The sequence below is a fragment of the Natator depressus genome, chromosome 4 (assembly GCF_965152275.1).
Source record: "Natator depressus isolate rNatDep1 chromosome 4, rNatDep2.hap1, whole genome shotgun sequence".
Lineage (NCBI taxonomy): Eukaryota > Metazoa > Chordata > Testudines > Cheloniidae > Natator > Natator depressus.
In genome coordinates, this window is record NC_134237.1 from 3,109,540 (window position 1) to 3,397,897 (window position 288,358).

Sequence of the window (288,358 nt, forward strand, 5' to 3'; positions counted from 1 at the left end):
CCGAATCGAGTCAGGGTTTGAGGGGGGCTGCGTGGCGCCAGCCCATCGGGTGCCACGTCAGGGGTCTGCCCCTTGCCTGCCCGTTTCGGTGGGCCACAGGGCTGTGTCAGTAGTCCCTCCGGAGGACAGCCGGGGGCTAGTGACCCCAGCCCCCCATACGCTGCGAGAGGAGCTGCGGGAGTTCTTTGAAGATGTCTGGGACTCCCGTAAGAAGGTGCAGCTCGCCCTGCAGAGATGGGGGGATTTCCATCTCATCCTCCGGGCCATGAGGGCCCTCATGGGGGAGGGTAAAAGGACCAGGAAGCAGGCCGCCGCGGCCTACCAGTGGGTCCGCCTCTTCCGTGACTCCCTACTTACCTACAGGGTAGGTCACCGACTGTTGCGCGGCCTGTTGGGAACCGCGAGCGTCCCTGCTGGTGAGGATCCCCCCCAGCCCTCCTCATGGCACCTCTCACCATAATCACGTTAAACACCCGGGGCTGTAGGATGGGTCTCCACAGATGCCAGGTGCTCTCCTTCCTTCGGGAGGAGGGGTACTCTGTGATTTTCCTGCAGGAGACCCATACGGATCCGGCCGCCGAAGCTAGCTGGTGGCTGGAATGGGGGGACAGGGTCTATTTTAGCCATCTCACAGTTCGTACGGCTGGAGTGGCGACCCTGTTCTCCCCCGACCTACGGCCCGAGGTGCTGGGGGTCGCTGAGGCTGTGCCGGGCTGCCTGCTGCACCTCCGGGTCCGTTTGGAGGGGCTCGTGGTCAATCTTGTCAACGTCTATGCCCCGACATCGGGCCCAGAGCGGCTACGTTTCTTTCAGCAGGCGTCCGCCTTCCTCGGCACTTTGGATCCTCACGAGTGCCTGGTCCTGGGCGGGGACTTTAATATGACCCTCGAGGAGCGGGACCGCTCGGGGACCGAGCAGTGCCCGGCCGCCGTGGGCGTCCTCTGGGAGATAGTCGACCATCACTCCCTGGTGGACGTCTGGCGCGACCACCACCCGGATGACATCTCGACGTTCACCTTTGTCCGGGTGGAGGCCCGTCGGTCGCGCTACTCCCGGTTGGACCGCATCTATTTATCACGTTTCCATCTTTCACAGGCCCACTCCTCCAGCATCCAGCCGGCCCCATTCTCCGATCATCACTTGGCCACCGTGACGGTCTCTCTCTGTGCAGAGAGGCCGGGGCAGGCCTATTGGCATTTTAATAACAGCTTGTTGGAGGACATGGGCTTTGTGGCGTCCTTCCGGGAGTTCTGGTTGGCCTGGCGAGGGCAGCGGCGTACCTTTCCCTCGGCGCGACGGTGGTGGGACCTAGGGAAGGTGCGCGCCCGGCTCTTCTGCTGTGACTACACCCGGGGTGCTAGCCGACGGAGGGATGCGGCGATCGGGCAGTTGGAACGGGAGGTCTTAGAGCTGGAGAGGCGTCTGGCCGCCAGCCCCGAGGATCCATCCCTCTGCGGGGCGTGCTGGGAGAAGCAGGAGGAGCTCCGGGCCCTCGAGGACCATCAGGCCCGGGGTGCTTTTGTTCGATCCCGCATCTGCCTCCTTTGGGAGATGGATCGCGGCTCCTGCTTCTTCTACGCCCTGGAGAAAAAGAGGAGGGCCAAGAAGCACGTCACCTACCTCCTCGCAGAGGATGGCACCCCCCTCACGGATCTGGTGGAGATGTGCGGGAGGGCCAGGGCCTTCTACGCAGGCCTTTTCTCCCCGGATCCGACCGATCCTAACGCTTGCAGAGTGCTCTGGGACGAACTCCCGACGGTCAGCACGGTCGACCGAGACCAGATAGAGCTGCCTCTCACTCTGGCCGAGTTCTCGGAAGCCCTCCGCCGCATGCCCACCAATAAATCTCCGGGCATGGACGGGCTGACTGTGGAGTTCTACCGCGTGTTCTGGGACGTCCTCGGCCCAACTTAGTTACCGTCTGGGCCGAGTCTTTGCAGAGCGGGGTCCTCCCTCTTTTGTGCAGGTGAGCCGTGCTCGCCTTATTGCCAAAGAAGGGGGACCTCCGCGATTTACGAAATTGGCGTCCCGTCTCGCTCCTCAGCATGGACTACAAGGTCGTAGCGAAAGCCATCTCGCTGTGGCTAGGGTCCGTGCTGGCGGACGTGATCCACCCAGACCAGACCTACACCGTCCCGGGCCGCACCATCTTTGACAACCTATATTTGGTCCGGGACCTTTTGGAACTCGGGTGTAGGGACGGTCTGTCGTTCGCCCTCCTGTCCCTGGATCAGGAGAAGGCGTTCGACAGGGTGGATCACGGGTATCTCCTGAACACTCTGCGAGCGTTTGGCTTTGGACCCCAGTTTGTGGGTTTTCTCCAGGTGCTGTACGCCTCTGCAGAGTGTCTGGTCAGGCTCAACTGGACCCTGACCAAACCGGTCAGCTTCGGGCGAGGAGTACAGCAGGGGTGCCCCCTCTCTGGCAATCGAGGCCTTCCTCTGTCTCCTCCGCAGGAGGTTGACGGGGTTGGCGCTACGGGAGCCGGAGCTGCGGCTGGTCCTGTCGGCATACGCCGACGATGTACTCCTCGTGGTTCAGGACCCGGGCGACTTGGCGCAGGTGGAGGCTTGCCAGGCTGTGTACTCGGCAGCCTCCTCCGCCTGGGGGGTCAAGAGCTCTGGCTTGGTGGTGGAGATTGGCGGCAGGCGAGCTCCCTCCCACCCGCGCTTCAAGCCATCCGGTGGAGCGCGGGTCCGCTGCTCTATCTCGGCGTTTACCTTTCTGCCACGCATCCGTCTCCGCCGGAGAACTGGCATGGTTTAGAGGGCAGGGTGGTAGAGCAGCTCCGGAGATGGACAGGACTACTCCGGTGTCTGTCCTTTCGAGGGCGGGCACTGGTGCTCAATCAACTAGTCCTGTCCATGCTCTGGTACCGGCTCAACACCCTGGTTCCGGCCCCGGATTTCCTGGCCAACCTCCGGAAGTTGATTCTGGAGTTCTTCTGGTCAGGACTGCACTGGGTCTCTGCAGGGGTTCTCCATCTACCCCTGGAGGAGGGAGGGCAGGCCCTGAAGTGTCTCCACACTCAGGTCCCTGTCTTCCGCCTCCAGGCCCTGCAGAGGCTCCTTTATGGTGCAGGTAGTCCGGCATGGAGCATATTAGCGCACGTCTTCCTGTGCCGCTTCCGAGGGCTCCGATATGACCGGCAGCTCCTTTATCTCCATCTGAGAGGTCTTCCGTGAGACCTCTCCGGGCTGCCGGTCTACTACCAGGACCTCCTCCGGACCTGGAAACTGTTCACAGCGACCAGGTCCGTGGCTGCCTCCGTGGGGGAAGATCTCCTCGCGGAGCCCCTGCTACACAACCCCCAGCTCCGTGTGCAGGTGGCGGAGTCCCCCTCGGTGCGCCAGAGATTGGTCCTGGCAGAAGTCACCAGAGTCGGAGACCTCCTGGACTACGACTGGGGAGACTGGCTGGGTCCCCTGACGCTCGCTCAGCGCATGGGGCTCTCCAGACTTCGTACTCCCCTGCGTGTACTTCAGGAGGTGAAGGCCGCTTTGCTGCCTGCTGCTCGGGTTTACCTCGACCGGGTCCTGCGAGAGGGCATGTCCCGCCCACCCTCCACCCCAGGCCCTCCGGACCTTTTCATCGGGCCCCTGCCCCGTGGACCCGACCGACACCCCCGCCCCTTCACCGTGAGCCGGCTACGCGAGCTGCAACCGGTCCGGTTCCAGACCGCGCCAAAACAACATCTCTACACGCTCGTGCTCCACACCCTTCATGTCCTCACCCTCGTGTCCCGCCCTGACACAAAGTGGCCGGACCTCCTGCCACCTCTAGAGGGTGAGGAGCCCTGGTGGGCCAGCCTCTATTCCACCTTAGTTCCGAGGCCTGCCGGGGATATCAGTTGGCGGCTCCTTCACGGGGCCGTGAGCGTGTACTTGGCGCGGTTCACCCCAATCCCGGACACCTGCCCCTTTTGCGGCGTAAGGGAAACCCTGGCGCACGTCTACCTGGAGTGCGCCAGGCTACAGCCCCTATTCTGGCTCCTCATGAATATTTTGTTAAGGTTTTGGTTGCACTTTTCTCCTCACCTCCTTATCTACGCACTCCCTGTCCATGGCCCCACTAAGCCGCGGGACCTCCTGGTCAACCTCCTCCTGGCCCTGGCTAAAGTGGCCATCTATAAAACCAGGGTGAGGAGGTTGGCCGATGGAGTCTCCTGCAACTGCGGGGCCTATTTCCAATCCTCTGTCCGTTCACGCCTCCGGGCAGAGTTCCTCTGGGCGGTGTCCACTGACTCCCTTGATACCTTTGAGGAGCGGTGGGCGCTGTCCAGGGTTCTCTGCTTGGTGTCCCCATCCGGTTCCCTTCGTTTGACCCTTTGACTCACTCCCATCCCTGTTGTTTATTAGTTGTCCCCCGTAATTATTTGGCTTCCCAGGTCCTGTGGATCCCCCCCTTAGGGTGGGGGTGGGGTCCTTTAGCAGTTGACGGGCTTTGCCCGCCCACTTCCTGGATCCCAATAGGGCTGAACCCGACTGGCCTGGAGGGAGGAGGGAGACAGCTGCTGCTGGGCTCTGGGCTCTTGCTACTGCCGCCGCCCCCCCCAGCTGCTCCCCTGGCTGGGCCGGGTACCTCCCACCCCCCTTCTCTGCTACCTGGTTGCTGGCCGGCTGCTGGACTCCCCCACCTACCCTTGGGTGCTGCTGTTACTGCTCCAACTACAGCCCTGGGGGAGGGGGGGCTGCTTGCCTGCTCCCCAGAGTGGGGGAGTGAGGGACCCCAGCCATTGCTACTGCTGTGGACACCACCACCACCACCACCAGTGAGGGTCCTCTCTGCCTGCCTGGCCACCGGGCTGCTGCCTGGGGCTGCCTGGGAGCTTCTGGACCCCGAAGGAGGAGGGGACGAGGCCATCTGCTGCTGGGGGAGCGCACAGGGACTCTGCAGACCACTGTGGAGGGGGCCTGGAGGCTGAGTAACTTTTGAACTGTGCTCTTGTGGTGGGGGTTTTGACTGTGTGTGGGGGGACACAGGGGGTGTGGCATGGAGCCTGCCCCCCCCCAATCCACCTGTGTGCTTCTTCCTGGAGCTCTAGGAAAAACAGAGTTAATAAGACACAGGCACCTCTAAATATACTACCAAGTACATAAAGACTAACAATATTTTCCACATCTCAAGGATGATTTTAACCAGTTGATTCTGGGAAACTTTCACGGGAGAGTGCATCAGCCACTCTGTTAGAAGCCCCTGAGATGTGTTGGATGTTGAAATCAAAATCTTGGAGAGCTAAACTCCACCGAATAAATTCTTTGTTATTTGTTATTTTGTTATTTGTGAATTTCCCTACAGGAGGTTAATTACTCTGCCTCCAGGCAAAGAAAACCTGCAATTCACAAAAGGTAGTTCCCTTTTGTCTCTGCTCTGGCCCCAAAGCAAAGAAAAAACTACCTGCTTTCAGTTGGACCTGCTTTCCAGCAGCCCCAAAGGAAAAAAATATTTCCTTTTTAAAATCTGTGTTTCTGGTTCAAAAAAATCTCAAATTGATCTCAAAATGATTTCAAGTTAATCCCACCTCTCTGCCACCATGTCAAGGTTCTTTCCCCACTCTGAACTCTAGGGTACAGATGTGGGGACCTGCATGAAAACCTCCTAAGCTTACTTTTACCAGCTTAGGTTAAAACTTCCCCAACATACAAACTATTTTACCCTTTGCCCTTGGACTTCCACTGCCACCACCAAACATTTATCTGGGTTTATTTTTATTAAGAAAGCGTTGTTTGGAAACGTCTTTCCCCCCAAAATCCTCCCAACCCTTGCACCCCACTTCCTGGGGAAGGTTTGGTAAAAATCCTCACCAATTTGCATAGGTGACCACAGACCCAAACCCTTGGATCTTAAGAACAATGAAAAAGCATTCAGTTTTCTTACAAGAAGACTTTTAATAGAAGTAAGAAAGAATCACCTCTGTAAAATCAGGATGGTAAATACCTTACAGGGTAATTAGATTCAAAACGTAGAGAATCCCTCTAGGCAAAACCTTAAGTTACAAAAAAGACACACAGACAGGAATATTCATTCTATTCAGCACAGCTATTTTCTCAGCAATTTAAAGAAATCATAATCTAACACATATCTAGCTAGATTACTTACTAAGTTCTAAGACTCCATTCCTGTTCTGTTCCCGGCAAAAGCATCACACAGACAGACACAGACCCTTTGTTTTTCTCCCTCCTCCCAGCTTTTGAAAGTATCTTGTCTCCTCATTGGTCATTTTGGTCAGGTGCCAGAGAGGTTACCTTTAGCTTCTTAACCCTTTACAGGTGAAAGAATTTTTCCTCTGGCCAGGAGGGATTTTAAAGGTGATTACCCTTCCCTTTATATTTATGACAACCCCCCTCCCCTATTGCAGCTAGAGGAGCCGGATTCCTATCCTGAGTCAGTGACTGCCCCCCACAAGCCCTTGATAGCCCCCCTGTCCAGCCCACCCCTTTTGGCGCCCTCCTCCCCTGCCTGCAGCCTAGCGGGGAGGAGTGGTTGACCTGTTTCCCCTTTCCCCTCCTCTCTCTGGTGTTTTCCCCTCCCTTCCTGCTCATTATGGCGGGGGACATGGGGGGTGGAGCCCCTCCAGCAGCCCCAGATACCCCTCCCCCGCCTGCCCCTCCGTCACCCCCCCAAGCCTCTACCTCAACCACCGCTGCCAAACCATCTGTCACCGCCCCCGCCGGGGCGCTGGCAGCGGCAGGCACTGGGGTGACCTTCACTGCTGCCATGTCCCTCACCCCCTCAGATTCTGGGGTACTCCCCCCAGCCAGCGGGAAGGGCCAGGGCAAGAAAAAGGGGAAGGGCCCCACCAAAAAAACCAGGCCCTCCATGGTAGGGACTGCCTCCACTGCTGCGGCCCCGCCATCGGCCGCAGTGTCTCTCCCTGCTGCTCCCTCCACCAGCTCTGCGGGTGTCCCTCCCCCGGCCCCCAGGGCCTACGCCCAGGTGGCGGCAGCCCCCCCGCCTACCGTTAAGTCATTTTTCCCGCCCACCGCCTCCGCTACCAGTTATAGCGGCCGGGGCCCCTTTCCCACCATGACCAGGAAGCACGGCGTCCGTTGCCTCCTGGTGCCCCCCTCGCCCCGCGTGGAGACATACGTGCGGGCATTGGCAAGGGCGGTGGGGCCCACGGCCATTGTGGCGGCATCCAAAATGTACGGGAAGGTGGTCTTCTTCCTGGCATCGGAGGCCGCCGCCCAGGAGGCGGTGGAGAAGGGCCTGGCGGTGGGGGGCGTGTTCGTCCCCCTCGAGCCACTGGACGACCTGGGCGTCCGCCTGGTCCTGACCTCCGTCCCTCCCTTCCTTCCCAATGCTGCCCTGTTACCCGCCCTCTCTACCCTGGGGAAGCCCATCTCTGTTTTGAGCCCTCTCTCCTTGGGCTGCAAGGACCCCGCCCTCCATCACGTCCTCTCGTTCCGCCGGCAAGTGCAGCTGCAACTGCTCCCGGCGGCGCGGGACGGAGAGGCGCTTGAGGGGTCCTTTTTGATCCCCTACCAGGGGGCCCATTATGGGTGCACTATTCCACGGGGAAGGCCCGGTGCTTCCTCTGCCGGGCGATGGGGCACGTCCGGAGGGACTGCCCCTTGGCCCGGCAAGGAGAGGCATCCAGGACCCCCGAGCCCCCCATACGCTGCGAGAGGAGCTGCGGGAGTTTCTTGAGGATGTCCAGAGCTCCTGTAACAAGGTGCAGCTCGCCCTCCAGCGATGGGGGGACTTCCATCAAATCCTCCAGGCCGCAAGGGCCCTCATGGGGGAGGATAAAAGGACTGGGAAGCAGGCCGCCATGGCCTACCAGTGGGTCCGCCTCTTCTGTGACTCCCTACTTACCTACTGGGTAGCTCACGGATTGTTGCGCAGCCTGTTGGGAACCGCGAGCATCCGTGCCTGCGAGGATCCCCCCCAGCCCTCCTCATGGCACCTCTCACCATCACCACGTTAAACACCCGGGGCTGTAGGATGGGTCTCCGCAGGTGCCAGGTGCTCTCCTTCCTTCGGGAAGGGGGGTACTCTGGGGTTTTCCTGCAGGAGACCCATACGGATCCGGCCGCCGAAGATAGCTGGTGCTGGAATGGGGGGACAGGGTCTATTTTAGCCATCTCACAGTTTGTACGGCTGGAGTGGCGACCCAGTTCTCCCCCGACCTATGGCCCGAGGTGCTGGGGGTTGCCGAGGCTGTGCCGGGCCACCTGCTGCACCTCCGGGTCCGTATGGAGGGGCTCGTGGTCAATCTTGTCAATGTCTACGCCCCAACATCGGGCCCGGAGCGGCTGAGTTTCTTTCAGCAGGCGTCCGCCTTCCTCGGCACCTTGGATCCTCGCGAGTGCCTGGTCCTGGGTGGGGACTTTAATACTACCCTCGAGGAGCAGGACTGCTCGGGGACCGAGCAGTGCCCGGCTGCTGTGGACGTCCTCCGGGAGATAGTCGACCATCACTCTCTGGTGGATGTCTGGTGTGACCACCACCTGGACGACGTCTCAACGTTCACTTTTGTCCGGGTGGAGGCCCATCAGTCGCACCACTCCCAGTTGGACCGCATCTATTTATCACGTTTTCACCTTTCACAGGCCCACTCCTGCAGCATCCGGCAGCCCCATTCTCTGATCATCACTTAGCTACTGTGACGGTCTCTCTCTGCACAGAGAGGCCGGGGCAGGCCTATTGGCATTTTAACAACAGCTTGTTGGAGGATGTGGGCTGTTTGGCATCCTTCCGGGAATTCTGGCTGGCCTGGCGAGGGCAGTGGCGTGCCTTTCCCTCAGCACGGCCTGGTGGGACCTGGGGAAGGTGCGCGCTCAGCTCTTCTGCCATGACTACACCCGGGGCGCCAGCCGACGGAGGAGTGCGGCGATAGGGCAGTTGGAACGGGAGGTCTTAGAGCTGGAGAGGCATCTGGCCGCCAGCCCCGAGGATCCATCCCTTTGCGGGGTGTGCCGGGAGAAGTGGGAGGAGCTCCGGGCCCTCGAGGACCATCGGGCCCGGGGTGCCTTTGTTCGATCCTGCATCTGCCTCCTTCAGGAGATGGATTGCGGCTCCCGCTTTTTCTATGCCCTGGAGAAAAAGAGGAGGGCCAAGAAGCACGTCACCTGCCTCCTCGCAGAGGACGGCTACCCCCTCACGGATCCAGCGGAGATGTGCGGGAGGGCCAGGGCCTTCTACGCAGGCCTTTTCTCCCCGGATCTGACCGATCCTAACGCTTGCAGAGTGCTCTGGGACGAACTCCCAAAGGTCAGCACGGGCGACCGAGACCAGCTAGAGCTGCCTCTCACTCTGGCCGAGTTCTCGGAAGCCCTCCGCCGCATGCCCACCAATAAATCTCCGAGCATGGACGGGCTGACCATGGAGTTCTACCGAGTGTTCTGGGACGTCCTCGGCCCAGATCTAGCCACCATCTGGGCCGAGTCTTCGCAGAGGGGGGTCCTCCCTCTTTCGTGCAGGTGAGCCGTGCTCGCCTTATTACCAAAGAAGGGGGACCTCCGCGATTTACGAAATTGGCATCCCGTCTCGCTCCTCAGCATGGACTACAAGGTCATAGCGAAAGCCATCTAGCTGCGGCTAGGGTCCGTGCTGGCAGACGTGATCCACCCAGACCAGACCTACACCGTCCCGGGCCACACCATCTTCAACAACCTGTATCTGGTCCAGGACCTCGTGGAACTCGGGTGTTGGGACGGTCTGTCGTTCGCCTCCTGTTCCTGGATCAGGAGAAGGCATTCGACAGGGTGGACCACAGGTATCTCTTGAGCACTCTGCGAGCGTTTGGCTTCGGACCCCAGTTTGTGGGTTTTCTCCAGATGCTGTACACCTCCACAGAGTGTCTGGTCAGGCTCAACTGGACCCTGACCTAACCGGTCAGCTTCGGGTGAGGAGTACAGCAGGGGTGCCCCCTCTCGGGCCAGCTGTATGCTCTGGCGATCGAGGCCTTCCTCTGTCTCCTCCGCAGAAGGTTGACAGGGTTGGTGCTGCAGGAGCCAGAGCTGCGGCTGGTCCTGTCAGCATATGCCGACGATGTGCTCCTCATGGTCCAGGACCCAGGCGACTTGCTGCGGGTGGAGGCTTGCCAGGCCATTTACTCGGCAGCCTCCTCCGCCCTGGTCAGCTGGGTCAAGAGCTCTGGCTTGGTGGTAGGGGACTGGTGTCAGGCGAGCTCCCTCCCACCCGCGCTTCAGGCCATCCGGTGGAGCGCGGGTCCACTGCTCTATCTCGGCATTTACCTTTCTGCCATGCATCCGTCTCCGCCGGAGAACTGGCACGGTTTAGAGGGCAGGGTGGTAGAGCGGCTCCGGAGATGGACAGGACTACTCCGGTGTCTGTCCTTTTGAGGGCAGGCACTGGTGCTCAATCAACTAGTCCTGTCCATGCTCTGGTACAGGCTCAACACCCTGGTCCCGGCCCCGGCTTTCCTGGCCAACCTCCGGACGTTGATTCTGGAGTTCTTCTGGTCAGGACTGCACTGGGTCTCTGCAGGGGTTCTCCTTCTACTCCTGGAGGAGGGAGGGCAGGGCCTGAAATGTCTCTGCACTCAGGTCCATGTCTTCCGCCTCCAGGCCCTGCAGAGACTCCTTTATGGTGCAGGTAGTCCGGTGTGGAGCGTACTGGCACACGCCTTCCTGCGCCGCTTCCGAGGGCTCTGATACGACCGGCAGCTCCTTTGTCTCCACCTCTCCGGGCTGCCGGTCTTCTACCAGGACCTCCTCCGGACCTGGAAACTGTTCACAGCAACCAGGGCCGTGGAGGCCTCCGTGGGGGAAGATCTCTTCGCGGAGCCCCTGCTACACAACCCCCAGCTCCGTGTGCAGGTGGCGGAGTCCCCCTCAGTGCGCCAGAGGTTGGTCCTGGCAGAAGTCACCAGAGTCGGAGACCTCCTGGACTATGACTGGGGAGACTGGCTGGATCCCCTGACGCTCGCTCAGCACATGGGGCTCTCCAGACCTCGTACTCCCCTGCGCCTACTTCAGGAGGTGAGGGCCGCTTTGCTGCCACTGCTCGGGTCTACCTCAACCGGGTCTACCTCAACGCCACCCCTCCGGGCCTTTTCATCGGGCACCTGCCCCGTGGACCCAACCGACCCTCCTGCCCCTTCACCGTGAGCCGGCTACACGAGCTGCAGCCGGTCCGTTTCCAGACCGCACCAAGGAAACATCTATACACGCTCATGCTCCACACCCTTCACATCCTCACCCTCGCGTCCCGTCCAGACACAAAGTGGCTGGACCTCCTGCCATCTCTAGAGGGTGAGGAGCCCCGGTGGGCCAGCCTATATTCCACCTTGGTCCCGAGGCCTGCCGGGGATATCAGTTGGCGGCTCCTTCACGGGGCCATGAGCACGGGCGTGTACTTGGCGCGGTTTACCCCAATCCCGGACACCTGCCCCTTTTGCGGTGTGAGGGAAACCCTGGCACATGTCTACCTGGAGTGCGCCAGGCTACAGCCCCTATTCCGGCTCCTCACGAATATTTTGTTAAGATTTTGGTTGCACTTTCCCCCTCACCTCCTTATCTATGCACTCCCTGTCTGTGGCCCCACTAAGTCGCGGGACCTCCTGGTCAACCTCCTCCTGGCCTTGGCTAAAGTGGCCATCTATAAAACCAGGGTGAGGAGGTTGGCCGATGGAGTCTCCTGCGACTGCGGGGCCTATTTCCGATCCTCCGTCCGTTCACGTCTCCGGGCAGAGTTCCTCTGGGCGGTGTCCACTGACTCCCTTGACGACTTTGAGAAGCAGTGGGCGCTGTTCGGGGTTCTCTGCTCGGTGTCCCCATCCGGTTTCCTTTGTTTGACCCTTTGCCCGCACTCCTGTCCCTGTTGTTCATTAGTTGTCCCCTGTAATTATTTGGTTTTCCAGGTACTGTGGACCACCTCTTAGGCTGGGGGCGGATCCTTTAGCAGAGGGCGGGCTTTGCCCGCCCAGTTCCTGGACCTCTATAAGGCTCCTCTGCTGAATCCAACTGGCATGGGTCTATCACACCAGCCAGCCAGCAAGAGCTGTGTGCATCATTTCAATAGGACCCAGGTCTTGTAGCCCTCCACAGTTAACCCCCATTGATGTCAAGGAGGGCTACTGCCACAGCATTGGCCTCCTGTGGGACTGAGCTGTTTGTACTGAGGTGCGTGTATATGTTTTGTTCGTAATACTAGCCACTCTCTCAAAAGTGACGAATGCAGGGTGGGCTGCTGCGACCCTACCACCCACAGGTGCCTCTTACTCACAGCCATTCTTGAGAGCCTGTCTTGTTCACACAAATGGCTTGCTCCGCTGGAAGTCTTGCTATTTTGGTGTCCCCTAGTGGTGAATGCACTTCACGGTCTGGGGCTGTCGAGGTGCTGACTCTATAGGGGTCTGTCAGCTGAAGGCTGGAGACCCTGTGCTGGGAATGGCATATTACATAGGGATGAAGGTAAATTTAATGTTCTGATCTCATTTGTTCTGTGCCGGGTGAGTGCCCCAGTCACGGACCTGCCCAAGCTCAGGCAGCAAGGCTGAGATGATGCAACAGGTCTGGCAGGATGGAACACAGACTTAGTTGTCGTGAAATGATCACTTACGATACAGAAGGTAAAAGGGAGGTTAGGGAAAAAGATGAGGCTAGTGGGGAGAGGTTAGAAGACAGCATACGTGCTTTGTCACCGATCCAGAGAGTGCATCTGCATTGGGGATTTTGCCATTGGCTGCATACTGGTGTCATCATGCTGTCCAGAAGGCATAGCCACCAGCAAATAGCAATCAGACAGCTTGAGGGTGGGACATGTGGAATGGGGCTGTTGGGACAACACAGGAAAAGTTGGGGGTGGGGGTAGTGGATTAGTGGCTCTTAGCAGTATGCTTAGCCAAGATTTTCCCTGGCCAGCTTGATGCAAACCCACTGTAAATGGGGAGCAGAGAAGCCAGCTTTCTTACTATAGCATGGCTCCGGCTGTAACCCACCCCTCTTGCTAGTCAACACATAGGATTTTTAGAGGGGCCTGACTAGGCTAAGCCCAGTGCCACTAAGATTAACTGACTGCATCCTGGGGCCAGGAAGACATTTTTGAGGCTCAGTCATTACCTGGATGGGTTCTCCTGAAGGGCTGCCTATTGTGTTTTTCCTTCAAGAGGCCTGTGGAGGTGAATGAGAGCACAGGGTCACTTACTGTTCCAGGATTCAAAGGTTGGTGACTTGGGGCTAGATGCACAAAGGGACTTGGGTGCTTAAAACCCAGAATTCGGCCCCACGGGGATTCACAAAACCCCCGCTCAGCTGCCACTAAACCCTGTTGATTCCTAAGCTCCCTTGGCACCTATATTTTTGCTTTAAAGTTTCTCTAAGTACCTATGTTTCTGCCTCTGAGCATGCACCCTGCAGCCTCACGCCAGGCCTCCCGACCTCTCAGTCCCAGGGCACTGCACGACCCAGGCGAAAGCAGGTATTCCCCTGCCTAAGGCACCTGCAGGGCATGAGCCAGGAAGTGTTCTCAGAGCTCACATGCTGGACAGCGCCCCTATAGACAAGCTTACAGAAAACATGTGGGCGAGGACCACCTCCTTCCTAAGTGTTAGCCCCATGGCTGGGGGCCTCACTGAGGATAAGGGCAACTCACCTGCTTCATCCGGTGGCAAATCCCAGTTCAAATCTCTTCTCCCTCGCAGGTTATGGGGGGACTTGAACCAGGGGGTGTCCCACATTCCAGCTGAGTGCCCTAGCAGCTGGGCTACTAATTCTGAGGGAGGTTTTCTTCCACACTTCCCCCTCAGAAAATTTGGTGACCAAGCCTTTTTAATACAAAATGTTACAGTACTGTTGAGAAATAAGTAATACCCGTGTGCACACGTGAGTAGGTAGCTAACAATGTCAGAGGAGCAGGCTAGTGCATGTCGAATGCCACCAGGCTAAAGGTTAAAATGGTTTACATCACTCCTGGATACGGTCAAGTGATTCCTTCATTTGAAAATGCCCACCTCTTTTGGCAGCATGTAGCCTGCAGAGTGGCCAATTTTGGCTTTGCTCCCAGCTGACCTATTCATCAGAAGATCAGCTGGGATGCAGAAGCCACTTTCTGTACTTGTTTTTGCACAGGTCTGTGCCACAGGGCCAAAGAGGGACAGTGGAGGCTTCATGTAACAGCCTGGCCACACTCAACGCTGTTGCAAACCAGATTTAGAGAAGCCAGACACTGGACCCCCACGTAATAAATCTGTGGCCAGGGATCACTTGTTTGCTTCGTGTTGGAGAGGCACAAGGCTGTTGGGTTTGCCCTTTTTAAATAACACACTGATTCTCCCTACTGGAGCAGCAGTTCTTCTCCACCATGATTTAAAGTAACATGCTCTCTCCATCAATCTGGGGTTTGACAAAAGCCCTTCTTCTCTGAGCTCCGTAGCTGGTTCTTAGGAGGTGCTGGGTGCTCAGCACTTCTAAAAAGTCAGATTACTTATTTATTCAGGAGCATAAATAAGGAGCAAGGAGCTGAAATTGTAGGCTCCAATTTTTAAAAATCTTGGCTTTGCACATGTAAGTGAACATAGGTCATGCTACTGTATAATGTAGGGCTGTTGATTAATCACAGTTAAGTCATGCAATTAACTCAAAAAATTAATCGCGATTAAAAAAATTAATCGCAATTAATCACAGTTTTAATTGCACTGTTAAACAAGGGACTACCAATTGAAATGTATTAAATATTTTGGATGTTTTTCTACATTTTCATGTATATCTTGTATTCTGTGTTGTAATTGAAATCAAAGTCTATATTTTGATTACAAATATTTTCACTGTAAAAAAATTACAAATATTTTCACAGAAGAAATAGTATTTTTCAATTCATCTCATACAAGTACTGTAGTGCAATCTTTGTCCTGAAAGTGCAACTTTCAAATGTAGATTTTGTTGTTGTTACATAACTGCATTCAAAAACAAAACAATGTAAAACTTCAGAGGCTACACGTCTACTCAGACAAACAAGGTTATTTACATTTACAGGAGATACTGCTGCCCTCTTCTTATTTACAATGTCACCAGAAAGTGAGAACAGGCATTTGCATGGCACTTTTGTAGCTATCCTTGCAAGGTATTTATGTGCCAGATATGCTAAACATTCGTATGCCCCTTCATGTTTTGGCCACCATTCCTGAGGACATGCTTCCATGCTGATGACGCCCATTACAAAAATGAGTTAATTAAATTTGTGACTGAACTCCTTGGGGGAGAATTGAATGTCTTAGGCTCTGTTTTACCCACATTCTGCCATACATTTCATGTTACAGCAGTCTCGGATGATGACCCAGTACATGTTGTTCATTTTAAGAACACTTTCACTGCAGATTTCACAAAATACAAAGAAGGTACCAATATGAGATTTGTAAAGATAGCTACAGCATTCAACCCAAAATTTAAGGATCAGAAGTGCCTTATAAAATCTGAGAGGGACGAGGCGTGGAGCATGCTTTCAGAAGTCTTAAAAGAGCACTACTCCGATGCAGAAACTGCAGAACCCAAACCACCAAAAAAGAAAATCAACCTTCTGCTGGTGGCATCTGACTCAGATAATGAAAATGAACATGTGTATGTCCACACTTCTTTGGATGGTTTTTGAGCAGAACCCGTCATCAACGTGGACACATGTCCCCTGAAATAGTGGTTGAAGCATGCACATCTGGCACGTAAATATTTTGTGACGCCGGCTAAAACAGTGCCATAAAAACACCTGTTCTCACTTTCAGGTGACATTGTAAACAAGAAGCAGGCAGCATTATCTCTTGCAAATGTAAACAAACTTGTTTGTCTGAGCGATTGGCTAAACTAGAAGTAGGACTGAGTGGACTTGTAAGCTCTAAAATTTGTCATTGTTTGTTTTATTTTTGAAAGCAGTATTTTTTGTACATAATTCTATATTTGTAAGTTCAACTTTCATGATAAAGAGATTGCACTACAGTACTTGTATTAGGTGAATTGAAAAATACTATTTGTTTTGTCTTTTTACAGTGGAAACACTTGCAATAAAAAATAAATATAAAGTGAGCACTGTACACTTGGTATTCTGTGTTGTAATTGAAATCAATATATTTGAAAATGTAGAAAACATCCAAAAATATTTTAAAAAATGGTATTCTATTACTGTTTAACATTGCGAATAGTCGCGATTAATTTTTTTAATCACTTGACAGCCCTCGTATAATGTGTGCGTACTAGAAATATAAATTCTCAGGAAACCAGCTGGACTGTTCCTAGGAAATGTGATTTCCAAAGGTTGAGTGATGAAGTGGTTGTAGATGGAAAGGGGGTTGGTTTATGAATGATAAAGCAAGCTGTTGCTGGAGTTTAGAGTTGTGGACCCTGACTCTCCAGTCCAGCCAAGAGCATTCAGGGTTAGTGGAGGGGAGCATGGCTGCAGGGAGTGGATTGTGGCTCCCTGATTCAGAACATCCCAACTTCAGTGCAAGGTGGGGCTCCCCAGTGCACACCTAACTTACTCCATGGGCATGAAAAATCTTCGATGGTTGAGTGAAAATTTTTGCTGCAACCAAAAGCCTAAAAAATGTACCTATTTTTCACTTTTTGTCTAAACGTTTCCTAGGTGGGGAACCACTTCCCGACCAGCTCTGCAAGGAATTATTCCAAGTGAGCAATGAGGGGATACATTAAAGGAGCTTTTAATTTGATTCACTGGAGAGATGGCCAGACCTGTTATAGAACTGATGACTGCCTGAGCCTAACTACCATAGCATTAAATTAATATTACATTCTCAGATGACTTCACCTGGATGTTTTATCTGCCCTCAAACTGTATATGCTTAATGGAGGCAGTGCTGAAATTCTTCTCCTGTTATTTTTGTTAGTGTTCTTGAGAGCTTCTGTTGTTTCACACCATGTTCTGTCCTCAAACTCTTCATACTCCTCCTCAGCCTCTAGGAGACTGTTTTATTTAGCTTTCTATCATGCAAGGATAGAGATTGTGTTTTCCTTGGTTTTCTGAATTTATTTTCTCCACCCTGTGTTCCTGGGGAGGACCAGTCCCTAGTACTCTATAGTCTAGCTGCCCTGTCACATTTCCATTTTTAGTATGAACCGTGCACTAATCACTGCTAAAAGCAACACTTTTTGCTGCTGTTGGTGGCAGTAGTGGTTTTTTCAATCAGGGAAGATGATTAAGCCAAGTGTTGTGTAAACAATATGCAAAAGACTTGTTCTGTGCCGCCAGGACCCAATCTGTCCTCAGTGAAGATTCACTGAAGGCTAGAGATTATTAATTTACTGCATTTTGGCGCCATCTGCATCTCTTTCCAAACATTTCCATGCAAAAATTTTCTCTGGCCGTTCACCCCACTGTGCAAAACAGGGAGGTCACAGGTTGGACTTTAGCTGTGTGATTCCTATGAACATTAACAGGAGGTGCACAGCTGAGCTAATAGCTACCATGCTGCAAATTCCCCCGAGTGTGTCCAGTTCATTATTTATTTCATTTTGATCATTGGTTTTTTCCCCACTCAGTCTAGTACATACTTGCTTTCTCTGTGATCTGTCCGTGGTACTTGCTGTACTTACTTGTAGGCTCAATCTCCACAGATGAACTGCAAAGCCAAAACGGAAGTTGATTTCAGTCCAGATTTCTGTGCTGAGTGCCTCCACTCAACAGATGTTGGGGGGGGGGGGCAGAAATTGAGCATACTGATCAGTTTTGTTACTTTTTTTCATCCCCCTTCCGAGGAAATCCTTCTGATAGTTCAGTGAAAATATTGCTGCATGTAGGGAGCCAGGGTGGCTCCCCTCCGAACCAGACGGTAAAGAGCCACCCTCTCAGCCTGAGTGGGCGGGGCCAGACCAAGCTTACGCCAATCCCCGGAAGGGGAGGGGTGGGACAGGAAGTACGAAGGGCGGGGCCCTTTGCCCAGTGAGGAGAGCACCAGGGAGGGAGACGGACACAGGCTGCTCCCTCGCGATCCTGCTGCCGACCCAGGGGAGGCCCTGGGCCAGGAGGAACCGGACCGGGAGGAAGGCCTGCGGTGATCAGGACTGCCAGCCGCTGAGTACCTGGAGGACCTGGAGGGGCCCGGCTGCAGCCCAGGCCAGCGTGAGTCCGACACAGAGAGGGAGCTGGAGCTGCCCGGAGCGGAATACCCGGACGAGCTGGCGGGACCGGAGAGACCCGCTTGAGAGACCGGGTAGGAAGTAGCCCAGGGGCAGAACTGCACCGTGGGGTGGGTGTGTTTGGTCAGTGGGCGCGGACGGCCCCCCGCTGACCCAGTGGCAGGAACTTGGCCCCCCGCCACTGTCAGGACCCTGGGCTGGAACACCGTGGAGCTGGGTGGGCCTGAGTTCCCCTACCCCGGCCAGCCTGCCTTGGGTAGCAGAACTGTGCGCTACCAACCCATACCGGCGCTCCCCTGCCTGAGGGGCGCGCCGCGGACTCGTGCCGGCACTCCTCCTGCCTGAGGGGCTCCGCGGACTCGTGCCGGCGCTTCCCCTGCCTGAGGGGCGCGCCGCGGACTCATGCCGGCGCTCCCCCTGCCTGAGGGGCTCCGCGGACTCGTGCCGGCGCTCCCCCTGCCTGAGGGGCGCACCGCGGACTCGTGCCGGCGCTCCCCTGCCTGAGGGGCGCGCCGCAGACTCGTGCCGGCGCTCCCCCTGCCTGAGGGGCGCACCGCGGACTCGTGCCGGCGCTTCCCCTGCCTGAGGGGCGCTACAGACTCGTGCCGGCGCTTCCCCTGCCTGAGGGGCGCGCTGCGGATTCGTGCCGGCGCTTCCCCTCCCTGAGGAGCGTGCCGCGGACTCGTGCCGGCGCTCCCCTGCCTGAGGGGCGCTACAGACTCGTGCCGGCGCTTCCCCTGCCTGAGGGGCGCGCCGCGGACTCGTGCCGGCGCTTCCCCTGCCTGAGGGGCGCTACAGACTCGTGCCGGCGCTTCCCCTGCCTGAGGGGCGCGCCGCGGATTCGTGCCGGCGCTTCCCCTCCCTGAGGAGCGCGCCGCGGACTCGTGCCGGTGCTCCCCTGCCTGAGGGGCGCTACAGACTCATGCCAGCGCTCCCCCTGCCTGAGGGGCGCGCCTCGGACTCGTGCCGGCGCTCCCCCTGCCTGAGGGGCGCTACAGACTCGGGCCGGCGCTCCCCCTGCCTAAGGGACGCGCTGCGGACTCGTGCCGGTGCTCCCCCTGCCTGAGGGGCGCGCCGCGGACTCGTGCCGGCGCTCCCCTGCCTGAGGGGCATGCCGCGGACTCGTGCCGGCGCTCCCCCTGCCTGAGGGGCGCGCCGCGGACTCGTGCCGGCGCTCCCCCTGCCTGAGGGGCGCGCCGCGGACTCGTGCCGGCGCTCCCCTGCCTGAGGGGCGCGCCGCGGACTCGTGCCGGCGCTCCCCCTGCCTGAGGGGCGCTACAGACTCGGGCCGGCGCTCCCCCTGCCTGAGGGGCGCGCCTCGGACTCGTGCCGGCGCTCCCCCTGCCTGAGGGGCGCGCCGCGGACTTGGGCCGGCGCTCCCCCTGCCTCAGGGGCGCGCCGCGGACTCGGGCCGGCGCTCCCCCTGCCTCAGGGGCGCGCCACGGACTCGGGCTGGCGCTCCCCCTGCCTCAGGGGCGCGCCGCGGACTCGGGCCGGCGCTCCCCCTGCCTCAGGGGCGCGCCGCGGACTCGGGCCGGCACACCTTCCCCGCTAATTCCCCAGCGCCCGAAAGGTGTGACTGAGGCCTGCCAGTGGGATCATAGCTCTCCATCGCCCCTAGGGGCTCGGAGGACCAACTGAAACCTGTCACACTGCATATGTAATCATACATACCAAAGCTTCATTGTAATCGATGTCTTGCCCAAAACATTTGTGGTGTCACACTCGCCTTAGGTGCAAGCGGTCATCTCTAGAAGATGAAGGGACCTATTTTTTTTAACAAGTATTTTCCTTTTTTTCTTCTCCCTGCCCCTTGCTCCCTCTGTTCCAGTGCATTCCAAGAGACATTTAAACCGTAGGTTTCTTTCTTGCCCCAAAAGGTCCTGCACTGCACCAATCAAAAGTGTTCCCTGAACTCTAAGCAGATTTAGAAACTGAGGCACAGAGAGATTAAACAATTCGGCTAAGGTCACACAGGCGAGTCTGTGTCAGAACTGGGAACTAAACTGCGCTCTCGAGTCTCACTCCAGTGCCATAATGACATGACCATCCTTTGTCCTAAATCTCTGGTGGATGGGACATCTCTTCTTTCCCAAAATCCTGCTTTCAGTGACTTGAGCACCACCACCATGGAAGCCTGTGTCAGAGAACCAGTCAGACCTCAGGCCTCCCGCATTCCAGTCCCTCGCCAACTGTAAAGGATCACAGACTGCCATCACTACCTTCTTGCAGCCTGTGTTTTATTTTGCTACACTGAAATGCCATGATGTATGACTATTTGCTGAGGCAAATCCACCTCCCCAGGCAGTGAGAATGAAGCCACATGAGAGGCTGGAGTTATATTCTCAACTCCACTAGAAGCAACCTTGTACAACCTCAGTCATCTTATATGCGAAATGGGGGAGAGGGGAGATGACAGTTGTGGCACCCAAGGGTGGGAATATTAAGACTTCATTAGTAATAACAGTTGTGAAACAATATTGTCAGCAGAAGAGGAAATCTGAATCTATGGTCTGGTTTGCAGCTCAGTGCACCTTTCCCTAGGTACAGGCTATTTTGTGGCTCTGGTATTGGACTAAGATTCAGGAAGTCTGGGCTTGATTCCTGGCTCCCAGGTGTCCCATGTGACCTTAGGCAAATCACTTAGGCTTTGGCTAGACTAGGAAAATGCGTGTCTTAGCTAACATCACTTAAACCCCACTGCAGATACTGTTTAAAACTGCAATCCTAGGTTTGCCACTACAGTCCCCAATGACCAGCTAGCCTGGGTCTAAAGTGCATCTGCATAAGAACATATAAGAACGGCCATACTGGATCAGACCAAAGGTCCATCTAGCCCAGTGTCCTGTTTTCCGACAGTGGCCAATGCCAGGTGCCCCAGGGGGAATGAAGAGAACAGGTAATTATCAAGTGATCCATCCCCTGTCGCCCATTCCCAGCTTCTGGCAAACAGAGGCTAGGGACACCATCCCTGCCCATCCTGGCTGATAGCCATTAATCATTCTGTGCCTGTTCCCTGTCCGTAACATGGGTGTAGTGCTGCTTGCCTACCTTGATGGGGCAGAGGGAGGCTAGATTAGTTAATGAGTATGAGGGGCTGAGCCGGGACTGATGGGGCCACACACAGACCGGCCTAACTAGAAGGCCTATTGAAAAGTATTTGCCACTCATGTCCAACAAACAACGGACCTGCTGCTTGCAGCTCCCAGTGATGTCAGAACTGGGTCTTGGCTCAGGTAATGGCGCTTTAGGCGTTATTTGTTCCAATCCATTTCCAAGTCAGGAGTCTCCTGTGAGCTGTGGTTTTGGAAAATGAGCATGTACCTGGTGGAACAAAGCAAAAGCGCAGCACGCAGCATGGCTGTGCTGGAGAGAGATGGGAAATGGTTCTCTTTGCTCCTGGATAGTCAGAGCCAAATGGGAAGCATTCCAAAGTAAAGGATCACAGGCTGCCAGCTGAAACGGCACGTCGCGGCTTGCAGATAGGGTGAAGCAACACAATCCTCCCATAACTAGACACAGCTGTGGGTGCGGCACTCACTGCCTGGGGCATGGCTGCCATCTCTGACAGCGTCCTAACGGTGCTTCTGGTTCCTGCTCTTGCACTCGCTGTCCTGGGAGGAAGCGCTGCTCTAGTGATGGTGTGACAATCCCTGCTTCCAGAGGGGCAGGCTGATTTCCAGAGTGGTGAGCAGAGACATGAAGCCTATCAGTGCTAGGGCACTGGTTCACGTGCTCTCCAGCTGCTCATTACAATCTGTATGTCCCACAGCCTGGCAGTCGGGGGGACCTTTTGATACCAGCACTAATCTCAGCTTCAGGTTTTCTTTAGAAAATCGGATTGCAATTGCAGGTGCTGATCACTTGGGGAAATCTGTCCCAGGGCTCCCTAGGATGGGGCACTGCCTTTATCCATAGGCGCCGACTCCATGGGTGCTCTGGGGCTGGAGCACCCACAGGGAAAAATTAGTGGGTGCTCAGCACCCACTGGCAGCCAAGCTCTCCGCCCTGCCCCACCCCCCTGCCTCACCTCCTCCTCCGCCTCCCCCCCTGAGCGCGCCATGCCCCTGCTCCTCCCTCCCTCCCTCCCTCCCAGCGCTTGCCGCCACCGAACAGCTGTAGCAAGCTCTGGGACAGAGGGGGGAGGAGTGGGAACGTGGCACACTCAGGGGAGGAGGCGGGGAAGAGGCGGGGCTGGGGATTTGGGGAAGGGGTTGGAATAGGGGCAGGGACTTTGGAGAAGGGGTTGGAAGGGGCGGGGCAGGGGTGCAGTTGGGGCGGGGCCAGGGTCAGAGGGGGTCGAGCACCCACCGGCACCATTAGAAGTCGGTGCCTACGCGTTCATCTGGCTCTGGGACCCATTGGCTCAAAAAAAAATAAAAAATAAAATCAGAGTGGGCAGAGACCAAGCCTGGGAAACATCAGCCAGATTGGTGAAAGCTGAGAGAGCCTGAAAACAGGAGTAATCACAGGACCAAGTGGGCAGCCTTAACGACAGCAGCAACAACAAATCAGCTGTAGATAGCTAAGGGCATGTAAGCTCTTGGTCAAGTCTGACAGTGTCTCATCAGGTGAAATCCTGGCCCAACTGAAGGTAAAAGGAGTTTTTCCATTACTCATCAGTTTCAAGACTCAAAAGGACTGATGATTTTACACTGACCTCCTGCATAGCACAAGGCCAGAGGATTTCACACAACAATGCCTGCATCAAGCCCATCTGGTTGAGCTACAGCACATCTTTTAGACAGAGAATCTCATCTTGTCTCACCCACTATGGCTAACAGTTCCAGCTCAGTTGTGTCTAGATCCCCCATGCTTGGATGAAATATTGTTCTTCCCTTGGGCCGCACAGTAAGCCTTGTTCTAACGATTTCTCCAAATACAGTCCCAGTGTGAACCCCTGGATTTTCCCTGTCTGAAGAACCCTCCCATTCACAGGCACATCCTCGTCTTCTCTGCTATTCACGGACTGCATGGACTAGAAGCAGAGCCATGCTGAAAGCTGTAAAGCTACCAAGGACTGAATAAAATCCCCTTTAGCATCGTGCTGTCAGGCATAATCTGATTTGCTGGTCAGCAGAAAAGGTTTATTTATCTGTTAAGTTTCTCTAGACCAGTGGCTCTCAACCTTTCCAGACTACTGTACCCCTTTCAGGAGTCTGATTTGTCTTGTGTACCCCAAGTTTCACCTCACTAAAAACTACTTGCTTAAAAAATCAGACATAAAAATACAGAAGTGTCACAACACACTGTTACTGACAAATCACTTACTTTCTTATATTTACTCTGTCAGGGTTCCCTCCCCACTCTGAACTCTGGGGTACAGATGTGGGGAACCTCATGAAAGACCCCCTAATTTCTACCAGCTTAGGTTAAAACTTTCCCAAGGCACGAATCCTTCCTTGTCCTTGGATGGGTACTGCTGCCACCACCAAGTGAGTTAGACAAAGATTCAGGAAAAGGACCACTTGGAGTTCCTGTTTCCCTAAAATATCCCCCCAAACCCCTTCACCCCCTTTCCTGGGGAGGCTTGAGAATAATATCCTAACCAATTGGTTACCAAGTGAGCACAGACTCAACCCCTTGGGTCTATAGGATACTGAAAAATCAATCAGGTTCTTAAAAGAAGAATTTTATTGAAAGAAAAGGTGAAAGAATCACCTCTGTAAAATCAGGATCGAAGATAACTTTACAGGGTAACAAAAGATTCACAAACACAGAGGAGCTCCCTCTAGGCTTAGTTTCAAAGTTACTAAAAACAGGAATAAACCTCCCTCTAGCAAAGGGAAAATTCTCAAGCTAAAAACAAAAGATAATCTAACGCGCCTTGCCTTATTTACTTACTCTTTTTGCAATATTGAGACTCAGTTTAGGAGGATTTTAGGAGGAGTTTTCTGACCTGATGCTTCTCTGCTTCCTGAAAAAACACACAAACAGAGCACAAACAAAGCCATCCCCCCACCCTGCCCCAGATTTGAAAGTATCTTCTTTCCCCATTGGTCTTTTTGGTCAGGTGCCAACCAGGTTATTTGAGCCTCTTAACCCCTTACAGGTAAGGAGGAATTCTAGGCTACCCTTAGCTGTATGGTTATGAATGCTCTATGATTATAAAATAAATTGGAATATAAATATTGTATTTACATTTCAGTGTATAGTATATATATATAGTGCAGTATAAACAAGTAATTGTATGACATTTTAGTTTGTACTGACTTCGCTAGTGCTTTTTATGTAAAACTAGGCAAATATCTGGATGAGTTGATGTACCCCTGGAAGACTCTGTGTACTCTCAGGGGTACGTGTACTCCAGGTTGAGAACCACTGCTCTAGATGTCCAAGTTGATACACAGTAGCACTCCTGCCATTCGTCTTTCTCCTTAACTAGTGCTCCAGAAAATGAATTATTTGTGGATCAGTTACAAACATACATTGAGATGCCTTTAGGATTTCATCAGACTGATGTATAGGTATTTAGTACAAAGAACTTAAAAGATATGTTAGAGAATGTCAGCATATTTTCTTGGCAATTATACTTGTCATAAAAGTCATTCCTTCAAGACAATAGCAGACCCAGCAAGTCTATCCACTTCCTCCTGGGAGGACTAACCATGCTTCTCAGTCACTATAACCTGAAATGTATGTTACAGTCTGAAATCTCACCCTAAAAGAGAAGTCTTATAGAAAAATACTGCACAAAACAAATTCCTACTGGCCTAGGGAGGTTGGGCTAGATAAGATATGGAAAAGCCCCATCAGGTTATTTCTGTGTTCCTTTCTTAAATAGACTGTACCCCAAGCCAGCAATCCTGTAGGTGAAAAAGCCCTTGCTAATATCTTGTTTGAATCTCCTCTTTAGAAGTTTAGCTTTATCTCCTTGGGTTTTAGTCTCCATCCCGAGCAATAAACAGGTTTTTGCTAAGATCTCTGGGTAATCTCAGCTTCATTTTTTAATGTTAACTTCCAAAGCTTTTTCTTATGCATGTGCTTAGGTGGAGATAATACTCAAGTTAATTAAAAGTCTGGACAGCAGTGAGTGATAGTGGAGGAAAGGACCTAGTTAAAGTGGTAGATCTAAATTCTTGGTACACTGTGCAGCAGCCATAAAACTGGCCAATATGTAAAAGTGGCCAATAGGGTGCTGGTTTGTATCAAGAGGAGTGCATTACAGAGGGCCAAAGATGTGTTATCACAAGGTTTTTCAATCATTCCCATGGGACTGGCCTCAAACAGATAGGTCAAATCACATTTTAGTGGGGAGACTGTCTCATGGACATCCCTCCTCTCCTTCCATTCACAATTACAAAAACCACCTCTTCTCCCATTCATAATCCCATGGCATCCCTGGGGCAGCTATGAATAATTGCTTATAGGGGAAGGTAATATTAAGAAAGCATTTAAGGCCATATTTTCAAAAGTGCTCAGCACCCATAATCCATGCCCCATGACTCTTTCTTGACAGAGTCAACCCATCTGCTCCCAACAGGCTTTTACAGTAGAATTAAGTTAACTATTGCCTACACAGACATGTGAAACATTATCTTGCCCCTCTTATTCTCTACCACAAGTGTAAAACAATCATAAAACCCGTCCTGAAAGAAGAATTTCAGAGCAGGCCGTCAACTTCAATTTAATTCAATCACAAGAAGGCTCATAAAAGACATTGCATACTTTCTCCAGGCATAATTGCTTCCACACTGCAGTCCACCAGGATACCAAGTTTGACATATATAGTCAGGAATGTAACTTTTTTCCTTGTTTAATTTTTAAAACCAACATTCAAACACTGAAATGTGAGGGGAGAAATACCTGCTTGTAAAGTCCATTTGTAATCTGGAATAAAAATACTACAGACCCTGCCTTTATTACAAAAATACACAGCTCTGCTGAGACTGACTTCTTATTCTTTGGAGCCAGTATATACCGGGGAAAATCTTCAAAAGTCCCTAAATCCCTAAAAAAGTCACTTAGGAGCCTTTGTCTTACTGAAAGTCAATGGGACTTAGGTGCTTTTGAACATTTAACCACTCCCCTTAAGCAACGATATGATCTTGATTCTCCTTTTTGCTCTGGGTAATTTATTTTCAAATACTCGGTGAACGGGGACCAAATTTGGTCACAATCTGCAGCATGCCCACTTGCTGGATAGCAAGTCTTTCCCCTTAGAAGAACTCCCAGTATACACTGCATCGTTTCACTGTTGATGGTTGTAAAGTAAGGCTACATTTTTGAAGCAAATGGACTAGCTGCACAAAACATTTTTCATATCATATTGAGATAGGACAACTAAACTAGCAAATACCCATTGGGCTTGTGGGGGTAGGCTGGATATGGGCCAGCTTTACATTAGCGACAAATTTCACAATTATTATTCCAGCATGTGGACAAGCTCATCATTTGGTTTGTATTGTTAGCAGACTTACGGCCTTGGAGGAATGTTGTAAAAGGAGAGGTTACTCACCTTGTGCAGTAGCTGGAGTTCTTTGAGATGTGCCCCCCATGGGTGTTCCACTTCAGGTGCACATGCACCCCCACCTGCCTTTGACAGGAGATTTTTGGTAGCAGTGCCTCTTCAGCCATGCACCCTACACATCCTCATGCCCCATATCAAGAATATAGAAGGCTACGTGGACAACCCCCCCTCAGTTGCTTCTTATCCGCCTGTAGCCAGAAATGGAGCATCGAGCAGGCTTCACTTCACTTCTGTTTCGCCATAGTTTAGTTGGAGGTTTGTTGCTCTTTCCCCATTTGAGTTTTTTTTTCCTGGACTTTTCATGTCTGTTTTACATTTTAATAAATCAGTTTTTACAGCAGAATGCAGCCAAACCCATTTTTCAGTTTCCCACTTTAAGCTAGTTTATTGAGCCAGAGGCTGTTTCCATGCCTGCTTTATTGTGACTATTCTTGTTGAGGCCTGACCAATAAAGAGGCTGTTCATTCTGAGAACTTTTTTTTAATCCAGTGGTGGTTGAAATGCCTTCTCAAAGCTTTGCTTCACATTCTCCTTACATTGATAGCATGAAATATTGTGGATTTGTATAATAGCTTATTTGTGAAGTGAAAGCCAGTTTTACACAATTCAATTTGGTTTGGAATAAATTCATGATTGGTAAGATTGAACTAGCGCCCATTTCCTGCAGATTAGTGGTGCTAAATTGTCTAGTAGCAGCATATGAATATGACATAACTGAGATGTATTTTATGCAAAATGGCTCATGTGAGATCTCACTGGAAAGGTTATGATTTACTGAATGCAATTATCCAATTTGGATGCCTGTATCATTTCTGTATTTGAAGTTAGGAATATTGACTATGTTTCTGTATTTCAACTATGCTACTTTGGGTGACACCCACTACTAACACTTCTGGTACAACATGGAGAAGCCAGACAGGGCGGATGGCCCATCAGCAACAACAATGGACTGTGAAAAGCTTGGCCTTCCTGTGGACGCTCCATACTGCCCCTGACTCATGGATGCTGTGATCCTACAGAGTCAGGTGGTCTTGTGACCTGATACTAAAACATACCTGGGACTTCTTGTAACTTTCCACTGTAAGGGGGTCAAGTTTGGGAAACAAAGGATTCCCGCCTTATGTAAATCCTACTTAAGGGTGGGGAGGAAGGCAAACAGGACTCCTCCTCTCCATGGAACTGTCTGCCCAAGAAGAAAAACTGCAAAAGGGAAGGCAAAGTGGGAGTCCAGACTGAGACAGGGGTCCAGTCTGAAAAGGAATATAACTGGAACTCTGAACCACAGAAACTTTGGAAACTGCCTGCAACAATATCTAGGGTGAGAAATACTATTTGTAACCAATTTCTTTAGTGAAACTAGCTTAGTTTGCGTGTTTGATTTCATTTGTTAGTAATCTGCTTTGTTCTGTTACCCCTTTTACCACTTAAAATCTGCCTTTCATAGTTAAAATTTGTTTTGTTAATTATTGACCCATTTCTGTAATTTCTAGCTGGGGGGAGGGGCAAGAAGTGTGCACACCTGTCCCCACATTGAGGGAGGGAGCAAATTTCATAATATGTCTTTGGGTCTGCACTCCAAGGGAGGTGGACATCTGAGTGCTGGAGCAAGTCCCTTAAACTCAGTCTTTCCAGAGCTGATCTGCAGCTGGGTGTGGCCTGGCCTGTGTGTGTTAGAGGAGGTTTTAAGAGCCTGGCTCAGCAAGGGGGCCCATGCTGGTAGAACCGGTAGACTCAGTGGTATCTCAGCACATCAGGTGGCTTCCCAAGGGGTCCAACCTGTCAGTGGCGTAGTCGGGCAGGATAGTGTGCACTGCTTATTGCCCTGAAACACTGGTGGTGATTTTAAGTGAGTTTTAAGTGTGGTGACTAGAGAACAGACAAAGTGGTTATTGGTTTGTTATTTTCTGTTTGCTTATTTCAGGCAAGAGAAGTAGGGACAGAAAAGTATGAAAATGAGTGAAAGTGAATCTACCAAGAAGTTGGAGCTGCAGGTAGAGGAAAATGAAAAAATATACCAGAGACAGCTAGAATTGAAGCAGATGGAAATTGAGCAGAAAGCAGCTCATGAGAGAGCCATGGAACTGAGACAGCCAGAGGCTGACAAAGAAACAGAAGTCCAGAAGCAAGCCCTGGAATTGAAAAACAAAGAAATTGAGGCCCAGAAGCAAACCATGGAACTGAGACACAAAGAAATGAAGCATGAACTGGCTGTAATGGAGTGGAGGAGACAGAACCCCACACCAGGGGACTCCACCTCTCCAAAAATCCACAAGTGGGAGCGGTTGTATCCACCATATAATGAATCTGGTGACATTGCTGAATATTTCATCACCTTTGAGGGACTGTGTATGCTCCAAGCGATTTCTGATGATCAAAACATGACCACTTTAGTGCAAAATTGACTGGGAGAGCTCTGGACATACTCAATAAGATGCTCATGGGTGGTGCTTCCATTATGGTAAATTTAAGGATTTGTTTTTGAAACAGTTTCAGATTACACCTGAAATTTATAGAGTAAAATTTAGAAGCCTTAAGAGAGGGGCTGGATTAAGTACTGTGGTTTATGTGAACCAAATGAGAGATTTACTGGATAAGTGGGTGAGGAGAAAAGGTATTACAAGCTTTGAAGGAACGTGTGATTTGATTGCTCAGGAACAGTTCCTGAATATGTCTAGTGATGATGTAAAACAGTGTTTATGGGATAAGAAGGTGGAAATGGTCGATGAACTTGCAATTTTTGCATATAAATTTGAGCAATCTCAAGCACTTAGTAGGAATAAATCACAGGCAGAGGGTTTTAAGTTTGGTGAGACGCAAAGACCCTGTTTTAACCCTGGGAAGAAGGAGGGTGGAGGGAGGCTGGACACTTACCTCCCCAAGTTCACTCCTCCAGTCGTCCCAAATCTCTTGTGAAAGCAGTGGAGCCCAGAAGGTGCTATCATTGTAATTCCACAATGCCCTGTGCTGAGTGGGAACTGGCAGCAGGCAAGTCATGGAAATGCTGTGACCCAGAACACAGAGACACCTCAGGCAATTGCCACTTATCACACAGGATTTGTAAAGGTTGCCACTGCACAGCCAGGCAGTAAGCACATGAAGGCTGTCAGAATAAATGGCAAGGAGCTCCCTGCGTGGAGAGATACTGGTGCAGAAATCTCTGTGGTCAGGAGAGAGACCTGGTTCAGGAGAAAGACATACTGCCAGGACAGATGGCAGAGCTTCTGTTAGTGGGGGTCACAAAATCATAGAATCATAGGGTTGGAAGGGACCTCAGGAGGTCATCTAGTCCAACCCCCTGCTCAAAGCAAGACCAATCCCCAATTTTGCCCCAGATCCCTAAATGGCCCCCTCAAGGACTGAACTTACAACCCTGGGTTTAGCAGGCCAATGCTCAAACCACTGAGATATCCCTCCCCCCAAATCCTTATGCCTTTGGCTAAAGTGCACATGGAAGCTGGGGATTTGCAAGCTGAGTTAACCATGGCTGCAGTTTCTCATAACCCAACACAAATTATTTTGGGTAACGACTTTTTCAATGTGGCTCAGGCTGTCCAGGGGTCTGTCAGCAGTGAGGAGAAATCTTGTGCTGGAACCCCGTGGGAAGGAGCAAAGCTACAGAAACTGCTGAGGAAATGAGTCTCTTTAATTCCTCTACTGCCCTGCAAATCAAGTTGCCACAAGGGATGGGGGTGGGTAGAACCAGCTCCAGTCCAGTGGCTGTTCCCTCAGGGGATGGGAGTGTTTTGCCTGATGGTAGGGAGACTGTCCAGGTTGCTAGCTGCCAGGAAGTTGCAGTTAAGCAAGAGAAAAATCCTGCTCTAGGATGCATATGGAGATGTGTCCTGGAGGAAGCCTTAGAGGGGGAAGATAGGATCCAAGAAACTGCTGCAAGGGGTGAGGATTCCATGGGCTCTGTAACTGGAGGCCAGCCCAATTCCAAGACGGAGGAGGGTACAGGGCTTGCCAATGAAGGGTCTGTCATGGCTGCTAGCTGTGAGCTCACAGCTCAACAGGGGACAGATTGCCCTCCAGGGAGCACAGGGTGTATGCCTTGGCGGGGGGACCCAGAGAAAGAGGTTCAGAAGGAATGTGGGGGGAGTACAGGAGTGTCTCCCCACTCATTGCAGAGAAGGGTTTGCCCAGGGGAAATTTGCTGGATCTGCATCTGTAATCCCAGGCACCTCATCTGTGGCTCAAGTTTTAAGGGGGAACTGTGTATCTGACCTCTCTGAGGGGAGCAGCCATACAGCTGACCTCGTGGGAACAGCGAGAGAGGTGATGGAGGGCACCCTAATCCAGGACCCACTTTTTCAAAGTATTTTTCTTGCTGTACTTGTGAAAACTAACTGACTCTTTAAGGCGGCGGGGGAGGGGGAGGGAGGGTTCTTCCTAGCATTCTGATGTCTGTGAACATGCTAATGATCCATCTGATGAAGGGGTGGAGACAGCCACTTCCTGGGCAGGTAAACCCCTCCCCACAGCTAAGCATCAGACAGTGAGTGATGGGGGTGAACAACACATGGGTTTAACCCTGGGGAGGAAATGCAACTCCACAGGGAGTGGGCCAGTAACATACAAGGTCTCCTTACACCCTTTCCTTGTCAAAACCCCCAACACATACCCAAAGAAAGAACCTCTACAGAGAGGATGAGAAATACAATAAATGCTGAACAAACTGATCTGTTTAGAGAGAAGGCGTGGTATGATAATCATACTCGGAAGCACCTCTCTGTCATGAATGTGCTGGTAACTTTATGTCTCTTACTACACACACTGTGGGTTAAGACAAAGAATTTGATACTGGTGGTAAATACTTTAAAAATGTGTAAGACGCATGATTTTTGGAAAAATCTTTGGTATAGACTAGGAGTGGTAACAAGAAAGTTCTATGAGAATACTGCTTCTCAGCTAGTACCTGTGGACAGGCTTAGAGCTTGGCACAGTGGAGAAAACATAACTGATCTAGACTGCTGTGAGGAAGGGGAAACCGAGGCACACCGCCTCATGGCATTGGTGGCTAAATGCCAAGACACCTAGACTTTAAAAAATATTGACATCTGCATTATGTACACAATGCTACACACCAAAATATTTTCTGGCAACCTGGGAACAGAAACCCAGAACTTTCCAAAAACACCTATAAATGACATTACAGCAAATCCCTGAAGCTGAGTCTTCCCAGAACTGATCTGCAGCTGGGTGTGGCCCTTCCTGTGTGCGTGTGTTAGAGGAGGGTTTTAAGAGCCTGGCTTAGCAGGACGTGTTAAAGGGGGCCCATGCTGGCAGAACAGGTAGACTCAGTGGTATCTCAGCACATCAGGTGGCTTCCCAAGGGGTCCAACCCGTCACAGTTGTCATGATGAAGAGACAGATGACTGTACATTTAGGGCTAGTCACAGCATGGGGATGTTTTGCAGGAGCTCTCAGTTGAGGCATAAGTCTGATTTCCTCCCTTCAGCTATACACAGTGGTCCTCTGGGTGTCGTTTGCTTATCGTTAAAGTTTTACATTATTGCAAAGAGACCTAGTAGGATGGACTCTAGGGGCTTCTTTCTGAAATCTTTATCACTAATTTCATGCAAAAAGCCAAAAAACAAGCAATGTGTCTCCTGTCCAAATATTGGTAGCAACCAGAAAGATGGACATGTTCTGACAGCTTCACTAAAGCCCTCCCTCCTGCTGTAACTGAGATTACCCTCCCATCCTGATGGCAGCCTTACTCCACCCACTGTAGGGGAAACAGCAATAATGTGAAGTGATGCCAAATCTGTCTGTTGAATGCAGAACTAAAGAGTCTGAATGAGACAGGCCATCTGTTAATGGGAAGTAGAATGAAAATCACATGATCCCATGAGCTGCACTATGCAGTAGGCTGATACAAACTTCAAACCTGCATTTGGAAGGTCTTTCAAACATGTTTTACAGAAGCCAGTCTTAAAATCAGAATGTATGTTTTCTACAGAGTTCAATGAATAATTGTTTTCGTAATTGTCTGTAAGCAACACATATGTCCAAGGGCTTTCCAGCTCCTGTGCTTCTTAAATTTTAGATACCCTTTTTTAAATTTGTTTATTTTTTCCATTTGCCTTTAAGTTCTCCACTAGGGGAGGTGGCTTTTTAGTTCTATAGGACACACTTCCTCTGATGCGGGTCCCTTTGATGTCAATGATATGTGGCAACAGAGGAGGTTTACGTATCATCAGTGTTGTCCCTTCAGGGCTATAGGCTCGCAGCTGTAGTTTGTCTTCCAAGTGAGCTGTTATTGCAACCCAACCTGCGCAGATATCAGAACAGAATCCAGTTAGTTACAACCTCTTTCAAACAAAATGGGAATCAACTGTATCAAATGTAAAAAATGGAAAGGGACACCAATTTAAATAAGTCAAAGGGTTTGATTTTCACTTTCAGCATCCCATTTAGACGAAGAATGGAAGATACTGGGTGCCAAGCACTTTTGAACATCTACCCCCAAAGCAGAAAACAACTGTTCATAATGACATACAAGGCAGCAGGCATTTTGGTCGACACTGTGTCACCTTTCCTAGTCAGAAGACCTTTGCAAGTCACATGATGCACCCATTATGAAATTACAACCAAGAACAAGGGTGCACGGCAGAAGTGGATTCCCTGCATGTGGAGGAGGAAATGCAGAATTACCAGCGGAGGACAACTTTATGTCAGCCACTGCCTCAAGGGTGCCAATTCCTTCCAGTGTAATTTCCTGAGGAATAAGCGGTGGGAATTCTTTCATTCGCTCTTCACCCCCTATGGGAACCTAACAATAAAATACAGGAGAAAGGGTTTAAAAGCTAACAAGAAAGACATCTTTAAACTTCTCAAGTTACAGAACAAGTTACAAAGTGACATGCAGCAACTTAACTCTTTCTATTCAAACTGACTCAAACGCTGGAGAAATTTAAAGAGTATCTGCTCTCACATAACACTTCTATTAAAAATAGCTTTTGTACAGTTAAGGGACAGTTTGTTGAAACAAATGTCAAGGTGGCACAGATTTCACTTAGATATCAAACGAACATGCCTCAGAGATGCGAAAAAGTAGCTATTACAGTATCAGAGACTGTCCTATTTGGGTAAGTGTCAGGATTCAGTTCCAAGCTAGTTCAATGAAATAGTCGAAGTTACTAATTACTACAAAAGAACAAAAATGTATGTCTATTGGTCCATCTCTGAAACATTTATTTTTGTAAATGGCGCAATAATTCATGAAGTGAATTCAGCATGAGCAGTGAGTTGCACTGTTGCTTTGCAAGTGAAGATCAATACCAGAAGAGACAGCTTAAAACTGCTTCAGATAGTGGAAAATGTACCATGTAGTATGGGGATCCTGGATATTTACTATAGAGAGAGTGTTTCAGTTTTAGTGGTATTGCCAAGGAAACAAGTTAAAAAACATCAAGATACGCATACATATACACAGAGGCCCTGCTTACAGGAAACAAAAATATGCATTTTAAAAACATGATAGCTAACACATTTTAAAATCCTAGTGTTGAAATGGCAAGGCTATAGTATTAACACGTTAGCCGGTTGAGGCAAATCAGGGGGGAGTGGAGAGGGGGGCAACACAGACTTTTAACTTAATCAGCGAATATATGTTAAAGTATACACAGCTTGTGTCTATGCTAGACTTCTGAATGTTTTACACAGCACATTAACCAATGTGCTAACTCCACATCTTTCTAGATAAAGCCTAAATCATGAGAGTATTGCTTTTTAAAAAAACAAATATTTCTACGCCATGCATCAGAATGTATTTTAGTCTAAAAGCACTTCAAATTACACTATCAAACAAGATATAGAAAATAAAATGTAAATATATTAAAAAACATGTAAGTCTTGCTACAGAAGGGCTATGGAACTAGGTGTCAATCTGAAATCTTTGAAGAACAAAGCTACAAGTAATGTTTCAGTAATCTAGTCCATCCCCAGGACAATTCCATACAATGTTTTTTTCTGATCTCTCCCCTATCTAGGTTCAGAAGTCCCAAATGATGGGATTTACATCACTTCCAGGTACAGTATTTCTGTTTCTTAATTCCACCTTGTTGCTCCTATTTGTAGTCCCTGACCCCTCTGCCTTTTATATTTCTCTCCCTTTGTGTTTTGCGAATTTATATATTTCCATAGTAGACATTCAGTTTTTGTTGCTTGTCTCTGAACTCCTGCCTGAGTAGCTCCAATTTGTCCATGTCTTTCTGGCGTCAGTGCACCTAGCTCAGAACACAGTATTCCAGATGTTGCCTCATCAGCGCTGCAGAAAGAGCGGCTTTCTCCCTGAGCCAGAATATGATGCCTTGGCAAGTATAAGCCTAAACCTCACCAGCCATTTTTTAACTTTAATGTAGACTGCTCAGGAGTAATTTGTGTGCTTCTGAAAAAAAAAAAAAGTTATATCCCTACCTACAAGACTGTCTGTCTAATGTATGAATATGGTCCCTTGTATGCAAGCAGAGCAGGGAATGTGACCCAGGTCTCCCAAAGCCCCAGGCTAAAGTCCTAACCTCTGCCCATGCCACGTTCCTCTGTCCATGCACAGAGGGAGTTCTCTTGATGAATTAGTTTAATTCTAAACAGGAAAAATGTGTGTTGTGACTAGCATTAAGATTTTCATTCTCGTATCTGTTTCCCACAGTCAGGGGAGGAATAATGCATATACTCTTTTATTTGGTTTTCCCAGAAAGGGGAAGAATCACTGCAAAGACGATGCACAGAGTTCTAGCATGGACTTAACAAAGCCTCTGTCGAGTCAAGCATAGGGAAACCAGTAACAGATGCCTGCTGAGCTACAAAAGAGATCACATGACCTTACTCCTTACACATACCAGAACACGGTATAGAAGGTGTCAAGGTGTCCTCTTACCTTCAGTAATGTTTTTCCAGCATGCTTCTGATAGATGCTATCTGCTTTCTCCAGGGTAGTAACATGGACTGGCAACAGGTTAGAAGCCACAACAGAAAACCAGGAGGATTTTGCTCCCTAAAATTAATGAGAGGTGATTGTTAAACAAACTCAATGCTGTAAAGATATTTACAAGTTACTGTCCACCCTTCCCACACCTTCTGTTTAAAAGCAGTTCCGTTACACGCTTCTCTCTCATCTAGATAGGCAGGGTCTTAGTCTTTGAAATGCATCTGTATTGTTTCTATGATAAACAATGACTTCTCTGCAAATAAAGGAGTGAGCTTCCAATACAAAAATACAACAGCTGTGCCACCTCAAAGCTTCTAGTCCTAAAGCAAGCCCTGAACCTTCCTGATTCTAGAACTTCTGCAATCACAGCACAATACTTCGGTGCTACATTAATACAAATACAGTGCAGTCACATTTATCTGAATGGCTTGGATAAGGTTTCTAACCATCAGAGCAGTGAAGTTCTGGAACAGCCTTCCAAGGGAAGCAGTGGGGGCAAAAGACATATCTGGCTTCAAGACTAAGCTTGATAAGTTTATGGAGGAGATGATATGATGGGATAGCCTAATTTTGGCAATTAATTGATCTTCGACTATTTGCGGTAGATAAGCCCAATGGCCTGTGATGGGATATTAGATGGGGTGGGATCTGAGTTACTACAGAGAATTCTTTCCTGGGTGTCTCGCTGGTGAGTCTTTCCCACATGCTCATGGTTTAGCTGATTGCCTTATTTGGGGTCGGAAAGGAATTTTCCTCCAGGGCAGACTGGCAGAGACCCTGTGGCTTTTTCGCCTTTCTCTGCAGAGTGGAGCATGGGTCAGTTGCTGGAGGATTCTCTGCACCCTGAAGTCTTTAAACCATGATTTGACGACTTCAATAGCTCAGACATAAGTTAGGGGTTTGTTACAGGAGTCGGTGGGTGAGATTCCGTGGCCTGCATTCTGCAGGAGGTCAGACTAGACGATCATAATGGTCCCTTCTCACCTTAAAGTCTATGATTCTAACTATGTGTTCAGATAAATGGAAATGCTATTAACTAACATATGGCTACATGGGGGACACACTGTGGTTATGGATAACTAGGATTTTCAGAGAAAAGGAATTTGGATAATTGGAATGGCACTTAAATAAACAAACAAACAAGAACGTAACAATCCTCCACTCAGGTCATGCAAATAAAATGATAGTCAAATGTTACAGAATGTGTATCTTTACACTAGCTTAGTTCACAATACTGAAAGTACTGCCAATGTGAACAAAACTGGCAGGCTTATTTCTGGATGGTGTGACAGACTTCTCCTGCCCAGCTGATCCTCTCAGACCATTTCCCAGACCCCTCTTGTTTACCAGACTCTGCTTTGGGGTACCTAGAATTCTACAAAGACTGAATAAGATGCAATTTCTTCCCTGCTTCCTTGTGACCACTGTATATGAAACGAATCTGACTACAGGTGTAAGAACCAGATTTAAATATAAATATAAATATATATATACACACACACACACACGTCTAAATAATAATACCTCCATATCAAATTTAAGCGTGAAAATTACCAAAATGAATTGTACATCCAAACTGCAGTGGAAAAACAGGATTACATCAAATCCAAACCAAGGAATCTAGTATCCTGCTGATACCTGCATACAACTCTCCCCACAAGCCCAGCGCTACACTACACACTTTTGCCAGCACAGATATGTTGATCAAGGGTGTAAAGATTTGTGATTGACATAGCTGTGCTGGCAAAAGCCCCTAGCGCAGACGCACTTATACCAGCAAAACTGTGCCTTTACCAACATAGTTTATTTCACTCGGGGTGCGGATGGTGGGTCCTAGAATAGGCTATATCAGCAAAAATTCAGTTTTGCCTGTATAAGCCACACCCACACAAGGAGCGCTTTGCCTGGATAGTACACTGGTATAGTTATACAGGCAAAGCGCTCTAGTGTAGACCTTGCCTAAGGCTGTTGAGGAGGGGTTGGCTGAGGTGGATCTATTTATGGGCAGTCCTTGGTGGTTTTTTTTTTATTTTTTATTTATCTGATAGGTATGCAGAGCACTGGATGGGCATCGACAGCTGCATTTTAGAAATGGAATAAATAAAACTTTCATTAATAATGTACGTGTAGAAAGGGGAGAATGGACCCCAGACACATACACCCATCTGCTCTGCCCTTTACTATTAGATATTTCTTTAAACCTGGAGGAAACACTAATCAAATTTATTTCTACAATAACTTTTGAAAAAGCTCACTCCTTGCCCTGTTCTAATAGCCTTTCTTTTCAAAATGAAGCAAAGCATCACTAAGGGGAATTAGCACAAGTATTTAACATGACTGAACCACCATCTAACAGAAATAACTTTAAGGGAAATCATCCCAGTAAGAATCACACGTCTATATGAAGGAGGTTTTACCCAGAACTGCTGTGAGTGAAAAGGATTAGCAAAGAACAGTATTTTTCCAGTTTATTTTTTCTACTTTGTTCATTGAATAGTGTTTGGTGTCATCATCTTTCCCTTCTCCCTTGATTAAACAATTCTTATAAATGTCGAAGGAAAAGCAGAAATGCCCTTAATCAATTTCCCGACCTACGCAGCTCTTTCATGTAACCACTGCAGTGTCCCTTTAAAGTTGATTCATTTTGGCTACATGCTAGCACTGTTAGCCACCTTGCAAGGATTTGTACCCTTGTTCTTTTAGTGACACGTCAGTCCCAAAGCAATTCTCCGATTTCATTTAGAACAAAGCTCAGGACCTCTTTGGAGCATGCTGCAAGGTGCTCCTCTACGGTACAGAAATCTTCACTTTGGGCTATCATATGGCACAGCCTTTTTCTAAAGCATTTTTTACTTTACACAACAAGGTGTGTGTTTCATTAGTGGAAATCTTAAGTGTAGCAGCTACCAACGAAATGGTGAAGAAAGCTACACAAACAGCCTGCTGATGAAGGTGTTTTGTAACTTGTTATAACACCACAAAGCACAAACAAGATGTTATTCACAGAACATTACAAAATCCACTCTCCCTTACCTGCAGATAGTCTATGCGTCCCAAAGCACCTAGAAACAAAACCATTCCAGGCTTAAGTACAAAGGTCCGTGGAACAATGGCATGTGTTGGCAAGACAAGCTTTACTTCTTTCTCTGTTAGAAGATTTAAAACCTGCAAAGCAAATTGTATGACCATAACTCATTTTGGATGCCTTTACAAAAATGATGAAACCAATGCTCTTGCTTTATGGGGAAAAAGAAAGATGACCAAATATACTTGAATGGAGAACATCTGTCTCAAATGATCTCATACAGAAATTACAGACAAGTAGGACTGCATATTCAGTTCAGCCACGACAAGAAAGTGCTCGTCTTTTTTAACAATTCACACATAGTGACAAAGTGGCTTGTAACATGGACACTCCAAACTAACAATATGAGTCTAAGGCTTTACAGTCTAAACAGCTCAAGCCAATTTGTCCTCTGCAATGTTCACAGAATCAGCTTACTGCTACTTTGTGTTACATCGAAGATTGCGGATGGTTCCTGCTATGCTTCCACACAAATACTATTTATTTGTGGAACAACCTAAAATGAGATTGAGATCCCCAGAGTAAAAACACACTGCACTGTGCGGAACTCTCACTGTCTCCACTCAGGAATTATTCTTTATCACTTTTATTATGAAGCCACTAATAATAATCAGCCAATTGTTTCCTGCTCTACCACAGCAGATTTTGTTAAGCTTAATGTGCCAGCAGTTCAAGGTACGTTAAACAGAATTTTGGATCAATATTTCTTACAGTTAGTGTTACGGCGATTCTGGGTTCAAGGAGGCTATTTCAGGTATTAGCAAGCTTTCTGCTATAAAACTGTAAATCGTCTTAAACTGACTAAGGTTTCAGAGATCTCTTGTCCCCATCTCTACCAGCGAAAAATACTTTGAGAATAAATTCTCTGGAAATGTAACTGAGAGATTAGCTCCTCGGCATAGGTTTACGTGCAACAGAGTTCCAACTTCAAAAGCAGGAACTACTGTGTCTGATGGGCCAGGCACAGCGAGAGACTCCAGCTTAAAAAAATAAACCTCTGCCTGAAATGTTTTCCCCACTATTGTTATAAGTAATGCTTATGGTGACTATAACTGAAAGGTACTTTCCGGCATACTTTGTAAATTTAATGGGACTATGTGTGCAGTCAGTTTCACCTCCCCACCAACCCCGCACAGTCAGCTTCCCCGGTCTGTATGGGTCTTTCGCACACAGGAACAGTAGAGAGAAAAAAAAAATGTTAAAAAGAGAAAAAAGTGACTGGAAAAGCACAAAATGTGGCAGTGGGATCCAGGCCCAGGTGCAGTACCCAACATTACTTTTAACTTTAAAGCACTGACTAGATTCCAAATTGACAGCATCCCTTTCTCTCACACTTGGAATTTTCAGCACAAACAGAACCAAACTCTTCTAACCGTGCACCTAAGTCATGCCACAGCCTTGCTAACGTTCAAGTGTGTACTACAGTGTGGCAATATGGTTAGGTCTTGACTCTACATTAAAAGACAGAACCGTTTTGTAATTGTGTCAGCAACTACTATGGTGTGACTGGGTCTCTACACACTCTTTCTGTAGTGTAGATGGAGCCAACTTTCGTCTGAAAATCTTGGCAACTTTTGCATCAGTTCTGAAATAGTAGGAGCCTTCTAGACTGCAAGCTCCGCAGATAATATTCCAGAGTATTAGATAATACCTAGTGCTAAATTTGACAGTTATCGAAAACCCTTTGTTTCTGTTTCTAGAAGTTTAGGTGTTTTCTCTTGCTCCCTTATAAAACTGAACATCTTTAATAATTCATAGACTGAACTAGCCTACTGGCAAATCTATCCACATCAGCTAACCCTCACAAAAATGTACAGAAAGCAAAGACTGAAAATTCCTGCTCCCCACCCCAAAATTGGTGCCCAAACAACCCTCCTCCTCTCCAACCAAAAAGAACAGCGTGACAAGAGGAAATTCTATCCGAACTTTGGCATGTCTCATACCTCCCCACGTCACAGGCACTCCAAGCTTAATCAAAATTAGAAATATCTACAGGAAGTTACTGAACACAAGTCTATTCACTTTCTATGCTCATTCAGTTCCACATGATAGACATTCCCGCCCCCCTCCCCCACAGTTTGATATTAAAAACCTAGGAAATTACACACAAGAACTATATTAAAAGAATGTTAAGGTTGCTAAGTCAAGTACTCAAAAATTAAGAAATGTCAGAATTTAGATTGCTCATGTAGCCTTAATTTGACTCCCCTGTACCTATGCACTGTGATGCAATATTTAATCACATGATCACATACTACTTTTTCCACAGGACCCCTGACTCATTTAGTGCACTGGATGCACGGTGGTTAGGGATGATCACAACTGTGTAGTGAAGGAAGCTGTTGTCTGTAGGACCCCTGCCTCATATGTTGCAGAAGTTGGAAGGTGCATGAGGCAATGGACTACAGAAAGAGTAAGGATGGTGTCATAGCTTCGGCAGCTGAACAGCACCCTGGAGAACGGATTTTCTCCCCGTCTCGGGCACACAGGTCCTTTGAGATACTGGGCAAGTCATTTAATCCAAACTTTTCACAGGGGGTCACTAAACCTGTAGGTTCATGTTCTGGGTGCCCAATGTGAGACTACTGGTGTCTGATTTGCAGGCGTGCTGAATGGTCACATCTGCAAATGTTCTCCCAACATATAAAGTGCTACAAAATACTAAGGGCATGGCTACCCTGGAAACTTCAAAGCGCTCCCGTGGCAGTGCCTTGAAGTGCGGGTGTGGTCGCGCGCCTGAGTGCTGGGAGAGAGCTCTCCCAGCGCTCCTGGTAATCCACCTCCACGAGGGGATTAGCTCCGAGCACTGGAAGCGTGTCTCCCAGCACTCCCAGCCTGTTTACACTAGCGCTTTAAAGCGCTCTGACTTGCTGCGCTCAGGGGGGTGATTTTTCACCCCCTTGAGCCAGCAAATTAGAGCGCTATAAAATGTAAGTGTAGCCAAGCCCTAAGTTCTCTGAAAAGTCAGGTCCTAGACATCTCAAAGTGAGCATCCCACTTAGTGTGTATTTTTCATGTTAATGTCTCTGTCTCTCAGTTCTCCCTTCTGTAAAATTAGAATAATGCCCCCCCATCATGTCACAGGGGCATTGTGAAGATTAATTTATGTTTGTTGAAGTAGTCAGATACTATAGGAGCAAGACGAAAAGGCCCATGACATAATTAATAATCCTGTCTTCAGAGCAGGATTGGTATAGTGTGCCTGGGGCCACATGTTATTCATCAAAGGTAAAATGAAAATTGAAAAGCTGCTCATTCATTGAGCACCATCCAATTTACATGCTGAATAAGGCGGGGTCCTGTGGACAGAAGTGTGATCATGTAATTAAAAAACAGTTTATAATGCATACGCACCAGGGGACTGGATTAAGTTTACATGGGCAATCTTAAATCTAGCATTTCCAAACTTTTGAATGGTTGACTTTGCAACCTTAACACTCTTTCAATGTAGTATTTTGTGTGCCTTTATTAACTAACTTCCTGAGGCCTGAATCATGTTCGAGTCCCCATTGTGCTAGATGCAGTACAATTAATCATTTGTGTCTATAAAACTTACTCATATCAAACGTCGTTTCAAGTGAATCCAAACCACACACATTAGCTAGGTGCTTCTACTCAATTAAAAGATATTAAGGCCAGAAGGAAGCATTGTAACCATCTATTCTGAGCTCCTGTATAAAATTCCAGCATCAAGCCCATAATTTGTGATTGAGCTAGATGTATATACTAAACTGACCAGCAGTGAAATTGATGTTAACAGTAAATCTGCAGTAGGCGTCAGAATCTTTACCCTGTTGAGATGGCTGAGGCAGGAGATGCCTATCCAAGTTATTACAGTCCTGGAGCTTGACTGAAGCTGAGAGTAATAATAAGGTGTGAGCTCCTTTATACATCTCAACAGGGCAATCATTTTGAAGTCTGACTGAGGAGGCTACTGAGATGAATGGGGCAGTTCACACCTCTCAAGTTTTTTGGATCAGTCAGTCTAACATTATTTGAAAGTCTATCGTCACAATTAGGCCGTGTCTCTACACAGAAGTTGAACCACTTTAATTATAGTGGTATAGTTAAATCAGTACCAGCTGCCTAATGTGGCTGTAGTTATCTTGGTATAAAGGTGCTTAGTCCAGTAACACTCATTCCCCTATATGTTGGGGAGTAAGCTATAACAGTATAAGACTCCTTTCTATTGACATAGCTGTGTCTACACTAGGGTTTGTACTGGTGTAACTACTTTGGTAAAAAAATAACAATTATCATCCCTCTAACCAAAAGAATTCTACTGGTACAAAATCTGCGGGTAGAAAGTCAAACTACTACTACTAATTTTTTTTAAAAAAAAGTTTAACTTCTATTCTGTAGAAAACAGTTATATCCACTGTGACAAAGTTCCTCCTCTGCCTTGGTGGGTCCTGCACTTATTGGCGGATTTGCTCGCCTCAGAGATTCACGGCAGCCCTCAGTTTGGCCACTTTTTGCTAGTGGCTCAAACTTGCCGTTCATTCGGCTAACCTCATCACTGGCCAGCATGGGGAAAAGGAAGGAGAACAATCCCCGCTGTCTCTGCTGGTCCACCCAGTGGGTCGGGGGACAGGCCAGGGACCTTCCCCTCTGGTGGGACCCACAGTCCAGGTCAACTCCTCCTGTATCCAATAGGGAGTTGGGGAGATGGGGGGAACCCGGGCCCACCCTCTACTCCAGGTTCCAGCCCAGAGCCCTGTGGATCACAGCTGTCTACAGTGTTTCGTGTAACACCTGTGTGACAGCTACAACTCCTTGGGCTACTTCCCCATGGCCTCCTCCCAACACCTTCTGTATCCTCACCACAGGACCTTCTTCCTGATGCCAGATAGCATTTGTGCTCCTCAGTCCTCCAGCAGCACGTTCTCTCACTCTCAGCAGTGAGGTCCTTTTTAAACCAGGTGCCCTGATTAGCCTGATTGTCTTAACTGATTCTAGCAGCTTCTTAATTGGCTCCAGGTGTCCTAATTAGCCTGTCTGCCTTAATTGGTTCCAGCAAGTTCCTGATTGTTCTGGAACCGCCCCTGTTTCCTTACCCATGGAAAGGGGACCTGCTTAACCTGGGGCTAATATATTTGCCTTCCATCACTCTCCTGTAGCCACCTGGCCTGACCCTGTCACACCATAGACAGATCCTAAGTCCATGTAACTGTGCAGGATTTCTACAGAGCATATTTCCAGTGGCTCTATTAATTTTAAGGCCAAAATTTTAAAATCCATCTAGGGGATTTGGACTTCTTATTCCCATGAATTTATCATTCAAACCCTTGAAGCAGCTTTGAAAGTCTCAGTCCTAGGTACTCTTACACTAAAAATTGTATCTATTTAAAAATTGATCTAGTTAAATAAAACCCTAATGTAGATTTAAATGGGATTAGCTCTATTTGGTAAACGACCAATGCAAAGCAAACTTATTTAAGCAATGGTTATACATTAGGGGGTTGCACTGGTTTTACTAGATGGATTTTAAATCAATTCAGTTAAACCAATATAATTTTTTTTAGAACAGACAAGTCTCTTGTGATCTGATTCTCACTCAAAACCAGACCTAAAGATATAATCCTAAATCCTGCCACCAGATCCTGTTTTTAATACTCCGACCCATTCATTCCTCCTACAGAAATGTACTACCACAGAGAGACACATTCAGGGCTCATCTACAAAAAACTGGTCTGTAAAAAGTTCACTAACATGCTTATAAATAGCACTTGGTCCAATCTCCATTGGTAAATACCCATGTTGTAAGGTGGTTATGGCACAACTAGCTACAGCAAACCACCCAGCGTGATACATTTTGCTACATAAAACAGGCCTGAGTACTAAAAGTGGGCAAATTATTTTTGGGAAACAGAAATTTATCCTAAACAATGCAGTTTTCGAGGCTCTAAAACAATTTGCAAATTCAGATTGAATTTGATGAATAGTTTTGGCTGAAAAAAGAAAAAAAAAATCAAAAAAGTTAAAAAAGTTCATTTTGACCATTTCAAAATGAGTGAAAACCCCCTAAAAATGGCTGAATTGAAAAACTAGAAAAAATTTGTTTCAAGTTGACCAAAACACTTCAGCCAATTAGAAACAAATTTATTTAAAGTTTTCTGATTCAATAAAATTTTTTGAATAAAACGAGATTCAAAATGGCTTTTTCCCCCCCAACGAATTTTGGTTCAGCGCCGAACAAAAAATAAAAATAAAGTAAAATAAAATCCATTATTCGCTCAGCTCTACTTATTACACAATACTCGGATACACTGGGTGGCAGTAAATGATTACCTGGCTGCAAGAGTCTTATTTCATAAGGATATCAAAAATCTCTTTTCCTGCACTGACAGTTAACTAAGACAGTACTCCCTCTCCCAAATACCGATCTTCTCAAATGCAGACAGAGCACCTACACAATTTTCTTTTACAATCCCCGGCGTGTCAAAAAACCAGCGAGCATCTTTCAGTTCATTGTGTGTAAATTCCACTCTCTCTTTAGGCTTGTCAGATGAAAAGACAGGCTCCTCTTCCATGTTAAAAGAGAGCTCATCAGGATCAAAGTCAATGACAGCTTTTGACTTCTGTGGTTGAAATGTTCTTCCAACTCTTCCTACATTAAAAAAGAAAAGTATTTTTAATAATTTATGTTACTTTACATTTTCTTCAACTGGAAATTTTTCTTCCTTACAATCGAAAAATAAATAAAACACACATGATAAAGTAATATAAATGTGATTTATGCTTACAAATTTAAATGCTCAAAAGTCAGGATGTTAAAAAGTGACTTACGTTTCTGTATTTTAATTTTCCTTCTTGTCCGACAAAAAATGGAGAAATCCAGTGCTATTAGCAGTCCCCCAGATCATGGACCTGCTATAATGTGCTATTATTATTATTGTATTACAGTAACCCTAAGGACCCCGATCGTGTTCCCATTGTTCTAGGCATTGCACAAAACACTTTGTAAATTAGACTTTTTTTTATATATATTTAAGACCTTGATCTTTCAAACACTTATACATGTGCTTAACTCTACTTGTGAGAGTACTGACTTGGATGGAACTGCTTGTATAAATGTAAGCATGTGCATCTTTGCAGGATAAGGCCTTTGGTCTGTGGCAATTTCAGTCTCTGCAAGAGGAAAATGGCCTGCAAAGCTTACAAACTGCACAAAGCTATAAGCACATCCACTCGCAGTCTTTACACAAAGTAAAACTATTTCCCCATGTTTATTTTTCCCCCTACTGTTCCTCACACGTTCTTGTCAACTGCTGGAAATGGCCCACCTTGATTATCATTACAAAAGTTTTTTTTTATTTTTTTCTCTCTCTCTCCTGCTGGTAATAGCTCACCTTACCTGATCACTCTCATTACAGTGTGTATGGTAACACCCATTGTTTCATGTTCTCTGTGTATATAAATCTCCCCACTGTATTTTCCACTGAATGCATCCGATGAAGTGAGCTGTAGCTCATGAAAGCTTATGCTCAAATAAATGTGCTAGTCTCTAAGGTGCCACAAATACTCCTTTTCTTTTTTATAACGGTTAGTTCAGACTTACAATCAAGAAAGCCCACATTATATATAGTATACATCCATTTACACATAACTGTTTCTTTTATGTTTTCTAAGTCTTTGCTCTATACGTAATGTTAATAAGAAGTGTTTTAATTACGGTGTGACACAGGGCCAGAAAGGATTACACAACTAGCAGGCTAACTGACCCAGATTCAACCTTTAGAGATAAATTAGTAGATAATAGTTGTGTTTTTGTGTATGTTTACAAATACATCGTTAGCGGTTAACAATGTAACCGAATGGTTCCCATTGCTGTATTCCATTAATTCAGAGATCAAAAGAAGATATTAACATTGAGATGAACTGTGAATGTAGTAATATTACTATCTTCATTTCTCTTCGAAGTATATAGCAAACTACCTGTAACTGGGGGGAGATGGACAGCTGCCTTACATTAATCCATGTAGCTAATTACTGGTGATGCTTAAGGAATAGGAGGTTACTTCAAAGCTACTATTGTTCACCCAAAGACTGCATGCTGTCAAGAGGCTGCCAAAGAACTATAAAAAGAACTCTTGGGCCCTGACCCTGTTATCTCAGATCTGCTTAAGCTTGCCAGGGGAAGTTTGAGTCCCAAGACTGAGATCTCCAGTCCCATCTGGATCACCCTGATATTGGACATTGGACTGTAACCTATGGACTAATTCTGAAAGAACTCTTTGCAACTTTAAAGCTCACCATCCCTACAATGAAACTGACCTAAGATTTTTATTCACGTCTGTGTGTAGAATGATCTTTTAACCAATACCCACTCTCACTTCTTTAATAAATCTTAGTTTAATTAATAAGAATTGGTGGTAAGCGTGTATTTGGGTAAGATCTGAAATATTCACTGACCTGGTGGGTGATGTATCTGATCCTTTGGGATTGGAATAACTTTTTATAAGATGAAGAAGATTTTCAGTAATCTTCATAATATTTGAACTGGCTGTCTGGGTGGGAGCTCAAGGCTGGGTTGCTTTAAGGGAGCTGTGTTTTGGCTTCTGGGTAACCAGTTAGGTATCGTAGAAGCTGTTTTGTTGCTGGCTTGGTGAATCTAAGTATTAGAAATAACTACCAGTTTGGGGGATTGTCTGCCCCCTTCTGTGCAGTTTGCCCTGATTGAGCGATCTCAGCATGGCCCCCCTGGGACCCCAGTCACAGAGGGATATGCCTCAACAAAAACTCCAGATCTGAACATTTCTGAACTTGCTGGAAATCTAAAACCTAACTCAGTAGCTGGGCCTATCTCCAGCTATATTAAAGTGTCTTTGGACGGCACTCTCTCTGAAGGTAATTGTAATCTTTTAGCCCATTTCTACAAGACACACTATCAGTTTGCACACTGCCAATGAATAGCCAATACAATTAAGTGTATTAGTCTTTTTTATTTTGGAAAAGGCAAAAGAGCTGCGATGCAATCCTGGAAATCCATTAAATCACCTACACCAGAAGGACAAGGACTGAATTGATGCATTGGTGTGGTGTCCAGGAGAAACTTATGTATATATGCCTCTTATCGGGTAGAATGAAAACTGGTGACACAAAAAACATCTGAAGTTATGACTTTTAGAAAGTTAGAGATCCTGCATATTAGATTTTCACATATTCCAAGGACAGAAGGTACCATTGTGATCATCTAGTCTGGCTTCCTTTATAACAGGCCAAAGAACTTCTCCTAAATAATTTCTAGAGCAGATCTTTTAGAAAAACATCTAATCTTGATTTAAAAATTGCCATTGATGGAGAATCCACCATGACCCTTGGTAAACTGTTCCTATGGTTAATTACTTTCATTGTCAAAAAAATGATGCCTTATTTCCAGTCTGAATTTGTCTAGTTTCAACTTCCAGCCATTGGATAACATTATATGTTTCTTTGCTAGATTGAAGAGCCTATTATTAAACGTGTGTTCCTCATGTAGGTACTTATAGACTGTAATCAAGCCGCCCCTTAACCTGCTTTTTGTTAAGATAGCTTTTTGTTAATAAGATCAAGAATAAGGATTTACAGAAGATTATTAATATATATTTGAAGAATTCTTATTCTGATATGCTGTTGCTAGTAACCCAAATTAGAATGTATCATAAATGTATGTTGGCTAGCAATGTTTACCAATGAAGAGTTCACTTGAGACACCGACTTATCATACAGTAAAGCTTAACTGAGTCTTTTGTATAATGCAGTATTTGCATCTGAGAACAAATGGTGATACTCTTCCTCAGATAATACTCACCTATTAAATAACCTTGCTTTTTAAGGCATTTAAGATACTTTTGTTCATCATCACTAAGTTGTTCTTCAGTTTTTTCTGCATCTGCTTTTAGTCTCTCCTGTCTCCTGAACAGTCTGTCAGATGTAGGGTTAATAATTGGAAATTTCAGGAGGTTTAAAGTTGTGCCTGTAAAACAAATTCCAACATTATCCAGGTCTGTGACTGTGCAAACTGAACACAGTATATATAAAATCAATTAAATGTTAAGGTTCAAACAATGAAAAAAACCACGCACAGAAGAAAGTTCGCAGGCTGTATGATGGCCTCATTCTTCTTTATGAAACAGAAAAGCAATCACAACAACAAAACTAAAGTCAACTGCTAAGCTAATGGCTCTTCTCAGAAACTATCCGCCACAGTGGTGGGGGAGAGATAGCTCAGTGGTTTGAGCATTGGCCTGCTAAACCCAGGCTTGTGAGCTCAATCCTTGAGGGGGTCATTTAGGGATCTGGGGCAAAAATTGGGGATTGGTCCTGCTTTGAGCAGGGGGTTGGACTAGATGATCTCCTGAGGTCCCTTCCAACCCTGATATTCTATGACCACACTGTGATCTTGTCAGCAGTCATGTTAGCTGAACTGAGGTTGAACACTACTTAGCATACAGAGCAAACCACATTCAGCACTGCATCAGCTCACTGTGATTAAAAATTGCCAAAACATGAATTTTTGGCAACTGTACTCAGGCATAGTACATTTGTGTAGTGTAGACTAGGCCACTGGAGACCAAATCCTGGTCTCATCAAAGCCAAGGGCAAAACTCTTCTTGATTTTAAAGGCCCAGAATTAGGTCAACAGCATTTGAGTTGAACAGCTGGTTAGAAACAAAAGTCTTTCTCAACAACTGCAGCAAAGTGATTCACATTTTTCTTGCTGCCACAAGTGCAGTGCACATGGTGTTGGCTCAGCCACATCCTTACAGCATTACCTTTCTGTTAATATCAGACCACTGACCGTCGTGATAGGTGGACTGGAGAAAGGAATGAAGGACGGGATTGGAACAACAGGAGTTCTAGGAAGAGAGAGTGCTGAGCATGATATGAAAGGGTTACGCCTATGAACACATTCTTTTGTAAACTTTACTTGTGGAGTAATTGCATGAAAACCAGCAAAATTCTGCAGTGATATTTACTTCACAATTAAGACCTATCCCATTTTGCTATTATGATTCTTATTTATGGCTCTCCATTTACTGAAAAAACAAAAACTATATGTGAAAAATGTCTTTAAAGACTATTGAAAGCAAACAGAATTTTGTCAGAGCAAAACTTGGTGTTTCTTTCAATTGGCCTTTAAAGGTGATGTACAAAGAAAACAATAGGGCTGTGGCCATTTAAATTTGATTTTTTTTTTTAAACTTTATGTGACGCAGCACGGAGTGGGGCGGATTGACCGGGGAATATCATCTAGTTCTGCTGGGACTGTCTGCATGGGGGATGGGAGAGCAGGGGGTGACTCCACTGGAGTGAGGAGACCTGAGCCTGTAACCTGAGCTGGGGGGGGGAGGGAGGGGTTTGGACCCAGGTGACACCTTTGCCCAGGAAACTGGACAAAGGCTCAAGGAGAAGCTGGGGGAAGGAGGAGTGAGACTGGGGGGGGGGGGGGGGGGTTGGTTTCAGTTTTTGGCTGAGTGGTTTAACGCAGGGAACCCCAAGGCTGGGGTCTAAGCTCCCTGCCCCCCAGAAGGACTTGACGTAGGGGTCCTGGTTGTACCCACAAGCTCTGTTTTAGACTGTGTTCCTATTGTCCAATAAACCTTCCGTTTTACTGGCCGGCTGAGAGTCACGGTGAATCCCAGGAAGAGGGGTGCAGGGCTCGGACTCCCCCACACTCTGCGACACCTTAGAAATTCATGGTTTTTTTACATGGAAGACACCATGGCCTTGTTGAGGCTAGGAAGGAAGATGTTTTTTTAAAATGTGTTAGCCAAAACACTGGAATGCATTTTACAACCTTAGTATAGACCGTGCAATTGTATAATTTATAATGTGTTAGTCTGCCAAGGTGAAGCTTATGGGGGAATGGAAGGTCAGCCAAATTCTTTTATCTCTAACTCCTGTTGAGGGTCTTAGCAGCGAGGCAAAGGCATCAATGAGCATGGAGACTGAACTAACTTCACCCCTTGAGGAGTGTCAATATAAGAGGGTCAAGAGTTGTTACTTCTATGCCTCTAGCATCTCAACAGGAGGCTCCCACCACCACTGCTAAGGTAACCTTCCAGAGGTGCCAGATTCACTGAATAATGACACTGAAAGCTAGGCAGCTCTGTTTCAATGAATATTATTCAGTATTGGACAAGACTGCTAAACATTATTTTTCCCAAAGAGATTTTGAGACACATATTTGGCCAAATTATATGAACTGGAGTTTAAGAGTTATGTATATATTGAGAAACTGAAAATAACACTGACACAGGACTTGCTATATTCAGCCCTAGGCCAGTGCCAAAAAGAGCCCCATTAGACCGAAGGATCGGGAAGAGGTTTAACGACTGATATTTTGCAAATCACCAGGGCTAGCAGTAAAATACATGACGCCAATACTCTGCTCTCTCCAGGTCACTTTGCAGTTTGGTTCTGTCCTGCTGCCTGACTGCTTAGCCCTTTTCTAATTTTGATGATGCCTGCAAATTTGATAATGGTCGAACTGAGAGCAGAGAAACCCATGAGCCACCCATGCTGGGTGCAGAGAGGAGCTAATTTTTGGTTTTTCAGTTTGTCAAGAAAGCCTCTAGAAGCGTAAAAGTTCTGCACTGGACTACAACTAATAGATGTGCCACTGCTTGAAGACTGACATAATTCTCACTGTAAGGTAAACAGCTCTGAGCACCACCACAACATACCAATGGAAATCAAGGAAGGTAAATTCGCTAGCCCACTCCAGATATTTTGCTTCACTCTGGTGAAGCAAACTAGATGCAAAGCTAACTTAACTGGCCAGTTGAACCAGGTCTAATAGCTGCTTTGTGACACCAGAGAGGCACAGTTGGTTGTTTTTTATATCAGGGGAATGTAATCAAAGCAGTTTTGTTAAAAAAAAAAAAAAAAAGGAAATGTGAATGGTTGCAGGCAGGAGAAGGGCATTTAAGGGGGAATAAGAGTGAGGGGCTTGGGGCTGCAGCAAGGCGGGGGGGATAAATGGGGATGGGTGATACAAGAGTTGAAGGGGATTGGGGGAGCTCAGGAGAGGGACAATGGGAACGAGTAGCAGAGGCACAGGAAGAATGGGGCAGAGGTTTGTCCCCTTCCATGTCTGAACACCAGGATGTGAGGGTCTACCCCCTATGATTTAATTGGGGTTGGTCCTGCTTTGAGCAGGGGGTTGGACTAGTGACCTCCTGAGGTCTCTTCCAACCCTAATCTTCTATGATTCTATGTGAGTTGGTACCTGGATGTCCTGTCCCCACAATGGTGCCTGAGCCCCTCTCCCTACTCCTGTGTGTGCGCACCAGGATCTGGGGGCCCAGCTCATCTATGGTGGTCTGACCCCTCTCCTTGCCTCCCCATATGAACCAGGTTCTAGAGACCTCTTACCTTTCTGGGGGTGTCTAGCCCCTTTCTCTTGTCCTCTGCCCCTTCCATGTGAGCCAGGATCTGTGGAAGCCCCCCTGCCCCTCTGGATGGAAACCTTTAAAAAGGCATGCTGGGTGCATGCACCAAGAAGACACTGGTGAGACAAAGGTGAAGACCTGAGAACTGGCATGCCTGGTGCCAAATGCTGGCTTCATGGGATGGGATGGGAATGGGAGGGGGAGCTGGAAATGTTGAGGGGGGGGCACTGTATGTAGCAGGGAATGGTGTGGCAGAGGGCAGAGAAGGAGAGAGACACACGAGTCTTCCCTCACATGCTTAAAATTACTATTACAACCATGTCATAAAACTGTCAAGGTTTTGGGACCTAGAACACGGATGAGATTTCTCTCGCTGGCCCTGTTAGTGGCTACACACTGCAAATGTTTCAAAGCATGACCATTTTTCCCATTCCACTATAACAAAACATACAGGAGCAGGGAGGAGTACTGAGGAATCACATAGCAACTGAGTGGCCTAGTGGAAAGACCACTGGACTGGGACTATTCCTAGCTCTGTCCCTAGCTGGCTGGGTGATCTTGGGAAAGTCACTTCACCTCCGTGCCTCAGTTTCCCATCTGTGAAATGGGAATATGGAAAGTTCTTTGAGATCTATTGATGAAACCACGAGATAAAAGCTAAGTCTTTTGATTATTAGTTAGCCACAGTAGCATATCAACTGCAAACCTAAGTGAGAACTACAACTGGGCGAATGATCACTGCCTCTTACCAACAAACGTTTCTGTTTAAAAAACTAAGAAATTCACTGGCAAAAAACTTCAGAATTAAGATTATCTGGGGACAGCTTGTATCCCTCCAGAACGCTGAGTTCAGCAAACTCAAACTTCTGATAATCAAGAAATACAGAGTTAAGGTAAAACCCCACACAACCTTAACTCTGTCCAAACACACCAGTAACACAAATACTGGCACTTTGCCTCTCCTCTGTAATGGACAAGTGCTATCTGCACTTTCCCTATGCTCAAAGATGAGCCTACTCCCTTGACAGAATATCACACTTGTGAAATTTAACAACTGCTTCATACCCTTTTACAATCCCTTGACACTTGCACACAGGATATTTCCCAAACCTGGACTTTCCCCTACCCATCATTAAATCCACACACAGTTGCTCTCATATACCATCTCACTACTGACAATGCCCATGTCAAGAAGCTTCCACTGCCCTGCTACAACCTACCCAATGCTGAACTGAATGGATGCAGGCTGGAACCCGCAACTCTTTGTTTTGGGGGTACTCAGCAGCAAATCTCCTCATATCACAATCACAGCTCTTCCAAGCTGTCCCAGCTTATTCATCCCCCATTAAATACAGCTACACCAAATGCTTAGAGTGTATGCAGATGATTCCCAGTGGCTATTGCCAGCTTCACAGGGCTGAGTTAAGGTTGGATTTCTTGGTTTTCAGAAGTTTTGAGTTTTGCTGAACTTGAAGTTCTGGAAAGGCCCAAGCTACCACTGGACAACCTTAACTCGATGTTAACAAAGGTTTGTGCCATTTAATATGCCTGTATCAGAATGCAAATGCACAAGGAGACCATATTAAGGGAAAGCTTAACGCTGACATTTGTTAACTTTGGAGTGCTTGATTTTTTAACCTTAAAAGTTCTTTTACCAACTTTTTTGGGGAACAGTTATTTCTACATAACACCCAGGAGACCACAATCAGAAATAGGCTCCTATATAAAAGCCTAAGAGACACTCCTTGCCCTGAAAAGCTTAGTCCAAACAGATACTGATAAAAGTCCCTATCCATGCCCCTCACCTGGCCAGGGCGAGATTGTTGCTCTGTTGATCACCTCCGGCGCTTTGGACTTGCAATAGTCAGACTGCAGCAGAGTATTGAACAGCGTGGATTTGCCGGAGTTGGTAGCTCCCACAAGATACACATCGCCATTGCACTTCCAGGAGCGCTGCAGCTTGGAGATCAGCTTCTCCACTCCATAGCCTGTCTTGGCACTGATCAGGTGCACATCCACCAAGTTCTGGCTCCCAGTCCTACCAACCCGGCCCCCAGTGCCCTGGGCTGCAGGGAGGATGCCCACGCGGGCACAGCTCCTCAACAGCTGTTTTCGGAAGCGCTTCAGATAGTCTGGAGAGTCCCTGGGCAACAGGTCCACCTTGTTGCCCACCACCAGGATGTTGGACCCTGCATCCACCAGCTGAGGCAGATCCGGTAGCACCGAGTCAGGCAGGTCTAGCATGTCCACCATGTATAGCACCAGGGGGGGGCGACCGTGGCGTGGGGGGCTGCGCAGGGCAGCGCTCACCAGATTGCGGTATTGCTCCCGGGACACATGCATGTGCAGCGCCTGCTGATGATGGATCAGGAGCCAGCAGCGCTGACACAGCACCCCTTGCAGGGCCCGGTGCGCCTCCGAGTTCCCCAGGGCCCCCTGTGCCCCCAATCCTTCTGAGCTCCCCAAGGCCCCCTGCCCCTCCGAACCCCCCAGGGCCCCCTGTGCCCCCAATCCTTCTAAGCTCCCCAAGGCCCCCTGCCCCCCCAATCCTTCTGAACTCCCCAAGGCCCCCTGCCCCTCCGAACCCCCCAGGGCACCCTGCACCCCCATCCTCCCCAGGGCCCCCTGTGCCCCCAATCCTTCTGAGCTCCCCAAGGCCCCCTGCCCCCCCAATCCTTCCAAGCCCCCCAGGGCTCCCTGCCCCCCCAATCCTTCCGAGCTCCCCAGGGCCCCCGGCCCCCCGCCCATCAGGCGGAGGTACTTCTCGCTGGGCAGGTAGCCGGGCACGGCGGGGTCCCGGCAGTGCAGCTCCGCCCCGCAGCCCGAGCAGCTCACCCCGCTGGGCGGCACCGACGGGTCCGGCCGCCCCGTCACCCGGTGCTGCCGCTTCTCCCGCGGCCTCCCCGGCGGGCGGCCCGGCGCGGCGGGCGGCTCCCCGGCCGGCGCCGGGCCCGGCTCGGGCACGTACTCGGGGAAGACGAACTGCTCCTCCTCGCCGCCCGGCCCCTGGGCCGCAGGGCGAGGCCGGGCGGCGGGCGGCTCCCGCCGGGGTCGGGTGGAGAGGCCGCCCGGCCGCAGGGCAGCGGGCAGGAGCCGGCCGGGGCCCGGGGGCTGCCGGCCCGGTGAGCCCCGGGCCAGGGCCCCCAGCAGCGCGCGGCTCAGTCGGTGCATGAGAGAAGCGAGGCCGCGGCTCCGCTGCGCCGGCCTCGGCCACGCGGAGAGCCCGGCCTGAGACAGCGCCTCCTGCCGGGCGGGACTGGGCAGCCGGGCGGGGCCTGCCGCACCCCGCGGGGCAGGGAGTCCAGGGGCTGCCCAGCATCGCCTCCCCCCATGTCCAAGAGCAGGGACAGGGGCAGCCTCAGCCAGACCCCACACGGGGCCAGGCAGTGCCAGTGATGCCAGCGCCTGGCTCGCTGCCTGACCCTGGGCAAGTGGCTTGGCCTCTCTTCTGCTCCCCCAGCTGTAAATTGGGGCCTGCCGCTCTGTGGGGTGCTGAGTGGGCCAGACCCCACCTGGAGCAATGGGAAAGCGCTAGGAGCACCCAGAACAATGCAGTTTACTTCTCATGACAAACTTTTTGGTGGCCTCCGAGTGTGGCCACCAACTCTTGCTGGTGACCGTTCGGACATATTTCCTAAAATACTTAATTAACGTTAGGAAAAACAAATAAATATGCACATGTCCAAATCATTATTTATTTATGTAGGATTATTTTTGCAGACTCAATAATAAAAATAAGGTACAGCTGTTTCTATTCTTTACTGGACCTAACAGACTAGAAACACAAGTAAGGTTCTTTTACACATTTCTTGTCTTTTTTCTTGTTTCCTTTGCTTTTTTGGTTGCTTTAAAAAAAAAAAAGTGATATTAACAAACATGCAAATATTACTTTTCACAGCAGGCTTACTCAGCCTGGGGACAAACTAAGTCCTGGATGCAGAGGTTGGTACGGAGGCAGTGGGGGCCAAGGGTCACTGGGGGCCAGGGTTGATGGGGTGAGCTTGGGGCCAGAGCCTGTCACCGTGTGGCAGGGGAATGGAGCCCAAATCCCTGTGCCTGGAGTCTGCCTCATAGAATATCAGGGTTGGAAGGGACCTTAGGAGATCATCTAGTCCAACCCCCTGCTCGAAGCAGAACCGATCCCCAATTTTTGCCCCAGATCCCTAAATGCCCCCCTCAAGGGCTGAACTTACAACCCTGGGTTTAGCAGGACAATGCTCAAACCACTGAGGTAGCCCGTCCTCCCTCCAATGCCTCCTCAGGCTGAAGCCGGACCCTGCCCCAGGGAAGGTGGGGAACTCACACCTACTACCTGCTCCTCCAGCTTTTGTGTCTCCAGAAGGGGGCAGGGCCCAACCACTGCTGGCAGTCCCTGGGGTAGGGTCCACTGCTTTGCCCCCATCACTGCCCAGGAGGCTGTGGCTGCCCGAAAAGCCCCTGGTGGCTGCACGTAGCCACAATGGCCGCATTTGAGAAATGCTGTAGACAGCAGTGCTTTTGAAACTCCCTTTTTATAACTCAGAGATGCTCAAGCACTTGCATCTGCATTTGAATGTGTGCTGGCCAGTGGAAGCTGGTGTGGGATCAATCACGGTGTTTTAACCCAAGCAATAATAGTGCAAACCTTCTTCCCCCCACCCCAATCATCTTAAAATCATGCTTTCAATCATAAGCACTACACGAGGAGGAGGATTGGCTGAAGTGTGGCTCTAAACCTGCAATAAGCATGGTTGTGCCCATGTGGAGCTCACTGCAAAATGGCTCAGTCAGGGCCTATGTTGGTAATTCACTCAATTGTAACAAAATGCAAGCAACTCAGCAAGAGATTGAGTAAGGGTGTTCTTGAATGACTGAAGAGTCTTGGAGCCTCAATCTGCAGTGCCCCGTGCAAAAGGCCCTATGTGTGGGTTACCATATTTCAGGTTCCCAAAGAGAGGACACTGCATGTGTGTGGGGGTACAATTGGGAAACTGGGGGGAGGAGGAGTTGAGTGAGGTACAGTTGGGGTTGCTGGAAGGGGTACCTGCAGTGGGGGTAGTTACTGGAAGTGGGGGACAGTGTCACTCCCTGTCACAGTGGCAGAGGAGCTGGCACAAGCTCAGAATGCAAGGATGTCCATCAGGCAGCCCCCCCCTTGGAGGACTCCTTCCCCAGGACTAGGGACAGGGATCCAGCAACTGTGGCTGCAGGGGAACAGATCAATTAGCTGTGGATGCAGGGCAGGAACCCACTGGAAGCAGATCAATCAGGGCTCTTTCTGAGGTACAGCATATACTCTGCAAGAGTCCAGGACATTGCCTGTTATTTGAAAAATCCACCAGGACAGAAGACGGAGGCTCAAAAAAGAGGCTCTGTCCGGGAAAACAAGATGAGTAGCCCCCGGAAACCGCCGAGCTAGTACTGCCAGCCTCAAGGATTAAAAAATCAAAAGTCAGATTGAGTTTAAAATCATAAGATGTTGCTAGCTCTTGGATTGGGTTTAATTGCCTTCTGCTGGCTGCGCCTCCCAGGGTGATGCTTTCAAGCTTTTCACCACAATCACCGCAGGCCTGGAAACATTTTTTTAAGTACAGTAAAAGCAGGAACTCCCACGTGACACCATGACTCCAAGGGCTGGGTCTTTCTGTAACTCACCCACTATTGCAAGCCTTGCAATAAAAAGGGGCAAGCTGGCAGTGCCCATGGCATGATACCCTGACCCTGCAGGGGGACCTACATACAGGCCCCTCTGCAGGGCTAGAGTCTCTGGGGACAGTGTTTTCCCCAGGAACTGAAATGGGGAGGGGGTGTGTGTTCAAATTTAGTGGGGGGGGGGGGAGGTCAGGGCTGATGAGGGGTGGGACTGTGAGGGTGAAGGTGGGCTGTATGGCACCATAGTAAAAACTGAAAAATGTTTCATGACCATTTTATTAGATGGATTTTAAAATCATCATCACACAAATTAAAAAGTTGGCTACTCAAGCCTTCTATGAAGCACTACATCTACATCCTTCTTGGTTTCTTGTTATAATTTTGCACAACTCTGTTAATGAACTTCTCGAATGCAATGTGTTCATCTTTGGTGGCTTCTTGTGTGTCCGGTACTTCCATTCTTTCAACTGATATGCTCATTAGCTCATTCACATGATCAGGCAGAAGGCGACTTCTTTCAAAACACAAAATTCTATTCAATGATGAAAAAGAACGCTCAACTGTAGCTGTTGTGACTGGGAGTAGCAAGAGATGAATTCCTACTTCTTTCATCCCAGGAAACACAGCACAAAGATCGGGTCCAGCCACTAGTGATGATAAAAAAGAAGTTGAAGTCAAATCTTCATTCATTTGTCGTATGATATTCCACTCTGTGTTCAAATTCTCTATTCTGTCCTGAGCACACGGCAGCCCCATTGCTGGAGTGGAGTGAGGCACTACAACTGTTGGTGTTTTATAAGACAGGGCTTATAGAGGCTATGTAGAGGCTGAGTAGAATCTAGAAGTCGCTGTTGTAGATTTTTAAGAATCAAGTCTGTGTACTTTTTCAGGTGTCTTAACAAACACTTCTTGTCCTCTTCACTTAAGGATTCAATATAAATGCCTTCATTAGTCAACTTCTGGACTGAAGTCTTTGCTTCTTCCAGTACTTTTTCAACGGATAGCTCTCGGATTGATCCAAATGTAGCTTCTATTGCTGTACAAAGATCTACTACTGTTGTAGCAGATGCCTGGATGACATTGTTTAATGACCCAACTGGTTTCAACAGTAGACTTACAAGAGAGAGAATGGCAATAGTCTTCTCTGAACGTAGCAGCCAAAGTAATCCACCAGCCCCACTACTTAGATCCATCCCATCTTGGTAGATACTTTCCAAAGCCAGTAATAATGGCTGGAGTAATTTTAAGACAACAGCCAAGGATTGCTGATGAAAAAGCCTGCGGGTTTTCCCAGGTTGGACTAATTTGAACTTCAGTCCCAGTGTATCTTCTATATTTTCCAAGATATTCAGTCTTTTTGGACTCTTGCTGAAAAAAGAATATAATGAAGATATTAAATTTATAGCTTTTTAAATGTCTTTCGGAGAGTCTGCAGCTCGTACTAGCGCTAGTTGGAGTAGATGGCCTCTGCAGGGTGTATAGGAGACACTACGGTTACACTTTTCTCTCAGCAAAGCTTGTCCTCCACCATGTTTTCCAAAGAAGTTTGCAGCTCCATCAAATGCACAAGCAGCCATCTGTTTGGGGTCCCATTGACAAGCATTTAACTCTTCTAAGATGTCGGTTGTCACAGATGCAGCCAATCTGTCTTCTATAACTTGAACATCTAGAAATGCATCTACTGGCCTACCACTGACATCAAGATAATGTACACAATGACTTAATACTTGATGACCATTTGCATTGGTGCATTCATTAGCCATGTATGTAAATTTTTTGAATGTGGTGAGAGAGTTCTTCACTTTTTCAACTGTTGAGTCTGTCATTCTTGCACCTCATGTTTCTAGCCAGTCAGTTGAGTTTCTTGCAGAAAGACAGTGAGCATTTGCTGGTCTTGTTCGGAACCAGTGTTCAACTTCAGGATGAACAAGTGACAATGCACTTAACATTGGCCTCCAGTTTGTAGTGTGTGGTATCTCTTGCCTAAATAAAAAGTATGATGTTTGTTTGCATGAACTGTGTTGTGTCTCCAGCATTCTTAACAGCCTCATTAACACTCACCAGTGTTGTCCTTGGTCAGTGGAGACTCAGAGTTCAGAGGTGCTTTCACGAGTTCATCTCCCAGGTGGGGGGCAAGAAGGCACCTTGCTCGTTCCTCCAGCTGCTCACTGTTCGCTCTGACCACTGTTGTTCATTGTGCCACCGTTCATTCCATTGCTCTGTTACCAATGGCCCTGCGCCGTCACCTTCTGCTGCCACCTGCCACTATGACCTCTGCGAGTCGGTCTCTTGAGGGTCCATGCAGCTCTCAGTGATCTTAGCTGAGCTCTCAGTGGGGGAACCTCGCTGCTAGTGCAGGCTGGCCATCTCTTCCACAGAAACACTGTCCCACAGCAGCTCTAAGCACCTGATTATCAGTGATTTCAGCTTAGGTGTCAACCTAATAAAACAAAGAGTATCTATGGATCCTAATCAGTTCTGTCTTTAAACAGTGGAGGGGGGCAGGTCTAATAGTACTTGTGACTCAGGCAGACCATCAAGCAAAACACCTGTCCCTACCCTCTCTTGATGCCCTCAATCAGCACAAGCTAAGTACAGTTCTACTGCCCTTTACTCATACAATGGAAATAACACTTCATTACACCTCCCACCTCGCATTCAAGTGATTTATAACCCAACCCCAGCCAAAATCTATCATTTGGGCAACAACAGCTCTGTTTGCTGGATACCTAGGTAGATGAGGTGTGAATGAAAATACAATCTGGTCCTGAAGCCTTTTCCCCCAGCTCATCACTAGCTGTCAGGGAGAGCACATTTAGACTTTACTTAGAAATCATAATGTGAAATTATTAGGTTGGCCAACATCACTTAAATGAAGGCACTGACATGGTCATAAAAACAACAGCTGTATAAGGAAGCTAGTCTATGGTCATACTTTTCAAATCTTCAGCTCACTTCATCGGATGCATACTGTGGAAACTGCAGAAGACCTTCTTCTCCTTGGTCTTCTGCAGTTTCCACAATATGCATCCGATGAAGTGAGCTGTAGCTCACGAAAGCTCATGCTCAAATAAATTGGTTAGTCTGTAAGGTGCCACAAGTCCTCCTTTTCTTTTTGCGAATACAGACTAACATGGCTGTTACTCTGAAACTTTTCAAATCTATTATACTTTTTCAGGTACAAGTATTTTATCATATGCTGTATATGCTTTTAAAGTGTGTATTAATGTTTCAATTTCCATTCAAATTTCCAAACAATCACTAAATTGGCAACACTGCATGTAAGTAGTTCACAAAACGGGGGGGGGTGTAGGGAAATCCCTGTCTGAGGAGCACCCCCCCCTTGTGTTTGCAGGGTCAGCCTGCCCCCTCCAGGGGCTCTGTGTGACGCATAAAATCGAGGGGGTGGGGCGGTGGCCGACTGCTACAGCGGGGCACAGCCCTGAACCTCCGTCACGCTTCAGTCTACTCCAGGAGGGCGGCACGTTCTACTCTCTATCCTACCCGCGGCTGGGATGGGAACAGCGCTTTTATGCGTCCCTATTTTGGGAGAATGGTACGTGCCACCCCACCTCAAAAAGATGGGCACCGCGCGACACGATGCCAAGGCGCACGCGCATTCCGCACTTCATTCGTGACTCTCGCCTGAGCCGCGCGCATGCGCGCTCCTCGAGTCTCCCCAGGAACTGGTCACGAGGCGGCTCAGGAGGACTATAGCGCGAAGTGCGCGCGCAGCCGCAGTGCGAACGGGAGTGGGTGAGGCCGGCCCATAGCTTTCGCAGCCGTAGTCAGACCTTGCACCGCACGCAGCCGCAGTGCGATAAGGAGGCGGGATCGAAATAGTGCGCGACCGCAGTCCGGTCTAGTGTCATGCGCGTGCGCCTTCGCGTCCATCCATCGCGGGGACAGGTCCGTCCCGGTAGCTGCCGCTGAGGTCGCCTCGCGCCGCCAAGATGTACGACGCGGACGAGGGTGAGCGCGCCACAGCCATGCCCTGGCGGCGGGTCCCGTCACCTCAGCCGGGAGCTCGGGGCCGGAGGGCTGCCCCTGCGGGCCGGGCACGGGACGCAGGCCCCTGGGGTCCCGGGCCGCCGGGCCTGCAAACCCTTGCCGTGCCGCCGGGAGCGTGGTCGAGTCCCTGCGCCTCACCCCGGCGGGGCGGGGAGCGGGGCGGGGAGGGCCGCTGGAGGGGCCGCAGCTGTACCTCCAGGTCCCTTCTAAGTGTCCCTGCTTATAGCCAGGAACACAGGCCGGGGGCTCTGAGCTGGGACGCGGCGAGCCCGGAAAGGCTGCGGGATGTGCTGACTGATCCGCTGACCCTGCCGTGCAGTGGCTGAGAGAGAATGCGGTCCCGAGACGCATAAACGGGGGGATTTGGAGCAGAGAGGTTTTGACCTTTATATTTGGCACTTTTATATATGACTCCTGCTGTTCTGTGTCCACTTCTGGTGCCCGCAATTCAAGAAGGATGTTATTAAACTGGAGAGGGTTCAGAGAAGAGCCATGAGAATGTTTAAAAGCTTGGAAAACAAGCCTAATAGTGATGGAGCCAAAGAGCTCAATCCGTTTAGCTGAACAAAGGGCTGATTATTGTAGTCTGTAAATACCTACATGGGGACAAATATTTGAAAATGTGTTCTTCAGTCTTGCAAATAGAAGTCTAACATGATGTAATGGCTGAAAGTTGAGGCTAGACAAATTCAGATTGGAAATAAAGCATATGGTTTTACAGTAAAGGTAATTAACCCTTGGAACAATTTACCAAGAGTTGGGGTGGATTCTTAATCCCTGGCAGTTTTTAACTCAAGATTCTTTCTGCTCCTGGAATTATTTTGGGGGAAGCTCTATGACTACATGAGGTCAGACTAGGTGATTAGAATGATCCCTTCTGGCCTAGGAATCTGTGAATCTAAGGTAGACTCGACCTTAGGCATTTTAACAAGTGACCTGATTTTCAAAAGTGCTGAGCACACAGTGGCTCCCACTGGAATCAAAAGTAGCTGATGGGGAAACTGGTGCTTTGAAAAATGGAGGTAAGTATTAGGCTCCTGTTTTTTGAAAGTTTCAACCTTTGACCGTATGTTTATAGGGTATTTTAGTATTTTATGGTAATTAAAAAGTATGAGGGAAAAACTTGCATGAGTGTCCAATGTTCTTGATGCTACAAGTGAAAAATGTGTTTTAGAGTAACAAAAACTTTGAAAGATGCTTAGATATTGGAATAGCTTGTCTGTGGTTCCTAAATAAACAGAAAGCTGAAACATCTGTTAAGATACAATTGAAAGTTAATTGATCTTTACCAAAGGCATAAAGGGCCTCATCCAAAGCCTACTGATGTCAATAAAAATCTTTCTTTTGACTTTAATGAGCTTTGCATTGAATTCAGACTGATTTATTAATTGCTACTCTAGGAAAGCACAAGTTTTGAGTGCTATCATGCATATTTTGCTGAGCGATGGTAAAGTGTTTAGGAACAGATGCTTAACCTTAGGAAACAAAGTAGACTGAATCCTATTGTTCCCATAAAAGTTCTTGTTTATAATAAGCCTTCATAGATTGCCTACTTTTTCTCAAGGGCCAGTGGAGTAATAAAACTTTTGTGTTCCAGATATAAATAAATTACAATATTTTTATTACTGTAGTGTCTATGAGCCCCAGACATGGACCAGGACTCCACTGTGTTAAGCGCTGAGCAAATACAGAATGAAAGATGGTCTCTGCCCCAAAGAGCTCGCAGTCAAAGTATGACAGTAGGCTGTGTTCGTAGCTTTCCTGTTATCCCTCTTACAGGTTTTATTAAGCTCACTAGATTCCATTGCATGCATCCGATGAAGTGGGTTTTAGCTCACGAAAGCATATGCCCAAATAAATTTGTTAGTTTCTAAGGTGCCACAAGTACTCCTCATTTTTTTTAGAAAAATAATGTATTTGTGTGCAGCCATCGGGTATTTAGAAGCTATATACAGCCAAAGAAAACATGAATGAATAGAAAGACTGATTTGAGTGTTCTGTTTTCTTGGTAGATATGCAATATGATGAAGATGATGATGAAATCACTCCAGATTTATGGCAAGAAGCATGCTGGATAGTTATTAGGTAACTATCAAACTTTCTAAGAAATGTTAAGAATAGTGAAGTAATCAGGCAAGTGTACGCTTAGCTAAAACATCTAATACTAATAAATATTATATCCTAACTTATTGTGATGGAAATTCCAAGATTTCATGTCCAGAATCATAAATGCTTTCTCTTTACGAATGAAAGAACGGTTACAAAGAGAGAACATAAGATTTGAGACCACTGGGCCTGTGTATAAATGGCCAAAGGTCAATGGTTTTGTAAGTCATTGCCTTCCTAGACAGTCTGAAAGCGTTTTCATAGCAAATTCAGCATTAACACAATATTTTCCATTATTGCTTGTGGGTGTAGAGCTACATTTATAAGATTACTGCTAAGAATAATGCTAACATAGTGAATTGGTAAGTAAGTTAAGGCCCTGATCCCACAGCTTCTTGCAAGTGGGTCAATAGGGAACAAAGTTGCAGGATCTGGGCATAAATATTTCTGTCTGTTTTTTGAAAGTTTCTTTGGAACAATTGTTTTCTTCTCACAGCACAATGTTGAAATACAAGCGGAGATTTGTTTCATGTAGCAATAATATCCTTTGATTAATTACAGTATGTTTATCTTGAATTTTTAAACATTACCTGATAATTAACATAGTTTATGGATATGTAAACTGAGAATTTTTGTTGATTAATTAAATATGCCTTATTTTTTCTAAGCTCCTATTTTGATGAGAAGGGGTTGGTCCGACAACAGCTGGATTCTTTTGATGAGTTCATTCAGATGTCTGTGCAGAGAATTGTAGAAGATGCACCACCTATCGATCTACAAGCTGAAGCTCAGCATGCCACAGGGGAAGTTGAAGAACCGGTAAGAGGGACCTTTGCAGCGTTTGATTCTTTTAATCGTACAGATGTGAAAATTGTGCTGGGAGTTGTTATTGCAGCAGCAGATCCAGTCAATTAGTGTATGATATAGCTAAAAAGAAATGTTACTAATGGGGAAACGACTGGGTCATTAAAGCAGTTGAAACTTGTAACATTTTTGGCAAAAATGGTATGTCCATAATAAACTTTATCAAGGGTGAGAAATATCAATTTTTTTAGCCTTTTATTCATTTCATGCTAGATTTTCAAAAATTTTCAGCACCCACAGCTGGGGCCAGATATTCAGAAGGGCTCAGCTCCTATTGTTCTCAATTGGCACATGTTATCAAATTGTATTCCTTAACTCCAGAAGCATGATGTGCTACATGTAATCAGAATGCCATTCTCAAACTTCTGGAACTTAATTTCAAAACATTGCTTTCAATCTAGGCCAAGTGAATGTTATACTTCTGGACCCCATTCATATCAAGTTTAAAGAAAAGCTGGCTGGAGAAAAATGAAGATCTTGATACAAGTTTTAGTAACCAAAAGATAACTTATCCTCACACAGAGTAATAACTGCAGAGAAATAACTAAATAGATTTCTAGTTAGATTGTAAGCCCATTGGGGTGGGGCGACCCTCCTTTAGTTCTGTGTTTGTACAGTGCCTAGTACAATGCGGTCCTGCTCCATGTCTGGGGTTCCTAGGTGCTGTGGTAGTACAAATACTAAAACTAAAGCAAATCTTCTGAGCCAAGTATGAAGTATTTCATCATAAGGTGCAACTTGCTGAAAAAAATGTAAGCTATCCATAATAGGGATTGGAATGAAAGTGCCCTTTCAGTCATAAATAAAATTGTTAATGTTAGGCTATAGTAAACCAATGCAAACAATAAGTATATTAAAAGAGAATTACTTGAATTCCACTGTTGACTATATTACATTTAACAGATTTAGAAACTGTCAGAAGTCATTCATGAAACAGACAATCACAGTGGGAAAACTTGAACCGCATATGATCTGAAATACAGCTCTTGAAGCAGCTATAATTAGGTTTTCTTCTTTTTATACTATCCATCTCCATTACCAGATCAGTTCAGTGTGCATCTATATCTTATGGTGCCCTGGCCAGCTGAGTAAGGAAACTGATACTTGGGGCATAAGAAGTGGCCAAAAGGAGAATGTGCACCTTGCTGAAGTCCAGGTTTTTTTCTCTCTCCATTTTTCCCCTGTTCTCTTGCCAGGAGGTCTTTTTATGCCTTACTGCTGGATGGATGGATAGAATTGCTCCCACCAGAGCTTATGCAATGTGGGGATCACCAGATAATCCAGAAAAAGATGCTGCTGCACTGACACAAGGCTTTTGTCTGCAATTTTGTGTCATCTTCACATAACTCCTAGTCTTCCCTTTCCACCACCTGCAAGAAGTCATGGGGAGTCAAATTCTCATCTACCGCTTGGTAGTGTGTAGTGCTTTGAGATGCTACAATTATATGCACAATAGTTAAATATATGTAAATAAAATAGTCCCGGCTTTGTGCCGTGGGGCAATTCCAGGACTCTTTTTTTTTTGTGTGCTTCTGATTTTAGACTTTTTTGGGAGTAACAAAGCAGTGTAAATATTTAATGTCTCTTACAGGATATATTTTAAAATAAAGAAATGCTGTGATTTCAAGTTTGAAGTTCTTGTATCTTAGTAGATTTTTAATACCATTATAAATTCATATTTACGTATTTTCTTGCTGACCCAGTAAATATTAATGGTCTTATTATATCTTGAAGGCAAAATAATTTTGTAATGTGATCTGATCTTACTAGACAATAAAACATCTAGCTCAGCAAATGTGTGCAAATCCATAGAGAAGTATGTGAGAAGGGCAAGACCTGTTAGGGATTTTAATCTGCTTCTCCCACCACCATTCTCAACCCAAGCCAGTGCCGCATTGCCCCCTGCAATATTTTTTCTCCTGATTTGTCTGGTTTGTAAATAAACAATTCTGCTTCTATCACTGCACCTGTCATTAATAGATTTTGTTGTCAGAAAACTTTTCCCGGTAATCTTCCTAAAACTTTCCTTAATTTTATCACACTCTTGCTAGTGAATAACCCTTTGTAGCATGCTAAATAACTATTCTCCCTCTTTAGTGTTATGAAATCTTCAAACTACTTGGAGATTGTCTTGTGTTTCTCTCTCTCTCTTTTTTTTTTTTTTTGCATCCCCTCCTGCCCAATATCTTTAGTCATGGCTAAGAGAATCTGTTCATATTTAGGACTTTTCCATGAGGATCAACCTTTCCAGATCTTAATTGTTTGATGTTTTTCTCTGAATTCTCTTGAGTTTATCCTACATCTGTGTTAATGAGGCATCCAGTGAAGTGTTGTAAGAGCAGTTTGTCTACAGACCTATAGAAAGGGATTACCTCTCTAATCTGTGAATTGGGATCTCTGTGTGTGGCATTGTATATGTATTAAACAAGCTCTAAATTCTCTCATGCATATTGTGATTTGCCATTCTGATTATTAAAATTAGTTATTTTGGATTATTTTCAGCCACGATATCTGTTGAAGTTTGAACAAATCTATCTCTCCAAGCCTACGCATTGGGAAAGAGATGGTGCACCTTCACCCATGATGCCCAATGAAGCCAGACTGAGAAATCTTACGTAAGAAAAAGCTCCTTAGCAGCTGTTGGATACCATGAAGGAACACATTTGCAATCTAAATTAATAGGATTTTCTCTAATTTTAATTATGCCCTGTAAAATGAAGAATTACTTCCCTATATTTAAAACTACTTGAGTATTAAGTACAAAAGATCACTGACACGTTATTACTAAGTAGTATAATTTAACAGTACCAACAATTTCTCGGAATAACTTTATCAGTTCTTTATTTTATGCTTTCTCTAGTTCAGAATGCATTGTCTTCATATTGTCATGGTATTGTCGTGGATGGGTATAAACTGTTTAGGATGGACAAGTGCGGGCAAAAAGGTGGAGGAGTTAACTGTATGTAAGAAAGCAGTATGACTGCTCAGAGCTCCAGTATGAAACTGGAGAAAAGCCTGTTGAGAGTCTTCGGATTAAGTTTAGAGGTGAGAGCAACAAGAGTGATGTCGTGGTGGGTGTCTGCTATAGACCACCGGACCAGGGGGATGAGGTAGATGAGGCTTTTTTCAGAGAACTAACAAAAGTTTCTAGATCACAGGCCCTAGTTCTCATGGGGGACTTCAATCACCCTGATATCTGCTGGGAGAGCAATACAGCGGTGCATACACAATCCAGGAAGTTTTTGGAGAGTATTGGGGACAACTTACTGGTGCAAGTGCTGGAGGAACCAACTCGGGTTCTTAACCTGCTGCTCACAAACCAGGAAGAATTGGTTGGGGAAATAGAAGTGGGTGGCAGCCTGGGAGGCAGTGACCATAAGATGGTTGAGTTCAGGATCCTGGCAAAAGAAAGAAAGGAGAACAGCAGAATATGGACCCTGGACTTCAGAAAAGTAGACTTCGATTCCCTCAGGGAACTGATGGGTAGGATCCCCTCGGAGACTAATAAGAGGAGGAAAGGAGTCCAGGAGAGCTGGCTGTATTTTAAAGAAGCCTTATTGAGGGCACCAGGAACAAACCATCCCAATGTGCAAAAAAATAGCAAATATGGCAGGCGACCAGCTTGGCTTACCAGCAAAATCTTCGGTGAGCTTAAACTCAAAAAGGAAGCTTACAAGAAGTGGAAACTTGGACAGATGACTCGGGAGGAGTATAAAAATACTGCTCAAGCATGCAGGGGTGTAATTAGGAAGGCCAAAGCACAATTGGAGTTGCAGCTAGCAAGGGATGTGAAAGGTAATAAGAAGGGTTTCTTCAGGTATGTTAGTAACAACAAGAAGGTCAGGGAAAGTGTGGGCCTGTTACTGAATGAGGGAGACAACTTAGTGACAAATGATGTGGAAAAAGTTGAAGTACTCATTGCTTTCTTTTGCCTCGGTCTTCACAGACAAGGTCAGCTCTGAGACTGCTGCACTAGACAGCACAGTATGGGAGGAGGTGAGCAGCCCTTAGTGGTGAAAGAACAGGTTAAGGACTATTTAGAAAAGCTGGACATGCACAAGTCCATAGGGGCGGATCTAATGCATCCGAGGGTGCTGAGGGAGTTGGCTGATGTGATTGCAGAGCCATTGGCCATTATCTTTGAAAACTCGTGGTGATCTGGGGAGGTCCCGGATGATTGGAAAAAGGCAACTATAGTGCCCATCTTGGCGAAAGGGAAGACGGAGAATCTGGGGAACTACAGACCTGTCCACCTCACCTCCGTCCCTGGAAAAATCATGGAGCAGGTCCCCAAGGAATCTCTTTTGAGGCACTTGGAGGAGAGGAAGGTGATCAGGAACAGTCAACTTGGATTCACCAAGGGCAAATCATGCCTGACCAACCTGATTGCTTTCAATGATGAGATAACTGGCTCTGTGGATATGGGGAAAGCGGTGGATGTAATATATCTTGACTTTAGCAAAGCTTTTGATAGGGTCTCCCACAGTATTCTTGCCAGCAAGTTTAAAAAGTATGGATTGGATGAGTGGACTATAAGGTGAATAGAAAGCTGGCTAGATCATTGGGCTCAACGGGTAGTGATCAACAGCTCGATGTCTAGTTGGCGGTCTGTATCAAGCTGAGTACCCCAGGGGTCGGTCCTGGGGTCAGTTTTGTTCATCTTTATTAATGATCTGGATGATGGGATTAATTGCACACTCAGCAAGTTTGCGGATGACACTAAGATGGGGGGAGAGGTAGATATGTTGAGGGATAGGGTCCAGAGTGACCTAGACATATTGAAGGATTGGGCCAAAAGAAATCTGAGGTTCAACAAGGATAAGTGCAGAGTCCTGCACTTAGGATGGAAGAATTCCATGAACTGCTACAGGCTGGAGTCCGACTGGCTAAGCGGCAGTTCTGCAGAAAAGGACCTCGGGGTTACAGTGGACAAGAAGCTGAATATGAGTCAACAGTGTGGCCTTGTAGCCAAGAAGGCTAACGGCATATTGGGCTGTATCAGTAGAAGCATTGCCAGCAGATCGAGGGAAGTGATTATTCCCCTCTATTCAGCACTGGTGAGGCCACATCTGGAGCATTGTATCGCGTTTTGGGCCCCCTGCTACAGAAAGGATATGGACAAATTGGAAAGAGTACAGTGGAGGGCAACGAAAACGATTAGGGGGCTGGGGCACATGACTTATGCGGAGAGGCTGAGGGAACTGGGGTTATTTAGTCTGCAGAAGAGAAGAGTGAGGGGGGATTTGATAGCAGTCTTCAGCTACCTGAAGGGGGGTTCCAAAAAGGATGGAGATAGGCTGGGGTTCTCAGACTGGGGGTTGGGACCCCTTAGGGGGTCACAAGATTATTAATTGGGGGGGGAAGGGGTTGCGAGCTGTCAGCCTCCACCCCAAACCCTGCTGTGCCTCCAGCATTTATAATGGTGTTAAATATATTAAAAGGTGTTTTTAATTTATGGGCGGGGGGGGTCACACTCAGAAGCTTGCTGTGTGAAAGGGGTCACCAGTACAAAAGTTTGAGAACCACTGAGATAGGCTGTTCTCGGTGGTGGCAGATGACAGAACAAGAAGCAATGGTCTCAGATTGCAGTGGGGGAGGTCTAGGCTGGATATTGGGGGGAAAAACTATTTCACTTGGAGGGTGGTGAAGCACTGGAATGGGTTACCTAGGGAGGTGATAGAATCTCCATCGGTTTTTGAGGCCCAGCTTGACAAAGCCCTGGCTGGGATGATTTAGTTGAGGTTGGTCCTGCTGTGAGCAGGGGGTTGGACTGATGACCTTCTGAAGTCTCTTCCAACCCTAATCTATGATTCTAATGTTATAATATAGTCATGTCGTATTTTCTTTTTCATAGATATTCTGCTCCCTTGTATGTGGACATAACTAAAACAGTTATTAAAGAAGGAGAGGACCAGTTACAGACACAGCATCAGAAAACCTTTATAGGAAAAATTCCTATCATGCTCCGTTCAACATACTGCCTGTTGAATGGCTTGACTGATCGTGATCTTTGTGAACTGAATGAATGTCCTCTTGACCCTGGTGGCTATTTCATTATTAATGGATCAGAAAAGGTAAAGAATTAGATTTCACATGAAGAAATGTTGTGTGGTGTGGTCTTTTTTTTTTTTTTTAATAAAACGAATGCTGAAAATTACACATTGAAATGGCTCTGTATGACATGTGTTCCTCTTTCTACCAATCCGAAAACTCTGTTTTATGGAATACTACTTAAAACATTTTTTTGATAGTTTTGTTTCCAGTTCCAACACTGGAGTGCCGATCTAACTCTGAAAAGTGGCAGTATAAAAACAAACCTTTTCCTTGTTATTCAGAGTTGTATGTAGTTGTTTTAGTGACAAAATAAGTATTTGCTACTTTTATTCAGCAGAACCAGCATAAGTAGTAAAGTAAATTGTGTTCTATCATGAGCTCATTCATTAAATTGTTTGCCAAGTTCATTTAATGTGCACCTATGTAAATGCGTTGAAGGTACTGTGACTGCACAGCTGTCAGTGAGGGCATAATTTGGCCCTCAGCATCTCTGTTGGTGTGATGAGAGAAAAAAGAACCTAATTTGACTCTCAGGGCTGGCAGCTGAAATTTTCTTTATTTGTGCACTAAGCACATTTGACATGGAAATTAAGACACAACAGACGCAGAATCTTCTGATGCCATTTTTACAGTTGCTTTTCAGATACAATATGCTAACCCTTAAGGCATTCTAAAACCTCTATGGAGCGGTATCTAAATGTATCACTACTAGAAAATGCAATAAATGTGTTCTAAAACTGTGTGATCTTAAGTAATACTATTACACGGTATTTTCTTAGAACTCTGTTCTTCTAAAGGTGAAAAACACTAGTACAACGAGCAGCCTTTAGCAAAATAACAATGTGCATATAGTTATGTGGAGAGCCTAACAAGTACTATTATGCTATTGTACAGCCAAGAAGGATAGTACAGTACAAGCTAGATTTGAATAGCTGGGTAAGAACAAGATTGGCAGATTGACAAAAAATAGTAGTGGGTTTGAAGTCAGTTTGAAAACTAAACATCTTACAGGCATTGCATGTTTATATTTACTTACTGTAAGCATACTCTTACCTGGTTATTTACAATGCTTTGTTTCCAATATAGGTTCTGATTGCTCAAGAGAAGATGGCTACAAACACAGTGTATGTGTTTGCAAAGAAAGATTCGAAATATGCTTACACAGGAGAATGTAGATCCTGCCTGGAGAATTCCTCTCGACCAACTAGTACTATATGGGTTAGCATGCTGGCCAGAGGAGGGCAGGTATGCATGACTGATAATTTAATAATGGTGGATATTTTATACACCTCTACCCCGATAAAACGCTGTCCTTGGGCGCTAAAAAATCTTACTGCATTATAGGTGAAACCACATTATATCAAACTTGCTTTGATCCACTGAAACATGCAGCCCCGCCCCTCTGGAGCGCTGCTTTACCGCGTTATATCCGAATCCATGTTATATTGGGTCGCGTTATATTGGGGTAGAGGTGTATTTGGTTTATGTTTGGGCTGAAATTTTCTAAGACTTTTTGGAGTTTTTTCTTTATGTAGTATCTTGCGGTATTTAAGTTTCAGTTTCTTGAGAAACTGTGTGTTGGATGTAATGCTTTGAAGAGTGTAATCAAATATATAGTCTATTAAATAGGTATTTGTGAGTAGATTTTCAAATCTAATGTATATAATTGTAACCTCTTGAATAAGATGAAAAATGTTATTCAGTAGCTGCTCTGTGGCATTAATAGTTTAAAAACAGATGTATTAGAAATGGGACAGACCTAATCTAATTATTTATATTTATGGTTTTGTACATGGTAATTCTTTTCAGTTTCAAAAACCATACTTATCTCTCTTGAATAAGTACTTTATTCAAGCCATTTGAAGTCCAGAAAAAGTTGGTTTGTTTGAAATCAAATGCATTTGAGACTGATCTACCCTGTCCCCCCTCTAGGGTGCAAAGAAGAGCGCTATTGGTCAGCGTATTGTAGCAACTCTACCATATATCAAACAAGAAGTGCCCATCATTATTGTTTTCCGTGCATTAGGTTTTGTATCTGACAGAGACATTTTAGAGCACATAATTTATGACTTTGAAGATCCTGAGATGATGGAAATGGTAATGTATATTCAATAATGGTATGGGTTATGGTGTTAAGTGAGCTAAAGTCTGTCTGTCTACTTCTACTATATTCAGAGCATCCTGTCCATATCCCAGTTGTAATTTTAAGACTCATGTACCACTTGAATCTTAAATGTTAGGGTTTTTTTTTTTGCATTGGTTAAAGTAATAAAAGTTCTCTGAATAAAACAATTATGGTAAATGTACATTTACCCGAAGTGCTTGTGTGGGAATGGAAGAGCGCTGTTTACTATTCAGTTACAGGGTCTGATCCAGCTCCCATTGAAATCAGTGGAAAAAATCCCACGTCTGTCTGTCTCAACTATCTTTTGGTGCACTTCCTACTGTGCCACACTGATCCACAGTTGTCTTTTACAAAAAGCTAATCTGTATGTACTGTTTATATTAAAAAAAAAAATCCCATTACTCAGCTGTGAAGTAGCTTGAAATCATGTTTAATGATACAATCCTGTGAGCATTTTTACTTTTTAAAGATCCAGTCATCATTTGCTGGTTTAGAAGTATTTCTTACTTGGAGGTGCATTGTCTGTGGTGACTGTCATCATGTTAGCTAATTTGGTATTAATACCCTAGCACATGAAGGCTTTATTTAAACTGTCATCACCTACTAAATTTTACTTTTAAATGAAACATGCTTAATTGTAACTTCAGAAAATAATTCTGCATGCACTGCCACTTCTGTATTAATGTCTTATTCTAGAATATCGGACGTTCCCTGCTGCCCCTTAAAAAAAAAAAAAAAAAAAAAAAATCTGTTGCAGTATAATGGAGAATTATATTTGGGAAAAAAATAACTTTTTGGAATTTTTATTTAAAATGTAGTTAACTAGAACTTCCTGAAAATATTTTTTATAAACAGCTACATAACTGAAATCCTGAATCATCTATGGATGATTCAGGATCCCCCCCCCCCCACCCCTTCTCTGATGCAATGATTTTTGCTTCCTTTTGTGCATTAGGTCAAACCTTCCTTAGATGAAGCATTTGTCATCCAGGAACAGAATGTTGCATTAAACTTCATCGGGTCAAGAGGTGCAAAGCCTGGTGTTACCAAAGAGAAAAGAATTAAGTATGCAAAAGAAGTCTTACAGAAGGAAATGCTTCCACATGTTGGTGTCAGTGACTTCTGTGAAACCAAAAAGGCCTATTTTCTGGGGTATGACTGTTTTTTGTCTTAAATGCTGTGTCATACATCTGAAAGGGAAACTGTCAACTCAGAATTGATTCAAAATTTAGTTTTAGATATTGATGAAATGTAAGACTGGTAGAAATGTTTCCACAATTTTCAAAATAGTACTAATAGTTACTTTCCCCTGTAGTGTTTGCAACCCAATCCTTGCAGCATTGAAATGGCAGAAATAATGAGAGAGTGGATTTAAGTTGAATGTGGTGTTAGGGACCTAAATAAAGACACTACAGTAGAACCTCATAGTTACGAACATCTCAGGAACGGAGGTTGTTCGTAACTCTGAACAAAATGTTATGGCTGTTCTTCCAAAAGTTTACAACTGAACAGTGACTTAATACAGCCCTGAAACTTTACCATGTAGAAGAAAAATGCTGCTTTTAACCATCTTAATTTAAATGAAACAAGCACAAAAAGTTTCCTTACTATGTCAAATCTTCCTTTAAACTTTTTCCCTTTATTTTTTTAGAAGTTTACATTTAACGCAATACTCTACTGTACTTGCTTTTTTAAAATCTCTGTTGCTGCCGGATTGCATACTTCTGGGTCTAAATGAGGTGTGTGTGGTTGACCGGTCAGTTCTTAACTCTAGTATTCATAACTCTGAGGTTCTACTGTATTGTTAATATATTGCTTGAGTTGACAGTGTAGTTGTGGTGCAGGCTGACTGACTGTAAGGCCGTGTAGTGTATTCTTGGTTATCTAAAATTATTTGGGTGGTATCACCTTGCTCAGTGCCTAATGGTATACAGGCAGTCAGTCCCTGCATCAGGAGCCCAAGGCCCCAGTTCCGCCAGTTGGTGGCCCCCATGCTCATGCAGAGCCCCACTGACTTAACTGGGGCCTAAATTAGACAATACAAGACAGAGGAAAAGCACACTGATTGGCCAGGTGAAGGTCCAGTCCAAAAGTGGGGTAGATTGTTTAAAAAAATAATTCTCCTTTCCGGTCTGCATTGACTTAAAGAAGCAGTGGGTTTTTGGGACTTGTGCTTATTAACCTGGTAAAGAGGTCTGTGTTTAGAAATGCAATAATTTCATTTGATTTAGGACTGACAGTTCATCAGCACCCCTAGTGGATATGTCCTGTAAATAGTTGTCTGGTCTTGGTGGTGATTGTCTGGTTCTAATTAAAATACAAAGTAAGGTGTCTCTTTTTATTTTATTAGATATATGGTTCATAGATTACTACTGGCAGCTCTGGGCAGAAGAGAACTCGATGACAGAGATCATTATGGCAACAAAAGACTTGATCTGGCAGGGCCATTGCTTGCATTCTTGTTCAGAGGGTAAGCATGATAAACAAAATTGTAGGTATTAAATGGTATTCCAGTGTTAAAAAGTGTCTGATTTCATGTAATAGTTGTTGGGAATGTAAAACTGTCATACTAGACCATTGTTTCAATTCTGATATCCTCTCAGACCATGGCCAGTCTCGGATTCTTCAGGGGAAGGTACAGGATGTACAATTATGGAATAACCTGTCCATAGGAATCAGAGTAGCAGCTGTGTTAGTCTGTATCTGCAAAAAGAGTAGAGACTCCTATCCTCAAATAAATTTGTTAGTCTCTAAGGTGCCACAAGTACTCATTTTCTTTCTGTCCATAGGAAGAAACTTCTCTGAACTCCAGGTGATTAGTTGCTGGTTTATGCCCTGTAGCATGAGGAGTTCATATGCCTTTATATTTATGCTGCCTAATGTAACTGTGGATGGAATCCTTATCCATATAAAAATGTAATTCTGTTTTGACTGCTGTGAAGCATTTCACCTCTATTTTCTGTGTCCTGTTTTCAAAAACTCTCCATAAATCTGTTTGATTAAATTGACCTGTTACAGAATGTTACTACAATTATCCTTCCTGGCTTCTAACAATTACATTTTCTGCTTTCTTTAACAGAATGTTTAAGAATTTGCTCAAAGAAGTGAGAATATACGCACAAAAATTTATTGACAGAGGGAAAGATTTTAACTTGGAACTGGCAATTAAAACAAGGATTATATCAGATGGTTTGAAGTACTCATTGGCTACTGGAAACTGGGGTGATCAGAAGAAAGCTCATCAGGCCAGAGCAGGAGTATCTCAGGTAACCTAGCTAAATAAGTCTTAGACAAAGCATAGGTTTTGTCTTGTAAAAGCTTCTGTACACCTATCCAGAATGCTTGTATTAAAAACTCTCTCTTTAAGATTGTCACATTAGAGTTTTTACATTGGCTGAGTGGTCACTACAGAGCATTACTGGTATATATTAAAGGTGAACAGAGTTCTTTCAGGGTCAGCTCTACTATAGAAGTTGCTGAACGCCCACATGCACACAGTTAAAAGTTCTGCCAGTATAGTAATATCTTAAGTGGAATCCTAACTGTGATTCTGGGAGCCCTTCAGTGCCAACTGGCAAAGGGTGTACCATACCTTAACGCAGAACACCTGATGCACTCCTTGCCCCAACACACTGTTGTCGTCATAATCTGTATCTGAAAGGTGTCATGTAAGGTATCTTATCCAAACTGGTCACACACTGGTCGTTAATATTGTGTGATGTGTGTACAGGAAGTGTGCAAAGAATTATAGATGTGTGCTGGAAATATGTTCTTAAAACGTGTTTTGGCAAGCAGAGCATAAGCCCAGCCTGTCCTAGACAAAGGGATGTTGTTTCGCCTGCTTGACTGTGTCTCCAATGTAAATTGAGGAAGGTGAGGCCAGAAACCCGGGAGAGTACATTTACATATCAGGTAAATGAAGCCCTTAAACTAGCAAGTGGGGGAGATGCCACTTAATGATTATGACAAGGGATGGAGGCTCTATCCCCAGAAAGCCTTTCTGGCTAAACAGACAATGGGTTTAGGGAAATACAAGAAGAAACAGGGATTAATTAATTGGGATTCATCATCTTAGGGGCAAAAGTTGCCAGAGCGCTCAAACTCTGGGAGAATTGAATCCTTCAGTCAAAGAAGTTGAAGTCTCTGGGAACTGACTGTAGGTGGAAAAACCTGCTCACACAAAAATTGTAACTTGCCAGAGTTAAGTTTTAGTCAGTAGAATGTGTGTTTTTTGTTTTTGTTTTGTTTGTAACCTTTCATATCTCTTTCACCCTTAAGTGATTTCAGGTAAGTCTATGTGGGTTGTTAATAAACTCATTCTTGTTTTATTACAGAACCATCTCTGATTTAAAGTGGAAGTGTGAGTCTTCAGCTAATCTAACAGGCTGTTGTGTGCTCTGCCTCTTTTGGAGGCAGCAAACTTAACTTCTGTGAGTGTTCAGTGAGAGGGACTGGACACTGCAGAAATACATCTCTTGGGAACTTGGGTTCACTGTTACCTGCAAGGGAAGGGTTGGACTGGCAGAGTCGTGAAGAGTTTGCCGGTAAGGCAGACAAGCTGATGTGTCAGGGTAGTGACACAGAGCTTAGCAGCAGCAAAGCTAACTCTTGCTGAGGCAGAGTGGTAATACAGTGGCTCACAGTTGTTTTGGGTGACCTGGGCAAGACCTCACACTAGTCTAAGATGAGATGAGGTGAACTGATTTCTGTTTATCGTTACTTTGTTGAAAGGCATAAAGATAGTTGTCAATTTAGGTGGTAACTGACTTCCTTCTAGTAGGCATTTTGAAATAAGTAAGACTAACAAATTGCAAATGATTTTGGTTTGAAATGAAGAACACAGCTTGGGTGTCTAATTTTAAAAACTTACAATTACATCTAGGTGTTAAACCGCCTGACCTTTGCATCCACACTTTCCCACTTGAGACGCTTGAATTCTCCAATTGGTAGAGATGGTAAACTAGCAAAGCCCAGACAGCTGCACAATACATTGTGGGGAATGGTCTGTCCTGCTGAGACTCCAGAGGTAACACAAGTTACATTAAAACTAATGTATTCCAAAAGCATATTTGCTTGTATTATGGTAATCTAACACTGCAGATTTGTTGCAATATGTCAATGTACAATTGCATTTTATTTTCAGTATTTAATTTCAAATATTTCAGATTTGAAGTTAAATTTGCAGTGAAGGCATAAGATGTTTTTTAACTAATAAAGTAATTGTGTGTCTGAATCCACTATCAATTCTGTGTATGTTTTTTCTTGGAAACTATTTGTCTAGCCTTTTCAAAGACATATTGACTTGTTGTTTTTTACAACAAAACTAAATCTGTTTGTTAGGGCCATGCAGTAGGACTTGTGAAGAACTTAGCCTTGATGGCTTACATTTCTGTGGGGTCTCAGCCATCTCCGATTCTGGAATTTTTAGAAGAATGGAGTATGGAAAATCTGGAAGAAATATCTCCAGCAGCCATTGCAGAGTATGTATAAATGAGTTTGTCTCTGAATAATTTTAAACTTTTTTTTCTTTAATTCAAAACCGCTTTTTCAAATAACTCTGACTTTTCTTTTCATAGTGCAACCAAGATCTTTGTTAATGGCTGCTGGGTAGGAATACACAAAGATCCAGAACAGCTGATGAACACACTAAGAAAATTACGTCGTCAGATGGACATAATTGTGTCAGAGGTACATTTTCTGAATGAACGACCGTGCAAATTCTAGCTGCGAAGGATGGAATGTAGTAGGCAGAACACACCTTTCGGAAGTATGAGTACAAGCAGAAATTCTTTTTGATCATACTTCAAAGGCTTAGTTACCTAAAACCATTTTTAAAGAGAATTTTAGCTGAAAACTGCCCTTTTCAAATCGGAACCCTGTTCAATGGAGCACTAATACTCGCAGCATACTGTAGACAGTAGCTTAAAGGCTCCCACTTTGGGGAACTTCACTTTGTTATAGCTCCTGCTGTGTACACCATGACTCTCATTCCATGGTTCATACAAAAACTCAAATGTGTGTACCCATTAATTCTCATTGTTTGCATATGCAGGTCTCCATGATCAGGGATATTAGGGAGCGAGAAATCCGCATCTATACTGATGCTGGCAGAATCTGCAGGCCACTTTTAATTGTGGAAAAACAAAAGCTGCTGTTGAAGAAGAGGCATATTGACCAACTAAAAGAACGAGAGTACAACAACTACAGGTAAGAAATCTCCCCAGAACATGAAAAATGTCTTGCTCTTTCTTCCAAATGTGATGTATGCTTCTCAGGGTTTGTCTGAAGTCAGCTGAATCTGCAAGCCACCTTTGTATTTAAAAAATTGTTACTTGACTACTTTGTGTGTTCTACAAAGCGTTGCTTATAATCACAATAGAACATAATTGTGTCAAATCAAGGCAGTGGCGTATTCCCTAATTACAAACAAGATAAGTCTTGCTTTTTGACATAGCTAATGAAACCTGTATTAAATGTTACTTTGAATAGTAAGGCATTGAGACAGTTTGATTATTTAGTTGGCAGGATCTCGTGGCCAGCGGTGTAGTAGAATACATCGATACGCTAGAAGAGGAGACTGTGATGCTGGCAATGACTCCAGATGACTTGCAGGAGAAAGGAGTGGCATACTGTTCAACTTACACACATTGTGAGATTCACCCGTCCATGATCCTAGGAGTATGTGCATCTATTATTCCTTTCCCTGATCACAACCAGGTCGGTAGCCCCACTTTACTTTACTTTACTTTATTTAGGCCTCTTGCTTTTAAAGTTGATAAGAATATATTACAAAAGGAAAATTAAAAAAGCATGTTTTAACATATGTAGACATGTATATGCATGAAGAGTTCAATAGATGTTCTGTTGACACTGCTTCTTTTTTTGCCTTCATAGTCTCCTAGGAACACATACCAGTCTGCTATGGGTAAACAGGCTATGGGAGTTTATATTACAAACTTTCACGTTCGTATGGATACACTAGCCCATGTGTTGTATTACCCTCAAAAACCCCTTGTGACTACACGCTCTATGGAGTACTTGCGATTTAGAGAGTTGCCAGCAGGTATGTTGTGGGTTAATAAGCAAACCTAAAACGTATTGAATAAAATGTACACAAATACCAGTATTTAAAGACCATTCATTATGGTGAAAGGTAACTAGGATTGTGCTTAGTAGTAACTTCTGGTCATTCACATTATTGTGCCTTGTAATCTGGGCATCACCAGCTATAAGGAGATACTCTCCGCATAGCTGCTGAGGCCACAACATGCATACAGTATGATAAAAATAATTCCTCCCTCCCCCAACAGATTACATTGTTGGAAATAGTATATTTTTCATCAGCATTTGTTAGATCTCCAGAAGGGGTCACTGTTGTATTGAGAGTTCTAATCTACAGCATACTCCAATTTTGTATTTATTCAATACTACATGGCCTCTCGTGTGTGTGTGTGTGTGTGGTGGAGATTTGCTTTAATGTCCAGGCAGTGTAAATATATGGAATACAGTTCATTTTGAATGAAGAAACCTTGCTTATATGAGCTGTAGGTCCTTTAAACATTTGCTTCTATTGCATTACAGGTATCAACTCAATTGTGGCCATTGCGTCATACACCGGTTATAATCAGGAAGACTCTGTCATCATGAACCGTTCTGCTGTCGATAGAGGTTTTTTCAGGTATGGTTTTCCTGAACTTTGAACTGTAGAAAAATTGCTCATGTAAATCATATGGTTGGTTTTACTCATTTGAAGATTTAAATCTTTCCCAGTTTTTATTCAGATGTCTAAAGGACATAACATGCCTTTTCTAAGACTCTGGACAAATTTTAACTTAGACATACATTTTAAAATACTACCAACAGCTGATTACTGCGTATTGTTACTAGTATGTTAAAATGTACAGTTAGAATCACAGAATATCAGGGTTGGAAGGGACCTCGGGAGGTCATCTAGTCCCATCCCCTGCTCAAAGCAGGACCAATCCCCAACTAAATCAAGCCTGACCTTAAAAACCTCTAAGGAAGGAGATTCCACCACCCCCCTAGGTAACCCATTCCAGTGCTTCACCACCCTCCTAGTGAAAAAGGTTTTCCTAATATCCAACCTAAACCTCCCCCACTGCAACTTGAGACCATTACGCCTCGTTCTGTCATCTGCTATCACTGAGAACAGTCTAGATCCATCCTCTTTGGAACCCCCTTTCAGGTAGTTGAAAGCAGCTATCAAATCCCCCCTCATTCCTCTCTTCCGTAGACTAAACAATCCCAGTTCCCTCAGCCTCTCCTCATAAGTCATGTGTTCCAGTCCCCTAATCATTTTTGTTGCCCTCCGCTGGACTCTTTCCAATTTTTCCAGATCCTTCTTGTAGTGTGGGGCCCAAAACTGGACACTACTCCAGATGAGGCCTCACCAATGTCGAATAGAGGGGAACGATCACGTCCCTCGATCTGCTGGCAATGCCCCTACATATACATCCCAAAATGCCATTGGCCTTCTTGGCAACAAGGGCACACTGTTGACTCATATCCAGCTTCTCGTCCACTGTAACCCTTAGGTCCTTTTCTGCAGAACTGCTGCCTAGCCACTTGGTCCCTAGTCTGTAGCGGTGCATGGGATTCTTCCGTCCTAAGTGCAGAACTCTGCACTTGTCCTTGTTGAACCTCATCAGATTTCTTTTGGCCCAATCCGCTAAAGTTGCTCTTTTTCAACCTATTTTGTTTTTTTTTTTTTTAAAAAAAGTCACTTACAAAAGTTACAACTGCCACAGCAAGAAGATGCAAAAGTAACCACTCCAGTGAATAACTAGGGCCAAAATTAAAAACATGACACACTTTCCCAACCAATCTTTTTCCTCCTCTTGCTTTAAAGTTAGCTCTTGCTGACTGCACTGAATCATATTTGTATGTAGATTAAATGTAATAGGATTTGGATGTCTTCTCTCTTGACCTGTCAAGTTTTGTGAGCTCCTTGATGCCAGGCATTTGAGCTTCCCACGATAATCCTATTGTTAGCCAGGGAAGTGATGTGACCTATCACCACTTTGCCGCAATTACACCTGAATGATGTAATGGACACATTCATTGTTGTCTTTTGGTTATCTAGGTCCACATTCTGTTCTACTTTTGGTTGGATAGACCTTAAAGAGGCATATTCGCTTCTTCACATCTGTTTACTTATGTAGAATAAGAAATGAGAAGCTGTGCTGGATTTTTATGGATTGCATTAATAATTATTGCCCAAAGTGAGCATTGGTTATGTTCACTGGCACATTTTAAAAATAAAAAGAAACTTTAAACTTCAAGTACAACTGGGGATACATATGCTAGCCATTAAGGCAGCACTTAAAAAAAAAAAAAAAAAAGAGAGAGAGAGAGAGAGAGAGAGAGAAAAATAAAAATGGAAAAACCTGAATAAAACCAAAGCACTCTAGTGCACCGGAGGTGTACTTCAGTGGGTGCAGCTTAATTGATACTGGGGGAGGGAGGTGTTCTTAAATTACTCATCACTGTACACGTGGTGATTTAGTATATGTGTACAGTGGTGGTGTCATTGTTTACATTAGCATTCAGGTAATGGGGTGACATCAAAACATGCAAGCTAAAAGGCAGGCAAAGGGGTGAAATGTATGAGTAAAGTGGTCTGGGTCGTAACACAGGGATAACACAATTCCCTTTTTTGTAAGACGTATAGTAGATCCCAAAGTTACCACCGTCTACCACTATCAGCAGTTTATTTGTAGACATTTCACAGATTTACTCTGAGAAGTGACTGTCAAAATGTCCTTGTGGGGTTCATTGTTTCTCCTTGATTTGCTCTAGAAGTCATAGTGTAGTATCCAAGTAAAAACTTCTTGCATGGGACCTGAGCATTCTTTCAGACTTGTCATTACTGGTAACTCTAACTCAACTGTGCTATGAGCCAGGGCTGTTTGTTTTCAGTTTTTATTTTGTTTAAAATGTCCTGGGAATTTCACTTTTACAAAAATTTAAATAAAAAATTGGGTGAAAATCAGTGCAAAAAACTAACTTCTGTTTTCTGGGTAAATATTAGGTTAACATTTGGGAACAAGAGGACAGGGAAAAAAGCAACAGACAGAAAAATAAGTGTATTATAAATAAAAGGAGTTAATGCTGGGGCTTACTGCATGAACTGCACATTTTCACTCTGCACGTGCACATGTGTGTGCAGGCGCGCGCGCGCACACATACGCAATCTTCCACTACGTTGCTGCACTTCGACAGCCTCACATTTACACCTAGACTAATTTTATTAACAAACACCATCTATCTAATGTAATCAGATTTTTTTTAACATAATCAGTATTTTCATACACTTGAGTGGTCCAAAATTTGGGTGAAAATCAGTTTAAAACAAAAAACCACCACCCCCAACTTTTTTAAAATCAATAAAACAAAGGGCCTCAATTGTGATTTAGATGTGGTTATAGCATACAATTTAAAAAAGAACACTGATATCTAAACAAGCTTTTCTTTTTAAATTTTCTTTCAGATCTGTTTTCTATCGCTCATATAAAGAACAAGAGTCCAAGAAAGGATTTGACCAAGAAGAAGTTTTTGAAAAACCTACACGTGAAACTTGTCAGGGTAAGAGATGCTGGCAGATGGAAGAAACAAAGCCTGCAATTAGCAGCCAGACTTCGTCAGACTGAGTCCTTCATGTTAACCTTACTATATTTGACTATTTATATTGCACTGTAAACATGTACATGATTGATAAATTTGTGCTCTTGGTACAAAGAAATTTGCATAGTCAGTAAAAAAACAAAAATTCCCTTTCTGGATATGTTAGCAGCATGTACATTTATAGTAGAATCTGCACTTACTAATATGTCATGAATTCACAACACTGCAGTATGCTGGCACAGAATGCAAATACGGTGTCTAGTATTCTGAGAACGTGATCCTTAATGTTTTTGTAGAAATACTTTGAAGGATTTTTGGCTCTGAATTCATTTGTCTTTAATCTCAGGTATGAGGCATGCCATCTATGACAAACTAGATGATGATGGTTTGATAGCACCTGGTGTACGTGTGTCAGGAGATGATGTCATCATTGGCAAAACGGTAACTCTGCCTGAGAATGAAGATGAACTGGAAAGCACTAATAGACGATACACAAAGAGGGACTGTAGCACTTTCCTACGAACTAGTGAGACTGGTATTGTAGACCAGGTCATGGTAACCCTTAACCAGGAAGGATACAAGTTTTGCAAAATTAGGGTGAGTACCAGTTTCTATGGCTTCTGGGTTTAAAAAAAAAAAAGGAAAAAATAAGTATCAAGTCACTGATTTGATGTTTTCTGTTGCCTCCAGGTGCGCTCTGTGAGAATCCCACAAATTGGAGATAAGTTTGCCAGCAGGCACGGTCAGAAGGGTACCTGTGGTATCCAGTACAGACAGGAGGTAGCAACGTTTTCTCTCTCGTACTTGTGTCTCTCACTGTAGAGTGAAACTTGCCTATTAATGTGGATTGCCTGTGAAATAAGTTACCTTAATATATTGATTTTAATTTAACCTCTGTTCAATTCTTACTTAAAATGTCTTTTGAGTCACTTAAGTTGAACTGGATTTTTATTTTGTTGGAACTCCCTAGCTTCTCATGGGACATAATGAGAATCTCTTTCCTGCTTTAGGATATGCCTTTCACCTGTGAAGGTATCACACCTGACATAATCATCAACCCCCATGCCATCCCTTCCCGTATGACAATTGGTCACTTGATTGAATGCCTTCAAGGGAAGGTAAGGAGAACAGTTTGTGTTGTGTAGCTAAAATCTGAGAAGCAAACTGCACTTGTTTTACCTTGTGGAGAAGCTGATCTGCTAGTTCCTGGTATTTGTTAACGCACTAAAGAATGATAATCAAGTTCCCATTTCAGGATCTAGTAACAAAACAAAAGGTATATTAATTTCCTTAGGGAGAAGCCAGAGTGCTATCTTCAGTGGGTCAAACCACGATGTGTTTATAGCAGAATTTCTGTGCTGCTTTTCTTGACAGAATTACCATACAAGCATAATTAACCCTAAAAATCCCTAAGCGTTCTCCTAATCTATGGAAAAGAAAGAAATAACAGAGTTAGGCTAGTGTTAAGTGCTTCTGAAAATCCCACCTGTAACTTGTGCATCTAAGTTTTTTTGTTCAACAGAAAAATATCCATTGCATTAGAAAGTTAAGGTTACAGTCTTGGGTATTGGGTCTGAAATCTTAATGGGGGAATAGGTTAGCTTTTTCAAGTTACCTGCATACTGTCTGACAACTCTCATATAGAATGCACAGCTTGTGTCTATAAAAGTTCATGGTATTCAGGAAACCCTTTTTCTCCATAGGTATCGGCAAACAAGGGAGAAATTGGTGATGCTACACCTTTCAATGATGCTGTCAATGTGCAGAAGATTTCCAATCTATTATCAGATTATGGCTATCATCTGAGAGGAAATGAGGTATAGTGTTCAAAATGCCAATCTAGCTAAAGATTATTGGTCTGTTTTTTGATAAATTTTGTTAATATGTCAAATTTAGGCTTATGCTTCAGTGATTGTATTCTTTACTTCAGGTTCTCTACAATGGCTTCACTGGACGCAAAATCACATCACAAATCTTCATTGGTCCTACTTACTACCAGAGGTTGAAACATATGGTAGATGACAAAATTCATTCTCGTGCAAGAGGGCCAATTCAGATTCTTAACAGGCAACCAATGGAAGGTAGATCTCGGTAAGAATATTTGTGGATTTTCTTTTTTACGAATGTCTTGAAGCCTCACAGTTGGGTTGCTAAGGTAGAGAAAAATTAGCTGCCTCAGCTGTGCAGCTGTATCTTAATTGGCTCATCCAATTAGCCACCCATTTGGAGCTGATGGTAGTGTGCTTAGGTTTGGACAGATAAAACATGACTTAGAGTTTGTTGTGAAGTTGTGGTTTGTCTGTTCAAACACTATATATTGTCATCCGTTGTAGAAATTTTCTTAGTCATGTGACTGCTAGTGGGAGCAGTATTTTATAATGTGGCTGACTTCTTCCCAATGATCGTATTTTTGGGAGAAGAGATGACAACTTGCTGGGTACAGAGGCACCTATTTGTACTAATGCTGATGTATTTGTACAGAATTAGGTCTCCATATTAGCTACTGGAATCATAATTTCTGACTTAATGACACAATATCCTCCCCATCCCCTTATAGCGATGGTGGCCTTCGTTTTGGAGAAATGGAGCGAGACTGTCAGATTGCTCATGGAGCAGCTCAGTTTTTGAGAGAGAGATTGTTTGAGGCTTCAGACCCATACCAAGTTCACGTTTGCAATCTTTGTGGAATAATGGCAATAGCTAACACAAGGACACACACGTACGAGTGCAGGGGGTGCCGTAATAAAACACAGGTATGTATGGATTTCCTCTGCAAATATTTCTACTTGCAGTCAAGAACAAACAGTGATTAAAGGAGTATGATGGTGAGTGAGGATGAAGAGAGCAAGTGGTAAAAGAAACCCCAAAATTAACCCAATAGTTACTATATAACAAGTGTTTGTTTTTTTTTCTCTAAGTGTCAGACTTCACTCATATGTTTCCCTATAATTGCCAGAGTTCTAGCTGTGTCATTTGGCAGGAAATTTCACTTATGTATTTTATAATACTGGGTTTTCAGAGAACTTAACTAAAAGTGAACATTAAATCTTAACTTTTGGGGAAAAAAGTGGTGCTGTAAAACCCATGATTTCATGGCTTTGCCACTATAACTCTTCAGAATATTATATTTTGGTTGGGAGAGGAATAAACTAGCTTGTCACATTTGACATGCTGGGGGAGGGAAATCACAGGTTTTGAATTAATATGGAAATTTTATATTAAAGTATAAACAGGATTGTTTTTCTCTACCGTAACTCGGTTATTCCTTCAACCTCTAAAGAACTTAATTGTCTCGTAATAGTTAATATGCACAAATAAAATATCTTGACCAATAGGAGCAAGAGAGATCTTTTGTCTACAGATTTTGACCACTGAAGGACAAGTCTACTGTATTAAAATGATGATAAATTATAAATAGTGTTGATGGTCTGGACCCTCTAGAGGAACATATCAACACTATTGAGTAAAGTAATGCCACCCTGGATGGAGTGTGATCAGTCATCACTTCAAGGTGAATTGTAAAGACTTTCCCTAAAGGGCTAACAAAAATATAACTTGATATGAAGCACTAGACCAAAAAAAAAATAGCCTTGTAATTTTGGTACTAGTGGGTAGGTAGAGTGAAATTAATCTTTAAAAAGATGCCATGTACTAAATTTTCTTACTTCCTTTTCAGATTTCCTTGGTGCGAATGCCATATGCCTGTAAACTCCTCTTTCAAGAGCTGATGTCCATGAGTATTGCACCTCGTATGATGAGTATTTAGCCTTTAAAAGGCTGTGCTTTAGTTCTGACTTTACGTATCTGCTTGCTCTGGTTCTAGTGTACCATTTTAAAAGATTTTAAATGCAGAATGTTACATATGTCATTTACATCAGGTTATGTTTTGCATCTGAACACTTTGTTTAATGATCTTGAGCTTACTTTTTGTAAATAGAAATAAAGATTTGTAGTCATATGTGAATTACATTTATTTGTATGTCTGCCAAAAGCATGTAAGCAAAACATTACTAAAAGGAAGAATGAGTCAAATAAGGAACTGATTATCAGGCTAGAAGAAGTCAGTGGCTGTAGCTTTCCAAAACACTAACTTAAACTGTGCATAAATGATATAGTCCTCACGTCACGGCTCTGCACCATCATCTGGGGAAAAAAAACAAACAAACAGGGATGTGGTTTCATAATTACAAGAGGGTAACACTGCAGATACCCCAATATCAGTGGATTGAATTTTCTGTTTGTTCTTGGTTATCCACATTTTAAATCAATCAGACCTTTCCTCTCTTTCTCTCTTCTGAGGGAACTGGATAGTTTAGGGTAATGGAATTTAGGGAACCTTTCACTAAGGTCATTGGAACACGTCCATTGTCAGTAGTTGGCTAACTACATAGACGTTTAGACTGTGCTTATTATTGGTGCATCTGAGATGCCATCTGATGACTTCATGCCTGGCACTGCCTGAGACTGTCAGGCAGCAAGTCAGAGCTGGCATGCTGCTTGGAGAATAGCTTCAGGAGCCGCAGAAGTGACAGCTGTATGTGGATGAGAGCTAGAACTGCTGGTGGGAACTGACCAAAGCAAGGACTCCTAATGAGCAGAAGGCTTGGGCAGTGGCTTCTAGAAAAAAGGGAGAGATTCAGCTTGGTGTGGGGAAGCAGGAGGGTGGGTCCCCTGAGCACAGTTAGGAGGTGCAGGCAGGGAGGACTGGGAGTGGAACGCTGTCTGAGGGAGAACCCTCTCCATGAAGCGCTGTGGGAAGACTGGTCGCTCAGACAGAGGGCTAGAGACCGGGGCCCTGAATTGAGACATAAGGAACTGAGAACAAAGTGCTGATAGACTCTTTTATGGGTGACTTGAGATGTCCCTGGAGATGGGAATGGAAAAACACACTATGTATTTTTACTTGCAGGAACTGGAGAATGGTTTTACAACCAGGCTTTTGGGGAACTATGGCACTGGTGTAGATGAATAAATTGAAGTCAGACTATGTACCTTTGGGTGAGCAAAAGGGAACCAGGCTCGGCACAACTGTCATGCATTGGATGGCACCCGAGGCACGGTCGCCCTATCACAATGTCCTTTTAACAGCCTTGAGGTACACTCCTTTTATAGACTGGAGTTTATATAGACTCCTTTTATAGACTTTATTGGATGCCTGTATCCCCTGCATTTGTGATAATGGATTTCTAAAAATAGGTATAATCTGGTCAAAACCAAGCACCTTTAGCAAAGGGCATAACTTAGTTATGTTAGTGTCTGACTTGACCCAATTCAGTAAATTATTTGATGGTGGGATTCATTTATACGCTTGCTCACTGCTGGACAATTTTTTTTTTTTTAAAACAGATCTTCCAGCTATTCAGATGTAATTTAAAAGAGCAGCAATCTAGAACCTCAATGAATGCATTACATACACTAACTTATAAATGTGTGTGATAAAGGTTGCTAGGATGGAGGAAGAGCAAGGCAATTGGGACTACATGTATTGGCAAAATAGTCCTGCAGTTTTTGGAATTGTTTTTAAAGTCTTTTATACTACTTGAAATTCAGGTCTTTTCCACTGCATGCATCCGATAAAGTGAGCGGTAGCTCACGAAAGCTTATGCTCTAATAAATTTGTTAGTCTCTAAGGTGCCACAAGTACTCCTTTTCTTTTTTCCGATAACATGGTGTCTGGAGAACCAATGAAATCACCATCATAGCCTGAAAGCTGAGCTATTTGGAACAGAAGGGATTTTTAGTCCGACGTTTTAACTTTTACCTAGTTAACCTCCTATACCTAACACATATTTGGGAAAAAGCATGTCTTTATTAAAGATGCAGCAACCCAAGTCTCGGCTATTTGTGAGCTCTTACGCTGGAGGCCTCCGTGAAGTGCTTCACCAAAATAGAAAAGACTGGGTTTGACGTTAGAAATATCTGCAATCTACAGCTAATAGTTTTAAATGCAACTTTTCAGGTTGTTCTCTTCTATCCTAAACAACCAAAGGGCGTAAACCCCATTTAAAAAAAAAAAAATCTTTGCACATATATAACTGTGTTAAAACTCTGCACATATTACCTACCTTTAGATATGGGTATTTTCATGTAAGGCATTGACAGTAATTCGTGCAGAGGCTGTAGCCTCTCCTTTGGAGTTTGATGCATGACACTCATACTCTCCAGCATCCTCTTTACTCAAAGGAGATATCTACGAAAACAAGCAGCATGTAGCCTTGTTTATTACAGAGGATTTGGTCTCAAGTTACTTTGCCTTATTGTTGGGTTGTATAACAGCAGTAAACAATAGCACTAGTAACAGACTCACTACGGGTAACTGATGAAGTGGGAATTAACACTCAGAGGTTGCACATGTCCAGAATATTTCCCTGGCCAGTAGTATGGAAAATGCTCATGTTCTGAACGTGCAATAGTTTGTTTAAAAAAATTGCATCATAAACTGAACTTTTAAAAATAATGAGAATTTATTCCCTATTAACAATCCTGACTTCTTTCAGCTGAGCCAAAGGGCCATCAGTGGCTTCAGTCAGCCTGACTTGGTCAGTAGTGGTTTGCCCTAGTTCCCAAATCGGATAGGTGGCACAGTACGGCAAGCGCTCTGGTACCTGTCCTGGAGCTCAGCGAGTCAGTCCACTCCGAGTTTCACTCTGTCTTACACATCAGGATTTGCTTTAGCCAGACTTCAAACCTTTTTTGTGTTTGCTTAGGTTTGTGTCTGTGATGTTTTAGAACTTCCTGTTCTCACTGAGAGGGAGGCAGGAAAAAGCAGTAGTCCTAATGCTCCTCTCCTCATCATATTTCGGTTGGCTCAGTAGCGTATTTGCCCTTCTCCAAAGCTTCCACCTCTGTTTTGGTGTACAGTGTAAGCTAACGCCGTTGAGTTCCATTCCCCAGCCACCACCTCATTGGGCAGCTGAAGAGATTGATTATTTAACTGGGAATTGGTCCTGCTTCGAGCAGGGGGTTGGACTAGATGACCTTCTGGGGTCCCTTCCAACCCTGATATTCTATGATTGCACAGTGTGGTCTGTTCTTGCCAAAGCAAATCTATCATGCCTGACCTATTGTGCCATCCTCTCTGCTGACTTCCCTGCTGCTGCTTTTTCCCCTGTCCAATCCACTTCCATGCATTACAGCTCAGGCCCTAGGATGCTACTCCAGTTGTCACGCTCCCACTCAAGTAACTCCCTCTCTGAGAACTTTTTTTTTTTAAATAAGCTTTTAACTTTAAGATTTAAATGTCTGGGACACAGATTTCTGAGCTTTCACATTCCTTGAGGACACAGGTTAGAGATGCTAAGAGCAAGGGTTTTCTGTGAATTCCAGGACAGACCAGTCCTGTCATCTTCGCATAGCAATCGTCAGTCTGAGCTGTAGGATATGGAATCAAGTGGAGGTAAAGGTCTCTGCCCCTTTCCTCTTTAAGTAAACTTATACCTAGCAGTTCAGAGTTCTTTGAGGAGGGCATCTCATCTGGCCAGGCTTGTAGCTATGGGGAACAGAGTCTCTTGAGCTGTACAGACTTGATTGGAAAGAGTGCCCCAGCAAGACAGGTACAAAATATAAACAGTGCTTTAGAAAGGCCAGGCTGATTCTAGCTTGGGTTTGTGGGGCTCATAGGAAGTTATATGAGTGACTCTGTGGAGAGGGAGTGTCTAGAGTAGCGCTCAGTCTTGCACTATGCTCTACAAAAGGTAGGACAGGACTGCTCTGATCTCCTGTGGAGAGTTCCACTCCCATGTGACCTTCACTGAAGATACCTGGACTGCAGTGCTAGCAATCCCTGTCCTAGCGGCCTACTGTGCTGCGCCCGTTGATTGCAGTGTTTTACAGACAGTGCAGAAGGAAAGGTGGTCTGTTATTTCAGTCTGGTCCTATTCCTGAGAGCTTTTAAACATCCTGCTCTTCCTTCTCATTATTTTCACACACATTTTGCATGGGTGTAAATAATTACAAAAGATAAAGGAAGCAAAGAACTGGGCCAACTGAATGCATTTCATCTTACTCCTTGTCATACATGTCACTGCTTTTTAACTTCAAATTCACATGAACTCTGTTTTCAACACCAAGAAAATCACTGCACCTACTCGATTGTAATTTCCCAGTGCTGTGTACAGAAACTTGGATGTTGCTGATAGTGTGTGAGGGTGCACAAGCACTTACCAATACCCAGCCAGTCACTTCATGTTTCTCAGGACCGCCACGCGTCTGGATAGCTAAGTTGTCACGATCTCCAGGCAGGAGCTCCAGCCTTTGGACACCGTACTGTCCCCTTATTATCTGAGCAGAAATATTAAGAGTCAAGTTGTCAGTAGTTTGACGAGATTGCCGTCGTAAATACCTACAGTACCTAAGGCCCAAAACCCCTAAAGCTTTGTCTACACACAAAAGCTGTCTGGGTTTAACTAGGCCCATACAGTTGGTGTGGTTATACTGATTTAAAGATGTTCCTACCACTATGGCTATTCCTATAGGGAAAGAGAATGAATTTCACCAGTATCTGCATCCTGGTGGGGAAGTTTGTACTGTTATAACACTGATAAAACAAAAAAATCATACCTCTAACCGACAGTTATACTGGTACAAAATCAGTATGCAGGCCTAAGACAGACTGTGGCCTGCAGCCTGCATGTGAAAGTTTTACTGGTAACTAGTTTGAGTAAGGGTGTGATTTCTTACCATTATAGTTGTACCAGTAAAAGGCATAGTGTGGGTGCATGGCTATACCTGTTAAAGCACCTCTATCCCAGTATAACAGCAACCCTACCAGTCTATAGTAGTTAACGCTGTACAACTTTCTAGCTTAGGCAATTTTCTAGCACTCAGCATTGCCCCAACTCTGTTCCCACTGAAGGCAGTAGTAAAAATTCCCCAGTCTGCAATGGGAGCAGAGTTAGGCCACTGCCTAGCATTTCGGAAGATCCTATCCTAAATGCCTGAAATGGTGCAAGTATGGTATAAAAATGGGAAAAGGTTGTTCCATGGCGGCTGCTGTCTGTTTTTCAGTAGCACCTACAGTCCAAAGGGCCAGAGTTTCGAAGTGTTCAGCACCCAGCAGCTCCCACTGTCCTTAGTGATAGTCTGGAGTGTGGGGCTGGATTCTCTATTCTCAGTGGAAGCTGCTGGGTGTTGAGCCCTTTTGAAAAAAAATTGGCCTTTGGGCTCTGGAGCAGTGGGAAACTAGCACTGCACATGCTGTTACCAGGGCAGGGTCCATGGCACGTGACTTTCCCAAGGAGAGTGGTGCACAAAGTAAACCAAAGGCAGCAACCTGAGCCTCCACTGTCCTAAAACCAATGTTTTCTAGATGGCCATGGGCAAGAGTGGCAAAAAAGGCTTGTTACTGTGAAGCTTCTAGACACCAGTCATAGAATCATAGAATATCAGGTGTTGGAAGGGACCTCAGGAGGTCATCTAGTCCAACCCCCTGCTCAAAGGGGGACTAATCCCCAATTTTTTTTTGCCTCAGATCCCTAAATGGCCCCCTCAAGGACTGAACTCACAACCCTGGGTTTAGCAGGCCAATGCTCAAACCACTGAGCTACCCCTCCCCCTTCCACACTATGCTGCCTGGAAGCAGAAAACCACACCTCTTTGTTAATGTGTAATTTGTGTTTTTTCAGCTTTTTTGGTGCAGAGGGAGGAGATAACAAAAGATCTGCCTCGTTAATCAGCAATGACGCTAATGGTGTGAACAAGCTGCACCGAGCAATGTAGCATACAATGTTCTACAGTTCATTTGGTAAATATTATTCCTTTCCATGATTATTTTGTTTACAGAAAACAGCAGCTTAATTCTGCCCTTCCTGCACACTCCTCCAATGCAGTGCTCCAGTAAGTTCCTGAAAGTGCTGTTGAGTGGCATGTTTAGTACCCTGTGAGAGGAAGTTGCCATTTCTCTGTGCTGGACTTTAACTGGTGACTCTGGAGCACCCAGCTAGTTGTGAAGCTTTAAAAGTCCACTGAAGATCTCTCTGACAACGTACACCACAGCTGATTTCACTTACAAACAACAAGGTCTCCTTTGTCACCAGGAAATGTCTGTAGTTGGCCCTATTATTTAGGTGGGTCACTATTTGAACAATTTTCCTCAGAATATTTTAAATATACATTATTTGAAATTGATTGTAAAGGGCTATAAACCAGCAGAGGTCCCAAGAGCCTGTGGGTTCGAGAAAACTAGAGAAGTGGTGGAGTCTGCATACTGGCACTTTTTTTTTATTTAACCTGCACACTGTTCGAAATTTAACACCAAATCAAAGGCTTCTCTCTATCCTATCTCTTCCAAAGAGGCAGCAAAACAGGAGGAGCACAAGTGAATGTATGGAACCTGCCCGGCTTTGGCCTTCAAGCTCCTACGAGGTCCCAGTGCCAAATTCTGATGCAGTTTCTGAAGCTGAAGGTGCATCCTCCTTGCTATTAACTAAGGGTAAAAAACAAACCCAGGCCACCAGCACTATCAAACCACACACCCCAGGAGCAGCATCACTTCAAGGCTAACATCATAAAACAAAAACACTACAGGATTACTATGACTCTGACCTGGGCATACAAGGCCAGTGTCTTCAAAGCCACAGGCATGTATGAGCTTATTATTGGGAAACATTCTTTAGCTACTCTTCACACCAGTCTTTAATATGGCAAAGCATAATTGTGTTTCTCTTACCAGCATAAACAAAAGTACAAAAGAAAAATATTTTTGGGGAGCAGAGGGGGGAATTAAACAAATCCAGATTGGGGAGTGGGAATGGGAAATAAAGATGTTCTTTTTTTTTTTTTTAATCTTTTTGCATTGACTGGAGAAACTCACTGGAAACACGCTCTTCTGCTGGTGGGTTTGCTGTAGCCTTTGTCTTGCAGTTGCTGTCTAACAGTCTTAACTACCCTTTGGAAAGTGCTACAGTTCACAGGTGGTGTTGGATTTGGTAACACATTTGGTATTTTTCTCATCCTTGCACAAATGGGACTGCCCTTCTTTCTTGCCACTTTAAAAACAATGCAGAGCTTGCTATAAAATGCCTTTCTTTATTATGGACTAATTCTCTCTGCTCCTCTGCCATCTCGCCCAAGAGGTGAAGAATATTGTACTATAGTAAATAAACATGGCATAATCCATGCTACTCTTGAAAAACAGATCCTGTTCCACTGACCTTATTCCAAGTGAGCACTGGGGTTGGAATGCCCATGACTTCACAACTCAGGTAAATCTTTGCTCCAGTGACATTCCAGATTTCCTTAGGGGGAGTCACAATGGAAGGCCCTGAAAAGAGAGAAATCCTTTAAAACAGGTGACTCCAACTTGATGTCTGGTTCCCTGCTTCTTGTTTATACCCAGTTACATTCAATAGTTTTTTAGTGCCAGGGACTCTCTAATATTATTATAGACAGGTTTGGTAGCTCCACCCAATTAAGGTTGCCCAACACTTCCCATTATAAGACTCTGTTCAGTTGCTTATGACTTTGCCAAATTTGAACTGTTTGGGCTGAAATTTTCCAGACTGGATGTCTGCCTCAGGCTGAATTAGTTCGGAAAATTTCAGCCAAAATGGTTAAGCTGCTTCTAAGAACCATAATAGGGGAAAATATGTTGTTTTACCCGCATTAAAAAATTTGGGTGACATTTTCATTGAGAGGCTCTAACACCTTATTGCTTTGGAACAGGGGCTTGAAATTTGGCAGGGGAGTGGCCTTTGTGTCAGGTATGTGCCTTTTGCCACTCCCATGAAAATCTGCAAAATTTGGCCAAGTTATAAGCCTTGGAAAAATTACAGTTTTCACATGCTCAGTAGAGACTTGCTAGAGTTTATCATCTAAAACCTTCTTAGATTCTGTCCACACTGAGCATGCTCCAGCCTGGGGATACAGGGGGCTAAGAAGGACTTTCTCTGCAATTGCAGCTTCCAGCTGCTCTGGGCTGTGCTGGGTTCCAAGCACTGGAACTGATAGCAGGGAGCCTGAGTCTCCAGTGCTCTCAGTGACCCCTCCACTGGTGCCCAGGCAGTGAGGAGGAGGAAGCTGCCTGATTTGAATGCTGAAGGGACAAGAGCTGGATCCCAATGCAAGAGGCTCCCTGATAGGGAGTTTCAGCTGGTCTGACCAGTTCAGTGTACCCCAACTTATTAATGTCATAACCGGTGTCTAAAAGGTATCATGTAAGATACCAATAGAAATCTAGTAACATACTAATCATTAATATTATTGCGAAGTGTAGGTATGGAGGACAAATTCAAAATTACAAACGTATTGGGAATTATGTTCTTAAAATGTGTCTGCCAGGCAGGGCTGAAATCACCCCACCCTAGATAATGGAATGTGGTTTAGCCATCTTGAAGGTACTTCCAAGGTATCATGGGAATCCATTTACATAAGAGGAAACAAAACCGTCAAGCTAACAAGGGGAGGAGATAACCACTGAGCATCATAGCAGGGGGAGGAGACTGCAGGAACAAATAAATCTGGATTTTAGCAAACACCAGGGAATCTCCTTCCTTACAGCTTGAAAGAACTTTACTGTAGGGGGTATTAGGGTAGCCAACTTTCTAACCGCACAAAACTGAACACCCTAGCCCCGCCCCTTCCCTGAGGCCCTGTCCCCACTCACTATATTCCCCCTCCCTTGGTGGCTCATGCTCCCCCACTCTCACTCGCTTTCACTGGACTGGAGCGGGGGGGGGGGAGGGTTCTAACTGGGGGTGCAGGCTCCAGGGTGGGGCCAGAAATGAGGGGTTCAAGATACAGGAGGGGGCTCCAGGCTGGGGCAGGGAGTTGGGGTGCATGAGGGGGTGAGAGCTCTGGCTGGGGGTGCGGGCTCTGGAGTGGGGCTGAGGGTTTGGGGCATAGGAGGCGGGGTCCAGACTGGGGGGTGGGGCTGAGAGATTCGGAATGTGGGAGGGGGCTGCGTGTTGAGGCAGGGAGTTGGGGTGCAGGAGGGGGTGAGGGCTCTGGGCTGGGGGTGCAGGCTTTGGTTTGGGGCTAGGGATGAGGGGTTTGGGATGTAGGAGGGGGCTCTGGGTTTCGGGGTTGCTCAGGCTGGGGCAGGGGATTGGGCGTGGCCTTACCTCGGGTGGCTCCCAGTCAGCGGTGCAGCAGGGCTAAGGCAGGCTTCCTGCCCGTCCTGGCGTCACGCTGCGCCCTGGAAGCAGCCAGCAGGTCCGGCTCTTAGGCGGGGGGGAAGGGTGGGGAGCCAGGAGGCTCTGTGCGCTGCTCTAGCCCGCAGGCACTGCCCCCCAGCTCCCATTGGCTATGGTTCCTGGCCAGTGGGAGTGCGGAGCAGGTGCTCGGGATGGGGGCAGCACGCAGAGCCCCATGGCCCCCCTGCCTAGGAGCTGAACCTGCTGTCTGCTTCCAGGTGCAGCATGGTGACTAGACAGGTAGGGACTAGCCTGCCTTAGATCCGCAATACTGCCGACAGGACTTTTAACGGTCCTGTCGGCGGTGCTGACTGGAGCCGCCAGGGTTCCTTTTTGACTGGGTGTTCCGGTTGAAAACTGGACGCCTTGCAACGCTAGAGGATAGCCTTCAAAAGACTTCATTTCAAAGGTTCACTGGACTCTAAAGAGAGGGGCAAAGAACCCCCAGGGACCTTTCACCTAAAAATACAAAGGAACTGAACACTTTGGACTTTGTGGGAGATCCTGACCAAGGGGTGGTCAGCCATCTTGCTGTGGTAAGAATCTTACCTTGAACCAAGACTAGTTTTGTTAAATCTTTGCCTCTAGAAAGCGTTTTCACTTTAATTTGCTTGTCACCATTTCTAACGCTATCCCTTGTACCTGAACTCACTTAAAATTCCACCTCCTTTTGTTAATAAATTTGCTTTACTTTTAATCTGAACCAAGCCAGTGCTGTGTTTTAACTGAAATGATAGTTAACTCCAGTTAATGTGGCAAGCTGTGAAGTTTGTCTCTTTAGAGGAGCAAATGAACCTTATTATTCCTCTGACTTGTCCAGGAGAGGGCTGGACATTGCAGAGTACATGGTTTTGGGAAAATTTGGGACTGGGGGTGCTGGAGTCACCTTGCCAGGTGTAACCAAGGCTGGTGGAGATCAGAGTGTGGCAGGGATGTAACAAGCAGGCCACTGGAGTCAGAGTTGCTGGTCCAGGGTTGCTTATCACACAGACACTCAGTGCATGCTGAGATGCTGGCTGGGAGTGTACAGACAAGGGAGCTACAGCACCAGAACATTTTAAGGCACCCAGGGTTACAGGGCAGGTGATTGGGGGTGGGGGAAGGAGATTGTGACAGAACCTTTGGTGGTGAAGGTGGGGCTTATGGGGAGGGGGAAAGGAAAACTGGGCCTCAGTGTTGTGGGGGGGAGACTTGGACTGGGTGGGAAAAGAGTCTGGGGCTGGGAGACTGGGAGCTAGCAGCAAGGCAGAGGGGTTCAATGGATGCAAAATATCCCCTGCGCATGCTCTTAGCAGGCTATGCATGTTCTCAGCTCTGCTGCACACTTCCTGTGTGACCTGAGGCAAATCACTACCTTTCTCTGTGCTTCACTTTTGACATCTCTAACATGGGGATGATATTTCCCTACATCACAGGTGTCTAGTGAGGATGCAGTCATTAACCCATGCTAGGCCATCAAGATATTACACAACGAGTATCTCAACCAAAGTGTAACAAAGAAATGGTCTGGTAAATTACCCCACCAGCAAACTTCCAACTGCTACCTTCCCCCACAGTGCTGGCCCTTTGTTCTGGCATAAGCTAGCAAATGCGTGTGCATGCATGAGTGAGTTAGAAAGAGAAAGGTGTGGGGGGAGGGAACACAGGCCAATGCGTGTAAGAGCAGGGCATAGGGGGAGGGCAGGGAGGGCTAGCTTTCTAAATGAGCTCAGCTCCCACATAGGCAGTAAACAAAGTGGCCAGACTGTTCTCAATGGAAGCTGCTGGGTGCCTGGGCCCTTTTCATAGATTCATAGAATCATAGAATATCAGGGTTGGAAGGGACCTCAGGAGGTCATCTAGTCCAACCCCCTGCTCAAAGCAGGAGCAACCCCAACTAAATCATCCCAGCCAGGGCTTTGTCAAGCCTGACCTTAAAAACCTTTAAGGAAGGAGATTCCACCACCTCCCTAGATAACACATTCCAGTGCTTCACCACCCTCCTAGTGAAAAAGGTTTTCCTAATATGCAACCTAAACCTCTCTGACTACAACTTGAGACCATTACTCCTTGTTCTATCATGTCTGTCACGGAGAACAGTCAAGATCCATCCTCTTTGGAACCCCCTTTCAGGTAGTTGAAAGCAGCTATCAAATCCCCCCTCATTCTTCTCTTCTGCAGACTAAACGATCCCAGTTCCCTCAGCCTCTCCTCATAAGTCATGTGTTCCAGTCCCCTAATTAATTTTGTTGCCCGCCACTGGACGCTTTCCAATTTTTTCACGTCCTTATAGTGTGGGGCCCAAAACTGGACACAGTACTCCAGATGAGGCCTCACCAATGTTGAATAGAGGGGAATGATCATGTCCCTCGATCTGCTGGTAATGCCCCTACTTATACAGCCCAAAATACCGTTAGCCTTCTTGGCAACAAGGGCAGACTGTTAACTCATACCCAGCTTCTCATCCACTGTAACCCCTAGTTTCTGCAGAACTGCTGCCTAGCCATTCGGTCCCTAGTCTGTAGCGGTGCCCGGGATTCTTCCGTCCTAAGTGCAGGACTCTGCACTTGTCCTTGTTGAACCTCATTTCTTTTGGCCCAATCCTCTAATTTGTCTAGGTCCCTCTGTATCCTATCCCTACTCTCCAGCATATCTACCTTGACTCGGACGTGTTGTTCCTTGACTTTAGCAAAGCTTTTGACACGGTCTCCCACAGTATTCTTGCCAGCAAGTTAAAGAGGTATGGGCTGGATGAATGGACTACAAGGTGGATAGAAAGCTGGCCAGATCGTTGGGCTCAACGGTTAGTGATCAATGGCTCCATGTCTAGTTGGCAGCCGGTATCAAGCGGAGTGCCCCAAGGGTCGGTCCTGGGGCCGGTTTTGCTCAATATCTTCATTAATGATCTGGAGGATGGCGTGGATTACACCCTCAGCAAGTTTGCAGATGACACTAAACTGGGAGGAGAGGTATCATAGAATAGAAATCATAGAATCATAGAATATCAGGGTTGGAAGGGACCTCAGGAGGTCATCTAGTCCAACCCCCTGCTCAAAGCAGGACCAATCCCCAATTAAATCATCCCAGCCAGGGCTTTGTCAAGCCTGACCTTAAAAGCCTCTAAGGAAGGAGATTCTGCCTCCCCAGGTAACCCATTTCAGTGCTTCACCACCCTCCTAGTGAAAAAGTTTTTCCTAATATCCAACCTAAACCTACCCCACTGCAAGTTGAGACCATTACTCCTCATTCTGTCATCTGCTACCACTGAGAACAGTCTAAACTCATCTTCTATGGAATCCCCCTTGAGGTAGTTCTTTAACTTGCTGGCAAAAATACTGTGGGAGACCGTGTCAAAAGCTTTGCTAAAGTCAAGGAATAACATGTCCACTGCTTTCCCCTCATCCACAGAGCCAGTTATCTCATCACAGAGGGCAATTAGATTAGTCAGGCATGACTTGCCCTTGGTGAATCCATGCTGACTGTCCCTCATCACTTTCCTCTCCTCTAAGTGCTTCAGAATTGATTCCTTGAGGACCTGCTCCATGATTTTTCCAGGGACTGGAAGATCTGGTCATGTCATTTACGTGCCTAGATGGGAGCCATTACGTACTGAGTTGTTTAGAAAATCTGGCCCTAAATGCTTACCTTCAGGCTTCGCAGTGTATTAAACACAAGCAGTATTTCAGGAAGGAGAAGAATGGGCTCTGTTTAATCTCCTTTTTTGTAGGACTGCACTGCAAACCTGCTATTAATTTCTTGAAATAGAAAGCGAAATCCAAATGAATGTGTCATGTTTATTTCCACTCAATTAAAGCTTTCAAGGCTGCATCCCAGAACTAAATCTAGGAGACGGCATTTCCTGTTTCTCAGAAGAATGGTTCATATCAACCACTGACAAATGGGTAAGAGAGCTATTAAGGCAGGGATACTCTCTGCTCCAGCCCACCCCTTCTTCGTCCATTTCCCCAACGGCACCAATACCACCAAGTGCGAACTGATCTGGAATGAAATCTCCCATCTCCTGGACACAGGAGTGACAGAAGGAGTTAGCTCAGAAGAATAGTTCTCAGGGCTCTACTCTACCCTCTTCATAGTTCAGAAGCACACATGAGGAGTCAGAGCCATGCTACATCTCAGAAAGCTCAGCAAGTGGATGAAGAAAACAAAATTTCCAGATGAAGACCCTTCTGCGGTGTCATCTCTGCATCAGGGGGATCTCCTAACCTCAGTGGACCTCAGGGATGCATTCACAACCCCATTCGCAGGCTTCTGAGATTTGCTTATGGCACAGAGCACTATCAGTAACGAATCTCCCATTCGGTCTCTCATCAGCCCCAAGGGTCTTTACGAAGATGCCAGTGCTGGTCATAGCCAGGGTTAGGGTGCAGGGGACTGATGTATAGCCCTTTCTGGATGAAATTCTAATCAGAGCTCCAACCCAGCCTGTGGTGCACTATGCCACATTGCGAACTCTGGACCTCCTGCAAGCTTATGGCTTTCTGATAAACATCAAGAAAAGTTCCTTGATCCCATTGATAACCCACTTGGGAGTGGACATAGGCACCTCACTGGAGAAGACCTACCTCTCACTCAACAGGTTCTGGAGGATCCAGTATCTCATCTCCATCCTGCGTACGTGCACCAAGCCAACCATAGCTCAGTGCCTTCAACTACTGGGCTACCTGGTGTCATGCACAGGGGTCACCGCATGGCCAAGATCCCACATCAAGTGTCTCCAGGCCTCCTTCTGAAAGGATGCACCAGTCTCCAGAATACTTGACAGATCAGGTGATGATCCTGAGTCAGGTACTCTGCTCTCTAGCATAGTGGGCAGTTTCTGAGGACTTTGCTTCTCGCAACCTATGCCAGCTTGCTAGGTTGGGGAGCATACCTCTGGAGCCCCAAGAACAGGAAACACAGTATCCATCTCCTGGAGCTCAGAGCCATCAAGCTGGCTCTCAGGAGACTCCAGAGCTACCTACAGGGCAATAAAGTCCTGGTCCAGTCAGACAATACAACCACAGTTGCATACATAAACAGCCAAGGGGTAATAAGGACTGTAGCTCCACATGAAGAAGCAATGGAAATATTGGAATGGGCAGAAAAGACCCTACCTTCCCTAATGGCGATACACGTAAAAGGGGAGCTGAATCAGAAAGCAGAAATACAGTCGACAACTCGGAATGGTGCCTGAAACAGGAAGTCTTCAATCTGATCTTAAAGAAGTTCAGTTTCCCCTCAGTTGATCTGTTTGCAAGTTGCAAAAACACCAAACAGCTGAAATACTTCACCAGAGAAGCGGATCCCATGTCCATGGCAGTAGATGCCCTGTTGCACAGGTGGCCGCAACGTGTGCTATATGCATTCCTACCCTTCTCTCTCATTAGGAAAGTATTCCAAAAGATAAAGCATGAACAAGCAAAGGTCATTATAACAACTCTGTACAGACAAAAGAGGCCCTCATCCTTCGATCTGATGGAGCTAAAACTAGAATCACTGTTACAGCTGCCACTCAAACTGGACATTCTTTCCCAAGGCCCTTTTCTCCACCCAGACCCAGACCATCTTCAGTGGACAGCCTGGTTATTGAAAGGGAACCATTACCAACAAAAGGCCTGTCAAGGTTCCTTCCCCACTCTGAACTCTAGGTTACAGATGTGGGGACCCGCATGAAAGAACCCTACGCTTATTCTTACCAGCTTAGATTAAAAACGTCCCCAAGGTACAAACTTTGCCTTGTCCTTGAACAGTATGCTGCCACCACCAAGTGTTTTAAACAAAGAACAGGGAAAGAGACCACTTGGAGACATCTTCCCCCAAAATATCCCCCCAAGTCCTACACCCCCTTTCCTGGGGAAGGCTTGATAATAATCCTCACCAATTGGTACAGGTGAACACAGACCCAAACCCTTGGATCTTAAGAACAATGAAAAATCAATCAGATTCTTAAAAGAAGAATTTTAATTAAAGAAAAGGTAAAAGAATCACCTCTGTAAAATCAGGATGGAAAATACTTTACAGGGTAATAAGATTCAAAACATAGAGAATCCCTCTAGGCAAAACCTTAAGTTACAAAAAGACACAAAAACAGGAATATACATTCCCTCCAGCACAGCTTATTTTACAAGCCATTAAACAAAAGAAAATCTAACGCATTTTCTAGCTAGATTACATACTAACTTTACAGGAGTTGTAAGGCTGCATTCCTGATCTGTTCCCGGCAAAAGCATCACACAGACAGACAGAACCCTTTGTTCCCTGCCCCCTCCAGATTTGAAAGTATCTTGTCCCCTCATTGGTCATTTTGGGTCAGGTGCCAGCGAGGTTACCTTAGCTTCTTAACCCTTTACAGGTGAAAGGGTTTTGCGTCTGGCCAGGAGGGATTTTATAGCACTGTATACAGAAAGGTGGTTACCCTTCCCTTTATATTTATGACAAGGCCTATCTCGTGTCCAGGAAAGTCTCCACAATAAAAGCCCATTCCTCCATCTAGACCAAGTTCAGTCTGTTGTGCCAGAAGTGCAGTGTTAATTCAAGACATCCTGGAATTCCAGCTATTCTGGACTTTCTTCAAGAAGATGTGGATAAAGGTCTTCAATCCAGCACCTTAGCATGCCAGGTATTGGCCACCACAAAGCCCTGGCTGGGATGATTTAGTTGGGGTTGGTCCTGCTTTGAGCAGGGGGTTGGACTAGATGACCTCCTGAGGTCTCTTCCAACCCTAATCTTCTGTGATTCTATGACCATTAGTGGTCTATTAACGGGATCCTTGGGCAGCAGATTTCTCAGAGCAGTCAGACCGGCCAGACCAGCAGTCAGACCAGTCTTCCCTAAATGAGACCTACCACTGGTGTTGAAGGCCCTAACCACTCGCCCTTTTGAGACTCTGACTTCTATATCAGCATTTAATCTCTCCATGAAAACCTGTTTTCTGGTCAGCATCATGCCTGCTAGGTGAATTCCAGAGTTGGCAGTCCTATCTATGCAGGAACCCTATTGCGTGTTCCATGATGACAAGGTAGCACTGAGAACTCTGCAGTCCTTTCTTCCCAAGGTGAACTTTCCTTTCCATACGTCACAGAAAAATGTCCTTCTTTCCTTCTGCCCAAATCCATCCCAGAAGTGTGGCACACTTTAGATGTTAGAAGAGCACTGAAACTCTACCTCAAGTGCACAGAATCCACAAGGTCATGTACCCTTTTGTCTCCTTTAATCCAAAATGCCAAGGGCTCAGAGTCTCAAGGCTATCTGTCGCTAGGTGGGTCAGATTATGCATTGTTGAGGTTTACAAAGTGCTAGGAGCTCCTGTTCTAGAAGGAGCCAGGGCACACTCTGTGAGATCTAGGGCCATCTCATGGAACAGGTGAGCATGGGCCTTCATCGCAGACATATGCAGAGCAGCCACATGGTTGTTGGTTATATCAAACATTACAAAGTGGACTTTCTGTCCTCCACAGACACCTCTTTCGTCAGGAAGGTGCTCCAGTAATAGCCTTGCCTTTTGGACAATCCTTAAGGAGGGGGTTTACCTAACTATATCTTCTTTTGTTTATCTTTTCTTGTCCCTCAGTAATCCTGATCACTGCTCTCTACTTCTCAGGTATAGCAGAATTGTGGGAGACAGTGGGACACAGAATGGAAAATTTCTTAGCTGATGTTTTCCTTTCTTCTAGCAGCATCTCACACAATTCTACCCATCCTTGATGGCTTTCTGTCAAGGGTCAGCATTTTATTTGGCCTATGTATCTATATACACCAGGCCAACTCTCAACATGGTAATGAGTTTGACATAGATGTTATGGTTATAAATAATTTTCTCAATGCGTGTTTCACACAGCTTTGGAATAACTCAACTGGCGGCAAGCAGAAGAAGAGGATGTAGCCAGCACAAGCTGCGGTACAGTTTTAAACTGCCTCCAGAAGCTGCAGAGAAGAGAGTGGCTCGAACACAGCAAAACTGTGGGAGATGCTGCTAGCAGAAATAAAATTATTGGGTGAGAAATTTTCTGTTCTTAAACATACAGAGAAAGATCCTCAATTGGTGTCAATTGTCAGAGCCCCACTGAGATCAATGGAGTGGTGACCATTTACAACAGCTAAGAAAGTGGCCCCTTGTCTTAGAAGCAAGAGATGGCAAAGCCGTGTTAGTTCACTAGCTCGTTCCATCCATCCTGGTGCACGGCCACTCCCTACTACAGTGTGTTCCTAAGTGCTCTGTCCAGGTTAGTACTGAATGATTCCAGGGATGAGGCTTCATCATGTCTCATAGGAGACTGTTTCTCCAACCAATAGACCTCACTGATATTCAGCCTATATTTTCCTTTTTTTAGTTTTACCCCATTGCTCCTGATTAGGTTTTCATTCACCTTCTTGCATGGTTCTCACGGGTCATCTTACAGGGACTGCAGCACCACTGATGGGCAGAAACATGGATTGCAGGATTTTGCTGCATGGCTGTGAGAAGGGATGGCCATGATTCATATACTCTATGGCCAGAAAGGACTAGTGTGATCATTTAGTCTGACCTCTGGCATCGCACAGGCCATGGGACTTCCCTGAATTAATTCCTGTTTGAACTGCTTCAGCACTGTACACCGGGATACAGACTCCCTTTTTATTTTCTCTCCCCCAGTGTGTTTTTCTTTCTATATCCTGCCTTTCCCCCACTCTTACGCTGTCCTCTCACCTCCTTACAATGGGCCTTGACAAATATGTCCTTCAGCCTCAGGGGGAATTAATTAATTGCTAAAACAATGCACTGGTGATCAGTCAGGGCTGGGTATTTTGTTCTCTTGCCAGGTATTAAACCCACTGTCAAACGCAGCCCTTATTTTTATCATCAGAATATAACTAATTCTATTAACTAACTGATAATTAACTGATAACTGAGTGTTTAATTAGGGTTCCTCTACACTTTAAATCTTTCTTCCTCCTGACAATTTAATTTTGCAAGTCAGTTAGTGGCTTTAGTTTCCTTGAGACACCATAGTTCTCTTCAGGGCCATGCAGTACAATATCAGACATCCCAGGTGCATACTGACCACAAAATATACCTGAACAAGGGCCCGGTATGTAGGAAAAGATCAGACCTGGATTACAGATCTTGGAACATGGGGTTTGATCATCCCCTGCCTGAACCATTTGGAACCGCTTATACAAGTGCAGAGAGGCCCCAATTTGGCAAAGCACTTAAGCACATGCTTAAGCCCCATTACTTAAAAGTAAAGCACATGCTTAAATGCTCTGTTGAATCAGGGCCAGTGAGTGTATATTCCACTGGTGAGTGTGGGTTACAGGTCCCTGTCTGTGCCAATCCAGACATAATATGAGTCTATTACAGCCCCAGCTAAAGAGCACTGGCTCCTTAGCCCAAACTGTGGCAGCTCCTGCTTTTAGCTCTAGAGATCCCCGGTGTGTCAGCCAAGATGGTGGCTGTCACAATGCCAAGTGGGTGTGAAATGCTACCCATCTGAGGGCATGGCTACACTTGCAGATGTAGAGCGCTTTGAGTTAAACCTGCCTTCGGAGAGCACAGTAGGGAAAGCGCTGCAGTCTGTCCACACTGACAGGAACAAGCATGCTGGCGTGGCCACATTTGCTGCACTTGCAGCGGCATTGGGAGCGGTGCATTATGGGCAGCTATCCCACAGAGCACCTCTTCCCATTCTGGAGCCGTGGCTTGTGGGAAGGGGGTGGGGAATGCGGGACATTCTGGGTCCTGTCCCAACGCCCCGTGATGCATCAGTTTTCATCCCAACAATCCCTGTGCTTCCGTCCACATTTGGCGCCATCTTTCAACGTTTTTTGTACTGCGCGCTCTGTCTTCCCTTTAGGTCTGCAGGAATGGAGCCTGAACTGCTGAGGAGTATGCTGACGAGTCTCGTCAGCATGTCACGTTTGGCAGTCAAGTTATTCCTTATGATCCAAAGTGACAGTGAGGGCTCTGACGATATCGACTCGAGTAACGCATATGACATGAGTTTGCTTGTCGCATTCATGGACATGCTCACCACTGTGGAACGCTGCTTTTGGCCTCGGGAAACAAGCACTGAGTGGTGGGATCACATCGTCATGCAAGTCTGGGATGTCGAGCAGTGGCTGCAAAACTTTCGTATGAGAAAAGCCACTTTCACAGGACTGTGTGAGGAGCTTGCCCCCACTCTGTGATGCAAAGACACAAGATTGTGTCCCTCCCGGTGGAGAAGCGGATGGCTATTGTAATCTGGAAGCTGGCAACTCCAGACAGCTACCGATCAGTCGCTAACCAGTTTGGAGTGGGGAAGTCGACTGTTGGAATCGTGTTGATGCAAGTTTGCAGGGCCATTAATCACATCCTGCTCAGAAGAATCGTGACTCTGGGTAACGTGCATGACACTGTGGATGGCTTTGCACAAATGGGTTTACCTAACTGCGGAGGGGCGATAGATGGCACACATATTCCAATTCTGGCACCAGCCCACCTAGTCTCTGAGTATGTTAATCAGAAGGGGTATTTCTCTATGGTTCTCCAGGCGGTTGTGGATCACCATGGGCGTTTCATTGACATTAACGCAGGCTGGCCCGGAAAGGTGCATGACGCACGCATCTTTTGGAACACTGGCCTGTTCAGGAAGTTGCAAGCTGGGACTTTTTTCCCAGACCAGAAGATCACCATAGGGGAAGTCGAAATGCCCATTGTGATCCTTGGAGACCCCGCTTACCCTTCAATGCTGTGGCTCATGAAACCTTACACAGGGAGCCTTGACAGCAGCAAGGAGTGGTTCAACAAAAGGCTGAACTGGTGCAGAATGACTGTGGAGTGTGCTTTTGGCCGTTTAAAGGGCCGCTGGCGCTCTCTGTATGGGAAGCTGGACCTGGCCGATGACAGCATCCCCGCGGTTATATCGGCGTGCTGTACCCTCCATAACATTTGTGAAGGGAAGGGTGAACGATTCACTGAGGCATGGAACTCGGAGGTTCAATACCTGTAGGCTGAATGTGAACAGCCAGAGAGCAGGGCTATTAGGGGGGCCCAGCGCGGGGCTGCAAGGATTAGGGATGCACTGAGGGAGCAATTTGAGGCTGAAAGCCACCAGTAATATCTGATGCCCTGCATGGGAGTGAAGTGCAGTGGTTCCAATGTTAGTAGGAATCTGTGTTTGCTACGCTGACTTGAAGTGCCTGTTTCTTTCCTGGGCTAAGGTATCTTTTACTTTATGCAATAATAAAGAATGTTTTCAAAGAAAAAAATTCATTTATTGAAAAGAAAATTCATTTACTGAAAAGAAACACAACTGCTTAGGAAACAGAAAGGGCAAGGGGGTGGGGTGGGGAACAGTACAATCACAAATTTGCGTATGTCCTGTTATCATACTCAGCCTTCCTGTCTGGAGTGCTCTGCAATGAGTGCTGCTATAGTGTGTGTGTGTGTGTGGGGGGGCAGAATGTTAATATTTGACCTTTAGAGGACCCGATTCATCACTGTTACTCCAGCTTTACACTAGGGCAGTCAAGGGAGTACACCAGTATAAAGTGGGAGTACTGCCATGGGAACAAGGCTCAGTGTTCACTTTCAGAATGGGCCTGGGTCTCATTGCCTTTACACTCTTTCTACATGCTACTAACATTCATGATGTTATCACAAGACTTGCAATATTTCCTTAGAGCCCCAACACTTGGAGTCCTGTGACTACATGGAAATTGCAGCTCCCATTTAAAATAAATAAAAAAAAGTAGATCGTTTCTAGTCTTCATGGTAGTGGAGAAAAGCTTGAAAATGTGACCCCTAAGGACTCAAAAACTGGAAGGCAAATTCAGTAAAAGCATGTTGGGGGAATAGGAGATGCCGGTAAGTCAAAAATTCCAGTTAACTAAGAGGGAGGGAGTTTGGGTGTGGGAGGGGGGCTCAGGGCAGGGGGTTGGGGCGCGGGAGGGTTTTTGGGGTGCTGGATCTGGTCGGTGCTCACCTTGGGCAGCTCCCCGGAAGCAGTGACATGTCCTTGCTGCTCCTAGGCGGGGGCGTGGCCAGGCGACTCTGTGCGCTGCCTCTGCCCGCAGGTGCCGCCCCCGCAGCTCCCATTGGCCGGGGTTCCCAGCCAATGGGAGCTGCAGAGCCAGTGCTCGGGGCGGGGTGAGGGCAGCGCATGGAACCCCTGTGGCTGTTCCTCCACTTAGGAGCAGCAGGGACATGTTGCCGCTTCCGGGGAACCATGCAGAGCCAAGTAGAGAGCCTGCCAGCCCTGCACCAACTGGACTTTTAATGGGTATCAGAAATGCTGATTTCTAGAGCTTTCTGGTTGGTAAAGTGCCAGATAACACAGCTTTTACTGTAATAAGGACCTGACATTTGTTATTTTAAAAATCTCCTGATTTTTAAGACAATCTCCTTATTTTCCAGGGTCTGACTCATGATTTGTGAATGCCTGGGATCGGTCATACTGGTTGTTACATCAGTGTCACTCCACTGCAGTTAAGGGAGCTGATCCTCACGTACACAGGTATCAGCAACTGGAGAATCAGGCCCAATATCTTTACAACCAGAAGGACAGGGGGCTCCTGTCCCTTCCCACATGAGAGCAGAAAGCAATGGGGCCAGCAGAGAATAGCTGGCCCAGGCTATCACAGAGCATCAGCTTGTTCTAAGCCTTGGATTTGGAGAGAGCAAAGGAGAACACCTGTTTCCTGTCTGCAATAGCTGCTGGTAGTCTGAGTTACTATCTCCCCTCCTGTGTTCACTGCCTGGAGAGGGCCAGAACAGGCTTTCAAAAGCAGCAGCTGGCAGAAGGAGGGGGAGAAAATTCCAAACCAAATCTTGCCCAGAAGAAGACAGGATCCCCTTGATTATACTCTTGGAGAAAGGAATTGTTCTCCCCACTCTCCCCTAAACTTCTGGGCTGTGCTCATAGCATTCAAGCTCAAATGCACTGGGAACGCTGGAGGGAAGACTCACATACTGCAGTGTGGGTCATGGCCACCATTTGGTCTACTTATTTTGTTTTACAAAATAGTGTCGTGATTGCAATTCAGAGTTTAAACATATAATGCAGGAATGTGCTCAGGAATCCACTGCCTTTGGCTGGAAAGCCTAGTTTTGAAATTGAATTTGGAGAGGTTATGACCTTTTGTCCTGATTTACTTGGTCTGGGCCTGAAGCTGGTAAGGGAGTGAGTGTCCCCAAGAGATGCACAAATGTCATGAGAAGAAGCAGCTCTTCAAAACAGAAGGAACTGATGCCTCTTGGGTCTTTTGTTTGTCAGACCCTAGCATCCAAGACTCATCAGATGCCCCAAAATCATGATTGGCTTAAAAATCATCAGATTTAAGATAATAATAATGAACAAAAAGAAGTCAGGATGCTTTCTGATGTTTTATCCATTAGGGAAAGCTGCTTGGCCCCAATCTATGTGAGATCATCACAATTCAGCCTTAAACATGCCCAGGAAAGCAGAAGGCCCCCTTGTCCATCAATCGGAGGGGTCTCTGCTTATCCTCTCCTATCCCCTGGCTTAGCAGTTGCCTCACTCACATTCCCTCTCCATGCTCCCGTACAGTCTGCTCTCCCTGCCTGGATTCACTTGACCCACATCTTTCCTCCCACAGCATCCTACTCTTCATCATTCTCCCTCTCTGACCCACTCTGTCTCCTCACAATGACCTGTGACCCTCCATCTCCACACACCGCCCTACTTTTGTGCACCCTTCCATCTCCTCATGCCCCCTGCCCCGCACCCCTCCATCCCCTCACACTGCCACTCTCCCCTGCACCCCTCCATCTCCTCATGCCTCCTGCCCTGTACCCCTCCATCTCCTCACACTGCCCCCTCCATTGCACCCCCCATCTCCTAATGCCCTCCCCCTGCTCCTCTGTATCCCATTTATTTCCTCCTGCTCCCCGCGTCACATCTGCACCCCCTCCATTCCTCATGCTGCCCCACTCCCCTGCACTCCCTCTGTCCCCCATAATCACCCCTTCCCTCTGCCCCTGGGACGGTGCGGTTGGGGAATGCAGCACAGACTATGCTTAGGGCCCTACCAAATTCACAGTCCATTTTGGCCAATTTCACAGTCATAGGATTTTAAAAATTGTAAATTTCATTATTTCAGCTATTTAAATCTGAAATTTCACGGAGTTGTAATTGTAGAAGGCCTGACCCAAAAAGGAGTTGTGGGGGGGGCTCACAAGGTTATTGTGGGGGGGTGGGGGTTGCGGTACTGCCACCCTTACCTGTGCACTGCTGCTGGCAGCGATGTTGCCTTCAGAGCTGGGCAGTTGGAGAGCAGTGGCTGCTGGCCAGGAGCCCATCTCGGAAGGCAGAGCCACCACCAGCAGCAGTGCAGAAGGAAGGATGGCCTGGTATGGTATTGCCACCCTTCCTTCTGCGCTGCTGCCTGACGAGCTGGGCCCTCAGTCAGCAGCCACCACGGTCCAGCTTCCCAGCTCTGAAGGCAGCAGTGCAGAAGTAAGGGTGGCATGGTATGGTGTTGCCACCCTTAGTTCTGCGTGGCTGCTGGTGGGGCGCTGCCTTCAGAGCTGGGTGCCTGGCCAACAGTCACTGCTCTACGGCCGCCCAACTCTGAAGGCAGCGCAGAAGTGAGGGTGGCAATACCGCAACCCCCCTTCAACTCCCTTTTGGGTCAGGACTCCCAATTTGAGAAACGCTGGTCTCCCCTGTGAAATCTGTATAGTATAGCATAAAGGCACACAAAAGACCAGATTTTGCAGTCCATGATGTGTTTTTCATGGCCCTGAATTTGGTAGGGTCCTAACTATGCTTCTTCCCTCACCTCCTCCATCTGATTTCCACTTGCATTTACTCCCCTGAGAAAGTGCAATAGTAAGTTAGACTCTGATCCTGCAAAGGCTTAAGTATATCTTTACTCTTATGAATAGCCCCATTGACTTCAACAGGACTACTCACATGAGTAAAGTGACTTGCTTTCTTAAGTCTTTGCAGGGCTGGAATCTTGACTGGGGTCGAGAGCAATCCTACCCGAGTATAGGGTGAATGGACTGGCCCAGGGCCCCTTTGCAGCACTGCCATCTAGGATCTTGCAGTAGCATCTGAATTCTCTCCTAGAATTCAGCAACATTTTAGAGACCGACTACTCAGGCAAAGAACCAGAGAACCAAAGAACCACTAATTCTGACCTAGCCAAATAGAATCCAGGAAATCCGCCTTGTGTGTCTATAAAAAAGTGGCATCCGATGAAGTGAGCTGTAGCTCACAAAAGCTTATGCTTAAATAAATTTGTTAGTCTCTAAGGTGCCACAAGTACTCCTTTTCTTTTTGCGAATACAGACTAACACGGCTGCTATTCTGAAACCTATAAAAAAGTGAAGTGTGTAATGGCTACTGAAACATGGTCATGTGCGTGAGTGAGAAGTGCTAGTTCAATACACAGAGAAGCACCGTGAGGAGCACTCATTAGGTGCCTTACATTTTTCATTAAACCTTAGTAAATGCTCTAGACTTTAATCAAGTAGAGCAGTGACATTTCTACTTCTGATTACAAACACAATTCACAACAGCTTCCTTTGGACTGGACAACTGCAGGCTGCACTTCACAATCTTCTATTCTGATGTGACTTAATTGGTGTGATGATTCAACCATGTTAAATTATGTGTTCACTGTGGTTTCTGATCATCCAAATGTAGGGGACAATGAGGAAGATAGTCCCATCACATAACCCAGTTTGCCTTAATGAGAATGAAAGGTGCAAATCTTTTGTACCTACAGAATATAGTCATAGCTGAAAGAGGGTTCTCACTAAAACTAGCACTGGATTTTTCACACTACTAACTATTTTTAAAAACAAATAGGCATTATTGGCCTTGTTGGTGGTGATGGAGAGTGGCTAGTTATAGCTCTAGTGATGTCATTCACTCTGGAAGAGAAACCAGACAGCCTGTAGCTCAGCTTTCTCAGGCTTTTATGAAGCTATTTGTCTACCTTGTGTAAAAATAGAAGTAGCAGACAAAAAATAAATAAATAACCTTAATAGGCTATCTATCTCATCTCCCTGCCAAAGCAAACCATTTTCTATGCTATGGAGTCTAGCTTTAAATATCTCAGGAAAAGGTCTGTACACCACACCCTTTGGGAGACTGTTTCACAGGCTAATATTCATTCAGATCACAGCAGTGTTTAGAGACCCCGGCCAACATTTAGGCCCCATTGTGGTAATCACTGTACAAACACACAGGAAAAGACTATACCTGCCACAAAGAATTTACAGTCCATCCAGATAAAGGGTGGGAGTGGAAGCAGAGAGAGAATGGGACTTGCCCAGTAGCAGAACGGGAAACAGAACCAAGGTCTCCTAAGTCCCCAGTCCATTCAATCATGCTTCTGCTCTGTACTGTTAGGATTCAATATACTGGTAGGATTTTTCCCTAATAGTCTGCCTAAATTATCCTATGTCTCCTAGTTCTAGCCCCTTGAGCCAATTTATTGGCGTTTAAACGCTTCAGAACGTGAAATTACTATGTCCCCATTTTAGCAGTGGCTTGGCCAATATAAATCTTAATGTCTTAATTTTTCTTCAGCAACTATCCCCACTGCCTGCTATCCTGTCTCCCTCTCCAGCTCGCTCCTAGGGCTTTTGTTCTCATCTTCCAACGCCTTCCCATTTATCCCTATTTTTCTGGTAATAAGGTGCCCATACTGGACTGTTCCAGAGCCATATGACAGCATCTAGGATAGAAATATCTTTGGCATTTCATTTCCTTAAGCCTGGCACTTGGATGACATGTAGTTATTTCTTAGCAGAGTTTACTGTTTGAACCTTCATCCCTCCCCACCACCAGTTCTGAGATTGTAAGAATGTTATCTGCAACACTGGCTCAAGGTCTGACTAAATCCAGAGTTTGAAACTATTATCAGTATTAACATCATTTAAAGCCAGATGAAAGCAAAGACAAAAATATCAGGAGAACAGCATCCTACAGAAAACGCAGCTGGCAGAGGTAAAATCCACATGCACATCTCCTGTATACTGTAGGTCAGGGGTGGGCAAACTACAGCCCACGGGCCAGATCTGGCCTCTCAGGGCTTTGGATCCGGCCCGCGGCATTGCCCCCGTGCCGCTCTCAGAAGCGGCCGGCACCACGTCCCTGCAGCCCCAGGAGGGGAGGGCGTTGCCTCCAGGCACCGCCCCCCCCCAGCTCCCATTGGTCGGGAACGGGGAACCGTGGCCAATGGGAGCTTCGGCGGAGGTACCTGGAGGCGTGGCAAGGGCAGCGCTCGGAGCCCTGTGCCCCCCCCACCCCCGAGGGCTGTGCAGAGGTGTGGTGCCGGCCGCTTCCCGGAGCGGCGCAGCGTGGGGCCAGGGCAGGCCGGCAGCTTGCCCTGGCCCCGGTGCATGCCGCTGCCACCCCGGAGCTGCTTTAGGTAAGCGGCACTGGGCTGGAGCCTGAACCCCTCCTGCATGCCGCACCCTTCCCCAACCCCCTGCCCTGAGCACCCTGTCGCATCCCGCACCCTTCCTGCACCCCAACCCCCGCCGCATGCCTCCTGCACCCCAACTCCCTGCTCTGAGCCCCCTCATACACCCGCACCCCTCCTCTGCCCCAATCCCTTGCCCTGAGCTCCTTTCTGCACACTGCACCCCCCCCACACCCCACACTCCCTCCCGCACCCCAGCCCCCTGCCCCAGCCCTTCATACAATTTCCCCACCCCTGCTGAAGGTACACACAGCAAAAAATTTGCCCACCCCTGCTGTAGGTACACACAGACATAGAGGGTCAAATCCTGCCCTTATTCACCTGCTGCTGAAGTTAATGGGGCTGCAGGCATGTAGCTGAGTCCAAAATTCATCCTCTGGACAAAATCCATCCTTGATATAACTCAAATGATGCCAGTGGAGTTATATCAGAGATGAATTTGGATCAATGGGCCTGATTCTCTACTGCCTTGTACTCCTTGTGGAGTTGTTTCACAGCTGTCTGTAAGGGAGTGAGGGTATCAGACCCAGGTCTGTGGGTCCCCAGGCAGTTCTCATATGGCTGCCATCACCTGGCAGCTCCATGAACCAGCAGGAAGTGTGGGCTGGTGGACCCTAGCTCACCAGAGGCACCGCCCATGAAGCACCTGATTGGAAGAGACATCCAGCCTCTCCAACTGGCTCAGATTTGCTATTTAATTTGCTAAATTGTCAGACGGAGGCACAAGAAGTTGTCTGAGGTTAATTCCTAGCTGGCTGCTACATTGGACCTGCTTTCTTGCTTGACTCCAGAGCTTTGTCTTATTCCTGATTCCTGTCTTCCTGGCTTGTTCCAGATCCTGCCTTCTATGCCCCCCACCTGTGGCTACTGACTCCAGCTCCAAACCTTGGCTTGACTCCTGACTGACCCCCAGCTCCAGTTCCAGGCTCCCAACTCCTGCTCTGACCACCACTGCTCTGACTACAGGGTCTGACCACCTGCCTCCTGGTCCTTGACACTCCAAGGTGAGCCTCAAGTGGGGATAAAACACTACCATTTTCATTTGTGTGTGTGTAAATGACTCACGGAGGTGCAAGTGAGTGGAGAACCAGTCCCAGAAAGCTGCAAGAGACCATTCAAGGTGAAGTGGGCAGTTAACACCTCTGAAGCTGTACAATAAAGGAGATTTAGTGGACTGCAGATTGCTGTAATAAGCCATAAATCGAGTGCCTTTATTGATTCCATGATTTTTAGTGTTCAGCAAAGTTATTAATTTAAGTTCCCAGGCTCATCTTTTTAAGGTGTTATGTGGGTTTCCTTTGAAAATGCGGACTGAGAGGTCAGGTATAGAGTCAAGGCTTTGTGAAAAGCATATTTTCCAAGGGACGGAACTTCTGCCCCACCAAAGAACCTGATGCCATACTAACATGTGGAGAGAGAGAATTTTTTCACCGACTCCAGTCAAATAATTCTTTCACAGCAATGATGACCCTACCCACAACTACCACGTCCACATCGACAGTCATAAGAAAAAAGAATAATCTGATTGGACACCCCACAGTGGATGAAACCACCCACTTGATTATTACATTGATTGTTTCAGGAAAAAAAATAGACTGTGAAATCCTTAATAAACATCACATCCACCACAATCACTCCACTGCCCAGAGGACAGCTTTACAATCCCTGAAATCCAACCTCCACACAGTGATGAAAGGGGGCGGACAAAGGGGGCACCATTATAGTCCTCACATCAATGAGGCTGGCCAACAACTCTCAGACACCACCTACTGTAAAAAAGTCAAAGAAGACCCCACACCACAATTCACCCAGGAATAACAGGATCTCATCAAATCCTTCCCAAATCAACTCCAAGAGAAACTTAACAATCTCATCCCCCATGAACCCAACTCATGGACTGTCTACATGCATCTCAAGATATACAAACAAGGGATCCCAGGCAGACCCATCATATCTGGCCATGGTACTGTAAGTGAAGGAATATCAGGACTCATAGAAACCAACCTCAAACCACTCACCACACAAAGGGCCAGTTTCCTCCAGGACACAATTGACTTCCTTCAGAAACTCCACAACATTAACAACCTTCCTCAGAACACCATCCTTGCCACCATGGATGTCACTTCCTTATATACCAACATCCCTCACAATGACAGCATAGCTGCCTACCTCAAATATTTACAAGACTATGGGCAACCATCAGATATCTACCCCAAGCACATCACCAACTCATCCATTTCATCCTCACCCATAACAATTTTATATTCTACAACAAACACTTTGTCCAAACCACGGGAACAACCAAGGGTACCAGGAAGGCTCCCCAGTATGCCAACCTCTTCATGAGCCACCTTGAGGAAGAATTTCTGGACAAATGCACCATGAAACCAAGGACATACCTGAGATACACCAATGATATTTTCATCCTTTGGACAGCCGACCTAAACTCCCTCACAGATTTCCACCACAACTTCAACCACCACCACCCACTCATTAAACTCTCGCTGGAACACTCTCACACCAGCATCAATTTCCTGGACACCACGATCAGCTTCAACAATGGAACCTACAGACAACTATGTACAAGAAACCCACAGATTGCCACACGTACCTTCACAGATCCAGTAACCACACCAAACAAACCAAGAAACCTGATCTCTACAGCCATGCGCTCAGATACCACAGAATATGCTCTGAGAGAAAGTCCAGGGTACACACCTTAATGCACTTAAAATCGCCTTCATCAAACAAAGACATTCCACCAGAAAAGTAGATCACACATACAAATATCCCAAGAGAACCTGCTTCAATACAGGAAACTCCCCCCCCCATCATGCACCCCTACCACTCTGAAATCTGACACCCCTAGTTGTCACCTTCCACCCCACACTGGAACCCCCATTGAGTATCTTTAAACAATTACAACTCATACTCAATGGGAACCACATCCTGAAAGAAATCTTTCCCAAAGCTCCTCTTCTGGCCTTCGAATGACCCCTCAGAACATCACCAAGCTCATCATCAGAAGCAAGTTCCCCGCAGACCAAGACTCACCAGCTCAAAGCAACACCAGACGCTTCCAGAACAACAGATGCAAAACCTACAGACATATCTCCACTGCTACAATGATCAATACACCCCCACAACACACCTTTCAAGATCCAGGGGTCTTACACATGCCCATCACCACATATGGTGTACCTCATCCACGGTATCAAATGCCCCAACAACAACTATGTGGATGAAAGCAGACAATCACTATGCTCTCAAATGAATTCACACACACAAATAATAGACAAAAATACCACATCACCCACTAGCAAACCCTTTTCACAAAACTACCAGTCCATATCTGACCTCTTAGTCCTCATCCTCAAAACCTGCAAAACACCTCCAGAAAACAAGCCTTGCAGATTGAATCCATAACTTTGCTAGGCACTAAAAATCATCAGTGTCTCAATAGAGACAAAAAGAAAAGGAGTATTTGTGGCACCTTAGAGACTAACAAATTTTAAAAAAATTTCCACTCCATACGGCTAAATTCAGTGCCTTGCACAATGACAGGTTTCAGAGTAGCAGCCGTGTTAGTCTGTATTCGCAAAAAGAAAAGGAGTACTTGTGGCACCTTAGAGACTAACAAATTTGTTAGTCTCTAAGGTGCCACAAGTACTCCTTTTCTTTTTGCGAATACAGACTAACAGGCTGCTACTCTGAAACCTGTCAATAGAGACACTGGATTTATGGCTCATTACAACAATCTGTAACCCACTAACCCTTCTTTGCCCTATAACTGCAGATGTGTTAATGGGCCACTTCACCTTGAATGGTCTCTTGCAAGATATAACTCCTTCTGCTTAATCTGTTCCACCTTGAATTTAGCTGTGACACTCCGAGTACCTTTCCCAGACCCGAAGAAGAGCTCTATGTAAGCTTTAAAGCTTATGTCTTTCACTGACCAAAGTTGGTCCAATAAAAGATATTAATTCACCCACATTGTGTGTCTAATATCCTGTGACCAACATGGCTACAACATTGCAAATTTATATATAAGTGGACTCGCAACCTAAAGGAAGTGGAAATCATTTACCACGTGCTCCAAATGCATGAGATTAGCTGCTCTCCAGACAAACTTCCAGGGCCCTAAGTAGCATCAGCTAAAATTAAATCTAGGAACAAAAGCAGGAAGCTGGGAATTCTCTATTTTCATGATGGGTTTTGATTTTATTTTGCACCCACACACTCAAAAAAATCTGTCTCTAAAAATAACCGTTCCATTTTATTTCGCAAGCTGCCAAGAAGCCATTTTCACTTAGAAATGACTTTATATGGAGAAGCAGAGTCTTTTGTAAACAGCATCTGCCAGTTTTGTTTTCAATACACTCAACTTGCTCTTTCCAGAGCACGGCTCAAAAAGGGAAACGGTCAACTTGAAATCTAGGCAGTCTCAAATAGTCAAACTGTGACTAAGGGTCAGTACCGGGTTTACTATGGTGCCAATAGTGCCATGCTCACACCCAGAAGGGACCCTGGCACCCGTACTGTGGTCCTGCCTCTCCCACTCCACCTGTGCTCCGCCCTGAGGCCCAGCCCCTGCTCGGCCTCTTCCCCCGGCCCGAGGCTCCACACGCCATTCGCATGGGGGGAGTGGGGGAGAGGAGTGAACAGTGGATGGGAGGGAGAGGAGCAAGCAGTGGGTGGAGAGAGGGGCAGAAAGGAGCGAGCAGGGGGTGAAGGGAGGAGGGGGCAGAGAGGAGCAAGCGGCAGGCAGAGCCTGGCGGGGGGGGAGGGGACAGGGCCACGGTCCAGGTGCTGGGGCCCGCAAAAGATTAATCTGGCCCTGCTCAGGGTGTGTCCACACTTCCAAGAAAGGTGTGTTCTTAACTTGGGTTCTATAGTAGTGAATGCACAGCAATCTGGGGTTTAACTTGAGTTAGCAGAGTGAATTAAAACCTACAGGGCCGCCTGGAGTTGAACTTGTGCTGCTAACTTAAATTCACAACCAAATCGCCCTGTCTTCACTGTTATTTTAATGTGGCCAGCTAACCTGAGCTAAGAACACACTTTTTTTTTTCTTTTCTTCAGTATAGACATACCCTGACTCGTAGTTTGGTTCCTACCTGGCCCATCCCTTACTCAGCTGGACTGGATGGTTACAATCCAGCCTTACAGAGGGAAAAGAGTGAGTCTGGCTGTACCAATTAATCTCAAACGCATAGGGTAACTACTCTGACCACTGGGTCTGTCTCTAATCTTGTTGAGTTCTAGACATAGGCGCTGACTCTGTGGGCCCTCTAGCCCTGGAGCACCCATGGAAAAAAAATAGTGGGTGCTCAGTGAGCAGCTCCTCCCTCTCTCCCCCCAGTGCCTCCCACCCACTGGCTATTAGCTGTTCAGCAGCATGCAGGAGGGGGAGGAGCGGGAGCTGGAAGAGGCAGGGGGAGGGGGCGGGAAAAGGCAGGGTGGGGGAAGAGGTGGAGTGAGCATGGGACCTGGGGTGGGGGTCGAGCACCTCCCGGGAACTCAGAAAGTCAGCACCTCTGGTTCTAGACACCCAAGGTGTTCCCAGCAATGATACCAGGCAAGAAATTCAGACAAAGGAGTGCTTTTTAAGCTGACACATCCCTTTTAAAGCTTTTGAGAGATGAACAATCACCTCCACATGTTGTTCAGTCTGCTTTGCTCTGCATGTTGAGACCGCCCAGGTTCCAGGTCACAGGCCTCCCAAGAGAAGGGAGGGGCTGCCTGGATGGGGACAGGCAGGATCCTCCCCAGTGGGGATTTCACATATGCAGAGGAAAGTCGAGGGAAAGAGCGGGGTGCCCAGGATCCTGCGCTGAATGTAAAATTACTTTTCCATGATGGACACTAAACTCCTCTTGCCTTCTCCATCCCATGTCTCTTCATCCTTCCATCTCCTCTCGCCAACCCCCAAGTCACTCATCAGTCCCTAGTCAGGAAAGCACTTACGTGGGTGCTTAAAGTTAACCAGGTGCTCAAGTGCCTTGCTGAACAGAGATGGAGTTAAGCATGTGCTTAATGCTCTGCTGAATTGGGGCCATGAGAGATCAGTTTGCAGGAATGCTCATTTGCATCTCTACCACTTGGACAGGTCTGTATTTGTGAGTTTCCTCCAGGAGAGGGGTATACTCTGCCTGTGTCACATGTGAAGGATTCCCAGCAGAGTCAATGGATGGTTTGCAGAAAGGCTGAGAGAAGAGCATTTGAGAGTTAATCATAGAATCATAGAATATCAGGGTTGGAAGGGACCTCAGGAGGTCATCTAGTCCAACCCCCTGCTCAAAGCAGGACCAATCCCCAACTAAATCATCCCAGCCAGGGCTTTGTCAAGCCTGATCTTAAAAACGTCAAAGGAAGGAGATTCCACCACCTCCCTAGGTAACGCATTCCAGTGCTTCACCACCCTCCTAGTGAAAAAGTTTTTCCTAATATCCAACCTAAACCTCCCCCACTGCAACTTGAGACCATTACGCCTCGTTCTGTCATCTTCTACCACTGAGAACAGTCTAGATCCATCCTCTTTGGAACCCCCCTTCAGGTAGTTGCAAGCAGCTATCAGATCCCCCCTCATTCCTCTCTTCCGTAGACTAAACAATCCCAGTTCCCTCAGCCTCTCCTCATAAGTCATGTGTTCCAGTCCCCTAATCATTTTTGTTGCCCTCCGCTGGACACTTCCCAATTTTTTACATCCTCTGAAATCCTTGCCGTACTCCTCTCTGCAAAGAGCTGGACCTTTAGCCTAGCTCTCACTAGAGAACACTTCTGATGCTATGTACTGTATGGTTGGGCTGTACGAGGCTAAAGAAGGTTAGGCAAAGTAGTAACATTTTCCAAAGAGCAGTGTACTGGGGAAGATGCAGTACCATCCCTGCATTGGGCACAGCAGATGGAGATAACAGCACATTAGGATAGCTCCCACACAGGATGGGAGGCATTTTCAGAAGAGTGGGAGAAAAGTCAGGTCAGTGCAAGTGCTTCTGAAAAATCCCAGCCCGTCTATATCTCCAACACAGCTTGAATTGACTCACAACCCGTAGGGCAGCTTGTGGCAATCACTTTCCACAGTCAAATTCATGAGGCCGATTAGCCTGCCTTGCCTACAGGTAAGGATAATATGGACACATATAAATAAACAATATTGCATAACTTAAATCACCAAAAGTGTGCTAGGCCCTGTGGGCTAGACTTCCAAAGTGACTTGGGCTTAGTGACACTCAATGTCACCATGCTTAACTCTTAGGAACCTAGAATATCACTGAGACTCACAAAGCCTGAGTTCAGCACCTTGGCTCCCTGTACAATGAATCAGGAGAGATAGGAGCCTCAGAAGGGAATGCACAGAAGGCAGTACACTGCCCAGGGTTGGGGGGGGAAGGGGATTGAGAGCAGCTCCTGGCCTGTGTCCCCACCCCATGGGCCCCCCTGGCCAGGGCAGGAGGGTCTGCAACTCTCCACAGCTGCTCACTGCTCTTAGCATAGCCGGGCTGCAGCCCTGCAGCTGGAGTCAGGTCCAGGTAAGAGCTGCGCGCGGGCAGCTGTGGGGAGCTGCACCGTGGACCCTCCACCTGCCATGGGTAGGAGGCCCATGGGGTGGGGACACGGGCCGGGGACTGTTCTTGATCCCCAACCCCGGGCAGGTGGAGGGTCTGTGGCATGGTGCCCCACAGCTGCCTGGGCTCCCTGACCAGGTTCCAGCTGCCAGCCTGGCCAGGCCTCAGGTGGGAAGAGGAGGGTTGGGGGCAGGGCCTCTGCTGAAAAGTGGATGGGCCAGGCCTGTCCACTTTCAAAAAGTGGGAGGGCCATGGCCCCCTGGCCTTCCCTATTCTGGCGCCCCTGCTCCCCTCTGCCTGAGGCAGAGAAGGGATCTGAACAGGGCTCTGCCACCTTTCAGGTGAGTGCCCTAGCCACTGACCTGCAGGACACTGATGTGGGGCTCTGTGACAGAGTGCAGGGAGTGAGTACCTATTGAAGTCTTGGGGTCACAGAGTCAAAAGCAAGGATCCAGAAGGGGGCACCAAGCAGTGAGCCCCACAGAGCGCCCACTGCTCCTCAAAGGTGTCTAGGAAGCCAGCAGATGCGGCCCAAAGGAAACCTGCATGGATGTGTGATGGAAGAGAGGAATGGAAATAGGCCCCACAGTCGCAGAGCACCTCTTTGTCCAGCATCCTTCTCCTGGTGTTATTGATGGCCTCTTTGGCCAGCGCCAGGAGGAGGTGTAGATCAGGAGATGTGAAGAAAAGTGCAGCCAGAACTGAAGGAGAAGGTTCTGGAGGAGTTGGAAAAGGGGCTGCAACCTAGCGCACTCAATGTAAAGGTGCGCCACGGTTTCCCTCACACTGTAAAAAGGACAAGTGTTGGGGAGGGGGACTGTCATAAATAGAAAGGGAAGGCTAACCACCTTTAAATCCCTCCCGGCCAGAGGAAAAACCCTTTCACCTGTAAAGGGTTAAGAAGCTAAGACAACCTCGCTGGCACCTGACCAAAATGACCAATGAGGAGACAAGATACTTTCAAAGCTGGAGTGGGGGGAAACAAAGGGTTCTCTCTGTCTGTGTGTTGCTTTTGCCGGGCCCAGAGCAGGAATGCAGGTCAGAACTCCTGTAAAGGGTTAATAAGCAATCTAGTTAGATATGTGTTAGATTCTGTTTTGTTTAAATGGCTAATAAAATAAGTTGTGCTGAATGGAATAGATATTCCTGTTTCTGTGTCTTTTTGTAACTTAAGGTTTTGCCTAGAGGGATTCTCTATGTTTTGAATCTGATTACCCTGTAAGGTATTTACCATCCTGATTTTACAGAGGTGATTCTTTTACTTTTTCTTCAATTAAAATTCTTCTTTCAAGAACCTGATTGCTTTTTCCTTGTTCTTAAGATCCAAGGGTTTGGGTCTGTGTTCACCTATGCAAATTGGTGAGGATTTTTATCAAGCCTTCCCCAGGAAAGGGGGTGTAGGGCTTGGGGGCATTTGGGGGGGGGAAAGACGTTTCCAAGCGGGCTCTTTCCCGGTTATATTTTGTTAGACGCTTGGTGGTGGCAGTAATAAAGTCCTGGGACAAAAGGTAAAATAGTTTGTACCTTGGGGAAGTTTTAACCTAAGCTGGTAAAAATAAGCTCAGGGGTTTTTTCATGCAGGTCCCCACACCCTAGAGTTCAGAGTGGGGAAGGACAGGGGCGAATCGCACCGAGTACACGCCTGTGCAGGGAGTGAGTTCCTATTGACGTCTGGGAGGCTGCACCCACCCATATCTGAAGGCCCCTCCCCCAGCCTAAGGGGACAAGTACTGGACCTGGGATTCAAATAATGACGGGGGACAACTAATGAAGCAGGGAGAGCACAGGTGAATTTGCACTCTGATGACTTAGAAGCTAATTAGTGCCACAGGGGAAGCTGATTGGGGGTAATGCTCTAATCAGGTTGGTGGGCTGGGTGGGGTAAAATCTGAATTGGCCCAGGAATGATAAAAGAGGCAGCAGAGAGGAAGCCTGCAGTCCCCCTCCCTGAGGGCAGGGAGAAGGAAGGGGAGGAGAAGTCCAGTAGGAAGGAGTCTAGGGGTGAGGGCAGTAAGGTGTTGGAGATGCACTCCTTAACTGCTCAGTACTGGGCCCTAGACTGGAATCTGGAGTAGAGGGCAGGCCTGGGTTCCCCTGCCAGTGCCACCCTCAGTGGCTATGTGGCAGCAAATAGGAAGACTACCTAGGCCTGCTGATGAAAGACTTTGGCACCCTGGAAGGGGGAAACACTGAATGACCTGGCTAGAGGGCTGAATCATGAAGAGCAGCAGCAGCCCCTGGAGCGAGACAGGGGCTGCAGATTGGAAGAGAGAGAAATGGAGTGACATTGCAACCATGAGAAGGGAGAGCAACCTGGCGAGCTATTTCCCAGAGTGACCAGGGGTGGTGACATCCTAGCGATGAGTGGAGCACCCCATCACAGGCTCCCTCAGTCTCTCCTGTTGAAGCCGTTGCACTCTTGTTAAATACTTAAAAAAATGTCATTGGCACATATGATCCTGGGTCTCACACTGTAGAGGGACATTTTTGACAACCAGCCAGATGCTCAAGCCACTGCCAATTAATGGGATGGAATATCCATTATTTTACTTATTGCCAAGAGTAGCACCTGTAAGGCCTTTGTACCAGTATCACTAAGGCAAAGCCGGGGGGCGGACACAGCGATCACGAGGAGTGAGCTTGATTCTATGTCCTCTGATACACTGGGGAAAGCGTCTGTGAAAAACAGAAAGTCTATCTATAATTGACTTCTGGTATGTGTGTGTTGGGACCCAAGAGACTGCAGACTCTGCAAAAAAAAAAAAACTCTCTATAACTTAAACAGTGCTTGCTTAATGGTTTTTCTTTGATTGACATGTTGTTGATGTAATTGTATCAGTTATTAACATAAAGGGATAGACAGGTCTGAGGAATTTGGATTTGACCTTCTGGACATCTCTTGGAATCCCCAGCAGCAGGCAGATAGCTGGCCACTTGAACCTTGTCATTTGACCACTCGAGACCCCTCCAGCCTATGGGTAAGTATTGTTTGGGGGTGCTCTATAACCTATTGTGTTTATATGTGCTTGAGATTAAATAAAACAGAGACTTTGAGTAAAGGCATTCTGTTGAGAGTACTGGAGACTAATAAAGTGAAGGCTTTAAGTAAAAGCACTTGATTTTGTGCGATTTATGCCAACCATATAGAAGACAGAGGTGCTGCATCTCCCTTGGTTTATTTCCTGATATCATCTTGCAGGCAGTAAAGATACCAAGAGCTTTGGGATTAGGGAACCCCGGGTAACAACACCTCCCAGGTGAGTGCTCTAACCATAGGGATTCAAGGTCATTCTTATGCTTGCTCTCTCTCCCACAATGACTCTTTTTAATTATTTAATCCAAAGTGGAACAGCTTCAACAGGAGAGACTGAAGGAATTTCCCACCTGTATATCTCATAGCCCAGTGCTTAGGGCACTCACCTAAGAGGTAGAAGATTCCTGTTCAAATTTCTTCCCCCCACAGGTGGAGGGGGGACTTGAACCAGGGGATGTCTCCCACATCTCAGCTAAATACCTCAACCACGAGGCTAATAGTTCTGAGGGAGGCCCTCCTCCCCTGCAGGCCATATTGTATGAGCTTGCGTGTGGGGCCTGACTGGTAAGCTGCCTCTGTGCACACCTGCAGCAGACCCCACAGGTGACTGAGGTAGAGGAACACCTGTTTATGTTCCCCCAGTTTGTGCATCACACTGGAGTGTAGGCATCTGGATGCCTAGAGTGGAGCAACATCCCACATACCCAGAAGCAGAAACATACAATTACATTAGTGATCAATGGCTCCATGTCTAGTTGGCAGCCGGTATCAAGTGGAGTGCCCCAAGAGTCGGTCCTCGGGCCGGTTTTGTTCAATATCTTCATAAATGATCTGGAGGATGGTGTGGATTGCACCCTCAGCAAGTTTGCAGATGACACTAAACTGGGAGGAGAGGTAGATATGCTGGAGGGTAGGGACAGGATACAGAGGGCCCTAGACAAATTAGAGGATTGGGCCAAAAGAAATCTGATGAGGTTCAATAAGGACAAGTGCAGAGTCCTGCACTTAGGATGGAAGAATCCCATGCACCGCTACAGACTAGGGACCGAATGGCTCGGCAGCAGTTCTGCAGAAAAGGACCTAGGGGTTACAGTGGACGAGAAGCTGAATATGAGTTAACAGTGTGCCCTTGTTGCCAAGAAGGCCAATGGCATTTTGGGATGTATATGTAGGGGCATTGCCAGCAGATTGAGGGACGTGATTGTTCCCCTCTATTCGACATTGGTGAGGCCTCGTCTGGAGTACTGTGTCCAGTTTTGGGCCCCACACTACAAGAAGGATGTGGAAAAATTGGAAAGAGTCCAGTGGAGGGCAACAAAAATGATTAGGGGACTGGAACACATGACTTATGAGGAGAGGCTGAGGGAACTGGGATTGTTTAGTCTACAGAAGAGAAGAATGAGGGGGGATTTGATAGCTGCTTTCAACTACCTGAAAGGGGGTTCCAAAGAGGATGGATCGAGACGGTTCTCAGTGGTAGCTGATGACAGAACAAGGAGTAATGGTCTCAAGTTGCAGTGGGGGAGGTTTAGGTTGGATATTAGGAAAACCTTTTTCACTAGGAGGGTGGTGAAGCACTGGAATGCGTTACCTAGGGAGGTGGTAGAATCTCCTTCCTTAGAAGTTTTTAAGGTCAGGCTTGACAAAGCCCTGGCTGGGATGATTTAGTTGGGGATTGGTCCTGCTTTGAGCAGGGGCTTGGACTAGATGACCTCCTGAGGTCCCTTCCAACCCTGATATTCTATGATAGGCGCCCAGGGTACTTTTACTGCAAAAACTTGGTGCTGAGTGAGTTTAGGTGCCTACCACGTTTGGTGGCAGCTGAGCAGGGGTTTTGTGAATCCCAGCAGGGGGCCTGGTTCTGGGATTAAGATGCCTAAAATGGCAGGTAGGTGCCTAAATTCCATTGTGAATCTAGCCCTTTATGTACAAACAGGAAAACAATGTCACTGCACTGAGGAACTTACAATCTAAAGAGACAATTTATAGACTAAGGATGGGACATTTAGACATAAAAAGGAAGTAATTAACCAGAAAGGAACAATTTTCTTATTCTATTCAGATTCCTGTTCCACACCTATCACAATAGTCTCTGAGTGCCTTAACTGCATGGGGTTTTTATTCCACTAGATTTTGCATGACATTCTGGAGAGGGGCAGGGGAGGAAACGTTGTATGCACTCCATTCTGTTAACACCTCTCTGCACAAAGGACTACGGTTTATAGGCTGCTGGGAAAGGGACTTCAAAGAGAAAGAATATGGACTAGATCAGGGAGGCACAGGGAGCAGATGGAAAATTGCTTGATGAGAATCACACACCACAGTGGCAGAAGGACATATAGAAGACAGCTAGTTCTCTGACTTGGGCAGAGCTGAGAGAACAAAGTGGGGAAGGGGCATAAGGAGATGGGGCCCAGAGCTACCCACAAATGCATCTTGCTCTGCAATGCAGTTAATACAAATCTGAAATCAAAATGCTGCTTCAAATGATGAAAACATGCAGTGATGTTTTCACACTCAAAGCACTTCTATTGCTCCATACCACAAATCAATGCAAAATCTTTCCTTATTCTTTTGTGTCATCAGCTTTTAGATTTCCAGAGGAGGGTAACAAGTCTGGCATCCTGTGCTGGAACTGATTAGAACAAGTTGGGCTTGCTTACAGACCTTGATATAACTATTTCAAACTGTGACCCATGGATCCGTACAGGAGAGCAATCAAATTATATTCAGGAGCAGATGGACTTTCAAAAAGCAAAAAACAAAACAACCCACCAACTAATAAAATATGCTTGCAACAGATAAACAAGAAGAACCACGAACGGCTCCAACTTCTGTGTTTCTGAACAGTCAGAATGACACTGCAGCCCTTATACAAGCCAGATTCCCCAAGTGAGCAGCTGTAGGCCCAAAAGCTTTAACTCCAATTTTGAAATCCAGCAGTGCAACAGAGCTGGCCTTACCATGAGGCGAACTGAGGTGGCCACCTCAGGTGCCAGACTGGGGGGTGCACCACTAGGACCCAGAGTGTAGAAAATTGTGTCTGCTGCTGGTGCATCTGTATTCTCTCTGCTCTAGATGCACAGAGATGGGGGAGTGCTGTGCTGGAGGAAGGAGGGCACGAGACATAACAGGCAAGCAGGAGAAAAGGTAAGAGGGAATAACAGAAAGCAGGAGTTCCAGGGAGAGAGAGGAGGAGGAGCCTCTTATGTACCTCTCTAGCACCCCCAGGAACCTGGACTGATTAACACCAGCTTCTCAGGGAGCTTCCTGTTTCCTGCTGCTTCCCTGAACCCACTTGAGGAGAACAGGCAGTCAACTGAAGTAGACGGAGCCAGTTAGGCCCTTGAGATGCTGATATCTTCCCCCACTCAGGCCCTGCTACCAGCCTGCTTATTTGTCCCCTTCAATTGAGTGTTGAGAGCCACTATAGCTGGCACAGAACAGCAGTCATGAGTGAAAGAAGAAAACGCCCCTCTGGGGCAGCATTCAGAAAAAGAAAGAAAGCAAAGGAAGCTTTTCTATCTAAACAGGAAGGAGCTCTCCTGAGATACATAGACACAAATGTTCATGGTGAGCCTTCCGGCCCCAGTGAGGATGTGAGTGGTGAGGAGATGCCTGATCTTCCAGTTAGTCAGAGTGCAGGTGACCTGGCAGCTACTGCAGCATCCATATCTCCATCTCAAATGGATGTAACCGTGCACATTCCTGAAGAAAAGTGTAGATCAGAGAAGAGTGTGGTGAAGGCACAAGAAACAGCTGCTGCTGAGTTTAGTTCCTTAAGTCTAGATGATCCAGGACTGTGGATCCACTTGAGCAGTAGCCTGAGGGACTTCCTTGTACTGCATGGGCCACAGCAAGTGAAAAACTTCATGTTCTTCAAAGACAATGAAAATAAAAGTTTCCATCCAACATATTACTGGCATGAAAGCCCCAATTGAGACAAAGTGCAGAGGCCATGGCTTATGTTCTCAAAAACCTAGAATGCTGCATACTGTTTTTGTTGCAAACTCTTCCAGTCTAATGTTCCAGCCATATTGGGTTCTACAGGAACAAAGGACTGGAAAAATCTGGCTAGAAATCTGGCATGCCATGAGAAGGCAGCAAATCACCAGAGAACATTCCATAGGTGGAAAGAGCTTGAGATGAGATTAAGGTTAAAGGCCACCATAGATGATCAGCATCAAGAGAAGATTGCATCAGAGTCTCATTACTGGCAAAAATGTTCTGAAAAGGCTCATTGCCATTGTGAGAATGCTGGCTACCCAAAACCTAGCACTGCGTGGCACTTCAGATCAGCTGTATGTGCCAAACAATGGAAACTTCCTTAAAATAGTGGAGCTGATGGCTGAGTTTGATGCTGTACTCCAGAAGCATCTAAGAAGAGTCATCACCCAAGAAACGTACACACACCACTACCTTGGAAAAACCATTCAAAATGAGATCATACAGTCACTGGCAACAAAAGTCAAAGAGAAGATTATGGCAGATCTGAAGTCAGCAAGATATTACTCTGTTATTCTGGACTGCATACCTGACATCAGCCATACGGAACAAATGACTTTAATGGTGCATTTTGTAACAACAACAGAACCTAGTGAAAACATCCTTGCAATGGTGACTGTCAGAGAGCATTTTCTAGAATTTATTGACATTGATGATACTACAGGAGCTGGTATGACAAATGTGCTTCTTAAAAAGCTGGAAGATACGGGAATTGCGATAGCTGACATGAGAGGTCAGGGCTATGATAATGGCGCTAACATGAGAGGAAAGAACAGAGGAGTGCAGATACACATCTGAGAGTTAAAACCTCGAGCTTTTTTTGGCCCGTGCAGTTCTCATTCATTGAACTTGGTGGTCAGTGATGCAGCATCAGCTTCTCGTGAGGCTGCTGAATTTTTTTATGTAATTCAAAGCATCTATGTATTTTTGTCTGCATCAACTCATCAATGGCAAATTTTGAAGCAACATCTGGGAACATCCTCTCTGACACTGAAACCACTGAGTGCCACACGATGGGAAAGTCGAGTAGAGGTGATAAAGCCTACCAAACACCAAATTGGGAAGATAGATGATGCCACAGTTGCCATTATGGAGGATAATGCTATGACAGGAACTGTTCGTGGGAGAATAGTGGCAGAGGGAAATGGAATCACCAGAAACATACATAACTTCAAATTTCTGTGTGGCTTAGCGTTGTGGCATGACATACTGTTTGAAATAAATGTTGTAAGCAAGAGACTCCAAGATGTTCACCTTGATATATCTGGACCAATGGAACAACTGGACAAAGCAAAGTCAGACTTACAGTCTTACCGGTCAGATGAGGGATTTCAAAATGTTCTGAAGAGTGCACAGAAGTTGGCAGAGGAACTCCACACTGAAGCTATTTTCCCACCCATTCAAGAATACAAGAGTCACTGAAGAAGACGACATTTTGATTACGAGGCACGGGATAATCCCATAAGAGACCCCAAACGACAATTCAAAGTTGAATTATCGGTATTTAACCAGGTGCTAGACTGTGCAATACAGTCAGTTGAAGAACATTTCATGCAGCTCAAGGAACACAGCAGTATATTTGGGATGTTGTATGATATTCCAAAACTCCTCACTATACCTGAGGAAGAGCTACACCAGCAATGCAGGGCACTAGAGACAGCACTGATACATGATGACATGCATGATATTGATGCAAGTGGTTTAGGTGATGGACTGAAAGTCCTTTCGAGATACATTTCAGCAGGATCAACTCCAAAGGCTGTTCTGGAATATATGTGCACAAATAAGATGACCACCCTCTTTCCAAATGCTTTTGTTGCTCTGCGCATACTTCTAACACTTCCTGTAACAGTTGCCAGTGGAGAACGCAGCTTCTCCAAGCTGAAGTTAATAAAAACAAGTCTACGCTCCATAATGACACAGGAGAGCCTGGTCGGCCTTGCAACCATCTCAATAGAGCATGAGCTGGCCCAGACTGTGTATCTTCAGCAGGAAGCAGTTAAAATATTTGCAACCAAGAAGGCACGGAAAGTACCACTTTGATTATTCAAATGGATAAAAATGCCAGTGTTTACTCTGCAGACAAGAAAAGTTACATTTGCTGTTCAGGCATCTGAAAGTTAAGTGTTACTTAAAATTTTTGAACAAGGCATTTTAAGTTGTTAGTTCTCCTTTATTGGGGTAGGTAGCAGAGCAGTACCATGAGAGGAGCAGAACAGGAAGGCGGCAGAATTGAGACCTTTCAAAATTTTGGCCCAAGTGAGGGGGCATGGGGGCATCATTTGAGCTCCCCACCTCAGGTGCCAAAATGTTGTGGGCCAGCCCTGAGTGCAATTTATGCACGTACATTACAATCTTGTGGTGAATATCACAAAAGACATCAGCAGCACTTTAGGGCTCAGAACATGAGACAGTGGGATTTAGGTGTTCATAACCATGGTGCAAGCACTCTACACAAGGGGAACGTTTTCCCTCTCTGAAGATCTTAACAACCCAATCTATGAGAACCTTCTATTCCCACATTATATTTCTGTTCTGTCCAAAATTCCCATTGATTTGGGTGCACAAGAATTGCAACCTTGAGTCCATATTTCACACACATTGCAGAGCTCCAGATACATTTACCCTTTCTGTACACATCATGAATCTCTGTGCTTTATTATCACGTCTAGGGAAAAACTACCACCGCTGTCAGGCCTAACCAAGCCTTCACAGTATATTGTACAGCAGGGGCCACCAACCAGTAGATCGCAGCCTCCGGCTGCTAAAAGTCCGGCGGGGCTAAGGCAGGCTCCTTGCCTGCCCTGGCTCTGCGCCGCTCCCAGAAGTGGCCAGCACGTCCGTGTAGCCCCAGGAGAGTTGGGGAACAGGGGATCTCCGTGGGCTGCTCCTGCCTGCCCCCCACCCCAGCTCCCATTAGCCAGGAATGGGGAACTGCAGCCAAAGGGAGCTGCGGGGGTGGTGCCTGCAGGGAGGGTCCTATTGCTGGTTCTGCCACTGACCTACCATGTGACTTAAGGTAAGTCACTTACTCTCTTTCTCGTCCAGCTCCTCAAAGGTATTTAGGCTCCTAGTTTCCACTGATTTTAATGAAAGTTAGGAGCTTTTGAGGACACGGGCCTAGGGGTTCAAAAAAGAACTAGATAAATTCATGGAGGATAGGTCCATCAATGGCTATTAGCCAGGATGGGCAGAGATGGTGTTCCTAGCCTCTGTTTGCCAGAAGCTGGGAATGGGCGACAGGGGATGGATCACTTGATGATAACCTGCTCTGTTCATTCCCCCTGGGGCACCTGGCATTGGCCACTGTTGGAAGACAGGACACTGGGCTAAATGGACCTTTGGTCTGACCCAGTATGGCTGTTCTTATGTTCCCGTCCTACCCTTCATCTGGTCTTATCTATTTATACTGAATTCTTTGACTCTTACTCTCTAGGACAGTAAGCGTCTGTACAGAGACTAGCATAATGAGGCCCCATTTTTGTCTGGCCTTTAGGCATGGATAATCCACATGTAGTTTACACTGCACTTTCAAACTGATGGGCTGATGTGCAGGACTCACAGTGAAGTCAGTGGGAGGTCACCTAGCAGAGGGCTTGCAGTAATAGGCCTCATGTTTTGTGTGCTCTTCCCCAGAGTCTGTTGCACCCTATGGAGCACACAGAATGTGAAGTATTAGTAGTCAGTGCTATTTTTGCTCTATAGATCAGTGTAATATTGTTGTCTTTAATAGAACAAGAAATGCCTGCTGTTTATAGGCTATAGCCTAACTCCATGAAGCTGTGTGACTTAAGTGGAACATTTCCATCCTGTCACATTTAGCTAGTATCCTTCTCACTAAAGGCTATACAGTCCCACTATGCTAGCTACTCCCAGGCCAGTGCTGCAAGCTTGGCCCTTAGATAGAGTTTCTGCCTCATTCTAACCTCAGGAGGGTGGGACATGCCACCCTCCCACAGAAATGACAGTGGGTAACTCAGGTCCATCAGGGCCATGCTGCAGCAATGATTCAAACCCCACTGGCAGACCATAACCACGATGCCCCTTCTTCATGGGGTGAGGGTTTCTGCAGAGTAGGGGGAGAATTATGAAAAGGTCAGCATTTATGTACCCTCTAAACTCCTGTGGGGCTTGGAGCGGGAAGGGGGTAAGATGCTCTAGACAGTGGCCTCTGCCTGACCCCAAACCCTGGCCTGCTTGCTATGGAGGAGCTTCTGCAGGGCATGAGGGGTGATACAGATTCAAGATGCTTGTGTATGTAAAGACTTGCAAATACTTTTCTCAGGAAGCTGAAGGTTTGCAGATGAAGGTCAACGATTGTACTTAATTTTGCTACCACACAATCCGTACATCCGTACATTGTATGAACCACCAGACAGAACTACACTTTGTTAGCAGCCAGATACAATTTACTAGGCAGCCCTTCTCAGTCTCTGACAGCCCTTTTGTGAAAGAGGCCTAAACCTGTAAAGAATTTGGGAAGCCTGCAATTTCAGGGTTGAAAACGTGGAAGCGAGGCATGAGATCTGAGCGCATTTATTCATGGTAAAGTGAGCATGGTTTCAGAAGTCCATCCTGATTAGAATCATTACTCAATAATCTATGATTAGGCAGGAGTCTCAGACAACCTTTTGCCCAACAAAGGATTAGAGAAATTCTTGAACACAGCACAGTCTTCCCAGGGGTGGCAATAACAAAGCACTGGGGGAATTAGCTGAAGTAAACTAGAGTTGTTTTTCATTCCATAATAACCATTTTTTATTCAGATTTTGAGAAAAAATGTTACAAATAACATGGCATTTTGTTAGTCGAGGTCCATAAGCACTCTGTGTGCACTAAAGAATGGCCATTTCTCTGGGCTCTCGGAGTCATCATGCTGACAAGTGAACTAGAAACATACCAAACTCTGAACAGCCAAGTAATATATTAAACAGCTTCTCTAATAAGATTTGAGCAAAGTAACCATAAAAACTGTAAGTGTACCAAGTGTCAATGAACCAAAACACTGCAAAAATAACTGAATGCCTTTAAGGTGAAATAAGAATTTTAAAAAAGACCAGTGGAAAAACACAAAGCAATAGACCAGCAAATGTGTATCTGCATGATTTTAGCATTTGAAACAATGTTTGGAGCAAAATCATAATCCACTGAAGGTCTGAAAACTCGGTAATAATTTACAAATAGACATTTCAAGGCTATTTGATAGAACACGACAGCCCATGTTGCATGATATTAAATCAGAGCTTCAAGCTGTTGCTAAAGTAATACAGCAACATGTGCTTGAAAATGTTATAAAGAAAAAAATAATTACTTCATATATCCAGAAGACAATGAATGTAAATGTAAATAAATGAAACCAGAATAATGCCCCTCTGTGGAAAAATGGATTTAAGGCCCTATGTATCCAGCCAGCACCAGAGTTCAGATTCTTCATGCAGGTATGTATAACAAAAAATGAGTCGTAATTGCAACTGGGCATGGAAGAATAAATAAGCAAAACTACAAAAGAGACACACGGGGGGGGGGGGGGAGGAGGGCTTCATAGAACAGGTGGGGAGCAGTATGATTTGACATGTGGGTCAAACTTTTAAATTTAGGCATACATGAGCAAGTATATGTGCCTAATTTCTGCATGTAAATACTGGAAGTGTGCACACAAATCAATTATATTTGTATACATATGGCCAGCTAGATATCTGGCTAGCTGCCTATGCTAATTTGTGTGCCCATGAGGGTCAAGATTTTCAAAAACTGGAGCCTAAAGTTGGGCACCTAAGTCCATATTTAAGTAGCTAAAGTAGTAGACTGATTTTCTGAAGCACCAAGCACCCAGCAGCTTCCCTGGGGGACTCCCACCCCCCATGATTTCTCACCTTTCGACAGACCACTTCCCTTTTTTTAAGCATTATGCTAACCCACCCATCATCTGTGTATTGGTATTTATTATATGTTTCTCACTATGGCATCAGATCACCTAGGCTCAATTCCCAATGGGAGGTAATGCACAAGGATTTTTGTCATGTTTTGATACATGCCAAACATCAAAGAGGAGCATGTGTCCCTCCCTGCTATTAATGAGACTCTGCATTAATAAACTGAAACTGAAACTGGTCCTCCCCAAAATGAGTCCCTGAGTTGTTGGCATCTTTTCATCTACGAGAGACGGTGGGAACTGCAGCCTATGATGTAGATGGTTTGCAATGTCTCATATGACTGAATAGTCCAATCTGAGATTTGCATGATCTTTAGCAGTTATTGAAGATGTACATATCCTGGTTGGGAGCTCCTTGCTTCCTACAGGCTCTTTTCTCTTCAAGCTGTAGAAGCCAGCTCCTGTCATGGAATTTGATACCCTGATGGAGACAATGGTGCCACTTGTTACAATCATTTGCCAAGATTTCCCATTGGTCAGGATAAATTCCAAATTCCTTCATATCTCGCTTGTGTGTGTCTTTATAGTGAAACTTGGGACATCCTGTTATTCTTGTTCCCTCTGATAGCTCCCTGAATAGCATGTCCTTGAGTATGCATCCATCTTCCACCTACTCAGATGGCCCAGCCAGCACAGTTGTCTTTGCTTGAGCAGGGCTGTCACACTTGGTAAATTTGCCCTTTGAAGAACCTCTGCATTGGTGACTTTATCTTGCCATTTGGTGTTGAAAAAAGAAAAGTGCAGAGAGCAAAACTGACCATTGTACATCACCTTTGTGGACCTAACCAAAGCATTCGACACAATCAGCAGAGCAGGTCTATTTGCAATACTAGAAAAGACTCAATGCCCACCAACCCTGTTAAGTCTTACACATTCATTCCACAACAACATAAGAGCAACTGTCCAGTTTGACGGGTCCACTTCGGACAGCTTTGAGATGAAAAGCGTAGTGAAGCAAGGATGTGTTCTTGCCCCTACACTCTCTAGAATCTTCTTCTTGGTACTCATGAACTGTGCATTTAAGGACATGAAAGACGGAGTGTATCTCCACACAAGATCAGATGGGAAACTCTTCAACCTGTCACGACTTAAGTCAAAGACCAAAATCAAAAAGGTGCTCATAAGGGAACTTCTATTCACTGATGCTGCTGCCCTCATAGCCCATGATGAAGATCTACTACAAGAACTTATGGACCGCCTTTCAAGTGCTTGTCAGGCATTGCTCTCACCATCAGCATTAAGAAAACGGTTGTTTTCAATCACCTTAAATGCAAACCAGCTAGAAGTAGTCCAAAAGTTCAGTTATTTAGGTTCTACATTGACCACCAATCTCTAACTGGAAAGGCTGCCACCACATTTAGCAGACTAACTCAGAGCATGGAACAACTCAAAGCTTACCATCAAGACCAAAATGCTAGTGTACCAAGCTTGCGTCCTCAGCATTCTCATGTATGGTGGGGAAACATGGACAACTTATGCTTATCAGGAGAAAAGGTTAAAGAGTTTCCATCTACACTGTTTACGCCACATGCTCAACACCAAATAGTCCACTGAAGCACTGTTTTTATTAATATGTGTATGGCGATAGTGCCTAGGAGTCCTAGTCATGGGCCAGGACCCCACTGTGCCAGGTGCTGTACATACACAGAACAAAATGACAGTCCCAGCCACTGTTCCCTCTAAGCTGTGTGCATGCACAGATCCTAAACCCCGCGCACATGGCAAAACACCTCACGCACAAAAATTTGCACAGAAGCACAAAAATTTGTACAGAAGAAATTTTTTGCGCACATGGGGCCTGTCAAAAATTAGAGGGAACACTGGTCCCAGCCCCAAGGAGCTTACAATCTCCACCTTTGCTCCATCAGTAGAGCTCTAGTTAATAACCATAGGAGATCTGTACACATAGGTAGAATACTGTCTCATGTCCCTTCCTAATATTTTTTGAAAAGTAAAGATCTGAGACTGTGAGGCAGCAGGCTTTGGGGCATTCAGGCCCCCTTACCCCAATACACTCAGGATCAGGCCCTAATCTTTTCTTTTTAGCTAGGAGGTGAAAAAGAACAGTCCTAACATGGGAAAAAACTACTGTATTTTTAATCGTCTAGAATTGGGAAAAATGACTAAAGTAATTTTCTTTTTAATTAAAAGAGCATGCATCCGGAATGAGAGCCTCTTGCAAGATTCAGTCCAATAAGAACAAAGCCATCTAGAGTTTTAAAGATTAATCAATGCTGGAATTTAGCACAGACATGCCAAGAGAACACTAGCAGGTGCTGTAGTGATGAACAAAAGCCTACATTCCATAGGGACCTTCCCTAGGAATCTCAGCTTGTGCTTTGCACAGGAGTGGGTTAAAAAAAAAATCCTTGGCATAGCATTGTCTATGGCTAAATTCAGATGGAATGCTCCAGCAATTATATATTTATGTAGCTCTTATTTATCTTTAAACTGACCTACAGGAACTTGAAAAGTTTATCTTTGTTTCATTCCAGAGCTAGCACTAAGAAATGTGGAAGTGAAGCACTTTGTACCAGCAAAAAAAAAAAAAAAAAAAAAAAAAAAGGCTGACTGGAGTGAAGGGGCTAGGCATTGAAGAGAGTTTCAATCCCATGGTATATAGTTCATTTGAACATTAGCCCAGTGAGCCAAGATCCCCTACTAACCAGTGCATGCATTTATTAAGGTCTGGCTGTGAGCTCAGCATTGAACACACAAACATAAAAGAGACCAGCCTGCCCCCAGGACTATGGACTGGGCCAAAGAGTTCATACATCTATGTGTTATGTGGGCTGCATCCAAAACATATATACTACATGTATGGCCCTGAGGATGTCACATGGGCCACAGCTGTACACGGATTGGGCCGCAAGCAGCCTGTGGGTTGAGAACCACTGGTCTAGCCAATGTACTGCGTAGAAGTAACTTACTGCACTTCTTGCTTTTGTTAGAGCTTCTTTCCCCATCCTGGTTTCACACTACATTTTTCTTTCCTTTAATAGATCATGGTGCACCTTTCCCAGAGTTGCCATCAGTGTCTGTTTTCTCCATGCTCTCTTTCTCCCTTCACCTCCTTGTATCTCCCATTCTTTTCCCTCTCTGCGTTCTCTACCTCTTCCCCTATATGGTCTCCTTTCTTCTCCCCATTCTCCCTGCCGCTTCTCTCTCACACTGTTCTCTATTACCTAACTTACCCCATCACTCTCTCCCCCTTGTTTACCTCCATCAACCCCCAAAACAAACCTACTAGCCAAAGACCACTATGAAAAGTAGGGGGGCAACAGCAGGAGAGAACCCAGCCACACCCTCCTTGAACTGCTGAGAGAGAGGATGGTGCTGGGATTCTTGGTAGGGGGCTGTCCCTGGAATCTGTTTGGGGAATCCATCTTTAGCATCCACCTCTAGCTAGTACTTGAGATGGCTGGTAAACCCCAAGCCTCCCTCCCTATTTCCCTGGGGCTCCTGGGAGAATATGAAGGAAAAATATGGAGAAGTGAGGCAGGAAGATTTGAAGGAGTGACATGAAGATCAGGAAATAACGAAAGCCTAGATGCCTAGAGGAAGAGGTGTGCAGGGCTTCGGAGGGGAGGACGGCTGTGCTACATGAATGAATGACCTCCTGCCCAACAGCAATGGTCCTCTATTCCTGCGAGGACTTCCAAAGATCTCCACTAGTCCCTTCATCCCATGAGACCCTGTACTGCAGAAACCTACTTCCTCCTTGCTGTCTACACCAGTTCTGTCCTGGTATGGATAACAATGATTAGCCTTGCTCAGAGCAAACAGAATTCCAGTGATGAGGAGTATGGGGAAGCAGTTGTGTGCGGATGCATGGTGTCACAAGCATGCTAGGACACTGCAACACCAAGATTTCCTGTGTAGGCATGGCCTGAGGATGCAAAGTGCCAAAAGCATATAATCTTTACTGCAGGGGCAGGTCATGCTTCCTCTGCAGCTCCCTTAGCCTGTATCTACCTGGAATAGCAAAGCACAACTTTCATGCCTTGAGAAAGCACAGCAGAGTGCTTCCTTTAGCTCAGAATGTAGGCTGCTTTTATTTACCCATGTCCTACTTGATTTTAATCCTCACATTAAATCATAGAGTATCAGGGTTGGAAGGGACCTCAGGAGGTCATCTAGTCCAACCCCCTGCTCAAAGCAGGACCAACCCACAACTAAATCATACCAGCCAGGGCTTTGTCAAGCCTGACCTTAAAAACCTCTAAGGAAGGAGATTCCACCACCTCCCTAGGTAACGCATTCCAGAGCTTCACCACCCTCCTAGTGAAAAAGTTTTTCCTAATATCCAACCTAAACCTCCCTCACTGCAACTTGAGACCATTCCTCCTTGTTCTGTTATCTGCTACCACTGAGAACAGTCTAGATCCATCCTCTTTGAAACCCTCTTTCAGGTAGTTGAAAGCAGCTATCAAATCCCCCCTCATTCTTCTCTTCTGCAGACTAAATAATCCCAGTTCCCTCAGCCTCTCCTCATAAATCATGTGCTCCAGCCCCCTAATCATTTTTGTTGCTCTTCGCTGGACTCTTTCCAATTTTTCCATGGACTCTTTCCAATTTTTCCACATCCTTCTTGCAGTGTGGGGCCCAAAACTGGACACAGTACTCCAGATGAGGCCTCACCAATGCCGAATAGAGGGGATTGATCACATCCCTCAATCTGCTTGCAATGCTCCTACTTATACAGTCCAAAATACCATTAGCCTTCTTGGCAACAAGGGCAGACTGTTGACTCATATCCAGCTTCTCATCCACTGTAACCCCTAGGTCCTTTTCTGCAGAACTGCTGCCGAGCCGCTCGGTCCCTAGTCTGTAGCGGTGCATGGGATTCTTCCATCCTAAATGCAGGATTCTGCACTTGTCCTTGTTGAACCTCATCAGATTTCTTTTGGCCCAATCCTCTAATTTGTCTAGGGCCCTCTGTATCCTATCCTTACCTTCCAGCGTATCTACCACTCCTCCCAGTTTAGTGTCATCTGCAAACTTGCTGAGGGTGCAATTCACACCATCCTCCAGATCGCTAATGAAGATATTGAACAAAACCGGCCTCAGGACTGACCCTTGGGGCACTCCGCTTGATACCGGCTTCCAACTAGACATGGAGGCATTGATCACTATCCATTGAGCCCAATAATCTAGCCAGCTTTCTATCCAGTTTATAGTACATTCATCCAGCCCATACTTTTTTAACTTGCTGGCAAGAATACTGTGGGAGACCATGTCAAAAGCTTTGCTAAAGTCCTGGAATAACACATCCACTGCTTTCCCCTCATCCACAGAGCCAGTTATCTAGTCATAGAAAGTAATTAGGTTAGTCAGGCATGACTTGCCCTTGGTGAATCCATGCTGACTGTTCCTGATCACTTTCCTCTCTAAGTGCTTCAGAATTGATTCCTTGAGGACCTGCTCCATGATTTTTCAAGGGACTGAAGTGAGGCTGACTGGCCTGTAGTTCCCTGGATCCTCCTTCTTCCCTTTTTTAAAGATGGGCACTACATTAGCCTTTTTCCAGTCATCCAGGACCTCCTGCGATCACCATGAGTTTGTCATCACTGTGCTGCCCAGTGCAGTAGTCTGGAAGCTGACCTTGTTCATGAAGACAGAGGCAAAAAAAGCATTGAGTACATTGGCTTTTTCCACATCCTCTGTCAGTAGGTTGCCTTCCTCATTCAGTAAGAGGTCCACACTTTCCTTGACCTTCTTGTTGCTAACATACCTGAAGAAACCATTCTGTCTGTTCTCTTACCCCAGGAAAGGCATATTTTCTACAGAAGAAAGAAGTTTGCTTTTCTATGTATGGATAATCTACATGCAGGAGCCCTGATTCTTATCTCACTGACATAAATCAGGTGTGATCCTGTTCAGGCTGCACAGCTGTAAAACCACAGCCAGCCAGATCAGAATCAAGCCCTGTATGAGACAGAAACAGCTGTTTAGCTATATTATTGAACTGTGTCCCCTTCACAGGCCCTACATATTTCCCCTTCATAAAGAAAAATAAATGCAACCTCTGTTTAAATATTTACAAGTGACTTAAAATGCAATAGCTCTGAAGTCATTTTCTTTATTAGTCACATCCTTCTTAGTTATTCAGTTTCTGGGCTGAATCCTGCAAGGTGCTGTGCATCTGCTGTGAGGGGCTGAGCCCTGGGAGCTCCCAGAGACAAGAAATAACCTCAATGGGAGCAGCAGCACGGGGCTCAGACACTGTTGTCCATTTCAGAAGAAAGATGTGGAGAGATTTTAAAAAGCTCCCTGCTATTTAATGCTTTTTGGAAGCACAGGTACACCTTCTATCTGCTAGCCAGCTAGGGTGGAATTCAGGACTTATTAAAGGGCTCAGATGGGGCCCAAGGACATTGTGTTAGCACTGTACACTCATACTGACGTGGTTATCTGGTATTTTCATTAGTCCAAAATCATAGGGATGGAGAACTGAATTTATCAGCATAATGCTCTAGTTTTGCTTCTCATCATGAGCAAGTCCTCTGAAATTGCAGCACTCACATTCTGAATGCAAACGATTATTGTGCTTTGAGTCAAAAAGGGCACATTACTTGATAAAAATGTTTTAAAGGATGACAAGAGCAGAGGTCCCAAAGGATTACATATTTCTAGCTGGGTGTTTGGCAAGCATAAATTGGTAAAAAGTCTCTCTGTAACCAAATGAACCCCTGAGATGTTATCCTTTTTATCTTTCTCCACAGTATTCATAGTTTATTAGAAAACTGCACATGTTCATTAATGGCAAAACAGCATATTTCTTCTGATGACTGAAAAGAGTTGGTGTGTGTTACTCCAGATTTATTTTAAAAAGTCAGTGCTTAGGTTTACTAGCTCTTCTGTCTTTGGGAGAAAGAGTTTTAAATATAATTAAAGACATATAATGAAAAAAATGCCTTCCCTTCCCTGCTAAAGTCCAAAACCTCACACTTTATTCCTATCACAATCTCATTAATTAGTTGTTTGCTTGGCTTTTATAGCACAGGACCAGAATATCAGAAGTACTCAGCCCCCACAACCGGGGTCAGATTGTCATAAAAGCTCAGCTCCCATTTCTACTCAAAGGGAGCTGCTGAGCCCCTTTGGAAAAATGGCCCATAATGTCAGGGTCAATGTACATGGCACAGATTGAGGCAACTCCTTTATACAGAGCGCAAATGTCTTGCAACTCCCCACAAAGCACCAAAGGTTTGTGTGGTCCCACTGACTTTAAGAGGACTCCTGGTGTGATTGATGCAATCAGGCTTTGGCCCTCCCTGAGCAATGATTTACTGGCGGCTAGGGATGGTTAGTCCCCGTTTCAATGAAATAACCCAGCGGTTCTCAAACTGTGGGTCGTGACCCCATTTTAATGGGGTCGTCAGGACTGGCTTAGACTTGCCGGGGCCTGGGGCCAAAGCCCAAGCCCCACCATTGGGGCCAAAGCTGAAGCCCGAGGGCTTCAACCCTGGGCACTGGGGCTCAGATTACAGGCCCCTTGCCTGGGACTAAAGCCCTTGAGCTTTGACTTTAGCGCCCCCTCTTCTCCCCCCACACACCTGGGGGCAGGGCTTGGGCAGGCTAAGGCTTCGGTCCTCTCTCCTGGGGTTGTACAGTAATTTTTGTTGTCAGAAGGGAGTCACGGTGTGATGAAGTTTGAGAACCCCTGAAATAACCAATGGAAGAGCTGTCATGGTATCTGATGGGAAAGAGAGAAGGGCCCACCTTTTTGATAGCAAGTATATTTGCATGGTGCCATCCATCTCGGAGTGAAAACAGCTCCATAAGAGAAATTATGAAAAAGAGTAAAAGCTATTAGTGTTTTCTGACTGTTTATTAGCTGGGAGCTGGACTCTGCTCTGTCTCACTGCGTGTTATACCAGCCTAACTCAGTGTTACCTGACCCCAAGTGCATTGATAAGAAGGAATTACTGCTGCCTGCCTAGTTCATGTAATTTCAAAGCATGGGGCAGAGGCGAGCATTTATTTTTCCCCAAAATGTGCTCATGGCTGGGGAGGACTAATACTATGCAGTGGTATGACAGTATATTCTTACTGTATATTAGAGAGCAGGAATTAGGGCATGATCCTGCACCTATTAAAATAAATGAGAAAACTCCCACGGAACTGGTCCTTCATTGGATGTTTGCACTTCTGCCCCATCACAGTTTCAGTCTACGGCTGCTACCACGCACAGATTGGAATAGCAGGGGGACAGCAGAAGCATGGAGAAGAGGAGAGATACAACATAGGGATATCACAGTATCAATTGCAAGATGTCTCAGAGTGCAGTGACAGCAAACACAGCTCTGGCTGTGCTATTCTATTCAGCTAAGCAGCGAGTGACTTTGAAGCATGGCACACAAAGTGTTATTCTGATGAAGCAAGAGCAGAGTTGAATCCTGGACGGCTAGGCTAGTGGGTGATTTTAGATTATCTTTGTGAATGATGACTCACTGGGCTGTCATTAGCATTAATACCTAGTGGGGTTCTGTCACACAGCTGTGCGTGAACTTCAATTCTTCCATGTCTTTGAGGGACATTCTTGTTCCTCACAAACATTTCCAGTTTCATTTGACTTAAAAAACAGGAAACTTCAGTCTCTCTGGAAATACATATTCTTGTTCCTCACAAACATTTCCAGTTTCATTTGACTTAAAAACAGGAAACTTCAGTCTCTCTGGAAATACATTTTCTACACAACGTAGGTACTTTAGCACAAAGACTACAACTCATCAGACAACTACTGGACATTGTTGCACTACAAACTTCAGATTACAGCATTTTAGAAAACAAGCAACACAGAGACATAATCCCAAGTACAAGGTCAGGGAAAATTATACAGACTCAAGTGTTGATGCTTTCCTTTTGTTGTCCAAGAAGTAAGAAATGTCAAAGTCCTCCCCAGTTGTTGGAGGGTATCTCATTGTAAGCAAAAGCTTCAGTTATAGCTGCAATACACACAACACCGATGAATATGGAAAGCTCAACTGGGCATGTATTTTGTCAACTTTGTCAACTAGCATTTTAATGAACTTTTATTCCCTTAGAAATAAATCCACAGTGAAAATATATGCATCTTAAAAACTATTTTGCATGTTAAATCTTATGTAACCCTCTCAATAATAAGATCTTTGTTTCCAAGCTATTTTACCAGGTCTGCAAATAATCTCTTGTGAAATCCTGCCTAAGTATTCAAGTGGCATTGCCCACGCACTTCAAGCACTGAATATTCTGATAGATTCTATTGTGTAAATTGATCTTTATCACAAAAAAGATCCAGCCATGTAGCAAAAATGGAAGTGCATTTGTGAAATTTTCTTCTGCTGTGGTTATAAGGGGTACTCAGCATCTCCACATACAAGGAGTATTCAAAGGCAAAGATGCAAGAAATTTAAACAGTATTTGCTTGGGCATGTTTGGGGAAGTAATTTAATCTTCTTACCATGCTTGTGCTGTTTTGAGTAAAGTAAAGGCTGACCCTGCATCAACCAGTATGGCAAGCAGACGGGAATACACGCCCTTTAAATGCCCACTGGGGAGCACAAAACGCAAACCCTGTTAAATACAAGCAGGGTCCCAAATCCTGCCACCATTAGCACATATGGTTAGTTCCTCCTCCCCCAGTGCCGGAGGAAAAATGGGGTGTGGTGTGGAAGTAGAGTAGATGAGGGTGAGCTTCCTCATCCTGGAGGCTAAGTATGGTGCACAGCGGGCATTTTATTTAAACTCTATTGGCCCTGCCCACTGGCAGGGGTAACAGGAGATGGGCACCTGAGTGAGTACTGCTGGCACTTGCTCTGGTGGCATCACTTTCTCTCACACATCTCCCCGCAAGACCTAGTTTTTACCCAACGCAGGTGGACATTCGCTCAGAATGTATCATTTGTTCTAAATGAGTGTTTAGCAACACAGGGGTCTCCTACTGCATCTGCTGCTCTTCCAGTCCCTTCACCTCTATCTCTACCTCAGATTAAAACTCTTCCTTCTCACTTTATGGCTCTACAGAGCTTTTCCCAGCTTACATTTCCACCTTTGCCTTCCCTTGCCCTTGTGCCTACACTTCCTCCTCTAATGCCACTAGTTTAGTTTTTAAATGCTATGTAGATTTAAACAAAATAGGAAAAAATAAATCCCAAATTCCATTTAAAAATAAAATCAATCAACATCTACTGCAGTAAACATGTTTCAGAGTGGTAGCCGTGTTAGTCTGTATCAGCAAAAAGAACGAGGAGTACTTGTGGCACCTTAGAGACTAACAAACTTATTTGAACATAAGCTTTCATGGGCTAAAACCCACTTCATCGGATGCAGTGGAAAATACAGTAGGAAGATAGATATACACAGAGAACATGAAAAAATGGGTGTTGCCATACCCACTATAACGAGAGTGATCAGTTAAGGTGAGCTATTATCAGAAAGGCTCCTGCTGATAATAGCTCACCTTAAGTGATCACTCTCGTTATAGTGGGTACGGCAACACCCATTTTTTCATGTTCTCTGTGTATATATATATTTATATATCTATCTTCCTACTGTATTTTCCACTGCATGCATCCAATGAAGTGGGTTTTAGCCCACAAAAGCATATGTTCAAATAAATTTGTTAGTCTCTAAGGTGCCACAAGTACTTCTCGTTCTTTTTGTAGTAAACATGTTTTTCTGGACTGCTACTCTCTGAGATTTCCAAAAAGTTTTCACATGCTGACAGCTTTATGAAATATGTGGCATGACTACAACGTTTCAGTAAATGAACAAAGAAGCAGAAGCAGCGAGACACAATAGTGTTCAGTCTTCCATAATGAAGATGCCTGAACTTTTGCACCACTCCTTCCTGTGGAAAATATACACAACAACAAGTGCTTAGAAGGGTTTAGAAGTTGTCATACAAATAATTTACCATAAAGGGAGTGTGTCTGGCCTAGTTCCTTAGCTGCACAGGGTCTCCCACCCAGCTTTACAAGAATACTGGGATATTGGAAAGGCAAATATTTTGCCCTTTGGTGACCCCCAATCACCATTACATCTGGTCTTCTCTCTGCCATTTGAAAAAGAATCAACATCAAATATATATATTTTAAATCAGGAAGATTATATGTCTCCTTTCTTTAGAGAAATGTGAACAATTTCTACAGGCTTATCAGGACAGGACACACCTCTCTGTTGCTCCTATTATTATCTCAAAATCACTGTCATGATTGCAACATTATGAACATTCCATCTACCCCACCTGCAGCCCCAGTCTCACCCATGCACCTGAGGTGAGAAACATTCCCAGAAGCCTCCATATCAGGCAGCCATGAGCTTAAGCCCATCACAAACACTCCTTGGAGAGATGCACATCTTGCCTCCAGGGGGAGACCAGCAATCCATTCAGCAGAAAGGTCAGCCTACTGAGGAAGCACCAAGGAATGGCCATCGCAGCACCACAGTTGAAAGGACAACAAACTCTCCTCCCATCATCCATGACGACTAATAACAGCCATTCGTTCTGCCCCCATGGCTGCAATGTAAATGAAAACCATGTACAGGCTCCTGCAGAGGCACAGGTAAGGGTCAGTGATCCATCCTCAGACATAGTTTTTAAGCTAAAAGATCATGCACAACTAGCCATTTAATAACAGCAGCCATGGATGTGCACCAATTTGGGCCACTTCCTTAAGGGTCATCTTTGTCCTTTTATCTCCTGCAGCAGACTGGCCAATAGCTGGCATGAACAGCTCCCCCGCTACCTGTAGGCTGTGGTCCTTCTTCAGTTCCTCCCTGGGTGACTGATGTGTGGTCAACCATGTCAGGAGGCTATAGGGACTTTGGGTGACATTCACCCCAGTGCAGAAGCCCCACACAAGGCCTAGGCATCAATTCAGCCCTCTTTTGAGGTATTAAGTGGGACATGATTGGTGTACAAGTCTATGCCGACCCCTGGCAGCAGGGTTAATTTCTCCCTTTCCCAAGCATGTACAGAGGAGTCCCTCAGCATCTTTCTCAAGTGCCCAATTACCATACTGACAGTCCAGAAACTGGGCACTATCCTGGGGAGGAACGATGCTGTGGAAAGCCTTATGAGAAATGTTCAATTGATGCTGACCAGAGATGAATCTCCCCTTTCCTCCTTCTCCAAGCACAGTAAACAGCTCATGTGGCTGCAGAGCACTGGAGGTCCATAGGGCTCCCATATGACCTCAGAGAACATGGTGATCGTAGCTGATAACAAGCCCTGATGGGTGAAAGCCTGCATACTCCAAGTGTAATGGAAACAAAGCATGGCTCAGCAGTTAGGGCACTGACTTGAGAGATCCAGGTTCAATTCCCTGCTCTACCACAGGCTTTCTGTGTGTTCTTGGACAAGTCATTTAGGCCCAGAGCCCCAGTGATAGTTCGGCACCTAAATACCATTGGAGATCTGGGCCTTTATCTCTCCATGCCTCCATTTCCCCATATGTAAAATGGGGATAATAATACAACAGGGTTATTGTGAAGATTGGTACATTAATGTTCATAAGACACTTGGATATGGCAATAGGGGCCATGTAAGTTGCTTAGCTGGAATGTTTTGTCGAAATCCCTGGCTGATTATCCAAACCTCACAGATCCACCACATTTAAAGTTCTAGGTGCCTTAGAATTTCTTGTTTAAGAAACTGAGTGAGTGCAGGAGAATATAAACAGTTTACAACTGAGCACAATCACCTGCTGCAACTGCCTGATAAAACCGTAATCAACATCATCTTCCAGATCCATTCACTTAAACCAAGTTATCAACAGCAAGTTCTTCCAGAACTGCCAGAGCCAGTTTCACTATTGCCCTATGACTCCTTTGTACCTACCAAGCAGCCACATAGGCTCCATGTCAACTCCCCCAGCATAGGAGCACCTTGGCATTACATGGAGAATAGGTCTGTCCTTCCCCACACAGCACCCAGTAGTTCTGTTCATTGTAGCAGGGGTGCAAGGTAGGGTAGTCCTGAGGTACCCTGTCACAGGGTCCCTGCAGGCTTTCTCCCTCTTGAACCTGCGCCCTGTGGTTAGGCTGGTATAATAAAGAATCTTCCATGCCTTCTTGTGCTGGATCACCCAAGTGTCTGTATTTACAGTTTTCAGAATAGCAGCTGTGGTAGTCTGTATCCGCAAAAAGAAAGGGAGTACTTGTGGCACCTTAGAGACTAACAAATTTATTTGAGCATAAGCTTTCGTGAGCTACAGCTCACTTCATCGGATGCATGCAGTGGAAAATATAGTGGGGAGATTTTATATACACAGAGAACCTGAAACAATGGGTGTTACCATACACACTGTAACAAGAGTGATCAGGTAAGGTGAGCTATTACCAGCGGGGGGGAGGGGACCTTTTGTAGTGATAATCAAGGTGGGCCATTTCCAGCAATTGACAAGAACGTGTGAGGAATAGTGGCGGGGGAGGGGGGGAATAAACATGAGGAAATAGTTTTACTTTGTGTAATGACACATCTACTCCCAGTCTTTATTCAAGCCTAAGTTAATTGTATCCAGTTTGCAAATTAATTCCAATTTCTGACAGCAGGATTGTCTGGCTATGTAGACTCCCTCCTCAGGCCCTACACTACCAACACTCCCAGCTATCTTCGAGACACCACTGACTTCCTGAGGAAACTACAATCCATCGGTGATCTTCCTGAAAACACCATCCTGGCCACTATGGATGCAGAAGCCCTCTACACCAACATTCCACACAAAGATGGATTACAAGCCGTCAGGAACAGTATCCCCGATAATGTCACGGCAAACCTGGTGGCTGAACTTTGTGACTTTGTCCTCACCCATAACTATTTCACATTTGGGGAGAATCAAATACCTTCAAATCAGCGGCACTGCTATGGGTACCCGCATGGCCCCACAGTATGCCAACATTTTTATGGCTGATTTAGAACAAGGCTTCCTCAGCTCTCGTCCCCTAATGCCCCTACTCTACTTGCGCTACACTGGGTCCAGATGATGAAGATGTCATCATAGAAAAGAAGCCCCTGAGGAATTCCACCATGATTTCAACAATTTCCATCCCACCGTCAACCTCAGCCTTGGCCAGTCCACACAAGAGATCCACTTCCTAGACACTACGGTGCTAATGAGTGATGGTCACATAAACACCACCCTATATCAGAAACCTACTGACCGCTATGCTTACCTACATGCCTCCAGCTTTCATCCAGACCACACCACACGATCCATTGTCTACAGTCAAGCTCTACGATACAACCACAGTTGCTCCAACCCCTCAGACAGAGGCAAACACCTACAAGATCACTATCAAGCACTCTTACAACTACAATACCCACCTGCTGAAGTGAAGAAACAAATTGACAGAGGCAGAAGAGTACCCAGAAGTTACCTACTACAGGACAGGCCCAACAAAGATAATAACAGAACGCCACTAGCCATCACCTTCAGCCCCCAACTAAAACCTCTCCAACGCATCATCAAGGATCTACAACCTATCCTGAAGGACAATCCATCACTCTCAGATCTTGGGAGACAGGCCAGTCCTTGCTTACAGACAGCCCCACAACCTGAAGCAAATATTCACCAGCAACCACACATCACACAACAAAAACACTAACCCAAGAACCTACCCTTGCAACAAAGCCCGTTGCCAACTGTGTCCACATATCTATTCAGGGGACACCATCATAGGGCCTAATCGCATCAGCCACACTATCAGAGGCTCGTTCACCTGCACATCTACCAATGTGATATATGCCATCATGTGCCAGCAATGCCCCTCTGCCATGTACATTGGTCAAACTGGACAGTCTCTATGTAAAAGAATAAATGGACACAAATCAGACATCAAGAATTATAACATTCAAAAACCAGTCATTTTTGGTCACTTGATTACAGACCTAAAAGTAGCAATTCTTCAATAAAAAAAACTTCAAAAACAGACTCCGATGAGAGACTGCTGAATTGGAATTAATTTGCAAACTGGATACAGTTAACTTAGGCTTGAATAAAGACTAGGAGTGGATGTGTCATTACACAAAGTAAAACTATTTCCCCATGTTTATTTCCCCCCCTTACTGTTCTTATCAGCTGCTGGAAATGGCCCACCTTGATTATCACTACAAAAGGTTTTCCTCCCTGCTGGTAATAGCTCACCTTACCTGATCACTCTTGTTACAGTGTGTATGGTAACACCCATTGTTTCATGTTCTCTGTGTATATAAAACCTCCCCACTGTATTTTCCACGGCATGCATCCAATGAAGTGAGCTGTAGCGCCCAAAAGCTTATGCTCAAATAAATGTATTAGTCTCTAAGGTGCCACAAGTCCTCCTTTTCTTTTTGTGTATTTACAGTGTTCGTGCAGTTCCCAGATCCCCCAACAGCTAGTGCCCCACAGACCCTCCCCAGGGTTTCCTGGCTTTTGAGGCATCCTTCTTTCCTAAAGGAGATGATACTACCTTCCTGTCTCCTCCCAGGCTAGCCTCCTCACTGAGGTTTGCCTAGGACTTTTATAGCCCTCTCATGCCTCAGCCCAGCTGTCAGTACTTAGCTCAGCATGTTCCTCTGAGTCAGCCCTCATTAGGGCATGCAGCTGGGCTCTCTGCTGAATACCTGTGTCTCTACCCCTAGTCTCTTGGCCAGAGAGCAGGCTGCAGCCAGCATTTTGGCAGGGCCTTAAAGGGGTTTACCCCTGCCCTGCCACATACCCCCACAACCCCAATAGAGGTGGCATAAACTGCTGCCCTTGTGCTGGTACTACGTCTGGGGCGGGATGAATTTCCCCCATAACAGGGAATTACTTGCCAGCGCCACCCAAACTCCTACTCTGCAGTGCAGCCATCCACCCTCTCCCAAAGGAGAAATGCAATCCCTAGCATAGTGAGATCTGTATGTCTAGCAGTGTGCTTATGAAAGGCCTGATGGACAGTGAAAGTGTGCCAGGTCCTGTAAGAGATGGCTTAAGGTTCTGTACCCTGTGTATATGGTTAGACTGTAAACTCTTCAAGGAAAGGGATCTAGTCTTTTTGTACAGTTTGTAAAGTACCACTTACAGTGCTATAGAGGTAATATAGAGTACATAGCATAAACATATGGTGCTCATGCTTTACTTTTCTCTTTTAGTTTCAGAAGCTCCAGAAGCACATTCCGTTTCACAGGATGTTCTTGGCTTGAAATGTGGGAAGCAGGAGGAGGAGGCGGGGGATGATGACCCTAATGCACTTTGGGTATGAAAACATCCTTCCAGCAAAATGGTATTAGAGTTTCACATCTGTTCTTGAGATGTGTCTTGAACAGTGTGCCACTCCATTCCTCCCTATCAAAAAACAGTCCACTGGTTGTAGAACCTGAGGACAGCTTAGAAGCTAGGATTCCTATCAATGGCACTACCGTAGAGATGTTTTTGGTAGCATTTTCTCCAAACAAAAACTTCAGCACTGCACATAATCACAGTATTGCTGATTTGGAACACTGTAAAGGGAAAGAGGATATTAAGAGTACTGGCACATGCTTCCAGTGGCTAGTGGGAAAGCCATCTTATTAATTACGTAGGGCTTTAGTTTCTGCAGCTGTTCCTGAGGCCTCTCAAAGCAAACAATAATTTCAGTTAAATGAACCCACTTGTTTAAGCTTTGATTCAAACAAGTTGGGACAGAATGTTTGTGGTTTTGACAGCCTTCTACAGCATCTGCATCTAAATAGCTTGGGTATTTGGAAAGCCCCTGTGTAAGAAAGCCCCAGCTTTTGTGAAACCTGGTGTAGGAATGTTGGGGTCAGGGAAGCAGATGGTGGTAGGTGGTTGGGAGAATTCACTCAAGGCATGAAAAGCCAGGTTAGGTGGTTCCATGTCAGCCAGAGCCCAACAGAGAACAGCTGATGAAAAGCTCTGGTGGCTTCATTTCTGAGGCTGTGTGTGTTTCTGTGACATGGAAAGCCTTTTCCCATGTTTCTTGCTCCCTATTCAGGAGATTCCATGTGTCTCATAGTGTCCTAAAAACCCACTTAAGGTGGTCTGAGGTCCATTTTGCTTTTTAATTAGTGTCCCAATGAACCAGATTTTCAATTTTTGAGAGACTAGCTTTACACACCTTGGGCATGATTTTAAAAAATATGCACCAGTGGGTGCTCAGCTCTTCTAAAAGTAAAGTTGGACATCCCAAAATGTAAGCACCCAAAATTACAGGTCATATTTTTAAAATGTTGGCCCTAACATGCAAAATGCTTTACCCTCTTGTTAACAAGTTACATGGCGAAAGCTTTCTGCATTCATTTGAGAATATACCTCAAACTGCTGACATAGGACCAGATCCAAAGTGTGCTGACATGCACCAACTTCAATGGGCTTTGGATAAGACCCATAAGGCATGCTAATATAGGAAATATCAACTGACGTTTTCAATGCTACAATCAGCTCTTAAGTTACGTGGAATAAGACTGTTTCAAACTACATTTGCAACTATCCTTTTGGCTCTTGCTATATGTAACTATGATTCCAGAATGACTTTCCCTTTTTAAATTGTGTATATTGAAGTGCTCAACACAATTTGTTTTCATGAAATTACCAAGAGAAATTAGACAACATCCACAGAGTACATAATTCATACTACAACATGATTTTTTTCAATTTTCCCTGCTGATCTTTGGATTTTGATTGGGATAATTAAATCCTTGATATATGATCAACATCAGGTTTCTTAAGCAAACCAACTAAAAAAATTCTTCTGAAACATGTATCAGCAACATTAGGATATGTTCTGCAGTTGATACTATATTACCCAGTTAAATACATATCACATTTAAAAGCAATAAATTCCCTTGAAAAAGGGTTTATTGCTTTAGCTTTCCTTTCTAAGCTTGTAACTAAACTATGAATGATCTGATATTAGCTTTCCACTTAAAATCATTGTAATAATTCAGAAAAATGCTACTTGTAGCGTTCGTTTAGTTGACTTATTTTGATTATTTGCATTCTTCTTGGGATTTCTGGAGATCCTGCTGTAAAATAGGGTAATAATTCATCTAGTTTACATTGACAGTTAGTTGGGGAGAAGGAACAGAAAGGAGATGAGCTAGTTAAATAACTGCAACTTTGTCCCTCCCATTTGCACCTGATACCAGGTGCTACAGGATAGTTTTATACAAAAGATTAGGAAGCAGACAATCAAGATACTGTATTAGATTCTGTACTGTACATTAACAAAAAGAATGAATGGCTTACTCTTCTCTGAATCTGTGGACTGAGAACAGTCCTCAGATGGAATCGTGAAGGCTACTGAAAAAACAATGAAAATAAAACAAAACCCTGCTAAGAAACTGTAGAGAAGCCGCTATACCCCGCCAAACTGAGCTTGCTTTGGGGAACAGCATCCCATTGTTTGTACTGATGGTTCGTTCATTTTAAAAAATAACTACTATAGAGATTGGTAAAGTGTGGGTGGGGGAAGAGATATGAAAATTTATACCCAGGAATGAGTGTAGGGGAAATGAAATCTCTTGGACTCTGGTGTTATACAGGACACTTGAATCCCCATCTTCCTCTGTTTAGGACTTTCATGAATAATTCCCCTCTCCACTACTGTTCCCCTAGCCCACCACCTATGTGCACCCAAGATCTCCAATATAGAGATTCCGTTGTACACCATCATAGGACAAATTCGCTGACGTCCAGGGGAGGGCACAGGGCATTAATCCAACTCCAAGTAGTGTCTGTCTACTGGCAAAAACAGGGTCCCTTGGGCAGTGCTGCCATTGGTAGTAACAGCAGAAGCAACGGTGAAGGCAGGTATCTGGTGGGTTTGGGCAGGTTTAGACAACACCTAAGCTCAGTCTATGCTACTACTGGTGGAGATACAATGGGGGTGAATTAGGTATTCTAATTTTGCCACAGCATACATCTGTGTTAGATTTAGATCTTGTCTGAGAAGATTTTGGGATCTCTCCCACCATTACTCTAACTAGTGTACACAAAACCAGAAATCCAGCACTAAGTTCATGCCTGAAGAATATGCATTGAAAACCATCCCAAGAATACAGGTCCTTGGAAATGTCCTGGGAAGGCCTGGCACTGATGCATCAATAACACTTGCCCTGCAGTGCAAGCCAGCCTCACCACTACACCAGGTGCCCAAAGATGGGATCCTAGCTGAGCTTTTCAGCTCAGTAAGCTTGCTAGAGATGTTCAGAATATGTCTCCTCAGAATATGCATCTCTCTGCCCCAGGCTGGTCCACAATCCCTGGCAGCCCCTTATGCCCTGGCCAACTTCCTCCCACTGGAACCACTGAGAAACTCAGCCCTTCGTAGCCCCAAACATCAGTCCCATGCCCATTCCATGACCCTATGCAACTCAGCTCCTAGTGACCCCGCACAGCATCCCCTGCTCCCACCATGACCCCGCAAAGTGCCCCCTGCCACGATCCCGCACAGCGCCCCCTGCCCCTACCATGACACTGCACAGCACCCCCTGCCGTGATCCCGCATAGTGCCCCCTGCCCCCACAATGACCCCGCACAGCAGCCCCTGCCCCCAAGCAACTCAGCTCCGAGCGCCCCCTGCTCCCACCATGACCCCGCATAGTGCCCCCCGCCATGACCCCGCACAGCGCCCCCTGCCCCCACAATGACCCCGCACAGCGGCCCCTGCCCCCAGGCAACTCAGCTCCGAGTGACCCCGACCAGTACCCCCTGCTCCCACCATGACCCCGCACAGCGCCCCCTGCCATGACCCCGCACAGTGCCCATGTCCCCACCATGACCCCGCACAGCACCCCCTGCCGTGACCCCGCACAGCGCCCCCTGCCCCCACAATGACCCCACACAGCGGCCCCTGCCCCCAAGCAACTCAGCTCCGAGCGCCCCCTGCTTCCACCATGACCCCGCATAGTGCCCCCCGCCATGACCCCGCACAGCGCCCCCTGCCGTGACCCTGCACAGCACCCCCTGCCCCCACAATGACCCCGCACAGCGCCCCCTGCCCCCAGGCAACTCAGCTCCGAGTGACCCCAACCAGTACCCCCTGCTCCCACCATGACCCCGCACAGCGCCCCATGCCCCCACCATGACCCCGCACAGCGCCCCCTGCCGTGACCCCGCACAGCGCCCCATGCCCCCACAATGACCCCGCACAGCGCCCCCTGCCCCCACAATGACCTCGCACAGCGCCCCCTGCCAACACCCCGCACAGCGCCCCCTGCCCCCACCATGTCCCCGCACAGCGCCCCATGCCATGTCCCCGCACAGCGCCCCCTGCCATGACCCCGCCCCGCGCCCCCCGCCCCGGTACCTCAGCCCGCACCTTGCTCGCAGGCCCCCTTGCGGCGCAGGCTGGGCCCGCGCTGGCCGCGGCGCTGGGCGCTGAGGGCGGCGGCGCGCAGGCGGCAGGCGCTGGGGTAGGTGACGCCGTCGCTGCCGCAGACGGGGTAGCGGCTCTTGCAGACGCACAGGGCGGGCGGCCCGGCGCGGCCCGGGCGGGGGGCGCACTCCAGCCCCGCGGCGCAGCGCGCGCCCGCCCCGCACGGCTCGCCCTCGCCGCGCGCGCAACGCCAGCAGCAGCCGCAGGCGTCCCGCGCGCGGCCCAGCGCGCAGCCCCGCGCGGGCAGCGCCGGGCACAGCGCCGGCAGGCAGGGCCCGCAGGCGGCGCCCGAAGGCTCCTGGCCCGCGGCCGGGCGCGCCCCGAGCAGCAGCAGGCAGGCGCTGAGCAGCCGTAGCATGGCGCGGGACGGGACGGGACTGGAGCCGCCCGGCGGGGGCCGGCCTGGGCCCGCACCACAAACCCCTCCCTCCGCCCGCCCCGGAGCCTGCGGACCCCCCCGCACCCGCACATGGACCGCTCCTCCCTCCCCTAGCCCCGCGGGGGACGGCCGGCCCTGCCCCCACCCCCGCAGTGCCCCGCGGGCACAGCCCCCCTGGGGAAATGCTAGTTCATGTCGTGGGAGGCAGGCAGCGCGGTCCCTGCGGTGAGCCGAGCCTCAGGTAGGGCTTCCCCCCAGCCGCGTCCCCACACGCCGCTTTGGCGTCTCAGCTGGTGAGGGAGACCCCAGGCGCGGGAGGTGATGGCTTTTCTCCGACCAACTTCTGCTGGTGAGCCGGACCCGCGCTGGAGCTACACAGAGCTCGTCTCCTGCGGAGCTCGGCCTCTGTGTAACGCCAAGGCTTGTCCCTCTCACCAGCAGAGATTGGTCCAGTAAAAGATAATTAACTCCCTCACCTTGTCAGTCTAATGTCCTGGGACCCGCAGGGCTACAACACTGCCAGTGCATCTAGCAGATAAGGAAGGCATTTACATTCATCACAACCCTGCTCAGCTGAATGAGGTAGCCTGCCCCACTCCCAGGGAAGGATCAGTGTGAGAGCATCACTCGCTGCCTCAGCCTGGAAACAAAACAGCAGCTGCGCATAACTCCGGGGTGGTCACCCGCTCTTCATTAAACTTCATTCCCTTCACAACAGAAGCCAGTGGGTGCTTTCCCAAGTGCTGTTAAACGCTGAAGAAACATTGAAAGAACATCTAAAAATTGGATCTAGAGTGTCTCTCCTTATTTCACCTTGTCTTTTAAAATTAGTGGCAAGTTTTAAAATATGGTAACTGTAAAAGAGAAAAGATTCACTGCAAAATGGTGTCTTTGCTGTCTTCCACGTTCCATGTGTTTGGAGGTGGGTAGAGAGGAAACAAGGGCTTGTAATAAACAATGTTACTGAACTTTTTGAAAATTACCACATTCATATGCTGATAAAGAAGTACAGAGTCCAAATAAGTGTTCAGAGTCTCATGGAAGCACAGAAATGGAAAAGTCCTGTTCCTGGGGCCAGCACAAGATTGTTATCTACACTATATTTTCCAGTACATCCTCTAGTCTAGTTTTAAATGTCTCAAGTAATGTGGCTTCTACCACTTCCCTTAAGAGACTATTCCAGTCTGGTAGCACTAACCATTTCAGGAAATTTCCCTGGTAACCAGGTTCTAAGCTTTCCTTACTTAATCTTATCGTTTCTTTTTAATTGTTTTCATGTTGTTTTGTTTTTCCTGGCCCCTGAGTCCCATTCTGCAGCCAGTAGGAGCTGTGCCATTGATTTTAGTGGGTGTGGAATCAAGCACCACATGCATAGACATGAAAAGAAAAGGAGTACTTATGGCACTTTAGAGACTAACAAATCTCTAAGGTGCCACAAGTACTCCTTTTCTTTTTGCGAATACAGACTAACAGGCCTGCTACTCTGAAAATAGACATGAAAGGCATCATTAGCACTAGTTAATAGTCACTGCTGTCTATATATGTCCCATCTCTGCAATACCTAACATGGCTAAGCAGTTGTGTTGTGTACTTCAGTTGTGCTGAATTGTGTCTGGGGGATTTATGATGGTCACAGAAGTTGCAACAACACATTTTCATAAGTGATTTAAAATAGGATATGAAAAACATCTTAATTTACTCACCTGCCATCACTACATACTGAGAGAGCATCCTCTGTGCGTGGCTTTCATATGATTTTACTCATATAATCTGCCCTGCAATGAATATCTGGGCACTGTGTCAATGCAAATCATAAAAACATGTCCAGTTACAAAAAATTATGCTCTCTCACTTGAAAATGGAAACGTTTGGGCCTGAAAGTCTGTATGCTAAAGTTCATGTGTTGAGCAAACATAAAATATAGGTGGTGTGCCTTGTTCACCGACCAACTTCCCTCTGTACTTTCCTAACCTTCCTTAAAATAGATTTTCTTTTCTGTACAGCCTTTCAGTATTACGCACCAAACACTGAATATACATTTAAAAGTAATTCATCAGGTTTGTTCATCAGCCTATGTATTTTGTGTGTTCCCATGTGTATGTATTATATGTATAATATCTCTGGATTGGATTGTGTCTAGCTAGATTGACTCCTTGGAGCAGGGACCATAGCCCAGAACCTGAAAGGTATTTATGCACCGATCTCTAACTGATTTCAATGGGAGTTAGGCACTTACGTACCTTTGGGAATCCGAGCCCATATAATTTTCTATGCTTTTATAGTTGTCATAAATATAAAGGGAAGGGTAAACCCCTTTAAAAATCCCTCCTGGCCAGAGGAAAAATCCTCTCACCTGTAAAGGGTTAAGAAGCTAAAGGTAACCTCGCTGGCAGCTGACCAAAATGACCAATGAGGAGACAAGATACTTTCAAAAGCTGGGAGGAGGGAGAGAAACAAAGGGTCTAGGTCTGTCTGTATGCTGTTTTTGCCAGGGACAAAACAGGCATGGAGTCTTAGAACTTTTAGTAAGTAATCTGGCTAGGTATGTGTTAGATTATGATTTCTTTAAATGGCTGAGAAAAGAACTGTGCTGAATAGAATGACTATCCCTGTCTGTGTGTCTTTTTTGTAACTTAAGGTTTTGCCTAGAGGGATTCTCTCTGTTTTGAATCTAATTACCCTGTAAGGTATCTACCATCCTGATTTTACAGAGGTGATTCCTTTACTTTTATTAAAAGTCTTCTTGTAAGAAAACTGAATGCTTTTTCGTTGTTCTAAGATCCAAGGGTTTGGGTCTGTGGTCACCTATGCAAATTGGTGAGGATTTTTACCAAACCTTCCCCAGGAAGTGGGGTGCAAGGGTTGGGAGGATTTTGGGGGGAAAGACATGTCCAAACTAAGTTTTCCAGTAAACCCAGTTAAAGTTTGGTGGTGGCAGTGGAAATTCCAAGGGCAAAGGGTAAAATTAATTTGTACCTTGGGGAAGTTTTAACCTAAGCTGGTGAAAGTAAGCTTAGGAGGTTTTCATGCAGGTCCCACATCTGTACCCTAGAGTTCAGAGTGGGGGAGGAACCTTAACAACAGTGTTGAGCACATTCTTAGTGCTGATAGCTGGTCTTTGCTCACAAGGACCTGGGATGTGGTAAGTTTCCCAGACTCAACAATCTGACTGGGAATGGTGGATCTTCTCATGCATACTGCTGTTGACAGTGTGGGAGTTTCACAGCAAGGATCCTTGTGCAGTGTTTTTTCTCCTCTGCCTCTGACCCCTGGTCCCACTTGGAGAAATGCAGATGCAGAGCAGGGAGCAGAGGCTGTCTATGGATAAATGCTTAAGGAGTGGGACCTTTGGTATGAGAGCTCTCCTGCTGGTAGTATAGGGAGAGGGTTAGGCTGGGAAAAGGAAGTGGGAAAATGAAATGGAGAAAGGACAGAGATGGGTGTAGGAAGGAAGGAGAAGGTGGAAGTGGAAGTGGGGGGAGAGAGAAATGGGCAAAGAGTATGAGAAAAATCAAGCAAACAACGAAACAACAAAGAACACTAAGAAAGACAGACAGTAAGGCTCAGATCCTCAAAGGTGGTGTGCCTAAATCTCAGATTTCAACTTTCATTGAAAATCAGTTCACCTTAGGTGAAAGTGATCATGAAATGATGGAGCTCATGATTCTAAAGCAGGGATGGGCAAAGTACGGCCCGCGGGCCAGATCCAGCCCCTCAGGGCTTTGGATCCAGCCTGCGGGATTGCCCCCCATGGTACCACAGGTGCCGGGCCACTCTCAGAAGCTGCTGGCACCATGTCCCTGGGGCCCCGGGATGGGGGGGGGGGGTAGAGGGCTCTGTGCGTTGCCCTTGGCTCCAGGCACCACCCCCAACAGCTCCCATTGGCCTGGAATGGTGAACTGCGGCCAATGGGAGCTTCGGGGGAGGTACCTGGAGGCATGGCAAGGGCAGTGTGCAGAGCCCTGTGCACCTCCCCTCCCCGCAGGGATGTGTTTCTGGCCACTTCCCGGAGCGGCATGGTGTGGGGCCAGGGCAGGCATGCAGGGAGCCTGCCCTGGCCCCAGGGTGTGCCGCTGCCACCCCAGAGCCACTTTAGGTAAGCGGCACCGGGTCGGAGCCCAAATTTCTCCTGCACCCCTCCCCCCAACTCCCTGCCCTAAGCACCCTGCCTGCACCTTGCACCCCTCCTGCACCCTCTGCCCTGAGCCCCCTGCTGCACCCTGCACCCTCTGCCCTGAGCCCCCTCCTGCACCCCAAATCCCTCCTGCACCCCAACTCCTTGCTCTGATCCCCCTGTCGCACCCCTCCTGCACCCCAACCTTCTGCCCTGAGCTCCCTCCCACAGTCCACACCCCTCTTGCACCCCTACCCTGAGCCCCCTCCTGTACTCCATACCCCTCCTGCACCCCAACCCCCTTCCCTGAGCCTCCTCATACACCCCACACCCTTCCTCTGCCCCAATTCCTTGTCCTGAGCCCGCTCCTGCACATCGCACCCCCTCCCACACCCGACACTCCCTCCCGCACCCCAACGCCCTGCCCCGGCCCTGCATACAATTTCCCCACCCAGATGTGGCCCTCGGCCCAAAAAGTTTGCCTACCCCTGTTCTAAAGAGTGGTAGGAGGGAAAACAGCAAAATAAAGACATTGGACTTCAAGGAGGCAGACTTTAGGAAACTCAGAGAGTTTGTTTAGTCTGGAGAAGAGAAGACTAAGTGGGGACATGATAATAGTCTCTAAGTAAATAAAAAGTTGTTAGAAAAAGAAAGATGCTAAATTGTTCTTATCCACTGCAGAAAGAAGTAATGGGCATACATGCACCCGACCACCTTTTGGAATTCCATCAAAGGCATCCCGACAAGCTGGGTCCAAGAATGTTTGGGAACCATCCTTGGGGCGGAAGGGGTGATGTCAGGTAATGAGTGTTCTCTGAATTTGAGCCTGATTACGTCACATTCAGTGATGAGTCATTCCTGTGTTAGGCCAATCCACAGGTCAGGAGCTGGTGACTCTCAGGGCAGGTATATAAGCCTCAGTGGGGAAACAGCAGGTCAGTCTGCTCAGAGTCATTTCATGGTTTGGAACTCTCCCCTGCCAGATAGTAGTGACAGACTCCCCAGGTCTCAGCCATGCTTCAGCCTTGTTCTTGCTGCAGCCTGGCTCTCAGCCCTATCCTTTCTTTGTTCTGAACCTCTCTTGACTCCTGACTAAAAGAAGAGGAGTACTTGTGGCACCTTAGAGACTAACAAATTTATTTGAGCATAAGCTTTTGTGAGCTACAGGCGTAGCTCACAAAAGCTTATGCTCAAATAAATTTGTTAGTCTCTAAGGTGCCACAAGTACTCCTCTTCTTTTTGTGAATACAGACTAACACGGCTGCTACTCTGACTCCTGACTGTGGCTCTGACCTTCTGACCAGTTCCTGGCCCAGCTGCCACCACACCAACCACATGTCCAGACTACCATTGCTCTGACCACTTGGCTTGCCCCTCCAAGTCTTGGTATCTGACAGTATGAATCCCTGTGATGCCAATGAGAACAGCATCCTTCTCTCATGCAGGTTGTTGTGGCTTCTAGCAGGAGCAATCTGTGTCAAAGAGCCATTGCTAATGAGAGAGTAAGTGCATATGAATGCTATTGTTGCAGCAATATGTAGGCCTGCCTTGAAGACTTTTCTGCATGGGTCAGACCATTTTACCCTGTATAAATGGGGTGGAACGTCACACACAGTGCACCTCTCTCATCCTCCCACAGTTCCATGCCAATACTCAACCTTCCCTCTCACAGTTTATGATATCTTTACATTGCTTCAGCCGGCATTCAGCTGGAATATCATTTCTCCTTACATTCCTTGGGTAGCAAACCCCAATATATTTTATCAATCAGCAGTGGCTTACTAAACTGAATCCCGCTAACAGCAATTTAATGTTGGTGCAACACAATAATTCAAACAGCATGTTTCTGTTTGTATTTGGAGGGGGAAAAAACATGATACAGCTCCAAGCTCAGACATGGGGAATGACATCAATGAGTTTCCTGTTTTTCCTTCCTCCTCAAAGTCTCTTAATTTTCATATTAAATAGGATGCAAGTGCACTTCAGTCCTGACAGCACTCTGTCAGGCTTTGGGTGGAAGGAGTCCTAGTGTCTTGTCAGATTTCCTTGTTTGACCTGGTGGTTCTAGTTTCCTGTTTCTCTTAGTAATATGTATCTTGAACTTACTTCCAAACCAATTGAATTTGGTAGCCAGTGTAAAAATATTATTTGTAGTACACTTTTAATGAGAACACTATTGAAATGTACATTATACTTTGCATGTTGTGGGCAGACAAGCTATCATCTCAAATGTTTGTATAAACATGTGAGTCCAACCCTGTAAGGCCTTCCTCAGCAGTACAGTGCTTGCTTGTGTGTTTCCACTGAAGGTAATGCTGCTACTCTGAATACTAATATGAGCAAGGGGAAGGGCAGGTTCGAGCCCTTACATTGCAAATGTTATGTAGGGCACTGCATTCTACTTATCTGCTACCCATTACTGCATTATCTGAGCACCTCACCTTTAATGTGTTTATCCCCACTTTCAGATGAGGAAAAGACAGACTAAGTGACTTGCCCAAGGTCACAAATGCAGTCTGTGGCAAAGCAGTAGGGACTTACACTCAGATCTCTCAAGTACTAGCGAGTGCCCTGACCACTGGACCATCCTTCCTCCTCCTCCTCCATTTAAGTAGCATAAAATGAAGAAGTAAAGCAAATACAAAATGGCATTATTAAGTTATTTGGGAGGAGGATGGAAACATTGGGGAAAACCAGTATTACACAGACGACCACAAAAAACATATTTATTTCATTAGTTGTTTTGTCTGAAATATAAAAATCCTCTCCTGATTTTAAATGTTTCATATTCTCAGTTCAAACAGGCTCAAAATTCCTAAGTGCTGATTCTGCCCCCTGCTGTAAAAAAACCGCAAGTGGCTGAGGGGAAATCCCTGCAGTGTGGGAGTTGTTCATGGTTGATGTACAGGTCCCACTATAGCCTCCTATCTAAAAGGCTGGATGGGGTTTGTAGGGACAAGGAGAGAGAGTAACACAGTATTGAGAAATACAGGGGATTCTGGGCTGCTCTGTAGCCCATAGAAAGTCCTGGAGAGGCCTCTGTAAATTAGACCAGAGGCTCTCAACCTTTTTCTTTCTGAGCCCTCTCTCCTGCCCCAGGAGGCTATAAAAATTCCATGGCCCACCTGTGCCACAACAGCTGATTTCTGCATATCAAGTCAATTAAAAGCCAGGGCCAGAATTAGAGGATAGCAAGCAGGGCAATGACTCAGAGCGTGATGCCACAGGTGGCCCTGCAAAGCTAAGTTGCTCAGGCTTTGGCTTCAACTCTGGGCAGTGGGGCTTGGGCTTCAGCATTGTGCCTGGGCCCCAGCAAGTCTAACACTGGCCCTGCTCTCTGGTTTATTTTGGCAGAGCCCCTGAAAACTGCTCGTGGCCCCCGAGGGGGTCCAGACCCCTGGTTGCGAACCACTGAGTTAGATCACTTAGATCTCAGTGGTAGCTTATATGTATTTATTATGCTAAGTTGTATAATCGCTACCCCTTTCTTCTTCTCCACGTGGGCACCATGATACTGCCAAGAATGACCTTGAGCAGATCACTGCAGACTATGTGGCTCTGGGAAGAAGGATAAAGGAGTATGAGGCACAAGTGGTGTTCTCGTCCATCCTCCCCGTGGAAGGAAAAGGCCTGAGTAGAGACCGTTGAATCGTGGAAGTCAACGAATGGTTACGCAAGTGGTGTCAGAGAGAAGGCTTCGGATTCTTTGACCATGGGATGGTGTTCCAAGGAGGAGTGCTAGGCAGAGACGGGCTCCACCTAACGAAGAGAGGGAAGAGCATCTTTGCAAGCAGGCTGGCTAACCTAGTGAGGAAGGCTTTAAACTAGGTTCACCGGGGGAAGGAAACCAAAGCCCTGAGGTAAGTGGGGACGTGGGATACTGGGAGGAAGCACGAGCAGGAGAGCACGAAAGGGGAGGGCTCCTGCCTCATACTAAGAAAGCAGGACAAACAGCAAGTTATCTCAAGTGCCTGTACACAAATGCAAGAAGCCTGGGAAACAAGCAGGGAGAACTGGAAGTCCTGGCACGGTCAAGGAATTATGATGTGATTGGAATAACAGAGACTTGGTGGGATAACTGTACTGTCACGGATGGATATAAACTGTTCAGGGACGACAGGCAGGGCAGAAAAGGTGGGGGAGTTGCATTGTATGTAAGAGAGCAGTATGACTGCTCAGAGCTCCGGTATGAAACTGCAGAAAAACCTGAGTGTCTCTGGATTAAGTTTAGAAGTGTGAGCAACAAGGGTGATGTCGTGGTGGGAGTCTGCTATAGACCACCGGACCAGGGGGATGAGGTGGATGAGGCTTTCTTCCGGCAACTCACGGAAGTTACTAGATCGCAGGCCCTGGTTCTCATGGGAGACTTCAATCACCCTGATATCTGCTGGGAGAGCAATATAGCGGTGCACAGACAATCCAGGAAGTTTTTGAAAGTGTAGGGGACAATTTCCTGGTGGAAGTGCTGGAGGAACCAACTAGGGGCAGAGCACTTCTTGACCTGCTGCTCACAAACCGGGAATAATTAGTTGGGGAAGCAAAAGTGGATGGGAACCTGGGAGGCAGTGACCATGAGATGGTCGAGTTCAGGATCCTGACACAGGGTAGAAAGGAGAGCAGCAGAATACGGACCCTGGACTTCAGAAAAGCAGACTTTGACAGCCTCAGGGAACTGATGGGCAGGATCCCCTGGGAGAATAACATGAAGGGGAAAGGAGTCCAGGAGAGCTGGCTGTATTTTAAAGAATCCTTGTTGAGGTTACAGGGACAAACCATCCCGATGTGTAGAAAGAATAGTAAGTATGGCAGGCAACCAGCTTGGCTTAACAGTGAAATCCTTGCTGATCTTAAACACAAAAAAGAAGCTTACAAGAAGTGGAAGATTGGACAAATGACCAGGGAAGAGTATAAAAATATTGCTTGGGCATGCAGGAGTGAAATCAGGAAGGCCAAATCACACCTGGAGTTTCATCTAGCAAGAGATGTTAAGAGTAACAAGAAGGGTTTCTACAGGTATGTTGGCAACAAGAAGAAAGCCAAGGAAAGTGTGGGCCCCTTACTGAATGAGGGAGGCAACCTAGTGACAGAGGATGTGGAAAAAGCTAATGTACTCAATGCTTTTTTTGCCTCTGTCTTCACGAACAAGCTCAGCTCCCAGACAGCTGCACTGGGCAGCACAGCATGGGGAGGAGGTGACCAGCCCTCTGTGAAGAAAGAAGTGGTTCGGGACTATTTAGAAAAACTGGACGAGCACAAGTCCATGGGGACGGATGCGCTGCATCCGAGAGTGCTAAAGGAGTTGGCGGATGTGATTGCAGAGCCATTGGCCATTATCTTTGAAAACTCATGGTGATCGGGGGAGGTCCCGGACGACTGGAAAAAGGCTAATGTAGTGCCCATCTTTAAAAAAGGGAAGGAGGAGGATCCGGGGAACTACAGGCCAGTCAGCCTCACCTCAGTCCCTGGAAAAATCATGGAGCAGGTCCTCAAGGAATCAATTCTGAAGCACTTCAAGGAGAGGAAAGTGATCAGGAACAGTCAGCATGGATTCACCAAGGACAAGTCATACCTGACTAATCTAATTGCCTTCTATGACGAGATAACTGGCTCTGTGGATGAGGGGAAAGCAGTGGACATGTTGTTCCTTGACCTTAGCAAAGCTTTTGACATGGTCTCCCACAGTATTCTTGCCAGCAAGTTAAAGAAGTATGGGCTGGATGAATGGACGATAAGGTGGATAGAAAGCTGGCTAGACTGTCGGGCTCAACGGGTAGTGATCAATGGCTCCATGTCTAGTTGGAAGCCGGTATCAAGTGGAGTGCCCCAAGGGTTGGTCCTCGGGCCGGTTTTTTTTCGATATCTTCCTTAATGATCTGGAGGATGGTGTGGATTGCACCCTCAGCAAGTTTGCAGATGACACTAAACTGGGAGGAGAGGTAGATACGCTGGAGGGTAGGGATAGGATACAGAGGGCCCTAGACAAATTGGAGGATTGGGCCAAAAGAAATCTGATGAGCTTCAACAAGGACAAGTGCAGAGTCCTGCACTTAGGACGGAAGAATCCCATGCACCGCTACAGACTAGGGACTGAATGGCTAGGCAGCAGTTCTGCCGAAAAGGACCTAGGAGTTACAGTGGACGAGAAGCTGGATATGAGTCAACAGAGTGCCCTTGTTGCCAAGAAGGCCAATGTCATTTTGAGCTATATAAGTAGGGGCATTGCCAGCAGATCGAGGGATGTGATCATTCCCCTCTATTCGACTTTGGTGAGGTCTCATCTGGAGTACTGTGTCCGGTTTTGGGCCCCACACTACAAGAAGGATGTGGAAAAATAGGAATGAGTCCAGCGGAAGGCAACAAAAATGATTAGGGGACTGGAACACATGACTTATGAGGAGAGGCTGAGGGAACTGGGATTGTTTAGTCTGCGGAAGAGAAGAATGAGGGGGGATTTGATAGCTGCTTTCAACTACCTGAAAGGCGGTTCCAAAGAGGATGGCTCTAGACTGTTCTCAGTGGTAGCAAATGACAGAACAAGGAGTAATGGTCTCAAGTTGCAGTGGGGAAGGTTTAGGTTGGATTTGAGGAAAACCTTTTTCACTAGGAGGGTGGTGAAGCTCTGGAATGCGTTACCTAGGGAGGTGGTGGAATCTCCTTCCTTAGAAGTCTTTAAGGTCAGGCTTGACAAAGCCCTGGCTGGGATGATTTAGTTGGGGTTGCTCCTGCTTTGAGCAGGGAGTTCGACTAGATGACCTCCTGAGGTCCTTTCCAACCAAGCAGCATGTTTGGGGCTCTGACCCGGAGCGGCCGTTCGCCTCTCTCATTTTCTGGTAGGCTTGCCTCAGCTTCTTAAGTTTCACGCGGCACTGCTTCGGGTCTCTATTATGGCCTCTGTCCTTCATGCCCTGGGAGATTTTGACAAAGGTTTTGGCGTTTCGAAAAGTGGAACATAGTTCTGATAGCACGGATTCCTCTCCCCATACAGCGATCAGATCCCGTACCTCCCGTTCGGTCCATGCTGGAGCTCTTTTGCGATTCTGGGACTCCGTCATGGTGAGCTCTGCATGGTCACCTGCAGCTTGCCACGCTGGCCAAACAGGAAATTGAAATTCAAAAGTTTGCGGGCCTTTTCCTGTCTACCTGGCCAGTGCACCTGAGTTGAGAGTGCTGTCCAGAGCGGTCACAATGGAGCACTCTGGGATAGCTCCCGGAGGCCAATACCATCTAATTGTGTCCACAGTACCCCAAATTCAACCCAGCAAGGCCGATTTAAGCCCTAATCCCCTTGTCGGGGGTGGAGTAAGGAAATTGATTTTAAGAGCCCTTTACGTCGAAAAAAGGGCTTCGTCGGTTGGACGGGTGCAGGGTTAAATCAATTTAACGCTGCTAAATTCGACCTCAACTCCTAGTGTAGACCAGGACACAGTTCAGGTAGATGAATGCTTCCCCAGAGAAGGGGATTCTATCCCTGCCTCTGCCACAGAGTTCTGTGTGATACTAGGCAAGTCACTTTTAACCCAAACGTTTCACAGGCGGCTGCTGTGCTTTCCTCCTTTTCTGGATGCCCAACTTGAGACACCTGGGATCATATTTTTAGAACTCCTGAGTGCCAACAACTGCAATTGAAGTAGATTGGGGCTGTGCTGTGAACATATTAAGTGCTGTAAAAATTCTAAGAGAGACAAGGTGGGTGAAGTAATAGTTTTTATTGGATCAACTTCTGTTGGTGAGAGAGACAAGCTTTTAGCTGCACAGAGCTCTTCTTTAGGTATGGATTTTGCTGTCTGAAAAGCTCTGTGTAGCTCAAAAGCTCATCTTTCTCACCAATAGAAGTTGGTCCAATAAAAGATATTATCTCACCCACCTTGTGTCTAATATCCTGGGACCGACATGGCTACAACTACACTGCATATAAAAACTCTAAGTAATTGGAAAAATCAGAAACTAATTGTCTCAAATGGGGCATCCACTGTTAGTGGACACTTTTTTGACAATTTTTGCCTTAATCTCTCAGTGCCTTGGTTCCACAGATGTAAAATGGGCTAATAATTCCATGTACTCTCACAGGGGAGTTGCGGAGATAGATTCATGAATATTTGTGGAAACTCTCAAATACTATAATGATGTGCTCCATAGAAATGGCCAGGAGGAAATTAATTCAGCATTCAGTGCAGGGTTAGAATGGCGTGGGGTAAATAAGGCTGAGGGCCCCACACGCTGAATGAGGATAAACAGAAATATTGAGTAGCTGCCTGTAGCGGGGTGGTCACTTGCTCCAGGCCCAAAGGGGTTAAAAGACAGCCCTTGGAGAGGTCCAGGGCTGGGAGCCTTAGGCTGGGCTGATTGGGAGGCAGCCTCAGCTGTGGCCATGCCCCAAACAGGCTAGGCTGACCCTATAAAGGGGCTGCTGGGCTGAAACTCAAGAGACTTTCTCTAGCTTCTGAGAGGGAGGGACCTAGGCAGAGGACCTAGATTGGAGCAGGGCTGGGGAAGGGCCTGAGGAGTTGGAAAGTCCCAGGCTGTGGCCTATTATTAGGCCCAACAGGTACTGGGATGGCAGGGGACAGCCCAAGGTTAAATAAAGGCAGCAGGTCCAAACCCAACCTTGTCAGTGATGAGTGGCTTATACTGCAGTCTGCCCAGGGCGTGGGGGCTAGCTGGTGACTGGCAATAGCCTACGACTGAGGTGAGGTAGGGAGAGGGGGTGGGGGTTCCCTGCGGAGGGGAGACCCTGCAAGTGAGGGGTTACTGCCAGGGGGTAGCACCCCGGCGTATGAGGGGCACCAGGTCGGGGAGGGACATGGTGGCCCAGCGTAAGCGGGACACTGGCCTGCAGAGGGTGCTCCAAGGCTGGAAGTAGAGTTAATTCCCAGGACACCAGCAGGAGGTGCTGCAAGGTTGAGTCTCGCACACTTACACTGCCTATTCACTGAATGAGGCAGGATCTAATGTGGGGGAAAATAGTACGTGATTATGTAATTACAGACAGCATCATACAGCATGCACACCGGGGGTGGGGGGGGGAAATTAAGCTTGCAGAGATACCTTAATGCTGGCATTCCTAACTTTTGAGTGCTTGACTTTGCAACTTCAGTAACAGTCTTGTAATGGAGTTACTTTGGATGTAATATGAATTAGAGATAATTAGGCAGAACTGTGCAAGGGAGGCCACGCCACTGGTGGCATCAGGACTGAAGGAAGCAGGGACTGGTGCACAAGGATGATGTCGATGTCCTCAGTATCTAACTGGTTCTTATGATGCCACTCTGGACATTCATCCCCACGTGCTGATTGGACGTTTTGCTCCAGCTTCCTCCTGCCCCTCACTCACAGTCCTGTCCCCTTAGCCTGCCTTGCCTTGCCTTGCCTTGCCCTCCATGTTTTAGAAAATGAAGCTACCCTGCACAGCCCTCTCTTCCCCCCAGCAAAGCATGGCACTCTTATGTTCTTTGCAGCCCATCAGACTGCTTGAGTATCCCTTCCCACCAAGCCTGTGTCCGTCTGGACTGTTCAGAGTGTAAGCTGCTCAGGGCAGAGACTGTCTCCTATCCCATTTTTGCATAGTCTACAGCACAACAGGGATCCCTAGGTGCTGCCGCAATAATAATGAATAACAGGAATCCAAAAGCAAGCCCCACTGTAACTATGCTCTAAGTGCAATGTAATTACACTGTCATTACAATACCCTTACTATGAAGTGTGATCTGTGGGCCTTTCAGCCAACCTATATCCACTTGTGCTTCATAGCTGAACCTGAAACCACAAGTTTTGTCTGGCTTCAGATTTCACTCCACAAAGTCTTGTGCAGCTCCAGCGTACACTCAGAGATGAACTGTAGCTAATTTTCGTGGGTCAAAGGGGAAAGAAGTACAAATGTGTCAGTTCATACAGAGACGGAACAAAAAATTCCATTCTTCCGTGTTGCAAGGCATTTATTTTGTAGAAAGAGATTGTCAATTATCTCATTAAAGCATTCCCAAGAATTTGATTTAGCTGTTATGAAGGAAGTTTTAATAATGAACATCTGGTGTTATTTTCAAGTAAATATCCTGCCACTAAACTCTGATTACAAAAGTTGCTTTAAAATTTTTAATGCTATTTCTTTAGAAACCGCTAAATGCAAACAAAAATGTCACTAATTTCAATTCCTTCCCCCCCCTTGTTGCTGTTTTTTACCATATTCTCACTGACTGTTGAAAGTTTTTTGATGTAGCATATCTAGATATATAAATGATTATTACTGCAACATTTCTGTTCTTTTCTCTTTGTACTATTGATACCTCATTTTCTTTTTATGTTTTAATTAAATTGAATATTTTATGTTTTGCTGTGTTTAAAACAGAAGTGTACATAATTGATACTATTTTACCTCTGCTTGAAAGTGCTGAGCTGCATTAAACATCCTCTGAAGATCTCATATTCTATATTTCTTAGACAGGCTGTTTTGAGGGGGAAAGTGATTTATCTAACAGTGATTTATCTAAACCATCACCTAACTGAAATCTTAACTGTTAGTGTAACTTCTTCATATATATATATATACGCGCGCACACACACATATACGTATGTACGTACGTACGTACGTGTGTGTGTGTGTGTGTGTGTTTATACATATGTATAAATCTGGGCCTGGGAGTATTGTTTATCTAGGTGAGTGGTTATTTAGATGACCTGAAGCTGCTTTCTATTTGAGGTAATAACTGTGTCCATCCCGGTATCTAGATAAAGCCAAGGTGTTTATTTAGCCCAGTTATTTGCAAATTAACAGGTAGCACCATGAGGCATCATTATGGTTAAGGGCAAGATTCTGCTACTGTTTGATGAAGGATCTTGCCCTAAATGTTAGGGTGAATTAAAATGGTAGATTCAGGGTGTGACCCAGGCCAAGCTGCCATTGATTTCACTTGGTGTTTTGCAGGAGTAAGAATTGCAGAATAGGGCTCAGAAAAGGACAGATTAAATCAGTGGTTCCCAAACTTGTTCCGCCGCTTGTGCAGGGGAAGCCCTGGCCGGGCCGGGCCGGTTTGTTTATCTGCCGCGTCAGCAGGTTTGGCCGATCGTGGCTCCCAGTGGCCGCGGTTCGCTGCTCCAGGCCAATGGGAGCCGCTGGAAGCGGCGGCCAGTACGTCCCTCAGCCCGCAATGCTTCCCGCAGCTCCCAGTGGCCTGGAGCAGCGAGCCGCCAGAGGCTTTCCCTGCACAAGCGGCGGAACAAATTTGGGAACCACTGGATTTAATAATGAAATTTAATGCTGAGTTGGCTCTTTTTGTTATGGGGAATATGGATGGGGAGTTTGTGAATGGCAGTAAATCAGAACAGAGTGTTACTGAAAACAGCCATTCTCTTGAGTCAGTAACCGTATAGCATCCCTGAGATCTGCTTTTCAGTACAGCAAGAGGTATCAGCTGAGATCTTACTAATAGGCTTGTCAAAATGAAAATTGCTCCCCACAGGGGGTGAACTATTACCATGCGTTTTCTGTAGGAGAGAGACTTTTGGGACAACTTGAAAAGAGATCTTAAGATACAAAAAGCAATTATTCCAAAGAACTCAAACCTGTGTTTCATGGCTCAGTGTCATGTAATACTTATTGCAGATGACAATGCCACTAGGATAGAGATCAATTTATTTTTCTAAATATGAAATCACCCTATGCCTGCTAAAATGAAGTAGCCTGGTTTTGAAATATGTAAGGTGGTTTCATTATTTCCATTTCAGAACCACAGAGAAACTTTCAATGCTAGTCTCTCCTTTATTTAAAAGAATATAGTTCTTGTGAAAAGATCCAGACTGACAGCTCTGATACCTTAGTGTATGTCCCTACATTATGGCTTTTAAACTAGCAAGCAAGATTTCTATTTAAAACAAATTACTTCTGTTTTACTTTGCATTTATGTATTTATTCCTGCTAGTAGTATTAATACTGCAATAGCATCTAGAGGCCTCAGTGTCCTAGGCTCTGCATGAACACATACTGAGAAACAGTTCCTGCCCTGAAGAGCAAATTAAATTCCAATTAGACAAGACAGATGGGAGGGGAAACTGCTTGCCCAAGGTCACACAGCAGGTCAAAGGTAGATCCAGGTCTCCTGACTCCCAGGTCACTGGCTAATCCACTAAACCACATTGCATCTGCAATTGCAGCCTCTCATCTGGGTAGCTTGGAGGTGGAATCCTCTCCACCTTGGGAGCAGAACTGTGCTAGCTTCCCTGAGATATGGAGATAAGGGTCTTCTTTTGAAAACTGTGCTAGAAACTATCCTTCCAGGTAGAGTGTAGCATGGCTTTTTAACATTGTTCTAGCACAGATATCAGTGTCTGCACTGTTCAGGGACATTGGATTATAACATTGCTAGCAACAACTATGTTTAAATGCAGTTGTAGCTAATATGTGTCTGCTCCCAGGACTTGTCTCCTGTATTCTGGGTACACCTAACATTCCCAGTGAAGACAGTGGGAATGCTGCTGCATAGGAGGATCCATGATCAGGGCTCTGTGTCGACAGGACCTTACTCATCTTCCACAGGTAGGCACTATGAGTGTCACCGCTTTAAAGATGAGGTACATATAGTACACGCTACTGGTCATGCTCCTGTCATCGTATCGGATTGGATGATTGCTTCATAGCATCTCTGCCTGTTGGCCAGCCTGGTCTTCCGTACATGCTTCAGGCCTTGCCTTTTAAAAGTGCAGTGTGTAAGTGAATGGGGAGGAAGACATGCAGTGTTCCAAAATGGATACACAGATGCTGCTGCTGCTGCTATCTGGTGTAGTTCACGTATCTCCCAAAGCTCTGGAGCAGTTAAGATACTTGACTGTACTGTTAGGAAATGCTCTGATTGCCATGCTAAAGGAAAGCAGTTATCAAAGGGAAGCACCCCATCTCTTTGCTTCTTTAGAACATCACTCCTCACATCTGGAAAGGAAGAGCTGCTAAGGGAGAGCCCCCAGGCATAATGGAAACACTCTGTAGGAAAGCAGACTAGTCTAGAGGAAGGGGAGGAGGGCTGAGGGCAGACTGGCAGAATCCTTTGAGGTGTCTGCAGAAGGAGACAGAGGGAGAAAAAGTGGCATGAAGGCAATAAAAAAAAGAGGGGAGAGGATTAAATGAGCTCACCCGCCCACATCACTGCACCTCCTCTAAGTAACCGATACTGAGACTGGTGATTCTCACAGAATACTGAGGAAGTGCCATGGCACCAGTGTGCCTGGACAGCACTGAGACTATTACTAAAGAAAATCCCATTCAGCAACGTACCCTTGAGTCGCTCGGCTGGCGAGAATGACTATTCCTGGAGATGTTCTGCTGCTTCCATTTCAGCTGAGAAGGGAAGGGTGGGCACCAGGTGACGCGGGCAGAGATGACTCATCTTGTTCCCCACTCCATAGCTCCCTTGGAGCCTGACCTATTTTGATTTATCTCCCACATGACACGTGTGTCATGTAGTTACACTCAGGCCTGGTCTACACTACGAGGTTAGGTCAAATTTAGCCGTGTTAGGTCGATGAATGCCTCTACACAACCAACCCTGTTCTGCCGACCTAAAGGGCTCTTAAAATTGACTGCTGTACTCCTCCCTGACAAGGGGACTAGCGCTAAAATCGACCTTCCAGGGTTGAATTTGGGGTAGTATACAGGCAGCGCTGTGTAATTCAATGGTATTGGGCTCTGGGCGCTATCCCAGAGTGCTCCAATGTGACCCCTCTGGACAGCACTTTCAACTCCGATGCACTAGCCAGGTACACAGGAAAAGCAACGGGAACTTTTGAATTTCATTTCCTGTTTGGTCAGCCTGGTGAGCTCAGCAGAACAAATCACCATGCAGTCCCAGAATCGCAAACTTTCATTTCCTCTTTGGTCAGCATGGAGCGAACGGGAGACACTGGATCTGATTGCTCTCTGGGGAAAAGAATCTGTGCAGGCAGAACTCCGATCCAACAGAAGAAATGCTGATATATATGCCAAAATTGCACAGGGCATGGTGGAGAGAGGCTACACCAGGGATGCACGGCAGTGCCGCGTGAAAATTAAGGAGCTCAGACAAGCCTACCAAAAGACAAAGGAGGCAAACAGTCGCTCCAGGTCAGAGCCCCATACGTGCCGCTTCTATGATCAGCTGCATGCCATTCTAGGCAGGGACCCTACCAGTACCCCAACCCCAACGCTCTCCATGGACACCTGCAAGGTGGCAGCCTCAGGCAACATGGATGAGAATTTTGTGAATCAGGGGGAGGAGGAGAATGCGCAGCAGGCAAGTGGAGAATCCGTTCTCCCCGGCAGCTAGGACCTTTTCCTCACCCTGGAGCCAATTGTTCCCAGACCCTGAAGCCGGAGAAGGCACCTCTGGTGAGTGCACATTTGTAACAACACTACAGGGGTTAAAAGCAATAGTATTTAATGTTCGATTTGCCCTGAACAATTGGGATGCATTTGCGGCCAATACAGCTAATGGAAAAGTCTGTTAACTTGTCTGGGGATGGAGTGGGAATCCTCCAGGGACATCTCCATGAAGCTCTCCTGGAGGTACTCTGAAAGCCTTTGCAGAAGGTTTCGGGGGGGGGGGGGGCTGCCTTGTATTGTCCTCCATGGTAGGACACTTTACCATGCCAAGCTAGTAGCAAGTAGTCTGGAATCATTGCAGCACAAAGCATGGCAGCGAATGGTCCTGGGTTTGGTCGCATTCATGCAACATTCAGTCTTTATCTTTCTGTGTCAGCCTCAGGAGAGTGATATCATTCATGGTCACCTGGTTGAAATAGGGGAAGTTTTGTAAGGAAACGGTGATCCCTGGCACATTAGACCCCAGGCATGCTGGGCTGTTTGCACTTTGCTAAAATGGATCATCCCGGAGAATAGCCACACGGGGTGGGAGGGGTATGCTGCACATCCACCCCAAAACCGCAGCCTTCCTTTTAAATGGCAAACACAACCGGCATTGGTTGCTGTGAGAAAGGAGGGTGCTGCAGTTTGAAACCATTCCCACATGTTATGAACGCGGAAGAAGCCAACCCCACATACCCTTTGGCTTACCATTCCTGCCTGCAAACCGAATTCTGTTGTTCAGCCGTGTGTGATGTCACCATACCGGCAGGCACGCAATATAAAAGGCAAAATGCAACCTTGTACCTAAAACACATGTGCTGTCTGCTGTGACTTGCTTGATTCACTGTGAAAGAGTCTCCCTTTTTGTTCTCAGAAATGTATCTTCTTAAGTGTACTCTCCCTTCCCTCCCCCACTCCCCCTACAGCTGCAAATGCTTCTATGCTCCCCACACCAACTCCATCCCTGAGGTTATCGCAGATTAGAAGGCAAAAAAAAAACCACACTCGCAATGATGTTTTCAGAGCTCATGCAGTCCTCCCACACTGATAGGGCACAGCTGAATGCATGGAGGCATTCAGTGGCAAAGGCCAGGAAAGCATACAGTGAGCGTGATCAGAACATGCAGGAGGAGATGCGAAGGCTAATGGGGGAGCAAATGGACATGAGACGTCTGGTGGAGCTGCAGGAAAAGAAACTAGAGTACAGACCCCCACTGCATCCATTGTGTAACTGCCTGCCCAAGTTCCATATCCTCCTCACCCAGATGCCCACGAACATGGCGGGGAGGCTCTGGGCACCCAGCCACTCAACTCCAGGGGATGGCCCAAGCAACAGAAGGCTGGCATTCAAACAGCTTTGATTTGTAGTGTGGCTACAATAAGCAATGTGGCCTTGTCCTTCCCTCCTCCCCCACCCCACCCCATGATCAAACCCTTTGTCCACCTGGGCTTCCTTTTACTAGTCGGCATTGTCAGTGATCTTAAGTTCTTTTTTAATAAATAAAGAATGAATGGATTCAGAACAATATGGACTTTATTTCCTGTGCCAGCTGTGGTCAAAGCAGGGAGGGGGATTGGCTTACAGGGAAGTACATTTACCAAAGGGGGTGGCTTTGCATCAAGGACAAACACACAACTGTCACACCGTAGTCTGGTCAGTCATGAAACTGTTTTTCAAAGTCTCTCTGATGTGCAACGTGCTTCTGTGTGCTCTTCTAATTGCCCACGTGTCTGGCTGTTCAAAATTGGCTGTCAGTCGATCTGCCTCAACTTCCCACCCCCTTACTCACAGACATTATGGAGCACACAGCAAGCAGCAATAACAATGGGAATATTGGTTGCGCTGAGGTCTAACCTACTCAGCAAACTGTGCCAGCACCCTTTTAAATGTCCAAAGGCACATTCTACCACCATTCTGCACTTGCTCAGCCTATAGTTGAACTGCTCCTTACTGCTGTCCAGGCTGCTTGTGCATGGCTTCATGAGCCATGGGAGCAAGGGGAAGCACCTCTTCTGCTTCCTCCTGGCCATGGATCCCATGTTCTCTTTCCCTTGCTCAGGCTCTTCCCCTGGGCTAGTCCTATCTCTGTGGCTCCTATCTGGGCATTCCCTCTTCAAGTGCCCCTGCTGCCCACAGGCCCAACACACTCCTCCCCACCCTGCTCTCCTCACAGGTGAGGCTCTCCTGGGCTTCCTTGCCTTCTGGCTCTCTGGGTGAGGCTTCCTGCTTCCTTCTCGATAGGGGCACTCACTCCTCTCGGGTCCCTGTCACCTGCATGCATAACACAGGTCTCTCACAGTCATCAGACGCCCGGCCCTGGCATCCTGCCTTCCTTCTCGATCTCTGCGGCTTCCCCGGATGTCTTCTCTCAGCAGCTTAAGCATACACAGCTGCTGCTCTGCCAATGGGGCCATATGGGCCTGCAGGTCCTCTTGGGCTTTCCACTGTCTCTGCTGGGTTTTGAACACTTGCAGGAGCAGCACCTACAGTTCCTCTTTCTGCTTAGCAGCCCCATTTTTCTGGGGCACCGACTCGGGAGCCCATGCCAGGAGAGAACCTGAGCCCTCTGCAAAATAGGGCTCCACGTCGTGCGTTTCCATAGTCTGAGTCTCTCATGCACCGCTTCACTCTCCTCCCTTGTCTCAGGAGGACAGTGCTCTATAGTCTCCCTGCTAGGCAATCTTCTCACAGTCCTCAGTCATCCCCTAAAATCAGGGGTGACCATGTGCCTGCATTCTCCATCACATGTCACAGGGTCACTCTCCACACTGGTGCCTCCTGCTGGCTGTTTTGGGAATTAGCTCTGGTCAGTGGGTTTGCCCTCTGGTGGTGGTGGCTCTTCCATCCTCGTCTCTGCCTGCAGACCTACTGCAGTTCCAAAAGAAATAAAATGGTAGCCCCAGTCCAGTGGGTAGCACTTGTGCTCTCTCTCTTTCTTTCTCTATATATCTTACAAAACCTGCAATTACTGTTTCTGATGGTCCATCCCTTGAAGGTTCAGAGGTTTGAATAAGCATCTAAGAGATCCACTTTCTGGACACTACAGTACAAATAAGCGATGGTCACATAAACACCACCCTATGCTGGAAACCTACTGACACTATACTTACCTGCATGCCTCCAGCTTTCATCCAGACCACATCACACAATCCATTATCTACAGCCAAGCCCTAAGATACAACCGCGTTTGCTCCAATCCCTCAGACGAGACAAACACCTACAGGATCTCTAAAACTACACTACCCAACTGAGGAAGTGAAGAAGCAGATTGACAGAGCCAGAAGGGTACCCAGAAGTCACCTACTATAGGACAGGCTCAACAAAGAAAGTAACAAAACACCACTAGCCATCACATACAGCCCCCAACTAACCTCTCCAGCACATAATCAAGGATCTACAACCTATCCTGAAGGACAATCCCTCACTCTCACAGACTTTAGGAGATAGGCCAGTCCTTGCTTACAGACATCCCTGCATCCTGAAGCAAATACTCACCAGCAACTACACCCCACACAGCAGAAACACTAACCCAGGAACCAACCCCTGCAACAAACCCCGTTCCCAACTCTGTCTGCATATCTATTCTAGAGACACCATCATAGGACCTAACCACATCAGCCACACCATCAGGGACTTGTTCACCTGCACATCTACCAAGATAGTATGTGCCAGCAATGCCCCTCTGCCATGTACATTGGCCAAACCAGACAGTCTCTATGCAAAAGAAAATAAATGGACACAAATCAGACCTCAAGAATTGTAACATTCAAAAACTAGTAGGAGAGAGCTTCAGTCTCCCTGGATACTCAATAATAGACTTAAAAGTCACCATTCTTCAACAAAGTAAACTTCAAACAGACTTCAACAAGAAACTGCAGAACTGGAATTAATTTGCAAACTTGACACCATCAAATTAGATCTGAATAAAGACTGGGAGTGGCTGGGTCACTACAAAAAATATTTTTCCCTCTGATACTCACACCTTCTTGTCAACTGCTGGGAATGGGCCACATCCACCTTGATTGAATTGGCCTCGTTAGCACTGACCCCCCACTTGGTAACGCAACTCCCATCTTTTCATGTGCTGTATATTTATACCTGCTTACTGTATTTTCTACTCCATGCATCTGATGAAGTAGGTTTATAGCCCATGAAAGCTTGTGCCCAAATAAATTTGTTAGTCTCTAAGGTGCCACAAGGACTCCTTATTGTTTTTTACTGATACAGACTAACATGGCTACCCCTCTGAAAGTTTCCTGAACTTAATCAAACTTCTGTGAGCTCAGCACTTTTGAAAATAAGGCCAGTTGAGCAACCTCTAAAACATGGATTTAGGAGCCTCACTTTAGGCAAACATTTTTGAAAACATTGGCCTGTATTAATCTTGAGATCAATGTGAGGTGCTGACCTCTTTTAAAAAGCTGGTTCTGTATGTTTAACAATAGTGAGAAGAATTTTATTGTTTAAACCAAATTTTGTCTCTGTAAATATGGAATCATTCCATTGACTCTAGATTTATACCCATGTAATACACGAGTACAGTGCAAACAGGTAACTGTGCCTGCCAATTGTATATTTGCAAATACAAATGACCAACTGGATGAACAAGGGGGTACGTTTGTGCACAAACACGCCTCTCTGTGTGTGAAGGCATGTGTGAGATCACCTGTTTGCAAGGCACACGCATGTTTTACAGGTGCAATTTAAGTACCTAGCATTGAATTTGCAGAAGTGCCTATGGGAGTTAGTTGTCCAGCTCCCATTGAAAGTTAACGGCACCTAACTCCTTTTTGAAAACTCCACCTTTTTTGTTTTTTAGACAATATTAATGCATCAGAGAAATAAATGCATGCTGGGTCTTGCACTGTTGGAGTCACTCTTCGGCAAGATGGTGGACATTAGGAACAGGAAAACAATGACTGACCTCATTTAGACATTTTATTTTCCATTACACTTTTTACCATTCCTACCTGGCAAGAAACTCTTCTCACCATGGGAACATTGAGAACTTTATGACAAAATGTTATTAGATTCTTTCCAATGAAATATTTACCGAAGTACAACTACGGTCTTTGCAACTGCAAATTATATCGGGCTCTTCAACGTTCAGAAAAATATGTGCTGGCTGGACATACAAGACACACATTTATTCAGACAACTTCTTTCCTAACTTATATTTAGAAAGACTGATTGCAAGTGCTTTGGAAAGTCATTAATATCTTTCATTTGCATAGTGTTGTCTAGGCTGAACATTACTGTAGCGCTTTCTCTACAATGTATTCCTGATTATTATGATCTTGCACACAGGCCCCTGGGCACTGCCTACTAGAAACCCAAGTTTCTGTTTGTTAGCCAGACCCATCATTGGAGAAATCAATGTGATATCAAGTGAAAATAAAGCATTTGACCTAGTTTCCTCCTTCAGAGAACAGCTTGTTTGTGCTGTCCCTCTTTCATCCTCCCGTGATGGACACTTTTAGCTGCATTGCGCCACACAAAAAGAAGATCCCTCAGGATCAGGCATGTGCACAGCCTCAAGTGTTTGCTAAAATGTATTTTCAAAGACCCTAAACAGCACATTTGTATCAGCCTGATTTTTGTCTCTATTCAGGACCTGATCCCAAGCCCACTGATGTCAATGGAAAGACTCCCATTGACTACAATAGGCTTGGGATCAGGTCCTGATCACTCCTATAAACAAGAGGACACATTTGTATGGTCTAGAATTAAGGTTTTCTCTCTCCAAGTTGCTGTTTTCACCATTCTCTCCCAGCTGTAGCGAGGAAAGGGTAACAGGCCCCTCCACTAAAGCTATGGTGACATATAGTGCAGTGTTTCTCAACTTTTTCATAATGGCAATCCCATTATTCAAAGTCAAAAATTTTCATAACCCACTTCCACTTGCTACAAAAGTAAGTGTAAATAAAGTATCAGTGATCAGCCCATAAAATACAACTATTGCTACAACCACTGCACTTGACCTCTCAAACTTTGGCCACTTCTAGATTATTCTGGAAATTTTATTTTCTTTGCTGTAGATTGTAATAAAAATAATCAACCCTTTGCAGACTGCCTGATTGCCTTTCCTGAGCCACTGGCCTGGGGTCATGGCACACCAATTAAGAACCAGTGCATTAGTGTAAAACCTTGTGTTTTGTACTCCTCCCAGCAATCCATCCATACTTCCACTTTTTGCAGGGTTCCTTTTTGATTGCCAGGTCAATAAAGAGCTCCTGATGGAGCCACATTGGCCTCTTACTATTTTATCTTTCCTTTGCATCAGGAGTGTTCGTAGTTTTTCCTTTAATATTGTCTCCTTGAGAAACTGCCTAATCTCCTGAACTCCTTTTCTCTTTAGATTTTCTTCCCATAGGACTTTACCTACCAGTTTTCTGAGTTTGTTAAAGGCTGCATCTTTAAGTCCATTGTCCTTATTCTGTTGCTCTCAGTCTTCGTTCCTTAGAATCATGAAATCTATCATTTCACGATCACTTTCACCCAAATTGCCTTCCACCTTCAGATCCACAACCAATTCCTCCCTGTTGGTCAGAATCAAGTCTAAAATGGCTGCCTCCCTAGTTACTGCCTCTACTTTCTGAAACACAAAGGTGTCCCCAGTACATTCCAAGCCCCTATTGGAAACTTTGTGTTTTGCCATGTTACTTTTCCAACAGATGTCTCGGTTGGTAGAGTCCCCCATTACTACCAGGCCTTGTGTTTTGGATATTTCTGTTTGTTCTTAGAAATGCCTCATCCACCTCCTCTTCCTGACTTGGTAGTCTTTAGTTGACCCTACCATGATGTCACCTTTATTTTTTTTTCCTGCTAGCTTCTCTCTGAAATGAGCTCCACCCACTCCTTGGTCATTATACTGCAAATATTTTTATGTGCAAATATTTTGGCTGTGTACTTGTTTGATTTTAAGTAGCCTTGGTAAGGCATTTGGTCAGCTTCTTTAGAAAAGAATTTGCAGGTCAAGTGCTCAATCACGAAACACTTAAGCTAACAATGAACGTGGAAATACCACTCCACGTCTGAGTTTTCCTGGGAATGTGGCTGGACTTGTAAGGACTGAATCATGCATGGACATGTGACTCCAAAACTCCACCTTGGAGCTGGATTCTCCATATGGGAAAGGAGGGGGTCTCCACCCACAAGAGAGAGTCTATTTAAGCCCCTGGGAGACCCCTCCATTTTGTCTTCAGCTGGCTTAAGAGATAGCTTCTCCACCCCCAAAGGACACCTGAAAAAAACTGGAACAAAGGACAGTAACCACAGGGATGTGAGTGATTGCTGGACCTGGATTAGAAGGAGGCTAGTCTGTAAAAGAAACCTACTGGTTTAGACTTGCATGTTTTATTTTATTTTGCTTGGTAATTCACTTTGTTCTGTCTGTTATTACTCGGAACCACTTAAATCCTACTTTTTGTATTTAATAAAATCACTTTTTATTTATTAACCCAGAGTACCTATTAATATGGGGGGGGGGTGCAAACAGCGGTGCATATCTCTCTATCAGTGTTATAGAGGGCGAACAATTTGAATTTACCCTGTATAAGCTTTATTCAGGGTAAAATGGATTTATTTGGGGTTTGGACCCCATTGGGAGCTGGGCATCTGAGTGCTGGAGACAGGAACACTTCTTAAGCTGTTTTCAGTTTAGCCTGCAGCTTTTGTGGGATGTTGTTCAGACCTGGGTCTGGGTTTGTAGCAGGCAAGTGTGTCTGGCTCAAACAAGGCAGGGTTCTGAAGTCCCAAGCTGGCAGGGGAAACAGGCTCAGAGGTAGTCTCAGTACATCAGTTGGCAGTACCCAAGAGGTTTTCTGTGATCCAACCTGTCACACTAACAGTATTTGAAAATACACTCCCACAGGAGCATTGCCCTTCTGCAATATACAGTATAATTCTGGTGAAGAACATGAAGTCCTTGGAGGCTTTTCTGCATAACAAATATGTGTCTTTGATGCACAGCTTGGACCTTGAGTATGTCAGCATCCCAAGATGAGGAGAATCATCTTCTGGGGCACATATTAATGCATTATTAAGCAAGTACTGATGCTTTGTGTTTCATTTAAAAACCAATTTAATTAAAAAGATGCTTCCTCCCTTTCTTGAACAGCAAGGGAGGAATGATTAGTAACCTCAGCATGCAGCAGTCCCCCTGATTAAAACAAAGTTGTTGGCTGCACATTGTTTAGTTGCTTTATAGTGGCAATAACAGCTTTGTTAGTCTAAGGAGAACTATGGTTCAAGAAAACGCTGGACAATTACGCACTGTGGGATTAGACACATCACTATGGCTATCCTTGCTCGCGTACATGGCGTTGCACTGATCAGCAAATATGAAGAATTTTCCCTCTGGGGATGTTGGCAAGAGAAAAAACGTCTTCAGTTTCTGGAGCACTGAGCAAAGATCACATTTAACTATCAGGTGGCAGTCATTTCTTTGACTGAAGGGAGAGAGATATTGGAGGACTTCAGGGACTGTCCTCCATCTCTGTGTGTTTATAGCACCTAGCATAATGGAGGCCCTCCAGCCCAGGCTCTCCTTTGGTACAACCAATACGGGGTTCAGGCTGGGACCTCTATGTGCCACTGTAATGCAAATTAATAACAATAGCGCCTTTCTGCTTTCCATGCCCCTATGGTCCGTTTCCAACAGAGCTGGGAGGTACAGATTGCACCCACTTGGATACCTGTACTGGGTCTCAAAATCAAAAACAACAATTACAATCAAGAAACTCTGTCTTTGTATATTAAATCAAGGAGTGATTCCAAATTACAACAGGCCAAACCCTGTGCCCATATACATGCACTGAGATCAACAGGAATTGCCGACATGCATCTGAGGTGAATTTTGCTTCTAATAGGAAATTCCTAGACTTGGACAGCCCAAGGGGCTCCATTTTATTTAGGGACAATTTGAAAATGTGCAAATATAGAAGAAGATTTTTTTGCAATGTAAAAATGAGTATTGCAGACTAAATCCCTGGTGCTGAGGAGAATATAAATTGTATTATTGTAGGAATGCATTACTCCCCACCTCCTTAGTGGCATTTAGGATGGGTGAAAAGTGTTGGATTGACCGCCTTTGTGGTTTGAAATCCTCTATTTGTTTGTCCTCATAAGCAGTGTCAACGCAAGTTTCACCACACTGCTTTGAGCCCTGCCTGTTAGGCTGAGAGGAAAGTTCAGTCTCAATGGCTCATTCACGGCTTGGCATCTCACTCAAACTGCCAACTGTCATCAAATGGTGCCAGTAGTGGTGGTGGTTGGGAGGTGGACTCCTACTACCTGAAGCTACCAATGTTCCAGTTCTTCAGGACTGCACTGAGTGAATCTCTGCTCTTGCTAAGCCCCTGACACACTTTGGAGAGAAGCTTCATGCTTCCACTGCTGCATGGTTCCTAAGTTTCAGCCCCAATGATCAGCATTTCCAGTCTCTGGAAATCTCAGGTGTCTTTTGGAAAACAGGGGGTTATACTGTGTAAAGAGACAATGACATATTTAAATAACTAGATTGTGATTTAAAAAAATAAAAACTGTTCAGTGGGGGCAGGTATTTGTATAAAATGCAGATGCATTACACATTTTAACAGTTCTGAGGACAACATATGAATCTGTAATCAGCTTTGCTGCTGAAGTAACTCTTCTTCCTTCTTTGATTATTTGTCCATATGGATCCCACCATGGGGGGGGCATATATGCCTTGTTTACGCATGCATGAGGCACATGTGTCTCAGAAGAGAGATCCACATGGACAAAACATCTTGCCAAAATACAGTTACTGTAAGGTTGGTAGCTGTTCTATTGTTTTTTTCCTGCTCATCTGGCTGCAGATTACTGAGGAGGGCTTCAGCTTCTGGTAGAAGCTTCCTTTTGCCTTTCCAAAACTGGTGTTTCCATTGCTGCACAGTAGATGGCAGCATTTGTCAGTGCAAGCCGGTAGCAGTGAGTCGGCTGATGTGCTGAAAGGAGCTCAAAGACTTTCAAATGCCGGCTGCCACTGCACAGGAAGTTTCAGCAGCATGATGGAACTGGTGGAGAACGGAATAGGCCTGATTCTCACCTGCCCTTGTTTTAATTTACGCCTTTGCAAGATGGATGTAAAATCTCCCCCATATTCTCTAGGTACATGATCACATGCTATCTCAAGATAATGCAGTGTTCTGTTAGAGAGCTTTAGTCTGCAGTCTCATAATATGTATCTTGAAAGCTGCAAAGTGTAAGAGGCAGAACTCCATAGGTCCCTGTGATGGGCCGTTCACGCCACACTAGCACTGGAGGGGTTAATACAGGCAAGAGAGGCCTATTAGCTATAGGGTGCACCTCGGGGGAGCTAGGAGATAATGAGGCTTAATTGGGGATGAAGCTCACCTGTGCAGAAACAGGCAGGGCTTCTATAATGCTAGGGAGCTGGCACGAGAGGGAGGCCTGCCGGGAAGAAGTATACACTAAAACACTCCCTGATACAAGGGGGGAGAGCAGGAACCTGTCACACGTAGTGTAGGGAGCAGTAAGGACTGGGAGAATAAAGACTTGAGGGTCCCTAGACTGGAACCCGGTGTAAGTGGTGGCCCTAGTTCCCCTACAAGCCACTGTAGGAGTGACATGCAAGGGACAGCCTATTTGGGGATTGCCGGGGACAACTTGGAAGGAGACTTTGGAAATACCCTGGAAGAGGGGGAACTTCAATGTAACTGGGCTGCAGAGGCAACGTGGGAGAGGAGGACACGTGGGGTCACGTGCCCCTGCAGATTTGTTGCTTGACTTGTACTGAGCATGCTCACATGGAACTGAAGCCAGCTGCCCTCACTCTGACCCCCCCCCCCCACTATCAGCGGGTGCAGGTTGTCTCTGCTTGGCCAGAGGACTATAAGCCACAAAGGAAAACGCTGCAGCTCTGGGAGCATGCGAGGCGCCACAGAGCGAGTGAGGGGGATGACAGACTGAGCAACCGCAGGAAGGGGCATCAGATCATGTGGCGAGCTAATCCCCAGACAGGCTAACAGGGAGGCACCAGAGAGGTAAGAGTGCATACCCCCATTACAGTTTCCTTGCAAGGGATGCAGTGTCTAGGGGTTGGCTTTGTGCTCCAGGCCGGCAGTACAGCCTAATGGCAATATTCTGGGGTGTAATGCCTAACGGCAAGAGTCCAAGGGTGACTCTCCCTGACAGTTACAGTTTGGGGTAGTGTCACCCACTGGGAAGAGGGAGGGGAACCCAGGCCCCCCCACTCCACTGAGTTCTGACTCAGGGTCCTTTGAAACAATGGCCCTTGCACAGGGCTCAGATCCCAATACCCCTAAGTATGCTCCCTGGGTCACTTCCAACCCTTGTACCAGTCCCTCGGTCATCATCATAGGTTGGATTTGGGTTCCCACCTGCCTTCCCCTCTGATCTGCCTCTGGACTCTCTTCCACTGGCCCTAGTGAGTCATCACCCATGGTCAACAGGCTTCCCACAGCTTGGCTATGAGGCTCAGACCTGGTGGTAGGGAGCCCTGGCAGCTTCCCAGCAGAAGGCTACTGCTCCCAACTGCTCTCCTCCGCAATCAGCCCAGACTCAGCTGAGTCGCTCCCTTTTAAATGCTTCCTCCCTTGGGAGCGTGCCCAGCTGAGGCAAAGGGGCATGGCCTCTTGGCCCAGAGCAACTCTTTAACCCTCACCTCACTAGTGCACACACCATCACATGCAATGAGAGCTAGATTGTGCCCTGGGTCTAGCTCAGTCAGTTAAGCCCATCTTCCATTCATTGTTTGGCTGAGGAGGGTGGGTCAGAGCATGGGCAGTGGGTGAACCCCTGCTCTGGGGAGGCTTGCCCGCCGGCCCTGCCCATTCCGCCCAAGGCCCCATCACCCTGGACGCTGGAGCCCTGAACCCCCCCTTGTAAAAGGAAAAGCCCTGAGGCCCCCCCCCGGAACGGAGGACCGCTGGCCCACCTGCCCCAGCCACATTGGGCTGAGCTGCTGCCCCCTGCCCTGACCCACTGCCCCCCCGCCAGCACCAGACCGAGCTACTGCCCCCCCCCAAGCGCTGCCCCAGCACCAGACTGAGCTGCCAGCCCCCTGAAGTGCCAGGTGAGCTGCCACGCCCCCCCCCCGATAGCCCACCAGAATCGGGCCCGGCTGAGCTGCTGGCAGCCTCCCTGAGCACCAGCTCCTCCTGCCCCTGAAGGCCCCACGCCTCCACCGAGCTGCCAGCCCTAGCAGCGCCTGGCCAAGCCTCTTCACTCCACCAGCCGCTGGCTCTCCGTGTTGCTCCTCACTCCCCCGTCCCTAGGAGGAGGGACACGGCAAGCCGCGGGGACTTTCGGGGATGGAGTGGAGCAGGTGGTGAGGGTCTTGGGGAAGGGAGGAGCACCATGGCCCAGTTGTCCAGCAGTGGGTCAGAGCTGCCCATGGGTCAGAGCTAAATGCAGAGAGCATCCCCTGCTTTCCATTCCCTTCAACAGGTAAGTAGGTGAGGAGTGGGTGGAGCCTTCATTTGTTAGCTAGCACAGCCTGGCCTGCATGGTGTGTGTGTGTGTGTGTAAGAAACCTGACTGGACTCCAGTAACTCACCTGCACACAGGCAGCCGGACAGGAATTGTGACCCCTCTGGGGAGGCAGCATAAAGTGTGATGTCTAATGGGCCATAACCTGGTCAAACCAAACCAATCTCACCAGAGGACTCACAGGCATGCCTCCTCAGCAAAGGCTATTTCTATCCCTAGCCATTTAAATGGCTTAAACCACTTAAGCAACAGCTTTAAAAGAAGTTACAATAAAATCTGTATAGTAGGGAAAGTGTGTTTTTTGCACGATCTTCTTTTGCAAAAGGATTGAACCATTTTGGCTTGGACGGTCTCCAAACATTCACCTTCAGGCCGAGACTAGGCTTGGAACGTTTCAGCTCAAAAGGTGAACATTTTGGAAAGCGATAAGCAATTCAGACTGGGACTTTTCCGCTTGGAAAAGAGATGACTAAGGGGGGATATGATAGAGGTCTATAAAATCATGACTGGTGTGGAGAAAGTAAATAAGGAAGTGTTACTTCTTCTCATAACACAAGAACTAGGGGTCACCAAATGAAATCAATAGGCAGCAGGTTTAAAACAAACAAAAGGAAGTATTTCTTCACACAACGCACAGTCAACCTGTGGAACACTTTGCCAGAGGATGTTGTGAAGACCAAGGCTATAACAGCATTCAAAAAAGAACTAGATAAATTCATGGAGGATAGGTCCATCAAAGGCTATTAGCCAGGATGGACAGGGATGGCGTCCCTAGCCAGTGTTTGCCAGAAGCTGGGAACGAGTGACAGGGGATGGATCATTTGATGATTCCCTGTACTGTTCATTCCCTCTGGGGCACCTGGAATCGGCCACTGTCAGAAGACAGGATACTGGGCTAGATGAACCTTTGGTCTGACTCAGTATGGCCGTTCTTATGTTCATTACTGTGGCTAGTGCTGCAGCTATAATGAATAAATCCAGTAGGTCCATCTAGGTGCATTCATTTGAACTATTCATAGAATCATAGAATCACAGAATATCAGGGTCATCTAGTCCAACCCCCTTCTCAAAGCAGGACCAATCTCCAACTAAATCATCCCAGCCAGGGCTTTGTCAAGCCTGACCTTAAAAACCTCTAAGGAAGGAGTTTCCACCACCTCTCTAGATGACCCATTCCAGTGCGTCACCACCCTCCTAGTAAAAAAGTTTTTCCTAATATCCAACCTAAACCTCCCCCACTGCAACGCGAGACTATTGCTCCTTGTTCTCTATTCCAGTCCCCAGGAATATCTTTTCATTACTTCTTGAATGATCCAGTATTTTCATCACAGTGGCTGTGCCTAGAAAGCCATTCCACTCATTAATTATTTTCTGTAACCTCCTGATCTGCTCTGATTTCTTTCTATTAATTTCCATATGTGTCATCCTGTCTCATCATCTATTTTGAGCTGTGAATAGTGACTTGACTTGACCTTGTCTATCTACCATTTAAGTTTTCATAGTCTTTTATTAAATCCCATCTTCATAAATATCTTTTTCTAGAGCATGTATTTAGTTATTTTAGGCTGTTCTTGGCAGCTCATGGAATTTACCCTGCTGTCCTTCCCTGTGCAGTCTGGTGGCTGGATGGAATGGTCTTGCTTTTAGTATGATGAGCTAGAGCTGAAGTCACCCTAAGCAAGGCCAGGGTTGTACCAGGACAGCATAACATTTTATTGCAGGTCCCGAGGACTTTTTCACTATTCCAATGTTATAGCCCAGCATAATTTTAGGCTTTTAATTGCTGTTGGTCAGTACATTGACTGGTAACTTGACTAAGATGGGGCCAATGGCTTGCTGAGACTGCTGTCTATATATTGACAAGTATTGTCTCGTTTCCTTGTGCTCCACTGTGTGCCTCCGCCTGCTGTCTCTTGTCTTACATTCCGGATGTAAGCTCCTGGGGACAGGAACCATCTTTTTTTTGTTTGCTTGTACAGCACCTAGCACAATGGGTCCCAGTCCAGGACTGGGGCTCCAAAGTACTACCATAGTAATATGTTATAACAATAATATCACTTCAAATCATCCATTGTTTTGTAGGTCAAGTAGCATTGCACTTGCAGTAGATTATGGTCCAGATTTTTCCCTCCCATTCCACGTAAACACACGGCACGTTAAATGGCAAATCAGCATTAGAAGCAGTGGATGAGTTAGAGGGTTGGTGGCATGAGTCAGCCAGACTGGTAGTTCTTGGTGACTTCAGTCATCATGAGGGGTCTGGAATGCATGGAGTAAGATCTCATGGTTGTCATGACAACCTCGAGTCTCTCGCAGGTTGGTCATGACTCAGCTCATGCATCTGACTGCTCTGTGGCTCTGGCTTTTGCGCTGGGGCTGGAGGAGAGGAGGTGATGGTGAACCATCTGCCATGGCCAATCTTATGTTTGTGTTTCCTATTGGGTCAAAGCCTCATTGGAATGCTTGACTCTTGGCAGCTAATGAAAACCACTGTGTTTCTGAGGGCACTGAGGCAATATACTGGGTCAAGCCACTCTATCTGGTGGCCTGCTAGGACATTCTAATCCCCTTTGTTCCCCGCTATTGATGATAGCAGCTCCTAAATACAGCCTCTGCTCCAGCTTTGCCCTCACAGATCACCACGAGGAAGTGAGATTAAGCATGTCTGGAAAGCTGGGGACAGACATCTCATTCGGAGTCTGAGTGACTGTAACACGGAGTTTTGGCGTCTCGTGACATGACTGTATTGGAAGTGAAGAAAGGTTTCTTCATCACATTACATCACATACACTATAACTCAATGAGTGAGGCAATTCACCCATTGAATCAGCAGCCTAACCTGGGTTATTTGCATCTGGAGACAGTCGAGTGTTTCTTGGGTGAGGAATATTCGAATGATTTTGCCAACAAGCTCTCCCAGAACTGAACTAATTCATTAATTGCAGGGCTGAGCGGGTCAGTTAGGCAGGTTTGCATCCTGGGGGGAAATGTTGGATCCCTGTTGCCGCTGGTGCCCAGATAGCAGAGAGTGGCAAGTGTGCTCTTCATCATTAGTCATAACATTTGCGTCTCTCTGTTGTGGATGCTGACCACACTGGCAGTTTAGATCCCTGTGATATGGGGCACTGCCTTAATGCCATTAAAGCTATGTGGCTGCCCCCTGAAGCACTTCTTCCCACAGGGAGCATGTGGTACCTATGCTCCATAATCTGCACCAGCTAAATGAAGATTGCTTACTTGTAACTGGGGTTCTTTCAGTGGCTCTGCATAATCACACTTATGGGTATTGCACCACCTTGTGGTACTAACTGCAGAACCTCCTCCAAACAGTGTCCCATAGTGTGCTCACATTCCCCTTCCTACCCTCTCCTCTCTGTATCTCCCAACGTTCTGGGGGGCAAGGCTGTATAAGGGGGCTCAGTGCCCTCTATCACTTCAGTTCCTTCCATTGCCAACCCAGAGATACAGAACAAGAGGACTCTGAGGAAGAGGGGAAGGCAGGCTGGAAGTGTGAACATGCAGAGGCATCTCAAAGAACTCCAGTTACATGTTGGGAAAACTTCCCCCAGCCAGGCTGAGTTACCCCCCAGCTCTCGAGATGAGTCACACATGGCCAGCTCTGCTCTTGCTGGTAGTCCAGGGGTGCTGCCTGCTGGGAATGTGTCTGAGTCCTGGGGTGGGAGACTAAAGTTTGGATTTTAGTATAGTTTTGTAACCTGCACCTTGAGCCCTGCCCCCTTTGGTGGGGAGGGGAAATCCTGGGGACAGAAGCAGCCCAATTCCTGCATGGAGAGGAAGCTTGCCAGCAGAGATCAGCCCCTCTGCAGGGACTGAGGAGTCCAGAGCCATCTCTGAACCTGATGTTGTGGAGTTGTGAGTCACCATCTTTCAGTTAGCTAGTAAGGGAGATTGTTTGGGAAACCCCTTACTCCCTGAACTGTGCCCTCAAGACAGGGGGTCAGGGTTGGGGATTTTATTGCCTGCTGCCTATTAAACCTGTGGAGGGACTTGCCACATAATCCCACTTGTGAGTCCTTTGGGCTGTACTGAACCCAGTCAGACACACTGCTATCTGCTGCTCAGAAGATATCATGGTCATAGGTCATTAAGGGCTCCTACAAAGTATGTGTACCAACAGGACACTAATTTTATGTTTGCTACATCAGGTCACGTGACTGGGGAAATTCACGGGTATTATCAGCATAGGCACAAGTGACCCGGAGAATCACGTTTTACCCTGTTATTTTATATTTATCTTTTGTTTAATATAGTTACTGTTTAACTATATTAAATGTGTTTGTGTTATGTCTTGGGAGTCTACAACTATCTGGCAAGTAAGTGGGGGTTACCCTGTGATTAGAATTTTCCTCCCAAGCTGCCCTGGTGACCCTGCCAGGAAGGAGCATGTGGAGTGGGGGTGGAGGCACTGCCAAATAAATTCCTATGGGAAGAAAAAGAAGTTTACGCCCTGCTGAGGGGGTGGCGGGATCCAGAAAAACCCAGGCCTGTGGGGATCTCCATCAATACTTGTAAGGAGATTGGCACTAAAGGAGGTAACCGGGTGGATAGGCAATGCTATATTGGAGGTACTGCTGGGATCCAGTTTTTGAAACTCAGACGTTAAATACACCCCTGCTGACTTCCAGGGAAATCAAGTAAATTCCCAGTATGGATTATAAAAAGAGGCTTCAGAGTAGCAGCCGTGTTAGCCTGTATTCGCAAAAAGAAAAGGAGTACTTGTGGCACCTTAGAGACTAACAAATTTATTTGAGCATAAGCTTTCATGAGCTACAGCTCACTTCATCGGATGCATTCAGTGGAAAATACAGTGGGGAGATTTATATACACAGAGAACATGAAACAATGGGTGTTATCATACACACTGTAACCAGAGTGATCACTTAAGGTTAGCTATTACCAGCAGGAGAGGGGAGGGGGTGGGGGAATCTTTTGCAGTGATAATCAAGGTGGGCCATTTCCAACAGTGGACAAGAATGTCTGAGGAACAGTGGTGGTGGTGGGGGGGATAAACATGGGGAAATAGTTTTACTTTGTGTGATGACCCATCCACTCCCAGTCTTTACTCAAGCCTAAGTTAATTGTATCCAGTTTGCAAATTAATTCCAATTCAGCAGTCTCTCATTGGAGTCTGTTTTTGAAGTTTTTTTGTTGAAGAATTGCCACTTTTAGGTCTGTAATCGAGAGACCAAAGAGATTGAAGTGTTCTCCGACTGGTTTTTGAATGTTATAATTCTTGACGTCTGATTTGTGTCCATTTATTCTTTTACGTAGAGACTGTCCAGTTTGGCCAATGTACATGGCAGAGGGGCATTGCTGGCACATGATGGCATATATCACATTGGTAGAGGCGCAGGTGAACGAGCCTCTGATAGTGTGGCTGATGTGATTAGGCCCTATGATGGTATCCCCTGAATAGATATGTGGACACAGTTGGCAACGGGCTTTGTTGCAAGGATAGGTTCCTGGGTTAGTGGTTCTGTTGTGTGGTTGCTGGTGAGTATTTGCTTCAGGTTGGGGGTCTGTCTGTAAGCAAGGACTGGCCTGTCTCCCAAGATCTGTGGGAGTGATGGGTCGTCCTTCAGGATAGGTTGTAGATCCTTGATGATGCGTTGGAGAGGTTTTAGTTGGGGGCTGAAGGTGATGGCTAGTGGCGTTCTGTTATTTTCTTTGTTGGGCCTGTCCTGTAGTAGGTAATTTCTGGTTACTCTTCTGGCTCTGTCAATCTTTTTCTTCACTTCAGCAGGTGGGTATTGTAGTTGTAAGAATGCTTGATGGAGATCTTGTAGGTGTTTGTCTCTGTCTGAGGGGTTGGAGCAAATGTGGTTGTATCGTAGAGCTTGGCTGTAGACAATGGACTGTGTGGTGTGGTTTGGATGAAAGCTGGAGGCATGTAGGTAGGTATAGCGGTCAATAGGTTTCTGGTATAGGGTGGTGTTTATGTGGCCCTTGCTTATTAGCACCGTAGTGTCCAGGAAGTGGATCTCTTGTGTGGACTGGTCCAGGCTGAGGTTGATGGTGGGATGGAAATTGTTGAAATCATGGTGGAATTCCTCAAGGGCTTCTTTTCCATGGGTCCAGATGATGAAGATGTCATCAATGTAGTGCAAGTAGAGTAGGGGCATTAGGGGACGAGAACTGAGGAAGTGTTGCTCTAAATCAGCCATAAAAATGTTGGCATATTGTGAGGCCATGCGGGTACCCATAGCAGTGCCGCTGATTTGAAGGTATACATTGTCTCCAAATGTGAAATAGTTGTGGGTGAGGTCAAAGTCACAAAGTTCAGCCACCAGGTTTGCCGTGACATTATCAGGGATAGTGTTCCTGACGGCTTGTAGTCCATCTTTGTGTGGAATATTGGTGTAGAGGGCTTCTGCATCCATAATGGCTAGGATGGTGTTTTCAGGAAGATCACCGATGGCTTGTAGTTTCCTCAGGAAGTCAGTGGTGTCTCAAAGATAGCTGGGAGTGCTGGTAGCATAGGGCCTGAGGAGGGGGGCTTGTAACTTGGTGAGAGCTGGAGGGAGCTGACCCTGAACGCCATTTCACACTCACTAATGTACCCGCTGAATGGGAAGTGAGACAAATTTATGATGAGATTGCCCGTGTCAGAGAATGGGGAAATTGTGGGGTTCAGAGTCAGATGCAAGCAAAAGGGAAACTACTTTTCCCCCCCTTGCAGAGAGCAAAGTTATACTGTCTATTGTAGTAACTCATGATGTGATTCTGCCAGATGCTCAGAAGGAAGGATGGAAGATGACCATACAAGCCCAATCACATTTATGTTCCCCACCATTTTAAACTACAGATTTTCAGTCTAAATTGGGGAACTTCCTTAGGGCTCATCTACACTTACCGGGGATGCATGGAGATTGATGCATCAGTGATTGATTTAGCGGGTTTACTAAAGACCCGCTAAATCAACTGCAGATCGTTCTCCCATCAATTCCTGTCCTCCACCTGAACGAGAAGCACAAGGGGAGTCAATGGGAAAGCGTGTCCCATCAACATTGCGTAGTGTGGACCCCGTGCTAAGTAGATCTAAGTATGTTGACTTCAGTTATTTACGTAGCTGAAGTTGCGTAACTTAGATCGATCTCCCCCCATGGTGTAGACAAGGCTTTAGGCAGCAAGGGAAGACCATGGCTGAATTAAAGACTTTTTTGGGAAGTACTCCTGTGCCTCCCCCCAGTTCTACAGACCAACTAATTTTTTCAAGGGGACGAGCAATAGGGGAAGCCACAAAGACAGCATATGACTCGGGCCCTTACAGGAAGCAGAAGTTCTTCTTAGGCATCAAACCAGTGCCTGCAGGGGAAGATGACTGACACCTGGAGGCATCAGCTAAATTAGATGATGCAGGAATGACAATGTAGTGAGGCTGAGAAGAGGAAACGTGTGGCAGAAAGCCTGCGAGGACCTGCAGGGAATGTAATCTGTGCATTAAAAGCCAGCAAGCCTGATGCCACTGTTGATGACTCTCTCTCGGGGATGGAGGATGACTTTGGGAGCCTTTAGATGGAGGAAGAACTCTATTTCCAATTTTGGTGCTGTTATCAACAAGTAGGTGAAAAAACTATCTTCACAGATGGAAACCATCCCTTCAACAGTGCATGCGCCATAAAGGCCCTGAGTGGAGTGAGGAGCACCGAGTTCGACTAGAACAGGTCATACGAGGTGCCATTTATGAAGATGTTCTAACTATGAAATTGAAACTTGTAGACTGATTGGACAATCCTCCAGGATTCCATCAATTGCTCTGAGAAGTCTGGGAGGAGGAGGAGGAGGAGGAAAAGAGAGCTGTTCAGGAGAGGAATAAGACCCCAGAGAACAGGACCGTTGCGCCTAACAAGCTAAAGGATGACCCTTGTATGGCCACCACTGAGGACCACCAGCAGCAGCTTAAATCCCTGACAGCACGGCTCCTTGAATTTATGAAGACTGAGATCCCTCATGGGTCACACAGCTAAATTCTTCCACCAACTTTGACTGAAAGGAAGTACCCTCCTTTTACCCAGGGAGAGGAGAACCCAACAGAGAACCTGTAAGGAGAACTTCAAGAACTCAGAGATTCTGCTACTGATGTGGTGAATATGGGCACATTTCCAAGCAGTGTGACAACCTGAGGAACAAAGAGAAGATAGCCCAAAGAAAAAGGGAACCTAGTTTCTGATTAGCTGAAATAATCTTAAAACTTAATTGGTAAAATGTCAGCTTTCTCATGGTTTGGCAAAACTGCCTTTGACAGAAAGCCAAAAGAATCACTTTGGCATACATCAGATTCTTTCAACATTTTTTCATAGCTTATGTGATCAAATGCAAACTTTGTTTTAAACCAATTCTCACCATTGGCTGAAACTGTAAATTCTTAATAATAGAGTAATTTTACCTCCGGTTAGGATTCTTTCTTTTAATTAAGTTACTTTCTGGAATTGACTGTTGTCTTTCAGACATCTTTGCTTCCGCAGTAGAAAAACTGGACTGTAACAGGATCAATACGTGGAAAAAATGCTTAGTGGTCAGGTTTAAGAAAATCAGGGGAGATGATAGAACCACTTGTTGGCCTGTGAATGTCAGTCTTGTAACACCAGTGTTATTCAGATTAGCAGTGAACACCTTTGTATAATGGTATGGATATGGTATGAATATGGATAATGGTATGAATCTAGCCAGATTCATTTTCTATGTAGAAAAATTAAGCAGTTAATTTAGGCATAATGAATTGGGATATGATTTGCTTTATTGTTAATGCAGTGTGTAAACATTGAGTGGAGTCTTTGTATTAATGCATTTTGATCCTTTTGTGTTTTTAATGTTGTTTGTGCCCAGGGCCCCAGTAAATCTGACCACTAGGCCAGACTGCCTACAGCCCAGTCTCTTACAGAGAGTGGCCCTCTCCCAAGCACTTCAGGCACCTAATATGGGTGTCTGATGCTGGGAAAACAGTATGGGGGTGAAGGACACATCTCAGATCCTGCTTTCTTCTTTTCCTTTGGTTCTGCCATAACCCAGAACCAAGCTAGTAACTTAACTACCTATACTTACCACTATCTGTACTAAACTATAACTTATGCTAAACAATGACCAAGACACTTAGAATAAAGAAAATCCTGGATCCGAATGGCCTGGACTGGTTCACTTCTCTCTGGCACAGTAGTTAGAAGAAACTGAGGTGGTAGAGGACGCTGCACCCCTTATACAGCCTCATGCTCAGAATGTTTGGGACGCTGGGGGATGGGAGTTTAAGAGGGAGCATACCAATGCTCTAATGGGCTCTGTTTGGAGAAGGTTCTACTGCTAGGCACCACTAATACCCATAAAGATGAATAAGCAAAGCCACTCAGAAGAACAGATGATTTCCAGGGAAGGTTTAAGATACTGGTTCTGATCTGTAAGGCCCGATAGAGTGTGGGCTCTGACTACCTCACAGACTGGCTTCCACACAAGTGATTCCTGAGCTGTGGGGATTAGCTGAGGTGCTTAAGCTAATTGAGAAAGGTTTAATTTAGAAAAGGGGACTGGTGGCAGGTGTCTTAGGTGAGGGGTCCTTGACCTCGGAAATAATTTCCTCTAGGATCTTTTAGGGCTCAGGCTTGGGGACCGTCAAGGCAAGCAGCTAGACTCATCTCTTTTCTCATGCTCTTCTTGGGAGTGGGAGAGGGGCTGTTGTGTAGGACTCTGAAGTAGATGGCCGGGGGGAGTCTCTTGTTAGTATTGTGCCAGTTTCTAAATAGTTATTTCATGATGGACCCTAATTTTGCACATGCTCTAAGGCAGTGGTTCTCAAACTAGGGACGCTGCTTGTTCAGGGAAAGCCCCTGGCGGGCCAGGCCGGTTTGTTTACCTGCTGTGTCCGCAGGTTTGGCCGATCACGGCTCCCACTGGCTGTGGTTCGCTGCTCCAGGCCAACGGGGGCTGCGGGAAGCGGCGCGGGCCGAGGGATGTGCTGGCCACCCTTTCTGCAGTCCCCATTTGCCTGGAGCAGTGAACTGCGGCCAGTGGGAGCTGCGATCGGCCGAACCTGCGGACGCGGCAGGTAAACAAACTGGCCCAGCCCACCAGGGGCTTTCCCTGAACAAGCGGCGGCCCTAGTTTGAGAACCACTGCTCTAAGGGGCTATTTTTTATTGGTAGTATGTTTACAAATCTAAACAAACACATACAAATAATGGGATATGGAGGGCTTTCACCTCACAGACGTTTATTTGAGTCAACCCATGTAAGCAGAGACCCAGATTTCTTAGCATGGGATGACTAATTACTTGTACAACATAGATTAGGGGGTCTCCGTCCAATTCTTAGTGACTGGACAGAAGTCCACTCACACACACCAGCACACTGTTAAAAGCAGCTAAAGAGTGACTATTATAGGCGGTCTCTCCAAGTCAGGGTGGAGGTGCATTGATTGACAGGGCACTGTAAAGAAAGTTTGAGCTGCAGTTGTTGTCCCAGCTGTTTGGATGAAGAGGCGACTATCCTAGTGGGCAGGGCACTGAAATGTGACTCAGGAAAGCTGGATTCTATTCCTGGCTCTGCCACGAGCCTGCTAGGTGACCTTGGGTACTGCTCACGTTACTGCTCAGTGCCGCAGTTTCCCTATCTGTAAAATGGGGATCATGATACTGACCTTGCTTTGAGATCCACAGATAAACATTACTGTATAAAAACTAGGAACAATTGACATTTTCCTAGTCATTAAATTCACCAAAAAGTCAATTTTATTAAAAATTAAAACTACTACTCAGTGACATCCCCAGGTGACGTATACTCTCTAAGCAGCTGGGCAAGCAATTCCATCTGTTCCTGCCTCACATACACACACCGGCCCCTATTCCCTCTTACACCAATTTTACACCCATCTGACATCAATGGAGTTACTTCTGACTTACACGCATCTAAGGTCTTGGAGAGGAAGCATGGTCTAGGGGTTAGGCTGCTGGTCTGAGACTTGGGAGATCTGGATTTAATTGCCTGCTCTGTCAGACTTTCTGAGGCCTGGTCTACACTTCACGGTTAGGTCAACATAAGCTGCCCTGTGTCAACCTTGCTGTGGAAGTGTCTTCACATAATGCTCCTGGGGGAATTCTGCGCTGCTGCGGGGGCTCAGAATTCATACCTTCTGCAGATTTTGTGTCTCCCCCACAGAAAAATGGGGGAGCAAAGAAAACTGTGCAGAACACACGCCCGTTCACCGGCAGCCTGGGCGCATGTGCTGGGAGCAGCTGGCAGCAGGGAGCAGATCAATGCGGGGGTGGTGGTTAGGAGGGAGGCTGGGCGTGTGTGCACGCATGCGTCCATGGAGAGATGTTAAGGGAGTGGGGCTGAGCACGTGCCTGTGTGCGAATGAGTGAGAGACTCACTCTGTCCCTCTCGCTTGCTCTTCCTGCATCCTGAGCTTTGTGGTGTAGTACTTAAAACACTGCAGCAGCTCAGCTGGACCGGTGCAGATGTGTCACTGTAGAGCTTCAGTGAAGATGCTACTATACTGATGGGAGAGCTTCTCTTGTCAGTGAAGTTAATCCACTGCCGTGAGAGGAGGTAGCTGTGTCGGCGGGAGAAGCTCTCCTGTCTACATAGAGCTGTCTACACTGGGGTCCTATAACTGCGTCCCTCAGGGATGTGGCTTTTTCACAGCCTGAGTGATGTAGTTATACTGATGTAAGTTTGAAGTGTAGGCCAGTCATAAATCTCTGTGTGCCTAAGTTCCCCATCTGTACAATGGGGATAGTAGAAGAGCCCTGCCCTACCTCAGGAATGTTATGAGGATAAACAGCCTGAAGATTGTGAGGGGTGCAGATAAATATCTTAGATTAAAGGGCTTGATCCAGTGCTGACTGAGTAATGGAAAGGCTCCCACTGATTTCAATGGGCTGTGGATCAGGCCCTAATGGTATATCTACACTCCGGGGACTATACCAGCATAGTGACATTGCCCTAGCTATGTCGGCATAACCCTGTAGTATAGACACAACCTATGCCCACAAAAGGGTTTTTCTGTTGGTGGAGAAGCAACACCTGCTTGAATGACAGCAGCGAGGCTGCCGGAAGCATTCTTCCATCCACCTAGTTGCGTCTACACTGGGGGTATGTCAGCATAGTTACTGTGCCCAGGGTGTGGATTCTTCACACCCCTGACTGATATTGGTATGTCGACCTAAATGTTAAGTGTAAGCCAGGCCTCAGTAAGAGGAGAACCAGGCCCATAAATCTCAGTCCCACTTTCAAGCTGGTTGCTGATTTTCTAAAATGAGCATAAGAACATAGAACATAAGAACCGCCCTACTGGGTCAGACCAAAGGTCCGTCTAGCCCAGTGTCCTGTCTTTGGACAGTGGCCAATGCCAGGTCAGCAATGATGCACCTACCTATTGGAGAGGCCAGAGCACAGTGCAGCAAACTTCTGGCTGCTTCAGTTACTGTAGCTTTAATCCACTGCCAAACAAGGTTCCCTGGATTAAAAGTGTTGGTGGGGGTCCAGCTCCCTCCTCCCTCTTCTTAGTTTTTAGACACAATTTGTTGGAAAATAACAGTCCAGTCTGCAGGAAATGCGATGGGTTTACTGGGGCTAAAGAAATCAAGCTTACTTTGAAGCCCTTCACACTAGTCAGGCTTATTTTTATACACCGATAGAATTTAACCATATTTTGACGCCCTTTACACCAGTTGGGTTTATTTTTATATGCTGATAGAGTTTTCCTATTCTCCTCCCTCGTCTACTGTTCTATATGCCAGTAGAACTCCCTTCTTCTCCTGACCCCTAGCTCCTCACGCCCACGAGCTCCCTCTTCCCCCTCCCTCTTCTTGGCAAACTTAATTATACTTGTAGTGACCCTCCTCTGGTACCACCCCTTCCAATATATGGTCATGTTTTGTTCTGGGGGGGTCTTGGATCTGCGGTGGATAAGATGAGGGCTAAGGAGCGGGGTTACTTGTGGCTATAGTTACTTTCTTGCAGACTTTGTGTCTCCTCCTTACACCTTCCCACTGCTTGATTAGCCCCTTATCTTCCTTTGTTACTGAAAGGCAAGGCTACCAGCTGGGGATAGGGGGAGTGGGGGGGGGAGAGAGAGGAGGGCAGCCTTCTGCTTTTACTTACATTCTCTTGCTTGCTTATTTAGCCTGTTTAAACTAAAAGCAAGGCCAGAAGCAAGATTATTATTGTTTAGTTTTTATTCTATTTACTTTACATTCTTCTAACAAAAAGGTGATCCCCTTCTGCCCTGACTAACTCCCACTTAGACTGCCCAACAGGCTAAGGTGGAAGATTATCTGATACAACCTGATTCACAGACCTGATGGTCTGTGGCTGCAGACACTATTTCTCTGATCGGTGGATGGATACCATCTGTTCTGATTGGAGTGTCGAAGCAATTGCAAACTGGGGTGGGGATGGGTGCATGTGATGGGATGGTAACTAATGGCACATTGGCACTGAAAGGGTTAAGGGAGCTGGAGAGCTCTAGGTCACATGGGTGCACCTTAGGGTGGGCCAGGCTCAATTCCAGAGGAGTCCTAGCTGGGGAGGAGCTGGGTGGTACTGTAGAGAGGGAGCCCAGAGTAGAAGGGGGCTGAGGGAAGTAAGTGCACAGGTGCTCTCCTGCTGCTAGAAAACAAGGCAGGATTGAAGAGGTGACCCAGGGGAGAGGAGGGCTTGAGAAGTATCTTCAGTGTGTGGTCAGGAGAGACATGGAATCACAGGTGCTGACTTTCCATTGTGCTGGGAGGTGCTTGACCCCTGGCTCTTCCCTCAAGGCTCCGCCCCCACTCCACCTCTTCCCGCTCAGTTCCGTCCCTCCTCCGAGCACGCTCCATCCTTGCTCCTCCCCCTCCCCCCAGCCTCATGCACACTGCGAAACAGCTGATTGTGGCGGGCAGGAGGCGCTGATCCGCAGGGCCGCCAGTGCGCAGGAGGTGCAAGGGGGAGGTGCTGCTGGGGGGCTGCTGGTGGGTGCTCAGCACCCACCAGTTTCCCCCATGGGTGCTCCAGTCCCGGAGTATCCACAGAGTTGGCACCTATGTGTGGAGCAGGCTCTGGTGAGGATGAAAAAGCAATTATCTGAGCTTCCAGGGACAGAGCTCAGCTGAGGAATGGGATAGGGGAAATGTAAGATGGACAAAAGATGAAGCCTGAGGAAGGCAGAATGGTTTGTTTGCACTTTTACTTGGATTTTCTGGGGGACCACAAGGGACAGCCCCACAAGCCCCTGCTCTGAAACCTGGGGGACTCTGCAGCCGGGGAGGAATATGGGTGCACAGTTGGCACAGGAAGGGGCTGTGGTATGGGAAGGGGCTGCTAGTGAAAGGAGAAACCCAGAAAGGGAGAAGGGGGTGGGTCTGAGCAGACAGACCTTGCCTGCTCATAACATGGTCCTGGGGCTAGAAGCCAGAGGAAAGGGGGCATCTGGGTTCCTTTATCAGGCACTGGGGAAGGTGGCATGTGGCCCCTGATATAAGGGGCTAAGGATTCTTGAAAGCCCTCAGAGGAGAGGATGTAAGGTCACAGGGCCCAGAATTGGGGCTGAAAGTCTACGTAAGGACACAGAACTACTGCTGGTGGACCTTTGTTACCCCAGAGGTGACTTGGCCAAAGGCTAAGTTCTGAGAAGAGGCAGACCATTGTAGGGCCACTGCGACTGTCAGTAGGGGTGCTAGAGGAGAGCCTGCTGCATTTCGCCCAGCCATGAGAGAGCGCACCAGGGGTGTGTCCACTCTTCTGCAGTTCCCACACAGGATGAGCGTCCCCAGGAGTGCAGCAAGAAGCCTGTTTTCTGCCTGCCATGATCGAAAGCTGTGCTGCCCTCATCTAGGGAGCACAGTCTCCAGCACGCACATTTTAAAAAAGAAGGTCCAGAAAACATAACTTGTCTGAGATGGCTCGTAAAAGGGTCATCTTGACACACACTATACAGTGCCAGGTTACAGTAGGGAGCCATTAATAAGATATGAATACAAGTTATTGGGTGTGATATTAGCTCAGAAATGGATAGATGCAGTTTTTGGACAAAGATCTTTCAGTCCTGAGTGAATGCTCCAGCTGGATGAATATACTCTGAAAGGGGAGGGTTTATAAGGTGACTGCTACAGTACAGTATCAGAGCAGAGAGACATGGCTGAGTGGGCTGGACATAGGTTGGGAGCCCAGTTCGAGCCCTGGCTTTGCGGCAGGTTGCTTCACGTCTCTGCACCAATTTTCCCATGTGTAATTTGAGGATAACAGTACTCACCTCCCAGGTGTCTGAGGATTCATCAGTGCTTTCATGGCGTCAGTTGCTATTCAGGGGGTGGTGGGGCTGTGACTAGATTGTTCCCAACTCTCACAGCCTTTCGGGAGGTAGGAACCATTCTAATGCACAGATCTCAGCCATGATTAGCACGGACAGAAGCCTGCAGAGTCAGTGGGCATAGGGCACAAATCCCAGAGCCCTCAGCGGGACTCTGCCTCCATCATTCGCAGTTTTGATGGCCCCATCAGTCTTGGCTCCTTAGTCCTGGATTAAGGCACCTCAGAGACTTTAAGGTCAGAGGGGGCTATCGTGATCATCTAGTCTGACCTACTGCAGACCCAGAACCTCGCCCACCCACTCCTGTGATAGACCCCTAACCTCTGTCTCTGTGACTCGTCCTCTGGAATGGTGCGGGCTCACCCCCAGGTTGCTTTGTGGGCATGTCCCCCAGCCCTTAGCTCTCACTCTGAGCCCACTGAATTGCAGCAGCAGCAGCACATGACCCCCCCTGCAGCCTGCCTGCATGATCCCTACTTGAATGTCTTCCTCATCCTCCAGAGGGAGGAGAGAAGGGAGCAGGGCTGGGATTTCCTGCCTGCTTTGTAACCAGCCAGGGCTCTGGGGGTGCTGATGGTGGAGAGGCCAGATCCTAGTGTCTGCCCATTCCCAGCCAGGCCAGGCTCTGGGTAAATGGTTCTGGGTAAATGGTAAAAACCAGCAATAGGCTCTGGAGGAGGAATACAGATAAGTACTGTATTGTCTTTTTAACGTATATTTAATAACAGAGCATAGATACAACATGCCTCACCGGTGGCTCTCAAAGGGCTTTACAGACAATAGCTAACTGTACCTAGCAAAACCCAGCTCTGCCCATTTTGCAGATAAATAAACTGAGGCACAGAGGCATTCAGAGGTGAATCTTCTGTGGCTGTAGAGGTTCCCTTGGAAGTATCATTATGGGTTAGTTGCATTGCGATAGTGTCTAGGAGACCCAGGAGCACACGTCACGCATAAACACTCCCTCCCCAGACAGCTGACCGTCTAGGTAATGGAACTGATGCTGGTCTGCTGCCAGAGGGCTCAGCGGGACTGCGTGGAGGAAAGCTATGCAGCATGAGTCTCTGCTCTGTGGAATCCAGCTGAGTGACAGCATGTGGGGGATGGGTAGGGGCATATGGAAACTTAAACTAGTGCAGATGAGATAAAGTGGGGGCCAGGTTTACTGATCTGCTCTGATTGTTTTGTGCTGCTCCAGCAACTCCGAGCAGCTATCCACTCTAAGGAACTGCCCAGTTAGGACAGGTTTATGGCTGATATGAGGGTTGCCAATGGGGCAAAACAGCCAGAACATACGGGTGAATCTGACCCAAAAACATGAAATCACTTGTTAGGGACAGAAATATCACATGGTGTCGGGACACATTCTGACAGCAGACAGGGAGGGTCTTATGTCAGGATAATAGATGATTCTCTGTTTCACCATTAGGTGCTCATACTGATACCTAGTTGCCTAAAACAGGTAAAGCTAAACTCTGATTATCCCACCCAACTATCTGAATTTCAGACTAATCAGATTTCAGCTATTTCACCAGAATCAGAAACTCTACTTATCCAAATGCTTCAGAGATCCCCTTAAATCTCTGGATCATCAGAACTGACCTGTACTTGGTCACTTAAATGGCAATACTTGTATGAGGAATCATAGAATATCAGGGTTGGAAGGGACCTCTGGAGGTCATCTAGTCCAACCCCCTGCTCAAAGCAGGACCAATCCCCAACTAATCATCCCAGCCAGGGCTTTGTCAAGCCTGACCTTAGAAACCTTTAAGGAAGGAGATTCCACCATCTCCCCAGGTAACCCATTCCAGTGCTTCACCTCCCTCCTAGTAAAAAAGTTTTCCCTCATATCCAACCTAAACCTCCCCCACTGCAACTTGAGATCATTACTCCTCGTTCTGTCATCTGGTACCACTGAGAACAGTCTAGATCCATCCTCTTTGGAACCCCCTTTCAGGTAGTTGAAAGCAGCTATCAAATCCCCCCTCATTCTTCTCTTTCGCAGACTAAACAATCCCAGTTCCCTCAGCCTCTCCTCATAAGTCATGTGTTCCAGACCCCTAATCATTTTTGTTATCCTCCGCTGGACTCTTTCCAATTTTTCCACATCCTTCTTGTAGTGTGGGGCCCAAAACTGGACACAGTACTCCAGATGAGGCCTCACGAATGCCAAATAGAGGGGAATGATCACGTCCCTCGATCTGCTGGCAATGCTCCTACTTATACAGCCCAAAATGCCGTTAGCCTTCTTGGCAATAAGGGCACAATGTTGACTCATATCCAGCTTCTCATCCACTGTAACCCATAGGTCCTTTTCTGCAGAACTGCTGCCTAGCTGCTCGGTCCCTAGTCTGTAGCAGTGCATGGGATTCTTCCGTCCTAAGTGCAGGACTCTGCACTTGTCCTTGTTGAACCTCATCAGATTTCTTTTGGCCCAATCCTCTAATTTGTCTAGGTCCCTCTGTATCCTATCCCTACCCTCCAGCGTATCTACCTCTCCTCCCAGTTTAGTGTCATCTGCAAACTTGCTGTGGGTGCAATCCATGCTATCCTCCAGATCGTTAATGAAGATATTGAACAAAACTGGCCCCAGGACCGATCCTTGGGGCACTCCGCTTGATACCGGCTGCCAACTAGACATGGAGCCATTGATAACTACCCATATCAGTCAGTATCAGGCTCTTACATGCTCATTGTTAAAAATTGGACCCTCATGGTATTCATGCTATTTAACTTCCAGAGGCTATGGAATTTTTAACCTGGGTGTCTTGAACACATTGTTCGCCTCTCACAAATACTTGTTTTCTTTTGAATGTAGCTTTGGAAATGTAAAATTCATGAGCCCTTGGGTTGGGATTTTCAAAAGCGCTCAGCGTTTGCCTACCTCTGCTCCCATTGAAATCAGCTGGAGTTTGACTCTGTTCCTGTTGAATTCAGTGGTAGCAGAGTGAGGCCAGCAATGAGAGTGACTGAACTCCTTTTCGTGGACTCTGACTACATATAAGTATTTACCAAATACGTGAATCTCTGAGGAAAAATAGGGGAAATGCGTTACTTTGCTGGAATATGGATTCTATCAATATGTAAGGGGACTGTTGCCCCCTTACTAACATTCAGTGGGGTGTTTTGGTTGACTAGCTCCCAGTACTGAAAGGGGAAGGGTCTATGGGAAACCAGGACCCTGAGACTGATAGTCCCCAGGAACAATGGGGAGAGGCCAATGCTCCAGGTCAGCCTGAATGACAGGGTGGGCAGGCTAATCAGAGAGTCAGGAGGCCAGGGAGGTCCCGTCCTCCGTGTGAGCTGGATTTGCCTGGGTCAGACAGAGTGGGACCGAGCTAAGGAGAAAGCAGGGGCCCAAGCTAAGCTGGGGAGCAGAGCTGTGCCAGATCCAGAGGGACCGGAAAAGCAGCCCAGAGAGAGCAGACCGTGTCCTGGGAGCAGAGCTGCAGCCCCAAAGCCAGAGGCACAGCCCCGAGAGAGGAGACTTGCCCTGGGAGCAGAGCTGCAGCAACCAGAGCCAGAGGGGCCGGAAAAGCAGCCCAGGGAGCTGGAGGCAGAGCAGCAGCGTTGCAGAGACAGAGTGGTGCAGCTGGGGCTGGAGCGTCCGGAGCTGGGTGCAGTGAGCAGCTGGGGAGAGCGAGGGGGACCCTGGGCAGCGGGCCCAGCACAGGGAGACGCCTCAGCCAAGGGGCTCTGCAGGCCAGGCTTGGATCATAACCCCGACAGGGCGGGGGCAACACTGGGAAGAGGGGTCCTACCACTTAGAGCCTGAGAGCGTGTGGCCACCACCAGAGCAAGTGTCCAACCCACAGCATCCCTACAGCACAGCCAGGGCCTGAGAAGGGGCCTGGGACTTACAAGGAACAGACTGTGAACTGCCCTGACATTCCAGAGACACTGTTTGTGATGTTCCGTGCCACAGAGTGGGGTTGATGTGTTTCCTTTAACCTTTCCCATTATTCCTTATTCTTTTTAAAATTAATTGTTGATTAAATAACGTGCATTTGCTTTAACTTGTATGTAATGGTCAGTGGGTCAGAGAAGTGTCCAGTGCAGAGAGAGTACCCTGGAGTGGGGTCACCCTAGCCCCTGCCCTAGGTGACCACAGCAGGGTTGAGGGTCGAGTTCCCCAGGAATCCTGGGCCCAGCCTCGTTGGGGTTACGAGGACTCTGCCAGACATGAGAGTGGAAGGGGAGTCCTCAAGGGCAGGGAGGCCACTGGGTAAAGGAAGTGGGAGCGAGGACTCAGATCCTTTCGCTAGCCCACTTCACTGGGGTAGTGCAGAAGCCAGGAAAGTTCCCCATAATAGCGGGACTATTCCAGCGCTTACAAATACGCTAAAGAAGTTTTCCTTCCCTTGTAGATCTGTTCTCAGTCCCTGCAATGCCATTTTCTAATCTGTCCTACCTTCTGGGCTAGGACCTCCTATCTGGCTCCTCTGTGACAAATCATCTTAATTAAATTTTTTTCTTCAACTTCCATTTTATGAAATTCTAGCAAAGGTTACAAAACAACCCTGTGTGCAAATCTGTCCCTGGAAACAGCACGGAGTCTCTGCTGCAGGGAGAGGAATGGAAAAGTTAGTTAAAAGGCACAGGAGGAGCTGGCAAATCGAATCAGAACCCTCCCTGTTCCAGGCCTGCAGCAATAAGAAATAACCCTCATCTCCCCACTTTTTCCACACGGCGCGTATGCCTGTCTTTCATTCGAAAGAGCCATTATGGAAACTCATGCTAGTGACATATGATCTACAGTAGGGTATCTCGGATACAATCATGCATGCACAAAAACTGTGTTAAAAGAACATGAAGGTTGCAAAGTCAATCACACAAAAGTTAGGAAATGCCAGAATTAAGGTTGCTTGTGCAGCCTTCATTCAGTCCCTTTGTGCATCTATGTTATGATACAGCAGCAGGGTTGGAAAACCTTTAGCTCCACCACACAGACCTCTACCACTTGAACTAACAGTGTAACTGATAGCAGTCAGTCACCCTTCCTGTGGCCCAGCAGTGAAGAGGGATGGGACACTTTGCCAGCAGGTTTCACTAATATTCGCTGACAGCAGAGGAATAGTGAGGCTCAGGAAAGCGTGGGTTCTATTCCAGGCTCTGGAGGGGATGTGCTCTAGGAAGCACAGACTCATCTGTGACCTCTTCTGTCCTATTCCCTTCCCCCTGTCCTGGGCCTGTCTCTTCCCTTCCCTTGGCTCCTCATCCCTGTCTCATTTTCTTCACTTTGCCATTCCCAGGCTCTTCTCTTCAGATGTCTCATTCCACTCCCACTATCCTTGCCCAGCACGTCCTCGCCTCACTCCTCTGGACTCCCCATCCCAGTCTCCTCCCCACTCTCAGTCCTAGTCTCCTTGCTCTGCCATTTCCAGTTCCCCCCAGCTTCTTGTCTCCAAGCTCCTTGCTCAGCAAGTCTAAGTTCCTCCACCTCCAAGCTCCTCATCCAACCCTGGCCCTATTCACCCCCAGCCACCTTCCCCTTTCCCCCTGCTCCCTGTTCCAATCTCCCTCCCCAGACTATCTGTCTCCCCTCCCAGATTTCCTAGTTTCAGTCTCTTTGCTCAGCCTGTCTCATTTCCTCCCCCACACGCCAACCTCCTCAGTCCTGTATCTCCCACATTCCCTTCCCTCACTGGTTCTCAGCCCCAGTCTCCCCCGGCTCCTCATCTGACCTCAGTCTTCCACCACCTGCTAGCTCCCAACCCCCAATTGTTCCCCTGCACTTGCTTGTCCAGTCCCAGTCTCCTCCTCACTCAAGCTCCCAGTCTCCTCTCTCTCTGACCCCCCCATCCTCCAGTCCCAGGCTCCACACAAGGCTCCTTGATCCAATCAACATGTGCCCCCCCACCTCAGGTCCATCTCTTGTCTCCTTTGTCCCCCTGCCTTTGAATCAGGCAGCTTCCACCTCCATGCTGCCTGGGTCCAACGGTGCGGTGGGTGGGACAGGACACTGAGAGCACTGGAGAGACAGACTCCTTGTTCAGATGCCTGGACATGGACCAGGACCTAGACCTGGCACAGTATCCAGCTGCCCAGAGCAGCAATTACAGGGAAAGCCCTGCTTAGCCTGAGCTGGAGCATGCTCAGTACAGATGGAACCTTCAGGAAATTTAGCTGCTAAAAATCTAAGAAATCTCTACTGAGCATGTGACAACTGCAATTTTTCAAAGATTTCTAACTTGGCCAAATTTAGGAGGATTTTCATGGCAAAAGTACATGGCACATACCTCAAAGAAAGGCCACAACCCTGCCAAATGTCAAGTCCCTGCTCCAAAGGATGAGGGTGATATCATTTTAAACTAAATATTAAGATTTTTAAAAAACATTTTGCAACATGTTTACCCCAGCCTTGTTCTTGGAAACAACTCAGCCATTTTGGCTGAAATGAAAATAAATAAATAAAAACATCTGACCTGAGGCAGACACCCAGTATGGAAAATTTCAGCTCAAATGGTTAAAGTTTTGCATAGTTATATAAGCTACAGAAAAGAGGTTTGTGGCACTCTGTCCCTCAAAGCAGCACCCTCGAACCCCTATATTCACCATCGTCATATCATTATGATATGTTTTGTACAAAGTATGCCTTGTGAGGTATCATTTTAAAAGTCTTGATCTGTTGAACATTAATGTGCTGTTGGATTGTATGTGCTATCATTGTATGTGAAGGTACGAAGTTTTTCTATGTGTGTGTTAGTGAAATATGTTGTGGTGTTGGGAACACCCACAACCAGCCTTTCAGGTACAACAATGGAATAGCCAGATGTGCTGAATAAAGGGAATCCACTACTGATGGCCATCCCAGAAGACTTCTCAGAGAGAACATATAGACATGGGGGACTACCTGATGAATAGGGACTGCTTGATGAATGGGGGCTACCTGATTCCCATGTCAAAAGATCTTTCCAGCAAGCTGGAAGAAAATATAAAAGAGGGGAAGTGACATCATGACTTGGTGTCATTCTCTCCCCCACAACTCAACATCCTGGAAACACATCTGGAGGACAAAGACTTTGAACTGGGGAGGGTGGTCCCAGACTGGAAAAGAGCCCAAGTCTGTGTATTGAGGAACTATACCATCTGTCAGGGTGAGACACCACTTTGATTCAAATCCTGCTTAGTTTATAGAACTCAGCCTGCACATTTATTTTTGTTTCTTAGGTAAGCAACTTTGATCTCTTTGCTTGCTACTTATAATCACTTACAAATCTCTCTCTCTGTAGTTAATAAATCTGTTTTATATTTTACCTAAAACAATGTGTTTTGGTTGAAGTGCTTGGGAAATCTCAGCTCAGTTTACAAAGACACTTAGTGTGTGTCCTCTCCACATCATAGAATCATAGAATATCAGGGCTGGAAGGGACCTCAGGAGGTCATCTAGTCCAACCCCCTGCTCAAAGCAGGACCAATCCCCAACTAAATCATCCCAGCCAGGACTTTGTCAAGCCTGACCTTAAAAACTTCTAAGGAAGGAGATTCTACCACCTCCCTAGGTAACACATTCCAGTTTTTCACCACCCTCCTAGTGAAAAAGTTTTTCCTAATATCCAAACAAACCTCCCGCACTACAACTTGAGACCATTACTCCTTGTCTTGTCATCTTCTACCACTGAGAATAGTCTAGAACCAAACTCTTTGGAACCACCTCTCAGGTAGTTGAAAGCAGCTATCAAATCCCCCCTCATTCTTCTCTTCTGCAGACTAAACAATCCCAGTTCCCTCAGCCTCTCCTCATAAGTCATGTGTTCCAGACCCCTAATCATTTTTGTTGCCCTTCGCTGGACTCTCTCCAATTTTTCCACATCCTTCTTGTAGTGTGGAGCCCAAAACTGGACACAGTACTCCAGATGAGGCCTCACCAATGTCGAATAGAGGGGAATGATCACATCCCTCGATCTGCTGGCTATGCCCCTACTTATACATACCAAAATGCCATTGGCCTTCTTGGCAACAAGGGCACATTGTTGACTCATATCCAGCTTCTCGTCCACTGTCACCCCTAGGTCCTTTTCCGCAGAACTGCTGCCTAGCCATTCGGTCCCTAGTCTGTAGCGGTGCATTGGATTCTTCCGTCCTAAGTGCAGGACCCTGCACTTATCCTTGTTGAACCTCATCAGATTTCTTTTGGCCCAATCCTCCAATTTGTCTAGGTCCCTCTGTATCCTATCCCTACCTGCCACCGTATCTACCACTCCTCCTAGTTTAGTATCATCCGCAAATTTGCTGAGAGTGCAATCCACACCATCCTCCAGATCATTTATGAAGATATTGAACAAAACCAGCTCGAGGACCGACCCTTGGGACACTCCACTTGATACCGGCTGCCATCTAGACATGGAGCCATTGATCACTACCCGTTGAGCCCAACAATCTAGCCAACTTTCTACCCACCTTATAGTGCATTCATCCAGCCCGTACTTCTTTAACTTGCTGACAAGAATACTGTGGGAGACCGTGTCAAAAGCTTTGCTAAAGTCAAGAAACAATACATCCACTGCTTTCCCTTCATCCACAGAACCAGTAATCTCATCATAGAAGGTGATTAGATTAGTCAGGCATGACCTTCCCTTGGTGAATCCATGCTGACTGTTCCTGATCACTTTCCTCTCGTGTAAGTGCTTCAGGATTGATTCCTTGAGGACCTGCTCTATGATTTTTCCGGGGACTGAGGTGAGGCTGACTGGCCTGTAGTTCCCAGGATCCTCCTTCTTCCCTTTTTTAAAGATGGGCACTACATTAGCCTTTTTCCAGTCGTCTGGGACTTCCCCCGATCGCCATGAGTTTTCAAAGATAATGGCAAATGGCTCTGCAATCACATCCGCCAACTCCTTTAACACTCTCAGATGCAACACATCCGGCCCCATGGACTTGTGCTCGTCCAGCTTTTCTAAATAGTCCTGAACCACTTCTTTCTCCACAGAGTGCTGGCCACCTACTCCCCATGCTGTGTTGCCCAGCGCAGCAGTCTGGGAGCTGACCTTGTTCGTGAAGACGGAGGCAAAAAAAGCATTGAGTACATTAGCTTTTTCCACATCCTCTGTCACTAGGTTGCCTCCCTCATTCAGTAAGGGACCCACACTTTCCTTGGCTTTCTTCTTGTTGCCAACATACCTGAAGAAACCCTTCTTGTTACTCTTAACATCTCTTGCTAGATGAAACTCCAGGTGCGATTTGGCCTTCCTGATTTCATTCCTACATGCCCGAGCAACATTTTTATACTCTTCCCTGGTCATTTGTCCAATCTTCCACTTCTTGTAAGGTTCTTTTTTATGTTTAAGATCCGCAAGGATTTCACTGTTAAGCCAAGCTGGTCGCCTGCCATTTTTACTATTCTTTCGACACATCGGGATGGTTTGTCCCTGTAACCTCAATAGGGATTCTTTGAAATACAGCCAGCTCTCCTGGACTCCTTTCCCCCTCATGTTATTCCCCCAGGGGATCCTACCCATCAGTTCCCTGAGGGAGTCGAAGTCTGCTTTCCTGAAGTCCAGGGTCCGTATTCTGCTGCTTACCTTTCTTCCCTGTGTCGGGATCCTGAACTCGACCAACTCATGGTCACTGCCTGCCAGAGTCCCATCCACTTTTGCTTCCCCTACTAATACTTCCCGGTTTGTGAGCAGCAGGTCAAGAAAAGCTCTCCCCCTAGTTGGCTCCTCCAGCACTTGCACCAGGAAATTGTCCCCTACATTTTCCAAAAACTTCCTGGATTGTCTGTGCACTGCTGTAGTGCTCTCCCAGCAGATATAAGGATGATTAAAGTTGCCCATGAGAACCAGGGCGTGCGATCTAGTAGCTTCTGCGAGTTGCCGGAAGAAAGCCTCATCCACCTCATCCCCCTGGTCCGGTGGTCTATAGCAGACTCCCACCACTACATCACTCTTGTTGCTCACACTTCTAAACTTAATCCAGAGACACTCAGGTTTTTCTTCAGTTTCATACTGGAGCTCTAAGCAGTCATACTGCTCCCTTACATACAGTGCTATTCCCCCACCTTTTCTGGCCTGCCTGTCCTTCCTGAACAGTTTATAACCATCCATGATAGTACTCCAGTCATGTGAGTTATCCCACCAAGTCTCTGTTATTCCAATCATGTCATAATTCCTTGCCTTCACCGGGACCTTCAGTTCTCCCTGCTTGTTTCCAGGGCTTTGTGCATTTTTATATAGGCACTTGAGATAACCTGCTGATCGCCCCTCATTCTCAGTATGAGGTAGGAGCCCTCCCCTCACAGACGTTCCTGCCTGTGCTTCCTCCCGGTATCCTGCTTGCCCACTTATCTCAGGGCTTTGGTCTCATTCCCCCGGTGAACCTAGTTTAAAGCCCTCCTCACTAGGTTAGCCAGCCTGCTCGCAAAGATGCTCTTCCCTCTCTTCGTTAGGTGGAGCCCGTCTCTGCCCAGCACTCATCCTTCATGGAACACCATCCCATGGTCAAAGAATCCAAAGCCTTCTCTCCGACACCACCTGCGTAGCCATTCGTTGACTTCCACGATTCGACGGTCCCTACCCCGGCCTTTTCCTTCCACGGGGAGGATGGATGAGAACACCACTTGCGCCTCACACTCCTTTATCCTTCTTCCCAGAGCCACATAGTCCGCAGTGATCCACTCAAGGTCATTCTTGGCAGTATCATTGGTGCCCACGTGGAGAAGCAGGAAGGGGTAGCGATCTGAGGGCTTGATGAGTCTCGGCAGTCTCTCCGTCACATCGCGAATCTTAGCCCCTGGCAAGCAGCAGACTTCTCTGTTTTCCCGGTCAGGGCGGCAGATAGATGACTCAGTCCCCCTGAGGAGAGAGTCCCCTACCATCACCACCCGCCTCCTTCTCTTGGGAGTGGTGGTCGTGGAACGGCCAACCTCAGGACAGTGCATCTCATGCCTTCCAAGCAGTGGAGTCTCCTTCTGCTTTTTCCCCCCAGATGTATCATCTGGTCCACTCTCTGCAATGGTACCTGTGGAGAGAACGTGAAAACGGTTACTTACCTGTGTCTGCGTTGCTGGAACCCGGACATTCCCCTTTCTTCTTCTGGAGGTCACATGTTGCCAAGCTTCTTCACTGGCCTCTTGGCTCCACTGTGCAACCTGCTCTAAATCTTTAGAGCTTTGTGCCCGTAGAAGCATATCTTGACTTTTGTCCAGGAAATCCTCAGATTCTCGTATGCAACGCAGGGTCGATATCTGTTGCTCCAGACCTTCAATCTTCTCTTCCAATATGGATACTAGCTTGCACTTTGTACAGACAAAGTCACTTCTGTCCTGTGGGAGAAAGATAAACATGGCACATCCAGTGCAGGTCACAATAGCTGAACACCCCCCCTCCATATCACCTTCCTACTATGAGCTTCCTCAGAGAAGCTGGCAAGATGTAAGCCTCACTGGGCTCACCCCAGGCGAACTCCCAGGCAAACTCCTGCTGTGTGTTGCTCTGCTGTCCCCCGCTGCTCAGCTGGTCCGCTGCCTCCCATATCGAGGGAGGAGTGGATGGGTAATGAACTTACGCTGGTCAGCTTCTGACGAGTGCTAGATGGTACAGTTCTGGGGTGCAAGGCTGGGGAGCTGGGTGGGGAATTGGCTGGAACCTCTCTATTGTTGGTTCATGAGTGGCCACGAAAGCATTCATGTAACTCTGTTGGGTGTCAGAGTAACAGCCGTGTTAGTCTGTATTCGCAAAAAGAAAAGGAGTACTTGTGGCACCTTAGAGACTAACCAATTTATTTGAGCATAAGCGATGAAGTGAGCTGTAGCTCACGAAAGCTTATGCTCAGATAAATTGGTTAGTCTCTAAGGTGCCACAAGTACTCCTTTTCTGTTGGGTGTGTCCCTGTCCATGGATATCTGAGTAAGTACAGCACCTGTCAGAGGCTTGTAGCTTGGCAACAGAATCACAGGGTGAGATGGGATACCCCAGGTTGGTGGAAGAGAGGGTACAGCAGTCCCACAGTCCAGGTTCCACCCTGGGAAAAGTATGTTATAATAGAAAGTGACAGGTAACCTTAGTAATACACGGCATTACCAGCCCTGCTTCTAATATTTTATTCTAAGAAGTAGAAGGCTGTGAAAGTCAAGGAGGGATTGTTCAGAGATGTGATTGGATGAAACTGAACAAAAGAAAATTTAAGCTGGAAAAAATTCCTAATTGAAAGAGTTTTTAGACTATGAAATAATTTTCCACAGGAAGTGGGGGAAGCCCTGTTGCTTGAATCATCTAAAAATGTATCAAAGAAGAACTAGTTACTTTCAAGAATTATCCTGTATTGTCCAAGGTGTGGAAAAGATGGTGTGATGGGGAGTTTACCCCGTACAGGTGGTGAAAGGGTTAATGTTGGCCTGGGAGGCCAATTAACACACCTGGCTGCACCTGGAGGATGGGCCAGGCATAACGCTAGATGAAGCCCAGCTGTGTGGGGCTGTGAAGAGGGGGAGTCTGGGAAGAAGGTGATTGCAAGGAGAAAGGGGAGAACTCTGCAGTCACCCCTTTGGTCGTATAGAGGGGGGAGATGTGTGGGGAACAGGAAGGCTCCTGCAGAGTGAGGCAGAAGCTCTGGGGTGGGGAATACACCTGAAGTCACAGGCTTGGCACAAGCGCCTGTGGCTGACCCTGGCACAAGGGCAGGAATCAGACCTCTGAGGAGAAGTGCTGGGAGGTGCTGCTCGTTGCAAAGAATGCTGGAAGGGGCTGGGGAAAAGGCCCGAGAAAGGCTAATGGCAGGAAGGAGTTCAGGGAGGCAGCAGTGAGGTGTTAGAGGGAGCAGACCTTGGCTGCTTGTCCTAGGGTCCCTGGAATGCAACCCTGTGTAGAGGGAGGGCTTGGGTTTTCCTCCCGGCCCATGAGAAAGTAGCATGAAGCCCCCTGACATAAGGGGACAAGGATGATGTAAAGCTCTGAGAGAAGGGTGTTAGGACCATGGGGCCCAGAGTCAGGCCAGAGACCTGACTTGAGGTCTTGGAATTATTTGTGGGATTCTCTATTATCCAGAAGGGGTGGGATTAAACATACCCTGGCTGGAGGGCCAAGTGGTGAGAAGAGGCAGATTGGAGCAAACGTTGGCAGGGGACGCTAGAGGCAAAAGAGGTGATAGTGGGGGGCAGAGTGCAGGAAGCTGGCTTCTGCAGTGTTACTGAGCATGCTCAGTACAAGCCAAGCAGCAAATGGGGGGGTGGCAGCACATGACCTCGTATTCCCCTCCCCGTCACGTGTTGCCTCTGAAAGGCAGTCCGGGGATTGTGAAGCACTGAAAATTATTAAAATCTAAAGCAAAGAAAATCTTGCTTCTCCACTCATCACATACCCTTACTGTTCAAGGTCAAGTATTCTCTGTCAACCTCAACACACATATTATACAGGCCTATCATTGTTATCATGGATACATTTTTTTTAACTCTTACTTTCATAGCAAATGTAAGGGACTGTGAACATTTTTGACTTCAGATAAGGGGCTGCCAACCTGAAAACGTTGAGAAACACTGGCTTAGATGAACTGAGAGTGACTCTAAGGTTTATGAGCCTTTTAAGGCTGCATTTTGGGTGATCCTGGAATTATTGGCTTTGTCCGGCTTTCACATGAACATCAAAGAAAAGCTACTGTTTCAGCTGAATTCTGCTCAGAGTTTTTATTAATTTGAACCTGAATCTCAGGAAACACAAAGCAGACTGAAGCCGCTGGGTTTGGCACAACTCTAGTCTTTCCCATCGTTCATTTCTATGGACTTTGTGATAACAGTCACTTAAACCTAAGGACCAAGAGACCAGTCACTCATCCCAGATCAATTGGTATTCCAGATCTTACACGACAGACAACGCTGGCAGCCAATTCTATAGTAAACTAACTATAGGTTAATTCTCTAAGAAAAAAGAATGAGGTTATTGAGAGGTTAAAGTAGGTAAAATATAACAACAGGTAAATCACAGTGATGTAATAAACTGCTAGTTTCCCAAAGTCCTTCAGGGCTACCCAGAATAATTCTGGAGATCTCTGTCTTCTTGTTCAGTTATTCTGCCATGTTGGAATCCAAACAGTCCAGATATCAAGGATCTTTCCTTGAATCCATCTTTTATATCTCCTTTACACAGAAAGCTAGCTGACAGTGTCTGAACTAATGTGGGCTTTTCCTTTGATAACAATGCACTTAGACTTTCAACCTCTGACCATATTCACAATGGCCACTCACTTTGAAATTAGCATTTTCTGTTAAAGTCCTGTAGTCCTTCCTTAGCATTTTACAAGATTTCTTTGATGAGTAATATAGTTACCTGGGTATTTACCATGCTATTATATTATGACAGAAATAGATAAGGGAAAACAATACAAGTAACATTCCACTAGTTTTCATGAAGTTTAAACATCTGAATACACACATATAAATCTAACCATTACTTTGATCTACACGAGTGAATTGACCTGAATACACTCTAGCATGACCTGGTCAGCTAGTGTCACACAGATAGAAGAGCCTATCATGTTCTGTGACATTATATGATACACATGTGAAACATTTAATAGGGGAAATTGTGCACTAACCAGTCAGGAGAGCATTTGCGAGTATCTAAAATCTGAAAATGCTGCAGCTGTTTGGTTCCCCCCATCCACAACTGGCCCCTTTCTGAACAATGGGCCAAATTTATCACTGAAGTGAGCAGTGTCCCACCCAGAATTGACTGGACACAATATAACTTTTTTCTAAAAATAAGCAAACGTGTCCCAAGGAAGTTGCAAACTATGAATTACATTTTTTAAAAAAGTTTTTCTTTAAGATCAAGAATGTGTATTTTTTACATTAACTAACAGACTAATCACCCGATTCTGTCTCTGCAGTGCTATCTGGCCCAAATCACAGAGCCCATGGGTAAGTTTTCTACTCTCAACTGGACGAAAAGGTCAAGTTGTGTAAGATTATAAGGAACACTATAAATAGATGCTGAGAAAGCAAGAGCCTTTTTCCTACAACTTCCCAAAGTTTCTGAGCAAGAAAATGATAACAATGGAGGAGGTGTCTGCTAACCCAGTAGGTTTGTGAGGTCTCCCCTGGAACTTTCTGTCACAAACCTCCTATCTTTTTACAATCACTGAAGCCCTCTGTGAATTCCATCTTGCGTATTTCACAGACAGACTGGAGAAAGGTGTGTGTGAGAAAACCACATTTCTCCCCTCTTTAAAGGTGATTTAAAAATGTCTCCAGCTTAACTGAGTGACTGGAGTGGCCTTGACTATTTAACTTTGTACCAGCATTTACAAAGCTAGCTGATGACTGGTCAGCAGTGAACGGATATAGAGGTACAGAATATCATAGCGAATAGTAGTGAATGCAGTAGTTCAGATCCCAAACCCACTTCCAGGATAAGGATCATGCTAACACATTAAAAAAAAGCAAAGGCTGAACGTAGGAAATGTCTGACACAATCCTCATGAGCAAAATACTGTAGAATACATGGTGCCCACCCAAAGCCCATGAGACTGGTGGTGATGTGGGCAGACAAAACTGACACACAATTCTTGTTAAGGATTCTATTGCATCTCACTCAGAACAGGGTAGGAAATTCCTACGCTTGCGTTGGCAAGATCATTCATTTTGTCCCCAGAGCTGCTCAAACATCAGCCATGCGATGAAACAGCAGAGAGCTGGGAGATGATCCTGGATATTAGCACACAATTCCTTTACTTCTGAATTTTCTATGTTCAGCTGGAGCAACTGCATGCTTCGCCCTTTCATGGCAAATCAGATCTGTATCTACTCTATAGATGTTGTATTACAGAAATAAGTGAGAGAGACTACATGTGATTTACCAGCCCACTCTTGTTAGGAGATTTTATTTCATACCCCTCCCAACCACCATTTTAGTCATCGGGCCACTGTTACCCTTGGTGCGACTCCACTGATCTCCAGGAATAACCTGCTGCGTATTTGGCCCATTGTCTCTAAGTATAATCATAAATGTGTCCTCTTTACTAAAATGCAAACCTCAAAGTCTCTTGTGTCATTCCAAGCACTCTCTTTGCCGAGGAGGGGGAAGTAGAAGACAGACAGCAGCACGTTGCCTGAACCACTCAGCTGTTGTGAACTGGGAAATCCCAGTTATACTTACCCCGGTTTATCTTACATTTTTCAAGAGTACTATTTTGAAACTCAGGCTATCCCCGCAATAGCTGCAGACATTCCTTCATTAATTCCTCCTTATAGATAACTCCCTTTCTTTAAATAGGATCCCAGTTCAGAGTGAAGGAAATCACACTGAATTCTGAGATAAGCTGACGTTCTTCACGTATTGCTACAAGCCAAGTGACACTACTGCGCTACTCGTTTGTGTATAACAGTGTCTGGATATAACTGATATTTACAGAGTCAGGCTAAAACATTTATTAAATTTTCCAGCATACACCTCAAGGAATGGAAAAATGCGCCTAAAAATGTTTGCATCCACCAGACCACTTCTAACTTCTTTGTATAGGAACAGAAAGCTCATCAACTAACAGCAGCTTGAAATTATCGTAGCATCTGCAGTCCAAATCAGATGCATTTCGCAGATTCCTAGGCTGCTCAGATGGATTGTCTTCAGGTTGAGAATATGGTAGAACATGTCCCGTTTGAGTGTTTTTTAAAAGTTTCATAATTCTGGTCCATCAGATGACATTTTCTTTACAAAAAGTATTGCTTTGAGGCAATTAATGGGCTATTGCACATGCACATAGGTGAAAGGAAAGCACGTTCTCTCAGGTCAGTACTAGGACTCACAGCACACTGAAAGGTTTCAGAGTAGCAGCCATGGTAGTCTGTATCTGCAAAAAGAAAAGGAGTAGTGGTGGCACCTTAGAGACTAACAAATTTATTTGAGCATAAGCTTTCGTGAGCATCCGATGAAGTGAGCTGTAGCTCATTAAAGCTTATGCTCAAATAAATTTGTTAGTCTCTAAGGTGCCACAAGTCCTCCTTTTCTTTTAGCACACTGAAAGTATTTCAGCTGTTTCCTTGGGACCAGCTCAGCAGCACTGTCACATGGCAATGGTGGGGCTTTCGTTGTGAGAAGCATGTTTGTATCATGACGTGGAGACCTCTGGGTCACTACATAATGCTGCTGCAGTGCAATACAAGGGGCCATCTGGGGCTTAAAGCCCAGCCTGGAGCGTCATGTGCAGACTTATGACCTCAGCAGGGACTCAGGGTAGTGTCGTTCCTCAGGCAGGCATCATGCCCCCAGGAGCCGTGTAGGAGTGAAGACACTTCGAGAGGATCCAGAATGGGCAGCTCTGCCGGTTGGTGTGCAATAGTGATGGAAATAACCTTGCCCCAGATGGGTCACCTTGGACTTGGTGTGAAGGATGCAGAGCGGGAAGGTTCCTTTGTACACGGGACAAGCTCCAGACGCGATGACACGCTGTATAGTAGCAGCAGCAGCAGCCTTGTTGGTGTGGAACAGTGCAGTTGTAGAAAAGCTCATGCACTGCACCTTCAGAACTGGGGTCTTAGCTCTGTGATAGGCTTCCATGGGGCATTTCAGTACAGGAGCACAGGTGATGGAAGAGGCTTCTTCCTCTGCTCCCTCTCGTGCTACACTCATATCAAAGAAACCACAGCGTAGCTATGGCCTAGTTTGTAAAGAGCCTGTCAGCCAGAGTCTCGTGTTTCACTGTACAGAGTTGCCAAAGAATTGGTAACTGAGGCTCTGTCTACACTGGCAAGTTTGTGCGCTTTGAGCGCGGTAACTCCCGAGGTGCACACACGGCCAAGCCACTGAGTGTGCAGAAACTGTGCAGATGCAGATCTCTAAAAAAACTGCACCGAGGAGAGGCATAGAGCTTCCTGCACCGGGGCTATAGCACTGCGGTGCCAATGTAGACACCATGGTCGATTACAGCGCTGCGATTGGCCTCCAGGAGGTGTCCCACAATGCCTGTTCTCACCTCTCTGGTTATCGGTTTGAACTCTACTGCCCTGCCCTCAGGTGACAACCATCAGCCCCACCCCAGACATTCCTTTGCAAATTTGAAAGTCCCCTTCTTGTTTGCTCGGTGATGCAAGCAGTGGTCTCAGCCCATCTTTCCAGGTGGCCACACCTGCTCCACGCACCAGGCAATCCCCCACTTGGAGCAATGCTGAGCTGCTGGACCTCATTGGCATTTGCGGAGAGGAGGCTGTGCAGTCCCAGCTGTGCTCCAGCCATAGGAATTATGATATCCATGGACAGATTTCTAGATGCATGACAGAAAGGGGCCATGACTGGGACACACTGCTGTCACGGTTCCTTCCCCATTCTTAACTCTGGGGAACATGAAAGACCCCCTAAGCTTATTTCTACCAGCTTAGGTTAAAACTTTCTCAAGACACAAAATTCCCCGTATCTGGGATTCAGTATGCTGCCACCACCAAGCGATTTAACAAAGAATCAGGGAAAAGACCACTTGGAGATGTCTTCCTCCAAAATATCCCCCCAAGCCTGACACCCCCTTTCCTGGGGAGGCTTGAGAATAAACAAGATGAGCACAGACCAGCCTTGGGTTTTTAGGACACTAAAACCCCAATCAGATTCTCAAAAAACAGAACATTATTAAAAGAACATAAGAAGATAAAAGAAACACTCTGTAAGATTAGAATGGAAGATAATCTCACAGGCAGTCAGATTTAAAACACAGAGAATCCCTCTAGGCAAAACCTTAAGTTACAAAAAGACACAAAAACAGGGATACACATTCCCTCCAGCACAGCGAATTTCACAAGCCAAAAACAAAAGCATTTTCTAGCTAGATTACTTACTAACTCTATAGGAGTTGGATTGCTTGCTTTCTTGATCTATCCCCAGCAAAGGCATCACACAGAAGACAGACAAAGCCTTTACCCCCCGCCTCCCTTAGATTTGCAAGTATCTTGTCCTCTTATTGGTCATTTTGGTCAGGTGCCAGCCAGGTTACTTGAGCTTCTTAACCCTTTACAGGTAAGAGGGTTTTGCCTCTGGCCAGGAGGGATTTTATAGCGCTGTATACAGAAAGGTGGTTACCCTTCCCTTTATATTTATGACAACTGCAGTGCAGGGTCAAAGTGAAGGAGCTGTGGAACACCCCCAACAAGGTGCAGGAGGCAAACCACTGCTCCGGTGCTGTGCCCACAAGCTGCCAGTTCTACAAAGAGCTGGATGCGATACTCAGTGGTGACCTCATCTCCACTGCGAAGTCCCCTGTGGCTACTTCGTTGGTTTCATTGCCAGTCGAGAGTGGACCGAGCCAAGAGGAGCCAATTATGGATGAAGAGCGGGAGGGGGAACCAGAGGCAGAGGATGACTCGGAGGCCAAAGATGCATGCAGTCAGGAGCTCTTTTCTACCCCGGAGGAGCCTAGCCAGTCAGAGCAGTCAGATTTTGGCAAAGCACAAACAGGAGAGGAGGCCCCTGGTAAGTGGATCTGGTTTTGGGAATTGCTGAAGTGAGTTGTTGGGGGCAGGAGGGTGGCAGAAAGCAGGCTTGTCTCCCACCTCATGCCTAGTTTGTGTGGTGGAACAGCTGTTGATACACTCCCTCACTTCACTTGAATCTCCCTCAGAGATCTCCAGGAAACTCTCGTGGAGATACTGGGCAATCCACTGCCACAGGTTTCTCGGCAGAGCTGCTTTGTTTCTTGCCCCATTAATGGTAACTTTCCCACACCACTGTGCATCACAGGGTGTGGGTCGGGACCATAGCTGCACATGCTAGCCACATAGGGGCCAGGGGGGAAGCCGCAGGCTTGGAGAAGACCCTCCCTCGATTCCCTGCTCACCCTCAGCAGTGAGATATCTTCCATAATGATCACCTCCTGTGGAAAGTGTGGGGACAGGAATGATGATCAGACCCCCCCCGCCACAGTGCTGGCTCTCCCCAAGTGCCCAAGAGCCACGTGCCCAGTGTACATCAGGGTCTGGGACAGTGAATTACCCTGCCCCTGTGGCTACTCACCATTTTGGGGGTCTTGTGGCTTATGTGTATTTGCCTGGGGTCAGCCAGGTAGTGTCAGGTGCGTGAGTACTGGCTGTGTTTTAAAGCACTGAAACAGCGTTGTCTGTGTTGCAAACAATACTGCTTCCATAAAATGCTGCATTTAAACTTCACAGGGATGACCTTGGGAGCACAGCCTCCCTCTTTCGTGTCAGCGGCAGAATGGTTGCAAAGAATTAGAAAGCGTCCAAGGAGAACTTTATGTGTGAGGTTATGATGCACTCCACTGCCAAGAAAAAGGAATTGAAGGAGTGGCGGGACAGCAAGAAGAGGGAACAAAAGGAGAATGTGGCACACCATAAAGAAGCCATGGAACAGCTCTTAATAGTTATGGAGTGCGAAGCGGACATGCTCCAGGCAATACTAGCTCTTTAAACTGAGCAGCTCTGCACCCGCCCTCTCCTGCAGCTACTGTTGCAAAACTCTTTCCCATGCGGCCCTCCACACCGCCAACACACTCTTATCAACCTCTCTACCCGCAGCATTCCACTCCTCCCTACTCACAGTCCAGCACTGTGGATTCTCACTACCCACTGCACTCAACACCCATCCATCTGCAGTTAGGCCCTGCTGAAGTACAGCACCCACTTCATCGTACTCCAAAGGAGAAGGTTGGGTATGATCCCTGGACATACACAAATCTGTAGCCGTCCCGGGACTCCTCCTCCTCTTGATACCTTCCCTTCCCCCATTCCTTCCATTCCCACACCCCCCTCTCTGCTGATGAATTTTTTCATTTGACTCTCTCCTCTGTGCTTTTCAATAAAAGAATTGTGCTGGTTTGAAAACAATCTTTATTCTATTAAGTGAAAGCAAAAAGAGCATTGCAAAGCAACATACAATTATGTTAAGGCCCCTTCTTGCATCATGTGCACCAATCACCTCCTAGCATTACAAGCACTGCAATCCTGAGCATAGCAACAAATATTAGTGGTTTTCAGCTTCAAATTGCTGCCTCAAAACATCCCTGATCCTGGTGGCCCCGCGCTGGGCCCCTCTAATAGTTGTTAGGGGGCTTATTCCTTCACCCACTTACTTCCCTGGTCCTTCTCGCATGAACAGAGAGCAACAATACCCGAAGTCCAAAGGTGCAAACAATTCGATGTTTATTGGGGTGAACTTCCAGCAAGCATGATTCCAGTTTCCTTCCTTAGTATCCTCCTTCCCAGCTCTGACACCACAGAGCCTTACACCTGTGTCCCTGTTCCCATTCCTGCCCTTAGCAAAACATGATTCCAATTTCCTTACCCCCATTCCCTGTTCCCATCTCCCCCACCCACACGCCCATCTCCTCCCACCCACACCCACTCACTTCCTCATTGACTGCAGACTATATAGTAAAACTTGAGTTCTGCTTAGCTATATCTTAACCAATCATTTTCCTGAAATTTAACTAACCAATCCTAACATATTGTAACATGATTATGTAACCAATTATATCCCACCACCTTAATTAGTTTACACCCAGCAAAATTAATTATACAGCAGACAGGAACAATCACAGAACCAGACAGAGATTATACAGACAAACAATAGCAAAGTGGGAACTATAATGACAAAACAATACAGAAGTGAGGATTTCACATCCCAGCTATTGATAAGTGAGTTCTTGCCAGACAGGATGCTATCAAACTAAGTTTCCGTTTACATTTTCTAGGCACTTCCCTTTCTCTGGAGGTGACAGGAATACAATCCTGTCATGATAGTGCCTAACAGCCCAATAGCACCTTATTTCAATGTGACTAGTTTGGAATGTGAGGATGTGACTGTTTGCTTCCTAGCTTATGGCTGCCTCTGTTGCTTAGCCAAAGGCCTTAGCCTAAGAACAGGGCCTCAGACTGTCACAGTAAGAGAAGGCCCTTACACCAACAGACAGTGATTTTGATTCTTTCTTTTATACCTCTAGAACTAGCCAAGTGATAAGAATACACCTAAATTCTTAAAGTACAGGCCTTTGCAGACAGGCCTGAGTATCTATATCCTAACAATAGTCTTGGTCTCCGGCTGTTCAAACTCAGCCTCCAGGCACTGATCCTCTGTGGTCCAATCCTGAGTTAAGCTTTCCCCCGTCCCTTCACAAATATTATGGAGCGTACAGCACACAGCCGTAAGCATAGGAATATTGTCATCGGCCATGTCCAGCTTCCCATACAGGCATCACCAGCAGCCTTTTAAACTGCCAAATGCATACTCCACAGTCATTCTGTACTTGCTCAGCCTGTTGTTGAACCACTCCTTGCTGCTGTCAAGTTGTCCATGTATGGCTTTATGAGCCACGGCATTAAGGGGTAAGCAGGGTCACCCAGGATCACAATGGACATTTCAACTTCCCCTACAGTGATCTTCTGGTCCGGAAAGAAAGTCCCTGCTTGCAGCTTCTTGAACAGACCAGTGTTCCGAAAGATGCATGCGTCATGCAAATTTCCGGACCAGCCTGCGTTAATGTCTGTGACAGGCCCACAGTGATCCACAAGCACCTGGAGAACCATTGAGAAATACCCCTTGCAATTAATGTACTCAGTGGCCAGGTGGTCTGGTGCCAGAATTGGAATGTGCGTGCCATCTATCACCCCTCCTCAGTTAGGGAAGCCCATTTGTGCAAAGCCATCCACAATCTCATGCATGTTGCCCAGAGTCACGGTCTTTCAGAGCAGGATGTGATTAATGGCCCTGCACACTTGCATTGACTCGTTAGACTAACCTCACACTTGGTAAGGCAATTCACATCTTTTCATGTATTTATACCTGCTCCTGTATTTTCCACTCCATGCATCTGATGAAGTGGGTTCTAGCCCATGAACGCTTATGCCCAGATAAATTTGTTAGTCTCTAAGGTGCCACAAGGACTCCTTGTTGTTTTTGCTGATACAGACTAACATAGCTACCACTCTGAAACGACTCCAACGGTCGACTTTCCCACTCTGAACTGGTTAGCGACCAATCAGTAGCAGTCTGGAGTCGCCAGCTTCCACAGTGCAATCGCCATGCACTTCTCCAGTGACAGGGCAGCTCTCATTCTTATGTCCTTGCACCACAGAGCTGGTGTGAGCTCATCACACAGTCCCATGAATGTGGCTTTCCTCATGCAAAAGTTCTGCAGCCACTGCTCGTCATCCCAGACGTGCATCACGATGTGACCCCACCACTCAGTGCTTGTTTCCAGAGCCCAGAAGTGGCGTTCCACGGTGGTCAGCACCTCTGTGAGTGCCACAAGCATTCTCATGCCATAGCTACTATGTGTGGCGAGATCAATGTTGCACTTCTCTTGCCTTTGTAGTTTAAGGAATAACTACGCTGCCACTCGTGATGTGTTGGTCAGTGTGAACAGCATTCTTGTCAACAGTTCGGGATCCATTTCTGCAGCCCTAAAGAGGCAGGTCGCACAGTACACAAACCATTGAAAGATGTCGCCAAATGCAGACGGAAGCACAGGGATTGCTGGGATGCGAAGCAATGCATCACAGGGCATTGGGAGAGGACCCAGGATGCTCCGTGACCCCTTCCGCCTTCCTGCTAAGTCTTAGTGGCAAAAGAGAAAGAGGTGCTCTTTAGTGCCACAAGAGGTGCTCCGAATAGTGCCAGAAGTGTGAACACGCTATTGCACAGGCAGCTGTCAGTGTGAACACACAACAGTGGTTTTCCTTTGGCGCTCTCTGAGCGGCGCTGTAACTTCCGGCGCTGTAACTTTGCCAGCGTAGACATACCCTAAGTTCTGACTGCAGACGGCCACATTTTCAAAAGCAAATAGTGACTTTGGGTGTCTCTGTTTTTTCTTTTGTGTCTCATGTTGGACACCCAAATGATGATGCATCCAAAATCACTAGTTGCTTTTGACAATTTCAGCCACTCTTTATTTCTGCTGATGAAGTGCAAACAAGACAGGAGATCCTGGGTTCAACTCCCAGTGGTGCCTTAGTGTATACTTTGCGGGGGGAGAGGGGTAGCTCAGTTGTTTGAGCATTGGCCTGCTAAACCCAGGGTTGTGAGTTCAATGCCTGAGGGGGCCATTTAGGGATATGGGGCAAAAATCTGTTGGATGATTTAATTGGGAATTGGTCCTGCTTTAAGCAGGGTGTTGGACTAGATGATCTCCTGATTAATATCAGGGTTGGAAGGGACCTCAGGAGATCATCTAGTCCAACCCACTGCTCAAAGCAGGACCTATCCCCAATTTTTGCCCCAGATCCCTAAATGGCCTCCTCAAGGATTGAACTCATAATCCTGGGTTTAGCAGGCCAATGCTCAAACCACTGAGCTATCCCCCACAGAGAGGAAGAAGAAGGAAAAACAAACAAACAAAAAAACTAAATGCCCCCCTCAAGGATTGAACTTGATGCAGCTTGACATTCAGAGCCAGATTGTTGGTACTGGACCCCCAAGGCCCTGCCCCCTTCTCCACCTCTTTTCGCTAAGTCCCTACCCTCATTGCTTACTCCTCTCCCTCCCTCCCTCCCTCCCCCAGGAGAAATTGCACTAAAAAGCACGGGATTGGGAGACAGAAGATCTGTATTCTACTCCCAGCACTGACACAGACTGTCAGAGTGACCTTCAACCTCTCCGCATTTGGTTCCCCCAGTTATTAAACGGTGGATAATGCACCGATTTGTGTTATTTCATGGGTATGCAGGGATATGCCATTAAATGTTTGTAGAGCAGTTTGAAAGGAACTCTAAAAGTGCAAAGCATTATTATTGACGTATTATTTCCTTCCTGCCCTGCCACTCCTGATAGAATGGTCTCTGAATGAAAGACGAGTGATTTGTGTTGCTTTAGTTCATTCACCTTGAGAAAGGATTACATGTTCAGAATGTTGCCTGGTTGCATTTACTGTGCTATTGGTAGAATATATTACAGATTTTTTAATTAAGATGTGGGGCATAGTAGGCCACGTTTTAAACTTATGAGATATGGTATCAAGAGCCCTTTCATGTATTGTCTTACTGAGATCGCATCTGGGCTTTTTTCTTTGTTAATATGTCTCTCCATTTAATAAAAAAGCCAACAGAGCAAGGGACAGCATAAGATGGCCTATTACTTTCTTGAACCCTCAAGGAAACAGCTGCTATGGCCTCCCTTGATGACAAAGACACTGATTCTGCAATGGATATTTGCTTCCAGCCCGTCTTGTCGGGGGGGGAGGGGAATCAGTGGAGTGACCTCAATGCAGCTTTGGTCTGGGAACAAGTGGCATACAATAGGCTTCACACACGCACAGCCTAACAATCGGAGACTATCGAGGGCTAAGGTTAGGACAGAGGTCCGAGGAAGTGTAAGTTAGACTCCTTCATGCTCACTGAGACCCTGACAGCGTCCTCTTGCACGAACTCCCCCTTGCTGCTTTGACATACCCCCGGGACATTGGAATTAGCCCCTGTGCTGTGCGTGGTGGAGTGGTATCCGCTACTGCCAGGGTGCCGTGACACCCAGGCTCCAGAGGCTGGTGGAGGGTGTGGGTAGCCCTGCTTTTCCCTCCACCCCATTGGGTTACCTTGGGCTGCTGTGACTGCTTTGCAGTTAGGGTTGCCACCTTTCTAATTGTTGGTACTGGACCCCCGAGGCCCTACCCCCTTCTCCACCTCTTTCCCCTAAGCCCCGCCCTAGTTGCTTGCTCCTCTCCTTCCTTCCCTCCGCCCATCACTCGCTCATCTCCACCTCCCCCTACCCCCCCCGCTTCCTCTGCTCCGGGGCTGGGACCGGAGCTGCTGCAGCCTGAAAGGAGCCTGTCTGCAGGTAGGAAGCGGTTAATGAGATGTCAAGAGTAACAAGAAGGGTTTCTTCAGGTATGTTGGCAACAAGAAGAAAGCCAAGGAAAGTGTGGGCCCCTTACTGAATGAGGGAGGCAACCTAGTGACAGAGGATGTGGAAAAAGCTAATGTACTCAATGCTTTTTTTGCCTCTGTTTTCACTAACAAGGTCAGCTCCCAGACTGCTGCGCTGGGCATCACAGAATGGGGAAGAGATGGCCAGCCCTCTGTGGAGATAGAGGTGGTTAGGGACTATTTAGAAAAGCTGGACGTGCACAAGTCCATGGGGCCGGACGAGTTACATCCGAGAGTGCTGAAGGAATTGGCGGCTGTGATTGCAGAGCCCTTGGCCATTATCTTTGAAAACTCGTGGCGAACGGGGGAAGTCCCGGATGACTGGAAAAAGGCTAATGTAGTGCCAATCTTTAAAAAAGGGAAGAAGGAGGATCCTGGGAACTACAGGCCAGTCAGCCTCACCTCAGTCCCTGGAAAAATCATGGAGCAGGTCCTCAAAGAATCAATCCTGAAGCACTTACATGAGAGGAAAGTGATCAGGAACAGTCAGCATGGATTCACCAAGGGAAGGTCATGCCTGACTAATCTAATCGCCTTTTATGATGAGATTACTGGTTCTGTGGATGAAGGGAAAGCAGTGGATGTATTGTTTCTTGACTTTAGCAAAGCTTTTGACACGGTCTCCCACAGTATTCTTGTCAGCAAGTTAAGGAAGTATGGGCTAGATGAATGCACTATAAGGTGGGTAGAAAGCTGGCTAGATTGTCGGGCTCAACGGGTAGTGATCAATGGCTCCATGTCTAGTTGGCAGCCGGTGTCAAGTGGAGTGCCCCAGGGGTCGGTCCTGGGGCCGGTTTTGTTCAATATCTTCATAAATGATCTGGAGGATGGTGTGGATTGCACTCTCAGCAAATTTGCAGATGATACTAAACTGGGAGGAGTGGTAGATACGCTGGAGGGGAGGGATAGGATACAGAAGGACCTAGACAAATTGGAGGATTGGGCCAAAAGAAATCTGATGAGGTTCAATAAGGATAAGTGCAGGGTCCTGCACTTAGGATGGAAGAATCCAATGCACCGCTACAGACTAGGGACCGAATGGCTAGGCAGCAGTTCTGCGGAAAAGGACCTAGGGGTGACAGTGGACGAGAAGCTGGATATGAGTCAACAGTGTGCCCTTGTTGCCAAGAAGGCCAATGGCATTTTGGGATGTATAAGTAGGGGCATAGCGAGCAGATCGAGGGATGTGATCGTTCCCCTCTATTCGACACTGGTGAGGCCTCATCTGGAGTACTGTGTCCAGTTTTGGGCCCCACACTACAAGAAGGATGTGGATAAATTGGAGAGAGTCCAGCGAAGGGCAACAAAAATGATTAGGGGTCTAGAGCACATGACTTATGAAGAGAGGCTGAGGGAGCTGGGATTGTTTAGTCTGCAGAAGAGAAGAATGAGGGGGGATTTGATAGCTGCTTTCAACTACCTGAAAGGGGGTTCCAAAGAGGATGGCTCTAGACTGTTCTCAATGGTAGCAGATGACAGAATGAGGAGTAATGGTCTCAAGTTGCAATGGGGGAGGTTTAGATTGGATATTAGGAAAAACTTTTTCACTAAGAGGGTGGTGAAACACTGGAATGCGTTACCTAGGGAGGTGGTAGAATCTCCTTCCTTAGAGGTTTTTAAGGTCAGGCTTGACAAAGCCCTGGCTGGGATGATTTAACTGGGAATTGGTCCTGCTTCGAGCAGGGGGTTGGACTAGATGACCTTCTGGGGTCTCTTCCAACCCTGATATTCTATGATTCTATGATTCTATGATTCTATGAATGACCCAGCGCCCCTCCTCCCCACCCCGTGGTAACCGGGCTTTTTGTGTCTGGTCAGTACATCCCCCTTTTGACTGGACTTTCTGGTAGAAAATGGGGTACCTGACAACCCTAAACGGCACCTGGACACAGAAGCCACAAACCGCCGTGTCTGGGTAAAACCTGGATGGGTTGCAACCCTATTTGCAGTCCCCTGTCTCTGAAATGGCCTTTGCAGGCTGACTGGCGTTGGTTGTTCTGTGCCTCGGCCCTGACAGGAGGATGAGTGAGGTTGTTGGTGACACTGGGCACTACTCTAGGTAACTCGGGAGGGTGGAAGACCACGAGTGCGATGAAGCCCTCTTGCTCTAGGCCCAGGCAAACTGAAGCCCCTCCGCTCCTTGAACTTTCTGTGACCCTGAACAACTATGAGGAAGCTAGCACACAAACAGACAGGTTTGCACCCAGCTCGCTAGCCAAGGCCAGCTTCGGCCTGGGAAACGTATAGATAAGGCAGAAATGTTTAGCAAAAACCAGTAACAAATAGACCCAAATAAGGCAAGGCTCGGGCAATGCTACTGAGGAAAAACATAACTGGCTGCTTTAGCTGATTGGCTACGGTATTGTACGGGGCAACAGGTAATTGGTTGCATAAGCTTGTGTAGTGAAGTAGGCAAAGGTATAAAATGTATATTGGAATCTGCATGCGAGGCTGCAGGATTTGAGACAGTTCAGTCTCCCTGCGCCCTATTTGAAGCTTCAAATAAATCTCTCTGCTTCTCCACCCCGTTGTGGTCATTGGTGCGATGCATACCAGGCAACGAACCCAACTGTTGCTTGCCTCGGGCTCTGTGCCGGCAACAAGGTGGCTGAGCTTCCAGCTCCGGCTGTGGCTAGCCCTGGTGGTGAGAGGGAAATACACAGTCACAGGCCACACTTGCACTACTAGGTGCAGGTTATACTGAGTCAGGGCCAGTCTGCAGACAATGGCACCCAGAGCCGGCCCTGGGTCTGTGCAAATTGTGCAGCAACACGTCACCCCCCAGAACCAGACTCGGGGCTGGAGAGGCTGCCAGGATGACAGCGAATGGAGATGGGACAGCCTCCCCTGCGCAGTGCACTCAGCTCCAGCACGGAGTGACTGGGGGATCCCAGCGGCTGGGCCTGAGCAGAGAACACTGGGGAGCAGGAGCTGGGGATGTGGCAGGGGGAGCAGGGGCTGAGTGTGTCTAGGGGGCACCAGTGAGCAGGGGCTGCTGTGCAGTAGAGGGCAAGGGAGCAGGAGCTATGGGGCAGAGGTTGCATAGGAGCTGGGTGGGAGGATAGCGGAGCTGGGTGGGGAGTAGGGGATTGTGTTTGCATGGGAGCTCTAAGCCTATTTTAGGCAGCTGCTGCACACATCAGGACAGTCCTGCAAGCAACTGTCATCGACTATGGCTAAGGAGGTGGTTTCATCAAGAAGGTCATGGATTCCGGGACTTTAACAGACATCTGTGACTTCTTCAGCTTCAGCCCCCCCTGCAGCAGCCAGGGCTGGGTCAGTGGCCTGGGCTGGGGCTGGAGCAGCCCCCAGGGCTGGTCGCTGGGCTAGTGGCTGAGGATGGAGCAGCCCACGGGGCTGGAACAGTGTCTGAGTCAGCCCCCAGGGCTGGAGCAGCAGCTGGGTTGAGCATCGGCAATCAGCCCTTGCCTAAGGAGCAGTGGCAGGGCTGGAGCAACAGCTGGCAGTCAGCCCCGAGCGGGGCTTGGACTGTTAGTCTTGGATATTTTTAGTAAAAGTCGGGGCCAGGTCCTGGGCACGCATGGATTTTTGTCTATTACCCATGACCTGTTCGGGACTTTTACTGAAAGTACCCGTGACAAAAGCTTCAACTGAACTATGGCTGAGACTCAGCAGTTATACCAAGGAACAAGAGTTCTTATAATATTGACGTATGATCATCAATTCTTTAGTGCCTGACATCTTTATCACACTTCCAAAATATCTCCAAAGAGAAAGGATGCACTTGTCTGTAAGGCACTTTCAGGAGTGTAGTCCCTGCTGTTTGAATAGATTGGTCAAAAAGGACCAGTTTAGAATATCAATAGCAATTATTTAGTTATAGTTCAAACAGACAGCAGGTGCTGGGGGTGCCAGAGCCCCATCCCCATCCCTGCACCGGGTGCCCCTCCGATCCCCCCTGTAGACAGCAGGTGCTGTGGGGGAGCAGAGCCAATTTGCTTGGACTTATTAAAGGAGGCCAGTCACATAGTATTAGTTAAAATCTAAAATATGGTTACTTGATGTCTCACTACAGAGTGTAGACGAAACAAAAAGACATAATTATTTATGTTGAAGTACAGAAGGGAAAATGCAATCTTTGAAATGAAATCTCAGCACTCCTTCTTCTTATCCTGTTCACCATGGAGTAAGGAAGAGTCCTTTTCACAGGCTGGTGTGAGCATTGGTGGCAGAATCTTTGTGTCTTCAGTCAACTCTTGATCCTGTGACTGGGGCAATGGGGAGACTCTTCATCACACAGGGGTCCAGCTAGCTGGGGGAACTCTTCTTTGTCCTGTGACCATGGACAAGAGGAGAGGCTGTCTGCAAGGGCATAGCAAATTCTGAGGTTCCACATGGGGACCTCAGTTTTAAATACCCTGATTTCAGGGCTCCTGGCAGGGGGCCCCTCTGATTTCTGTTGGTCATTTGCCAAATGGCTCTCAGCTCTCTGATTCTCTGTTGCTTCCATTGATATCCAATAGATGGCACCAACGTGTAACAAATTTCTTCAATGTTTCTTGACTTACTTAGTTGGAGTGTTTGTTTCATTTCTTGGATTCAGAATAGCAGCCATGTTAGTCTGTATTTGCAAAAAGAAAAGGAGTACTTGTGGCACCTTAGAAACTAACAAATTTATTTGAGCATAAGCTTTCGTGAGCTACAGCTCACTTCATTGGATGCATTCAGTGGAAAATACAGTGGGGAGATTTATATACACAGAGAACATGAAACAATGGATGTTACCATACACACAGTAACCAGAGAAAGGATGCACTTGTCTGTAAGGCACTTTCAGGAGTGTAGTCCCTGCTGTTTGAATGGATTGATCAAAAAGGACCAGTTTAGAATATCAATAGCAATTATTTAGTTATAGTTCAAACAGACAGCAGGTGCTGGGGGTGCCAGAGCCCCATCCCCTTAAGGTCACTTAAGGTGAGCTATTACCAGCAGGAGACCGGGGGCAGGAGGGGTGGGGGTGGACCTTTTGTAGTGATAATCAAGGTGGGCCATTTCCAGCAGTTGACAAGAACGACTGAGGAACAGTGGGGGCTGGGGGTTGGGATAAACATGGGGAAATAGTTTTACTTTGTGTAATGACCCATCCACTCCCGGTCTCTACTCCAGCCTAAGTTAATTGTATCCAGTTTGCAAATTAATTCCAATTCAGTAGTCTCTTGTTGGAGTCTGTGTTTGAAGTTTTTTTGTTGAAGTATTGCCACTTTTAGGTCTGTAATCGAGTGACCAGAGAGATTGAAGTGTTCTCCAACTGGTTTTTGAATGTTATAATTCTTGACGTCTGATTTGTGTCCATTTATTCTTTTACGTAGAGACTGTCCAGTTTGGCCAATGTACATGGCAGAGGGGCATTGCTGGCACATGATGGCATATATCACATTGGTAGAGGCGCAGGTGAACGAGCCTCTGATAGTGTGGCTGATGTGATAAGGCCCTAGGATGGTGTCCCCTGAATAGATATGTGGACACAGTTGGCAACGGGCTTTGTTGCAAGGATAGGTTCCTGGGTTAGTGGTTCTGTTGTGTGGTTGCTGGTGAGTATTTGCTTCAGGTTGGGGGTCTGTCTGTAAGCAAGGACTGGCCTGTCTCCCAAGATCTGTGAGAGTGATGGGTCGTCCTTCAGGATAGGTTGTAGATCCTTGATGATGCGTTGGAGAGGTTTTAGTTGGGGGCTGAAGGTGATGGCTAGTGGCGTTCTGTTATTTTCTTTGTTGGGCCTGTCCTGTAGTAGGTAACTTCTGGGTACTCTTCTGGCTCTGTCAATCTGTTTCTTCACTTCAGCAGGTGGGTATTGTAGTTGTAAGAATGCTTGATGGAGATCTTGTAGGTGTTTGTCTCTGTCTGAGGGGTTGGAGCAAATGTGGTTGTATCGTAGAGCTTGGCTGTAGACAATGGACTGTGTGGTGTGGTCTGGATGAAAGCTGGAGGCATGTAGGTAGGCATAGCGGTCAGTAGGTTTCCGGCATAGGGTGGTGTTTATGTGACCATCGCTTATTAGCACTTTAGTGTCCAGGAAGTGGATCTCTTGTGTGGACTGGTCCAGGCTGAGGTTGATGGTGGGATGGAAATTGTTGAAATCATGGTGGAATTCCTCAAGGGCTTCTTTTCCATGGGTCCAGATGATGAAGATGTCATCAATATAGCGCAAGTAGAGTAGGGGCATTAGGGGACGAGAGCTGAGGAAGTGTTGTTCTAAGTCAGCCATAAAAATGTGGGCATACTGTGGGGCCATGCGGGTACCCATAGCAGTGCCGCTGATTTGAAGGTATACATTGTCCCCCAATGTGAAATAATTATGGGTGAGGACAAAGTCACAAAGTTCAGCCACCAGGTTTGCTGTGACATTATCGGGGATACTGTTCCTGATGGCTTGTAGTCCATCTTTGTGTGGAATGTTGGTGTAGAGGGCTTCTACATCCATAGTGGTCAGGATGGTGTTTTCAGGAGGATCACCGATGGACTGTAGTTTCCTCAGGAAGTCAGTGGTGTCTTGAAGATAGCTGGAAGTGCTGGTAGTGTAGGGCCTGAGGAGGGAGTCTACATAGCCAGACAATCCTGCTGTCAGAGTGCCAATGCCTGAGCTGACGGGGCGTCCAGGGTTTCCAGGTTTATGGATCTTGGGTAGCAGATAGAATACCCCAGGTCGGGGTTCCAGGGGTGTGTCTGTGCGGATTTGTTCTTGTGCTTTTTCAGGGAGTTTCTTGAGCAAATGCTGTAGTTTCTTTTGGTAACCCTCAGTGGGATCAGAGGGTAATGGCTTGTAGAAAGTGGTGTTGGAGAGCTGCCTAGCAGCCTCTTGTTCATATTCCGACCTATTCATGATGACAACAGCACCTCCTTTGTCAGCCTTTTTGATTATGATGTCAGAGTTGTTTCTGAGGCTGTGGATGACATTGTGTTCTGCACGGCTGAGGTTATGGGGCAAGTGATGCTGCTTTTCCACAATTTCAGCCCGTGCACATCGGCGGAAGCACTCTGTGTAGAAGTCCAGTCTGTTGTTTCGACCTTCAGGAGGAGTCCACCCAGAATCCTTCTTTTTGTAGTGTTGGTAGGAAGGTCTCTGTGGGTTAGTATGTTGTTCAGAGGTGTGTTGGAAATATTCCTTGAGTCGGAGGCGTCGAAAATAGGATTCTAGGTCACCACAGAACTGTATCATGTTTGTGGGGGTGGAGGGGCAGAAGGAGAGGCCCCAAGATAGGACAGATTCTTCTGCTGGGCTAAGAGTATAGTTGGATAGATTAACAATATTGCTGGGTGGGTTGAGGGAACCACTGTTGTGGCCCCTTGTGGCATGTAGTAGTTTTGATAGTTTAGTGTCCTTTTTCCTTTGTAGAGAAGCAAAGTGTGTGTTGTAAATGGCTTGTCTAGTTTTTGTAAAGTCCAGCCACGAGGAAGTTTGTGTGGAAATGGCCCACCTTGATTATCACTACAAAAGGTTCCCCCCCCTGCTCTCCTGCTGGTAATAGCTCACCTTAAGTGATCACTCTGGTTACAGTGTGTATGGTAACATCCATTGTTTCATGTTTTCTGTGTATATAAATCTCCCCACTGTATTTTCCACTGAATGCATCTGATGAAGTGAGCTGTAGCTCACGAAAGCTTATGCTCAAATAAATTTCTTGGATTGTATTTCCTGGATAGTCTCACTGTTAATTGGGACCCCCACCCCTCTTTAAACAATTTCTCTTAATATTCCAAAGTTATATCCTGGTTAAGTTGATTGTATCTGTCAACATTCCTTTCTGTGTGATACAATTCTTATCACTTCTAGGTTGCAACCATCACTTACAAAAAAAACCAAACAAAATCTCCTATAGTTTTTTAAAGCTAGTGGACACTGTCAAAGTTCTGGGCAACTTCACCTGTCTTTCCTCTCATTGGTTCAGCAAGGGTGCTTACTCTCAGGTTCCTGGCTCCCCTAGCTGTCACCTCTCTTGGATAGACACACGCGACTTTCTCCCCTCTAATTAGGGTATCTCCAGGCTGAACAGTTCCCTGCCTTCATTGTGGTATTCACAGCAAAAGACAGGTATCTAAGCAGGCGTCTCTTCAGAGACTAATAACAGAATAATTGCCCACAGTTTTAAGGTACTACACAGCACGTCCTGCGCATGCTTATTTTGTTCTTAAGGCAAAAGTACTACAGAGAAAACATTAAAAACAATGAAAGAGCCTACATGCATGCGTAATACGCTCACCAGAGCTCACCCCAACTCTTACATGGGCAACAGCAGTCCTTCAATGCCCCAGACGGGTGTCTTCTATTGTCACAAGTTTATAACAGCACACAAAATGATGGGGCCTCAGTGGGCCCAGTCCTTCCAAGCCTCCCTAAGGATTGGGGCCTCCATGGACCAGAGGGCCTGTCTGTTTGCTGGATCAGGGGAAGCATGTTTAAGCCCTGAGCATGTTTAAGACCTGGCTGTTTATCCAAAAATCCTTTCTTTGTCTGTTGGTTCCTGGAAAATTCATCTTGAAGTCGTATGTGTGAACCTCTCCAGGGGTGGCTTGAAAGGGGGCTGATAACCAGAGGAATTACATTAGCACCCCCCTTCTCCTAGAGTATTAACATTCCGTCTCACAATAACACACAAACTGTCGCATTTTCAATACGCTGAACTCCAAAGATGTGAAACTGAATGCAAGGAGGTTTAATTTGATTCATTAAAGTTCGTCCAGGATATTGGTACTCTGTCACAGACATGATCCTTACATTCTTTGATTATATCTAATACTCTTCATTTCACATCCTTCCAGACTTATCATGGGACACTACATTTGAGGAACAAGACAAATTATTCACATAGAGACATGTACATCTGATTCATAAGGCAAACAAATGTACAATTCTAAGTTGGAGTGAATTTATATATAAAGCTCTCTCTATATAAAAGCAAGGTCTGAATGAGCTCTCCCCTGACATCTAGTGACGAACTACAGGAAAAAGACTTCAGGAGCAGACCGTATCTGCATAGATACACCTACTCTGCTTAGGTGCCTAGAAGATGGTGCTGCTTTGCCATAGTGATCAATTTTGGCTGGTGTTGGGTTACAATTTACTTTAGTTTTGAATGCAGGGGTAATGAAATGTTGTTATCCTTATTCATAGAATCATAGAATCATAGGACTGGAAGGGTCCTTGAGAGGTCATGTAGTCCAGTCCCCTGCACTCATGGTAGGACTACGTATTATCTAGGTCTCAAGGGTATGTCTACGCTGCAGTACAAGCCCAAGCTTCCTGCTCAGGCTGAAAGCCATCCTTCCATCTGCACACAAATCACGCTGACCCAGGGTCCCAGGACACCATGGGGGTGGAGGGTCCAAGCCCAAGTCAAGCCACAGAGTTCAAGCCCTGTTGCTTTGCAGTGTAGACAGAGCCCCACTAGACTTGTGCTCTGGCAGTCCACCAAAAATATCCCACAGTTCCACAGGCCAATTTCTTTTGTTCTCTGGAAGTCAAGTTTGGTGGACAGTCAAGTTCTCCCACCCAGTACCATGAACAAAGGGCAGGAGTGGCTGCATTTTGGGAGGATGGTAGGAAGGGCTGTTCCTGTTGACTGATATATGCTGGCTACCATACATATAGATTATGCTGACAATACTACCCACAATATATATTTCAAGCATCTAAAATACATATTATTAAGCATTCATATAGCAGTTATATAGCCCAGATTAGCCTGTGCCTTTGTTATTCTCCTATTCACTTATGTTAAATATCCCATAACACCTCACATTAGCTGAAGAAAGCCTTGACTTGAATAGATAGGACATCAGGCCATGTGCATGGTTCCTCATAGCAACAGGAGAAGAGTTACCTTCACAGACCTAAGAGGTGTCTTCATGCCCCTTAAGTCCTGAGATCCATGTGCTCAGAACAAGGAACAAAAGGGTACACCATGATACCAGAAACAAACAAGGTAAAAAGCTGATTAATTGGATCCAGTTTCAGGTGACATATATAGCAGAAGTGGCCAAACTTACTGACCCGCCAAGCATCATACAATAATCTTCAGAAGTTTAAGACCCACAAGACACACACAACCTGCCCCACGGGGTGCTGCCTGCTGGGGTGCAGGGCTTCTTCCCCAAACCCCCCTGACACCCCAGCTGAGCTAAAGCCCTTAGACCCCCCTCCCTGCAGGGCAAAAGTCCCTAGTTCCACCACCTCGCCACAGGGCAGAAGCCCCTAGTTCCCCCCTGCCCAGTCTTGGAGGTGGAGAATGGGGTGGGTGCGTGGGGGCGGGGGGGCTCCAGGAGCCGCACTTTAACTGTAAAAGAGCTGCATGCAGCTCACAAGCCACAGTTTGACCATGCCTGGAAAATAGACCCTTTTACTGGTAAACAATCGGGTATAAAAAGATGGCTTTAGGGACGTAACTTTGGGAAGCACACCTACTGGGCAAGGTGAAAGTAACATTGCTGTGCGAGACTGCTCTTCAGAGACTGGTATTGTACAGAACCTTTGCCCTGTACCATATTAATACACCTGACTGACACTGGTTATTTGGTCTCTTGAGTAGATTTCATAATGAAATACCGAAGCAAAGTGTGTCAAGCAATGGACTACACAATTTCTCAACACACCCAGAGGTCGGTTTCCTGCGCTTGTGTCAGGGTCAGTCACAGGAGCTTGCTCCAGTCCTGTCTCTTCCCCTCCTGATTTCCTTCTCCCCCTGCAGGAACCTTCTAGTTCCACTCAGGTCTCTCTGCTACCACAAGGGTGACTCCCTACCGCCCTCTTCTGCTCCAGACTTCTCTCTCTATAGCACCACCCAGCTCCCACATCACAGGTTCATTTGACAAAGGTTGCTTTTGCACACTCTACAAGTGCTTGTCATCGCAGGAGGTCACAGGGGACTGCAACTTAGGTGCCATGAAATCAGCCCTGCTAATTTACATAAGAAGTAGGAGAAATGTCCCACTTCCCTAGCAAAGAGTGTGGAGTATAAGATGACATTCAAATATGCCTGGGAAATGTGTTTTCTTTCTTTCTGTGCCCATTTAACTGTCTGATTGCAATCACCCTTCTGCATATCCCAAACCTTTGCTTCCTTTCAGAGCTAAAGAAAATGAGAAACAATAGGCCCATCTAAACAGGTGGGACATCTTGCCTGGGGAGCATTAAATAAGCTACAGCTAAAATACACAATTTCCAGGAAAGGAAAGCTCTGATGCTTGATAAGGAATTCTCCAACTACTGTTAGTTTCTGAGACCAAAGACTCCCATAATTTACTTATGGATGAGACTTCCGTCTCTGTCTAGCACAGGAGAACCCCTGCTATGCACCAGATGAGAGTAACTGCCCACTCTCCTGTGCGGAGGGCCCTATCATCTCTAGATGTTAATTAAGAATCAGATGAGCTGAAAAACAAAATGCAGGTTTAAACCAGCAAGGAATAACTTGCTGGTGAACCAACCACCTGAAACCTCTGGATACCTCAGGAAGCCATATGTGTGTATATGTGTGTGTAACCCTTCTGCCAGGTGGTGTGGGCAGGAACAATACAAAACAGAATCAGCCTGAGCGCCCACCCAGTAACCTGGGAAAACTAAACACCACCCTTGTACACCTCTACAAGGCAACACTTCCCCACTCACAAGCATTGACTCTACGTATAACAAAGGATAACTTTTATTAAAAGGGAACCCAGCATTAATTTCGAAAACTCCACATCCATGATTCAAAAGCGTCTAACTGTAAGCAAACACCCACCCCAGAGTACGCTGGGCAGTGTCCTTTGCCTGAATTTCCTACCTTGTGGTATGAAAGTCCAACAAATGACTTGTCCCTTTAACACACCACTCCCCTTTCCCTCCACTGCACCTACTTACAGTGAGTTGTCCTTGGACAGCAAAGACCCAGAATTCAGAAGTGCATTCACGTGGGTTCACCTTCCCGAAAGGGGGTGGGCCAGCACATCAAGCAATGTCTCTGCTGCTGCCACGCACCTCTACATCTGGCTTATTGCTGCTGTTGTTTTCTCTGCCACTGCTGGCCACTCACAGCCACCTGCGATGCTGCATTCTGAGGTTCCACTGCTTAGCCCAGCTCCCAGGGATTGCAGCTCTTAGTGGTTTCACTGGGTAGCTGGGAACCTCATTGCTAGTGCAACCTCTGCATAGGCGCGGGAACTGGGGGTGCTGCAGCTCTGCCCAGTCCAGGCTGGCGACCCCGCTGCCGGGGCTGCGCACCCACCCCTAGCTGTGGCCCCAGCCTCGGCTTCCTTACCCTGTCCGCATTCCCCCGCCCTCCTCCGCTGAAGCCATGGCCCTGCTGCTGGCCCCAGCTCTAGGGGGACGTGAGGGGTGGGGACAGCGGTAATGGGGCGGGCGCAGCTCTCACCCCCCACTCTGTTCCAGTGCTACTGAACCTCTGAGTTCAGTACTGTACTGTCCCACACGCAGGTCTAACGCTTAGCTCCTAGGCCTGCTCCTCAGGGATTCAGCTCTGGTAACCACTGAACAGAAACAAGGACCCTCAACTAAGCCTAAGCATCTCTGCCTTAAACACCGCAGAGAGGAAGTCAGCTGGTGGTTAGGACTCCCTAAGCAGAGCACACATCTCCAAGTACAAACACTCGGCCCTACCCCTTTTCTCTTTCACTGGGATTTGGCATCCCTACCCCTGCTTAGCAAGTGAGGTTCAGTTTAGGGGGACCCTCTCAGTCCGGGCAGGCTAACGCAGTTCTGCTGCCCTTTATTCATACAATAATTAGGCCTCAACTGGAGTATTGTGTCCAGTTCTGGGCGCCACATTTCAGGAAAGATGTGGACAAATTGGAGAAAGTCCAGAGAAGAGCAACAAAAATGATTAAAGGTCTAGAAAACATGACCTATGAGGGAAGATTGAAAAAATTGGGTTTGTTTAGTCTGGAAAAGAGAAGACTGAGAGGTAACGTGATAACAGTTTTCAAGTACATAAAAGGTTGTTACAAGGAGAAGGGAGAAAAATTGTTTTTCTTAACCTCTTCGGATAGGACAAGAAGCAATGGGCTTAAATTGCAGCAAGGGAGGTTTAGGTTGGACATTAGGAAAAACTTCCTAACTGTCAGGGTGGTTAAACACTGGAATAAATTGCCTAGGGAGGTTGTGCAATCTCCATCAGTGGAGATATTTAAGAGCAGGTTAGATAACACCTGTCAGGAATGGTCTAATTAGAGCATCATGGTCTTGCTGGGAGAGAGCCAGCTTTCAGATCCTAATGTAAGGCTACTGACCCGGGTCTCTCAAGTTCACACCCATTTAAAAAGACCTTACTTCATAAAACATTGATATAACGCACACAAGTTCTGGGCATGTAAGAACAACCTTCTGCTTTTGCAGCCAAGTGAAATGATTATATGTAACAAAGACCCGATGGGGCATGAAGGAGTAAACAGTTGAAAAGACCAAATGGAATGTTTTATTTTGTCTGAATTCTTGTCTCCTGGGATATACTTGACTTCTTGTCCATTGATCACTTTGTGCACTAATATAAGGGGGGAGAAGGAAATATCTGAGGAATTCGAGTGTAGCAGGGAGAGACTATTTTACATTGGTTATGTATCATCACTCTGGGGTATGGCAGAGTCCTTGAAGGTCAATGCCAAGGGTATTCTCTATCATGTAATGTTTTCGTTTAATGTAATCAAGTGCTGTGATTGGAGTGCTCTGCTTTTTGGGAGTTCTGATTTCCTTGGGGAGAGATGCTATTTTATTATCTCCTCAGGTTGTTTTGTATCCTTTGTGGTTTTAGAAGAATAAGAAAAAACCCAACACTTTCAGCTGGATTGTGGCTGATTGTAATGCGAGAGGGTGAGTCATTTGTACCTGTGTTCGATTGAGAAAGCAGATTGCTGCACTCAGCAGCTGCGACATGCACAGAACACTTGGTTTTGTTGATGAAGGCTGGTTTCATGTCTCTTGGTGTTTTGGGCATAGCTATTACCTTGAGTGTTGCGATGGAAGACAGAAATGGTAAGTGAAATCAACAGAAAATATGGAACAACGAGGATCACCTTTTCTGAGGAACAGCTGTATGTTTCAGTGAGATCATTTTGGTAGTAAATTTAAAATGTAACTTTCTGAATTCCTCAGCACAAGGAACAGCTCACTTGTACATAGTAAAACTGTAAATGTGGGCCAAGACTGTGGGGATATCAGTCATGTTTTGCTACAGGAACTCCAAGGTGCATTTTACTATTGAGTTCTACACACTTTGTGGGTACTTTATTACTGAAATTGTCAGCTCTTTGGGCGCAGTGTCTGTACAGCAACTAGCCCAAGGGCATCCTGGCCCACAACTGGGAGTCCTAGGTGCTCCCACAATATAAATAATAATAATAATTTAATATTGTACAAACCAAAACCCACTCTTTTCTCCATCTAAAGCTCATGGCCCCCTCTATCCCAGCTTTGCTCACCTGGGTCTTATATCCCCTTCCTCATAGTTATGATCATTATTTAATCTGACAACTCTTCATCAAAGCATTGTGCCAGTATTGTCTAGTCCCCCCACCCCTTACTAGATGGATCCTGTATGTAAATATTAGCTCTACTTAGTATCCTCACAGATGAGGCTGAGAAATGCAGCAGTGTGGGCAAAGCCACACAGCAAATCATGGGCAGAGATGAAATAGGAAGTGAGATGTTCCTTCCAGCCAGCCCTTTCCTTACTGCCTTAGAGCAGTCTGTTCCCACTGGGGGCAGCGCTTACCTTCCCCAGGCTCATTTCACAATCCAGGAAGGCACAGGAAGACACCAACTCCTTCTGGCTTCCAGTGTCACTTCGGTTTGTATGCTGACAATCTCCCCCTTACAGTAATCTAAAGTACTGACAGCCCAAAAGGCTTGTGAGCTAGCAGCTGCCCATGCCTCAGTTTCCCCATTTGTAAAATGGGGATAACAATATTGAGCTGCTCTGTACAGTGTTTTGGCTCTGTGGGAGAAAAGAGCTATGGAGCAGCCGGGCACTATTATTTTTGAAGCTGTAACACTAATCTGTAACAAGGCTGTGAACACCAACATTTTCACGAACCTATTGCAAGCGTCAATCTAGATCTTAATAAACAATGCCTGTGTGCCAATGCCACGCTAAGGACTAGAGCCCCCGCTGGGATTTGCCAGGTCAGTGGGACTCTTTTTACAAATCCCAGGCTAAAATACACAAGGCAGAAAATACTGAGTTCGTTCCCTTCCCCATGTCCCTATCATGGGCTGGGAAGGGTTAGATTTTTATTGGTAAATGTCGATTTCAGCACACACACACACACACACACACACACCCCGACAACAAGCAATGTCCATCGAGAATAACTGAAAAATGTACAAACAGGCAAAGTAAGAAAAAGGCTGCTTGAGATCTTAGAATTTGATTGAAGGATATTGACTGACCATTTGTGTTTGTAATGGTTATAAAGCTTTAGCTTTTAGAATCTCAACACCAGTTGTCCACTAGATAGGTATTGTCTGACCCCCCCTCACATTGTCTGCCCCCTGGAATTTCATGTAACTGTGAAAACTTAAATAAATAAAAATCCGGGTGAGGTGGGAAAAAGCTTAAAAATAAATATCTATATCCATTGAAATTATAAAAAAAGAACAGGCTGGGAAAAATTCAACTATGTAAGGAGTAGTTTAGCGTTACCGCTGTGTGCGTTACTAGGTGGCTGCACTGTGGCTGAGCGCACAGTGCTGGTCAGTGGTGCTGTGAAGCTCACCTTTGCCTTCGCCCAGTCCTAGGCCAGCTCTGTGTGCTGAGCAGCCTTTGGGCCTGTCTAACTGATATGGCTGAGGGGGCAGCTCAGGATTAGCCAGATATGGGGAGCCCTGGCCATGCCCCCTTTGCACCATCCATACCCTGTGGACTGGCAGCAGTGCATGAGAGTGTCTGTAGGAGGATTCCCCTGCACTCAGGTCTCCTGATGTAGCTAGTTAGGCTGGCTCAGAGGCCCCATCCCAGCGGTCATGTGGACCAAAAGATGCTGTACCAAGCCCCTAGCACAGAGGTGGGCAAACTATGGTCTGCGGGCCACATCCAGCCTGCAGGACAGTCTTGCCCGGCCCTTGAGCTCCTGGCCGGGGAGGCTGTCCCCCCTCCCCACAGCCTCAGCTCGCTGCGCCACCAGCGCTCTGGCCCACTGCTCCTGCCGGGCAGCGTGGCAGCCTGGCTGGCTCTGGCCAGGTGGCGCAGCTGCGAGCTCCTGCTGCTCTGAGTGGCATGGTAAGGGGGCAGGGAGCAGGGGCAGTTGGATGGCGCAGAGGTCGGGGGGGGGCGGTCAGGGGATGGGGAGCAGGGGCGATTGAATAGGGGGTGGGGTACCAGAGGTCCTGTCAGGGGGTGGGGGGTATGGATAGGGGTCGGGGCAGTCAGGGGACAGGGAGCAGTGGGGGTTGGATAGGAGGTGGGATCACGGTGGTCCCGGGAGGGGGCAGTCAGGGGACAGGGAGCAGGGGGGGTTGGATGGGTAAGGAGTTCTGAGGGGGCCAGTCAGGGGGCCGGAAGTGGGAGGGGGTGGATAGGGGGCGGGAGCCAGGCTGTTTGGGGAGGCACAGCCTTCCCTACCCAGCCCTCTATTCAGTTTCGTACCTCGATGTGGCCCTCGGGCCAAAAAGTTTTCCCATCCCTGCCCTAGCACCTGGCTCCATGATTTCTGAATGCCTTGACTTTCGTGCCCAAATTTCTAGTCATAATGTTGTATTACTCTTTTAATTAGCTTTTAATTTCCATATAGTTAAATGAACAAGGGCCCCCAAGCTTGCCCCACTCCCAGATCTGAGACATAGTCTGCTGGCCAGGGCAAGCTAATCCCTCCCCTCCTAGCAGCTAGGAGCAAACCTGCCATTCTTTTCCAGCTTCAGAAGTGTTCCCAACCTCTGTGTCCTCCCAGGGACAAGTGCAGTGAATAAATGCCACTACGTATGCAGTGAACAACCAGATCACGTATTAAAATCTTCTCACCATTGTGTATTTGAATGTGAGATCTAACTGCCCATTGAAACCCTTGTGTCTGCAGTTGGCAATGTTACTGCGGGAGAGGTGGAAGCCAGGAGGGTTTAAGCGGGTAGCAAGGATGGGTTCAGGGGCTTTGTCATTGGTGGGGAAGAAGACAGGAAGGTTCCCACAGCTGGGGAATGAATTCACCCTTATCAGGGGGATTAGTCACATGCCATATTTGACATTTAAAGGAAACTTGTAAAGAGAATAAAATTGGTCTAAAATAAAATGTTGTTTCCTTACGATGCGTGAAAAAGCCCAGAAAGGGTCGAGGGGGGAAAGTGTTCTTTTCTGCTTGTCATTTACATTTGGAATTCAGGTTTTGTCAACTCTGGATGAGTCGGGCTACTGGAGAGGGAATGAAATAATGACATCCTCAGAGCCAACCCATGAAAGCCGAACAGTTGAGAAGAAGGGAGTTTTAGTCAGACTGTCTTAAAATGCTTTGCTTTTTTGTGACATCTCTTTAACTTCAGTGCCTAATGACCACTTAGAAGAAAGGAGGTCTTTGTTAAAGATTCAAACCCGCCCATCTTTCGAATAAGGTGTGAGAAAACACAATACAGGACTCTGACACCACCCCTTCTCCCCTGCCCTAGAGGTCCTGCAGTAAAACCAACAATCTACAGTCTTTACAATCCTGGTATTTATAAGGGAAACAAAAAAAACCTGTTTCAAGCTTTCTTTCTGCATCATAAAGATGCAAAAACAAATGGCAGAAACCCAATCCTTTGCAGATGACCTTTTTTTTAAAAAAACCAAAACCCTGCTTTATGTGAGTTGACTGTAAAGTATAACAGATATATATCCTTGGATCAATATTTTAAAAGTACAAAATAATTATTTTCATCTTTATATAACTCAAACCAGCTGAATTTTTTTTAAAAAAAATATTTTTGAAGAACAAATTCCTTTTGGCTGGAGCCTTGCCAACGTGTGAAACTTCTGCCCAAAAGGAATTTTTTGGAGAAAGATATTAACTGCTGAGTTAGAGCAGAGCGCCCATCTCAGGTTTGACTACCTCAGTGCTGTAGAGACATTATTACAGCCCACAGTGATGTGATACGTGCTGACAGCTCCCGATGAAACTATAAAGTTACACATACCTTCAGGTGTCTGCAGATCCTCTGACACCCGAAGATGCACACCTGCATTGTGCAAAACTCCTGAGACTAGCGGAGTGTATGTTATGTTAGTGATGTACTGGAGAGTACAGACAATCTAGGCTGGCTTCATTAGTGCAGGAACCCCTTGGCCCGGTTTCTAGGCACTAAGGAAATACTCACTTTTATCTGGTATTCTTTCTGTTTCTAAAGAAATGAGTTGGCCACATGGGATCAAAAATCCATTCTTTGGCCTTGTCTGCACTAGGGTCTCTGTCCCTGTGTAGGCATACTTTACTGGGAAAGGGTTCTTGTGTGCATGGAGCTTATACGAGCAACTGTTGCTGGTATAGTTTATTCCACCACCCCTGAAAAAGAACGAGCTATCCTCGTAAAAGTTCTGCCACTGGTATAACTGCATCTACACCATTTTCTGCAGAAAAGGACCGAGGGGTGACAGTGGACGAGAAGCTGGATATGAGTCAGCAGTGTGCCCTTGTTGCCAAGAAGGCCAATGGCATTTTGGGCTGTATAAGTAGGAGCACTGCCAGCAGATCGAGGGACGTGATCGTTCCCCTCTATTCGGCACAGGTGAGGCCTCGTCTGGAGTACTGTGTCCAGTTTTGGGCCCCACACTACAAGAAGGATGTGGAAAAATTGGAAAGAGTCCAGCGAAGGGCAACAAAAATGATTAGGGGTCTAGAGCACATGACTTATGAGGAGAGGCTGAGGGAACTGGGATTGATTAGTCTGCAGAAGAGAAGAATGAGGGGGGATTTGATAGCTGCTTTCAACTACCTGAAAGGGGGTTCCAAAGAGGATGGATCTAGACTGTTCTCAGTGGTAGCAGATAACAGAACGAGGAGTAATGGTTTCAAGTTGCATCGGGGGGAGGTCTAGGTTGGATATTAGGAAAAACTATTTCACTAGGAGGGTGGTGAAGCACTGGAATGGGTTACCTAGGGAGATGGTGGAATCTCCTTCCTTAGAGGTTTTCAAAGTCAGGCTTGACAAAGCCCTGGCTGGGATGATTTAGTTGGGGACTGGTCCTGCTTTGAGCAGGGGGTTGGACTAGATGACCTCCTGAGGTCCCTTCCAACCCTGATATTCTATGATTCTATGATTCTAGAGGCTTCTGCCAGTGCAGCTGTGTTGGTCAGGGGTCATGCCTCTTCACAGCCCTGACTGATATGCAGCCATAGCCTTAAGCCTTGGTGCCACTCCCTGAATGTAACCCACTGATCAGTGCAGGAAACAGAACCCACTGCTTTGTGCCCAATCCATAGAAGGTGAGAGTCTGTTATGTCCTCCCTTCCCGAGAAGAGCTTGATTCTTTAGCTTAAAGTGCCGTCACTCCTCCTTCTAGCACTTTGGGGTTCCTGATTCAGTCATCTGGTGCATTGGCCGAGGGGTCACGCAAACACCAGAAATAACCTGAGAAAGATGAAATTGTTAAGGGCCAGATGGTTTCATGTCGCATGATGCCTGGTCCTGCTGCAGTCAGACCATGCTTATAGGGTAAGATACTATTACTTTAAGGAAGGGTGTTGTAATCTGGTGCTAAAGAAGAAGGATTGGAAGGAGAAGTCCCAGCTACTAGAACTCAGAGGCAAGGCTGTCCTTTCACCCTCATATTGGATTGACCACTAGGGTATCCATTTAAGAGTACATCTTCTTTCTGTCACTGAGTAGGATATTGGCTCTCTTTCCTTCTCAGTAGCCCTGGAAAATCCTCCCATGTTGTGAGAGTGGGGTGTGATGGGTTCGGTCACAGAGACCCCCTTGGGACTGTCACCTGATGTTCTGAGACTACCTCTGAGCCCGTTTTCACTGCCAGTTTGGGCCCCAGAACCCTGCCTGGTTGAGCCAGACATGCAAGCCTGCTGCAGCACGGACCCAGGGTCTGACCCACGCCCCCAAAACTGCAGACTTATCTGAAAGCAGCTTAGCAAGTGCTCCTGTCTCCAGCACCCAGACACCCAGCTCCCAATGGGATCCAAACCCCAAATAAATCTGTTTTACTCTGTATAAAGCGTATACAGCGTAAACTCATAAATTGTCCGCCCTCTATAACAGTGATAGAGAGAGATGCACAGCTCCCCCAGGTATTAATCACTTGCTCTGGGTTAATTAGTAAACGAAAGTGATTTTATTAAGTATAAAAAGTAGGATTTAAGTGGTTCCAAGTAATGACAGAACAAGGTAAGTTACTAAGTAAAAGAAATCAAAATATGCAAGGCTAACTTAATACACTAAGGATCTAGTTACAAATACTAACTAATCACCTAGATGTTATTTTAGGTACAATCCTTTTCAGACCAATGTTGTAGTTTATGGCCTGGGTGCAGCAATCACTCACCCCCCCCCCACCCCCAAAGTTACAGTACTTTGTTCCAGTTTTTTTCAGGCATCTCTTTGGAGTGGAGAGGCCACCTCTTGAGCCAGCTGAAGACAAAATGGAGAGGCTTCCAGGGCCTTTTATATTCTCTCTCTCGTGGGCGGAAACCCCTTTGTTCTTCTGTGCAAAGTCACAACAACAAGATGGAGTTTGTAGCCACATGGGCAAGTCACATGTCCATGAATGATTCAGCTTTTTGCAGGCCAGCACCATTGTTTACATGTTAGTTTGAATATTCCCAGGAAAGCTCAGATGTGGATTGGCGTCTCCCAAAGTCCACTGTTAGTTAAATACTCCCAATTACTTGAATAGTCCCTTCAAAATATGTTGGCCAAACCTCCCTTATGTGTTTCGTACAGCAAACACTTCAAATACAAGTATAGAGCCAATGCTCATAACTTCAGATATAAAAATGATACATTCATATAAATAGGATGAATATATTCAGTAGATCAAAACCTTTGCAAAGATATGTTACATTGCATATCTAGCAGAAAGCATATTCCAGTTATCTTATATTTACACTTATAAGCATATTTCCATAAATATATAGAGTGCAATTTCACATGGGGTTGGAGTGATCTTTGGGCTGCTGTACATAAGAAGAAACCCATCCATTTGCAAAGGGCCCGGGCTGGGAATTAAGCGGTATTTAAGGGGTGCATAGGCCTTGTAAATTTCACCCAGTGGTCCTAACATTTGCAGTACCTTCAACACTTGTCTATTGGCTCATCGCACGCTGTACATGCAGCCAGTTATCCGAAAACATTTGGTGTACTGCACTGCTAACAGCAAGGCGAATGTGTGGGGGTACGGGTGAGGAAGAGCCATTGAATACTGAAGGGAGGAGTCTACAGAAGGGACTCTCATGTACCCCTGAAAGAGATGAAAATTGTGAGAGACACCCCCGACTCTACATAGTGTGTGCCCCAGGTATACATTCTTCTTCAGGAGGCTGGAGAAAGCAACACCTATGTTTTGAGTGTGACAGAGCAATTTTTCTGTAATATTCTGGAAAGATCTTATTGTACTAAGATTGTGTACAATTGTGGGCTGGGATTTTATGTAACCTCTGTAGGGGGAGATATGACAGCTGTGAGACCTGGTGCTAGGCCCTAGGACGCTGATGCTCATTATACATTTGTGTGGGGATACAAACAGGCTGTACAGGACTGTATCCTGCTTTCTGCTAGGCTCCTGCAGTGGCTACAAGGGGCCTGGTTGGCAGAAATACAGGAATAGTTGGAGAGGGCTGTTGGCATTTACTCATCCTTTTGACTTCTGGTTGACTTGTAGCATTTTGTGCTCTTGCCTTAGCATAAAGGTATAAAAAAACCCTTGACAGTGAATCATTCATTCTTATTATTTTCCGTGTAGCAGAGCAGAAAGCTCTGAATATTCATGAAATTGGCATCTCGCTTTTTAATAAATAATGTCACTCAATAAGGCCACCGATATATCTTCTTCTTTTCGTCCTGTGCACTCCCAGCATTGGCTTAGTGTAACGAGATGGAGTGGGAAGTTAACACTTGTGATGCAGGTAGAGGTGGGCCAGAACAGAACCTCAAATGGGATCAGAGCCAAATCACTCCTGGCAAACTCTACTTATGTTGGCTCACCCCCATTGCACGAAGTAGGTGAGAGCTGCATCTAGCAAACCACACTGCTTGGGCAGCAGCGTGAGGGCCTGCACCTCGGTGGGTGGGGGACGGGGGAGTAGAAATTACCTGGGCCAAGTGCTATTAGTGCCACAGGCCTTGTGGCTTTCCGGGCAGTGAGCTTTAGCTTTCAGCCAAGGCTGTCCAGGAGCTTTCAGACCAGCAGTGCTCTGCAATGTACATCCCCTTGCCAGCTTGGCCACTCCCTCTTCCCAGAAGGCCACACCCACTTTGGGGACATTGCTGGCTTACTATTGACTCCCCAGGGAATAAAAGTTGCAACCACTTTCCATCAACTCAATTCTTCCCCTACCCTCTCAGCAACTTTCTGCTGTGTTGAGGTGTCTATGTTAGTGAAGCCTTGTATTAGCTCAGGCTGGATGTGTCTCACGTGCTATCAAAGTACACAGTTCATTGCACTCTTCCCACAGCAGTGGCTCCCTGTGTCCAGTGCAGGCCAGCATTTCTAGGGTTAAAGCCAGCCAGCATTCCTAGGTTTAAAGCCCTGCACCCCTAGTTGCCACCCTCCCCCCCCCCACATTGCCAATGAGATTTGTGATTATTTCTGAGCTTTCAGATGTAGAAATGTATGGTAGGCAGGTGCCAGACTGCTGCAGTGAGGAATTCAAAAACCTGGATAAGGAAATACATATTTCTTATTAAATATGCCTTAGATTGAAGCATTTGTGGGTAGCAGCTGGAATGCTCTAGTCATGGGTACACATAGACTTTATACCACCTGTTGGTAACCAGAAGAAGGGTACTGTGTAGCCTGAAAGCATGTCTCTCTAACCAACAGAAGCTGACCCAATAAAATATATTTCCTCCCCCACCTTGTCTCTCTGTTGATAATTGTGACAGGTCAGTGCTCTTATGTTGCTGAGAACATTCTTACTATAAATCGTCAGTCTTGCTGAAAATCTAGTCTGACCTGTATTTGTTAGTGCAAATACGGTCTCTGTGCAAAACAGAGAGCTGTCCTGGGGAGAAGAAATCAATTAACTTTAAAAGGATCTCCCAAAAGGGCATGATTGCCACCTTGCAGGCTGGCTACCTACTGGAATGTACCTTGGTGTTAGCAGTCACAGCATAGCATGCAGTGTGTAACTGGTTTTGTTATGGGAAGACTTGTGCATTCCTAAATCCCTTCACCCTTGGCATCACACAAATGCTTTGAAATGAGGCAATACTTTGTTTGATCTATGCCAGAAGAAAAATAGCTTGTGGATCCAAGCTTACTAGCTACGGAGTAGTGAAGAATTTCTGGTGTGATAGTGTATTAAAAACAGAGCTAACTGGTGACATAGGCCCAAATTTCAAGGGTATTTAGGCACCTTACTCTGTGGGTGCTAGGTGCCTAAATATCTTTGAGGAGCTGGGCTGTAATGCCTGTCAAGGTTCCCTCCCTACTCTGAACTCTCGGGTACAGATGTGGGGACCCGCATGAAAAGGCCCCCTAAGCTTATTTCCACCAGCTTAGGTTAAAAACTTCCCCAAGGCAGAAATCCTTCCTTGTCCTTGGATGAGTACTGCTGCCACCACCAAGTAACTTAGACAAAGATGCAGGAAAAGGACCACTTGGAGTTCCTGTTTCCCTAAAATATCCCCCCAAGCCCCTTCACCCCCTTTCCTGGGGAAGCTTGAGAATAATCTACCAACCAAATAGGTAAACCAGATTCTTAAAAAACAGAACTTTATTATAAAGAAAAAAAAGTAAAAGAAGCACCTCTGTAAAATCAGGATGGAAGGTAACTTTACAGGGTAATCAGATTCAAAACACAGAGGCTTCTCCTCTAGGCAAAACTTTAAAGTTACAAAAAAAACCAGGGATAAACCTCCCTCTAAGCATAAGGAAAATTCACAAGCTAAAAACAAAAGATAATCTAATGTGCCTTGCCTTATTTACTTACTCTTTTTGCAACATTGAGACTCATTTTAGGATGATTTTAGGAGAAGGAGTTTTCTGACCTGATGCTTCTCTGCTTCCCCAGAGAACACACAACACAGAGCACAAACAAAGCCTTCTCCCCCGCCCCAGATTTGAAAGTATCTTCTTTCCCCATTGGTCCTTTTGGTCAGGTGCCTACCAGATTATCTGAGCTTCTTAACCCCTTACAGGTAAGGAGGAATTCTAGGCTACCCTTAGGTGTATGTTTATGATAACACTCAAGCTTCAGAGGGACTATGAATGAAGGTTGTACAGAAGTAGATCTTCAAAATATGATCTTTCCTCTTCTTTCTTGGGTGCTTTGATGGACAGTGAAAGACTTCATTCACCATGTTGACATTTAAAGGTAAATAACTGGGCATCAGATTTAGCACCCTCTGAAAGGAACGAAGAAGTTTCAGGGTCTCTGCTAACTCAGGTACACATATCTGCATCAGGTACATGGGTCTCCCATTTTGGAGGCTCTCTCTACAACCATGAGAGCTAGATATTTAGGCCCTGATCCTCAAAGCTATTTATTTAGGTGACAAACTCCTAATGTGAAACTGACCAGAATGTCAGTTTTAGTCAGCATCTGCCAGGGCTCCCAGAGTCATAGAATATCAGTGTTGGAAGGGACCTCAGGAGATCAGCTAGTGCAACCCCCCCGCTCAAAGCAGGACCAATCCCCAATTTTTGCCCCAGATCCCTAAATGCCCCTCTCAAGGATTGAACTCACAACCCTGGGTTTAGCAAGCCAATGCTCAAACCACTGAGCTATCCCTCCCCCCCGCAGTCAGCCATGCAGACTGCCCTAGGGCCGGGAACTCCAGGACTTCTAGGCTTATGGTTGTCTATTCGGGTTGCCCGACTGCCAACCAGCTCTACTGGCATCCTGCCCACTTTGCAGTGAGGACCCAGGCTCACTCACATGAATGCTGAAAAGTCCTCCAGGGCCTTCCCACCACTCCCGCCCATGTGCCCAGAAAAAAGGACAAGCTCGCCTACAATTAACTGGGAAGGAATCGCTGCTCACTGAAGCATCAGGAACCCTGGGATGTGCCCCCAGAAATCCTAGAGCCACACTCTTATGCAGCACCAGTGAGGAAGCAATCACTGGGATAGGGCTTTGTTGTCTGGCTGCTCACCCCCAGGCTAAGCCAACCTGGGGGCTGATCACCCAGGTTAACTCTGCAGTGAAGACACCCTCAGTGTTTGTGTAGGGCCTAGTGCAATGTGGTCCTGTTCTCAGCTGGGGCCTCTAGAGCTACTGTGATACAAATAGTAAGAATGAGCTATGTTGACCTGGCACTGGGAGTATTCTGGGGGGCTTAGTGAGGGACTAGCCAGGCAGTGGGAAAGATTTCTCAAAGGACTAGGGGAGCTAGGCATTGGAGGGGCCAGAAAACAACCCCCATCAAACTGCAGTGCAGGCTGGGGCTTTCCCCTAAGAGAAAATCTGGCTGAAGAACAAGAAAACGGTAGTCAAGTTGGAGGAGCCATTGCAGCTGACCAGTGGGAGCCAGCACGAGCATGAAGACAAGCAGCATCAGCAGAACCTAGTGGTGGAGAGACTGTGCCAGCAGTGACTGCTGCTCCAGGGAGTGAGGAGAGAAGTGGCTGTCCATGCTCATGGTGGCTAATTCTAAGTTATTTGTTCTTTTGGTTTGCTAGTTTAAGGGTGCCCTGCAAAGGGGGGACATAGATAAGATAGAAAAGATAAATAGGAGGGTGGGGATTCAAGCTATATGTGCCTTTGTGGTTGTCAAGGTTCCTCCCCCACTCTGAACTCTAGGGTACAGGTGTGGGGACCTGCATGAAAAACCTCCTAAGCTTATCTTTACCAGCTTAGGTCAAAACTTCCCCAAGGTACAAAATATTCCACCCTTTGTCCTTGGATTGGCCGCCACCACCACCAAATAAATACTGGTTACTGGGGAAGAGCTGTTTGGACACGTCTTTCCCCCCAAAATACTTCCCAAAACCTTGCACCCCACTTTCTGGACAAGGTTTGGTAAAAAGCCTCACCAATTTGCCTAGGTGACCACAGACCCAGACCCTTGGATCTGAGAACAATGAAAAAGCATTCAGTTTTCTTACAAGAAGACTTTTAATAAAAATAGAAGTAATTAGAAATAAGAAATCCCCCCTGTAAAATCAGGATGGTAGATACCTTACAGGGTAATTAGATTCAAAACATAGAGAACCCCTCTAGGCAAAACCTTAAGTTACAAAAGAGATACACAGACAGAAATAGTTATTCTATTCAGCACAATTCTTTTTTCAGCCATTTAAAGAAATCATAATCTAACACGTACCTAGCTAGATTACTTACTAAAAGTTCTAAGACTCCATTCCTGATCTATCCCCGGCAAAGACAGAATATAGACAGACACACAGACCCTTTGTTTCTCTCCCTCCTCCCAGCTTTTGAAAGTATCTTGTCTCCTCATTGGTCATTTTGGTCAGGTGCCAGCGAGGTTACCTTTAGCTTCTTAACCCTTTACAGGTGAGAGGAGATTTCCTCTGGCCAGGAGGGATTTTAAAGGGGTTTACCCTTCCCTTTATATTTATGACAGTGGTTAAATCTGAAGAGAAAAATCTTGGTCTGTTATGTTCAAATCCATTTAAGCTTAGAAACATAGGGATTTTCTTCTTTTTTTGACCCCACTGACAAGATCCCAGCTATGCACCATTGAGAGCTGATGCACAGAAAGGCCCAAACAGTATGTTATCAGAACATGGCTTTGAACAATCAGTCCTAAATATTCAGCAATATGTACTCCCAATCGTGTAACTAATTTGTGCCAATGGTCATGGAAGTTACACCTGTAACTGACCGTAAAGGTGTTCATCTCTGATTGTTTGTGCATTAATTTACTGTGATTGTGCATGAAGCCATGGTAACTGCCTGCATAAACCATGCTTTTACTTTTCAGAAAATTTGCCTCGGTGTCCAAGGTGATACTCTAATAAATGCTTTTTTTAAATAGAAAAAATAAGTATTTGATTGTGGTCTTTAAAATCCCAATATTATACAAGCACAGAAATAACAACAGTGTGTGTGTGTGTGTGCGCGCGCGCACGCATTAATGTGATACAACAGAACCTTGTGATTATTGGATCATTCAGCTATTGGTCTTGTGTCTCCTTAATCCGTTTGAGTCACATACCATTGAGTCAGTATCATCACATTTCCACATGGGCACTACAGCTTTGATACTGTTCAGTCAGTATGAAAAGCATGATCTATAAAGAGATTTCAAGGAGGCTCACATCTGACCTATACAGATTGGTAGAAACACATCCTTCCTGATAGAGCAAGGCCACACAAACCTTTATTGTTGGAAGCAGAATGTTCAAATCGTCGTCTGCTTTCCAGCCAATGGAAGGGTTAAAAGATCATGGTGGCGGAGTTATTTATTTTATTCCAGAAGTACCCTAGCAGCAGAGCTGTGTGTACTGATTAAAGTTCACAAATTGTTTCCTCTGTTAGACCAGCAATGACAGAGTGCACACTGCAAGTGCACTAAGTGACGAAAGGATTATCATTTCACATCAATTGTAGAATCATAGAATATCAGGGTTGGAAGGGACCTCAAGAGGTCATCTAGTCCAACCCCCTGCTCAAAGCAGGACCAATCCCCAACTAAATCATCCCAGCCTGACCTTAAAAACTTCTAGGGAAGGAGATTCCTCCACCTCCCTAGGTAACGCATTCCAGTGTTTCACCACCCTCATAGTAAAAAAGTTTTTCCTCAAATCCAACCTAAACCTTCCCCACTGCAACTTGAGACCATTACTCCTTGTTCTGTCATCTGCTACCACTGAGAACAGTCTAGAGCCATCCTCTTTGGAACCCCCTTTCAGGTAGTTGAAAGCAGCTATCAAATCCCCCCTCATTCTTCTATTCTGAAGACTAAACATCCCCAGTTCCCTCAGCCTCTCCTCATAAGTCATGTGTTCCAGTCCCCTAATCATTTTTGTTGCCCTCCGCTGGACTCTTTCAAATTTTTCCACATCCTTCTTGTAGTGTGGGGCCCAAAACTGGACACAGTACTCCAGATGAGGCCTCACCAATGTCGAATAGAGGGGAACGATCACGTCCCTCGATCTGCTGGCAATGCCCCAACTTATACATCCCAAAATGCCATTGGCCTTCTTGGCAACAAGGGCACACTGTTGACTCATATCCAGCTTCTCGTCCACTGTCACCCCAGGTCCTTTTCTGCAGAACTGCTGCTTAGCCACTCGGTCCCTAGTCTGTAGCGGTGCATTGGATTCTTCCATCCTAAGTGCAGGACTCTGCACTTGTCCTTGTTGAACCTCATCAGATTTCTTTTGGCCCAATCCTCCAATTTGTCTAGGGCCCTCTGTATCCTATCCCTACCCTCCAGCATATCTACCACTCCTCCCAGTTTAGTGTCATCTGCAAACTTGCTGAGGGTGCAATCCACACCATCCTCCAAATCATTTATGAAGATATTGAACAAAACCGGCCCTAGGACCGACCCCTGGGGCACTCCACTTGATACCGGCTGCCAACTAGACATGGAGCCATTGATCGCTACCCGTTGAGCCAGACAATCTAGCCAACTTTCTACTCACCTTATAGTGCATTCATCCAGCCCATACTTCTTTAACTTGCTGTCAAGAATACTGTGGGAGACCGTGTCAAAAGCTTTGCTAAAGTCAAGGAACAACACGTCCACTGCTTTCCCTTCATCCACAGAGCCAGTTATCTCGTCATAGAAGGCAATTAGATTAGTCAGACATGACTTGCCCTTGGTGAATCCATGCTGACTGTTCCTGATCACCTTCCTCTCCCTGAAGTGCTTCAGAATTGATTCCTTGAGGACCTGCTCCATGATTTTTCCAGGGACTGAGGTGAGGCTGACTGGCCTGTAGTTCCCAGGATCCTCCTTCTTCCCTTTTTTAAAGATGGGCACTACATTAGCCTTTTTCCAGTCATCTGGGACCTCCCCCGATTGCCATGAGTTTTCAAAGATAATGGCCAATGGCTCTGCAATCACATCCACCCACTCCTTTAGCACCCATGGACTTGTGCTCGTCCAGCTTTTCTAAATAGTCCCGAACCACTTCTTTCTCCACAGAGGGCTAGTCACCTTCTCCCCAAGCTGTGCCGCCCAGTGCAGTAGTCTGGGAGCTGACCTTGTTCGTGAAAACAGAGGCAAAAAAAGCATTGAGTACATTAGCTTTTTCCACAGCCTCTGTCACTAGGTTGCCTCCCTCATTCAGTAAGGGGCCCACACTTTCCTTGACTTTCTTCTTGCTGCTAACATACCTGTAGAAACCCTTCTTGTTACTCTTAACGTCTCTTGCTAGCTGCAACTCCAGGTGTGATTTGGCCTTCCTGATTTCACTCCTGCAAGCCCGAGTAATATTTTTATACTCATCCCTGGTCATTTGTGCAATCTTCCACTTCTTGTAAGCTTCTTTTTTGTATTTAAGAGCAGCAAGGATTTCACTGTTAAGCCAAGCTGGTCGCCTGCCATATTTACTATTCTTTCTACACATCGGGATGGTTTGTCCCTGTAACCTCAATAAGGATTCTTGAAAATACAGCCAGCTCTCCTCATGTTATTCTCCCAGGGGATCTTGCCCATCAGTTCCCTGAGGGAGTCAAAGTCTGCTTTTCTGAAGTCCAGGGTCTGTATTCTGCTGCTCTCCTTTCTTCCTTGTGTTAGGATCCTGAACTCGACCATTTCATGGTCACTGCCTCCCAGGTTCCCATCCACTTTTGCTTCCCCTACTAATTCTTCCCGGTTTGTGAGCAGCAGGTCAAGAAGAGCTCTGCCCCTAGTTGGTTTCTCCAGCACTTGCACCAGGAAATTGTCCCCTACATTTTCCAGAAACTTCCTGGATTGCCTGTGCACCGCTGTATTGCTCTCCCAGCAGATATCAGGGTGATTGAAGTCTCCCATGAGAACCAGGGCCTGCAATCTAGTAACTTCTGCGAGTTGCCGGAAGAAAGCCTCTTCCACCTCATCCCCCTGGTCTGGTGGTCTATAGTAGACTCCCACCACGACATCTCGTTTGTTGCTCACACTTCTAAACTTAATCCAGAGACTCTCAGGTTTTTCTGCAGTTTCATACTTGAGCTCTGAGCAGTCATACTGCTCTCTTACATACAGTGCAACTCCCCCACCTTTTCTGCCCTTCCTGTCCTTCCTGAACAGCTTATATCCATCCATGACAGTACTCCAGTCATGTGAGTTATCCCACCAAGTCTCTGAAAAAGAAAGCATTAGCTATTGCTATTGAAAGCTAACAGTACTCCTTGGCAGTGCACAGAGGCTGCACTGGTAGGATGTAGACTGCCACTAATGGATCGCTTCCAATCCAATGCACGACCAGCCTGAATGAAGAATAACAACTTTCTACGGTTGCTGTTGAGTGATCAGCAGGAGCCCATTATGCATAGTTATGCTGACTTTCTGATGATCTTAGGGCATCAGTGTGTAGACTCTCAGGAGATTTAGAAATAGTCTTGGCTGGGTAAAACAGTGCCCATTACAACAAAGCAGGTTTGCAGACGATGGACCCAGTGCTGAAGCACTTAGTTTATACCCAGGGAAGACTCCCAGTGAGTAAAGGCTACATAACAAAGCCCCATATCAGTTCACCACTGGACAGCCTTGGTCAGGGTCAGAGAAATCAAAAGTTGATGACATTAATGGAACAGCTGTGTTCATTGCATTTGATTGGTGTGATGCCACCCTAAGCAGCTGAATAGAAGACCAGGAGGTTGTGGGACAAAACCTGGGACAAATTTATACCTCACCTGTGGGAGAACCGGCATCTGCTGGTAGAGAATAAAACAGAGCAATTGAATGACCTAAAAAACTCCTTTGATGACTTCGTGGAGAAAAAGTGTCAATGAAAACAATAAAGTGAAACTAAAGAAACCATGAAGACATGGATTTGTTAGTTTCTGGCCAATATCCATGTTTAACTGGGGGCTTGTTACAAACTTGTAATGAAAACCAAGGTTATCAAAAGACTTTCTAAGGGTTATAAACCTTTCTAGCCAACCTGGGCACCATTCTCTGCAACTACGAACCCAGCCTTGAGAAAACCGAGTCTCAGTTTTGAAATTAGATTCTGGTTGTATGCTCAGAACATGAACAATTCACAGTTGTTCATGAAACCAGGGGAAATGGTGAAGTTTTGACTGTTACTTTTAAAGTTTATATTTCTTTGTACCACAGCTTCATAAAATGAATTCTTTCATCATCATCCATATAAAGACACAGTGGTTTTGTGAACAAAGAACCCTCTAGCTCCAGAGTGTGGCCTTTCATAGAGTGTTGGTGGGTCATAGGAAGAAGGAAGCACATTGAAAGTAAAGGATGAGATCATTATGGTCCTTATATAATTAGTTATTTTATTCCCATTCAGTGGAGATTCAAAATTATGCTCCTTTAGCCCCATGCCCTGACCAATCAAAGTCAAGTATGAGTCATAGGCTCTGTTCCTAGGCCTGCCCTCTTGAGCTTGTGCAATAAGGTGGAGGTGAAGCTTCAGCAATAGCCCTGCCCCAACTCCATTGCCAGAAAAATCAGGAAGGAAACAGTCCCAGACACCAAACCCATAAATCCTGCCCTGGGAGTATGTGCAGTGGGGAGTCTTCCACTAGTAGCTCCACCTCTACCCCCTGTCTTTGACTGATTTAATATGGAGACAGGATGGAATTCTGCCCCTAGATGTAATCCAAGTCCCATCCCATCTTCATTATGGTGGTGGGATATGCCACTGGTCTAAATAGTCAGAGCTGAAAAGGACAATGTTATTGAAATGTCTGAGGTTTTGCAGAATTCCACACCATTCAGCACAGAGGATGGCATTTTCAAAAGTTCACTTCAGAGGTCTAACTCTGCTCTCATTCAAGTCAATGGGAGTTGTACCATTGAATTAGATCAATGCTGAAAGTCTGAAAAATCCCAGCCAAAATGTAAAGACACTTAAGAACATAAGAATATAAGACTGGCCATACTGAGTCAGACCAAAGGTCCATCCAGCCCAGTATCCTGTCTACTGACAATGGCCAATGTCAGGTGCCCCAGGGGGAGTGAACCTAACAGGTAATGATCAAGTGATCTCTCTCCTGCCATCCATCTCCACCCTCTGACAAACAGAAGCTAGGGACACCATTCCTTACCCATCCTGGCTAATAGCCATTAATGGACTTAACCTCCATGAATTTATCCAGTTCTCTTTTAAACCCTGTTATACTCCTAGCCTTCACAACCTCCTCAGGCAAGGAGTTCCACAGGTTGACTGTGCGCTGAGTGAAGAAGAACTTCCTTTTATTTGTTTTAAACCTGCTACCCATTAATTTCATTTGGTGGCCCCTAGTTCTTATATTATGGGAACAAGTAAATAACTTTTCCTTTTTTCAGAGTAGCAGCCGTGTTAGTCTGTATCAGAAAAAAGAAAAGGAGTACTTGTGGCACCTGAGAGACTAACAAATTTATTAGAGCATCAGCTTTCGTGAGCTACAACTCTCTTCATCAGATGCATACAGTGGAAAATATAGTGGGGAGATTTTATACACACAGAGAACATGAAACAATGGGTGTTAACATACAGAATGTAACAAGAGTGATCAGGTAAGGTGAGCTATTACCAGCAGGAGACTGGGGGGGACGGACGATGACCTTTGTAGTGATAATCAAGGTGGGCCATTTCCAGCACTTTACAAGAACAGTAGGAGGGGAAATAAATAAGGGGAAATAGTTTTACTTTGTGTAATGACACATCCACTCCCAGTCTTTATTCAAGCCTAAGTTAATTGTATCCAGTTTACAAATTAATTCCAATTCAACAGTCTCTCATTGGAGTCTGTTTTTGAAGTTTTTTTGTTGAAGAATTGCCACTTTTAGGTCTGTAATCGAGTGACCAAAGAGATTGAAGTGTTCTCCAACTGGTTTTTGAATGTTATAATTCTTGACGTCTGATTTGTGTCCATTTATTCTTTTACGTAGAGACTGTCCAGTTTGGCCAATGTACATGGCAGAGGGGCATTGCTGGCACATGATGGCATATATCACATTGGTAGATGCGCAGGTGAATAAGCCTCTGATAGTGTGGCTGATGTGATTAGGCCCTATGAGGGTGTCCCCTGAATAGATATGTGGGCACAGTTGGCAACGGGCTTTGTTGCAAGGATAGGTTCCTGGGTTAGTGTTTTTGTTGTGTGGTGTGTGGTTGCTGGTGAGTATTTGCTTCAGGTTGTGGGGCTGTCTGTAAGCAAGGACTGGCCTGTCTCCCAAGATCTGTGAGAGTGATGGGTCGTCCTTCAGGATAGGTTGTAGATCCTTGATGATGCGTTGGAGAGGTTTTAGTTGGGGGCTGAAGGTGATGGCTAGTGGCGTTCTGTTATTTTCTTTGTTGGGCCTGTCCTGTAGTAGGTAACTTCTGGGTACTCTTCTGGCTCTGTCAATCTGTTTCTTCACTTCAGCAGGTGGGTATTGTAGTTGTAAGAACACTTGATAGAGATCTTGTAGGTGTTTGTCTCTGCCTGAGGGGTTGGAGCAAATGCGGTTGTATCATAGAGCTTGGCTATAGACAATGGATAGTGTGATGTGGTCTGGATGAAAGCTGGAGGCATTAGGTAAGTATAGCAGTCAGTAGGTTTCCGATATAGGGTGGTGTTTATGTGACCATCGCTTATTAGCACCGTAGTGTCCAGGAAGTGGATCTCTTGTGTGGACTGGTCCAGGCTGAGGTTGATGGTGGGATGGAAATTGTTGAAATCATGGTGGAATTCCTCAAGGGCTTATTTTCCATGGGTCCAGATGATGAAGAAGTCATCAATGTAGTGCAAGGAGATTAGGGGCATTAGGGGATGAGAGATGAGGAAGCTTTGTTCTAAGTTAGCCATAAAAATGTTGGCATACTGTGGGGCCATGCGGGTTTCTCCACACCACTCATGATTTTATAGACCTCTATCATATCCCCCCTTAGTCTCCTCTTTTTCAAGCTCAAGAGTCCTAGTCTTTTTAATCTCTCCTCATCTGGGACCCGTTCCAAACCCCTAATCATTTTAGTTGCCCTTTTCTGAACCTTTTCTAATGCCAATATATCTTTTTTGAGATGAGGGGACCACATCTGTGCGCAGTATTCAAGATGTGGGCGTACCATGGATTTATATAAGGGCAATAAGATATTCTCCGTCTTATTCTCTATCCCTTTTTTAATGATTCCTAACATCCTGTTTGCTTTTTTGACTGCCACTGCACACTGCGTGGACGTCTTCAGAGAACTATCCACGTTGACTCCAAGATCTTTCTCCTGATTAGTTATAGCTAAATTAGCCCCCATCATATTGTATGTATAATTGGGGTTATTTTTTCCAATGTGCATTACTTTACATTTATCCACATTCAATTTCATTTGCTATTTTGCTGCCCAGTCACTTAGTTTTGTGAGATCTTTTTGAAGTTCTTCACAGTCTGCTTTGGTCTTAACTATCTTGAACAGTTTAGTATCATCTGCAAACTTTGCCACCTCACTGTTTATCCCTTTCTTCAGATCACTTATGAATAGGTTGAATAGGATTGCTCCTAGGACTGCCCCTTGGGGAACAGCTCTAGTTACCCCCTCCATTCTGAAAATTTACCATTTATTGCTACCCTTTGTTCCCTGTCTTCTAACTAGGTCTCAGTCCATGAAAGGAACTTCCCTCTTATCCCATGACAACTTAATTTACATACGAGCCTTTGGTGAGGGAACTTGTCAAAGGCTTTCTGGAAATCTAAGTATACCATGGCCACTGGGTCCCCCTTGTCCACATGTTTGTTGACCCCCTCAAAGGACTCTAATAGATTAGTAAGACATGATCTCCCTATACAGAAACCATGTTGACTTTTGCATAACAATATATGTTCTTCTATGTGTCTGACAATTTTATTCTTTACTATTGTTTCAACTAATTTGCCCGGTACTGACATTAGACATACCAGTCTGTAATTGCCAGGATCACCTCTAGAGCCCTTCTTAAATATTGGTGTGACATTAGCTATCTTCCAGTCATTGGGTGCAATAGCTGATTTAAAGGACAGGTTACAAACCATAGTTAAGAGTTCCGCAATTTCACATTTGAGTTCTTTCAGAACTCTTGGGTGAATGCCATCTGGGCCCGGTGACTTGTTACTGTTAAATTTCTCAATTAATTCCAAAACCTCCTCTAGTGACACTTCAGTCTGTGACAACTCCTCAGATTTGTCACCTGCAAAAGATGGCTCAGGTTTAGGAATCTGCCTAACATCCTCAGCTGTGAAGACTGAAGTAAAGAATTCATTTAGTTTCTCTGTGATGACTTTATCGTCTTTAAGTGCTCCTTTTGTATCTCGAGCGTCCAGGGGCCCCACTGGTTGTTTAGCAGGCTTCCTGCTTCTGATGTACTTAAAAAACATTTTGTTATTACCTTTTGAGTTTTTGGCTAGCTGTTCTTCAAACTCCTTTTTCGCTTTTCTTGTTACATTTTTACATCTAATTTGGCAATGTTTATGCTCCTTTCTATTTACCTCACTAGGATTTGACTTCCACTTTTTATAAGATGCCTTTTTATCTCTCAGTGCTTCTTTTACATGGTTGTTAAGCAACAGTGGCTTTTTTTTAGTTCTTTTACTGTGTTTTATAATTTGGGGTATAGATTTAAGTTGAGCCTCTATTATCGTGTCTTGAAAAGTGTCCATGCAACTTGCAGGGATTTCACTCTCGTCACTGTATCTTTTATTTTCTGTTTAACTAAGCTCCTCATTTTTGCATAGTTCCCCTTTCTGAAATTAAATGCCACAGTTTTGGGCTGTTGAGGTGTTCTTCCCACCACAGGAATGTTAAATGTTATTATATTATGGTCACTATTTCCAAGAGGTCATGTTATAGTTACCTCTTGGGCCAGATCCTACGCTCCACTCAGGACTAGATCGAGAGTTGCCTCTCCCCTTGTGGGTTCCTGTACCAGCTGCTCCAAGAAGCAGCCATTTCAAGTATTGAGAAATTTTGTCTCTGCATTTCGTCCTGAGGTGACATGTACCCAGTCAATATGGGGATAACTGAAATCCCCCATTATTATTGAGCTTTTTATTTTGATAGCCTCTTTAAGCTCCCTTAGCATTTCATCGTCACTATCACTGTCCTGGTCAGGTGGTCAATAATAGATCCTTACTGTTATATTCTTATTAGAGCCTGGAATTACTATCAATAGAGATTCTATGGAACATGTGGATTCATTTAAGATTTTTATTTCATTTGATTCTACATTTTCTTTCACATATAGTGCCACTCCCCCATCTGCATGACCTGTTCTGGCCTTCTGATATATTTTGTACACCAGAATGATTGTGTCCTATTGATTGTCCTCACTCCACCAGGTTTCTGTGATGCCTTTTATATCAATATCCTCCTTTAACACGAGGGGCTCTAGTTCACCCATCTTATTATTTTGACTTCCAGCATTTGTGTACAAGCACTTTAAAAACTTGTCACTGTTTATTTGTCTGCCCTTTTCTGATGTTTCAGATTCTTTATGTGAATGTTTCTTGTCTGATCTGGCCCATACTTTGTTCTCTTTCATCCCCTCCTCCTGACTAAAACCTAGTTCCATTTTAGCAAATTTATAAACGGTGCTGTTCAAAGTAGCAGAATATAAATGAACAAGCTTACTGAGGCTCTCCCAAAAGAGTAGTATTGCCCCAGTTGGTTCAAACAACTTGTAATTCAAACCTTTAGTGAGGCAAATGTTGCCTGAGATTGACAGATCTCTCTTATCTCTGTTATGCTTCAGGAGTCCTGTTGATCTTGACAATCTCATTGCATCCTACCTCTGCGTCAGCAGCTTCTGAGTCTGGTAATAATTGACATAAATACACAAAAAATAGTTATTGGCTTTGCTATTATTTATGTATTCCACTCCCTACTTCGCAGGGGGAGCACAGCACAGTAAAGCAAGAGCAGCCTAATAAAAACCTAATCAAATGCTACCCTCTTAAAATATGAACAAATAAAAACAAATGGGGGGGGACTGCAATTTTAAAAACAGATTAAGAAAGAGAAGGTTATAAATATAGGCACAAGAGTGAACTGTTGACCCAAACAGCTGAGCTATAATATGACATTTTAAAAATAACTTCGCTTTTTTTAATCTGTTATTCCATCCATGCCAGTTAGCATCCAGCTCAGACACTAGTGCATGTGTTTTCTAATTTCGATGATGTAAGTTCACAGTGCATGTGGGATAGTTCTCCCAGGGCACAAACTACTCTCATCTTGTAAGCCAGGATAGAAATCTTTGGAGTGTACAGCCACAGAGGTTTGGATCTTCAAAGGAGCTAAGAGAGTTAGGTTCAGATGACAGACCTGGGTGGCTAACACCCTTAGGTATTTTTAATAATCCTAACTAAAAGTACAGTGACTATTGACTCAATAATCCCCAGACATTGCTCCTAGTTCAGAACGCTCTCTCTCTCCCTCTCTCTCTCTCTCTTTTCCAGTGGTGGTTCAGCTCTCTTTATTCAAGTTACTTAAACCCCAGCTATGACACTGGACTCTGCTTTGAGGCTGGGTTGCTCCTTAGTAATGTGGAATGATATTGTTGCCTCTTTCTTTCCTCAGCCACTGTGTCAGTATTTGCCTTGGATTCCACACTGCTGCCTGTGGCCAAATGAAATGAAGGCAAAGATACGAATTTTCCAGGTGTCCCTCAGTGTTGCTGAGAATGGGATGTTAAGCAAGTGGTTCACATGCCTCACATCAGGAGAGTGTGGCAAGACACGGCCTGACCAAACAAGAATGGAATACGACCTCCGAAGAGAGGCTGAAAGTGTATGCAATGTCTCTTGACCCTGCCCCCCGTCCATAAATCATAACTGAAAAATCGAGAGCTAGCCTGAGGTAAGTGAGTGACAGCTGATCATACTCCTGCCCTCGACCAATTGGTGTTTGTTAAGGGTTATAGGATCCATCCCGACTAGCTACCACAACACCACTCATTTTGCTTCGCAGGTCTGCCCCCAGTTATAGCCCTGCCCCCTAACTCTGCCCCCAAACCAAACCATGTGGAGACAGGCCTAGAAACCCCACCCCAGTTGTATCTCCAAGTCCTGTCCCTGCACAATGTGTGGTGGGCAGTGGGTGGGTCTTCTGGTGGTAGCTCCCCCTCTGTTTCCTTGTCTGACCAATCAGCATGGAGACAAGACTGGAAATTCTGTCCCTAGATATACCCCAAGTCCCATCCTATGGGGCATTCCTGGGTGGTACGTATTCCTTTCTGGGGGGTAAAACCTGACTCCTGACACAGACCACCCAGAAAGCAGGATGGGTGTGAAAGATCTGGCTACAGACTGTCTGCCCTCCCCTCCATCAATTAGCAGTTGTTACCACCCATATACCTTATACCCGCTAGCTTTAACAAAGCATCCTCATCCATTAGCCTGTCACCCCCTCCTTATCTTTACCAGGAGTTGGTGTGTTCTTGTGCCATCTCTTAGGCACGTGGTTACATAGTTACGTGGGGCCTCTGTGTGTACCATCCTCTCTGGTCAGGAGTGTGCTTACTTTGTATTAGCAGACACCCAGTATCGCTATTCTAATGAGGCCTACTTGGTTCACAGCCTTTGGCCATGCTTTAGCCATGCCAAGGGCTCTGACGAGGCCTGCACCCACAGTCACACAGAAGTCTGGAGGCGAGGGTGTGTGTGTGTGTCAGAGCATGGAGGAAGGATGGCCCAGTGGTTAGGGTGCTACCCTGGGTTTTGGTAGACCTGGGTTCATTCCCAGCTCAGACTTACGTGTGGCGTGTGACCTTTGGCAAGCTGTCCACTCCCTCTGCGCTTTAGTTCCTCATCTGTCAAATATGGATAAGAGAACTTCCCTATCTCCCGGGTGTGTGTGAGGGCAAATTCATTGAGATGGAAAGACGCTTAGGTGCTGTGGTAACAGGGGCTACAGATCGCTCTTCTGAGTTCCCAGGATGCTGCTTTACCACTGGTAAGAATACTTTGCACTTCTATAAAGTGCTTTGGAAAGATTAAGCCAAGTAGCTTCACACTTGCCCCTGTGAGGTGGGTAATATATACATTATTGTACAAGAGGAGGCGACTGAGCCACAGACAGCACCCTTGATTTATCCAAGGTCACCCAGGAGTTCTCTGGCTGTAACTGGAGGAGAATTCAGGTTTATGCTTTAACCACTAGACCGCCCTCCCCAATGATAGCACTTCCTCCCTGTTGGCCTGAGCACCAGAAAATGACAACAATTTTTAATAAGAACGCTTACAAATAACATGGCAAGGCAGGGGGCCATTTCAGATTTTGGTGGGTGGGGGGGTACCTTAAACCATGATTCCTGGGGCTACTTAGGAACTTGAAAACTCTAGTTTTTTGGCAGATAACTTAGCAATTAGCTGACGGGAGCCCTGTATCTAATTCCTATATAAAAGAAAGAAAATTAAATAAATATTAGACACACTCAGCTCTAATAACATGTTCTGACATCTTGTGGCAAGTCACTTAAGGGACACTGGTTAGGTTTAAAATTTTAATGTATATTCTTACTTAGTTACTAACTCTGTGGCGAGAGAGACCCCATAAGGACTCCTGGGTTCTACCCCAGCTCTGGGAGGAGAGCGGGATCTAGCAGGTTACTGCAGGGGGAAGATACATCTGGGTTCTATATAAGAACATCAGAATGGCTATATTGGGTCAGATCAATGGTCCAGCTAGCCCAGTATCCTGTCTTCCAACAGTAGCCAATGCCAAGTGCTTCAGAGGGAATGCACAGAACAGGTAATGATCAAGTTGCCCTGTTGCCCACTCCCAGCATCTGGCAAACAGAGGTGAAGGACATGGAGACATGGTGTTGGATCCCTGCCCACCCTGGCTAATAGCCATTGCTAGACCTATTCTCCATGAATTTATCTAGTTCTTATTGGAACCCTCTTATAGTTTTGGCCTTCACAACATCCCCTGGCAAAGAGTTCCACAGGTTGACTGTGAAGAAATACTTTTTTTGTTTGTTTTAAATCTGCTGCCTATTAATTTCATTTGGTGACCCCTAGTTCTTGTGTTATGTGAAGGAGTAAATAACATTTCCTTATTCAATTTTTCCACACCCTTCATGATTTTGTAGACCTCTATCATGTCCCCGCTTAGCCATCTCTTTTCCAAGCTGAAAAGTCCCAGTCTTTTTAATCTCTCCTCATACAGAAAGTATTCATACCCATAATAATTTCTGTTCCCCTTCTCTGTATCTTTTCCAAATCCAATATATCTTTTTTGAGATGGGGCGACAACATCTGCACGCAGTATTCAAGATGTGGACGTATCATGGATTTATATAGCGGCAGTATGATATTTGCTGTCTTATTATCTATCCCTTTCCTAATCATTCCCAACACTCTGCTACCTTTTTTAATTGCCACTGCACATTGAGTAGATGTTTTCAAAAAACTCTCCACAATGACTCCAAGATCTCTTTATTGAGAGGTTCAACTAATTTAGACCCTATCATTTTGTATGTATAGTTGGGATTATATCTTGCCAAGTGCATTACTTTGCATTTATCAACATTGAATTTCATCTGCCATTGTGTTGCCCAGTCACCCAGTTTTGAGAGATCCTTTTGTAACTCTTCACGGTCTGCTTTGGACTTAACTATTTTGAGTAATTTTGTATCATCTGCAAATTTTACCACCTCATCGCCTATCCCATTTTCCAGATCATTTTTGAATATGTACCTCTCTCCATTCTCACCTTTTATTCCTACCCTTTGTTTTCTATTTTGTAACTGAAAAGCCTGACAATGCTTTCAGGATCATTGAATGATCCTTAATTTACTTTAATGACAAGCCTTTTGTTATCTTAACCCCCCTGCCTCTGTTTATGAACAAACTCCCAGGCCCCAAGGCTGTGCTGCTCTCAGCTTCCAAACTCATCACATCTCACACTCAAGCTGTTGCAATTAAGAGCTCCGTCTCGTGCTAGGGTGTGATTAGACCTCCCCTATGAAACTCAGGGGATGGGCTAGAGCCCTCCCTGCCCCCCCCCCCCCCCCGCATGGCACCCCTGTAGCCAAGCAACAGCCTTCGTGGCAGGTTTAAGTAGCTTTTAATTGACAGGTACAAACAGCTCTTGCTACTAGCGTGTCACGTGATCTCTAGGGCTCCAGTCCTCACCAAATATTTCGTTTTCCCTTTAACTGTGTTGTAATGGTTTTAGAATTTCCCCCCATTATTATAATGCATACAGGGCTAGCTGCCTGCATTGTTTACGGCAGCCAATGAAGAATATCTGCTGCTGCATTCTCTCCCTTGTCCTTCAGGTCAAGGCAGAGAGCTCATGAATGATTTGAAATACTCAGGTAGCCACATGAGGCTGGTAATGTGTGAGATACTCGTTTACTTGAAGTGTCTCATTGTTTCTCTGAAGCAACTACCCTGCACATCCCTAGGAGGTGGCATCAGCCATTGCTTAGAGGTAAGAAGTCGTGCGGGGAAAAGGCAGGATGGAGCTCATGAGGGGGCTCCAGTGCCGAGGATTTTGCAATGATCAGAGGATGGGTGCTGCCTGTTCCTTTAAAACTGCCTTGAAACAGAAACAAGAGCAAGGGGTGGGCCCAGTGGCCAATCCATAGTGCCTTGTGATCAGGGCTTCCCCCTGATCTGTGCTGACTAAGGGCATCAAGAGAGAGGGTGGGGACAAGTGTTTTGCTTGATGGTCTGCCTGAGTCACAAGTACTATTAGACCTGCCCCCCTCCACTGTTTAAAGACAGAGCTGATTAGGCTCCATAGATAGTCTTTTGTTTTGTTAAGTGACCCCTACAGCTGAAATCACTGATAATCAGGTCTAAGTGCTTAGACCTGCTGGGGGACAGTGTTTCTCTGGAAGAGATGCCCCAGCCTGCACTAGCTGCAAGATTCCCCCAATCAGAGCTCAGCTGAAATCACAGAGCTGGGTGGAACCACGCAGAGGTCATAGCGGCAGGTGACAGGAGAAGGTGACGGTGCAGGGCCATTGGCAACAGAGCAGTGGAGTGAATGGTGGCACAATGAACAACAGTGGCCAGAGTGAACAGTGAGAAGCTGGAGGAATGAGCAAGGTGCCTTCTTGCCCCCTACCTGGGCGATAAACTCATGTGAAAACACCTCTGAACTCTGAGTCTCCACTGACCAAGGACAACACCAGTGAGTGTTAATGAGGCTGTTAAAAATGCTGGAGACACAACACAGTTCATGCGAACAAACATGGCTGTGGCCTCGTACTTTCTATTTAAGCAAGAGATACCACACACTACAAACTGGAGGCCAATGTTAAGTGCATTGTCACTTGTTCACCCTGAAGTTGAACACTGGTTCCGAACAAGACCAGGAAATGCTCACTATCTTTCTGCAAGAAACTCAACTGACTGGCTAGAAGCATGAGGTGCAAGAGTGAAAGACTCAACAGTTGAAAAAGTGACGAACTCTCTCACCACAAAAAAAATGTGCATACATGGCTGATGAATGCACTGATGCAAATGAGCACCAGCTATTAAGTCATTGTGTACGTTATCTTGATGTCAGTGGTAGGCCAGTAGATGCATTTCTAGATGTTCAAGTTATAAAAGACAGATTGGCTGCATTTGTGACAACCCACATCTTAGAAGAATTAAATGCTTGTCAATGGGACCCCAAACAGATGGCTGCTTGTGCATTTGATGGAGCTGCAAACTTTTCTGGAAGACATGGTGGAGGACAAGCTTTGCTGAGAGAAAAGTGTAACCCTAGTGTCTCCTATACACCCTGCAGAGGCCATCTACTCCAACTAGCGCTAGTACAAGCTGCAGACTCTCCGAAAGACATTTAAAAAGCTATAAATTTAATATCTTCATTATATTCTTTTTTCAGCAAGAGTCCAAAAAGACTGAATATCTTGGAAAATATAGAAGATACACTGGGACTGTAGTTCAAATTAGTCCAACCTGGGAAAACCAGCTGGCTTTCTCATGAGCGATCCTTGGCTGTTGTCTTAAAATTACTCCAGCCATTATTACTGGCTTTGGAAAGTATCTACCAAGATGAGATGGATCTAAGTAGTGAGGCTGGTGGATTACTTTTGCTACTACGTTCAGAGAAGACTATTGCCATTATCTCTCTTGTAAGTCTACTGTTGAAACCACTTGGGTCATTAAACAATGCCATCCAGGCATCTGCTACAACAGTAGTAGATCTTTGTACAGCAATAGAAGCTACATGTGGATCAATCAGAGAGCTATCCATTGAAAAAGTACTGGAAGAAGCAAAGACTTCAGTCCAGAAGTTGACTAATGAAGGCATTTATATTGAATCCTTAAGTGAAGAGGACAAGAAGTATTTGTTAAGACAACTGAAAAAGTACACAGACTTGATTCTTAAAAATCTACAACAGCGACTTCTAGATTCTACTCAACCTCTATGTAGCTTTTACAGACCCCTGTCCTATAAAACACCGACAATTGAGTGAAGTGAGGCACTCCAGCAATGGGGCTGCCATGTGCTCAGGACAGAATAGAGAATTTGAACACACAATGGAATATCATACAACGACTCATCAGTAGTGGCTTGACCTTATCTTTGTGCTCTATTTCCTGGGCTGAAAGAAGTAGGAATTAGTCTCTTGCTACTCCCAGTCACAACAGCTACAGTTGAGCGTTCTTTTGCTCATTGAATAAAATTTTGTGTTCTGAAAGAAGTCGCCTTCTATCTGAACATGTGAATGATCTAATGAGCATATCAGTTGAAGGAATGGAAGTACCGGACACACGAGAAGCGACCAAAGTTGAACACATTGCATTTAAGAAGTTCATTAACAGAGTTGTGCAAAATTATAACAAGAAACCAAGAAGGATGTAGATGTAGTTCTTCATAGAAGGCTTGAGTAGCCAACTTTAATTTTTGTGATGATTTTAAAACGAGTTAAATCTAATTAAATGGTCATGAAACATTTTTCAGTTTTTACTATGGTGCCATAGAGCCACCTTCACCCTCATAGTCTCACCCCTCTTCGGCCCTGACCCAACCCCATGTAAATTTGAACCCCCCCCACCCCTCAGTTTCAATTCCTGAAGAAAACACGGCTTGTGTTGGGCTGTGGCAGAGTCCCCAGCCTGGGGTGGGCTGGTTACTGCTGGGAATTGCAGTCACTTCTGCAGAAGAGCAGTGAAAATAGCACGCCCTGCTGAACAAAGAACTCTCCTCTTTGTGTTTAATAATCACACAGAAACGCCACTTAGGGTCTGAACCTGTTCTCAATGCAATCAAAGGGAGGATCCCATTGACTCTGTTGAACCGGGCCTTTATTGCTTCCCGTACTCATCTGATATGCATAAATAAATCCCTGCTGTGACTCCACTGACTGAAGTGCAGTTACAGGAGCGATGAAGGGGGCCTATTCTCCCTCCCAGTGGTCCCCTGTTAGTCACTCTGGCCATGACCAGCCAGGGCATTTCAGAACTTTCTTCACTCTTGGAATCTACAAGCCCTTTAAGCCCATCCCCCAACACAGCCCCACACCTCACTCAGAGCCCCTGCTACAGCACACGCCAGCTACCCCTATCCTAACCTTAAAAGGCCAGCTCCCTCTTTTCTCACAATTTATATCGCGAATAATGCAGACAATACACAGACAACAGTAAACAAATCTCCAATTATTGTGCATAATCACTGCTAAAGATAAGACAGATTCACCTATTTCTAAACTCTCTCTTCCAGGCTCTTCATGTGGGAAGGTATGGTTCTACCCCACATGCAAGCAGCATACAACATACAGCATACAGCTTGTTCTCTGTTACATATTGGTTACAGAGAAAAAGGTTTAAAAGGAATCCCCCCCGCTTCATTTTACAGTTTGTTAATCGCTAATGATGAGGGCATGTATGTAGGAGGCCAAAAAGCAAAACAAAACACTCCCCTCTCCAACTTTAAGAGATGTGTGTTTCTGTCTGGGAAATATGGATGTGGTAAATACCATCACTGCTCTCAAATATTAACAGGCTCATACTGTACATGAGAGAGTGCTGATGTGTATCCCTGAATCACTAAACAAAGTGGGACCCCATGGCCAATTAATGTTACAAATAAGAAGCAAGCAATATTGACGGTTCACTCTGATTTAGGTAGCAGGTTATTATTCTTATTCTATTTACAGTAAGAGGAGGGATGTGTTTCAATTACTTTTCTCTATGTGATCATACTTTCCTCTTTGTGGCTGCTGGTTTAATTCTTGCTTCTCATATTTCCCAAAGGTGCCTTTTCCAATGGCTTTTCGGATGGCGGTGTGTGTTTGAATCCCATGGAATGGAATGCACTCCTATTTTACCTTCCATTTCAAGCGTCAATGTGCTGTAGGTTTTTAAATTGTTATCCCATAAATAGCGAATGCTTTATCAGCTGGCTTCTAAGCTTTATCAACTATAGCATTATTGTCTGAGCTTGCTCAGCTAGGTGTGTCCTCCTGCAGAGCACTTTTACTTTAATGACTGTCTCAATATTTTCTCCTTTCAGTTTCCCTTTCAAAGCCATCCTCCACATTCCTTTTGCCAAGCTTCAGCATTAGCTGGATTTGATTGTTGGTGCCAACCCTTCTTGAGAACAGCCCATGAAACTGGAGGGAATACAGCCCTGGCCCTCGAATATTCTTCCTGTCTTGTACATGGGCACCACGTGTGTAACTGTTTGCCCTGAGGGGCATCAAAGTGGATTTTCAGCCAGCCTGAGTTCCTGCAGCCAGCGCTCGGGAGTCTCTTGTCACAGACTCTCTCCTCCACACCCTCAGTGTAAGGCCCTGTGGGTCCAGCACCCAGGCCTGCAGAGCAGCCAGGCAGTTGGTGTCTCCAGGCTGCCACCCAGCAGCAGCAGCAACCAGCTTGCACTCCATTGCCCATGACCTGCTGTGGCACAGACCATGGGACTTCCCGCCTAAGGGTCTAACAGGCAGCAGCCTCATGGTTCCCGATTGTCTCCCAGCCTTATATACCTCAAGGGGCGTTCCAGGGAGTGTCCAGGCAACAGTGCAGCTCTTTTGCCATGACCATTCCTGCTCATGAACTCCTGGCTTTGACCTTGGCTTGATTTGGCTTCGTCTCCTGGCTCGGGCTCTCAGACATAACTCGGCATGTGTCCCTTGGTATCGCCCCTGGCCTAGAACCTGACTACGGGCTGCTCTGCTACTCCCAGACTCAGGTTTGCCCCTGCTCTGATCCTTGGTCCCGACTGCCCTTGTTGGGATCCTGACATGTTCGGGGGCTTATTCCGTCACCCACTTACTTCCCTGGCCCTTCCTGCATGAACAGAGAGCAACAATACCCCAAGTACAAAGGTGCAAACAATTCGATGTTTATCGGGGTGAACTTCCAGCAAGCATGATTCCAGTTTCCTTCCTTAGTGTCCCCCTTCCCAGCTCTGACCCCACAGAGCCTTACACCTGTGTCCCTGTTCCCATTTCTGCCCTTAGCCAAACATGATTCCAATTTCCCCACCCCATTCCCTGTTCCCATTTCCCCCACCCACCCACCCACCCACCCACTTCCTGATTGACTGCAGACTATCTAGTAAAACTTGAGTTCTGCTTAGCTATACCTTAACCAATCATTTTCCTGGAATTGAACTAACCAATCTTAACATATTGTAACATGATTATTTAACCAATTATATCCCACCACCTTAATTAGTTTACACCCTGCAAAATTAATTATACAGCTGACAGAGACAATCACAGAACCAGACAGAGATTATACAGATAAACAATAGCAAAGTGGGAACTATAATGACAAAACAATACAGAAGTGAGGATTTCACATCCCAGCTATTGATAAGTGAGTTCTTGCCAGACAGGATGCCATCAAAATAAGTTTCCTTTTACATTTTCTAGGCACTTCCCTTTATCTGGAGGTAATAGGTACTATCAGGACAGGATTGTATTCCTAACAGCCCAATAACACCTTATTTCAATGTGACTAGTTTGGAATGTGAGGAGGTGACTGGTCGCTTCCCAGCTTATGGCTGCCTCTGTTGCTTAGCCAAAGGCCTTAGCCTAAGAACAGGGCCTCAGACTGTCACAGTAAGAGAAGGACCTTACATTGGCAGACGGTGATTTTGATTCTTTCTTTTATACCTCTAACTAGCCAAGTGATAAGAATACACCTAAATTCTTAGAGTATAGGCCTTTACAGACAGGCCTGAATATCTATATCCTAACACCGGATACTGGCTTCTGTGAAGGGAAACACCAGTGAGGTGTGTCTGGGTGGTAGGGAATGGAAGGGGCTGGCACTGCAGCTGTTGCTTGGTGTGCTCTCACTACAGTCAGTGGGAGCAGGGCCTCATGAGGGCAGCAGGACACATAGCTTGGGTGCGGTAGTGCCCAAGTGACTCACTTCTCTTACCACTGCTCCCAGATAGATGTAGCTGTACCACTGCTCACTGAGGCGAGGCCTCATGCCCTGCTAATCAGACAGATCCCTGGTCACTGCCGTCAGCCGCAGCTTTTCATCCGTGTGATACCTGGTGCCACAGCTGGGTGCCTGGCTCCCTGGGCTGTACTATAGGAATTTACTTCTCAGAGCAAATCATTGGGCCTAGGGGAAACCTGGCATCAATAGCGGTTCTATGCAACAAATGCTTGAAATGGACTTGGGGAAAAAGTATGTCGAGACAGCTCTTCGTGAGGAGACAGCTCAGAGGAGGGGCAGGGCTCCATAGGAGCCACTCTCCATAGGTTAGGCACCCCTGCTGAAATTCAATGAGCACTGGGCACCTAAATCCATTAGGTTCATTTGAAAAGCCAAGTCTGGAAGGCCAAGACAGCGCTTCATTTCAGAGCCACAAGGATGTGTGACCATCTCCCAGGCACCAGTGTAAGCTGTCTGCAGCTCTGACACTTGTGTAATATTGACTAAAAATAAAGAGCCCAGCTGTGTATCCCTTGCTCACACTGATGTGCACTTACACATGTGACAGGGTCAGGCCAGATGGCTACAGGAGAGTGATTCTTTTGGGATCTGGGATACATGAAGAAGTGCAGAGGTACTGTGCGTCCTGCCCAGAGTGCCAGCTGAACAGTCCCCGTCCCCACTTGAGGGCACCTTTAGTACCCCTTCCCATCATAGAGGTCCCCTTTGAGTGAATAGCCATGGACCTAGTGGGACCCCTGGAGAAGACATCCCGGGGCCACCAATATATACTTGTTGTTTTGGACTATGCTACTCGCTACCCAGAAGCTGTCCCCCTGCAGAACACAGCCTCTAAAATGATAGCCAAAGAGCTGGTGGGGATCTTTGCCCGAGTAGGGCTACCAAAGGAGCTATTAACAGACCAAGGTACCTGTCATAAATATAAAGGGAAGGGTAAACACCTTTAAAATCCCTCCTGGCCAGAGGAAAAATCCTTTCACCTGTAAAGGGTTAAGAAGCTAGGATAACCTCGCTGGCACCTGACCAAAATGACCAATAAGGAGACAAGATACTTTCAAAAGCTGGGAGGAGGGAGAAAAACAAAGGGTCTGTGTCTGTCTGGGTGATGCTTTTGCCGGGGACAGAACAGGAATGGAGTCTTAGAACTTAGTAAGTAATCTAGCTAGATATGCGTTAGATTATGATTTCTTTAAATGGCTGAGAATATAAGCGGTGCTGAATAGAATGGATATTCCTGTCTGTGTGTCTTTTTGTAACTTAAGGTTTTACCTAGAGGGATTCTCTATGTTTTGAATCTAATTACCCTGTAAGGTATTTATCATCCTGATTTTACAGAGGTGATTCTTTTTTACTGTTTCATCTATTAAAATTCTTCTTTTCAAGAACTGAATGTTTTTTTCATTGTTCTTAAGATCCAAGGGCTTGGGTCTGTGGTCACCTATGCATATTGGTGAGGATTTTTACCAAACCTTCCCCAGGAAGTGGGGTACAAGGGTTGGGAGGATTCTGGGGGGAAAGGCGTTTCCAAACAATGCTTTCCTAATAAAATAAACCTGGATAAACGTTTGGTGGTGGCAGTGGAAGTCCAAGGGCAAAGGGTAAAATAGTTTGTACCTTGGGGAAGTTTTAACCTAAGCTGGTAAAAGTAAGCTTAGGAGGTTTTCATGCAGGTCCTCACATCTGTACCCTAGAGTTCAGAGTGGGGAAGGAACCTTGACAGTACCCCATTTATGTTGAAGCTAATGAAGGACCTCTGTACACTGCTCCATATCCATATCCTGAGAACTTCAGTCTATCATCCGCAGACTGATACGCTGGTAGAAAGGTTTAACCGAACCCTCAAGGCAATGATAAGGAAAGTGGTAAGTTGGGACAGGAAGGATTGGGACACCCTACTACCCTACCTTATGTTTGCCATCCGGGAGGTACCTCAGGCCTCAACTGGGTTTTCCCCCTTTGAGTTATTATACAGACTCCACCCCCGTGGCATACTAGATATTGCAAAAGAAATCTGGGAAGAGGAACCTAATGAGGGGCGAAATATAATTGACCATGTGTTGCAGATGCACGAACGGATAGCCCGGGTCACCCCTATTGTATGGGAACATTTGGAAAAGGTGCAGGAGGCCCAGCGAAACCATTACAATTACCAGGCAAAAGTCCAACAGTTCCAACCAGGGGATCGGGCGATGGTGTTGGTACCTATGGCAGAAAGCAAGCTTTTGGCTCAATGGCAGGGGCCCTGTGAGGTGCTTGAACCTGTTGGGGAAGTAAGCTACAAGGTGCGGCAGCCAGGATGCCAGAAACAAGAACAAATTTATCACATTAACCTCTTAAAGCCTTGGCACCAACGAGAGGTGTGTGTAGTGGCCCAAGGGACCCCGATCCAGGGAAATAACATGCAGGAGCAGATCAGGGTATCCACTGATCTGACACCAAACCAGAAGAAGGAGGTAACTGAGATGATCAACTGATACCAGGACGTGTTTTCAACCAAACCAGGTCGGACCACCGAAGCATATCACCACATCATCACAGACCCTGGGGCAAAGGTAACTTTAAGGTCCTATCTGGTCCCAGCGGCAAAAAGGGAGGAGATCAAGGCAGAGGTAAAAAGGATGTTGGAGCTGGGAGTCATCAAAGAGTCCCACAGTCAGTGGTCAAGCCCAATTTTGTTGGTGCCCAAACCTGATGGCACCACTAGGTTTTGTAATGACTTTCGCCAGCTGAATGAGATATCCAAATTCGATGCATACCCCATACCCCATATCGATGAGTTAGTTGACCGCCTGGGCAATGCCCGATTTTTGACCACCCTTGATTTAACAAAGGGATACTGGCAGATTCCCCTTGCCAAAGACGCGAAAGAAAAGATGGCATTCTCTACCCCAGAGGGTCTGTTTCAATATACTGTGCTTCCTTTTGGTCTGCATTAGGCACCTGCCACCTTCCAGCATCTTATGGACAAGCTCCTACTGCCCCATACCAGTTATGCAGCAGCATACCTGGATGATGTGATTATTCACACCCCCGACTGGGAAACCCACTTGGAAAAGGTGGAAGCAGTCCTGGAAATGCTAAGATGGGCTGGCCTCACAGCCAACCCAGCCAAGTGTGCTATAGGGCTAGCCGAGGCTAAATACCTTGGCTACATGCCCCAGCTAAACAAACTAGAGCCTATCCAAAATTGGCCCCGGCCGAATCAGAAAAAGCAAGTCCGGGCATTCCTGGGTGTGGTGGGGTACTACCGACGATTTATTCCCCATTTTGCTACCAGAGCGAGTCCCCTGACAGACCTGATAAAAGCCCGGGGTCCAGACATGGTGAAGTGGACAGATGCCACAGAGAAAGCATTCATGGATCTACAGACAGCCTTCTGCAGTAATCCTGGGCTTATAGCCCCAGCCTTCAACAAAGAATTCATTTTACAGACAGATGCATCTGAAGTAGGATTGGGAGCTGTCCTATCGCAGATGCTCGGAGATGAAGAACACCCAATCCTCTACCTCAGCAGGAAACTCTTCCCGAAAGAGCAGAAGTATGCCGCGGTTGAAAGAGACTGCCTAGCTGTGAAATGGGCCATGGAAACACTATGTTATTACCTTCTGGGATGACAGTTTACCCTTGTGACCGACCATGCACCCCTCCAGTGGATGCAGCGAAATAAAGAGAAGAAGGCAAGGGTGACCAGATGCTTCCTGTCCCTACTACTTTTCCAATTCACCATACAACACTGGGCTGGAAGCCACCATGACAATGCAGATGGCTTGTCACAGGTACTCTGCCTGACGTCCCAAGTTTCCCAACCCCATGGTGTTGAGCGGGGGGGAGGGGGAATGTGTGACAGGGTCATGCCAGAAGGCTACAGGAGAGTGATAGAAGGCAGATATATTAGCCCCAGGTTAAGTAGGTCCCTTTTCCCTGGGTAAGGTGACAGGGGAGGTTCTAGAACAATCAGGAACTTTCTGGAAACAATTAAGGCAGACAGGCTGATTAGAACACCTGCAGCCAATCAAGAAGCTGCTAGAATCAATTAAGGCAGGCTAATCAGGGCACCTGGGTTTAAAAAGGAGCTCACTTCAGTTTGTGATGCGCGTGCAAGGAGCTGGGAGCAAGAGGCACAAAAAACTGAGAGTGAGAAGGCATACTACTGGAAGACTGAGAAGTCCAAGCATTATCAGTCATCAGGAGGACGGTCCTGTGGTAAGAATAAAGAAGGTGTTGGGAGGAGGCCATGGGGAAGTAACCCACAGAGTTGTAGCTGTCACGCAGCTGTTACAGGAGCCACTGTAGACAGCTGCAATCCACAGGGCTGGAAGCCGGAGTAGAGGGCGGGCCTGGGTTCCCCCCATCTCTCCACCACCCACAACTCCCTACTTGATACCGGAGGAGTTGACCTGGACTGTGGGTTCACAAAAACGGCCAAGCTGAGGGCTGCCATGAATCTCTGAGGTGAGCAAATCCGCCAATAAGTGCAAGACCCACCAAGGTAGAGGAGGAACTTTGTCACACACAATTAATCCCAACAAAATCAGACTGCATTGTCAGGCTACAAATTAACTGATTTATGACAAAGAAATGAATTTCTTATATGTAAAGCTTTCTGCGATATTAATTTTCTTGGTCCCACTCTCCTTTTGTGTTCCAGGCTCCCCATCTTAATACACTCAAAATTGCCTTCACGAAACAAGGACACTCCACCAGAGAACTAGATCGTATCATGGAACGGGCCACACAAATACCCTGAGAGAAAATTAATTACAGAAATAAACCCCCCTCCAACACCTCCTCCTACTTGTAACATACCATCCCACACTGGAACCCATATGAGGTATCATGAAACAATTACAGCCCAAATTCCATGAGGACCCCATCCTGAAATAAATCTTTCCTCTTCTGGCCTTAAAACAACTCCCAACTTCTCAGAGCTCATCATCAGATGCAAGCTCCACACAGACCATGACATGCCAACTCAAAGCAGCCCCAGACTCTGCCAGAACAACAGATGCAAAACCTGCAGCCCTAGCTTTGCTGCTATAATGATCAATAATCCCTAGTCTAATACATCTTTCAAGAACCATGGGTCCTACACATGCCTATCACAACAGGGGGTGTACCTCATCCAGGGCACTAAATGCCCCAATAAAAACTATGTGGGTGAAATCAGACAATCACTCTCCCACAGGAAAATGATAAAAGACACAAACACCCTATCATCTCTGGGTGAACACTTTTCACAAAAGTGTTCACTCGATATCTGACTATCAGTCCTCATCCTCAAAGGAAATCTGCACATCACTTTCAAACAACAAGCCTGGGAGCTTAAATTCATAACGTTGTGAGACACTAAAAATCATAGTCTTAATAAAGACACTGGATTTATGGCTTATTACAGCAATCTGTAGCCCACTAACCCCCATTTTTGTCCTATGGCTACAGGGGTGTTACAGGCCACTTCACCCTGAATGGTCCCTTGAAATATGTGCTAAGTACTTATCCTAAGCAATCTGGTCAACCTTTTATTTAGCTGTGATGCTCAGAGCACCTTTCCCAGACCTGTAGAAGAGCTCTGTGAGGCTCAAAAACTTGTCTTTCTCACCAGCAGAATATGGTCCAATAAAAGATATTACCTCCCCCAGCCTACCTTGTCTCATTAAGATTGTGTGATTGCAACAGAAGTTCCACTCTTGACTATGTTGTTTTGCTATCCATTGGGTTTTAGCAGTCATTTGTTTATCAAAACATCTTTACTCTGTCTAATCCATTGATCACCTGACCCACATCTTAGATTTTCAATAAATGGCAAGGGTGTCAGATACTTGGTGAACAAAATCTGAGCCCCAGGCTCCCTGTTCTGCTCCAATGAGCTGGCTCCCAGTAAGCCATATTTAACACTTTGGGGAGTTACAATCTCCTTGATGAAAACAGAGTTGGGCAAACAATATGAGAGATGGAGATTATAGCTCCAAGATCTCCTATGAACATGGGACTGGAAAGAACCTCCTGGGGGGGTCATCAAGTTCAGTTTCTCCTATTATCACAGGCAATGCGTCATACAGTGAGAGGAAAGAAAATGTGTCTGCTGAGACTAGGCATATGATTCACTTCTTATTAGACCTGATGATTAATGGCAGTGTGGCTATCTTGACCAATGCTGATAATGTATGCTCAGTGCCAGTCTGATCCCACTTTGTCATCCATGTAATTTCATGGAGTTTATTAATTTTTGCCCTGTGACCTTATATTACAAGTCAACAGCTTTGGTTGATAATTTGGCTGTGTTCCTTTAATTGGCTGCACAAACTGAATTACATTTTTATAGTCATAGTGTTCACTGATTACTACACCAGCAGTTGCTATTCTAGCCATATATTTTAATTACAAATGAATAATCATCCCCTTTTAGTCCATGAGTAATTTGCAGCATTTAATTTGTTCCTTTGTTTAATTCTGTCTAAATAATTTATTTTCTTAGCCTCTGCAAGCTAGTGTTGCACCCTTGTCCCAGCCTCTTCATCTGTTCCTTGGAGATGTTAGCTGTTCTGATGCCATGGGTGCTAATAAATAAGAAAATAAGATCATAGAATCATAGAATCATAGAATATCAGGGTTGAAAGGGACCTCAGGAGGTCATCTAGTCCAACCCCCTGCTCAAAGCAGGACCGATCCCTCACTAAATCATCCCAGCCAGGGCTTTGTCAAGCCTGACCTTAAAAACTTCTAAGGAAGGAGATTCCACCACCTCCCTAGGTAACACGTTCCAGTGTTTCACCACCCTCCTAGTGAAAAAGTTTTTCCTAATATCCAACCTAAACCTCCCCCACTGCAACTTGAGACCATTACTCCTTGTTCTGTCATCAGCTACCACCGAGAACAGTCTAGATCCATCCTCTTTGGAACCCCCTTTCAGGTAGTTGAAAGCAGCTATCAAATCCCCCCTCATTCTTCTCTTCTGCAGACTAAACAATCCCAGTTCCCTCAGCCTCTCCTCATAAGTCAAGATCAGCAATACTGGGTCAGATCATGGCCTGCCTTGCCCAGTATCCTGTCACTGACTGGCCCATACCAGAGCATCAGGGGGAGTGTCCAGAATAGGAAAATTACAGCATGATCCACCTTTGGCTTCCACTCCTGGCTTCTGGCAGTCAGAGGTTTAGGGCTGCCACAAGTATGCGGGTATACTTTTGGCCATTAAACATCCCCTGGCAATGAGTTCCACAGGTTCGTTGTGCGTTGTGTGAAGAAATACTTCCTCTTGTTTGTTTTAAACCTGCTGCCTGTTCATTTCATCTGGTGACCCCTGGTTTTTGCATCATGGGAGAGAGCACCTTCTCAGAGGCCTGGCCCCAGACAGTACAATGAACTCCCCCAGGAACTAAGGACCACTGCTGACCTCTGCTTTCCGCTCCGTTCCTTGACCTTGCCTTCTCCAGCATAAACACAGAGTGACAGGCATGTTTATTTCACTAACAAAAAAAGACGCCCAACCAAAACAAGACACCCCACTACAGGCACACGTCTGTCTCTGGGGAAAGGACGGGAGAACAAACACCATGTGACAGATTTTAGTCACGTTGCTTAATGCACTTCAGGCAGGTGTTCAGAGACTAGGGTGATGCGCATGGTATAAAAACCTACATGGAACAGACTAGACAGAGAGTTAATGCAATTGTAAATCCTTAACAATGGAGCTCTAACACTATCACCAAAGTGCTCCCTCCCACCGCAGGCCATTAGCCCCCGGTGAGGGCAACTCCTCTTGGGCTGCGAAAGTGTCCCATGTGCAATGCAAGCTCATGGTGGGGCTGCTCCTAGGCTGTTCCCCTCACACCGAGCTTGGTCTCTGGGCCTGCTGCTTCCTGCATGTGGTTTCCTCCTGATCTGGCAGCAGGGAGTCAGGGGTGAGATTTCCAGCCTGCTTCCCTACCATTCATGGCTCTGGGGGGCAGGGATGGCCTCCAAGGCACTGCTTTTGCACATGGGGCAGCAGAGATGACAAGGCTGAGAGGGAACTATGTGTGGAAGGGGGTAGAGTAATGCTACACGAGGATGCACTAACCTTTAGGGCCCTGCACATGAGCATGCTCCTACTGGCTGTCCATAGTGAGGTAATTCTCCGGGTACCTCCCCCTCTCCCACCCACTTGGGCTGTGTCACAGAGCCGTTGGGAACCTCTGAGGTGAGGCTGTGCAGCCATGCACATAAGCTGAGTACCACAGAAATACAAAGGGAGCAGAGTTTGGGGAGAAGTGTTTGGGGTGCCCCAGGAAGCCCCTCATGGACATTTTACAGATGGCAATGTACACTCACGGCACAGCAGCTGCTGGCATATCCTCTTTGGAACAGAGGCGCAAGAGGAGGCTCTCTGGAACACCAAGAGTAGAATGGTGCAAGTGAGTGATGCTGATTTTGCTTGTACAAGTGATCTTTTGGCTCAGGTCTGACCCTAGTGAGTGGAAGTGACAATAAAGTTGCCACCACGTGGCCAAGAGCAAGTGTCTGGGTGCTGCAGAAAGGCAGATGATTGAGTGAGGTGCCCATAAACCATTTGCTAAGTATGACGGGAGCAGTTCTCTTCCTTTCTGGGGAGTGACAGTAACCACGCTGTGCTTGTGCTTAACATGCAGCTAGTCTGGGATTTTTTCATTTTTGTGCTGCTCGATTTGCTTCATTTGCTTTTATGATGGTGCTTGGGAACAATTAAATGACAATGTAACGTGTACAATAACTCATGGAAAGTGTTAGTGAGGGCTGGAATGAAGGTGATGGGGTTTATGCAAATTTCCAAGCACTCCATTCAGCACATGCCCACCCCAGTGTGCTGTGTGCGTGCACTCTGCCTCACTCCAGCTTTCATAGCCTGCTCCAGCCACAGAGCTTCCTGTTTCCAGTCAATAGCACTAATCTCTGCTGAGTGGCATGCTGGAGAAAGGGGCAAATGCAAGAAGGCAAGAAATAAGGGGCATTAGACTGACCAAGTTGTGACAGGTTCACCCCTCAGGGGCCACCTGGAACTGGGTTACCACTCAGCCCCCTGACCCACCAACCTGGGCTCCCTCTCACACTGTATTGCTGTGACAAGCTGCAAAGCCCTCCAGTCTGCACTTTCACCAGCATTCACACAGGAAGGGACATACCCAGCTTCAGTTACATGCAGGCTTTTTAACCGCCAGCTTCCCAGCCTACGACCCCAGAGCAGTACCGTCCTGTCCTGGTCAAAGCTGGCCAGTATAATACCTGGTCCGCCTCCCCCTCACTGTGACGAGAACAAAGCATTCTTGTGGTAACCATGCAGAGATTTCCCCCAAGCATTCAAGTCAAAGCTCACTGGTTTAGATTAAAACAAAAACAAATTTATTAATTAGAAAAGATAGATTTTAAGTGATAAGTGATAGCAAACAGATCAAAGCAGATTACCTACCAAATAAACAAAAAAAGCAAACTGAGCTTAATATACTAAATAGATTGGATATGAATAGCAGAGTCTCACCATAAGAGATGATACAAGCAGGCTGCAGATTCTTAAGGGGCAAGCTACACTTGCTTTACAGCTTGGAATCCCCAGGTATTTCATACACAGGCTAGAAATCCCTTTAGCCTGGGTCCAGCACTTCCCCCAGTTCAGTCTTTGTTCATCAGGTGTTTCCTGGAGTCTTCTTGTGTGGGGAGCAAAGAACACCAGATGATGTCACTCCCTGTCTGATGTAGCTTTTGCATATGGCAGGAACCCTTTGTTCCAGAGCTTGGTTCCAAGACCAGTCTGTGGAAAAACACTGACATCCCAAGATGTAGTCCAGCATCATGTGGCCTGGTCCTTGTAGAGTCATAGCAGCCATCACTCACAGGCTGTCTGTAGCATTCTCAGGAAGACTCACCAGGTGGGAGATGAGCTTCTCCTAAGGCCTATTGTTTTTCCCTAATGGCCCATTGCCCCTAATAGACCCTTCCCCACCCACTATCTAGATTGAAAACATTTTATCTAGTGGGCATTTCCCAGGTGTAACTACATTTGAAATACAGATACATAATCAATATTAATAACTTCTGATACAAAAAAGATACATGCATACAAATAGGATAATCATATTCAGCAAATCATAATCTTTTAAATTGCACCTTAAATGACTCATCTTGTACAAAATGCATCATAATTATGTCATAATTATACCATAATAATATTACTGTGAAGAATATGAGGTGCAGTGTCACAAAAGTATTTATTTGATTTTTACTATCATATCTGAAATGTGCAAATCTGCTTTGGCATATACCATATACAAAGAGGCGAGTATCCCGAGAGCAGGTGTATGCATCAGCCTTTTAAGCTTGATCTTGCAAGTATTTTAGTTACATGCTTATCTTTAGGCATGTGGATTGGTCTATAGAAGACAGTAGACCATTTCTGTCCCTGTACTGTCTTTTATTTGCATGCGTGGGGCCTGGTTACCAGGTGGAATTCCTTAACATTGTTCAAGAGGGGTGTTATAGCTAGAGGGTTAGGACTTGTCTAGCCTGGCCTAGGAACTATGTTTAACACATTGGTTCCAATAAAAGGGCCAGATTCACCAGCTCATTCCAGCTGATTTGTGCCACTCTGGTGGGGCAAAATGGCCTTGAACTTGGCTCAGCCCACTAAAAAAGCCAGAATTTCAACTACTTTGCATCACAGGAGCCTTGCAAAGCAGCCAGGGCACATAGGGGAATGTGGCCCTGAAACCCATCCAGGTTGAACCGCTTTAAGCCCCCTGTGATTTATGACTAAACCTAGGCCCTGCTCTGCCAGACAGGCCTAACAGAAAACTAGGTCAGCAAAATATGTTTCTGCAAAATTGTCAGCTGATACGGAGCAGGTGTTTTACTGCTTAGCCTAGCACAGCAGCGCTCCTAAACCTCCTCTTCAATTTGGCAGGCACTCATGCATTCCCTACTGGTGCTCCCCCTGGTTCCTCTTTGCAGTGCCAGCAGTGATAGGAGTGCTAGCATAGGCAAGGTTTCAGGAGGCCACTGGCATTTTAACCACAGTGCTGTCTAACCCTGCAAGGTCCAGGGTTAGCTCAAGGTTCATGGTGCGTTGGTGCATTATTTGTTTTCCATTCTCACAACCCTTTAAAAAACTGTAGTAGTAAAAATGCAGAAAGGAAAGGAAAGGAATTACTATAGTAAAAGGACATCAAATGTGAACCCTGCCCACCTGTGTCATTGTGGCCACATGTGACAAACCGTGTGTTCAGATGCGTCAAAGGTTGACATGCTCTTTGCTGCTGCCTCTTCTGCTGCTTTTTGAGATTGTCTAGTTTGAATCAGTCCTGCGAGTAGTTGGCTGGAGAGGAGGAGTTGTCCAGAATGTCTATAAGTCAACTGCTAAGAAAGGTTTCCTAATGTACATAGCTCCGGGAGGTGTCTTGGGGCTAGCTGTCCTTAGAGAAGACTAGAAGGAGGAGAGAAAGAACCAGATTCTCCATTGTCTTGCCTTGTCTGTAGCAATTTACCCCAGAGCAACGTGGTGTAAAGTGCTACCATATCAGGATTCTCCTCTTGCACCAGTCAGTGTGTTTTATGCCCACTTTGCCCTCACTTTACACAGGTGTGAAGGACTGTTCCTGGCAGTAGAGACTCACACCCAACAATTATAGATTGGAATCGAATGTACAGGGTTACGTGATGGTATCTGCTGAACACCACCAGCCCTGAGCAAAAATCACTCCAGAAAAACATTCCCCAGGGCAGACTGGAGCAGCCCTTGAACTCACCCCACAGCTCCTCGGCATGGGCCTCCCGGGCTTGCAGTGTGGACATCCTCTTCAAATCACTCCTTAGAAAGGGGATCTGAACAGCAGTGCAGTCAGTGGGAAGCTCAGTCAGCCTTCTAGTGCTGTTCAGTTTACAGGACAATTCAGAGCTACAATTATCATCGCAATGGGAACCATTCTTCTTCGATTTACACCAGAGTTATGCTGCTCCAACATCATCCTTACCTCTGGATTTACTCCTCATTTACATCAGTGTAAAAAGAGAATGAGGTCTTTTATTTGTTTGAGGTTTTGTGAATTACAGAAATATTTATCCACTTTACATAGAAATGATCCTGGGAGAAGGTCGGGGGAGGGGGGAGGAAACTTAATCTCTACAATCACCATAGAGTATGAGAATTTAATGGAAGTCCTAAATTTGATTTCCTTTCAGAGCCTCCATTAGTCGTTCCTTTATTATCACACTGTTTCTGAGATTAAACTAAAATGTAAGAGAGTTTGTACAATAAATCTATAAGAATAACTAAAAAACTAAGTTATCGAGAATTCCAACTTAAAAAAATCTGTGGCAAGGTTTGCCTTGTTGCATCACTTCTTTTACTCCATGAACCAAGGACAGCCATATGCTTTCAGCTTTCAGCCTGAAGTACTTATTTTTAGACTAAGAAAAATCAACAAGAAAGAACAACAGTAAAGCCTCCCTTAGAGAGCATGGCCTGTCTTTCCTGTTATATAGTTGGCAGCAACTGTCTGTGTAAACAGGCAGATGTCTTAAAAATGTGAAGGCACCAGACACAGAAAATAAAATTGGCCGAGCACAAAGGGGCTGTGCTCCTAGACACTGAAAAATACAACTAATAATAATAATGAAAATCAGTTTTAAAATTGGTTTAGTGACCACCCTCCCCGTTTGATCTGAATATTTATGGTTATTCTTAGGTGTAGAGTAGTGTTGTGTTTACCCAGATGTGGGGGGATGTTTTAGAGTTATTAGTTAGTAAACCACCCACATTTTTAAGGCCTGTTTAACTAGATGACTTTAGAAGAGAGGTGGGAGCTGCGAAGTGTGGAAAGTATCCACATATCTGAAGGTGCTGGAATTCTATGGTCTGATGTGAGCTCTTCACAGAAATACTCTCACAAGAAGAAGGCACAAACCTCAATCCCACAAATAACTGTGCATGTGAGTGGGTGGAGACATCGTGCCTGTCACCTGCATTGTAATACGAACACCTCGCTGTTATATAGCACTCTTCAGCAGTAGATCTCAAAATGCTTTACAAAGTAGATCAGTCTCATCATCCCCATTTACAGATGGAGAAACTGAGGCACACAGTGGGGGGTACCTTAGAATCATAGAATCATAGAATATGAGGGTTGGAAGGGACTTCAGGAGGTCATCTAGTCCAACCCCCTGCTCAAAGCAGGACCAATCCCCAGTTTTGCCCAAGGTCACCCAGCAGCATAGCCAGGAAGAGTCCAGTGCTCTATCCATTGGGCCATGCTGTCTCCCTAGCTGGGAGCATCCGTCCAACTACAATTTAGGTAATGTCACCACATAACTCTCCACTGAGACCAAAGGCTTTTTTTTTGTATTTAATAAAAGAAACTCAGAGTCCAAAAAATTAGCCGCTGTTCTGTCATCACTGAGTGGTGAAGTCCCTTCTGCCAGTGTCCTGAGCCTTTCCATCCTCGGAGGAGCATCTGTTGCTGACAGCAGTTGTCAACAATGGGTCCAGATGAACTGGTGCTGACTGCACTTTCTCTGCAAGGGCAGCAAACAGCCAGCTGAACATGGCTCGTCCTTGTCCGCATTTGCAGTTATAGGGGTTCAAGGCCTGACTAAAGTAGGGCACTGGGTGGGTGCAGGACCGTGAGCTGCTGCCCAGTAGGCATTAATTTTCCGTGGCAGGCACGGTCTTGTATAGCTATATGGCA

At 46.4% G+C, this 288,358-nt stretch overlaps 3 protein-coding genes and 1 long non-coding RNA gene across 5 annotated transcripts; 2 read left to right on the forward strand and 2 right to left on the reverse strand.

The window, feature by feature from the left end:
* Positions 1-30,982: 30,982 nt before the first annotated feature.
* NOA1 (nitric oxide associated 1) lies at positions 30,983-55,084 on the reverse strand. Its single transcript, XM_074950268.1, has 7 exons — positions 53,719-55,084; positions 48,328-48,492; positions 44,948-45,144; positions 38,483-38,614; positions 35,399-35,515; positions 33,175-33,292; positions 30,983-32,791 (listed from the first exon to the last, which is right to left on the reverse strand). Exons 1-7 carry the CDS (start codon positions 55,082-55,084, stop codon positions 32,577-32,579), a joined length of 2,310 nt encoding a protein of 769 aa, XP_074806369.1. The 3' UTR covers positions 30,983-32,576.
* Positions 55,085-61,362: 6,278 nt separating this feature from the next.
* On the forward strand, positions 61,363-94,045 carry POLR2B (RNA polymerase II subunit B). Of its 2 annotated transcripts, XR_012639210.1 has the most exons (27): positions 61,363-61,516; positions 63,568-63,640; positions 64,330-64,480; positions 67,028-67,140; positions 70,380-70,599; positions 71,666-71,824; positions 72,512-72,676; positions 73,660-73,856; positions 75,055-75,174; positions 75,784-75,970; positions 77,587-77,730; positions 78,045-78,184; positions 78,281-78,392; positions 78,757-78,911; positions 79,223-79,421; positions 79,599-79,767; positions 80,286-80,382; positions 83,215-83,309; positions 83,695-83,945; positions 84,039-84,128; positions 84,359-84,466; positions 85,052-85,165; positions 85,279-85,439; positions 85,906-86,101; positions 87,025-88,443; positions 92,972-93,090; positions 93,639-94,045. XR_012639210.1 is itself a non-coding variant. In XM_074950271.1 (25 exons), the coding sequence occupies exons 1-25, from the start codon at positions 61,498-61,500 to the stop codon at positions 87,112-87,114; spliced, it is 3,525 nt and encodes a 1,174-aa protein (XP_074806372.1). In that variant the 5' UTR covers positions 61,363-61,497; the 3' UTR covers positions 87,115-88,826. The 2 variants fall into 2 exon arrangements, 1 of the variants encoding a protein (XP_074806372.1); XM_074950271.1 differs by lacking the exons at positions 92,972-93,090; positions 93,639-94,045 and having other exon boundaries at positions 87,025-88,826.
* Positions 87,472-155,103, reverse strand: IGFBP7 (insulin like growth factor binding protein 7). The gene is given in 6 exon segments (XM_074950227.1): positions 87,472-87,491; positions 89,414-89,429; positions 89,431-89,538; positions 91,512-91,628; positions 94,499-94,608; positions 154,689-155,103. Coding segments are annotated over 6 exon segments (786 nt in total).
* Positions 155,104-155,350: 247 nt separating this feature from the next.
* On the forward strand, positions 155,351-220,673 carry LOC141986128 (uncharacterized). The gene is made up of 3 exons (XR_012639211.1): positions 155,351-155,365; positions 159,920-160,038; positions 220,376-220,673. It is a non-coding gene; the product is annotated as an uncharacterized LOC141986128 (long non-coding RNA).
* Positions 220,674-288,358: the final 67,685 nt, after the last annotated feature.

Coding starts and splice junctions, on each gene's coding strand:
- POLR2B (XM_074950271.1), top strand. Junction 73,857..75,054: donor AAAAAGGCCTATTTTCTGGG/GTATGACTGTTT, acceptor TTATTTTATTAG/ATATATGGTTCATAGATTAC. Junction 85,440..85,905: donor CCAATGGAAGGTAGATCTCG/GTAAGAATATTT, acceptor ATCCCCTTATAG/CGATGGTGGCCTTCGTTTTG.
- NOA1 (XM_074950268.1), bottom strand. CDS start 55,084: ATGCACCGACTGAGCCGCGCGCTGCTGGGGGCCCTGGCCCGGGGCTCA. Junction 38,615..44,947: donor GGATTGTAAAAGAAAATTGT/GTAGGTGCTCTG, acceptor TTTGCTTTGCAG/GTTTTAAATCTTCTAACAGA. Junction 35,516..38,482: donor GACGCATAGACTATCTGCAG/GTAAGGGAGAGT, acceptor CATTAATTTTAG/GGAGCAAAATCCTCCTGGTT.